The 252,219-nt window shown below is 46.0% G+C and overlaps 5 protein-coding genes and 1 pseudogene across 10 annotated transcripts in view; 3 read left to right on the top strand and 3 right to left on the bottom strand.

The window, feature by feature from the left end:
• Positions 1-17,918: 17,918 nt before the first annotated feature.
• Kiaa1549 (KIAA1549 ortholog) lies at positions 17,919-118,861 on the top strand. 2 transcript variants are annotated; one of them, XM_042677213.1, is made up of 20 exons: positions 17,919-18,087; positions 60,437-63,109; positions 64,945-65,033; positions 66,652-66,829; positions 68,868-68,998; positions 71,659-71,842; positions 74,064-74,123; positions 76,512-76,660; positions 80,859-81,036; positions 83,743-83,927; positions 93,940-94,136; positions 96,063-96,178; positions 99,460-99,665; positions 101,434-101,657; positions 101,992-102,145; positions 107,220-107,537; positions 113,929-113,975; positions 114,998-115,155; positions 116,321-116,466; positions 117,596-118,861. In XM_042677213.1, the coding sequence occupies exons 1-20, from the start codon at positions 17,946-17,948 to the stop codon at positions 117,800-117,802; spliced, it is 5,742 nt and encodes a 1,913-aa protein (XP_042533147.1). In that variant the 5' UTR covers positions 17,919-17,945; the 3' UTR covers positions 117,803-118,861. The 2 variants fall into 2 exon arrangements, with proteins under 2 accessions (XP_042533147.1, XP_042533145.1); XM_042677211.1 differs by having other exon boundaries at positions 117,548-118,861.
• Positions 118,862-132,680: 13,819 nt separating this feature from the next.
• On the bottom strand, positions 132,681-138,798 carry Tmem213 (transmembrane protein 213). Its single transcript, XM_042677125.1, has 3 exons — positions 138,518-138,798; positions 134,427-134,498; positions 132,681-133,440 (listed from the first exon to the last, which is right to left on the bottom strand). Exons 1-3 carry the CDS (start codon positions 138,624-138,626, stop codon positions 133,271-133,273), a joined length of 351 nt encoding a protein of 116 aa, XP_042533059.1. The 5' UTR covers positions 138,627-138,798; the 3' UTR covers positions 132,681-133,270.
• Positions 138,506-198,102, top strand: Atp6v0a4 (ATPase H+ transporting V0 subunit a4). 3 transcript variants are annotated; one of them, XM_042677122.1, is made up of 21 exons: positions 138,506-138,582; positions 159,164-159,295; positions 160,248-160,326; positions 160,459-160,553; positions 163,578-163,703; positions 164,419-164,513; positions 166,537-166,663; positions 168,603-168,685; positions 170,008-170,101; positions 173,252-173,464; positions 176,170-176,320; positions 177,747-177,886; positions 180,797-180,954; positions 183,323-183,416; positions 185,685-185,803; positions 186,811-187,027; positions 188,175-188,276; positions 192,973-193,092; positions 195,259-195,376; positions 196,686-196,857; positions 197,765-198,102. In XM_042677122.1, the coding sequence occupies exons 2-21, from the start codon at positions 159,179-159,181 to the stop codon at positions 197,856-197,858; spliced, it is 2,514 nt and encodes an 837-aa protein (XP_042533056.1). In that variant the 5' UTR covers positions 138,506-138,582; positions 159,164-159,178; the 3' UTR covers positions 197,859-198,102. The 3 variants fall into 3 exon arrangements, with proteins under 3 accessions (XP_042533056.1, XP_042533057.1, XP_042533058.1); XM_042677123.1 differs by lacking the exon at positions 138,506-138,582 and adding an exon at positions 156,419-156,441; XM_042677124.1 differs by lacking the exons at positions 138,506-138,582; positions 192,973-193,092.
• Positions 198,103-206,541: 8,439 nt separating this feature from the next.
• Positions 206,542-233,496, top strand: Svopl (SVOP like). 2 transcript variants are annotated; one of them, XM_042677138.1, is made up of 15 exons: positions 206,542-206,623; positions 206,785-206,876; positions 207,710-207,808; positions 208,029-208,100; positions 209,278-209,402; positions 211,477-211,540; positions 215,570-215,695; positions 216,519-216,647; positions 220,142-220,215; positions 222,326-222,537; positions 224,398-224,509; positions 225,422-225,503; positions 227,598-227,687; positions 229,210-229,323; positions 233,344-233,496. In XM_042677138.1, exons 1-15 carry the CDS (start codon positions 206,542-206,544, stop codon positions 233,353-233,355), a joined length of 1,485 nt encoding a protein of 494 aa, XP_042533072.1. In that variant the 3' UTR covers positions 233,356-233,496. The 2 variants fall into 2 exon arrangements, with proteins under 2 accessions (XP_042533072.1, XP_042533074.1); XM_042677140.1 differs by lacking the exon at positions 229,210-229,323 and having other exon boundaries at positions 206,545-206,623.
• Positions 213,628-215,528, bottom strand: LOC122105973 (annotated as a pseudogene).
• Positions 233,497-238,963: 5,467 nt separating the features above from the next.
• Positions 238,964-252,219, bottom strand: part of Trim24 (tripartite motif containing 24) — a 92,042-nt gene continuing 78,786 nt past the window's right edge. For both annotated transcript variants that reach the window (XM_042677136.1, XM_042677137.1), the window contains exons 14-19: positions 251,449-251,617; positions 249,830-250,155; positions 247,973-248,105; positions 247,027-247,101; positions 240,570-240,719; positions 238,964-239,348 (exon numbers count right to left, since the gene is read on the bottom strand). In XM_042677136.1, the coding sequence (XP_042533070.1) occupies positions 239,139-239,348; positions 240,570-240,719; positions 247,027-247,101; positions 247,973-248,105; positions 249,830-250,155; positions 251,449-251,617 (1,063 nt within the window). In that variant the 3' untranslated portion in view covers positions 238,964-239,138. The remainder of the gene's footprint in view (positions 239,349-240,569; positions 240,720-247,026; positions 247,102-247,972; positions 248,106-249,829; positions 250,156-251,448; positions 251,618-252,219) is intronic.

The following is a 252,219-nucleotide window of genomic DNA, read 5'->3' as shown; positions in this document are numbered from 1 at the left end:
ACTCTACCACTTGAGTCATAGCACCCACTTCCAGCTTTTTCTGTGTATGTGGTGCTGAGGAATTGAACCCTGGGCCTCATGCATGCAAGGCAAGCACTCTACCCCTGAGCCACCTTCCCCCCCCCCCCCCAGTTTTCTTGTTGAGATGAGATCTTGTTATTTTTTGGCTTCAAATAATGATCTTCTGTCTCTGCTCGTGAGTAGCTGGGATTAAAGGCGCACAGCGCTATAGCCAGCTCCAAATGTTTTCCATTGTTGGGCATGAACAATAAGGAGTATTTTTATATAACTAAGAAGTGGTTGGTGACAATTGTATACCAGATAGAATTGTGGATCTTGGATTCCACAATGAGATGCCAGAGAGACTTGAAGTATCTTTTTATTTTTGTTGGTTGTAGGGTTTGAACTTGGGTCCTGGGTGCTGTCCCTGAGCTCTTTTTGCTCAAGGCTAGTCTCTATTACTTTGAGCCACAGCTCCACTTCTAGTTTTCTGGTGGTTAATTGGAGATGAGAGTTTCACAGACTTTCCTGGCTGGGCTGGCTTTGAACTGTGATCCTCAGATCTTAAAATACAGGCATGATCCACCGGCACCCAGCTTTTAAGTACCTTTAAGATACTTAGAGTGGATACTTCTCCTAAGTGAGGAGAAATAGTGATCATTGTGGAAGTTTCCATTTCCAGCTGCTTTGCTGTGACACGAGTACTGTGTGAGGTCTTTCATGTGTGCCACTTTGTACAATTACTAATTAGATCAATACTGCCCTTAGATCTGAACAAGAGGGACCCTTACTCGGGGCTCTGCTTTAGAGAGCTGACTCTACCTGTGATCCAGACATGCAAACTCAAAGAAACATGTGCCCACATGTCCTACACTGTCTTCAGACCTGAAGCACACACCTGTCATCCCAGCACTCAGAAGGCTGAGGAGGGAGAATTAGGAGTTCCAAGCCAGCCTGGGCTACACAGCAAGACCTTGTCTCAACAAAGCAAGGACTCAGGGTATAGCTCAGTGGTAGATCTTATACCATGTGAGGTAAAAGCTCAAGGCCTTGGGGCTCGATCCAGGACACCACAAGACTGAAGGAAACAAAACACAGGGCCCCAAGGTGACTCATCTGGTCCCAGGATTGTGTCAACAGGACACCGTGTAGCAGCAGTGCAAGGAAAGGAGATAAGCAAAACAAATGACCTCAACAAGTTCTGTCTTTCAGATGTCATCTCAAAACCAAGTCTTTTCCTGGTCCTTGGTTTTGTTTTTTTTTTTGTCGGTCGTGGGGTTTGAACTCTAGGCTTGGGCGCTGTCTTTGTGCTCTTCAGCTCAAGGCGAGCGCTATACCACTTGAGCTACATCACCACTTCCGGTTTTCTAGCAGTTTATTGGAGATAAGAGTCTCACGAACTTTCCTGCCCTGGCTGGCTTTGAACCTCGGTCCTCAGATCTCAGCCTCCTGAGTAGCTAGGATTACAGGCGTGAGCCACCGGCGCCTGGCTTTTTCCTGGTCCTTTCTAATGCACATTTTCCTTTTTTCCCTTTTTATTCCAAGTGCACGCAGCCAGTTTACTGGGAAACAATGAAATTGACTCTGTAAAACTTATTTAAGTAGCCTTTCCCTTAAGGTGTGTATGTGTTTGCACAGAGAGGCAAGGTATCAGCTTCTTCCAGTGGCTGCTGTCTGTAGGATTGTATTTTTATAACAATATTAAGATTTAATAGTATTTTTAAAAAATTACATGGAGCTGGGCACTGGTGGCTCACACCTGTAATTCTAGCTACTCAGGAGGCTGAGATCTTGAGGATTGTGGTTTAAAGCCAGCCCAGGCAGGAAAGTGCATGACATTCTCATCGCCAATTAACCAGTAGAAAACTGGAAGTGGTGCTATGGCTCAAGTGGTAGAGTGCTCGCCTTAAGCTGAAGAGCTGAGGGACAGTGCCCAGAGTTCAAGCCCCATCACTGACAAAAAAAAAAAAAATGGGGAAATTGTATGCCAGTCAGGAAGTAGACAGTCACAAGAAAATGAAAGATAATCTTCAACATCATATTATTGAGTCCATAAAAGAATTGAGGACAGGGCTGGGAAGGTGGCTTAGTGGTAGAGTGCCTGCCTAGCACCCATGAAGCCCTGCGTTCCATTCCTCAGCACCACATCAACAGAAAAGGCGGGAAGTAGTGCTGTGGCTCAAGAGGTAGAGGTGCTAGCCTTGAGCAAAAGAAGCTCAGGGACAGTGCCCGGTCCCTGAGAACAAGCCCCAGGACTGGCAAAAAGAAAAGGAAATGAGGACAAAGACAAACGAAGTGACACAGGCCCCCAAAGAAGAGATGTGCCACACATCTTTTTTTGTTTTTTGGCAGAGTACGGGGAAAAGAGAAGGCCCCATACAAATGAGCAGGTAAACTTTGCTAAATGAATTTCTTTCTCTCTTTTTTCTTTTTTTGTCAGTTATGGGGCTTGAACTCAGGGCCTAGGTGCTGTGCCTGAGCTTTTTTGCTCAACGTTAGTGCTCTACCACTTTGAGCCACAATTTTACTTTGGTTTTTTAGATGGTTAATTGGAGATAAGAGTCTTAAGGACTTTCCTGCTGTGACTGGCTTTGATCTGAACCCATCATATCTCAGACTCACAAGAAGCCAGTATTACAGGCATGAACTATGAGTGACTGGCTGGTAATTTTTTCCTTTTTCTTTCTTTCGTTTTTTCTTTTTTTCTTTTCTTCCTTTCTTCCTTCTTTCTTTCCTTCTTTCTTTCTTTCCTTCCTTCCTTCCTTCCTTCCTTCCTTCCTTCCTTTTTTCCTTTTTTTCCCTTCCCTTCCCTTCCCTTCCACTGGGTTTTTAACACTTGCTCTTGCTAAGCAGGTGCTCTACCACATAAGCTAAGCCTAACTCTCTTTTGCTTTCCTCCTAGGATAAGATTTTGTGTTATGCCCAGCTGGCCTGGACTGCAATGCTTCTATTTGCATGTGTCTGGGAGTATAGACCTGAACAACCATGTTTAGCTTTTTCCTGTTGAGATGGGGATCGTTCAAACTTTCTGCCTCCACTGGACTTGACCTGCAACCCCCCAGATCTCTACCTCCTGAATAGCTGGATTATAGGCATGAGCTCAAAGGCGCCAGGCTTAATGAGTTCTTCAATGCCAAGTATGGGCTAGCAAGTCAGCTTGTAGTATTTAATAGCAGGGGGGAGTCCTGAGAAATGTATTCAAGAGCCACCAAAACAGAGATTGCAACCGCTGATAGGTAGTCACCACTCCAGCCATGGCACAATATAATCTGCATGTTATACAACTATTTGAAAGCCCCCAATAGATGAAGAAGGATAATGCTCATTTGTGTAGAGAGTGGGGTGGCACTCTCATGCCTTGTTGGAGGAACCATACTGGAAGGAAAGTTGGCCATGTTATACTGGCCTTTAAAATATGCATGCTAGCTGGGTGCCCATGGCCTCTGCCTATAATCTTAGCTATTCAGGAGGCTGAGATCTGAGGATCATGGTTGGAAACCAGCCCAGGCAGGAAAGTCCATGAGATTTTATCTCCAATTAATCACAGAAGTAGAGAAGTAGAGTTGTGGCTCCAGTCGTAGAGCACTACCCTGGAGCAAAAGGAGCTTATTGTACAGCACCCAGGCTCAGAGTTCAAGTCCCACGTACAGAAAAAAAAAATGCTTGCTGGATGCTGATGGCTCATGCCTATAATCCTAGCTACTGTATGTACCCATAATTAGAGAATTAATCAAACATTTATGATAGGTCATATTTTGGATTATAATGTTATCATTAAAAGGTACACTTTAAAAGTAGTATTTATTAAGGTGAAAACAATATATTGTTAAGTGACGCAAAATTTAGCGGGCAATAGGATCCATTTTTCTTCTTGGTGTAGTACTGGGGTTGGCCTAGCTGCTCAAAAGTGCTTGACAAGAGCTCTACCTACAGCTCATCCCTCCCTTTCTGCCTTCCCTCCTTCCTTTTCTCCTTCCTCCCCCTCCTTCCCATCCTCCCTCCCTTCTTTCCTTTCCTGCCAGTAGTAGGATCAGCATTACACATCTTTTTTTTCCTTTTCTTGTTTTGGCCAATCATGGGGCTTGAACTTGGGGCCTGGGCACTGTCCCTGAGCACTTTTGCTCTTTTTTGCTCAAGGCTAGCACTCTACCACTTTGAGCCACTTCTGGTTTTCTGGTGGCTAAGTGACAATAAGAATCTCATGGATTTTCCTGCCTGGACTGGCTTTCAACCTCAATCCTCAGATCTCAGCCTTCTGAGTAGCTAGGATTACAGACATGAGCCACCAGCAACCATCTAGCACTTCACACTTCTGCCACAGCTCTACATCTGGCTTTTTGCTGGTTAATTGGAGATAAGAATCTCACAGATTTCTCTGCTAGGGATGGTTCTGAACTATGATTCTCAGATCTCAGCCTCCTGGGTAGCTAGGATTACAATGGTGAGCCACTGGCACCCAGCTGATTTTTTTCTTCAGGAATAGGGTTCCCCTAAATTGTAGAGGATAGCTTTGAACTTGTAAACATTCTGCCTCAGTTTCCTGAGTAACTGCTAGTACAGTTGCATATCACTATACTTAGCTTAATACTCATTTTTTAAAAAATCTGTATTTTTGTGTACATGTATGCATTTGTATGTGTATATGAATGCATATATTTATTACATCTAAAGAATCAGGGGAGCGTAGATAGCTAATGTTAATGCTTCTTTTCAGGTGGTGAGATTATAGATAATTTTAATATGCATGGTTTTACTTCTTTGTATGATATGCTTTTTCTACAATGTGTGACAAAATAAGTTGAAGTTCTTTTTAGAAAAGTGAGAAAAATGGCTTGATCCCAAACTAATTGGGTGAATTAAATAGGTGTCGTTCTTCACACTGAAGAAGATTTCTTAAGAATCCCATTAGAAGCTAATTTCATTTATGAACATAGTTACAGGATTCTTAAATAAAATTTCATCAAAGACTTGAGCAATAATAATAATTATCGTATATTTAACTACTACACTGAGTGCCTAGTACATTTTAAGTTGTCAGTTTCTGTACTTATGATTGTTATTTCATGGTGCAAGATGGGAAATCTTTTAAAAATATTTTATTATCTTTAAGTAGTTGTACAAAGGAGTTGCCATCGAACGAAGCAGTTTATGAAGACAATGCATCTTGGTCCACATTACCCCTTTCAACATTCTCACCCGTCCTTCCCAGACCACTCCTTTCCTCACTTTTCCAATGTAGGATAAACATTGCATTATTCTTTTCTTTTCCTGGTCCAGAGGCTTAAGTGTTAGAGCGTGGGTCTGGGCACTGTCCCTGAGCTTCTGCTTGAAACTAGCGCTCTACCACTTGATCCACAGCACCACATCCAGCTTTTTTTTTGTAATTTCTTGGAGATATGAGTCTTATAGACTTTTCTGCCTGGGCTGGCTTCCAAGTGTGATCCTCAGATCTCAGCCTCATGAGTAGCTAAGATTATAGGCATGAGCCACGCGGGCCCAGCTATACTGAATTCTTGCTTTCCGTTTCCACCCACCCCCACCCCTGCCCCCTTTGACTCTACCACACTCTTTTCAAGTACCTGCTTCCTGGTGTTCATTTTGTTGAATTTTGACTTTCTCTTTCTAAGGAATTACACCACTTGAATTCTCCCTTGAATCTACATATTTCAGTTAGTACATTTGTATATACTTGCATACCACCTAATCTACTTACTTATTAGAATAGAAGCTCAAGGCTAGCACTCTACCATTTAAGCCATCACTGTACTTCCAGCTTTTTGGTGGCTAATTGGAGGTAAGAGTTTCACAGACTTTCCTGCCCAGGCTGACTTTGATTCTCAGATCTCAGCCTCCTAAGTAGCTAGGATTACAATTGTGAGCTACCAGTGTGAGCCCCGCTAGCTTGTATTGTTATACAGAGGGAGATTTCATCGTTACATTTCCACATAGGTTTACAATACATCCCAATCAATCTCCCCCCTTCTATGGGAATCCTTTCTTCTGCCAAGGGCTGTTGGGTATTTATAACATCATTCACATGCAATACACAATTATCAGTGTAGGCAGATGACCACAGGTAGCTGGTACATGACATGTACCAAGTGATTTTTTGGGGGGACCTTAGGTGGTTTGTGGGTTGGACAACCCCTCCCTGCATCTGATCTATGCTGACCAATACATAGCCATGTATTAAAATTAGAATCTAGTCAGGCACTGGTGGCTTACCTCTATAATTCTAGCTTCGCAGGAGGCTACGATCTGAGGATTGTGGTTTGAAGGCAGTCTGGGCAGATAAGTCCCTGTAAGATTTTTAACTCCAATTAACCACTCAAAACCGGAAGTGGAATTGTAGCTCAAAGTCATAGACTGCTTGCCTTGAGAAAAAAGAGCTTAGAGACAATGCCTGGGCCCTGAGTTCAAGCCCCACGACTGACAAAATAAATGAATAAATAAAATTAGAATCTATTAACATGAAATTACCTTAAAAATTCAGTTCTTCAGTTGCTGCAGTCACTTGTACAGTGCTTAAAGGTGATTGCATTGGACAGCGCAGCTTTATAGAGCAAATCCATTAGCTATTCCTTGAGATAGCGCTGATCGGGAAATTTCCTTTTTTTAAAAATAACATTTAACGTGTGCATTACAGAAAACATATATAAGAAGTAAAGAACACAGGCTGGGAAGGTGGCTCAGTGGTAGAGTGCTTGCTTTGCATGCATAAGGCGCTGGGTTCGATTCCTCAGCACCACATAAACAGAAAAAGCCTGAGTGGTGCTGTGGCTGAAATGGTAGAGTGCTAGCCTTGAGCTGAAGAGCTGAGGACAGCACCCAGGCCCAGAGTTCAGACTCCTCGACTCACCAAAAAAAATCAAAGAACAAAGTATTATTGTCACAAGCAGTGCAGTTGGACATGACTGTCTAGATCCTCCATGAATACACACCAATTCCTTTCAGGTACCTGAGATTGTATGATAATATGACATGCTTTCTCAAATGTTTTGAGTTCACCAATTCAAAATGGAAATTTCTTAATTTTCCTTTTCAGCTGGTGGATGAATTCCTCATAGAGTTGTTTGTGGGTAGATAATTTTACCATCTGACTTCTTTTACAATTGTCATCTACAACCTATGAACTTTAATTTTGTATAATATTGCCTAAAATGCAATATTCAGGCATATTTGATTGTTTGGAGAATGTCATTTCCTAAAGGGCAGAGATTGTATTTTTCTTATTTTGTCAAGAGCTTTCATCCACTAAATTTAATAAACATTTGTTGGTGCCAGCTGGTAGAGCTTTTCCTGAATTTTGTGGAGAGCCAAATCTGTCATGTCTACAGCAGCCTTTCACGTTTTCACAGTGTCTGTTGGTGTCACAGTGTAGGACAAAGGAATCCAGCATTTCTTGGCATAGTATTCTGAAAAGTTACTCCGTCAGTATAAGAATGCATAGTAGGCCTGGTGCTGGTGGTTCATGCCTGTAATCCTAGATGCTCGGGAGGCTGAGATTTGAGGATTGCAATTCAAAGCCAACTTGAACAGGAAAGTCTACGAGACTCTTACCTGCAATTAACCGACAAATAAAACTGGAAGTGGAGCTGTAGTTCAAATGGTAGAGTTCCAGCCTTGAGCAAAAAATGATGAGGGACAGCGTCCAGGTTCTAAGTTCTATCCCCAGTACTAGAACAACAACAAAAACAACAAAGCATAAGTAGCTGAGTGCTAGTGGTTCACACCTTTGTAGCTACTCAGAACACTGAGATCTTAGGATATAAGTTCAAGGCCTGTGGATGGAGATTCAAGACAAATCATTGAGACTCTCATCTTTAATTAATGAGCTCAAGGCTAGCATTCTACCCATTTGAGCCACAGCTCCATTTCCTGCTTTTTTGGTAGTTAAATAAAGCTAAGAGTTTTACAGGCTTTCTTGCCCAAACTGGCTTCGAACTACAATCCTCAGATCTCAGACCTCCTGAGTAGCTAGGATTATAGACAGCAACTCGGCTATATTTATGTCTTCAACAAGTGCACGCTTGTAGTGCATGATAGAGAGCCCTGGGGAAGGAAGATGATGAGGAACAGGTTCCTCTCCTTGAAGATTCCCCGAGCCAGGGAGCACACCAGGGAACAATTCGGTGGCCAGGGGGCATGCGCAGAGGAAGTGCAAAGAGCCCAGGCTTCCTGGGGGAACAGTACCTGCACCTCCCCGAGGCTCAAGAGCCGTGGTCTCTCTCCTAGGCAGGGTGTGCTTCTGAGATTTGTGCTGTGAAGGAGTTTTCTAGAGAATCAAGAATCAGGACAGACACAGTTCGTGTGAGTTTGGTTTCACTTATTCGTATGATTGATCTGAACCCAGGACCAGATGGAAGAGGAGGGAGGGGAGCTAGAGTTGTGATCATTATTCTCCTTCTGAGCCGGAGCCAGAGGCAGTGGGTTTGAGAACACAGTCATATGGCAGTTGGCGTTGGTTTCCAGCCAGAGAATGAGGGAGATCCTAAAAATAGCTGTCGCCAACTGTTGCCATGATTCCAATGGAGTTTGTGAAGCGCTGAGGGCTGGGGCTATGGGAGGTGGTGGAGGTGGTGGTCGTGGGGAGAGCGAGCCCAGGACGGGGCTGGTTTGCATGTGGCAGCGGGTGGGGTTGGGAGGCCTGGAGAGAAAGTAGCTGGAGAAAACTGCCCCAGGCAGAGAGCCAAGGCCTGGAACTTGCTTCCGGAACATTTCTTGCTACCCAATTGTGCAAGATAGTCAGACAGCTCTAGCTCAACCCATCTGAGAAAGGCTCCTGGTTTTTCATTTATTTGTTTTGAAAGTCACAAACACCTTTTTGTCCTCACAATGATAGTCATCATGATCTTAATCTACATTGAGGGTCCTGGTTTTAACCACTGCATCCAGGGTCATGAGGATAGAATGTTCTTCTCTCCCCTGAGGGCCTCCCCTTCTTCCTCCTCCCTCTCCTCATCCTCTTTCTCTTCCCTTTTCCTTTCCTCTTTCTTTTCTCTTCTCCTCCTCCCCTCCTTTTGTTCCCCCTTCTTCCTCCCTTTTCTTCTCCTCTTTTTCCTTCTCCTTCTCTCTTTCTTCTTCTTCCTCTTCCTCCTCCTTTCCCCTCCCTCTTCCTCCCCCCTTCTTTTTGGTACTATAGTTTATATTCAAGGCTAGGTAGTTGTTGTACTACTTCAGCCTTGCCCAGAGACCATGGGAGCAAGGCCCAAACCTGCTCTATCCTATTTATTTCTCTTTTGTTGCCAAACATCTCTAAATGAACTTCCCTCCAGCCTATGCCTTGCCTTCTTCTATCTTCTTATGTTTGTCTTTTTTTTTTTTTTTAAGTGGTAGAGATCAAACCCAGGGCCTTGAGCATACTAAGCAGGTGCTCCACTATACCCCGGCCCACCTCACTCTGTGTCGCCATTTTTTCCCTCTCTCCCTCCCTTCTTTCCTTCCTTTCCATTTTTTTTTTTTTGGTCTGTCATGGGTCTTGAACCCTGGGCCTGGGCACTGTCCCTCAGCTCTTCAGCTCAAGACCAGCGCTCTACCACATGAGCCACAGCACCACTTCTGGTTTTCTGGTGGTTTATTGGAGATAAGAGTCTCATGGACTTTCCTGCTGGGGCTGGCTTTGAACCGTGATCCTCAGATCTCAGCCTCCTGAGTAGCTAGGATGACAGGCGTGAGCCATAGGCACCCAGCCTTCCTTTCCATCTTCCTCCTCTTCTTTTTATTGCCGGGTGAGCACTCTACCACTGAGTCGCCTCAGTGGTAAAGCCTTTGGCTTTCTCTGCAATGCTATCTTCTCCTCTTCTTTTTCTTTAACAAATGTTACCCATTTTCCCATTGTTCAAAATTCAATAGCATATGCTCTGTGATACATTTCCTACCAACTACAGCCCCTTTTGAAAATTTTGTACTTAAAAAAAAATTATTTTATTAATTAATTTATTTTTGTTGATCGTGGGCCTGAACTCTGGGCCTGGGCGCTGTCCCTGAGCTCTTCAACTCAAGGCTAGCGCTCTACCACTTGAACCACAGTGCCACTTCCAGCTTTTTCTGCTTATGTGGTGCTGAGGAATCGAACTCAGAGCCTCATACATGCAAGGCAAGTGCTCTACCACTGAGCTACCTTCCCAGCCCCCCCACATTTTTTTTTTGTTGGTTGTGGGGCTTGAACTCTGGCTTCAGTGCTGTCCCTCAGCTCTTCCACTCAAGGCAAGCGCTCTACTGCTTGAGCCACAGCGCCACTTCTGGTTTTCTAGTGGTTTATTGGAGATAAGAGTCTCACAGACTTTTCTGCCCAGGTTGGCTTTGAACTGTGATCCTCAGATCTCAGCCTCCTGAGTAGCTAGGATGACAGGTGTGAGCCACTGGCGCCTGTCAGTTTTGTATTTTTAGTCTAAGTCTAAATCCTGCCTAACCCTGAAAGTAATAATTTTCAAGAGGGAGAAATCATTTTAGAGACACTGAAGGCTTCTACCTTGATTCATCTGCCTTGTAGCTTCCTCCTCCTTCTCCTCTTCCTCTTCCATCTTTTTTTTTCCCTCCAAAATAACATTATCCACAAAAGAATACCCATAATTTCATTATCTTAAAACTCATTAAACATTTTAAAAAAAGGTAAATGATCTCAGTTGAACTACTTGACTGAATTTATCTGGGAGAATTAAACCTGACTGAAGTAGACAGGAAAACAAAAAGGAAGAAGAAAGAAGATAAAGGAATCAGCATACTAAGCCTAGATGGCTCAGACCTGGCTACTCAAGGATCATGGTTCAAAGCTAGCCTGAGCAGGAAAGCTCTTGAGACTCTATCTCTAATTAAATACCAAAAAAAAGCCAGAAGTAGAGCTGCGGTCAAGTGGAGGAGCACTAGCCTTGACCCGGGACCAACACACATACACACACACACACACACACACACACACACATGCACGCACACACGCGCGCGCGCACACACACACACACACACACACACGCATATGCATTTTTTGAAGTGGATTTTCTGGGCCTAATGGTGACTAAATTTCAACATATGTGATATCAAAGCAAGCCCAGAAAAGAGGTAAGGGTGGTATTACCTTCCTGGAGTTTTTGTTTTAATTAATTAATAGTATTGCCGGGCACCAGTGGCTCACGCCTGTAATCCTAGCTACTCAGGAGGCTGAGATCTGAGGATCATGGTTCAAAGCCAGCTCTGGCAAGAAAAGTCTGTGAAACTCTTATCTCCAATAAACCACCAGAGAACCGGAAGTGGTGTTGTAGCTCAAGTGGTAGAGCGCTCGCCTTGAGCTGAAGAGTACAGGGATAGCGCCCAGGCCCAGAGTTCAAGCCCCATGACCAAAAAAAAAAAGAAAAGAAAAGAAAGTATTTTCATAGTATTGGGGTTTGAACTTAGAGCCTCATGCTTGCTAGATAGGTACTTTACCACTGAGCCATGCCTCTTACTCTTTTTTTTTGCCAGTCCTGGGGCTTGAACTCAGGACCTAGTCACTATCCCTGAGCTTCTTTTTGCTCAAGGCTAGCACTCTACCACTTGAGCCACAGTGCCACTTCTGGCTTTTTCTATTTATGTGGTATTGAGGACTTGAGCCCAGGGCTTCATGCATGCTAGGCAAGCACTCTACCACTGAGCCACATTCCCAGCCCCTCTTACTCTTTTTTTTTTGCGGGGGGGAGGTCTGGTCATGGGGCCTGAACTCTGGGCCTGGGTGCTGTCCCTCAGCTCTTCAGCTCAAGGCCAGTACTCTACCACTTGAGCACAGTGCCACTTCCAGCTTTTTTGTTTTTGCTTATGTGGTGCTGAGGAATCGAACCCCGGGCCTTATGCATGCAAGGCAAGCGCTCTACCACTGAGCCACCTTCCCAGCCCCCTCTTACTCTTTTTTTAATGCTGGTTATTTTTTACATAGTGTCTTACTTCCTGTTTAGGCATGCATCTGGACTGTAATCCACCTATTTTGGGCTCTGGTCATAGCTGCATGGACAGCACTTGCCACCATACCAGCTTCTTTTGTTGAGACAGAGTCTCCCAGACTTTCCCCCCTTGAGCGGCCTCAATCATGTTGATCTCCACTTTTCATGAAGCTGAGAGCTCTATGCCACTCTACTCAGCTGTGGATCGAGAGAAGGTTTCTTGTGCTTTTCCACCATGGCTGGCCGCAAAAATGTGTTCTTGGGGCTGGGAAAGGTGGCTCAGTGGTAGAGTGCTTGCCTTGCATACAGGAGGCCGTGGGTTCGATTCCTCAGCACCACAGAAGCAGAAAAAGCTGGAAGTGGCGCTGTGGCTCCCAGTGATAGAATGCTAGCCTTGAACTGACAGTGCCCAGGCCCAGAGTTCAGGCCCCACGACTGGCAAAAAAATAAAATAAAATAAATGTGTTCTTCCAGTTCTCCATATTCCAAGTAGCTAGAAGTACTCAGCTAATCAATTATTTTTGTGGGGTTTGAACTCCTGGCCTTGAGCTTGCAAGCCTGCTTTCTAGTCCAAATAGTGAACTAATTAAAAATCTTGATAGATAAGGCTGTATTGTCCTCCAAAGTCTGTATACTGATTAACATTCTCACTGGTAGAATTGCGTCTATTTCCCCATATTCTTGCATTAATGGCTATAATCAAATTTTTAAAAGCTTTGTCTATCTAGTGGTGAAAAATAGAGAGCCTTCCCATTTCATGCAGGCGAGGTTAAGATCTTATCCTAATTGACCTCCTCACTTGCAGTCTTCCTCTAAATCATCTTATATATTGTTAATAGAATCTCATATTTCTTGTGCCTCATTCTAATAATAACTCACCGCGATCTTTACTGATAACTTCCTTGCCTGAAAAATTAAGTGCAGACCCCTGCGCCCCAAGGCCTTGTCTACCTCAGCCTCATACTTCTTTTTGTGATCACATCTAAACACCTGTGTAATTCTTTTGAGAGGAAAGGTGCACTCAGACTTCTCCCTCAGTACTTTCTGTCTCTGAATATCCATGCGGCATGTCTCTGCTTGCAGAGTTGGATGTAATTGTTTGGGAGTGTAGCCCACAGGTGGCTTGTTTTGTGTACTGGAGCCCTGGTGATTCTTAACATGAGTTCCAGCTGCTCTAACACATTGGTTAGAAGAACCTCCTGTTCTGTCTCTGTCTTTGTTCAGACCATCCATCCTCACAGCCTGCAGTACATGTCTGGTCCTTTCTCCAATCTCCCTCGCTCAGGCCCAGTTCATATATGGCCACCATCAAGCTCTCCTCCGGGCCTCTTACCAAAAACAATTCCCTTCTTGGAACATTTTGTGACTTCCTGATATTTATCATGTTCTGCTTGGTATCATAATCATTTTTAAAGTTTATTGCGTCCCCATAAGATTTCAAGCTCTTTGAAGTAATCCTAGCTAATTAATCTTACTCATCACCTAGAATTCTGCTCTGTGGGGCATTTACCCACTAGGAGCTTAGTAATTTTTTTTGATGTTTATTCAAGTGGCTTCTTTATTTTTTGCGCAGTTGTTCCCTCTGCCTGCACCCTTATTCCCAGAGATTCCCATGGCTCAGTGGCACCTTATTAGAGCAAGCGATGGTCCCTGACGGTTCTAGTTATCTTGGTCTCTGCCATGCTCTGTTCCTGCTGTATTAGTCTCCAAACAGCTATCATTGGCAGATAAAACATGCTCATGGAATCTAATGAATGAACTCTGTAGACATTTTTCTTATTTTGTATCACAGGCCACAATTAGCCAAGATAGGCATATCAAATTCATCATCAGAGTTAAGGGTTGATTTTATTTTATGCCAGAAGAGAAGCCTTCCTGCTCTTGCTTAGCTTTTTGGTTCAAGGCTGATACTCTACCACTTGAGCCACACTTCCACTTCCTGCTTTTTACTGGTAAATTGGAAATAAGAGGAGTCTCATGAACTTTTCTGTTGACTTTGAACCATGATTCTCAGATCTCAACCTCCTGAGTAGCTGAATATTACAGGTGTGAGCCTCCAGTGCCCAGCAAGATTTGAACTTTGAGTGTGGGGCTACACCTTTTGCACAAGTTCACAAGCTTTCATGGGCCAGAGTGGAGCACAGAGCTCAGCTGTCCCCTTCCATCGTCTGGGGCCTCTTCTGCTTTCCAGCATTGCCTTCCTGAATAGTCTGTTAGTCCTTCTTCCCCACTGGTATCCAGGCCCAGCCCTGAGGATGGAGAAGCCCAGGTCAAGAGGGCAAATAGAGGCACACACTCCCATACAATAAAATATCTGCATGCCAAGCAGGCAAACGATGAAATAAAATGTCTGTCTTCTTATAACAGAAAGACCTTCTCAATGACCAGCTAGACCAAATCCTTGTGATAGCAGCAAATAGGAATGTGCATCCCTGTTGCCCTATGAATATGTTTTGTTTTGTTTTGTTTTTTGGTCGGTCGTGGGGCCTGAACTCTGGGCCTGGGCGCTGTCCCTCAGCTCTTCAGCTCAAGGTGAGCACTCTACCACTTGAGCCATAGCAACACTTCTGGCTTTATTCTCCATATATGGTGCTGAGGAATTGAACCCAGGGCCTCATGCATGCAAGGCAAGCACTCTACCACTGAGCCACCTTCCCATCCCCTGCCCTGTGAATATGGAGCCAGTTTAGCCTTCTCTTCCCATCCTTGCTTCTTTGCCTCACATTTACAGGCTTCCTGTGCACATCTGTAGACACCTTCCAGGCCCATCCAAGCGTCCCCTTGTCCACTCCTTGGGTCTAGAGGCACCAGCTGCTGGTCCAGCCTTGGGAAGAGAGATGTGAGGAAGAGCCTCCATTGGCTCTGAAGTGAGTCACGGGACAAAAGAGCAGGTAGTTCTAGGGTTCTGGACACTCAAAACTGGGAATGGCTGGCCATCAGTGGCTCACCTCTGTAATGCCAGCTATTCAGGAAGCTAATATCTGAGGATCAAGGTTCAAAGCCAGTCCAAGCAGGAAAGAAAGTCCATGAGACTCATCTCCAATTAACCACCAAAAAGCTGTGGCTTAAGAGGTAGAGCACTGCTAGTCTTGAGCAAAAAAGCTAAGGGACAGAACCCAGCTGCTGAGTTCAAGTCATAGTACACACACACACACACACACACACACACGTGAGCACGGAGAACATGGCAGTCTTCTCTGAGCCTCAGAGATTTGCAGGGTGAGGTTGGTAGAGGTCTAGAGTGAGGCCTATTTTGCTCGGATCTAAGGTTGGAACTGATCTCACCTCTCACCTTCTCAGACCCAGATAGCCTTGGGAAGCCAGGCTGATTCTCCTTTTGCCCCAGAGGTTGTGGGTAACTGGAAAGCTGCACATGACAAATTCTACTTGAGACAAAGTGAAAGGAACTCACCTCTCTGGCTTGTTTATGTAGAAAATGCGCAGTAGATGAGCTGATCTCTAAAATTAATTCTTTTATATTGTCCACAGAGCACTCACAGTGCTTAGAAATGCCTTTTAAACTTATTTGTCCTATAATTTAATATGAACACTCTAACTTTGTCTTAATCCCTTTACTCAGATACAGGCATTTGTAGATGTGTGTTAATACCAGTTTTTTTTTTTTTTCTTTTTCTTTATTTTTTTGTCAGTAATGGGGCTTGGACACTGTCCTTGAGCTCTTCAGCTCAAGGCTAGTGCTCTACCACTTGAGCCACAGCGCCACTTTCATCTTTTTCTGCATATATGGTGCTGAGGAATCGAACCCAAGGCCTCATGCATGCAAGGCAAGCACTCTACCACTGAGCCACTTTCCCAGCCCTTATTTATTTATTTTTTTCTTGAAGGGGGATATTGGAGGTTTGAACTTAGGGTCTTGCACTTGTCAGGCAGGTGTTCTACCACTTGAGCCATAACTCCGGCCTGTGAAAAGCATAATGAAAGCATAATTTCAGAGCTGGGGGCTAAGGGTTCCTAGGGATCTCTTTCCTTAGAGAGAGTAGGTGCCCATGAATCATTTTGATTAGTTGACATTTGTGAGTTTTATTTTTATTTCCATCTGTCCCTTTGTTGGTTGGAAAGCAGGAGGGGGATTCTTTCTCCCACACTCTCAAGTCCAGTGCAGGTGGAAGCTGCCTCCAGGCTGACGCCAGCTCTGATTGGCCCACCTCTTCACCAGGCAGCAGATGCTCTCAAATCAACAAATGAATAAGGACGGTTTCCTGATGCCCTGGGAAATACTAAGCAGGATGTCACTATATTTGAACTTCATATGAATTTCATGGAGGAGGCAAAGCATAAACCCCTAGATAAATAAAACAACATAGCAGGATTGTATCTTCGTAAGAATCACCCAAGGCAGAGGTCTGTGGTCAAACGAAGAGTGTCCACAAGAGAAAAGGAAGGCCATTAAGAAGAAGGTTCCAGATACAGTGCCATTGTATCCAGGGACCAGACATGCCCTGACAAGCAGCGTCTCCACTTAGGTACTTACCTGAGTGTGTACATTAGACCAGGTATGCAAAGCCCTTCAAAGGCGGGATGGGGGAGCCATTGTTCAGAATGGACTGGGTGTGCTTTGTGGTGTAATAATTCACAAAAATATTAGCAACATCAATACACTCTTTTACCTTTAATTCCACCTCCCTCCCCTTTTTTGTGAGCCTTACAGTTCAGAACCTAGGAGAGGGTTCTGGGGCGGGATTGTGTAGAGGAACTGTATTGATGGTCTCTCCTAGAGAGTTGGGTTGGCTCTGCCAAGCTGGGCATCTCCTCTGCTGGGCCTTTTTGGGGGAAAACCAGTAAGATCTTTGGACCAGGACTGTTTTGGTAGGTGGTGATTCACACTGTCCACCCTAGTGTTCTGGACAATCAATAGCTATTGCCCCTCCTATAGTCTTAGTACCCCGGCCTGTGCAAGCATCCAGGGCCTGGGTGTCATCCCTTAGCTTCTTTTGCTCGAGGCTAGCGGTCCACCACTGGAGCCATCACTTCTGGCTTTTTCTGAGTAGTTTATTGGAGATCAGTGTCTTGCGGACCTTCCTGCCTGGGCTGGCTTCAAACCATTTTCCTCAGATCTCAGCCTGCTGAGTAGCAAGGATTACAGGCGTGAGCAACCAGTGTCCAGCTAGGGCCTGGGTCGTGTGTGTGTGTGTGTGTGTGTGTGTGTGTGTGCACGCGCGTGCGCGCGTGCGTGTGCTCTTTCTCCTCCTCAATCTGGTTCAGCAGGCGCGCCCTGCAGGCCCACTGTGTGCAGAGTGGTACCTTTGCCAGGAGCCCACCTGGCCGAGGTGGCCGTGTGCAGAGAGGCTGGGCAGAGCCGGGAGCGGGCGGGTGCTGGAGAGGGGAGGCCCGGCTTCTCCCCTCTTTGTCCGCTCTGCAACCCCGAGGCTGCCCGGACGCCGGCGCTCCGCACACACCTGCTGCCCGCACCGAGTCAGCCGGCGGCCGAGGACGATCGGGAGCCCCGCTCCGACCCCGTCCTGCGCGGCCGGCGCCGCGATCCCGGCGGCGCGGGGCGGTGGGGTGGGGAGGAATCCGGGGCGGGCACCCGATGCTAGGTGCGGAGCCGGGCTGCGCGATCCACCCGCCCGCCCGCCCAGCCGGGGCCTCCCGCGCCCCCCCCCTCCCGGGAGGCGGGTCCTGAGGGGGCGGGCGGGCGCCGTCCCCGCCGCCGCCGCCGCCGCCGCCCCCGCGCCCGCCGCCTGGGTCGCCCCGCAGGCAGGCTCCAGCCGGCCGGGAGGGGGTGCTCGCCTCCCCGCGTCGAGCCCGCGCGCGTAGCGGGGCAGCGGCTCCGGGGCTCCGAAGGGGGCGGAGCGGCGCGGCGTGCGGCTTGGCGGCCCCCGTCCGCCCGCGGTTCCGGCCCCCGGGCCGCCCCCGCCTCGCCGGCCTCGCTCCCCGCCGGTGCGCGGCGCCGGGTCCCCGCCGCAGCCGCAGCGCCCGCCCGCTTCCCGGGGACCCCCGAGCGCCGCGGAGGCCGGGAACGCCGGGGGGCTCCGACCGGGAACGCCGGGGGCGCGGCGCCGACGCCGAGGCGCGGCCATGGAAGGGAAGCCCCGCGCCGGGGTCGCGCTGGTCCCGGGGCCGAGCGGCCACGGGCCTTCCGCTCGCCGCCTCCGCCCGGGGCTGCTGCTCCCCGGCCTCTGGCTGCTGCTGCTGGCCGGGCCGGCCTCGTGCGCCCCAGGTAAGCTCCGCCGGCCCCCCCCCCCCCCCCGGGATGCGGCCGCGACCCTGCCCGCCCTCCCCTCCAGCTCTCCCAACCCGGGCTCCCCCCGCCCGGCCTCTTTTATTCTCCTCGGCTCCCTCGCCCTCCTGCGCTGGAGATGCCTTTTTTCTTTTCTTTTCTGTCCCCCTATTCTTCCTGGGCCTAGCAAATAAAGGCAGAGGGGAAATAAGGGAACCGCACCGAAGCGTGCGGGTTTCCGCCAGGCTTGCCGAAGGTCTGCGGAGCTGTCCTCCGGGGAACCGCGGCGCCCGAGGCGGGTCTGGGCGCCCCACGCTCCCCGCAGGATTGCACACTCCCGGCATGGTGCTCGCGGCGGGGCTGCGTGAAGGTGGCACACCGAACCGTCGGGAAGACTTTAGGATCGAGGGGTTTGGTCGAGGCCAGCATCGCGGTTGCCATGAGCAGCAGCCGGTGTCCCCCAGATGCCGGCAAGCCAAGCCGTGTCCCCCCCCCCCCCCCAGGGCGCCAGGACACAAAGAACATTCAAAGAAACATCTCTTAGAAAGCGCCCTGGGCCATGGATCTTTCCAGGGAAATGAGCTGTTGGGTCTGACTTCTGCAGTGGCCTTACTGGTACCAGGGAGTGTGAAGATATTTTGATGGTGAAGTGTCAGGGCATGAAAGGACTTCAGCTGGTTATTATTTATTTATTTTTGTAATAGATGTAATTTTGTAAGTGTTCATGGGTGTGCGAGTGAGAGGCATGATTTATGAAGAAGCATGGTGGGGGGGTTGTTGGGGGTTGCGGGGAGGAAATGAGTGAATGCGAGTTGCTTCTCTGAACTGTTGATTATTTGTCCGTGGGGAGTGGCCCAGGCTGACACACGGAAGCCTGTGAGTGCTCACACACTTGCCCACTTCATGGGTGGGAAAAGGGAAGGTGGAAGGAACAGTGTGGGGTGGGGAGCTGCTTCACCCTGAACAAAAAACAGAGGGCCATGGAAGCGTCCGCAGAACCCTCCCTTCCCGTGGGAGCAGGGCCAAAGGACTGGCAAGTGGCTTTGGAAGGAGTTGGAACACAGTTCAAGGTGTCCCTTAGACCTGACCGAGGATGATTCCCAGTGCTTTGTAGAGGATGGACAGGAACTCAAGGTAGCGCAGAATGGGACCGCCCCACTTCCCAAGAGAAGATCGAGGGCCGGGAAGTGAGTCATTCAAGGTCACAGGATGGGTGGTCTGCCTGTGCCCCCTTCCCTTTCTGCTCTTGACCCATGGACAGGTACACAGCCAAAGGCTCCATTGAGATGTCCTCTAGCGGGGGACACCCTAACTCGGGAAGCCACACCAACGCTGGGGTTGAAGGGGTAGGTCTCTTCCAAGTAGTATACAACCAGAGCAAACATCTAACCTAGCACCTGACATGCCTTCTCTGAGTGCCAGCCCTGTGTCTAGAGGACCTGAGATGCTGCTCAAATGTGCTCTTGGCTTTAGTCAACAAAGAAAGCCCAGCTCAGACGACTGGATTCTCCTGTGGTGCGATCCAGCACACTAATAGTTTCCATCCACTGAGTGCATTTTATGTACTCAACCCAGTCACTGGAAGTAGGCCTAATTGCCCCCATATTGCAGATGAGGAGACTGAGGCTTCAGGAGTTGGGGCAGAGTTGGCAGCAGACTTCCAGATATACTTCTCTCTGGCCTTCCACAGCTTCTCCTGAGCTTGTGACCATCTGAATATCTTACTGAGATTGTGGAGGATATTGTTAGGTAACTTTAAAATCAACAGTGGACCTGTTGGGCCATCCCTCTGTAACTTTCATTTTTTTGAAAGTCTAGTCCCGTTTCCCCGTGACTCCCCTCCCTCCCACTCCAAATACAGTTTGGAGACTTGAACTCATATTTCCATTTTGAAGCTGAGGTCACGGAAGCAGAGACATGATCCTTTCATTAATTGGTGCTTTGGGCACCTCCAGTTTGCACAGCTTGCTTCTGGGCTCCGACGTGAAGGGCCTTGAACTTAAGAATGCAGTGGAAAAACCCAGCAGGTGTGTAAGCAAGTAGACATCCTTGCACAGATTTCCCTAGGTAGGAAGAGGGCAGCAAGAGACCTACTAGGTAGGGGGACTTCCGGGGTGACCCCGACCCACTTCTTGATATGCCGTGGTGGTAGTGGTGGTGGTGGTGATGGTGATGGTGGTGGTGGTGTGATCTTGGTGGCAGGGAGTGACTTTGTTAGAAAAACTGCTTGTACACTGCCCAGGCCTGGCAAGTCCCGGGAAGAAGTAGCCTCCTCAGGCCTGTTTGGAGTTTCTGTGTGAGCAGCAGGCATGTTCTTTCTCCCGTTGCATGCTCGTTCAATAGTCTCCTTTCCAGGTGGTCCCCGTATTCCAGCCTTGAGTTACATTTCTCTATTGTGTTGATTTCTTGTCTATTTCATTCAGCATTTTCCATGTACTTTTTTTTTTTAGTTTTTAAAGTTTTATAAGTTGAGTCTTGACTGGTCAGTGTTGTGGAAATAAATGACTTGCGATGCTTTGGACTTCTGTTTGGGATGCAGTGATTTTAATCAGCCAACCACCCATAATACAAAAAGGGAGACTCGTGCCGCATTACCTCACCTTATACAGAGAAGTCTTTTTATTTTTTTAAGTGTAGTAATTATGAAATTGACAGTGTTGTGGAATCTAGAAATTATGGAGAGGTGCAGAAGACAAACTCAAGGACCGATGGCGTGGCTCCGTGGTGGAGTGCTCAGCGAGCTTGCCCAAGGCCCCATCACAAAAGGATTAGGGTAAGGGTTTGGGAAGGATTTGGGGACATAGCTCACGTGGTAGCCTGCCTAGCAGCTAAGACCCTGACTTCAAACCTCAGTACCCCCCAAAAGAAAGAGAACCTAATTAATTTCAGAGACACTAGATAACTCTATGATTTTTCTGTGTTGACACGAAGAACTTGAGAATTCAACAATATGTATAATTGTAACTACTATTTTTTAACCCAACATTTAACCAAGAACATTTCCATATTCATTAGCTACTATTTGAAAATGCAATTTTGTATCATAACAACTTACTTTTATTCCAGCATTTTGGGGGCTTTTGTGAAGAATAGCTATATAGATAAGGCTTTGTCTATGTGGTTTTCTTTCTATGTGCATGGATTTGCCTCATTACAAATATTTGTGGAAGGGACATTAGAATCTGTCTGGCTTATCAGGCTGGGATGCCTGCAGGTTTTCTTCAGCACCCAGGGTGTGGTTGTTGAATGAATAAATGTTTTGAAAATTGTAATGTTGAAAATAAACCCTGGAGGTTCATGTGGTTGACTGTAGTCATCACCTGGATTGAATTTTATTTTTAGAACTCTTGTTAAATAAGCGTGTAATACATTGTTTTCATTTGTTCCTTTTCCATTTCTTTTTTTTTCTTTTTCTTTTTTTTGGTCCGGTCATGGGGCCTGAACTCTGGGCCTGGGCGCTGTCCCTCAGCTCTTCAGCTCAAGGCTAGTGCTCTACCACTTGAGCCACTGCACCACTTCCAGCTTTTTTCTTTTTGCTTATGTGGTGCTGAGGAATTGAACCCAGGGCCTCATGCATGCAAGGCAAGCACTCTACTGCTGAGCCACCTTCCCCCTTTTCCATTTCTTTAGGTTGATTTTTAAAAAATTGTTTATGTTGTATTTGTATTCAGTGAATTTTCTAGGTATTGAAGTTCATTTGGAAAAAAATACATAGTTTAAGATAGTAACTATTGTTCCTTCTGTTTATCTTGCCCCTCCTCCATGCCTGTGCATTTTCTTTTAAGTTTTAGATAATTTTGAAATGCAGAAGTTTGGGATGATTTTGATTAGGAAACTCTGTTTTTTTTTTTTTTTTTTTCTCCCATTTTTCCCCTCTTTGTTTTGGAAGTACTGGGGTTTTGGGATGGAGGGCCCTGACTTATGCTAAGCTCACTCTACCACATGGGCCACACCCTAATCCTTTTTTTGCGCTTTTTCTTTTCTTTTCTTTTTTTCAGGTAGTTTATCTCATTTTTGCCTAGGGCCCCAGCCTCTCACATAGCTTTATTGACAGGTGCACACCAAGATACCAAGTTTATTATTGAAATGGGGTCTCTCTTAACTTTTTGCCCAAACTGGCCATCAGGGTGCTTGTGATCCTTGCTGAGTTGCTAGGATTCCAGTGTGAGCCACTGCGCCTGACTTGATTATCTTTTTGTAGTTGTTTTCATTGCATTTCTGCTGATGGCATGTTAAATTCCTATCCTGCTTAATGTGCTTTGTGTTGTCGGCTGCTGCTTTTCCTTTTTGTTGGTATGGTCAGGCTCTTGTGTTTGCTCAGCTTTCTTGCCTGTCTGGAGTTCTCCCACTTGAGCCACACCTCTAGTCTGGCCTTTTGCTGGTTAACTGGACTTGGAATCTCAAGGACTTTTTCTGCCTGGCTTGATTTTGAATCCCAGATTCTCCAAATCTCAGCCTTTTGAGTAGCTGTGATACAGGCATAAGTCCCTGGCTCCTGGCTTATTGGCCATTAGAAGTGAAGTAATCTAGTGCCCTACAGACGAAGCCTTTAAAAAAGGTTTCAAAAGTATAGTCCCAAGTTGGGTGCTATGGCTTATCCCTTTAATCCTAGCTTCTCAGGAGGCTGACATCTGGGGATTGTGGTTTGAAGCCAGCCCTGGCAGGAAGTTGGTAAGACTCTTATCTCCAATTAATCACAGAAAAAGCTGGAAGTGACACTGTGGCTCAAGTGGTAGAGCACTAGCCTTGAGCAAAAGGGAGCTCTGAGAAGGTGCCCAGACTCAAGAGTTTAAGTCCCAGGTCTCGGGGTGAGGGTGGGGGGAAGAGGTGGAGGAGGGTTGGAGGGGGGGAATAAGTGTGGTTCCAGACTTCCTGTATCAGCTGCATTTGGGGATGGAGAGGAGCTTGTGTTTCTGGGGCTCGCCCTTAACTGAAATTTGAATCTTTAATGCTAATGCCTGGGGATCTCCATTGTAACAAGTCCACAGTAAAAGTTTTTAGGCACTTTAAACTGATCTAAATACTTTAAACCCAGGAAATGAAATTCGGAGTGTTTTGGAGATGCATCATTTCATGCTTTGCTGTTAGTTCATTTAAAATTGGTCTCTTGAAACTGTTCTGGTGTTCTCTGACTTTGGCTCTGTCTCTGCCTCTCCCATGTTGCCAGTACTGGGGCTTGAACTCAGCCTCTCACTCTTGCTTAGTTTTTTCATTCGCAGCTGGTGTTCTGCCACTTGAGCCACCTCCTCCACATCTGGCTTTTTTTCTGGTGGATAATTGGAGATGAGTCGCTCATAAAATTTCTTTCTTTCTTTCTTTCTTTTTTTGGGTCTGGTCGTGGGGCCTGAACTCTGGGCCTGGGCGCTGTCCCTCAGCTCTTCAGCTCAAGGCTAGCGCTCTACCACTTGAGCCACAGCACCACTTCCGGCTTTTTTTTCTTTTTGCTTATGTGGTGCCGAGGAATCGAACCCAGGGCCTCATGCATGCAAGGCAAGCTCTCTACCACTGAGCCACCTTCCTAGCCCCTCTTTTTCTTTTCAAAAGCTTTTTTTGGGTGGTCATGGGGCTTGAACTCAGGGCCTGGGGGCTGTCCATGAGTTCTTTTGCTGAGAGCTAGCTCTCTACCACTTTGAGCCACAAAGCCACTTCTGGTTTTCAGGTGGTTAATTGGAGATAAGAGTCTCCCTGTCTCTCCTGCCCAGGCTGGCTTTGAACCACAATCCTTGTATCTCAACCTCCTGAGTAGCTAGGATGACAGATATGGGGTACCAGGGCCCAGGCTTGGGATTCTTTTGTTTGCTGTTGTTTTTTTGTTCCGGGGTGTGTGTATGGTGGGGGGGGGGTGTCCTTGGGTTTTCTTTGGGCACAAAGAACTTGTGCTCAGCTCTCACTCCTGATCCTTGGCCACCAGCTCTGCAGTCCTGTCAGGAAGGGCCTCCCATAGGGCTGAAAGTAGAGTTCCCTCCTTGGGTATTGTTATTGGTCTGAGGAGATCTGGGAGCCTGGGGGTTTCTATCAGTACCCTAGGTGGTAGAGGCCGCTAATCACTGCCACTATAATTGCACGGGGTGGATTATCCCAGATAAGAACATTGAGTTTGTCCTGATCTCATCTGTTTTCAAGTTGTGACCGCCTACCTTTCACAAAGATGCTGTTTTCTTTGGTGTGTACTTAGGCAGCAGGATTATTGGACAGGGACGTAGAAAATCTGGGTTGTACATTTCTTTTTTATTTTAATATATATATTTTATTGTAAAGATACTATACAGAGGGGTTACAGTTACATGAGGAAGGTAATGAGTACATTTCCTATGGAGCATTGTTACCCCTTCCTTTGTTTTTCCCCTACCATCCCTTCCCTCCCCACCTCCCCAATTTCTCCCCCCTCCCAAAGTTGTGAAGTTTGTTTTCAACATAGTGTCTTGTATGGGTTGTACATTTCTAACCATAACTTACTTTGTCCTGAGTTTCCCTGGAAATGAGATGGCTCCAGGGGAAGATCTCAGATCACTCTCCAGCTCTTTCTTTCTTCCTCCATCTAGGATTGCACTGACTGTTGGTAGCAACTGCTTTGTTGCTGTTGGTATTTTGTGAGTGCCCCGGAGATGTCCTGTGTTTACATTCAATTCTTTTTTAAAAAAACCCCTCCATGGGTGTGGGGGATGTCTGTGCCTGTGATCCCAGTGCCTCACGAGGCTGACACAGGAAGATGGTGGGTTGAAGCCAGCCTGGGAAGTTGAGACACTATCTCAAACTAAAATTGAAATAGAAAATAGACTTATGTAACTGTAATCCCTCTGTTGTTAGCATCTTCAAATAAAAATGTAAAAAGAAATTGAAAATAAGGGAATAGGGGTCTGGTGCTGTTGGCTCACAGCTGTAATTCTAGCTACCTAGGAGGCTGAGATCTGAGGAAGGTGATTTGAAGCCAGCCTGGGCAGAAAAGCCTGTGAGAGTCTTATTTAATTAGCCCACAAAAAGCCAGAGGTGGAGCTATTGCTCAAGTGGTAGTGTCATTCTTTTTTTTTTTTTTTTGGTTATGGGTCCTGAACTCTAGGCCTGGGCACTGTTCCTCAGCTCTTCAGCTCAAGGATAGTGTAGCGTGTCACTCTTAAGTGAAAAAGCTTAAGACAGAGTGTTCTGGCCCTGAGATCAATCCTCAGTACTGGTGTGCACAAACACCTGCACGCGCGCATGCACACACACACACACACACACACACACACACACACACACACACACACACACACAGAGTTACAGGGGAGCTGAGGGAGTAGCTTAGAAGCAGAGCATTTGCCTGGCATGCACAAAGCCCCGAGATGATCTCCAGCATCTTCATAATGAAAAAACCCTTGCTCTGTATGCACGCGCGCATGCACACACACACACACACACACACACACACACACACACAGAGTTACAGGGGAGCTGAGGGAGTAGCTTAGAAGCAGAGCATTTGCCTGGCATGCACAAAGCCCCGAGATGATCTCCAGCATCTTCATAATGAAAAAACCCTTGCTCTGTATGCTCCCCTCTTACATGTCCACACCAAGGTACACCTTGTGCTTTTGCTTCTTTCTTTCTTATTGGCTCTTCCTTTTTCTCATCTGTTTGGATGATGCTTTAGGTGTGGTTATTGCATGAGGTGTCACTTTTCTTTTCTTTTCTTTTTTTTTTTTTTTTTGGGGTCCAGTCATGGGGCCTGAACTCTGGGCCTGGGCGCTGTCCCTCAGCTCTTCAGCTCAAGGCTAGCACTCTACCACTTGAGCCACAGCACCACTTCCGGCTTTTTTCTTTTTGCTTATGTGGTGCTGAGGAATCAAACCCAGGGCCTCAGGCATGCAAGGCGAGCGCTCTACCACTGAGCCACCTTCCCAGCCCAGAGGTGTCACTTTTCATTGGTGAATATCTAATGCTGTTTCCAGTGCTATCCACAGGCCAATAGTAGCACTTTCACCTTGTAGTTAAAAAAACAAAACAAAACATGTTTTTCTATTGCATGGAAAGGTTTGAGTTAGTTCCTGTAGTAGACTCTTGGTGGTGTGGGACTGATTTAAATTTAGAATGTATTATAGATTTAATCATGCTTATAGGTTTCAAGAAAGAATCAGTAAAAAGGCAGTGTCTGAAAATATAAGGAGGAGTAACAGATGTGTAAGTCACCTAGTGAGAGAGTTCACGCAGCAGTCAGGATCAAGCCTAAGGAGGCATGGGGAGAAGCCACCTTGGGAGAAGGAATGGAGGGGACTGTGGAAGGCTGGGAGTGAAGTCTAAGGCAAGGAGACATCTGTGGGAGAGCACATGCCCTGAGATTTTGTCCTATAGCAGTTGACATTCTGGTGTGGCCATGTGAAGGTGAGCAATTTGATTGGAGTCAGGCTTGGGGAATCATAGACAGGCGTGGAGAGCCAATGGGAATTGAGGGAATTGGCAAGAGGAGGGTTGGATGAGGAAGAGGGTAACCAGTGGATGCAGCAGCGGAGCAGGACCTGGAGAAAGCAGGACCTGGGAGCCCAGAGCAGGAGTGAGAGGAGGGAAGAAGGTGGAGGGAGTTTGAGGGTCTACTCCGGTTGTGGTGGTGGGCGGAGTGGGCGTTGTTGAAGTGGAATAGCGCTGCAGGGTGTTCCTCATGAAGGTTGCTCAGCTTGCTGGGAGTGAGGTTGGGAGGAGCCAACTGGGTTTCACAGCCCCAGGGAGCGAGGGGGAGTGACTGGAGGAGCACTCGGAGCACTCCGCCTACAGGGAGGAGCCTCCCCTGAGCACCTGCTCTGCTCTGCCGTCACCCCCATGCCCGTCTTCTCCCATCATCTTTTCTCCTGGCCACTCACATGGCCTTGCTCTGTCGGGTCTCCCTCTACTTGGGGGCGTCTGTCTGGAAACACCTCTGCTTACGTCTCTTGCTTGAGGGGGGGTAGAGGACACCATAGGTGTTTTGTTTTGGTGCCAGTCCTGGAGCTTGAACTCAGGCCCTGGGTGCTGTCCCTGAGCCTTTTTGCTCAAGGCTAGCGCTCTACCACTTGAGCCACACCTCCACTTCTGGCTTTTTTGATAGTTAATTGGAGATAAGAGTCTCATGGGCTTTACTGCCCAGGTTGGCTTTGAACCTTGATCCTCAGTCTCTTTGAGTAGCTAGGATTACGGTTGCCAGCCAGCAGTGCCTGGCTCTGCCATAGTTTTTATCACATCGAAGTGTGAATCAAGCATGGGCTCTGATATGGGGATGTAGAAGATGGGGGGAGGAGGAATTCTCGATGTGAGAAATTGGGCACAGTGGTATCAGCCGTTAGTGGGTTGGCACTGCAAGGACCCGACACGGTCTTTTCAATAAGAGAGGAGTAGGGGGTGTTTGTGAGCTCTGAGCTTTGCCCTCAGATTGAGGTCAGGCGGCAGAGAAGCCATGCCTCACCCAGAGGTGATGGACAGGACAGTGGTCAAGTAGACCCCTGCCGCCCCTGTGGGTCCGGACCCATTGCTTTGGAAGCATTACCTGCGTTCGGGAGTGACAGGGGTCTAAGTGAGGGATGGGGGTAAGGCCCAGGCTTACCTGTGCAGGTGAGGAAACAGAAGGTGAGGAAATGAGCTACTCTTGAGTGGGACTGGAGGGGGGGGGGGAGGGACACAGTGTTGGGGGAGGGGAGGCACAGAGGACAGAAATGAAGTCTCTGATTTGAAAGGCCTGGGTTCCAGGGCAGGCCTGGAGACATTCGTTCTAGAGGAGGGCAAAGTGGAGAGCCACAGGTGGCGGGTTCTGGGGACGCAGCGCCTTGGGGCACAGGTGACCCATGCTGGAGGGCGGTGGGTGTTAAGGCAGAAGTCGGGGGTGGGGGGCTGGAGAAGATCCAGCTGGTTTCCAGGGGTGAGTGAGGAGAGCGGCGTGAGAAATGGCAGGCAGCTGCAGGGTCTAGGTGGAGTTGGGGTGGGGGGGAGGGGTGGCAGCCAGGCGCACCCCTCCAGGCGCCCTGGACGGCTCAGAGCCACGGCTGAAAAGGAGCAGGCGCCAGAGGTCCTGGGTTACCGAGGGCAGGAACGCTGGGGAGGCGCTGCACTCCTGGTGCCCAGCTGGGAATCCTCTGTCCTGTGCAGTCATTTGGAAACTTCCCTGGCTGCCGCTTTGTTCTCGGGCCTCTTGTTAGGGCCTGTGGAAGGAGCCCTTCATCACTCGTGCTTTGGGTGCTGGGATTAACTGAGGAGCCAGGCAGTCTGAGGACTGTGTTAGGATGCGGGAGGCAGACGGCTGGGGGGAGCCTTCCAAGAGAGGAGTCTGAAACACACAAGCCAGCTGCTGGGAGCTCGGGACAGGTGGGAACTCGTGCTGGGGCTTTGCTACGTCAGGTGTGGTCCCCAAACCAGCAGCATCAGCACCACCTGGGAAATCAGCTTCCTAGAAACGCTAGCTCAGGCCCCTCCTCGCCCCCCCCCCCCCCCCCCCCCCCCGTAGTGTCTCTGCATGCTAAGGTTTGGGGATCCCCGACCTAGGCAGTTTCTCCTGGATGACAGGAGCATTTCAAACACTTTGGGTTGCGTTCTAATCAGTGGGGACTTCTTAGCTTGTCCGTGGAAGGACAGGGGTCGAACCAGAAGCAGGTTCTAAGCTGAGTGGGTGTTGGGCTAGATGTGTTCAGAGAACTGGGAATTGTTCTGAGTACTAGAGGGTCTGCTTTTTTAGAAAGCACAAGGTCCTGAGTTCAAGGATTGCAAAAAAGAAGGTAGGAAAATGAAGGAAGGAAGGAAGAAAGAAAAGCTGGGTGTTGGTGGCTCAGGCGGCTCTAGCTACTCAGGAGGCTGAGATCTGAGGACTGCTAGTTGAAGCCAGCCCATTCACAAAAGTCTCTATGAGACTCTTCAATTAACCACCAGAAAACTGGAAGTGGAGCTGTGGCTCAAAGTAGTAGAGTGCTAGCCTTGAGCAGAAGAGCTCAGGGACAGCACCCAGGACGAGTTCAAGCCCCATGACCCACAAAAAAAAAGAAAGAAAATGGGGATATTCTGCAACATGGACCAATCTTTAGGACACTGAGAAGCCAGTCACAAAAGGGTAGATCTGATTCCAGTTATTTGAGATATTCAAAGAAGAGTGACAACCATACAGATAGACAGGCAGTGGGGTGGTGGCATGGAGAAAGGTCAGGAACTGGTGGCCCAACAGCGTGAACATACTCAGTACTACTGAACTTTGGAAGATAGGGGAGCTGGTAGCTCTCGCCTGTAATCCTAGCTACTCAGGAGGTTGAGATCTGAGCATCTCAGTCCCAAGCTAGCCTAGGTAGATAAAGTCAAGAGATTCTGCTCTCCAGGTAAGTGGAGGTGTGGCTCAAGTGGCAAAAGCACCAGGTTTGAGTGGAAAAAGCTAAGCAAGAGTGGGAGGCCCTGAGAGGCCCTGGGAGCGCCAGTATTGGTATAAAAAATTAAGAAGTAAACGAAAACCTGGTGGTGGAGTGGGAACTAGCTGGTAGCATGGCGTAGAATGAGCTTTGTATGGAAGCTGGCGGCCACAGTGATGTGGTGTCCTGGAGCGCAGATCAGGGGTTAGCTTTGGGAACTGGCAGGGTTGGGAGACACCCATGGGGACCAGTGCAGGCCACGTCTGGCTGGGGCAGGGTAGAGATCTGGGGCAGGGGACACTATGGTTGCCCTTGGCTCTGTGGCACTAACAAAGATCTCTAGGCCTTTCTGTCTCACAGCTTCACCCTACCTTTATCCTACCTCCCCTTCCCTGTGTCCTCACCCAGCCCAGGGGGTTTTCTCCAGGGTGTTTGCTGAGGCTGGGAAAGATGACTGGGGGAAGGGGTTGGTTGAAGTTTTCAGTCTGAGCCTGAACAGATTATTTTGTTTTGGTTTGTTTTTGAGACAAGGTTGTACTATGTTGGCGTGGCTAGTCTGAAACTCTTAACGCTTACGTAGCCTTCCTGCCTCATCCTCCCAAGCGGCGTGGAGTCTTCTAGAGTACAATGTATAATACCTACTCAGTTCAGGACTCTTGGAATACATCAGTGAGCAAATGTGTTAGTAGGTAGTAGATAAATTGCTTGAGATGGAGAATTAGAAGAGTGTGTATGTGTGTGTGTGTGTACGCGCACGCGCGTGTGTGTGAGTGTGCGCGCGCATGAGTGCGTCCATCCTGAGTCTTGAACTCATGGCTCACATTCTCCCTTAGCTTTGTCACCGAAGGCAGGTGCTCTACCTCTCCAGTCACAGTTCCACTTCCAGTCTTTTGCTGGCTAATTAATGGAGATAAGAGTCTCTGTGATTGGTCTGCCTGGGCTAGCTTGGCACCAAGAACCTCAGATCTCAGCCCCCTGAGTAACTAGGGTTATAGACGTGAGCCACCAGCCCAGAGGAGAATTTGTGTTTTAACACAGCCCCATGGATTGGTGGCTGTGTTTAGTTTGCATGCATTGCTGTAATAAAGTACCACTCTGGTTGAGTAGGGTAGAATTTGTAAAAGTCCCCTGGCCAAGGCAGTACATGTGTAGCTGGGGGTCGGGGGTCGGGGGTTGTTGTACCAGGAGACTGCTCCTCTGAGCAGTGAGTGACCCTATCTGAAACAACAAAACACCATGACAAAAATGAAAAAAAAGCAACAATGACTTGGGGTGTGGCTCAAGTGATGGACTGCACCTTGAGTTCAGTCTCTAGTGCTGCAAACAAAACAGAAAACAAACCCAAAGCCCTCTATTGTTCTTTGCTCTTGGAATTATGCTTTTTAATGTTTTTTTTAAATGTATTTTGAGTGTTACAATAGCTTTATTCGCTTTTTTCCTGGTTATGAAAACAATATGCATTCCTTGCAATAATTAGGACTCCCTGTTCCCTCTGTCTAGAACATTCTTATCAGATTTTCTCTCCATGGATTATTCCTCTTCCTCTAGGTCTCTGCTTAAATCTCACATTATCAGAGAGGCATTCTCTAACTCCAGTGTTTTTAAAAAATAAGACAGGCCATCATCATTCTTAAGTTCTTGCCTGATCTGTTTTCCTCCAATTAGATTATAGGTTCCAGCAGGACAGATATTTTTTAATTTTTGGTGCCAGTCCTGAGGCACGTATGCTGTCCCTGAGCCTTTTTGCTCAAGGCTAGTGCTCTGTCACTTGAGCCACAGTGCCACTTCTGACTGCTTTCCTGCCTGGGCTGGCTTTGAACTCTAGTCCCCAGATCTCAGTCTCCCGAGTAGCTGGGATTACAGGTGTGAGCCACTGGCACCTGGTTGTTTGCCCATTTATGCAGCATTTTTGAGGGCCTCCCCTGTCCTGAACCCTTGAGATAGCATCTTTGAGCAAAGTCAGTTAAGTCATGTGATGAGGATAAAGGTCATAGGTCAAAGGAGAGAGGAGCTTGAGACTGAGGATTTGCAATTGAGTGGCCCCTTGGGGGTCAGGGAACCCAATTGAGAGGTAGCTATATTAGTTTGCTTGTGTGGCTATAACAAAAGACCACTAGCTGAGTATCTTACAGAGCAAAAAGATGCCATCTTTGAGCTCTGCAGTCAGAGACTAAAGGATCACAGGACCCTGTCCCCTTCTTGGGCAGGGTCTATTCCATGTTCCTCCTTCCTGTGTAAGTTCCTGGTGTAGAGCCAGTCTTACAGGTGTTCTCTCTGTATGTGCCAGTTTAATTCTGGGTCCCCCCCCCATTTTGTCTGTTGTGGAGTTTGAACTCAGGGCCTGGGTGCTGTCCCTGAGCTCTTTTGCTCAAGGCTAGCGCTCTACCACTTTCAGCCACAGTGCCACTTCTGGTTTTCTGGTGGTTCATTGAAGATAAGAGTCTACAGCGATCCTCAGATCTCAGCCTACTGAGTAGCTGGGGTTCAAGCATGCGCCACCAGTGCCCAGCTAATTCTACCCTTTTTGTGAAGATGGTTGCATTGGCTTAGGAGCTTCCCCTACTTCTGTGTAACTTCATCTTCACTAATTGCATCTTCAGAGGTCCCACTTCTTCCCAAGGCCATAGTCTGAGGGGCTGGGACTTCCTAGGAAGTCTTGGTTCAACCTGTCACAGTGACACGTTCCTAGCAGATGCAGCAGCCATGCCGAGGCGTGAGGGCAGAGCGTCCCAGGGATGGTGGGCTCAGAGGAGGCCAGAGTGCCTGCGTGGGGTAGAGGGAAGACCTGAGCCTAAGATGTCAGAGAAAAGAGGGTTGGAGCACCATAGAAAGGATTTGATTACATGCTGTGATGAGACTTAAAATGTAAAAGTTGTTGCACGTTGGATGGATTGAGATGGTATGAAAAGCATGTACAGAAGCCAGGTGTGTGGCTCTAGCTTGAGATACTAGCTGCATGGGGGCTGGACATTGGAGGATTGCAATTTGAGTCCTGGCCAAAGGGCAGTGTATGTGTGTGTGTGTGTGTGTGTGTGTGTGTGTGTGTGTGAGGGGAAGGCTTGTAAGACTCCATATTAGCTGATGGCTGGGCCTGGTGATGTATGCCTGTGATCCCAGCTATGAGAGAAGCACAATGGCTGGGCACATAGGTGCATGAGGGGAAACTCAAATAGGAGGATCACAATCCAGACTGGTTCAGACATTAAGTGAGACTCTTATTTTGAAAATGTCCAATGTAAACAGACTCTGATTGGAGTGAGTCAAATGGTAGGGCTCCCACCCAGTGCGAAGCCTTGAGTGTAATTCGTAGTACTGCCAACAAGAACAACAAAAAGTATAAATTAGAAAGCAAAAAGCCACAGACTGAGAGATTTGGCCCAACTGGTAGCGCACTTGTCTAGCAAGCACGAGGCCTTGTGTTCAATCCTCAGTGTTACTATTATTTTGTCAGTCATGGGGCTTGAACTCAGGGCCTGGGCACTGTCTCTGAAATTTTTCCTCTCAAGGCTAGTGTTCTACCACGTTGAGCCACAGTACCACTTCTAGTCTCCAGGTAGTAAATTGGGGATAGGAATCTCTCGAACTTTCCTGCCTAGGCTTACTTTGAACCATGATCCTCAGATCTCTGCCTCCTGAGTAGTTAGGATTACAGGTGTGAGCCACAAGTGCCTGTCTGATCCTTAGTATTATTAAAAAGAACAAGGAGGCAGAGAAGGAGGAGGAAGCAAAGATCACCCTACACAAACTGCTATGACATTTGGTGTCTCTTTTTTCAGGCTTTTTCATGCCTGTAAGAGCATGCGCATGTGCATATGCGCCCACACACGATAGTATCATAGCGTGCATGTTGTTTGGCAACTTGTATTTTTCCACTTGGCATTTTACCATGGGCTCTTTATATTGTGAGGAAATACGGATCCACCTCATGATTTTATCCGAAGCTGTGGAGCTTCTGTGCTGCATTTAGCCCGTTCTCTGTTGCTGGGTAATAATGATATTGCTTTCACCTTTTGCTCTTCTATGAGCCACACTGTACATAGATCTTTATACACTTTTCTAATTATTTCCGTAGAATATTTCCCCCCCCCCCCCCCCCGCCCCAACAGGATGGCTGGACCAGGCATATGCACACATTACATTGTGCTCTACACTGCCAAATTGCTCTCTAGCAAAGACTGAAGCAATCAATATTCTGTCTAGCGATGAATCAGAGTGCTGGGTTCCCTTCCAGCCTCCACAGTGCCGCCACTTACCAATCTTTGTCATCTGTGCCAAACTCCTATGTAGGAAGTATCTCCTTAACAGTGGCATTTCTTTGGGTTGGCATCTGAGCTTTTCATTGATCGCCTGATGTACTTCTTTCTCTTGATGTCTTCTGCAGAGATCTCAGGGCTGACCCAGAAAGAAGTGTCAGCAATGGTGAGTGCTGGCCGCTCCTCTATTGTGGGAATCGTGTGTCTCTGGGAGATACCTGTTAACTATCATGGCCATTTCACAAAGAGGACAAAGCTCAGCAGGGCTTGCCAAGCTTGCCCAAGGACATTCAGCCAGTGGGAGTTCTCCTTATTGCCTGTGTGTGTGTGTGTGTGTGTGTGTGTGTGTGTGTGTAAATCACAGTGCCTTCTAACGTATCTTTGCAAATATTCCTGTTGGGATTTTAGATAAAGATTTAGAGTTTGTGTAGTTAAAAGCCATTTCCCAGAGAGAGAATACTTGGTGAGATTCCTATTTGTTCCCACCCTGGGGCCTGGTTAGCATCTGTCTTGTCTCCCTCATACGTGAACATGCGTGTTGGTCCATGAAAGGTCAACCACATGTTCCAGACTCTAGGGATTTTAGCTGCTCGGGATGCAAATGGGCCAGCTTGCTGTTTTCTGGGCTGATAATAAGATCTGGTAGGAAAGGCCCAGAGCTGGAAGCTGGGCTCTCTTCTGGTCTTCATCTCCTGGAGCCAGCCTAGCTGGCTTTCCTTGGCCTCCTTTGGCCACAGCTGTATTTAGTGTCTCTCTTCTGACTGTTCCCAACTTGAATTACAGTGATTACTTGATTTCTAAAATTGTGGTAAAATACATATGGCGTAAGACTTGCTAGGGAGCTGTGTTTAAGTACATGGCTAAGTGGTGTTAAGAATCCTCAGGAACTCCTTTCATCTTTGCAAAACCGGAACTCTATATCTATGGAAGAAAACAATAGAATGTGTTTGTCGTGGGGATTAGAGGGTGGGGTGGAAAAGAGAACCTTGGAGGGTGAACACACCAAAACGCATTGCATCTGTGAGTGGATGAAGATAGCCGAAGGAAACTCCATGGACGGTGGAATCATAGTGGATAATGGGATGGGGGAAGTGTGTGTGACGAGATACCAGGGCGAAGTCTCTATGGCTAAGCTAGCATGTGTTAACTATCGTTGACAGCAGTGGGAGACAGACAGGATGTGGGTACTTGTGAGACTGGGAGTGAAATCAAGCCACTTTATGCCCACGTGTGACCACGGAACAACGAAGCTTGTTGTGATTAGTTTGGGAAGAGAGAAGGCAGGGTGAAGGAGAGTGATGGAGGGGGTGGGTCTGATCAAGGTATACCGTGTGCATGCATGGATCTGTCAGCATGGAACCCCCTTGTACTGCTGCTACGTGAACTCTGCAAACCAGCCTTCTTCTGCTTTCCATTTTGGAGAGTTTGAGTCCTTTGGTCTTTTAGATAAGTAGAACCATGTAGCACTTACCCTTCTGTGTCTCAGCATTCCACCTCACATGTCCTCAAGGTTCATCCATGTAGCATATGGCATAGTTCTCTCCTTTTAAAGGCTGCGTAGTATTCCATTGTATGTATGAAACACATTTTTGTTGATCCATTCATCCCTCAGCAGATGCACGGGTTGTTTCTCCTTGTTGGCTACTGGGAGTTCCAGTGATGTATTTTAAGTTCTGTTTCCACTGTCAGACGGAAGAACAGTGTGAGGTCAGGGTTCGCACTTGTTTTGTCTCTTGTCTCTGCCACACGGCGCAGGGTGAGTCAGTGCGGGAATGAGATGTGCAGAGAGCAGAGTGTGTGGTGACTCCTCCCGAGCCCCCGCAGCCCTCTGTGGTGCTGTGCACCGCGTGGAGACGCTGCCGTCCCCCTCCGTCTCCTCCTCAGTCCCTGAGGCTCCCCCCACGTGCTCCTGCCACCTCCTGTGTTTTCTCCTCCATGGCACCTTGGCCCTCCCCACCTGTCCCGAGGCTTCAGCCTGGCCTTGGTGCTGTCACCCTTCATCTGAAATGTTGGGCGCTCTGTCCCAACCACCTCCTATCCAGGGAGGGTGAGGAAAATGGACGGTGGCAGACATGGGGATGGGGAAACTGAGGCAGAGCAATTGGCTGACAGATGCGGTAGAGAACTGACTGGCGTGGGCCAGAGGTCCCCAGCCCTGGCAGTCCTCCTGGCTGGCGCAGAGAGCAGCCGGGGGGTGTTGGGAGGCTGCCTGCCCCGTGGTCTGGACTGCTGAGCTGCTGGTTCAGGTTCTAGTCTAACCTTTACCCTACCCTCTAGCCTCCTGCATGGTCTAGAAAGATCTGACACCACCCTACATTGCCGTTGAGCCTGGAAGGAGGGTGACTCTTGTTTGTTTTTAGAATTCTTTATTTTCTTTTATTTTTTGCCAGTTCTGGGGCTTGAACACGCACGCGGCCTGGGCGCCGTCCCTGAGCTTCTTTTGCTCAAGGCTAGCATTCTACTACTTGAGCCACAGCGCCACTTCTGGCTTTTTCTGTGTATGTGGTGCTGAGAAACTGAACCCAAGGCTTCATGCATGCTAGGCAAGCACTCTACCACTGAGTCATATTCCCAGCCCTCTTTATTTGTTTTTAATGATTGTTTTTTCCCCCCCCCCTATTATTACTGTCCTTGAAAGAAAGTAGAGATGAAGCCATTTTCAAAACAAGTGTGAGTCTAAGCAGAACTTGGAAGTAATAAAACTCAGTCATTTCCCCATTCAGGCCAGTCCTGAATTCCTGTCACGGTGATTCTCGATGTCTGCCGAAATATTCACGCTAGACTTGCTTGCTCTTTATTTTCTTCAAGGTTTCTCCTTCCTAAGGTTTCTCCTTCCTAAGGTTTCTCTTTCCTAAGCTTGGTAAGTTACTTACCAAGGGGTTTTTGGCTTATCAGAATTGGCCCTTGTTTTAAAGGCCTTCTAGAATATTCTAGATTCTTCCTTGGGATGTTCTCAAAATGGTCACAAAATAGCAGAATCATTAAGAACAAGAGCTAGCCCAGTTCCAAGTATAAATTTCATTGCAGGGAAACATAGTTTTGGACTACAGTATACACATTTTGCTAAATAAGGCCCCTGGGTGATTATCCTGTTAGCAGCTGGTTGGCGGTTCTGGCCCTGGGGGTTCCCAGCAGTAGTTTACAGCACCCCTGATAAATTGCGGTGAGCTGCATGGTCACCCTGATGCGAGTCCTCACCTGATTATTGAGAAATACAATTCCCCTGAGTTTTACTAGCTGAGAAGAACATGCAAAGGACATACTTTTTTATTTGAGAAAGGCTCAACTATCTTTGCTTTTATGTATTTTTCATTAGAGACCGCGATTATGAAAATACTCCCTTTAGCCTGCACTTTTTTATTGTCTTCATGCAATTTGAAATAAGGGTCTTAACACTTGCAAGCGAACAGGCACTCTGACATTAGAGTCAGGCCCCCAGCCCCTTTAAACTGTACTTTTCAGCTAGGGGCTCTTGTTTTTCCGTGGGAGAGTGCATGGTACTCCTACCTCTGCTTGACTGGGATTATAGCACATGACGTTTTGTCTGAATTATTAAGATAACTTTTGGGGTAGGCTAGCCTTGCATAGCAATCCTTCAGTATTTACTTCCTGAGTAGGTGCCCAGCCCAACCTGATTTGTGTGTCTAAGGTTGTGTAGACCTGGATTTTGTATTAATAGCTGGCATTTTTTTTTTTTGAAGCTTGCCGCATGTTAGCCCATCCTAACTTTTAAAATTCTAGACCATACCCTACCCAATTGGGTCAGAATATCTTAAGGAGGGGTCCAGGTTTAGTAAAGTACCAGATGGGTCTGACTTGCTGTCAAGATTAGCCCTTTGGCTGGGAATGTGGCTTAGTGGTAGAGTGCTTGCCTAGCATGCCTGAAGCCCTGGGTTCGATTCCCCAGTACCACATACACAGAAAAAGCCAGAAGTGGTGCTGTGGCTTGAGTGGTAGAGTGCTGGCCTTGAACATAGAGAGGCTTAAGGACAGTAACCAGGCCATGAGTTCAAACCCTAAGACTGGCAAAAAAAAAAAAAAAAAAAGATTAGCCCTTTCCTGCACTATCTCATTTAATGTATATAATACCCCTGGGATGTGTGTGTGTATGTGGGTGTGTATATGGGTGTGTATGTGTGTGCGCGTGCATTCTAGGACTCAGGGCCAGGGCTCTGATGCTTTACCATTTGAGCCCTGGCTTCACTTCTGGCTTTTTGGTGGTTAATTAGAGGTTAGTAGTCTCATGGATTTTCCTGTCCAAGTTGGCATGGAACCTCAATCCTCAGATCTTAGCCTCCTGAGTAACTAGGATTACAGGTGTGAGTCACTGGCGCCTGATGAGCTGTTGTATTGTGTTCCTAGGAGGAAACATCAGTTTATTAGATCAGGGTTACTGGAGATTCCAGCCTAGTTTGTCCAATGACAGAGGCTGTTCTTGCTGTTCATGCTGTTAGTAGGGGAGCTGAGCCATGGGCGTAAAACTAAGCAGCTGTGTTGTGTAATATTTAGAAAGTTAATGCAAGGTTCTGTGCAGACCTCTTTACTAGGCCTCTTCCTTCCTTCCTTCCTTCCTTCCTTCCTTCCTTCCTTCCTTCCTTCCTTCCTTCCTTCCTTCCTTCCTTCCTTCTTTCCTCTCCTCTCCCTCTCCCTCCTCCCCCTCCCTCCTCCCCCTCCCCCTCCTTCTCCCTCTCTCTCTCTTTCTCCCCCCCCCCCCCATCTCTTCTGGAACAGGTCCTGGGGCTTGAACTTGGGCCCTGGGCGCTGTCCCTGAGCTTCTTTTGCTCAAGGTGAGTGCTCTACCACTTTAGCTCTACTACTTCCAGCTTTTTTGGAGGTCAATTGGAGATAAACGTCTCATTGACTTTCCTGTCCAGGCTGGCTTTGAACCAGGATACTCAGATCTCAGCCTCTTGAGTAGCTAGGATCACAGGTGTGAGTCACTGGCTCCTGGTTTACTGGGTTCTTTTGTCATGTAAACACCCGTACCTGATCAGTTGAAAGTAGAGGAATGATGGGCTGGGAAGGTGGCTCAGTGGTAGAGCGCATGCATGAGGCCCTCGGTTTGATTCCTCAGTACCACATAAGCAAAAAGAAAAAAGCTGGAAGTGGTGCTGTGGCTCAAGTGGTAGAACACTAGCCTTGAGCTGAAGAGCTGAGGGACAGCGCCCAGGCCCAGAGTTCAAGCCCCACGACCGGACCCAAAAAAGAAGTAGAGGAATGGCTGGATCTGGGCACTCTTTGAATCTGAGCTCATTTGCAGCCAGTCTTTCTGTGGGGAGAGGGTGTTCTCAGCTGCACCTCGTTGGCTAGTGTGCACTAGAGCAGCCGTCCCCCAGCCGGGTCCTTGGGCCCAGCTTGTGTCAGGCATGTAAGAGGCGGCTCAGGGAGAGGATGGCAGCTGGGCCTGCTGGAAGCCCAGGAGAAGAAACCACAGCTGGGGCTGGAGGTTAAGGAAACTGGTTCCAGGGAGAGGGGACCTCTGGTGTTCAGTGCCAGAAGGAAGAAGAGAGTGGGGGTAGCGGGGTCCTGCAGGAACTGCGCATCTGTTGCTTGTTGGGATTCAGGAGGCTTTCAAGGTGGGTGGGTGTGGGGGGAAGGGGGAAGGGAGGGAGAGGTGAGTGATGCATTTGACCTTGACGAGGAAGGGAGGACAGCCAGAGAGGTCGCTGTGGTGACAGGATTGGGCTGAGGTGAGGGGCAAGGTGGCTGTGACCTCATGTGAGAGGGCACCCATGACAGCCAAGCAGGACAGGGATGGAGTGGAGTCTGTGTGGTTTCAACTCCTGGGAGAGCAGGAGTCCCGAGCGGTGAGGCTGGGGCTAACCAGTCACTGGCCTCTAGCTCTTCTTGAAGGCAGCCTGGGAAGGCCTGCCCTAGAACAAGGTGAGTTATGGGAAGTTGGAGGTGATTACTCTTGTCCCGACTAGTCTTTAAGGGACAGGGGCCCCCCAAGGCCCTGAAATGTAAAACTCAGATCCCAGAGGAGCTTTCCACACAACTCTTTAGGAATTCATCTCGTCGTACAATTCGAGGCTCAGAAGGGAATTCACCTTCTAGAAGATCTTGGAGATTGGGCAGGTGAGAGGCAGCCTTCCCCTCTGTGGTCAGCTGGGTGGAGTGACTTTCAGACCATGTTGAGATCTGGTAGGAAGTACCTTAGATTTGTTTTTGTGAAATGGATAGAAATTCAGTTTTTGGGGGCTGGGAATGTGGCTCTGTGGTAGAAAATAAATTCAGATTTTGAAGTTGTCTGTATAAATTAATTTTTAGTTTCTGAAACTGAGGTATAATATGTACATATACAGCACACATGTGTGTATATACATATATGTGAGTATATATATGTATGTATGTATGTATATATATATATATATCTTTAGGATGCACGCCAATGAGTTTCCACAAACTGATTGTAGTCATAGAATGCCAAGATTAAGAAAAAATGCCACTTGTCCCTCAGAAGTCTGCTTCTTGTCACCTCTATCCAGGGTTATGAGTAGTAACTGTCTTGTTTTTTTTTTTTTTTTTTTCATATATGGGTACTAGGACTTAAACTCAGGGCCTCATGCAGTGTTTGGCTTTTTCTTTTAGGGCAAGTGCTTTACCACTTGAGCCACAACTCTACTTCCTGCTTTTTGGTGGTTAATTGGTAGTTAATTGGTTAGTTGGTGGTTAATTTGGTGCTTAATTGGACTTTTCTGCTCAGGTTGGCTGCAAACCTTGATCTTCATATCTCTGCCTCTTGGGCAGCCACTGGCACCCTGGCTGGAATACTGAATTTGGGTGGTGTCATCGATCGTACTGTTGACACACTTTAGCACAGTGTAGACGGCTGAAGTGTTGGCATCGAGTGCTGGGGGTATTTGTTCTTGTGTGGATCTTTGAGGAAGACAGCCACAGCCTCTTTGAAAGTGTGGCATCCTTGGGAAGGGGTACTTGGCACAGTCTTTTAAAGTGATCATTGCCCTGCCCCTGTGGCTTTGCACTAGCTCCCCCCCTTGCCCCCCTTCAGATTCCTTATTTGTGAAATGGGTTGTTGTGAGGGGGAGGGGAATTGACTTAATTCCAGAAGAGTACTTAGTTCAGAACTTGGCATGCACCAGGCAGTTGGTAAGAGTCAGTTCTCGCGAGAGTGAAGGAATTGGCCGTTCTTGTTTTCCATGGGAGCTTATTTTATTTAAGATTTCACCTGGGGGATATTGGTTAACGCAGGGCCACAGATTTCACAGGAAGTTCAGCACGATAGATCACGATTCTGAACCAACAGAGAGCTGGGTGTGGGAGCAGCCCAAGTTTCCTTTTACCCCCTCCTGCTGGGTGTGTAAGTCACACCCAGGTGAATGCACTACTGGGTGGGCTACCGGGCTGGTTTTCCTTCATCAGTGATAATACCAGTGCATCCCAGCCTTTCTCAGCTGGGGGCAGGGACAGTGGATGGGGTGATGGGCCCCAAGAGCTGGGGCCTAGTCTGGATGGCTCCATGCGGGACCGCTACTAGACCTTTGTAAAAAGTTGTGGTTAGAATGTTTGTGCGGTGAGACTTTTCTTTCTGCCAGGCACAGAAAGAGTAATTGTATCATGACAGTAGAGCACTCTCAGATTTCACTGAGGATGCCTGTGTTTCTTACTGAAATAGTCTCAGTCATCAAGCCTCGTTTTCTCTTAAAGACCACTGAGTTCTCTGGAGAAATCAACTGAGGCTCACATACAAGCAGAAAACCATTTTTCAAAAAAAACAAGTTGTAATCAGTGTTTAAAAAGCAGAGAATAAAAGGCCACACTCATGATGTAACAAAGAATACAATATATTATTTGGCTTCATATTATTATGCTGTTTAGCCAGTGAAGGAGGGAAGGGAGAAGGTGAGAGGCCGTCTCCCAGAGGGAGAGACAGATGGAGGATGGAGATATGGAGGATTATGTGGCAGAGGCAAGGAGACTCTGTGTGTGTGTGTGTGTGTGTGTGTGTGTGTGTGTGTGTGTGTGTGTGTGTGTGTGTGTGTGTGTGTGTATGGGGGAGTGTTATGGGGAGAGGCAGGGGAGAAGGTAGCAAATTCAGAAGGGAGATTCAGTTTAAATATGTTTTCTGCTAAACTTGCTATTGACTTAGGCTGTGGATGTATTTTAAAATCAACACATCATGTGAAAAAAGAAATCAGCCTTATCTAACCTCACTAAAAACTGGTCACTTAGGGGCTGGTGGCTCATCCCTGTAATCCTACCTACTTAGGAGGCTGAGATAGGAGGATCACTGTACAAAGCCAGCCTAGGTATAAAAGTTTGTGAGACTCTTGTCTCCAACTAGTCAGTAAAAAGCTGGATGTGGAGCTGTAGTCCCAGTGTTAGAGTACCAGCCTTGAGTGAAAAAGCTAAGTGCAGCCCCCTGTACTGGCACAAAACAATAACAACAACAACGAAAACCCTAAAACAAACCCAACCAGAAGTGGTCACTGAAGTTAACGATGATACGTTCTTGGAAAAATACTAAAGGATGATTTTAATATGCTTAGACAAAAACATGTTCGTACCTCAGTTTTCAAGTGGTAGTGGTCATAAGTCCATAAGGTCTTTGATGGCCCAAGTGATTTCATGCTTCAAATTTGTAAAAGTGGTGGATGAACTACACACAAAGTAAAAAAAAAATCTGATTTGTCTCCACAGCAAGTAATGACCTCTTCGAATCGGAAGTAGCCCAGAGCCTGTCAGAGCTAATGGGGGCTCAGCATTAGAAAGGTGGAGGAGATCAGCAAGGAAAGTTCTCTGGAAGCTGAACACACAGCTGCTAACAGCTCAGAGCCCATACCTAGACAGCAGCTGTCAGCATTAATAAGGGAATGATTAGTGCCTTCTTTTCCAGAAGCTCTGGGAATGTTCTAGAAGGACAAGCCCGAGTGGTCTTAGAGCGACTGTCTCTAGCAGACCTGTATGTACATTTGTAGCTTACTTCTCAGAGTGTGGAAATCCAGTTTCTTTTAGAAATATGTACTAGTAGAAAGGAATTGTACGAATAGAGTCATATAAAACATATGTGTGTGTATGTCTGTTACCACTTAGCTTAAGGTTTTCAAGGTTCATTTGTGTGAAAGTGTCTATCAGAGTTTCGTTCTTTTTTATGGTTGATGCAACCATCATGTGGCCATACAGCATTTTGTTAATCATTAGCTGATGGATGTTTGGATGGTTTCTGTTAGCTGTTGTGTATAGTACTGCTATGAGCATTTGTGTACACATGATTTGGGTATACATCCAGGAATGGAATTACTGATGATGTTCTCTGTATGGTCACTGGTGGCTCATGCTTGTCAACCTAGCTCCTCACAAGGCTGAGATCTGATCTCCAATTAATCAGAAATAAGCTGGAAGTGGAGCTGTGGCTCAAGTGGCAGAGATTCAGCCCTGAGTTCAAGCCCCAGTAGCGTACACACAAAAAAGAAAACGAAGTGAGGTTAACTGATTTGATTTAGCCATTCTACAATGTTTATGCAAGTACATACACTTTTTTTTTTTCTGGTGCATTGTGGGGCTTGAACTCAGGGCCTAGGTGTTGTCCCTGAGCTCAATTGCTCAAGGCTAGTGCTCTACCACTTTGAGCCATAATGCTACTTCTGGTTTTCTGGTGGTTAATTGGAGAAGAGTCTCATGACTTTCCTGCCCAGGCTGGCTGTGAACCCTGATCCTCAGAGCTCAGCCTCCTGAGTAGCTAGGATTACAGGTGTGAGCCAGCAGCAACCAGCCATATGCTTTTATTATCAATTTAAAAACTACAGAGAATAAGAAAATGAATGAGGAGCTAATTCTGATGAGTGGTATTCTCTTGGGAATATGTGATGGCACCGAGACTGTAGGTGCTGTTGGCACTGCCCAGGGTGCCAGGCTTTGGACAGACCCAAGTCTCGGTGCCGGTGCTGCCTGTCCATGAGGCATGCAGTATAGACCCCCCCCCCCCCCCCCGCCCCGGCTCAGGGCATTGTGAGACAGGAAGCATCCAGGTACAAGTTGAGTACTGTGCAATTGTCTTTGTCACCATTGTCCCAAATAAGGCAGTCTCTTACTATGCCCCTTTCTCATGGGTCCAGCAGAGCCGCCTCTGCTTCCTCAGCCGTGGACAGTAGACACAGGTTGGCCTGCCATCTGTGGTGTGGGGCTTCGGGTGGTTAGTAACAGGTTTCTGGGGATAGTTGGCAGATTCATTTGGTCTGTGGACAACCTTCCTTGACATTCTGGCTTCCAAACCCACCTGCAGCTTTGTAGGGAACATAGTGCCTGTGTTCTCAGTCCAATGCCTGGGAAAGCTAGGCCTGGGGAACTTGTTGACCCCTCCTTGTGTCTCTTTCTTGGGCCTAACTGTGCATGACCGCATGCATGCAGTGTCCTTTGGGCAACATTCACATCAAATGCAGCTTGTTTTTTTTTTTTTTTGAATACCTGTCCTGAGTAGCTAGAATTGTAGGCATGAGCTACTGGCACCCGGCATACGCAGCTATTTTTATTGTATTGTTCTTTTAAATGTGATTTAAAGGTATACGAAGCTAATGGCACTGTGTTGAGGTACAAAGAACACCATTCACAAAGCTGTGTTTTAGTATATACAGGCTTTTTTAGCCTGTAATTTTCTTTAGCTGGGCGCCAGTGGCTCACACCTGTAATCCTTGCTACTCAGGAGGCTGAGATGTGAGGATCACAGTTTGAAGCCAGCCTGAGCAGAAAAGTCTGTGAGACTCATTTTTCCAATAAACGACTTAGAAAACATCCAGAAGTGGTGCTATGGCTTAAATGGTAAAGCACTAGCCTTGAACACCAAGAAGCTCAGGGACAGTGCCCAGGCCCTGAGTTCAAGCCCCAGGACTGGCAAAAAAGGAATTTTTTTTCCCTTCATTTTTTTTTTATTGTGAAAATACTGTACAGAGGGGTTACAATTACATGGGCAAGATAATGAGTATATTTCTTATCAAGCATTGTTGCCTCCTCCTTTGTTTCCCCTTCCCATCCCTTCCCATCCTTACCCCCCCCCACCCCCGTCCCACCCCCAATCCTCCCCGCCCCCCCCCCAAGTTGTAAAGTTTGTTTTCGACATAAGGACTTGTACATCTCATTGTTGCAATGGGTCCACCTGTATTCCTATTTAAACGATTTGTTTTTCCCCTTCCCCTCCATTATAACAACATCAAATACAGTGAAAGCAGGGATTATACTGTGGGGGAGGGACATACAAAGCAACAAAGAAATAATCTTATAAATGTGTTAGAAACAATCTCATGGAAGAAAAAAAAACATTTGAATACATATCTTAGGGTTCATTTCCCTAACATCACCTTATCTGACCTTTTTGGCTTGACTCATACATATACTAGATATTGCAAATAAGGGAAACCATGGGACCTAGGTTTCTTTGGGCCTGGCTTACTTTACTTAATATAATTTTTTCCAAGCCTTTCCATTTCCTAACAAATGGGGCAATGTCATTCTTTCTGATAGAGGCATAGAATTCCATTGTGTATATATACCACATTTTCTTGATCCATTCATCTACTGAGGGGCATCTGGGTTGATTCCATATCTTAGCTATAGTAAATAATGCTGTAGTAAACATAGTCATGCTGGTAGCTTTAGTGTGGTCTTGTTTCTAAACATTTGGGTAAATGCCCAAAAGTGGGATTGCTGGGTCATAGGGGAGCTCTATGTGGAGTCTTTTGAGGAACCTCCATACTGCTTTCCAAAGTGGTTGAACAAGTTTACACTCCCACCAACAATGCAGTAAGGTTCCCTTCTGTCCACATCCCCTCCAGCATCTGTTGTTATTAGAGTTCTTGATTCTAGCCATTCTAAATGGGGTGAGGTGGTATCTCAATGTTGTTTTGATTTGCATTTCTTTTATGGTTAGGGAGGTTGAGCATTTCTTCATGTGTCAATGGCCATCCTTCTTTCCTCTTCAGAGAAGTTTCTCTTTAAGTCTTTAGCCCACTTGTTTATTGGGCAGTTGTTTCTTTGAAGATTTGTTGTTGGAGGATTTAATTTTTTGAGTTCCAGGTATATTTTAGATATGAGACCCTTGTCCGTTGTATGGCTAGTGAAGATCTTCTCCCAATCCGTGGGCTTTCTATTGATCTTGTTAGCTATGTCCTTTGCCATGCAGAAGCTCTGCAATTTCATGCAATCCCATTTGTCCAACCAAAAAAAGGAATTTTTAAAAAAACTCTCATGCACTATTTCCCTATAGAACCAAGTGTTCGGGGCAATGGGCAGAACAAAGGACTTTGGCATCAGGTAGATCTGGGTTTAAATCTTGTGTCCACTGCTAGCTGATTGTGGGACTTGAGCAATTCAATCTTTGGGATCCTCAGGTTTCTTTAACAATACAGGGAGAAGAGGAGCAGAGCCTACTGCTGAGCAGGTGGAGGCTATGGCTCTACAAGCTTCTCCACCTTGAAACTGGCCATCGTATTTCTTCTAACGTGGAGAGATATACATACCATCACATTGAGCATTTGATACAGTTGAGTAGCATTCATTGCATTCATTCTCTCCCTCCCTCCCTCCCTTCACCCATCTTTAGCTGACAAGCAAGTGATAATTGATGGAATCTTTCCCTAATGTGTACATGGAGCTGCACATCCCCTTGTTCCCAGGTTGCCATTTTGGAGGCGTTCTTCTCTGTTCGTTGCTAGTGTCTTCTGGTGGATCCTGTTTGCTGTCTCCAGCTGGAAGTTCCCTAACTGGGGGTATTGGGGGGGGGGGGACGACTGGTGAGTGTGTCTATTAATAGATGCGCTCTGGATTATTAAACGATTATGTGTAAGGTATTAACTGGCCTTGATTAGGGAGAGTTCTTCTTTCTCTCCAGGCAGGTAATTATATACTGTTTACTCACGTTCCTTTGGGTATGGGATAGGGAAGAAAGGAATTCAGATTTCTTTTTCTCTTTTTCTTTTATATTTTGTTGGTCATGGGGCTTGAACTCTGGGCGTGGGCGCTGTCCCTCAGCTCTTGAGCTCAAGGCTTTCGCTCTGTCACTTGAGCTACAGTGCTACTTCTGGTTTTCTGAATGGTTTATTGGAGATAAGAGTCCCAAAGACTTTCCTGCCCGGGCTGGCTTTGAACTGTGATCCTCAGATCTCAGCCTCCTGAGTAGCTAGGATTATAGGTGTGAGCCACCGGCGCCCGGCAGATTTTTTTTTTTTCTTTGCCATCTTCTGGAAACTGTAGTGAAGGGGTTTGGGAAGAGGAGACCATCGGAACTGCTACACTGTTCATGTTTTAAGGTTATTTTTGTACTTCATTAATCTAGTCTTTGGAATAGGGACTAAAATAAATGTACCGCTTTGGAAATATTCTAATTTCCTCCCCTCCTTCTTCATAAGTGTCATGAATTCCAAGACCTACTTTAGTCTTTTTTAGTGGTTGTGAGGCCTATCTCTGGGCCTGGGCCCTGTCCCTAAGCTCTTTTGCTCAAGGCTAGTGTTCTATCACTTAGAGCCATAGCACCACCACTTCTGTTTTTTGAGGTTAATTGGGTATAGGAGACTCCTGGGGACTTTTCTACTTGGGCTAACTTTGAACCCGGATCCTCCGATCTCAGTCTCCTGAGTAGCTAGGATTATAGACCTGAGCCACTAGTGCCCAGCTTGCTTTAGTCTTTATTTACCTCTCTTTGGAACTTTGAACTTGACAGAGGGAAGGCTTCATCCTAATAGTCACATAGCCAATGATCTATCTCTAATCTTTATATTTATTATTTTGTAAAAGGCAAAAGATTTATACGATCTGAAGAGAAACCAGAGTATATATTTATTATTTTGAGATCTGAGAATCATGGTTTGAAGCCAGCCTGGGCAGACAAATCCAAGCCAGCCTGGGGCACACAAATCTGAGAGACTTTTATCTCTAATTAACTACCAAATATCTGGAAGTGGAGTTATAGCTCAAGTGGTATAGTGCCAGCCTTGAGTGGGAAAAAGCTACGCCAAGCTAAGTACTCAGGGAGGTCCTGAGTTCAAGCCCCAGTATTAGCATGTGCACGCATGCGCGCACACACACAATTGTAGCAGGCGTCATCTACCTGCTCCATCTCAGTGAGTGGAGCAGGAGGTGATCTCCTAAATCCCTTCATAGGTTTTAGTATCAAAGTGACACAGCTAGAAACTAGGTCCCTCTTCTGGCCATGTAGTCGGGAGTTCAAGGACTGTCTACAAAGTGTTCCTGGTCATAGCACTGACCCTGAATCTGAGGAAACCTCTTGATCTACCTGCCAGTTTACAGAAGAACATGTTAAATGACTCGGTGAGAACCTAGCTGGCCAGATATAGAATGCAGGCTGTCTACAGGGATAAATGGCCTGTTTTCCTTCACAAGTAACTAGTAGGAGTTTAAAAAAAAAAAAAAACAAAGGAGAGAAAAATTTATAAAGTAGAAGAGATTTTTTTTTTAAACATAAAGTTAATAGACACATGAACCAAGCAGTGCGTTCTTGTTCAGGGCTTGACTTGGGGGGAAAAACAAAACAAAAACAAAGCAACTCTGTGGAAATATTTTGATGCTATCAAAGAAAGCTAAGTAGGAAGTGGGCCTTTAGATGATATTTTTATTCTGTTGGCTTTGATAATTATGATTATGTTTTTCTAGCATCCTTATTAGAGATACAGAAATATCTGTTGTGTTGGCTGGGAAGGTAGCTCAGTGGTAGAGTGCTTGCCTCACATGCATGAGGCCCTGGGTCAATTCCTCAGGACCACATAACAGAGAAAGCCAGAAATGGTGCTGTGACTCAAGTGATAGAGTGCTAGCCTTGAGCTGAAGAGCTGAGGGACAGTGGCCAGGCCCAGAGTTCAGGCCCCACGACTGACAAAAAAAGAAAAGAAAAGAAATATTGCGGTAAGGTAACTCATCCCAGAATCCACATCTTAAAATACAGAATATTTTAGTCTTTATTATACAGTTAACAGGCTGTAGGCTGCCAGTTGTTACAAAGGCCTGTAGCATGCAAGTACACACAACCCAGCTAGGAAACATGCTAAAGAGAAAAGAAATAACATGAACAATACCAACAAGCCAATTCAGCTCCAATGGAGAGCTGAATTGGGACGCCATGATGACTGGAGATGAGCCAGGAGACAGGACACAGAGCATGATCACAGAGACACACGTGGCATGGCGTCCTGGAGGCTAGGCTGGTCAGGGCCTGAATAGGTCGGCACAGGGGGCAGATCCTCAGGAAATTCCCAGTCCCAGGCAATGGACTGACAGATTCAGTAACCTATCAGCCAAGTGCCCGCCCCTGCCTCCAGAGGTCCGGGCAGGTGATTGGGGAGGAGGGGTCATCCCCCCAGCTTGAAGACAAGATGCTAGACCTATAATCCATGTGGCCAATATGGCGCTGGCCAAACCTGACCTCCTTACTTCATATCTGTTGTGCTAAAGGATGGTGTTTAGGATATGCTTTGTTTTCATTAAAAAAGAAATGGATGGTGCTGGGCCTGAGTTCTAATCTCTCATCTTTTATGTATGTCTGAATAATATTTGTGTGTGTGTGCACGTGCATCAGTCCTGGGGCTTGAACTTGGGACCTGGGCACTATCCCTGAGCGTTTTTGCTCAAGGCTAGCATTCTAGCACTTGAGCCACAGCTCTCCTTCGTTGTTTTTTGTTTGTTTGTTTGTTTGTTCATTTGTTTTTAGTGACTAATTGGAGATGAGTCTCATGGACTTTGCTGCCTGGACTGGCTTTGAACTGCCATCCTCAGATCTCAGCCTTCTGAGTAGCTAGGTTTACAGGCCTGATCCACCAGCTTGTCTGACATTTTATAATGAAAAATGAAAAATGCCGAAGTTGGTTCTTAAAATCATTTTACTATAGGTAACATGTATAGACTTCTTTATACTGGTAGGACTTTAGAAATACAGCCTTTTAGCCGGGTGCTGGTGGCTTACACCTGTAGTTCTAGCTACTCAGGAGGCTGAGATCTGAGGATTGGGGTTCAAAGTCAGCCCGGCAGGAAAATCTGTGAAACTTATTTCCAATTAACCTCTAGAAAACTGTAAGTGGAGCTGGGCGCTGGTGGCTTACCCCTGTAATCCTAGCTACTCAGGAGGCTGAGATCTGAGGATCGCGGTTCAAAGCCAGCCCGGGCAGGAGAGACCGTGAGACTCCTATCTCCAATAAACCACCAGAAAACCGGAAGTGGCGCTGTAGCTCAAGTGGTAGAGCGCTCGCCTTGAGCTGAAGAGCTGAGGGACAGCGCCCAGGCCCAGAGTTCAAGCCCCACGACCGACAAAAAAAAAAAAAAAAAAAACAAAAAAAACCCAAAACTGTAAGTGGTGCTGTGGCTCAAGCGGTAGAGTGCTTGCTTTGAGCTAAAGAGCTCCAGGACAGCGTACAGGCCCAGAGTTTAAGCTGCATGACTGACCGAAAAAGAAAGAAAAGAAAGAAAGAAAGAAAGATTGCCTCTGGGCTTATTTAACTTTCAATCTGGTTAATTTCTTGGAAAATTAGTATTTACATTAACTTCATGGTATTCCTAATCCCGGGGGTCCCAAGGAGCCCTCGAATAAACTACAATAAGTCATAATTGTAGCTACTTAGGGAGCTAATGTTATGACTAATTGCCCATTAGTAGGTGCTTTATACCAATAAGCATGCAAAAGAGGGGGTTTGTGAAAGATTGCCAGTGACTAGAACTCTATTAAATAAGGATGTGTGTGTGTGTGTGTCTGAATTGAATCATAAAAATATTTGAAGCTGGGTAACAGTGGCTCACGCCTGTAATCCTAGCTGTGCTGGAGGCTGAGATCTGAGGATTGCAGTTCAAAGCCAGCCTGGGCAAGAAAGTCCATGAGACTGTCTTCCTGGTGCCTCATTCTTCCCTGACCTTCCCTCCTGCCTTCTCTGTCTCAGCACCTTGCTTGTTTCCTCGATGATCTCTGCACGCTAAGGACCATGAGTAAGGGCAATTCTGATTGGTTAACAGGTCACGCCTGTGGTCAGGAGGGATTTGGACTCAATAAACCAATGGATGTGTTGGGCTTTGGGCTGGACATAGGAGACGGATGAATGATGCAGCCTCTCCTTTCATGGAGCCCACAGTCTTCTAGAGGAGGCAGAGCAGTAAACCAAGAACACAACGTAGGTTTGATGAGGAAATAAAGATGGAAGAGAGGAGTCTAGAGTGTGACAGGATCTTGGCACGCATGGTGTTGTGAATACTCGTGGAGTGGCCAGAGCATGGTGCCCATAGAAGAGGTTCAGAGGGATGAGGGCTGCTGGACAACAGCCAAGGGCTTTGGGTTTCAGAAGATGCCAGGCATTGTAAGGCTCAGGCCTTATAATCCTAGCTACTCAGGAGAGGTGTGAGGATTGGAGTCAGCCCTGGGAGACAAATAGGAAAGACTCTTTATCTCCAACTTACCAGCAATATGCCACAAGTGGTAGAATACCAGCTTTGAGTGAAAAAAAAACTAAGGATCAGTGCCCTAGTACCTGCAGAAAAAAAAAAAATTAAAAAGAAGTAATGAAGGACTTTAAAAAATGGAATGATCTTTACATGACATATAGAAATGGATTATTGATCCATTTCCATATTGGAAAACTAGAGATGAATCAGAGGAGCTGGAGGAGGAGCCAGAGGATCACAGTGGCTAGAGGAGGGCACAGAATTGATAGTGGGCTATGGTTTATGTGGAGAGACCACAGCTCCAACTCATGGGTGTCAGTGGCTAGGGACACACCTCGCTTGGATGAGGGCTGGGGCAGTTAAAACATTTCTCAGTCCTGCATCCCTTGGCACAGCCTCACAGGCTGGGATGTATGTAGGGTACCACATAGCCCTAGTGTATCATCCACAGGATGTAGAAGCCTGCTCTGGAGGGCTTCTGGCTTTAGTGAAGCAGTACAATAGAAGCCATTTGAATACTTGTTTGTGGGTGTCTGGGCTCTCCAGGTTCTTCAGTTACACTCAGAGGGCAGGGGGAAGTAGGGTTACATCCGTGGCTCACAACACCTGTGCTGCTTGCACTTGGGATCTAGAAATCCCATCTCCTATGCAAGGCTGAGTTCCACGTGCTCATCACCTAGGCCTACATGGAATATTGTGATAGAGGGAGAAGAAGGGAGAGTTCACAGTGGGACCGGGCTGAGTGGAGGGAGAGTAGAGAATGGAAACTTTAAAAACAGGCAGTAGGATTCTCTTTTTATTTATGAGACGTGGTTTCACTGCGTTGCCCAAGCTGGCCTCAACTTCCAGGTCTGAAATGATCCTCCTTTCACAACTCCCAGCCCCCCCTCCCAAGTTCCCTTCATCCTGCCTTGTATTTTGTATATTTTGTGCCAGGCTGATTTTTCTTTAGGGTCACGATGCTAAAATATATGCTTTGCTCAAAATAACCTGTCAGCCATTCTCCCAAGCAAACGGAAACACTGCTGCTTGCAGCCCAGATACCTCCCACATTGTCCAGACTCAGGGCTTTTATGCCTGCCGGTGCTTCCAGTCAGAGCAACCCTTCTCTCTCTTCAGCCTCCTGCTCCCTTGGTCAAAGAAAGGCTTAATTGGGAGCTGAAGGAAGGTATTAAGACAGTAGCATAGCTGTTTACTGTGTGTTGGAATTAGACCTACCCCAGCTTTGCCCTAGGCCCCGGCACTGTGAGGAATTAACTGATGCTCCGCCCTGGCGTGGGAGGGAAGGTGCGCCGTCATGCCTCGTCATGGGATGTGGTGCCCGTCCAGCCCCCAGTGCAATCCGAGACCAGATTATCTCCAAGCCGCTGGTGTCCTTTTCCCTGCTGTTGCAGGACTGTGTTTTGAATTAAATTATTTTAGGAACAGATGGTTGGCAGCGAAGTTTTCCCCTTTTGTTCTTAGTGAATCGAGTGTTTAGTTTGTTTTGGTTGTTCGCAGTGCTGGTTCTCTTGCTCTCCAGCTTGGTAGGAGAGGGTTGTGTTGTATTCAGGCAAGAAGAAAACGAGGCAAAATGAAACATGGCATCTTCCAATAAACAGCACCATTGCTTGTGTTAAATCAGCATGTTCGTATCTTCCTCCTCAAAGGAAAAAAATCTTACCAAGAGTCCGGAAATCCCAGCATGAGTCTCCTGTGTTGATGGTTTAACTGTAATATATATTGAAAAAATGTTTTGCAAAGCCATTATTTTAGCATTGTTTGGTGGCAATGGCAGTTTTGTTTTTATTTGTTTACTTCTTTTTGGTGCTGGTGCTGAGCTTTGAACTGAGCACTTGGCATTCTTGCTTAGCTTTTTGCCTCTCTCTTTCACACACATACATCTGTTTCATCTTCCTATCTTTGTGCTGATACTGGAGCTTGAACTCAAGGCCTTGTGTTCTTGCTTGACTTTTTTGCTCAAGCTCCATTTGTAGCTTTTTGCTCATTAATTGCACATAAGAGGCTCATAGACTTTTATGCTTGAGGTGGTTTTTTTCTAACAATATAACTTTTTTTTCATTTTGGTCGGTTGTGGGCCTGGGCGCTGTTCCCTCAGCTCTTCAGCTCAAGGCTAGTGCTCTACCACTTGAACCACTTCAGCCACTTCTGGCTTTTTCTGCTTACGTGGTGCTGAGGAATCGAACCCAGGACCTCATGCATGCAAGGCAAGCACTCTACCACTGAGCTACCTTCCCAGCCCTCTAACAATCTATCTTAAATCGTATTTCTTATAATATAACCAGTACTCACCAGTGGAGCAGGTAACATGGTAGGGGCTACATCTGGGTATACATCGAGGATTTGAGAAAGAAAAGGAAGACATTTTATTCTCCACGGTGGGGGTAGGAACAGATGAAACATAGGAATAAAGGAAGAGTGGTCTTCATGACACTAAGGACTCGCTGACAAGTAGAAAAAGAATAAAAGTGGTTAAAGATTTGCTAAGTTGGCCAGCAGTTTCATTATTTGACTACTTTTGTTTTTAAAGTCTTAGAAATTCTAAAGCAAATGTGAGTGAGGGGTCTTGAGGATGCAACATCCACAGAGTTGAGATGACTCCGTTCAGCAAAGAAGCAACCATGGTAGTTCCCTTTGCATCCAGGCTCTGTAGACTGTGTGACAGTGGCGTGCTGGGCTTCCGGGCCAGCCCTCCGGGAACATACTGTCTCTCCACACCCAGGCCTGCAGCTAGGAGCTGGCCACACGTGGAAGTCAAAAAGACATGCCGCGCTGGGGACTGGTGGCTCACGCCTCTCATCCTAGCTGTTCAGGAGGCTGAGATCTGAGGACCACCAGCCCAGGCAGAAAAGTTCGTGAGACTCTTCTATGTCCAGTTATCGGAAAGCCAGAAGTGGAACTGTGGGTCAGGTGGTAGAGTGCTAGCCTAGAGCAAAAGAAGCTCAGGGACAGTGCCCAGGCCCTGAGTTCAATTCGATTATACTATAAATTGGCTTTTTTCCAAGTTACTTTCTCTACTAACATTATTATTGTTATTAGTGCTTTTACTGGGGCTTACATTCAGTTCCTGGGCACTGCCCTTTATCTTTTTTGCTCAAGGTCTGTGCTCTATCACTTGAGCCATACTGCTTTGGCTTTTTGGTGGTTAATTGAAGATAAGAGTCTCACAGATTTTCCTCAGATCTCAGCCTCCAGTAGCTAATTGAGATTACAGCTGTGAGCCAGCTTTTACTAATACTTTTAAGAAAATAGAGTGTGGTTGAAAGAACATTTGGATTCTGAGATCATTAGACCTGCCTTTCTTCATCGCACTGTCTGCCATTTTGTGCTAGTCTTTAAACTCTTGGGGCCTCATTTGTACCAGAAGGGGTTTGGCTGGTCTCAAGGGGTCCACATCGCTTGAAAGGTGCAGTCAGACAGGTAAGGGTTCCAACAGGAGAGTGTGTTTACCTTCATTGTCTTGCTTTTGAGAGCCTGGGGCAAGGAAGCAGCCTGGAGGTGACCAGCGTGCGTGCATGTGCTGTTTCATGGTGGACATCCAATACACGTGTATTTTGTGGGCTTTGAGAGAGAAGACACCTTGACAGGGCTTCTTGCAGTGGGGTTGCAGCTGTGGGTCAGCTGGGAGCAGGGCACCGATCGGCTGGGTGACGTCTGCGTTCGATGCGTCATTTGCTGGCGTGCCATGGCTCTGCCTAGGTCTGGTCCCAGCCCCTGTTGCTTGTCTGTGTCGTCAGAGAGAGAACCTTTCATTCTTTTGTGATCCAAGGCTTTAGAGCTTGGAAATTGATCTCCAGGGCTTGAAATGAGAGTCCCTGGTGCCTTTTAGGCGGAGAGAGTCTCACCTGGGTTTTCTAACCTCTTCCCGAATTAACTACAGAAGTAATTCCCTGTGGCCTGGCAGCTGCTGTCTCCTGGGTGTGCCTGTTTCTCCCCTAGGGTTTGGCAGAAAGAATAAAAGCATCTCAGCTTTATATTTCCCAATTGGAATTTTTGTACCTGTGTATTTTTTCCCTCCAGTCAAGAGGACTTTTTTATGTTGTTTTTTTGACCTCCTTCGCTGTCCCCGTTCTATGTCCTCTTAAGGCGAGGTTGACCAAATGGCAATTTGCATCTGATCCTTCAGTTCATTAATCAGCCACTAAGTCTTGCTTATTATATGCTGTTTCATCTCTTGCTCTCTTCTGGTTTATGCGTTTCGGATTCATTTAAAATGGGATCCTGCTCCCTGTACAGCTCTTGTGTTTCAAAGCAAATTATATCATCGCAGAGTTTTAAAACACACCTGAAATGATTTATCCATAGGCAGATTCTCAACTTGTATAACACACAGTTGGACAGAAGCATGGTTTTATTACTACTTAAATGTATGACTTTTTGACTATCTCAGGCTCTTGGTCTGCTTTTCTGCTCATGGCTGGCCCTTTACCATTTGAGCCACACCTTCAGCCTGGCATTTTGCTGCTTAATTGCAGATGGAGTCTTGAGGCCTTTTCTGCCCAGGCTGGCTTCAAACTACAACCCTCAGATCTCAGTCTCTCGAGGAGCTAGGATTATCAGCACCCTGCCAAGACTACTTCAAAAATTTTAGTGTCTTTACATTTGTGTAAAGATATTCTGTTCACAGAGTTTTACATTAACTCAATTTTCATCTTGACTAGTGGATCTCAGATACTTCTACTGTTGTTTTGTCTTCTGTATGCATACACTATTTTAATTCAATAGTATTTGTCTTTGTAAGCTCATAAATTACATATTTGTGTAATTTATTTGTAATATTTATATTATCATTATTATATATTTATATTACTATGTGTTTATCACTTATTTTCTATTTCTTCTGAGATAATTACCCTTCTTCCTGATGGATATCTTTGTATCCTTTGAATATCTTTGGTGTTAACACTTTTTATCTTAACACTTTATTATTTCGTGTGTTTTCTTGATTAGTCAAATCCAAGATGTCAAACTTTTTCTCTTTCTTGTTCCATTGTCATCTGACTTCTAGTTCTGCAAAATAGTTATCTGCTGTGTATTACAATCACTTACCCAGCTCTGCTGCTTTTATAGTTTGCCTTTGTTTTTGTTGTTCTGTGGTCTCCTGTTTGTGGGTGTAAGTTAAAAAAAATTCACCCTGCTTGAGAGTTCATGATCTTCTTACAATACAGAATTAATGTTGCTTATTAACTTTGGAAGATCCTTGGTGCTGTTTCTTTGAATCTTGTCTCTCTTACTTTTTTCTTAATTTTTTTTTTTTTTTGGTCGTGGGACTTGAACTCTGGGCTTGGATGCTGTTCCTCAGCTCTTTTTTTTTTTTTTTTTTTTAATTGTGACAATACCGTAGAGAGGGGTTACAATTACATGGGCAAGGTAATGAGTACATTTCTTATCGAGCATTGTTGCCTCCTCTGTTTCCCCTTACCATCCCTTCAACATCAAATACAGTAAAAACAGGGGTTATACCATGGGGAGGGACATACAAAGCAACAAAGAAATCATCTTATAAATATGTTAGAAACAATAGTATGTTCCTCAGCTCTTAAGCACTCTACCACTTGAGCTGCACCATCACTTCTGATTTTCTGAGTGGTTTATTGGAGATAAGAGTCTTACAGATTTTACTGCCCAGGCTGGTTTTGAACTGTGATCTCAGATCTCAGCCTCCTGAATAGCTAGGATTACAGGAATGAGCCACTGGCACCCGGCTTCTTAAAATTTTTATCTAGTCGATATTGGACTGTCCCATCTTTGCTGTGACTTAAGGCTTCTATTGTTAGGTTTTCATCTATTTGTTTCTCTGTTTCCCATTTTGAGTAAATTCTTCAGTTTTATCTTTCAGTTTTTTAAATCTCACTTTAGCGGTATCTAAATTGCTGGTCCTACATGTACAGTGAGCTATAACAGGTTAGTTATGGTATTTTTCATTTCAAAATTTTCTTTGTTTTCAAATATTTCTGGCCAGTTTTTTTTGTTTGTTTGTTTGTTTTTGTTTTGCTTAAACTCAGGACCTGGTGAGATTTTCTGCTCAAGGTTAGCATTCTACTACTTTGAACTACAGCTTCATTTCTGGTATTCTAGTAGTTAATTGGAGGTAAGAGTCTCACTGACTTTCCTGCCTGGGCTGACTTTGAACCGTGATCCTCAAATCTCAGTTTCCTGAGTCGCTAGGATTACAGGCGTGAGCCACTGGGGCCTGACTACCAGCCAGTTTTTATAACCTGGTGCTCTTTACTCTTTATGGTCCCTCATTACTTAAAATGAGTTAAGTGTATCTTTAAAAAAATATATTCTAGAATTCCAGTATCTACGGTTTTTTAAAGATCTGATGTTATTTGTGGGGATTTCTTTTGACTTAATTTTTTTCATGATACCTTATTTCCCTGTGTGTTTTATAAACTCTATTCTGTACTCATATTTGTTATAGCCTTAGCAATAGCAATACTTCATTGCTGATTGGAGAGTATGCTTTTCTTGGGACCTTTTTTTTTTTGATACAAGATCTTGCTACATTGTCCAGGTTGAATCTTAATTATGTGGACTCAAGTGATTCTTCTGTCTCAGCCTCCCAAGTATCCAGAACTATAAGTGCATGCCACCATGCCTGGCTTTAGGACAATGGATGTTGGCATCTGCCAGACATTGTGGAGCAGATCTATTTCAAATTAGGGGTCTTAGTATATGATACTGAGCTATTCATATATGTTCTAAGCTTTTTGCATACCTGCTGTCTAAAGTCAAAGTTGAAGTAGACATTCTCTCTCTCTGCCTCTCTGCCTCTCTCTGTCTCTGTCTCTGTCTCTGTCTCTGTCTCTGTCTCTCTCTCTCGTCAAAGAACAGAGATGAGCCAGGCGCTGGTGGCTCACACCTGTAATCCTAGCTGCTCAGGAGGCTGAGATCTGAGGATCACAGTTCAAAGCCAGCCTGGGCAGGAAAGACTGTGAGACTCCTATCTCTAATAAACCACTAGAAAACTGGAAGTGGTGCTGTGGCTCAAGTGGTAGAGCGCTTGCCTTGAGCTGAAGAGCTGAAGGACAGTGCCCAGGCCCAGAGTTCAGGCCCCACGACCGACAAAAAAAAAGAACAGAGATGAATTATGTCACGTATGAGGCTACAAGCCCAAGATGAAGGCATAGGTAGGGCTGGTTCACCCTGTGGTCTGTGAGGGAGAATCTGTTCCATGGGAGTCTCCTAACTGCTGGGGGTTGGCTAGTATTCTTGGACTTGTAGATATGTCCCCTGATCTCTCATCTTCACGCATGCATGCGTGTGCCCACATTTCCCTCTGCTACTCAGGACACCTTCATAACATGAAGTAAGTTAAAGATTATCCCTGTACTAGTTCACCCATTGGCACAGGTGAAAGTCTGGTTGATGACTGTTGCCCGGTGAAGTGGACGGGACCCTGTGCTGTCCTCAGCATCTGGACCGTTGCTTCCCCTTCTTGTCTACTTGAACTACAAGGGAGTTGCCAGTACCTTATAAGGGCTGGTGGCTGCTGGGTGCCAGTGGCTCACACCTGTAATCCTAGCTACTCAGGAGGCTGAGATCTGAGGATCGTGGTTTGAAGCCAGTCAGGGCAGGAAAGTCCATGAGACTCTTGTCTCAAATAAATTAGCAAAAAAACAAAAAAAAGCCAAATTGACACTGTGGTTCAAGTGGTAGAGCACTAGCTTTCAGCAAAGGAAGCTTAGCAACAACAGTCAGGCCCTGAGTTCAAGCCCCAGACTGGTTAAAAAAAATAAAAGAAGGTAGTAGCTGTCACTGGGATGAAGGCTAGGAGAGTCTGAGCAGATAACTGGATGCTTCAGCGCTTTTGGAACTTAGTAGCAACATATCTCTTATTCATTCTCTGGGTGGATATTTATTGAGTTTCTACACTATGCATTCACTGTGCTAGGCATAGAAAAAGAGAGAAACAATAGGGTTGTTTTTTTTTTTTTGGTTTGTTTGTTTTGCTTGTCCCTGAACTCAGGGCCTGGGAACTGTCCCTGAGCATCTTTTTGTTTAAGGCTAACACTCTACCACTTGAGCCACAGCACCACTTCTGGCATTTTCTGTTTATGTGGTACTGAGGAATTGAACCCAGGGCTTCATGCATGCTAGGCATGCACTCTACCACTAAGCCACATTCCCAGTCCAGAAACAATGTTTATTAATTACTCTCTCCTGTTTCTGAGAAGCTACAGTCTAATGAGCTGGTTAATTTCGGCAGGTACAGTGACAAATGGGACTGGAAGGGACTCGCTAACTCCCCTTTAGTCAGAAGAAGGAGGTCAGAGCTACATTCTAGCTGAAGGGCCAGTGGGAGAATCCAGACAGAATGGTGGCAGCAATGTGCAAGTCACAAAGCCAGAGTAGATGTGGGTTTGGCAAAAGATATATATGTATGTGTATATATATATATATATATATATATATATATATATATATATTTCATATATATACCTATATGCTTTGTGTCTGTCTGTGTGTGTGTGTCTGTGTGTGTGTATGCATGTGTATGCTGGTACTAGAGTTTGAACTCAAGGCCTTGAGCTTTACCTGGCTTTTTCACTCCAGGCTGACTACCACTTGAGCCACAGCTCCACGTCTGACTTTTTGGTATTTAATTGGATGCAAGAGTCTCACAGACTTTCCTGTCCAGGCTGGCTTTGAACTGTGATCTTCAGATCTCAGCCTCTGAGTAGCCAAGATTATAGATATGAGCACCAGCATACAACTAAGGATGTGGATTTGTCTAGAGTATAGTTGTGCAGGCCTGAGAGGAGGGGGTGGGGCAAGGGATAGTGAAAAGTGGGCTGGGAGGTGTCTGGAGCCTGCATGGGAAGAGCCAGAAATTGGCAAGGAGCACAGCTGGAAAACTGTGGATAGAACATCAGGAGCCGTCTGGTTCATTTCTCTTAGGAGCCAGCTCTTGTCATGGGCTTTGGAGTTGAGGCAGCCTTGGATGGGTGCTCTTGTAGGTAATTTATTGATCTTCCCTAGTCAGTGAATGTGTAGTTAATTTATGGACCTTCCCTAAGCTCCCATTCTTTGTGTGTTGGGTGAGTAGGAGAGAATGGCTAGACAGCCTTGGAAAGCCCCTTGCATTTCCTGTCTTCTGACTGTGTGTTGTTAGAAAGTACAAGACATCAAAAAAGCGTGCAAATGTGTTCACATGTATGCAAGCTGGAGTAAAGGTGCTGCTCAGGTTTATGAATATTTACAGATACTGTCGTGTCTGTGATTCTGGCAGTGTCTGGCTTCCAGCTCACTGCTGAACTTCTAACTGCGAATCGCGGGGCTTTCTCGTGAACGGGTGTTTGCAGTGAGTGTGTGTTTTCTGCCTGTCACACAATGTTCGCCGTGTGACTTAGTGCCTCCTGGCTAACGCAGCTTTGGTTTTCTTCCTAGATGAGATCTATCTGAAACAGCAGCACAACCTTTCTTCACCCTCCATGGAGTTCCTGCTGGAGACCAGCGCGGCGCGCAGCCCTGCCCTTATGGCCTTAACAGAGACTGCTCCAGGGTCCCAGGCAAGCTGGTCTCTCCTCCTGCCCTCCTCTTCATCTGCCATTGCTTTGGACACCACCTTTTTAAACTATGGTCCACAGACCCCAAGCGCAGCAGATCCCAGCATCTTTGTGGCGAATTATGGCTCAGTGACGAGTAACGAGGTAGCCATTGATGAGGAGGAAATGGACAACTGTCTACCAGAGGCTCCCTGGACCACTTCACAGATGGTTTTCCCACTGCAGGATCTCACCACCAGCCCGCCAGAGCCGCCCCAGGAAACGCCTGCGCCTCTGCTCACCCCATCTAGACCCACAATTTCTTTGCTGGGTGAAGAAGTGACTTCAGCCTGGCGAAACACACTGCAGCCATCAGGGGCATATGCTGAATCCTCCAGTCACTTCAACACTTTTGGGTCAGCTTTTCCCACCTCCGAGGGCTTCATGCCAACTCCTAGTAGGAATGTGGTGCTTTATCCTACTCCTGAAATTCACAGCCAGTTATCAAGTAGGACTTTGCCAGAATTTTCAGCTTCAGTAATGGAGGAGGCAGCAACTCTCCTTTTTAGCATCCCATCTTTGATGCCTCAGCCGTCAGGCGATGGCATGACTCAACAGCCATCTGTCCCCCCGAGGGAGGTCTCGCCGCCTCTAGAAGATGTCCTGGCCACGAGCACAGATCGGTATCCGGCTAGGACCTCTGCTTGGAGTCAACATCTAGAAGAAACCACCCCTCCAAAAGTGTATCCCACTGTAACTGTGTCGCGGACAGCCCCTGCTTTGAGCAGCATACCTTTTGCTTTATTTTCAGACTCTTTGGCATTTGTGTCCTCTGCTAGCCAGTCAGCGGATGTGTCCCACAGCCCCTTCCTTTCGAGCAGTGCTGGCGACGTGTCTGAACTGCCTGGCAGTTCTGTGGTCTCCCCTTGTGTGGATGACGCGTGTGTCTTGAGCCCAGTGGCCGCTCTCCGACCGCACACTTGGTGCACGTCTTGTGCTGAGATGTCACCTCAGCCAGGTCTGGCCACGAGTCTTACGGGGAAAGACCTGGGGTCAGGAGATGAGCCAGAGACCATGACCACAGCCACGGTGGACCGAAGCCACTCTCCGTGGAGCAGTGTGGGTGCAGAGCTCTCTGCATTTGAAGAAAATCCTCAAGAGTTTAATACGCTTTTCCCCTCCAGGCCTGTTCTGTCCCTTTCTTCCAGATCTGTGGACACCTTAGACTCAAGCTCTGGCATGTCAGCTAGGGTGGATGTGGACACTGTTACCACCACCCAGGGGTCCCCTCTCCATGACCGCTTCTCCCCATCTGTGTCACCCGATCCTGCTTTGGACTCTTCCTCTGTCACCCAGGCCCAAGAGACACCATTCAGTGTGACAGCTGTGTTTCCCTCTGTGGTCCCGAGTATTTCCCTTGACTTGTTTTTCTCAGTCACGTCCAACCAAAATACTCCATCAAATGCTGGCAGAGACCCAACCCCGCTGACCTCTTATAGTTTGGTTGGCTTAGTGGAGTCTATACATATGTCTGACCAAGAATCTACCAGTGTTTTTGAACATGGATCGGGCTTTTATTCAACCCCACCTCTGGAGCTCAGCAGCCCAGGCCCTTCTACTTCAGAGGGTCTTGCTTCTCCCTCTGGGATGTCAAGTGATCTGTCCGCCTTCAAGTTGCAGACCTTCCCCACCCTGGTTGAGACTCTTACATTGTCTGTCAGCTCGCAGTCATCTCCACTTTCTGTTCTGAATTCCTCAAACCTGGAGTCTCTTCAGCCCTGGCCAAGTTCAGAGGTGGCTTTCAACACAGTCACTTTTCTATGGAACCTCTCCGCCGCATCGCCATTACTCTCAAGCTCCCCCTGGAACTCTCTCAAGTTCACCAAAGCATCGACCAATTTGCCAATGGAGTCAGATGCTCATTTTACCTCAGCTTTTACTGAAACTACCTCCACTTCTGAGTTTCCTCTCATTCCCCACGAATCTGAACTCATCACATTCGTGCTCGCCACCGGCTCTGAGCCTGTTCTCGACCTCTCTTCTACCGAGACTTATTTCCTGCCCATGTCTCCTTCTTCCCATTGGACACCCATTTTTATGGAGTCTTTTCTATCCTCAACTTTGACACCTTCCAATAGCCATATCCACACTACAGATGCGCACACATTGGGCTTCCCCTCCTCCAAAGTTACTCCCAGCAGTACAGAGTTGTTGACCCATGTGACCCTGTCATCTGTCTCCTCACTGGTTCCTGAGTTGAGTCCCTCCCCTTTGCCTACAGAGACAATCCCCATGCGTCCATCCTCCACACCCACAGATTTCTTCCCAAATTCCTCCCCTGCGCCAAGCACGCCCAGTACCACTGTTGCCATAGAGGATGCAGTAGACACTGGCCCCAACAGTGATCGTGTAAGTGAGAACCCCGAGGGGAGCAGTGTAGCTCCTCCTCTGCCATCCTTCGGTCCCTGGACCACCTCCATTCCTGAAGCAACAGTGGGGATCCCAACATTGGTCACCACCAAGCCACCGTATGTGTGTGATATTACAGTTCCGGACGCTTACTTGATCACAACTGGTAAGACTGCGTCTCCTCATCTCTGTGGGGTAGGAGGTCTTGCTAAGATGCTCATGTGAAGGCCTTCTGGGGCAGACCATTATAGCTAGGAGTGCAGACAGTGGTCTCACAGAACCTCCCATAGTGATCCTTCTCCTCTGCCTGCCTTCTGTGAACTCTCCAGTTACCTACACTATTCCTCTGTCTTCCAAGGATGAAAGTGACATCTGCTGCACGGCCTTATTGTAAAGATTTGCATTCATGATGTTATTATAAAGATATGCATGTATGCATGTAAAATGTTTAGTTGGGCCAGGAGATGGTGGCTTACGCCTGTAATCCTAGCTACTCAGGAGGCTGAGATCTGAGGATCACAGTTTGAAGGCAGCCTGGGAAGGAAAGTTTGTGAGGCTCTTATCTCCAATTAACCACCAGAAAACCAGAAGTAGAGCAGTGTCTCAAAGTGGTAGGGTACTAGCTTTGAGTGACAAAGCTCAGGAACAGTGCCCAGGACCTGAGTTCAAGCCTCACGATTGACAAAAAAAAGTGTTTAGTCTGAACATGGCATCTAGGTATACACAAAATATTGCATGTTAGTTTGTAGTTGCAATAAGGACAAATAAGAGATTTTTAATGAGCCATAGAAAATTTTCCTAGGGTTTTGAGTGTTTGCATAGATGGCATGATTGAAGTGAAAAACATTCTTATTTAATTCAACCAGAGAGTTGGCAATTGAATTAGGACAACCCTTAGAATTTCTCTTATTAACTTACTATTCTTTTGCTTTTCTGTATAATTTTGTCTCTAGGATACTTGATTTCTCCTTTCTTTATTCTTCTCTCTTCTCTCTCTCTTTGGGCATGGGGCTTGAACTCCAAGTCTGTGCACTGTCCCTGAGCTTTTTCATTTGTTGTTGTTGTTGGTTGTGGGGCTTGAACTCTGGGCCTGGGCTCTGTCCCTCAGCTCTTCAGCTCAAGACCAGCGTTCTACCACTTGAGCTCATAGCACCTCTTATAGTTTTTTCTGTTTATGTGGTACTGAGGAATCAAACCCAGGGCCTCATGCATGCAAGGCAAGCACTCTACCACTGAGCCACCTTCCCAGCCCCAAGGCTAGCACTCTTCTACTTGAGTCATAGCTTTACTTCTGGTGTTTGATGGTTAACTGGAGATAAGCATCTCCTGGACTTTCTTGCCCAGCCTATCTTCAAACCATGTCCTTAGCTCTCAGCTTCCTGAATAGCTAAGATATAGGTGTGAGCCACTGTCTCTCAGGTCTGTTTCTCATTTTTTAGTAGTTTTCTGTCAGTGAGTTCAGAGAGGGGTTTGAAGTGATTTGTGTGCATGTGGTACTGGGGAAATTGGACTTGGGTGCTCTACTACTTGAGCCATGCTCCTGCCTTTCTATGGAGCTCAGTTGGAGACCAGAGTTAGTTCATGAGGGACTTTGAGGGAGTCATATGACCATGGTCATTTAGTGAGGGGTAAGTGTGGTCTGGAGGTCTCCCTCTCTACTGTTGGCTCTGGGGGATTGTACACAGCTGGACAACTATAAGAGGAAAATGGGAACCGGGAGCATTTTGTCTCCTGGCTGGGTTACAGCAGCTGCTTCCTGATCTGAGGCACCAGGGTCAGAGACTTTGTGCTCATGCTGTGCTTGCTTACCTGGCATCTTCAAGTCCCCAGTCCCCACAGCTGTTCCTTCTAGTATTGGCCAGCTTGGACTCTTCTGCTGTGGTTAGTGTGGGTCTTGTGTTACAAAACACGCCGTGGCGTCACTCTGTGGTCCAGAAGCGGGATACCATCCTTCTTCATCGTGGCACTAAAACACATGTGGTGGTTGGATTTCATTTGCAGTGCTGGCCCGTCGGGCGGTGCAGGAGTACATCATCACGTCAATTAAGGAAGTGCTGAGGATCCACTTCAGCAGGGCAGTGGAGCTAAAGGTGAGTCTCTCGTTGGGCAGACTGGATGTGGCAACAGGTGGCCCCAGCTGTCCAGTCACTCTCTTTCCTCTGTATCATACCTCCCTGGTTCACTTGCCATTCTCTCCATCTCCAGCAAGCATCATTCTATCAGGGGAGACTGTCCTGATCTCAGACAGGCTCTGGTTTTGTCTAATGGAGGGGGGGAAGGGGGTTATGTGTTGGCAGAGCTGGAACCAAAGACTCTCAATCCAGAGAATATGGTTTGGGATGAGGACCTAAATGGTTTTGCTTCCCTTGATTTCCATGATAGGACTCAGGTTTGAGTCCACATATCTTTTTGCACACCAGTGAGAGAAATGGAGTTCTGCATTGTTTATACTGGACCCCATGATGGGAGCCTGCGCCCAGAGGAGTTCCGGAGCTAGGCCCACTCTAGCCATGCATCACGGTGGCTGTGGGCTCAGGTGCACTGAGGTTGCTACACAGCACCTTTCGGAAATGCAGAGAAAAGGCATGTCCCACAAAGAAGTGCTTTGTTTTGTTTTTGTTTTTGCAGTGCTGGGAATGTTATTGCAGTGCTTTGTGCATAGGCGAGCACTTAACCACTGAGTTACATACTCTAGCCAGTCACTGATATATTTGTGTGTGTGTGTGTGTGTATGTGTGTGTGCATTAATATATTTGTGTGTGTGTGTGTGTCTCTGTGTGTGTGTGTGTGTGTGTGTGTGTGTGTATGTGTATGTATGTTGGTACTGGAGCTTGAATTCCAGGGCCTAGCTTGCTCACTTAGCTTTTTTACTCAAGGTTGAAGTTCTACCACTTGAGCTGCATGCATCTCTACTTCTGATTTTTTATTGGTTATTTGGCGATAACTAATCAGATCTCACATTAGCTTAGAACTGGAATCCTTAGATCTCAACCTCCTGAGTAGCTAGGGTTTCAGGTGTGAGCCACCAGCACTCAGCTACTAATAATTTTTTGTATTGACTACATGTTTTGTTTTTTTTTAATTGTGAAAATACTGTACAGAGGGGTTACAATTACATGGGCAAGATAATGAGTACATTTCTTATCAAGCGTTGTAGCCTCCTCCTTTGTTTCCCCTTCCCATCTCCCCCCCGCCCTCCCATCCTTCCCGCTTACCCCCCCCACCCCCACACCAAAGTTGTAAAGTTCATTTTTCGACATAACGACTTATTCATCTCATTGTTGCAATGGGTCCACCTGTATTGTGTTGACTACATGTTTAAGATGTTTCAGATATATTAGATGAAATATTTCAAGTTTAATTTCACCTGTCTTTGTGTTTTTAATGTATCCGCTGGAATTCTTACTATTGCATAGGGGGCTCCCATTCTGTTTATTTTGGACAGTGATACTCAGTAGAATGAGTTCTCTTTTCTGTGTGGTTTAAGTATAGCAAACATATTGATTTTTCCATAACTCATTATTCAGTTTTCTCCTTGCTCCTCCACATGGTTTTGAGAAGAATATAAAAGGAATAGATAAAATTAAATCTTGATTATGTATCATTTACTCTTTTACTTCAAGTACTGATACTTTCTTTTACCTAATTTATTATTTTTCTATTCAGCACAACTTCCTTTGAGTTATCTTTAATGTCTTCTTTCCTTAGGTGTATGAACTATTCCCTGACTTCACATTCCTGGTAACATCTGGACCTTTTGTTTACACGGCAATATCAGTCATTAATGTCCTCATCAATAGTAAACTTGTCCGAGACCAAACTCCTTTAATCCTGTCTGTGAGACCTTCCTTCCTCGTACCTGAGTCCAGGTTCCAAGTTCAAACAGGTGAGAGACACCACTGAGTATGGTGGTTTTGATTAGTAGGCAGAATTTTGTTTCTTAATTTTTATGTTTATTTTTTTATTTTTTGGGTCCGGTCGTGGGGCCTGAACTCTGGGCCTGGGAGCTGTCCCTCAGCTCTTCAGCTCAAGGCTAGCACTCTACCACTTGAGCCACAGCGCCACTTCCGGCTTTTTTCTTATGTGGTGCTGAGGAATCGAACCCAGGGCCTCAAGCATACAAGGCAAGTGCTCTACCACTGAGCCACCTTCCCAGCCCTGTTTCTTAATTTTTAAGAGATTGGGTATTGTTTTTAAAATGTACTAGTCTGTCTGTCCATCTGTTCATCTATCCATCCATTCCTCCATTTATTTTTAAAAACTTTTTTTTTTTTTTTTTTGTCGGTCGTGGGGCTTGAACTCTGGGCCTGGGCGCTGTCCCTCAGCTCTTCAGCTCAAGGCGAGCGCTCTACCACTTGAGCTACAGCGCCACTTCCAAAACTTTTTTATTGTAAAGATGCTGTACAGAAGGTTTACAGTTACATGAGTAAGGTAATGAGTCCATTTCCTCTCGAGCATCATTACCTCCTCCTTTGTTTTCCCCCTACCTCCATTTGTTTTGAGATGTGTTGCTGTACTTTCCGGGATGGATTAGAACTTGAATGATCCTCCTGCCTTAGCCCGCTGGGTCAGGCATGCGCTGCCATACCTGGCTCTATTATTTAATTTTAAGAAAACTTGATAGTAATGGAAAAAAAACCTAAAACACAAACGCAGAAGGAGTAGTTTAATGACCCTCCCGGGTACACACCATAGAGTTTCATCCATTTTCAGCTCTTTCCCAGGCACATTATGGTTACAGCCCTGTCACGTTGCTCTACACTGACTCTCAGAGACCATATCATTACTCTTAAGTTTTCAGCTGGGAAGGTGGCTCAGTGGTAGAGTGCTTGCCTAGCATGCATGAAACCCTGGGTTCGATTCCTCAGTACCATACACACAGAAAAAGCCTGAAGTGGTGCTGTGGCTCAAGTGGTAGAGTGCTAGCCTTGAGCAAAAGAAGCTCAGGGACAGGGCCCAGGCCCTGAGTTCAAGCCCCAGGCCTGGCAAATAAAAAAAAAAAAAGAAAAAATTTAGCCTAAACCTTAAAAATTTAAGGACTGTTAGACACATACATCTGTTCCCCATCTTTGTATTTTGCCTTTTCTTCAAAAGTGCTATCCTTCTTGCCAGTAAGGATATCATCACTGACCACAGAACAGGATGCTATGTCCTGAAAGGAAAACTTTTTCATGTGTGTGCTGGTCCTGGGGCTTGAACACTATACCTGGGTGCTGTCCCTGAACTTTTTGACTCAAGATGAGTTCTCTACCACTTGAGCCACAGCTCCACTTAGGGCTTTTTTTGGCTAATTGGAGTTAAGAGTCTCAAAGACTTCCTTCCCAGGCTAGCTTCAAACTGTGATGGTCAGATCTCAGCCTTCTGATTAACAAGGATTATAGATGCAAGCCATCAGTGCCCGGCTGATTGTTACATATTGTATACATGTATTGAAATGTCACACAATCCCCGTCAATACATACAATTACTGGGAGTTAATTAAATGCATATTTTAAAAGATTTATCTGAAAGAAAGAAATAATCTTTCATCATGGTCAGCCCCATACTATGGATGAAATTGTTGATTTAGATATTTTTTTCCTGTCTTCATCTCTTAATTCTTTAACCAAAAATTTTTTTTTTTTTGGTTGGTCCTGAGGCTTGAACTCAGGGCCTGGGGCTATCTCTGAGCTTTTTTGTTTTTTGTTTTTTTGCTAAGGATCATTCTGCCCCTTTGAACCACAACTCCACTTCAGTTGTCTGGTGGTTAATTGGAGATAAGAGTCTCATGGGGATTTTTCTGTCCAGGCTGGCCGAACTGCGATCTTCAGATCTCAGCCTCCTGAGTAGCTAGGATTACAGGTGTGAGCCACCAGTGCCTGACTTTGATCTCCTAACTCTTAAACTGCATCTCTTTCATGAGACTTTGATTACTGTCCTTTCAGTGCTTCAGTTTGTGCCTCCAAGTGTGGATACTGGTTTTTGCAACTTCACCCAGCGCATTGAGAAAGGTCTGATGACGGCACTCTTTGAAGTGAGAAAACATCATCCAGCCCCCTACAACCTCACGGTGCAGGTAAAAGGATCTTGCCCACAACACAACAGCAAGACTTCTTCTATAATGTCTTATTGCCCCACCAGTGGAAAAAGCCCAGTTGGTGTGGACCGGGGTTGATCGCATCTTGTGCTGCAGAGTCTAGATAACACAAAGGGACTGTGTAGCGCTGGAAGCAGTGCTTGAGTAGCTGATGACCAGAGAGCTCAGATATGATGAGCTGACCACAGGAGACCTCATACAGGAGAGTTAATAGCATTCAGGCTAAACAGCTGGCGGAGGACTATGGTTTTCGTGGAAGTTGATTATGCCTTATCTGAAGTGTTTTTAGGATCAGAATTGGGAGTTTTGGGATTTCAGAATATTTGCAGAGACCTGACTGGTTGAGCTTCTCTAATCTGAGAATCTGAAATGACTCAGAATCCAAAACTCTGTGTGTGTATGAGTGTGTGTGTGTGTGTGTGTGTGTGTGTGTGTGTGTGTGTGTTGGTATTAGAGCTTGGACTCAGGGCCTGGATGCTGTCCGTGAGCTTTTGTGGTCAAGGCTAGCACTCTACCACTTTGAGCGGCTACTTGGACTTTCCTGCTTAGGCTGGCTTTGAATTTCGATCCTCAGTTGTCAGCCTCCTGAGTAGGTAGCATTACAGCCGTGAGGTTCCAGCGCTTGGCTTTGAGCATGCTCACTGTTGCTCTGCTGAGGTTCCAGTTTGGAACTGATGAGGTTTTTAGATTAGGCATGTTCCACCTGTATTGTAGAAATGTTGTGGGACACAGCCTAAACATAGAAAAGGATTCTCTTCAAAGAACTGGCTGCAGATATTGTGTGCAAACTGCTGATATTTCTGTATTTCTTTTGTCTTTTTATTTATTTTTTATTTTGTCAGTCATAGGGCTTGAACTCTGGGCCTGGGTACTGTCCTTGAGCTCTTCAGCTCAAGGCTAGTGCTCTACCACTTGAGCCACAGCACCTCTTCTGGTTTTCTGGTGGTTTATTGGAAATTAGAGTCTCATGAACTTTCCTGAACCACAATCCTCAGATCTCAGCCTCCTGAGTACCTAGGATTGTAGGTATGAGCCACTGGTGCCTGGCTATTTCTTTGATCTTTTATTTTTCCCTCTTCCAGACTCTTCTCTTTCTGGATTATAAATTAACTAGACTTTTCCTGCATGTACTTTCATGTTTCTTAGTTCTTCATATTTTACTTATCTTTCAATTCTTTGCTTTTACAGATTTCCCTAAACTGTATCTTTGCAGTCACTAATTCAGTCTATCATGGTGTCTGTGAAATTATTCAATCTCTCTACTGAGATTTTTTTTTTTAGTAGTCATTTTTCCCCTCATTCATCTTTGCTCCTTTCCTGAGATAATATAGGATCACCTTCAGAGTCTCTGATGTCATGAGTTAGGGTTTTTGAATTTGCCTGTTATTGCCTACATTATGTCAGTTTTCTCTGCAACTGTATTGACTTCTATCCCTTGTTTTTATGCAGCTAGTTTTCCATTAAGTGTCTGGAGACTATTGTTGGTAGTTATTTGTTTGTTAGGGATGAAGAACCAGATTTATTTTGGAAGTTGGTCCACTTTTCCCCTTCTGTTTGTGGGGGGTGGGGGAGAGGGAGAGGGAGGAGAGGGAGAGGGTGTGTGTTATGAAAAAGCCTCTTTTCCTTTCATTTGCAGTCCTGCTTTGTCTTTTGCATGACCCGGTATGCACTTGAGTTATTACTGCCTTTCTCTCTTTCTTGCCATAGGGTTTGAAGCCTTTTATTCCCCTGGGGCAGTGACTCTTTTCTCTTAGGATCCAGTTCTCCGGACTGTTCTGGGAGTTGGGGTGGCTGCTAGCACCTGGATGTAGCCATTAGGAGCAGAAGAGGAGAAAGGCAATGAACTTGGCTCTTTGGGATTCAGGCTTTTAATTGATTAGTCTAATTCTTGTTCCATAGCTACTTTTGGTCTCTGGTCCTCTGCTCTTCCCCACGGGGCCTGGACCTGGGGAAACAGTGACTCCCAGCTCAGCTTTTGGTGTGTGCCTGTGTGTACCTGTGTGTTTGTGGGTATTGGTTTCTTTCCTTCTTGTTTCAATATGATTCTCTCCCTGTTTCATCATCAGAGCTTTAGTCTCCTTATTGTTGTTTCAGTGGGATTTGGGGTGGGTGACAGAGGCTGAAGGGAAAGAAATCCACAAGGTCAGCTCAGCATTTCATGCAAAAAACACTTAGGGGGAAATGCTGCAGGAAGGAACCAGGTTAGAAAGACAGTTATTCTTCCTTTAAAAAAGTTTTTTCTTTTAAAATCTCACCAGGCACTGGTGGCTCACATCTATAATCCTAGCTACTTAAGAGGCTGAGATCTGAGGATTATGGCTCAAAGCCATTGCCCACCTCCAGCAGGCAAAGCCCATGAGACTCTTATCTCCAATGAACCACTAAGAAGCCTGAAGTGAAGCTGTGGTTCATGTGGTAAAGTGCTAGTTTTGAGTGAATAAGTTAAGAGACAGTACTCAGGCCCTAAGTTCAAGTCCTGGTACTGGTACCACCCTCCCCCCCAAAAAAAAAAAAAAATAAAAGAAAACCGGGGAGGAGAGAGAGAACCTGTATGAGAGAAACCTTAGTCAATTTCAATTGTTTTCAGCTGAACGTTTAAATTTATTCTAAAAACTTTTGACTTTTTTTTTAAACTCCAGATCTTGAACGTGACTGTTGGTTCTTCGAGGATGGCTCCTCGGCGGGGCCCAGTGAATATTATCTTTGCTGTTAGAGGCACACAAGGATTTTTGAATGGGTCAGAGGTGAGCGAGCTGCTCAGGAACCTGAGTGTGGTGGAATTCAGCTTCTATCTGGGGTACCCGGTGCTGCAGATTGCAGAGCGTGAGTACTGAGCTCCTTGGAGGAGCTGGGGAAGTGGCGGTGGGTATTTTTGATGGAGGATCTCTTTTAAAAATTTTTTAAAATTTGTGTTTGTGTGAGTGTGTTTGTGTGTGTGTGTGTGTATACGTGTATGATGGTACTGGGGCTTGAACTCAGGGCCTCATGTTCTCTTTAGCCTTTTTTTGCTCAAGGCTGGAGCTCTACCACTTAAACCACAGCTCCATTTCCAGCTTTTTGATGGATATTTGGAGATAAGAGTCTCACGGACTTTTCTGCCTGGGGTGGCTAGGATGTAGACAGTAACTAGGATGGTGGACAGGAGCCACTAGTGCCCAGCCCATTTTAAATTTTATACAGGGATTTGATTTGAAGCAATTTCAGGTTTACAGCAACTGGAATCTAGAGGTACTGAAATGTCCCCTTTTCCTTCTCCGACCCCCACAGCATCCCCCATCTCAACGTCCAGCTCTAGAGTGGGCCATTAATTGTGGCTGGTAAACCCATATAGGCTCACTCATCACCACCCAGAGTCCATAGTTTATCTTGGAGCTGTGCCTTGAGTGAGCATCTATAGATGTAGACAAGTGTGTGATGCCTTTATTCTGTCATGGGAAGTAGTTTTTCACTGAGCCTCTTTTTCCAGAGGAACTACTTGATGGAACATCAGCATAAATCAGATCAAATTGGAACTTCTCACATTTCAGCCAGAGCGGCATGCTCTGTGCCTTGCTTGTGTTGCAGTTCTGCAGATCCTAGCAGAGTCTGGTGAATGCTAGGCAAGAGCTCCCTTACTGAGTTGCACCACTAGCTTCTGTTTTTTCCCTCAAGGCAAATGAGATATTGCTTAAAAGTATGCCAATCCTAGCTGGATGCTGGTAGCTCATGCCTATAATCTTATAATCGTAGCTACTCAGGAGGCTGAGATCTGAGGATTGTGGTTCAAAGCCAGCCCAGGCGGAAAGTCCATGACACTATTATTTACAATTAGCTACCAGGGGTTAATTGTAAATAATTTTCAATTTTTTTGCTCAAAGTGCACACACACACACACACACACACACACAATGCTAATTCTAGAAAGGCAAAATATGGAAATTGGGAACAGATATGTGGCTGTCAGTGTAAACAGGGAGGGAGGTTTGACTATAGAAGAGCATTCAAAGGTGTTTGGGTACTATGAATTATCCTGTATCTTCATTGTGGTGGATTTTGTAACTATACATTTAGCACACTCCCTAACGCTGGATGTCAAAAAGAGTGGATTTTACTCTGTACTGACTAAAACAAAAACAAAATGAAATGAAAACAAACCCTTTCTTCCTGGCTTAGGCCATTAGATTCCCAGTGCAAATGGAGATGGTTGAGAAGAATGGGGGAAAGTTTACTTTAAAAGATAGCAGATTCTGGGGCTGGGAAGGTGGCTCAGTGGTAGAGTACTTGCCTTGAATGTATGAGGCCCTGGGTTTGATTCCTAAGTATCATATAAGCAGAAGAAGCCGGAAGTGGTGCTGTGGCTCAAGTGGTAGAGCGCTAGCCTTGAGCTGAAGAGCTGATGGACAGTTCCTAGCCCCAGAGTTCAGGCCCCGTGACCTACCAAAAAAAAAAAAAAAGAAGATTCTGGAGTTGAAGTCAAGTCAAAAAAAAAAAAAGGCAAATTTTTGTCAAAATGGAGCCACTGTATTGCCTTTATTGTTGATTATGAAGAATAATCTGTAAAGCCTAGCAGTGGCTAGGAATAAAGCTGTTATTTACAGGTACCAACTTTTATTTTTGCACAGTGTGCAAGACCAGGACTATACAGATGCAAACAGGATTGTGCTGGGACAAATCAGGAGCTGAGGTCACTTGCCCTGAGTTATGAATGACTGGGAAACCCAGAGTTCTGAAAGTGCAGTGTGTGAGCACTTTGCCCTGGAGCACTGCTATTTGTGGGAGAATTAGGGAGTGGCTGATCTCTTTGGGAAGCCAAATCTGTGCTGGGCCTGGGATGAGTCCTTTCTTTCCTCTATCTGCTGTTGTCCTGGAGACAAGCATCCTTATCAACTGCTGTCTGTGTCTTTATACTCATCTGGCATTTTGCTGGCCAAATTCAAGAGTGCAATAGCAAGGGAAGGTGAAAGCATGCATTGTAATTTACCCAGTGCTTCCTCGGACACTTGCCTTTCTGACCGATACAGATGTGTGTCTTACAGATGTTTCTCCCCTCCCGACTCTCTTGCAGCTTTCCAGTACCCACAGCTCAACCTGTCTCAGTTATTGAAGTCTTCTTGGGTCAGAACAGGTATGTTTAACTTTGGTAATATTTTTGGGAACTGTAAGAGTAAGAAGTCTGTGCAGGCATATTGAGGACACACCCTTCCTGTTTTCTAAATTCAGGGCAAAATGTACTTTAAATCTTGGCAAAGAATGAATGAGGAAGAGATTCAAATTGGGCTGTGGGAATGCATCCCACTGAGTTATGGCACCAAAAAAAAAAGATTGACCTTCTTTAGAATTCTTCCTTCAAGTCTAGGACATGATCTAATGAATCAGCTGTCTCCTGGCCCAGCACTGGGGGTGAATAACATTTTCCTTGAATGTTATTTGTTTGGTTTTATAAAGAAAGTAAGGTAGCGTGGGGGCCTGGGTCACACACATGGAGCAAGAACTGGTGTGGGAGCGTGGGGGTGGGTTCTCCTACTCCAGCAGTATAGAAGGAAAGGCCGGGAACAGAGAGGGCAGTTACAGTATATAGTAAGGTAACAAAGACTTTATTTAACAGAGGGAAAAGTGGAGGCCATTCAGAAGAATGAGTGGTCCTGGGCTGTAGCTCCTACCCCTTCTTTTTTCTCCTCCTTATTGGTGTGTTTGAAACAGGCAAAGCCCTCTCTTGGGCGGTGTCCGCAGGATACTGAGCTTGGCCTTCTCCCTTTTCCTCCTCCCTTTAAGCAATTGTGGTGGACTTGTCTAAAACAGGAAAGATCCTCCCTTGGGCAGTAAGCTGCAGGATGGTGGGCTGGCGTGGCTAGCAGAGGCTTTTTTTTTAGCCCTCTGAGAACGTTGCAAAATAAACAGGTTTTTTTGTTTTGGTGCCATTACTGGTGGTTGAACTCAGGGCCTTGCATTCTCGCTTGGCTTTTTCCACTCATAGGGGTGCTCTGCCACTTGAGCCATGCCTCCAGTTCCCTTTTGCTGGTTAATTGGAGATAAAGTCTCAAGGCCTTTTTTTTTGACCAGGCTGACTTGGAACTGTGATCCCCAGTTCTCATACTCCTGAGTAGCTAGGATTACAGGCATGAGCCACAGATGCCTGATTAAAAATGGCTTTCTAACCTGATCCAAATAGCCCCCTCCTCCCAACTACACCTTGCTCAGCCACCGCTCACCAGAAAAGAGCTACAGTCACCATTTCTGGGCTTCTCAGGCCCTGGAGGTTCTTCACAGCGTTCCATGGACGGGTTCACCTCTTCTCTTGGGGCCGCAGGTTCTAGCCTTCAAGGTGATTAATTGACTTGGCCAAGGTTGCAAGGATTGAAACCAGTTCTGGACCCAGCTGATAAACTGATTGTCTGTCTAGATAATCTTGTTCAATGCAGATAAGAGAAGACAGGCAGATTCTCTTTCTTCCAGTTAATGGGTGAATCCAATTCTTAAGACCAAAGAGGAACTCCTGCTATTTTCAGAAGTTTTGAGATAAGCGCAGGTAGATCACGTGTTTGATGTTCTGTGGGCATCCTTCATCTCATTCAGCTCATTCATGGCTGAGTTCCTGGGACTTTTGACCTGGACTCCAGAGTGTCAGTTCTCTAGCCCTTCCTTTCCCCAGCCAATTGTTTGGGCCACTTTTAATATTGCCTCTTAATATTTCCTCCTAGCATATTTTAACATAATCCCTTGAACCCCATTTTTGGTTCTGGTATAGGTCTTGAACTCAGGATCTGGGTGCTGTCCCTGAACTTTTGTCCTCAAGGTTGGTCCTCTACCATTTGAGCTCCACTTCTAGCTTTTTGCTGGAGATGAGTCCCTCAACTTTTCTGCCTGGCTAGCTTTTTTTTTTTTTTTTTTTTGCCAGTCCTGGGGCTTGAACTCAGGGCCTGGGCACTGCCCCTGAGCTTGTTTTTGCTCAAGGCTAGCACTCTACCACTTGAGCCACAGAGCCACTTCTGGATTTTTTTTGTGTATGTGGTACTGAGGAGTCAAACCCAGGGTTTCATGCATGCTAGGCAAGCACTCTACCACTAAGCCACATTCCCAGCCCCACTTGGCTAGCTTTGAATCCTGATCCTCAGATCTCAGTCTCCTAAGTAGCTAGGATTACAAGTGGAAGCCACCAGAGCCTGGCTGGGCCTTGAGTTCTTGCTTGACTTTTATACTCAAAGCTGGCCACATCTTCACTTCTGGCTTTTTGCTGGCTGATTGGAGATGAGTGCCTAGAATTTATCTGCTCAGTCTGATTGTGAACCTCAGTCCTCAGATCTCAGCCTCCTGAATAGCTAGGATTTACAGGCATGAATCAAGCATACCCTTTCACATCTCTGTAGGAATTGGCATTGCATAGTGATTTCATATGAATTTCACACACATGTACACGTACACACACACACACACACACACACACACACACACATGCAATACACTTCCTTCCCCATCTGACTTGCTTGGGGTGCTATGTGTTTCCTATTCAATGCAGTCCTTCTGGGTGTGGTGGAGAAGCAGCTCCAGAACGAAGTGTTTCCGGCTGAGATGGAGCGCAAGCTGGCCCAGCTGCTGAGCGAGGTGCCCACCGGAAGGCGCCTGTGGAGGAGGGCCACGGTGGCTTCTGGGAACAGCGTGGTGCAGGTATACCAGCAAGGGGAGGAGAGCCTGCGAGAGAGCCCTAAAACCTGCCATTGTCACGCACCTGGGGGATGCCGGGAGAAAGTTCTAATGTGGACCCATCCCTATGGAGTTTGCAGTTGACTGTGTCAACTGGAGTCCAGACAACTATTGACCGAGTCCTATAGCAAGGGGTTGGCCTGACACTAGTCCTTGGTCATCAGCATTGGGGCTGGGCTCCTGAATGATCACGTGTCCTCTTTCTGTTTGTTTGTTTGTTCCTTTTCTTTCTTTTTGCTGTGCTAGGAATTGAACTTGGCCTTATGCTTGCTGGGCAAGTGCTCTATTGAGCCACAGCCCTAGCCTTCCTTTTTTTTTTTTTTTTTTTTTTTGGTCAGTCGTGGGGCTTGAACTCTGGGCCTGGGCGCTGTCCCTCAGCTCTTCAGCTCAAGGCTACTGCTCTACCACTTGAGTTTTCTGGTTGTTAATTGGAGATAAGAGTCTCTTGGACTTTCCTGCCCAGGCTGGCTTTGAACTGCGATCCTCAGATCTCAGCCTCCTGAGTAGCTAGGATTATAGGTGTGAGCCACCACCTCCCAGCCCTCTTTATTGAAGCTTGTTTTTGAGACAGAGTCTCAAGCTTTGGCCTGGCCCTCCCTCCCCCCCTCCCCCCCCCCCCTCCCCAAACCCCCCCCTCAGACCAGGATCCTGTTATCTCTACCTCCTGTGTAGTTGGGGGATGATAAACATGAGCTGCCATGCCTGGCTTTTACTTTTAAAACATTAGGGTTTTTTTTTTTTAATTACCAAAAGTTTAGCTTATTTTGTGGAATGGCAAGTATCATGGATGGCGTGATAGAATCTGGAATACTCTTTTAAGAGTGAGAAGAAAGAAGCTACCCTCGCTACTCTTGATTTAAATATTTCATCTTCTTTTTTTTTCTTTTTTTTTTGGGGTCGTGGGTCTGAACTCTGGGCCTGGGCGCTGTCCTTCAGCTCTTCAGCTCAAGGCTAGTGCTTTACCACTTGAGCCACAGCGCCACTTCCGGCTTTTTTCTTTTTGCTTATGTGGTGCTGAGGAATCGAACCCAGGGCCTCATGCATGCAAGGCGAGCGCTCTACCACTGAGCCACCTTCCCAGCCCCAAGTATTTCATCCAATCCTGTTGTCTCCTGTTCTCCCCAAGTCTTCTTCACTTTGGTTGGTAGGCTGGCAGACAATTCAAAAGCCAGTTTTGTTGGAACTGAAGGGACCCATTTTTCAATGCATGTACTTAGTACTGTTCACTAATTTGGATGCTGGTGCTGGTATTTATTGCTGTCTCTTATGTGAATGATATGAATTTTTATCTTTACTAATTGCTGACTGAGAGGGCTAAGAAAATGTGGCATTTTGAGGTATGATATTTTGGAAACAGCCAGGGTGAAACTCAAGCGCTGGGGTAGGGCTGTCGGTGGGGTGGGAAGAGGTTGGTGTAGAGGCCAAGAGAAAAAGACGCCACAGCTGCGTGAGGTGGGCAGGGGGGGGCATGTTGTTTAAAGGGACACCTTGTCCTCCAGCCCTCTCCAGATGTTTCCAGCCCTGACCTTTGCCCTCCTCTCCTGAAATGTGGTTCTTTAGGTTTCTAAAATGGCTCCCTTTCCACATGTTGAAATGATCGAGAAATTTAAAAACTAATAGTTATCTAAAAGCAAATGAATTCAGAGTACTTGAAAAATAAACATTAAACCAAGACCAACCATGAAAATGAATTACATAAGCTTTGTCTTATTCCACAACTGGTGGCTTCTAAGATCTCAGTGTGGGTTGATTTATGCACATAAAGCAATTATAGAGCACCATAAAAACTGCATAATGAGGTGTTAAATTGGGTGTGCAAGCTCCCTGTGGTAGGGATGCCACACTTGTGAAACTTCACCAAGCCAGCCCAGGTAGTGATGTCCTGTGACAGATTATATCATTAGCCCCTTTGAGTGCCAAGCAGGGACTTCTAGAAATAAACAACAGTGCAAGGCTCCTCATTCAGACTTAATTTGTAAATAGGAAAACACTGAACCAACTCAAATGCTCAGCAATTAGGGGATGGGTAAACAGTATGTGTTCATATATTGGAATATTATGCGCTATTGGTGTGTTCATGTGTGTGTGCTGGGACTTGAACTCAGGGCCTGGGCACTGTCCCTGAGTTTCCTTTTGCTCAAGGCCAGCACTCTACCGCTTGAGCCATAGTGCCACTTCTGGCTTTTTCTGTTTATGTGGTACTGGACAATGGAGCCCAGGGTTTCACGCATGCTAGGCAAGCACTCTAGCACTAAGCCACATTCCCAACCCTTGACACTTCAAAAAAATATAATTTTATTGTCTATTTATGGCATTATACAGAGGACTTACCACTTCATAAGTCAGGTAATGAGTACATTTCTTTCTTTGGACAATGTCACCCCTTCCTTTGTTTCCTCCCAATTTTCCCCTTCCCTCCCTGCCCACAAGGCCTAACCCTCTTGCTTGGCTTTTTTGCTCATTGGTGCTCTACCACTTGAGCCACAGCCTCACTTCTGGCTTTCACTCCACTCTCCATTCCACTCTACTCCATTCCATTCCACTCCACTCCACTCCTTCACTCCATTCTATTCCACTTCACTCTATTCCATTCCATTCCACTTGATTCCTTCACTCTATCCCTTCCACTCCATTTTACTCCACTTATTCCACTCCTCTTCATTCCATTCCATTCCATTCCTTTCTGCTTCACTCCACTCCTGCTCTTTCACTTCATTATATTCCATTCAGTTATACTCCCCTCTATTCCAATCCACTAATTCCACTCCCTTCCATTTCACTCCATTCCATTCTATTTCACTCCACTCCACCTTATTCTATAGGCTGGCATTCTGTAGGCCCTTCACAGAAGGGCCATGGGGTGGGAGTTGATCCTGGGAGAGCAGATGTGGTCAAGAAACTGGCTTTAACTGCCAGCATTGGGCAGTTAGACAGCCTTCTCCGGAACAAGCATATGGAGTGCCGTTGAGAGTGAGGTGTGGGCCTTTGTTGTTAAGGATCCTTAGACATGACCCGGATGGAGTCCCCCATGAAATCATGGGATTGTTGATTTATCAGAAGTTTTCTGTGGTGAAGGTGGAGTCCGGCTGTGGTGCACGGAGCATTGGAAGGCCTCAGATCCTCTCACACGAAGAGAGGAATAGTACTTTTGTTTTGCCAATGGCAAACTCAGTTGCCAAAGCATTCACATTGCATGGGCAAAATAAAGCCGTACTAAACCTCTCCTTGGGATGTCACCCCATGTTTTGTGGGCATATAAACGAACAACCAATAATTGAATGTTATTAAGAGAAAAAACCCAACAACAAACAAAATGCCATATTCATGCAGTACTGACACATGAAGCATGAAAGCACTAATGGCAGGCCTGCCCTTTAACATGCGCAGATAGGTGCTGGGAGAAATCCAGTTTCTGTCTCTGGGATTTTTTAACCCCAGTACAGTGGTTTTCAGTGGTGACCACCAACCCTAGCACATCTGGCATGGTCTAGAGACTTTGACTGTCACATTAGGTAGCCCAGAGGGGGCAGTTGCTACCGGCATCTGTTGACTAGAGGGCAGGGATGCTACTAACCATTCTATGATGCTCTCCATGTCAAAGGATTGTCACATGTTTTAGGGGGTGGCAGGAAGAAGAGGAGCAAATGCAGTCATTATAGTCAATGTACATTATGTACATTATGAAGGTAGGGCTGGGAGGGATAAAATGGAGAATGAAAGGACAGGTGACATCAACCAAGAAGCATTGTACTCATAACCTGGCTTTCGGAATTGCATTGCCAACAGGGCTGAGGTTGAGAAGAGGACATGCTAACGGATTCAGGAGGAGATGAGGTAGAACCTCTCATAGTTGGTTCATAGTGGCACCCTCCCAAGACACGATGGGTTGCCACTCTCCTAGACTGCCCACCCCTGCCAACCCTATGTTCTGTGTATGCTACTGGCCCCATTGTCCCAGAGATGAGGTTGGCCCAGACAAAGCACCATTGTTATCCTGCACAGAGGAACTCTGATTTTGATTGTCCTCCCTGTCCACAGAGCGCCACCATGGTGACTGTGGGGCCATGGATGGCATAAGGCGCTTATTATGAGGACTGGAACAAATCATCCAGAGGAACACATTGGAAGTGTCTAGGTGCTAATGATTTCTGCTGTCTCTCAGGTGGTGAACGTGTCCAGGCTGGAGGGAGATGACAACCCAGTACAGCTCATCTACTTCGTGGAGGATCAAGATGGAGAGAGACTCAGTGCAGCTAAGTCTTCAGATCTGATCAACAAGATAGACCTTCAAAGAGCAGCCATTATCCTGGGGTACCGAATTCAAGGCGCAATTGCCCAGCGTAAGTGTATATCAACTGGGCTGTGTGCTGGGCTCCAGAGGCAGTGAGTTACAACAGTGAGCTCTGAATTTCCAGCTTTCTGATGTGTGTATGGTAAACTATGTCTTAAACCCTTATTATAGCCAGGTGATGGTGGCTCACACCTGTAATCCTAGCTACTCAGGAGGCTGAGATCTGAGGATCAAGGTTCTAAGACAGCCCAGGCAGAAAAGTCTACAAAACTCTTCTCCCCAGTTAACCACCAAAAAACCAGAAGTGGAGCTATGGCTCTGATGTTTTTAAAAGCAACCATCCTTGAGCCAAAAAGTCAAACAAGAGTGTGAGATCCTGAGTTCAAGCCCCAGTACTGGCATTAAAAAAGAAAAATAGAAGAAAATAAAGCTTTATTATGAAGTGACACTTAGCTAAAAGGCCAGTCTGGTTTGTTTGCTGAGATTTCAAATGGATTTCAATTGCTTGTAGTTGAGGCTGTGTTGATGTTTTTCCTTCCCTAGCAATCATATTCGTGGGGTATAATGTTACAGTACCTTATATCAACGTTAATATTCATTTCCTTGTTTCTGTTTTCTTTGTCTCTTTAAAAAACAAAGTTGTCTTAGGTAAAATAATGTGCTTATTCTGTTTTTATTTCGGAATCTTCGATGTCACATTGTGCACATTGAGGGGACAGTGAGTCACTCAGGAAGTTGGGAGGTGCACTGTGGGTTTATTGGCTTCCTTCAGGGTCTTTCAACACAAAGAAGTCCTTGATCCTGACCTTTTTCAATCCTGTTACTCCCTACCCTAACCTCTCCCCACTCAAGTTAGAAAGGCGTTTTGCTACTTCTTTATTGCTGTTGGAAGGTACTTGGTCCCTGCCTGCCTAGCAATGCTTAGTCTTAGTGCCTCTTTTTCAACCCTCAGATTTGTTGGGTACATATTTAATATGAAGAACAGGAAGAGGCATGGTAGAACATACTCCTCTACATTTGCCTTTAGTGACTCTGCCTGCTGCTTCCATTTGGATGGCTTTCCTCTGTAACCCAGAGTGTTCTTTGTAAGAGCATGGTGAAACTTGCTCCCCACAGTAAAGGGATGAGAAAATAACGCCAGCATCAGAGAGTATTGAAATACTTTTTGTGAAGAAAATGGAGGAGAGACCCATCAGTGTTTTTAAAAACAACAGCTTTAGCCAGGCACCAGTGACTCAGCCTGCAATCATAACTACTCAGGAGGCTGAGATCTGAGGCTTGTAGATCAAAGCCAGCCTGGGCAGGAAAGTCCTTGAGACTCTTGTCTCCAACTCACCACCAAAAAGCCAAAAGTAGAGTTGTGGCTCGGGTGGAGTTCTAGTCTTGTGCAAATAGACTAAGGGATGCTACTGAGGCCTGAGTTCAAGCCCCAAGACCTACAGACACTCAGAAGAAGATAATAAAAAGCAAATTAAAAAAATGACACCTGACACCTTAAAAATTTTTTTTAAAGAAAGACTTTTTTTTTGTTGGTCATGGGGCTTGAACTCTGGGCCTGGGTGCTGTTCCTGAGCTCTTCATCTCAAGGCGAGCGCTCTACCACTTGAGCCACAGCGCCACTTCTGGTTTTCTGGTACAGTCTCATGGACTGGCTTTGAACTGTGATCCTCAGATCTCAGCCTCCTGAGTAGCTAGGATTACAGGGGTGAGCCACAGACGCCCGGCTTAAGAAAAAACACAACGGGGCTGGGAAGGTTGCTCAGTGGTAGAGTGCTTGCCTTGCATGCCTGAGGCCCTGGGTTCAATTCCTCAGCACCACATAAGAAAAAACACAACTTTTAATAATAATAAAAAATACCTCATATTTTTAGGATCTAGAGAGAGTCACAAGTAAGGAAATAAGTCAGTGTTCATAAGCCTTGTGTTAGGAAAATACAGTGAAGTGCTTGTATTTATTTATAAAACTTAGGGATTATCTTTATCATTAAAAAAATAGTTACGGCTGGACATGGTGTGCAGAGACCCCCAATCTTGGTACTTGTAGGGTTAGAGGCAGGAGGCTCTTAAGTTCAAGACCAGCCTGGGCTACAAAGGGAAGCACTCTCAAAAGACTCAAAATCAAACAAAAAAATTCGATAAAATATATGTAAGATAAAATTTCCTTCTTCTTCTTCTTCTTTTTTTTTTTTGGTGCCAGTATTAGAGCTTGAATACAGTGCCACCTGTTTTTACTTAGATTCTTTTTTGCTCAAGGCTGGTACTCTACCACTTGAGCCATACCTCCACTTCTGGCTTTTTGCTGGTTAATGGAAGACAAGAGTCTCTTGGATTTGTGTGGGCTGGCTTTGAACCTTGATTCTCAGATTTCAGCCTCCTGAGTGCTAGGATTTATTGGGGTGAGCCACTGGTGCCAGCCAGTTTGTACCATTTTTTGATAGGCAAATGTCCTGTAGTGAGAATTTAGGAGTAGATTAGTGGAATGAATTAGAAGCCAAGAATTTAGATTCAACCTAGCTTTGATATGAAAGTGGTCATGTGCCTTTAGAGACATCACCTGTGCATAGTTGTGATCCCAGATGTATTATTCCACATGTGCTATTCTGTGTTGCCTGACCACATTTCCTGTCAAGGAAGATAGTGACTCGTGACCTTGTCTTGAATTGAACGACAGAGGCCTTCTGGCTAACTCATAGGAGGAAGCACCTTTAGTCCAGCACACATATGCAGTCAGATGCATTTGCTTCCTCGTCTGCAGCCGTGGACAGGGTGAAGAGACTGTCCCCAGAGTCTCAGAGCAACAACCTGTGGGTTATCGTGGGCGTGGTCATCCCGGTGCTGGTGGTCATGGTGATCGTCATCATCCTCTACTGGAAACTCTGCCGCACGGACAAGCTGGACTTTCAGCCTGACACGGTGGCCAACATCCAGCAGAGGCAGAAGGTGAGTGCTAGCCTTGGTGTCCATGCAGCAGCTGTGAGTCTAAGCCCTTGATTTGCAAAGATGGGAGGGGAGGGCCAGTAAAGAAATCCTCTGGCTCTAATGGTCATGCCTTTGGCCTTTCTATCTGCTTTACCAAAGCCCCTGTTTGTCTGAACTAGTAAATCTATCCCTAGGGTCTATTATGATACTACTTTTTTTTGGGGGGGGGGTTCCGGTCATGGGGCCTGAACTCTGGGCCTAGGCGCTGTCCCTCAGCTCTTCAGCTCAAGGCTAGCGCTCTACTACTTGAGCCACAGTGCCACTTCTGGCTTTTTTTCTTTTTGCTTATGTGGTGCTGAGGAATCGAACCCAGGGCCTCAGGCATGCAAGGCAAGCGCTCTACCACTGAGCCACCTTCCCAGCCCCATGACACTACTTTTGAAGATCCTGTCTGCCAGTGTTCTATCTAGTCCTGATCTGTTTTACACTCCAGTCGGTGTGTCCATGTCTTCAACTCTACTAGACAGGCTATGTGTACGAATGCTGATCTGTGGCTTGAACTCAGGGCCTGAGTGCTGTCCCTGAGCTTTTTTTTTTTTTTTTGCTCAAGGCTAGTGTTTAACCACTTGAGTCACACATCTGCTTCTGGCGTTTCTGGTGGTTAATTGAAAATAAGAGTCTCATGGGCCGGGCGCTGGTGGCTCACGCCTGTAATCCTAGCTACTCAGGAGGCTGAGATCTGAGGATCGCGGTTGAAAGCCAGCCTGGGCAGGAGAGACCGTGAGACTCTTATCTCCAATAAACCACCAGAAAACCGGAAGTGGCGCTGTAGCTCAAGTGGTAGAGTGCTCACCTTGAGCTGAAGAGCTGAGGGACAGCGCCCAGGCCCAGAGTTCAAGCCCCACGACCGACAAAAAAAAAAAAGTCTCATGGACTTTCCTGCCTGGGCTGGCTTCAAACTGTAATCCTCAGCATCCTGAGTAGCTAGGATTGTAGGTGTGAGCCACGAGTGTTTGGCTCTCTTACATGGTTCCCTATTTTCTGGACACCATGTTTTCTGGGTACCCCTTTTATAATTGATCAAGGTCTTTTACTCATTAAAAATTGGCAATGCATGTGTGAAACATTTTAACATCAAACATATGAAGGGTATTTTTTAGCCAGTCTTTCACTATTTTAAGTGTCAGAGCTCCTAATAGGAGCTCTGTATGATTTTTCTTGAAATAAACATCATATATCAGCCACAGTTTCCAATGTGGCTCTCTTTTGAGAAGAGCAAAGTAATTTCAAGCAGGATTCTCTAGCTTTTCTCTAAGCCTTCTTCCTCCCTCCCCACCCCATTCTGCAGTATTTTAAAAAGTCGATTTGCGTACACCTAATTTGGGAGCAATTGCTTTATCAGCCTGTTTTTCGTGTGTATTTCCAAAACCTTCAACTTAATCTATTAGAGGACTAGCAATTCTCTTTCCACATGCATATTTCAACACTTTTCATAATATTTAACTGTCACATTAGGTTGCACAGCAAAGAAATTGACTTCAGGTCAGCAGCTAGCTCCTCTGGTGTGAGCAAACCAAGCAGAGCCCCAGAGAAGAGCTCAGGAGTGACAGATGTTTGTCCCAGCATGCATTTGAGTCAGTGTGGTTTCCAGGGGAACAGAATGTGGTAGTCACTCTGCAGTATTAATTAACACACACCTCTGTGGAGCTTTCAGATTTGAAGAACTCGCTCTACTCAGAAAGTTTGGTAAGCAAAAGACTTAAAAAAAAAAAGCGAAGAATAAAGGATTATTCTAGTAGCTTTCTAATTTTATCCTGATCATCTGATTATTACAAAATTCTGGCTAGGGCACTGATGGCTTTTGCCTGTAATCCTAGCTCTTCAAGAAGTTGAGATCTGAGGACTGTGGTTTGAAGCCAATCTGGGCAGAAAAGTCTCCAAGACTCATCACCAATTAACTTGCAAAAAAGCTATAAGTGAAGCTATGTCTCAAGTGGTGCAGCATCAACCTTGAGTAAAAAATTCAAGTGAAGCTGGGGCCCAGTGGCTTAGACCTGTAATTCTAGCTACTGGGGCGTCTGAGATCTGAGAACTGTTCAAAACCAACTGGGGCAGGAAAGTTCATGAGACTCCTTTATCTCCAGTTAAACACCCAAAAGCTGGAAGTACAGATATGGCTAAAGGGGTAGAGCACTAGCCTTGAGGAGAAAAGCCTGAGTTCAAGTCAAGAGATAGGGGGGCAGGGAGGCCAAGAGAGAAATTTTTACAAAAAGAAAAAAAAAACATGTGAGAACATGAGATATTGAGTTAAAGTCCCAGTACCACTGTATACACACACATACACACTGTATACACACACATACACTGTATACACACACACACACACGCACACACAAATTCAGCATAGGAACACAAAATATGTTCTATCTTTTAATTGATGTAAAAAAAATGAATGTAAGGGAGGTGAAGGGTAAACAAAGGAGGAGGCTGCAATGCTTGGTAAGAAATGTATGCATTATCCTGCCCATGTAATTGTAACCCCTCTGTACAGTATGTTCTCAAATAAAATAAAATAAAATTTAAAAAAAAAAATGAATGTAGCATATTCTTCTGAATTAACTAAAAAAGGAAACAAATCTTGCCAAACTTGCTTGCTCTTAGCTTACCAAATATATTAGAAGCACATTATATACTACTATTATATTTACAAGCCACCTTCATTTATTTTTTACGTACTCTGCTAAGGTTTTGTTGTTGTTGTTAATAGCATGGAAAAAGCACCTGACATATTGAGTGGTTCACGGTGTGAAATTCATTGCAATAAACTCACTTCTAGGTAGGAAAATGTTTTTGTACTGGTTAAAGAATGTCTTTACAGGGAGACTTAACCAGTATAGATGGATGGTTACATGTTTAGGTCTTTTGTACCCTTCCCTGATATATAGACTCGGATGAAAGACTGTCTACTGTCTATTGGGTTGAAAATAGGGATTGCCTAAGCTTTCTCTTTGCCTCATGTTTACTTCTAAAGTATTTCTGTAGTCCAGATGTGGCACTCAACAATGAGTTCTTTTTTTTTTTTTTTTTGCCAGTCCTAGGGCTTGAACTCAGGGCCTGGGTACTGTCCTAAACCCTCTTGTGTTCAAGGCTAGCACCCGACTACTTGAGCCACAGCACCACTTCTGGCTTTTTCTGTGTATGTGGTACTGAGGAATCGAACCCAGGGCTTCATGCCTGCTAGGCAAGCATTCTACCACTAAGCCACATTCCCAATCCGTGTGTGTGTGTGTGTGTGTGTGTGTGTGTGTGTGTGTGTGTGTGTGTGTGTGTGTGTGTGTGTGTGTGTGTGTGTGTGTGTGTGTGTGTGTGTGTGTGTGTGTGTGTGTGTGTGTGTGTGTGTGTGTGTGTGCTTGTTCTGGGGCTTGAACTCAGGGCTTGGGCCCTGTCTCTTAGCTTTTTCGCTCAGGCTGGCACTCTACCACTTGAGCCATGCCTCCACTTCTAGCTTCTTGGTGATTAGTTGGAGATAAACCTCTCAGGGACTTTCTAGCTGTGGGTGGGGAGAGTCTTAGAGTGCTGCCCCCAACTTCTAAGACCGCAGGGTCCCACGCCACAGGGCTGAGGAGCAGCTGGTGGCTGTCATCTGGCCTTGTCACTTTCTAAACGGGCATAGCATGGTGGGTCTGGGTTGTTTTTTAATTTTACAAATGACTTCCATCCAATGGCACTCTCCATATGATTGCAATTTTTTATATGGCCACTTCTGGGATTTGCTGGGAAGTTTCCATTGTCTGTCCCTCCCCAGGGGTCAGGCTGGGCCGGGCCTGGGGACTTCCCTGTGACCTGTGCCATGTGGCCCTTGTTACACTTCAGAACCATATGTTTTCAACTTTGCCAGGCATCTTTCTTGTTCCTTGGGTGAGCTGCTTGGTTAGGCCTCTCTCCCTCGTCAGTGACGCAATTTATGAGATGCAGACAGACATTGTGTCCTGTCCCCTCTGGGATATATTAAAGAAAGCAAGAAGGAAAGACGTTCTCCTTCAGAAATAACTAGGCCCTAATATGAATATTGAAGACTTTAATTAATCCTGACTCCTCTTCCTTAAAATACTGATGGAACCAAGTGTCGGTGGCTCATGCCTGTAATCCTGCCTACTTAGAAAGCTGAGATCTAAGGATCACAGTTGGAGCCAGCTTGGGCAGGAAAGTCCATGAGACTCTACCTCCAGCTGACTAGCAAAAAGCTGGAAGTGGAGCTGTGGCTCAAGTGGTAGAGCACCAAGCATGAGTGAAAAATCCCAGTCTCTGAATAGAATAGAAGACAACCTCCCCCTCCACCCCAACCCCCCCCCCCCCCCAACACACCAAAGCTAGGAGCAGGTGGCTCACGCCTGTAATCCCAGCTACTCAGGAGGCTGAGATTTCTGGATTGCATTTTGAAGCCAGAGGAGTTTGTGAGATTCATTTCTCAAGTGGTGGAGTGTTCTTTGTGAATGAAAAAGCTGTCACAAAACAATAAAATATACTAGTGTGCATGATAATGCCTGGACCCAATTCTGGATTTTGTTAAAAATAAAGAATGGAAAAACTAGTTGAGATGATTGAAAAAGTAAACACATTAAATGAATGGATTCTATAAGTGGGGGAAAAGTCTCTAATTTTTTTCCTTCTGTGCGTATGTGACTTTTGTTGCTATTTGTAGAAGGTGCTGTCGTAGTCTGTGAGTTTGCAGAGCCCTGATCTATTTGAAAGTGTTATTTGGAATCAACAATAATCTAGCAGGCTTGTGTATTTCATTTATGAATAGAAAGACTTTTCTTGGTTCCTCATAAAATCCAGTTGCTTTAGCTGATCTTTCTAAGTTCACGCAAGTCATCTGATATTTGTTGTGGGCTTTCGATGTGCCATATCCTGGAGCTAACAAAATGTCTTCTCTGACTTTATATAACTATACCTGAAGCCAGCTCTTTATGTTCACTGCTTCAAGTTATACCAGCCAACAGCAGTAAGAGTGGGCCCATCCTGGGGCTTGAACTCAAGAACTCACACTCTTGCTTGGTGTTTTCACTCAAGGCTGTTATCACTTGAACCATGGACTCCACTTCTGGGTTTCTGGTGGTTAATTGGAGATAAGATTTGTCTGCCTGGACTGGCTCTGACCTTCAATTCTTAGATCTCAGCTTGCTCAGTAGCTAGGATGACAGGTGTGAACCACTGGAGCCTGGCTACCATGTTTGTTTCTTACATAGGTGTTGACAGATTCTCAGGAGCAGGGAGTGTTTGGCCAGCACTGCGAAGCTAAGTGCTTGCTGTGTGCGCTTTTTGTCTGACTCCCTTTCAAGGCCTTTGGTCTCAAGGGCTGATGTATAATTCCTCTCTTTGTTTAGGTAAAGCAAACCCACTAATGTGTAAAAGACATTGGTTGCTCTGTCTGAGAGGCATGCACTTTCTTTCTGGCAAATATACCAGAAAGGATGTTAGAAAGATTTATTAAATGATGGTGGTGGAGGTTGGAGGCTGTAGGCTTTATCTATTACTCGTTCACTCAGAGGCATTTGTTTAGGGAGCTTAAAGGAAAGGAATTGCAGCTGAGGTATAGCAACCGTGTAAAACTGGGCATTGATGTCCAATTTTCAACTTCTACCTTAAGAAGTATTTACTTGGCCGGGTGTTGGTGGCTCCCACCTGTAATCCTAACTACTCAAACAAGAGGCTGAGATCTCAGGATTGTGGTTTGAGACCAGCCTTGGCAGGAATGTCTGTGAGACTCTTATATTCAGTTTACCACGCAAAAGCCAGAAGTGGAGCTGTGGCTCAAGTGGTAGAATGATAACCTTGAGCAGACAATGCTATGAGACAGCACTCAGGCACTGTTTAAGGTCCATTTGACTAGTGCCTGTCAAGTAAATACTTGAGAATTACATAGACGGATTTGTAATTTCAAGATGGGAATAATATTTAGAATTAAATATTTCACAAACTAGGACAGCATGCCAAAGCCTGTGGCATCTCTCCTAATTACACTGAATTGATTTACTTAAAGTTCAGGAGTTGTCTTTTGACTTGCCTAGTTCTATCTGTATTCCTTCATATGTAGATCTCTTTCTTACGCCTGCAATCCCAGCTACTCAGGAGGGAGGAAAGTCTTTGACACTCATCTCCAATTAATTGTCAAAAAAGCCAGAAGAAGAGCTGTGGCTTTAGTGGTAGAGCACTGGCTTTGAGCAAAAGAAGTTCAGGGATGGCACACAGGCCTCGAGTTCAAGTCCCAGGACTGGCACCAAAAAAAGAAAAAAGAAAAAGAGTACAGTTGAGTCAGTGGAAATCTTCAACAAAAAAAAAGGAGAGAATAATGAACTACTAAATGTTGGATTTCCTGAAAGACAAATTGATGATTGCTCTTAAGTACACGAATTATGGTAGAAGCCAAATGTGTTGCTCTGGAGTTAAATCTAGGAGATGTATGGTAATGGCCAGTTATGGGCACTAAAGGTTTCTGGGGGACAGTGAGGAAATAACTTGTGTTAGGCGACCTGAACACAGACTGAATGATTGAAAGTTAATGAAATTATCTTGTAAATAAGGAACAGTTTTCTTAAGGAAATATACAATACTACCTTTGTTCTATGACTTGTATTTTTGCTTTGAATTTTGGTCTTTCAGAAGTAGGCATCAAAACTTACACTCCTTTGTCCTTTGGTGCAAAATATGGCGGCATTAAGTCCCTGAGCAAGACCCAGAGAACAGGGTGTGTGGAATGGTGACCTTGAAGCCAGCCTGGGTAGGAAAGTCCATGAGACTCTTATTTCCAATGAACCAGCAAAAAAATCCAGAAGTGGAGCTATGGCTCAAGTGGTAGAACATTAGCTTTGAGTGAGAAATGAAGCGACAGAACCCAGGCTCTGAGTTCAAGAGCCAGGACCAGTACCAAAGAGAAAAAAAGAAGTACATATCAGAGAAAAAGAAAACCATATTCCCTTGGGCACACTAGGAAGCCACTACAGAGGGGAGTCTCAGGAAAGGCACTTGGAAATGAGAACATATAGTTGACTATGCATTTGCAATTCCATTGCTACCAGGGAAGATGCGTCAGAGGTGCAGGTAATACAGTAAGGAGAGGCAGGTGGGGTTCAGCCTTTGACTAGCATTGTTCTTGAACCTAGGGAGCCGGACAGTGCTTTTTGTAACAGGAGCTCATAAGAATTTGCCTTTTGTTTCCAAGCAACTCTTTGTAAGCTAGCTTTACAATGAGTTTTGTCTCCCTCTGCTGGCGTAAATCATTATTGAAGACTGCTTTCTTTGTAGCTGGGGTCCTGGAGGTATTGAAGGCTTAGAGATCTAAGTCACCTGTGTTGCTTTTTGTGCATGAAGGAAGACAAATAAGACCATGCCATTTGCTTCTATATATAGTAGTTATTTAAAATCACCCGTGAGATCTGAATGACTGTCCTTGTTTGGTTGTTAGGAACATCTGTAGGTATGGATGGGCACACAGCCTGATCGCAGGCTTTGGATTGCACATGGCATTCCTGATAAGGGGTCTCCTCAGGACAAATCTTTGCATGCAGTTTATTTCGCAAACCCCAAAGGCTGGACTGAAAGAACTGCCAGTCACCAAAATGTGAGCACTGTAACAAGTACAGTGTCATCAAAAATAGAGCTCCATGCCAGGCCCTGGTGGCTCATGTCTGTAATCCTAGGTTCTCAGGAGGCTAAGATTTGAGGGCCATGGTCCAAAGTCAGCCTGAGCAGAAAAGTCTCTGTGAGACTCTTATTTTCAGTTAACCACTCAAAAAACGAGAAGTGTGGAGCTGTGGCTCAAAGTGGTAGAGTGATAGCCTTGCATAAAAGAGCTCAGGAACAGTACCCTGGATTCAAGTCCCAGAACTGACCAAAAGGAGGGGAAGAAAAAGGGGTGGGGGGAGCTCCAGCCAGCCACCAGTGGCTCATAGCCTGTGATGCTAGCTACTTGGGGGGCTGAGAATGGGCGGATCACACTCTAGGCCAGACTGCGCAGAAAAGCTGAAGCAAACTTTATTTCTATGGTGGGAAGTTGGATGTGGTAGCATGTACCTATAATCCCAGCAGTTATGGAAAGCCAAAAATAGATTGTCAACCAGGAACATGCCTGGGCAGAAAGCAAGACTCTTATCTCAAAAATAACTGGTGCAGGGCTGGGAATGTGGCTTAGTGGTAGAGTGCTTGCCTAGCATGCATGAAGCTCTGGATTTGATTCCTCAGAACTACACGTAACAGAAAAAGCTGGAAGTGGCGCTGTGGCTTAGGTTGTAGAGCACCAGCTTTGAGCACGGAGAGGCTCAGGGACAGAACTCAGGCCTGAGTTCAAGCCCCCAGGACCGGGAAAAAAATAACTGGTGCAAAAAGGACTGGAGGCATGGCTCAGCAGTAGAGCACTTGCTTAACAACCACGGGGCCCTGAGTTCAAACCCTAATAGAAAAGAAAAAGAAAAAGGAAAAAAAATGGTGCTTACATCTCTGGGTACCTTGATTATTCTTCCTTTCTCACCGTAGGCCTAGTGCTGAAGCTTTAGGCAGGTGTAGCTCCCACCGTCTAGGTGTAGGTGAGGTGTTGGTTGAACTGTGTGTCCCCTGTCAGGACCCCTGGATCACCCCTGATGTGAGGATGCACTTGTCTGAGGACCCCTTTTCTCTTTGGGCTTTGTGTCGCCATTACTTTGTGTCCACCGATCCTTTTGGAAATTCTTTATTTGGCTTGGCTTGTGTCATGCTGAACTTCTCAAATTCTGCTGTTTCTTTGAAGTCACCTATTTCTTCCTTGCTTGCTCTTCCTTTTGCTCTTTGATGTGTCCCCCAACATTTTATCCGTAGGATCTGTATTCACCTCAAAAAAAAAAAATCCCAGCTGCCCCTCAGGTCCCCGTGCTTCCCGATGGGTGTTAGTGTCTCCAGCTGCTCCAAGCTGTTTTCCTTTGAGAGCTGCTCTGTCCTCTCCCCCTAAGATGTTGAAAGTGAGGCCTGTGTTTGATGGGCTGCAGGCCTCCTTTCTCTGTGACTCACTTCCTTTCCTAGCATCCCTCCCTCCATTGCGTATCTCTGCCTAAAACTTACAGCTCATCACACAGCCGCTGGCAACTCACGCCTGTGATCCTGGCTACTCAGGAGGCTGAAGAGCTGAAGATCATGGCTTGAAGCTGGCCTGGGTAGGAAAGTCCCTGAGACTTCTGTCTCCGTGAACTAGCAAAGAGCTTGGTGTGGAGCCGAGGCTCAAGTGGTAGAGTACCAGCCTTCAGTGAATGAAGCTAAGGGACAGGATGGCCCGGGGCCTGAGTTCAAGCCTCAGTAGTGGCACCAAAACAAACAAATGAACATCCCCGCCATCCTTGGCCTTGGCTCCTCCGTTGTCTCTGCTACCTGTTGGGCTTCGAGTTTTTTTCTGTCTGATTTGCAGAGCTGTCCGTGTCTTTCATTTTCTTGGTTGGAGCTCGGGCTTGGGTCTTTCTGGGTTCAGGATGTGGAATGAGCACCTGGTAAGCCCCTCACATCCTGTCTCCTTGGATTTTAAAAATCTACCTGTTGGGAAATACCTGTAGGTTTCTGATTTCCCAGAGGCCGAGCTGTGGAAGTTGACATTTGGAGTTTTGTCTGGGGCTAGGCTGGCTTCTCTCTCTTCTGCCCCTTTCATACAGCTTACATAATCTCTTCTGATCCTTCACACGATACCATCTAGAACATTCTCTCAATTCCCCTTATCTCTCTACAGAAGGTGTGGAGCCCGCTGTTCCCTGGTGTTCACTGTGCGGCGGCAGCATTGTGCGGTATCAGAACGGCTCTGCTCTTGCTCTTTGACCTCTGTACTTGGTTTAAGCTTTTGCGAGCCTCTGTCACATCTTCTGGGTCCAAACTGCACACTCAGCTGACATGACAGATGCTTCTGGAATTGTGTTGGTGCATTGCCAGCTGGGTCAGGGGTCAGAGTTCACGCTCTGGGTCGGCCCTCCCACATCACATTCCCCGCCTCACTCGCACGTGTGCGTGTATATGTGTGTTGCAGCTGCAGATCCCGAGTGTGAAGGGCTTCGATTTTGCTAAGCAGCATCTGGGCCAGCATAATAAAGATGACATCCTGATTATTCACGAGCCCGCGCCGCTGCCAGGACCAGTGAAGGAGCACACCACACCCTCTGAGAACGGAGACGTGCCCAGCCCCAAGGCCAGGATCCCCGCCAAGAACGCCCGCCACAGAGGAAGGTTGTTATCATGCTTTCTGGATTGTTCTGTCACAGTGGATGGTTGTTTTCAGGTGGTCAGTTTCGGTAGCAGAAGGACTGGTACCGCCCTGGGCGAACAGCCGGGGAGACTTGCACGAGCCCAAGTCACACAGGGCCAGCAGTGTCTCTAGGAGCAGCTTCTCCCCAAGTCCTGGAGATGAGTCACCAGGTCTGTGAGGGCACCTGGACGAGGGACTGACCAGCTCCAGCGTGCGTGTTCCGGCGTTACAAGAATTCTACATCCTCCGAAGTGCATGGCCCAGAGTATGCATCGTGTGTATAGTGAGCACAGGATGCATAGTTTGCATAGTGTGCCTAGTTCATTTAGAACATAGTATGCACACTTTGCATAGCATACGGAATCACATAGAACGCTACTTCACATAGTACGCACAGTGCGCATAGTACACGCAGTATGCTCTCTGCCAGCATTGGCTGCGGTGCCTCTGCTTGTTAAGCCAGCCGCTGGCGCTTGCTTGCTTTGTCGGCAGGCACCTTCGTGGAATCCCTCTTTGCTCCTCTTTCCCAGCTGTCCCGGCCGTCTCCTTTGTGGGCACATTGTATGGGACTTAGTGCCGCCGCCTCCTGGCCCACTCCTCATTCCCAATTGATTTCCAATCCTTCAGATTAAACGGGAGCACCAGTAGACTTGCATATTAATTTTCTGAGCTGCCAGGAAGTCCCTTGATGCCCTTCTCCCATGAGAAGAGCTAGTTCGGAGTTAAAGATGACAAACTCGGACTCGTGGTGCCCTAAAGCTTCAGCTCATCAGACTTACTTTGAGCACTGCAACTCTGAACTCCAGAGTTTTCCACTAGGAGTGGAAAAAAGTGTGTGGCCACGCCATTATCCAAACCGGTGTCATCATTTCTGTCTTATCAGAAAATTCACCCCAGGGGTCTGGCCTAGTTTTAAGGATTTAATATTAAAGCATGATGTTTATGAAAGAAAATCAATTATATGGAGAGATGCTCTTTGCGTAATTATTTTACTGGCTAAGAGTAAATTAAATCAATGTGGATGATTTGATATGCTAGTATAATTTTGTAAAGTGGTTTTTTTTTTTTGTAGCATCATCTCAAACATCTAGTTGTATCATGTTGCTGATCTTTGTAGTGTATACCGTTTCAAATACTGTGGATCAGAAATGCTCAGGAAAAAATTACATCTCAAAAATATGTACAGATTTTTTTTGTCATTCTCAAAACAAGACTATTACATATATGACTATATATATGTATATTTACATTATATCAAGTATTACAAATAACCTAGACCTGGGCACTGGTGGCTCATACCAACTACTGAGGTCTGGGGATTGAGGTTTGAAGCCACCTCTGGGCAAGAAAATCTGTGAGACTCTTATCTCCTAAGTAACCACCAAAAATCTGGAAATGGAGCTGTGGTTCAAGTGGTAGAGCACCAGCTGTGAGCAGAAAAGCTCAGGGATAGCACCCAAGCCCTGAATTCAAGCCTCAGGATTGGCACCAAAAACAAACCAAAAACAAAAACACATTTAAAGTATCCAGAAAGATGGTAATAGGATGTCTGACATTCCACATTTCTGTAGAAGCCAGGGAACCCAAAGAGGTGAGGTGTAGTTTTCTTAGCCTGATAAACCCAGGTGCCGGGCTCACCCTTGTGACACAAGATGAAGCCGGGTGCAGTGGCTCAAGTCTGTAATCCTAGGCACTTGGGAGGCAGAGATTGGAGGAGGAGGATATACGAGATCAGCCTAGACAAAAAGTAGTTCTCGAGACCCCCATCTCAACCAGTGGCTCAGTAGCACATCCCTGTAATCCCAAGCTGGCTACCATTTCTACCTAAGAAGCTTGACTTGCAAATGATTGTAACCTTCCCACTCTTTCTTGCTCCTCTAATGGTTGCGATTTGTCTGTGTCTGCAGAGTCTCCCCCTCAGATGTGGACTCGACGGTCAGCGAGGAGTCGAGTGAAAGGGACGTGGGGGACAAGACGCCAGCCGTGGCCCCCGAGGGCAAGGCCCACCGAGCCCCACAGAGCGGTCTGTGACTCTCCCGGTTCAGTCATGAGATTGAATCTACTAGGGGGCTGGGAAGGTGGCTCAGTGGTAGAGCGCTTGCCTTGCATGCCTGAGGCCCTGGGTTCGATTCCTCAGCACCACATAAGCAAAAAGAAAAAAGCCGGAAGTGGTGCTGTGGCTCAAGTGGTAGAGCACCAGCCTTGAGCAAAAGAAGCTCAGGGACAATGCCCAGGACCTGAGTTTAAGCCCCAGGACAGGCAAAAAAAAAAAAAAAAAAAATCTACTAAAAGGCTGGGATGTAGCTTAGTGGCAAAGCACCTGCTTAGATGGAACATGTCCTGTGTTGTATCCCCAGTACCCAAAAAGAAAAGACAAGAAAAAAATACAGTCAAAAAAAAAACAAACAGGGGCTGGGGAAGGTGGCTCAGTGGTAGAGTGCTTGCCTTGCATGCCTGAGACCCTGGGTTCGATTCCTCAGCACCACATAAGAAAAAAGCCGGAAGTGGCCCTGTGGCTCAAATGGTAGAGTGCTAGCCTTGAGCTGAAGAGCTGAGGGACAGCGCCCAGACCCAGAGTTCAGGCCCCACGACCGGACCCCAAAAAAAAAAAAAAACCAAACAACCCAGCCGGGCGCCAGTGGCTCACACCTAGCTACTCAGGAGGCTAAGATCTGAGGATCACAGTTCAAAGCCAGCCTGGGCAGGAAAGTCCATGCAATCCTTATCTCCAATAAACCACCAGAAAACAGGAAGTGGCGTTGTAAACAGGAAGTAGCTCAAGTGGTAGAGCACTAGTAGCTCAAGTGGTAGAGCACTAGTCTGGAGCTGAAGAGCTGAGGGACAGCGTTCATGCCCAGAGTTCAAGCCCCACAACCGACAAAAAAAACCAAAAAAACCCAAAAAACAATCTACTAAATGGCCAGGTGCCAGTGGCTCATGCCTGCAATACTAGCTATTCAGGAGGCAGAGATCTGAGGATCATGGTTCAAAGCCAGCCCAGGCAGGAAAGCCCATGAGATGCTTATCTCTAATTCACTACCAGAAAACTGGAAGTGGAGCTATGGCTTAAAGTGGTAGAGAGCTAGCCTTGAGCAAAAAGAGCTCAGGCCCCTGAGTTCAAGTCCCATGACTTGACCAAAAAAAAAAAAAAAAAAATGTGTGTGTGTGTGTGTGTGTGTGTGTGTATATATACATATTTTTTTTTCTAAATGGAGTAGCTGTCTCATGCTGAACTTCTCAGCATTGATTGTCACCTTCAGACTTTATACTGGTGTCTTCTTCAAGACTTCTGTGGCAGAGACGAGGGGTTCACAGAGGTACATCTTTATTCTGATTTAGGGTCCAAATAATATTCCTTCCAGAAGGACAAAAGAAATGAAACAAAAACTCCAGGCCTAAAAACAGCCTGTTGGATCTAGCGATTCTCTTGGGGATCAATTGCAGATGTCCCTGCTGGTGCTGTGGCAGGTGGTGGGGTCATCCCGCATCCATCATCCTTTTCTAACCGGTAGCTGTAGGTTCATGGCCATCCCTCATTTGCTTTAGCATCCTTGCCTTGGGAGGTAAGTAGGTCTCAGATGAACTTTGTTCCCCATCCTAAGGGAATCACTGACAGACGTAGGCCCTAGAAGCAAGCCACGCCCACAGGCCCGCCTCTCCTAGGGAGCCATTTCTGGATGGATGCCAGGGTAGCATGGTTTTAGTGTAATAGGTTCTATTAAGTAAATGTGCCCATTCAGCTATTGTATTGAGTAGAGCTTTATTTATATCTTAGGATTGTGTTTCAGGAATGCAAAGATAAGGGAAACCTCAGCATGTTGTTTTTAATAGTAATTTTTATACTCGACATTGTTGATCGTAAATTTGTCTGTATGAAATTTCACTGAGTGAACTGTATTGTATGAGAAAAGAGATTCTGGGCTGAAGCTTAGACCTACATGTGGCCTTTGGGGTTCTTGGGGCACGAGGCCTGCACACCCTTTTATAATCTGAAGGAAAAGCCTTTCAGACAAAGGCAAGAGCTTTTGCTCAGGATCTGCTTTCACAGAGTCATAAAACGTAGTAGCAGGTGTGGTGCTTCAGAGAGACAGGATTAAAGTCCAGGTTTCATCCAGGGAAGAAATACTCGGGGGAAAGAAAAAGAGCTGTGGATTTTCGTTTCTGTTCATTGTTCAGTTGAGAAACATCTTGGAGTGCCTACCTTTCCCTTCTTCTGACTTCCATACCAGTGTGAGCAAAAGTCAAAGACTTCTCTTGGAGAATGTTCAGAGTTTGGTGGCTCACATTGGAATCTTGCTCAGAAAGCTGAGATCTGAGGATCATGGTTTAAAGCCACCCCCCTGGCAGACAAATCTGTAAGACTCTTATCTTCAGTTAACTGAGCTGGAAGTGGGAAGGTGCCTTTAGTGGTAGAGTGCCAGCTAAGGACGGGGGTGAGTTCAGAACTCTGCAAGCTCTCTTCATGATAGCACAAGTTCACAGAGGCTAGAAATGCTTCTGAAAGTTCTGTCAGTTGTCTCTTGACCAGCTGAGCAGCTTGAGCTTCTGCTGTCCCCTTATATCCTAAAGATTTGAATTGTATTTAGACAAAACTAGGCAGCTGTTGACACAGTGAATAGCCTAATGACTTTTTCACATCTTTCCTTAAAAAATTTTTTTCTTTTGGTTGTGGGGCTTGAACTCAGCCTGGGCACTGTCCCTCAGCTCTTCAGCTCAAGGCTAGCACTCTACCACTTGAGCCATTGCGACACTCGGTTTTCTGAGTGGTTTATTGGAGATGAGTCTCCTGGACTTTCCTGACCGGGCTGGCTTTGAACTGCGATCCTCAGATCTCGGCCTCCTGAGTAGCTAGGATTACAGGTGTGAGCCACTGGTGCCCAGCTAAGTGTTTGTCTTTTTTGTTGTTGTTGGTGGTGGTGGTGATGGTCATGGTCATGGGGCTTGAACAGAGCTTAAGCACTGCCCCTGAGCTATTCTTCTCAAGGCTAGTGCTCTACTACTTTGAACCACAGCGCCACTTCTGGTTTTCTGGTGGTTAATTGGAGATAAGAGTCCCACAGACTCTTCTGCCCAGTCTGGTTTTGAACCACAATCCTCAGATCTCAGCCTCCTGAGTAGCTAGGATTACAGGAGTGAGCCACCGGAACCTGGTTGTGTTTATCATTTTTAGTGACACTGGAAGAGACAGCGTTAGACAGAGACGTTTCCAGTGCTCTGCCCCCAGTGTGGGGCCATAGCCTTTTGGGCCTTAGCATTGCCCCTGCTGTTTCTTTAAGTGACTTTATCCCTTGCTTTTCTCTCCAGCACCCCCGCTTCCCAGTTCAGGGACTGAGCAGCACTCCTCCGCTTCTATCTTTGAGCATGTGGACAGGCTCTCGCGCTCGTCTGAGGCCAGCCGGCGGGTCCCCAGTAAGGTGCAGCTGATTGCCATGCAGCCCATCCCGGTGCCCCCTGCCCAGAACCCCGTGCTGGCCAGCCGAGTGGCTGAGACCAACAAGATCAACAAGGAGGTATGTGTTCTAATTCAAATACACCTCAGCAAGCCCAACCACGCTGGTGGCTCACGCCTGTAATCTAGCTAAAGAGGCTGAGGTCTGAGGATCACGGTTCAAATCCAGCCCTTGTAGACAAATAGGAGAGACTCTTATCTCCAGCAAAAAGCTGGAATTGGAGGTATAGCAGAAGTGGTAGAGTGCCAGCTTTGAGTGAAAAAGCTAAGGGACAGCACCCAGGTCCTGATTTAAAGTCCCAGAGCAGATTAAAAAAACCCCACAAAACACCAAAACCCACATTAGCAATAATAACTATTATATTAATAAAAACCTCACATTCTGGTTTAGTCAGCGCTTCAAAGTGAACAAAAGGTACACTGTCAAATAAGTATGCTTGGTTTAAAACACTCAGCACCAATGGATTACTCCTATAATCCTAGCTATTCAGGAGGCTCAGCTCTAAGGATCGCAGCTCAAAGGAGTTGGGACAGAAAGTCCGTGAGACTCATTATCTTTAGTTAACCAGCAAAAACTGGAAGTGGAAGCATGGCTCCAGTGGTAGAACACCAACCCTGAGCAAAAATAAGCCAAGCAAGAATGCAAGGGCCTGAGTTCAAGCATCCCAAAACAAAAATGACTCTCTTTATTTTTTAAGATCAGACACTGCCAGGAAATGGAAACAAGAGGCTCTTTTTTGCTATTTTTGTTTTCCTTTTGTCTTGTTTATCTGTAATTGAGTGTAAGGAGAGGCGCTGAAATGGACAAAGGGTGAGCAAATGTAGCAGTGGTACTCATTAGACACTATGTTGAAAATGAACTATACCAGCTGGGAACATCGCTTAGTGGTAGAGTGTTTGCCTTGTATGCATGAAGCCCTGGGTTCAGTTCCTTAGTACCGCATCAAAAGAAAAATCCAGAAGTGGTGCTGTGGTTTAAGTTGTAGAGTGCTAGCCTTGAGCAAAAGAATCTCAGGAACAATGCCCAGGCCCTGAGTTCAAGTCCCAGGACTGGTAAAAACAAAAACAAAACTATACCACTTGTGAGTGAGAAAAACTGGGAAAGAGTGAAGGGGTGATATCCAAAGAGAAATGTGCTCTTTTCCTGATTTATGTAACTGTAACCTGTACATCCCGCACATTATTATAACAATTGAAAAAGCTGAAAAGCAAGGAAGATAAGACACTGGACAAGCGCGATTAGACACTGTGGAGAGGGCCTCATGCAGTCACCTGAAGCCTGGGAAAGCCCTGCCCGGGCGCTGCTCAGCTCCCTTGGGCCTCAGGTCCACCCTGCGTGGCCGTGGTCTCCACCTTTTGGGGGTGGAGAGGAAAGGGGTGCAGCCAGACTCTGGGAAGCTGCCTCCCTAAGCCAGGTAATCACGTATCTGCTTTAGCGCAGATGCCTTCTTTGCATGTGAGGATGTATTGCACCTGGCTTCCACTTTGTCAAGGGTCACTGTCCAAGGCTTGAGTGTCTCTTGGGCGGGACAGAGAAAACCAGCCCCTCCTGGGGACCAATTGGGATGGCTGGCACCCTGCGCCCCTTGGTAAAATAGGCTGTCATAGGTTCCTGGCTAGATAAAGTCAAGGCCCATGAGCCAGCTTAAAGAAGTTACAGAAGAAATTTAGGGCGGGGGCTGTCCCTGCCCAGTCACTCCAGTTGGGCATCCCGGAGCCCCCAGATAGCACGTCCAGGTTATGGGGGAGAGGAAGCGGTCCATAAAAGGCTTGGCCAAGGAGGGGTCCAGAAACAGAAGAATACTCTGTTTTCCCCCACCTCCCCTCAGATTCAGACAGCGCTGCGGCACAAGTCCGAGATTGAGCATCACCGCAACAAGATCCGGCTGCGTGCCAAGAGGCGCGGCCACTACGAGTTCCCGGTGGTGGACGACCTGTCCTCGGGGGACACGAAGGAGCGGCACCGCGTGTACCGCCGCGCGCAGATGCAGATCGACAAGATCCTGGACCCTACGGCCAGCGTGCCCTCGGTGTTCATCGAGCCCCGGAAGAGGTGGGCCGGGCCGGGCCGGGCCGGGCCGGGCCGGGCCAGGGGCAGGGACTGCCAGGCAGCTCCGTGCCCAGCCCGGGGTCTCCCTGGGGGGCGGGGCCTCCCTGAGAGGCGGGGCCTGCATGGGGGCGGGGCCTCCTTCCCCTGTCTCCCTGGGGGGTGGGGTCTTCCTGGGAGGCGGCCCCCCCCCCCGCCCCCCCCCCCCCCCCGTGTCTCGGAGGCGGGGGACCCTGCCCACCGCCCCGTTTGCCCCAGGGGATGGCCCCGCCGGGCTCGGGTGGGGAGGTGGCGCGGAGACTTCCTTCCTGGGGAGACCGTTTCCAATGTCGCCCGGCAGCTCGCGGATAAAGCGGTCACCCAAGCCGCGCCGGAAACACCAGGTGAACGGGTGCCCCGCCGACGCGGAGAAGGACCGGCTCATCACCACCGACAGCGACGGCACCTACCGCCGGCCGCCCGGGGTGCACAACTCGGCCTACCTGGGCTGCCCGGTGCGCACGCGCGACCTGTGGGAAGGGGCGTGGGCGGGGCTACGGAGTGGGCGGGGCCTTGAGGAGGAGGGGCGTGGCGATGGGGGGTGCCTGGGGCGGGGCGGGGACACCGGCAGCCCCGCTGAGGGTTGATGGATCTGGAAATGCTCCCCGTTTTTCCTTCTGCCTGCATGCAAGCCCTGTCCTCAGGCTTTATTATTAATTGATTGATTAAGCGAGCAAGCTGGTACTGGGGCGTGAAGTCAAGGCCTCTGCGCACTCTCTTGGCTTGTTTTTGTTTTTGATTTTGCTCAAGGCTTGGGCTCTCCCATTTGAGCCACACCTTCCCTTCTGGCTTTTTTGCTGCTTCAGTGGAGTCCCGTGAACTTTTCTACCCAGGCTGTCATCAGACTTTCTTCGATCTCAGTGTCCTGAGTAGCTAGGAATTACAGCTACCAGTACCTGGCTCTTCAGACTTGAAGTATATTGAATCTATCTATCCACCCTCTTCATATATATGAGAGAGAGGGGGGTATAGGTTTTTTTTCTCCCCACTGGTCAGATGAATGAGGAGTTAGGGTTTTCTTTCCCCTTCTTGCCCCCAGATAATCTGCTCAGCTCAGTATCCCCTAACTGATGTGTTTTGGATGTGAAAAGCATCAGATTTGGGATGTTTTGAATCTAAGGAAGTTCATCTAGTTCACTCACGCCTATAATCCTAGCCAAGTCTGAGGCTGAGATCTGAGGATCAAGGTTCAAAGCCAGCCTGGGCAGATAAATCCAAGCGACTCTTCAAATAAACAGCAAAAAGATGGAAATGGATATGTGGCTTAAGTGGTAGAGTAACAGCCTTGAGCAAAAAAGCAAAAAGCTAATCAAGTGCTCAAGTCCCTGAGTTCAAGCCTCAGTACGAACACACACACACACACACAGAGGAAAGAAAAACGGACTGTGACCTTTGTAACCCACTCACAAGAACTGGTAGGTGGTAGGACCCTGGCCTGAATTAGAGCCAATAAAAAGGGGTGGCTTCAATCACTTTCTGAATGCTGAGCTCCTGGGATGGAGGAGCCCTGGCTGCACTTCCCGCAGTAGATGGCGCTCTTGAGCTGTGATGGCTTTCCAGACAGTTCTCAAGATAGTCACCTGCTGCTTTTGTCTGTGTGCAACAGGGGCCTGAGGTGTAGAACTAATTAATAGAAGCATCTGGAACATTCCTTCCTGATCCAGTTCCATAACCAGCCTGGGCTCCTCCTCCCACAGAGAGCCTTCATTCCTGGAGTTTCCACCCATAGTGTTTGCTGTTGAGTGTCCTGTGGAGAATGACCTACCTTCTCTGGCTGTCCACCTTTGGCCTCATGGACCACCCCATGTCCTCTTGGGGATCCAGATGCTCCTTTTTCATTTTTCTTATGGGGGGGGGGATGTAGTTTTGTTGCATTGCCCAGGCTGATCTCAAACTTGGACTCAAACAATCTTCCTGTTAGGTTCCTGAGTAGATGGGACTAAAGGCATGTACCACTGCACCTGGCTTGGGTTATCCTTTTTTCCCCCCCAGAAAATACAGAATTGGAAAGGACCTTTTCCCTGGAGACCATCAGGGGACTGACGGTCTCTGTGACTTCTTTTCAAAAGATTCCTTTGCTATGAGGAAAATCTTCCTTGTGTAGACTTTACCTCTCCCTCTTCCTCCCCCTCCCTTACCTTTCCCACTTCTCTCCCTGCCCTTACCTCCTTCCTTCCTTCTCTCCATATTTCCTATTTCATATTCAGGAAATGTGAGAAGGAATTGAGTACCAAGTAAAGAAAAGAAAAAAAGCCAAGCCCAGACGAGAATGGCACAAGGAGTTTTGGCCTCCAATCTTCTCACCTGCTCTAACCTTACAAGAGGCTTCTGCTTTTTCTCCCCTAAAAACAAGAATGCCTTTCTCTGAACTGACTGCTTTTTAGGGAGCCTGCGTGTGGTCCAGGGTTTTGCATCGTGGTGAAGTTTCTACTTTTCCTTCGGTGACCTTGTCCTTGAGAGCCCTTGTGCTCCTATGCCAGACACATCTCCTCCGCCTCCTGACTGGAGTTAGTGTTCTAGCCCTGGCCGGCAGTCTGGGCCCTCTGGCTGCAGCCAGCCAGTTATCTGTTTGGGTAAACACAGGAAAGTTTTTGCAAGACAGCCACTCCTGTGGGTAGCATATTTGTCTTCACTGCCTTTGCAGACAGAGTTGAGGGTTTGGAGGACTCGTGAGACTGAAACTATTTACTGTCAAGCTCTTTGGTTTGCAGAAGCAGTGTGGCGCTTCCGTAGTTCAAGCTACTTGGGAGGCTGAGATAGGAGAATCCCCTGAGCCCATGAGTTCGGGGCCAGACCTGGAAACACTGAGTCTATTCAGTTGGGGCAGCAGGCATAAATGAGGACAAATCAGGACACTTCCTTAGAATAGTCCACCAAACATTGCAAAATAGGTCCAAAATCGGCATAATCCTTCATATTTAATAGTTCCTTATTCTCTTACTCAGCTATTTTGCTCAAGGCTGGGTCTCTACCATGTAAACATACCTCTCCTTAAGGCTTTTTGCTGGTTAATTCAATATAAGAATCTCTCGGCCGGCCAGCCGCTAGTGGCTCATGCCTGTAATCCTAGCTACTCAGGAGGCTGCCATCTCAGGATTGTGTTTCAAAGCCAGCTTGGACAGGAAAGTCCTTGAGACTCTAATCTCCAGTTAACCACCAGAAAACTGGAAGTGATGCTGTGGCTCAAGTGGTAGAGTGCTAGCTTTTTAGCTCAAGGACAGCGCCCAAGCCTGACTGACTGACTGACGAAATAAATAAGAATCTGACAGTGATTAATCCTCCACCTTCCGTGGACACACACACACCTTCGTCTGTGGGAAGCAGTTTCCAGACAGCTGGCCACGACAGAGAAGGCCGTGTGTAGGGAACAGACATTTTCTTTGTGATGAACGCACTGATCTGGACAGGTGTGGGGATGTGGGAATGTCTTCCTTGCCGCCTCTGAGCCAGCAGAGCTGGTGTGGGCCACTGGCGAGCAAAGCATTCGGGGGAGAAGGAGGCCCCAGAGCTCCTTGTCACATTTACATCTCTCATAACCATGACAGACCCCCCCAAAACGATATTGTGTTCATCAGTTTTGGGTCATTATAACAAAATGCCTGACATTATCCACTTAGGAAAAGGGAAAGTTTTATGTTGGCTCTCAGCGTTAGAGGATCCATTCCAGGGCTGTGCAGCCCTTTGCATTGGGCCTATGGTGAGGCCGCAAAATTGGGCGCAGGTGGCTCACACAGGTAATCCTAGCAACTCAGGAGGCTGAGATCTTAGGATCACGGTTCAAAGCCAGCCTGGGCAGGAAGCCCTAAATACCAGAAAGCCAAAAGCAGAGCTGTGGCTTCAGTGGTAGAGTGTTAGCCTTGAGCACAAAACCTCAGGGACAGTGCCCAGGTCCTGAGTTCAAGCCCTAGGATGGACACTAGATAGATAGATAGATGGATGGACACTAGATAGATAGATAGATAGATAGATAGATAGATAGATAGATAGATGATAGATAAATAAAGAGGAAGACCTGAGTCCCACAGTCCTTGGCGCTTTCCAAGATCCAAACTGTAGGAGACTATTTTTCTACTGTTGCCCATTTTGTCTCTTACAATTTACCCAGTGTATATTATGGCAGCAGTTTATTTGGAACTCAGTGTCAGGAAGTAAGCTTTTAAAGAAAAACTTCCCACTGCTGTTTATATTCCTGTTTTAATGCAATATAATGTATACCTTTATTAATGAATCATGTTATCCAGAGATTATTTTAAAGACAAATGGTGGGCTAAGGGTATGGATTAAGTAGTAGAGCACTTGCTTGACCAAGCATCAGGTTTTGAGTTCAAATCCCAGTACCACACAAAAAAATCAAAACAACCCAACTGTTTTTAATAAATAATTGTCACTCTCTGTTTAAATAGTTGTTGTAGTAGGGTTATAAATATTTATACACACATACGTTTAGGCTGGTGGTGACGTTGAAGGTTTTTTGAATATGTAGGGATTTTTTTTCATTTGAGTACTAGAACTCAAGAGTTCTCACCCAGCCTTTTTATCCCTCAAGGCTGGTGCTCTACCACTTGAACCATATCTCCACTTCTGGCTTTTTGATGGTTAACTGGACATAAGAATCTCTTGGGTTTGTTCAAGAGACTGGCTATCTTCAAATTGTGATCCTCAGACCGTAGCCTCCTGAGTTGATATGATTACAAGTGTGATCCATATGCACCTGGTCTTTTTTTTTCTTCTTAATACTCAAGACTGCTATATGTCTTAGTTTTCATACATAATGGCAATGTGACCGGGCATTTTGAGTATATTCCCTTTGATACATAATCTTAGCTACTTAGGCTTTCAGTGAAAACAACATATTTGAAGTACATTTCAGAATGTTGAGGTTTGCAGGGAAAAAAGGATGAATACTCCCACCTTTTTGTTTTCTGTTTCAAGCCTTTATCACCTATAAAATGGAATATATATTCTGTAAGTGTGGTTTTTTAATTCTTTTTTTTTTTTTTTTTTTTTTGTCAGTCGTGGGCCTGAACTCTGGGCCTGGACGCTCTCCCTCAGCTCTTCAGCTCAAGGCTAGCACTCTTACCACTTGAGCCACAGCATCACTTCTGGTTTTTTCTGCTTATGTGGTGCTGAGGAATTGAACCCAGGGCCTCATACTTGCAAGGCAAGCACTCTACCATTGAGCCACCTTCCCAGCCCTGGTTTTTAAATTCTTATCATAAATCCTTTCCTAAGTGGCAAAACGATTGCATTTCAAAGCCAACTCAGGCAGAAAAGGCCGTGAGACTCTTTATGGCCAATTGGCCAGCAAAAAGCCAGAAGTGGAGCTGAGGCTCAAGTGGCAGAGTGCTAGCCTTGGGTAAAAATGGGAAAGGACAGTGCCCAGGTCCTGAATTCGATACCCAGTATCTGCACACGTGTGCATGCGTGCGTACACACAATTTATTAAATTCCATTTGGGCCATAGAATTTTGTTTCGGAGTCTCCCCAAAGCTCTGCCTGATTCCTTCCTCTGCCCTCCTGCCCTTGCAGTCTGATCCTGACCTCCCAGCCGAGGTGCAGACGCCATCATCCACCGAGCTGGGCAGGTATCCGGGCCTGCCCTTCCCGGCCTCGCAGTACATCCCGCCACAGCCGTCCATTGAGGAGGCCCGCCAGACCATGCACTCCCTCCTGGACGACGCCTTCGCCCTCGTGGCCCCCAGTAGCCAGCCTGCCAACGCCGCGGGCCCGGGCCCAGGGGCCCCAGCCGGCCTGCCAGTCAGCAACACCCCTTCCCGGGAAGAAAGGCGAGCCGCCCAATGGGGATCCTTCTACAGCCCAGCCCAGACAGCCAACAATCCCTGCAGCGTAAGTACTGGCTTTCTAGAATTCTCTCCTGGCCACGATGTTGGAGTTTTGTTGTCTGTGTTTCTGTAGACTCTGGTTACATTTACATTTGATAAAAAGTAAAGGTTGAGATGAAAACCGGTGGCCTCACAACCTATAATCCTAGCTACTTGGGAGGCTGAGATTTAGAGGATCGTGGTTCAAAGCCAGGCTAGCCAGAAAAGTCTGGGAGACTCCACCGCCAAAATAACCAACAAGAACCGGAGCTGGGAGTCATGGCTCCAGAATGAAAGCACCCTGCTACTAGCAATAAATAAATAAATAAATGTCAATCAGTCTTGGATAGTAGGTTTTAGGTGGGGTTTTTTTCAGTTTTTTATTTTATCACATTCCTCTAAGTTCATTCTTTATTCTGGAAGTTTCCATCACTCTTGTGTTCTATGGGAAATGCAGGGAGCGCCTTTCTAGCTTCACCATGATGTCATGAAGTGGAGATGGTTTAATGGTCACCACATAGACTCACTGATGTCCCCTAAAAGGAACAGTTTAGAAAAGGCCCAAATTACTTAACCTCTTGTGTGGCCACCTGGGCACAGAGAGGTAATGGAGGCGCAGAGAGGTAATGGAGACTCGGGCACTCCTGGCAGCCAGGCTCCTAGCTGGCAAGGACATCTGTTTGCGAGTGCCGGCTTCCCATCTCCAGCTGACATTGCAGGATTTCATCTAGCTTCACATTCCTGTATTTAGTTCATTCTTTCAAATTCTCCTTAACACACAGGACAAGTCGAATGGAAGGAAGCTGCACTCATTCTGTTTTCTGTCCGTTTCAAATGAAATGATTGGGGTAAAAGGGGGTGTGACCTGTTGACTGGAGGGAGAAGTTAATAGGTCACAATTTAAATTATTAGCTGGTGAGTTCATGCTAAGTTCCTCTGATATTTATTGTTACCCTTCTTAAGGTGGACTTGGGTGGCAATACGTATATATTAAAAGGATTTTGAGCCAAGTGCTGGTCGCTCATGCCTGTAATCCTAGCTACTGGGAAGGCTGCGATCTGAGGATCACAGTTCAAAGCCAGTGGTGGCAAAATCCAAGAGACTCTAATCTCCAGTTAGCCAGCAAAAAAGCCAGATGTGGAAATGTGGCTTGAGTAGTAAACTTCCACCCTGGAGCAAAAAAAAAAAAAGAAAAAGAAAAGTATTTGTGAGGGTTCTACCATGCTGCCCTCTGTCTGTGAGCTGCTCTACATGCTGCCGCCCTCTCCCTAGGATGGATTGAGACCTCTGAAACTGGTGAAGGCCTTATGACTGATCACTAAATGTGCCTTTAGCGCATTCAGCCTTTTGGTTTTTATTAGAAGGAAGATGACCGTCTACTTGAAAGCCCCTGGAGCACAGCCCGTCAGAGAAATGCCTGGGTGGTTGTGCATTTGCCAAGATGGTTGATGGTTGTCCCTGGGCCTGTGCTGGCCAGCAGCCCTGCAGCTTTGTACAACAGCAGCTGCTCAACAGCTACACCCTCACCCCTGGGAGTTGAGGAAAAGCTGCTTCCACACGCATGGCCGGGAAGCATGCCCATTCCTGGCCCATTGGATTCGCCCGCTGGGCCTATAGCCTTACAAGCACGGCCGGTTGTTGCTCTTTGACCCTTTTTGGAAATCCAGTTTCCTATGTTTAGAAAGTTCACTCTTGTGTGTTGAACAATCTGGTGATAATTTTCTGTATTAGTTTGAAGGTGGATTAAAATTAAGAGGAAGGACTGTACCATCCCTGGGGCTTGAACTCAGGACTTCACATTCTCCCAGATCTTTTTTTTGCTCAAAGCTAGCACTCTAACACTTGAGCCACAACTCCACTTCTGGCTTTTTGGTGGTTAATTGGAGATAAGAGTCTCAGGGCCTTTCCTGCCTAGGCTGCCTTTGAATCTTAGATTTCAGCCTACTAAGTAGCTAGAACTACAGGTGTGAGTCACTGGTGGTTGGCTAAAAAAGGAAAAATTTTAATCTCTGAAATGGGTTTGGATTTTCTCTTTTCTTTTCCAGTCCTGGGATTTGAACTCAGGACCTGGCCACTGTCCCTGAGCTTCTTTTGTTCAAGGATAGCACTCTACCACTTGAGCCATAGTAGCACTTTCAGCTTTTTCTGCTTATGAGGTACTGAGGAATCAAACCCAGGGCTAGGAAAGCATTCTACCACTGAGCCACATTCCCAGCCCTTCCTCAGCCCCTTTTTTTTTTTGTCAACGTTTATAGACTTTTTTGGTCTGGGCTGGCTTCAAGATTCCATCCTCTAGATCTCTGCCTCTTAAGTAGCTAGAATTACAGGCATGATCTTGAAATACCTATTGTGCAGAATGAGAGAAATCAGATTAGGGTCACATGGGATAATTTCTTACCATAAAAGTCCTTGTTGAGGTAGACAGTCATGAAATGATAGTGGCACAAGTTAGAAGTCTGGTGTTGGTGATCAGCCTTCAGACACCCAGATGTAGACAGACCACGAGGAGACTGGCAGTGGGGTTGATCCAGGACTCGGGCTCCTGGCAGCTGTGAAATAACATGTGGCAGGTGGTGTGATGCAGGATGCAGCTGAAACGATGGACCACACACTGACAAGGAAAGAGAGGAAACGGGTGGGGGAAGTGCTCACTCCTCCAGAGTCCTGAGTTCCTTTCCTCTCTCCACCAAATAAGGAATTAGGAGGCCAGAAAAGTGGAAGCAGAGGTAAAATTTGTTTGAAAGCTGAAAGTGAGAGTAAGCTGCCAAAGATGTGAAGAGCAGATTGTTAGATGCACCCAAGCAAGGAGGAATGGAGAACATGCCGGCAAAGAAGGGGTCCAGAACTTGGTAGCCTGTTGTAGTGTGGGGGTCTCCCTTTTAGATCTGTCTTGAACAAGTGTCAGCTGTTCTGTAGCTGGATTGCTGTTCTCCTCACCCCAAAGGGAGGGGCACTTGTCCCCTGTGTGATTGTCTTTGCTAGGGCCACTATCTCTGCCTTCCAGGGCCTTCAAGAAGGGGCTTTGTCTCCATGAGGAGACAGTATCTTTCCCTATCTTCCTAGTTTTCTTCTCTAACTTGCCCTCAGGGTCACTTAACCATACTGGACTAGTGGATGCTTTTCTTCCCTGATGTGTTAGACTAGTTACAGCCATCACTGTCTCTCATCAAAATTCATGCCACAGCTCCAGTTGCCTCTTGATTCTGGGCTGGAATGTGAGGTAGCAGGGATTGACCATTCTGGAGCCTGGCATAGTTGGGTGGCTGACAGATAAAATGCAGCTTCTAGGCGCAGAATAGGCCAGTTGCTGAGGAGCTAATGCCTTCTGTCAGCCTCAAGATAACAAACAAACATGGACTGAGCAGCAAGAGCTACAGGAACCTCTCAGCTGGGTTTCTTACTGGGAAAGTTCTTGATTCACTCTCTGATCTGATTGGTCACTATTCTCCAGGCTTTTCCTCCTCCTCCTCCTCCCTTCCCTGCCCCCAGGCTGCCAATCCCCTCCGTCAGCTTCTGTGAATGGGAATGCAAACCTGCACCCTCTGGGGATGGAGTGGGGGCCACATCAAAGGCCACAATCTCACCTTTCCCTTTGCCAGGCTACTTTTCACTTTTTTCTGTGTAGAGCATGATTAAGCTCCGGTATAGTTTGGTTTCTGTTGATATTTAGCATTAATTGACAGACTTCTTCTTTCTTCTTTCTTCTCCTCTTCCTCCTCCTCCCCCTTCCTCCTCCTCCTCCTCTTCTTCTTCTTTTCTTGTTGTTGTTGTTGTGTGCCCGTACTTGAATTCAAACTTAGGGCCTTGCATTCTTGCTTGGCTTTTTTGCTTAAGGCTGAAGCTTTACCACTTGCACCACACTTCCACTTCTAGCTTATTGCTGGTTACTTGGAGGTAAGAGGCTCTCGGATTTTTTGCCTGGGCTGGCTTTGAACAACTTTCATCAGATCTCAGCCTCTTGAGTAACTAGGATTATAGGCCTGAGCCTTGGGTCCTGGCTTACTTACTTGTTCTTTAGTGTTTGGAATTAGGGATTCCACAATAATGCCTTGATCTGCGACTCTCTTGACTATGCCTTCAACCTCAACAAGATTTTTATAAACACAGTTTTCTCCTGTTTTTTTGTCCTGGACTTCTGATGTATTTAGAGGACAATCGTAGCAGTTTAATCCAGTGGAAAACCAGAATCATTGGCTGTGCCACTCCAGGCTATCAGTGGGCATGGATTTTAGCACATTGACACCTTGGTGGTAAAGTTACTGCTTGTTTCCAGGAGGAACCCGGTCACCCGTTATTTGCTGCCTCTGACAACAGTACAAACCACAAGAATGTGGATTTCAAGGTGCCTTCAGTTACCACATGAGCTTTTTATGCTGCATCTTATGACCTTCCATTCCATTTTACCAGCACAGAGGTGCTGAGTGTGCAGTGTCAAGGGCTGGTGGTGTTTCTGCTTCCTGTGTAAATTAAACTCTCCCCAGTAGGCTGGGCAGCTGAGCTGGTTTCTCTACCTCACCCTGCCCCCAGACTCCACAGCCATTTTGACTTGACTTTTGCGCTCTATTGACTTACATTTTGTGTGGAATAAAGGAACGATGCATTTGGCTGGGATTTTTTTTCTTTTAATCAATTTTGTGCCCCAAACTTTTCTATCCATGTGATTCATTTAAAATGAGAGGGTCACAGAAATTGCCAGTGATTTTTTTTTTTTTTTCTAAATATGTCATCTCTTAAAACAAGACAGCCTCTTTCTTACTAAGGTAAGTTGAACTGCCTCACCCTAAATAATCAAACAGATCAAATGTCAACTACCATTTTCTACTGTCTTTGTTGGTTTTTCACTTAAACCTCCTGATGTCCTGACTGGTAAAGTAAGCTTGATTTAAGTGAAACAACAACGGCAAATAGCAAACCTAGACGCTTTACCTATGAATGTTTTAAAGCTCTGAGCTTTGACAGAGAACCCAGGGACACAGTGAATAATCTTTATCCAGTCTCAGGTTTACCTTTAGTCATTTGGAAAAGGAATTGAAGCTGCATTTCCTTCTGTCCCTCCTTTCTTCTATAATCCTTTTTGATTTATTGCACCTAATTTGGTGACTCTGTAAAGTTCTAATCACCTCTATCTGCCAAGATGCTGGCAAGCAGGGTGGGAAGAAGCAGTAATCTGATCACAGTTTATTTTGTTTTGTTTTGATTTTGGTTGTGGAGCTTGAACTCGGAGACTAGGTGCTGTTCCTGAGCCTCTTTGTGCTCAAGGCTAGTGCTCTACTACTTGAGCCACAGCGCCACTTCCTGTTTTTGAGGGGTGAACTGGAGATCAGAGTCTCACAGAGACTTTTCTGCCCAGACTTTTTTTTTTTTATCTCAGCTTTTTATTTTTTTATTTTTTTTTAATTTTATTTTATTGTAAAGCTACTATACAGAGGGTTACAGTTACATGAGTGAGGTAATGAGTACACTTCCTCTTGAACATTGTTACCCCCCTCCATTGTTTTCCCCCTACCATCCCCTCCCTCCTTCCCTTCCCCGAGGTTCTTTTTTTTTTTATTGTGATTAAATGATTACATAATTTCAAAGTCACAAGTTCATTCTAACTTGAACCGCATTCCTCAGATCTCAGCCTCCTGAGTAGCTAGGATTACAGGTGTGAGCCACCGGCACCTGGCTAGTCACAGTTTTCTTTCTTTTTTTCTTTTTTCTTTTTGGGTCCAGTCGTGGGGCCTGAACTCTGGGCGCTGTCCCCCAGCTCTTCAGCTCAAGGCTAGTGCTCTACCACTCTTGAGCCACAGCGCCACTTTCGGCTTTTTTCTTTTTGCTTATGTGGTGCTGAGGAATCGAACCCAGGGCCTCAGGCATGCAAGGCAAGCACTCTTCCACTGAGCCACCTTCCCAGCCCTCACAGTTTTCCATCTAATAATCCTTCAGGATTCTGGGAATCAGAGACCCTTACATCCGGCTTGGCGTCAGGCCCAATGATATTGATCATGGCCAGTCTGCCAGACTCTGAAGCCTCTGCTCTCTTCCCCCTATACACAGTGAAGTAGTGTTTGCCCAATGGGAAAAGTTGGATTGGAGAACCAAGGGCAGTAGGGTGGAATGGGGGCAGAGTCTGCGCTTTGAAGAAACTTAAATGACTGCTATAAGAAGATGATCCAGGCCAGGTGTGGTTGCTCACATGTGTAATCCCAGGAACTAGGATAGTGGATCATGGTTAGAGAGCCTCCATTTTGACTAGTAAAAATTGGATGTGGTGGAGCACACCTGCCATCCCAGCTATGTAGGAAGCATAAACAGGAGGATCAAGGTTCCCAACTCTGTATATGTATGTGTGTATATTTTTAATTATAAGAAAGGAGAGTTTATATCTAGAAGTATTGAATTCAAGTCCTCTTGCTTTTTTGAATTTCTTCCAGAGATATGAAGACTATGGTATGACTCCCCCGTCTGGCCCATTGCCAAGGTAAGGTTTTCAGAACAAAATGCACCATGGCTTTCTCACAGAGATTGTTCTTGCTAATTGGGTGAAATCATATCTTTTTTTGTTGTTGTTATTGTTGGTCATGGGGCCTGAATTCTGAGCCTGGGCGCTGTCCCTCAGCACTTCAGCTCAAGGCTATGCTATACCATTTGAGCCATAGTGCCACAACCAGTTTTTTGGTTGTTTATTGGAAATAAGAGTCTCATGGACTTTCCTGCTTGGGCTGGCTTTGAACTGCGATCCTCAGATCTCAGCTTCCTGAGTAGCTAGGATTATAGGCGCATGAGCCATGGGTGCCTAGCTCTCATATCTTTTTTTGTTGTTGTTGTTGGTCATGGGGCTTGAACTCTAAGCCTGGATGCTGTCCCTCAGCTCTTCAGTTCAAGGCTAGGTTTCTACCACTTGAGCCACAAGGCTACTTCTGGTTTTCTGAGTGGTTTATTGGAGATAAGAGTCTCACGGACTTTCTTTTGTGCCCCAGCTGGCTTTGAATTGCAATCCTCAAATCTCAGCCTCCTGAGAATCTAGGATCACAGGCATGAGCCACTGGCACCTGGCTTCTCATATACTTTAACTAATATGAATAGATACAAAATTTTGAGTTATATATTCTCTTGATCTAACCAGAAGAGGAGGGAATAATTCTCTGCTAGTAGTGAGATTGGAACATTGGTGCCAGCCCTCCCGGTGACTTCATCCGAGAAAACTCGGCAGGATACTAAAATTTTATTTTATTGTGATGTGAAGCTTTGAACCTAGAACTAAAGTTCACCTTCAAATGGTGATCAGGGATTGTCAGCTGGTGCCTCACATCTGTAATCCTATCTACTCGGGAGGCTGAGATTTGAGGATTGCTATTTGAGGGCAGCCTGAGCAGGAATGTCCATGAGTCCAAATGTAGAGACGTGGCTCAAGTGGTAAAGAGCTAGCTTTGAGCAAAAGAAGCTCAAGGACGGCACCCAGGCCCTGAGTGATCTTGATGGGTGTATGTGCTTTGCCTTCAGACCAAATTTTGGCCCTGGGTTGCTGCCGTCTTCAGAGGTGGTGGCTTCTGAGCCCCCGCAGCCTCAGGCATCAGCCGAAGCTCCGTTTGCTGCCCGAGGGATCTACTCTGAAGATATGCCATCGGTGGCCCGGCCTCGGCCTGTCGGGGGTACGACAGGTATGTGTGACCATTGAGCTCGGATTCTGCACTATGGGATACTTGCTTTGGGGCTATATTAGGAAAGACTGGTTTAGGCTTTGCCGAGAGCCCGTGTCCTGATGTTCATTGGCCTCTACCACTGGATGGGAGCTTCTTTACTCAGACCCTGGGGTGGGCCAGGCCACCGGGGAGGAGGAGGAGCAGCGGCGGACCCCTCAGGATGATGTCCACTGTTCTGGTCCCAAAGCAGCCAAATTGATTGAAATTGCATGCTCACACCTTCCCAGAACATCCCTGAATTCTTCCAATAAACACACAAGAATGGCATGAAAACAAGTTTGTTTGTCACTTGGTTTTTTTCTAAATTTGTTTTTGCCAGCTGCTGGTGGCTCACTCCTATAATCCTAGATACTCAGGAAGCTGAGATCTGAGGATCAAGGTGTGAAGTCAGCCTAGGCAGGAAAGTCTGTGGATTCTCACCTCCAAAAAAGGCTACTAGTGATAGGAAATGGACTCATTACCTTACTCGTGTAACTGTAACCCCTCTGTACAGTATTTTTACAATAAAAACAATTTTTTTAAAGCTAGGAGTAGAGCTGTGGTTCCAGTGGTAGAGCTCCAGCCTTGAGCAAAAAATGCTAAGCAAGAATGTGAGGCCCATGGGCTGGGAAGGTGGCTCAGTGGTAGAGCGCTTGCCTTGCATGCCTGAGGCCCTGGGTTTGATTCCTCAGCACCACATAAGCAAAAAGAGAAAAGCCGGAAGTGGCACTGTGGCTCAAGTGGTAGAGCGCTAGCCTTGAGCTGAAGAGCTAAGGGACAGCGCCCAGGCCCAGAGTTTGGGCCCCATGACCGGACCCAAAAAAAAAAAAAAGAATGTGAGTTCAAGCCTCAGTAGGGGCACAAAGAAACCCTTCCCCTCAAGAAAAAAAAAAACAACAACCACAAACCTATAAAGAATGATGTTCCCTGAGGGTTTTTTTAAAAAAGTGTATTATATATTCAGATCCGTATGAATGTTAGTCACGAGCAAGAAGCAGCCAGGTTTCAGCTCATTATGGGTATGTGTCTTAGCAGTGCTACTAATCTCCTGGCCTTGAAGGAGCTGTGCTTAGGGCTGGTGGTGTCTAAGCAGCCCCTCTCTCCTGCAAGCACTGACCTGTCCCCCACATCCTGTTCCCTCCAGGCTCCCAGATCCAGCACCTGACGCAGGTGGGGATTGCTAGCCGAATCGGGGCCCAGCCCGTGGAAATCACACCTGGAAGAGGCAGCCAGTACAGTGGACCAGGCTGGCCTGCATATGCGGAGGAGGAAGCGGGACGAAGAGAAGCTGTGAGTACCCGGGCCTCCGTCACAGCTCGAGTGCAGCAGAGTCTGCTTTGAAAACCTGCGTTAAAACAAAACCAAAACCAAACAGCTTAGTGGTGGAGTGCTTGCATAGCATGCATGAAGCCCTGGGTTCCATTCCTCAGGACCACATACACAGAAAAAGTCAGAAGTGCTACTGTGGCTCAAGTGGTAGAGTGCTAACCTGGAGTAAAAGAACTCCAGGGACAGTGCCCAGGCCCTGAGTTCAAGTCCCAGGACTGGCAAAACAACAACAAAAACAAAATGAAACAAAAACCAGTTTCCATCTCCCCTACCCTTTGGGCTTTTGTGTTTGTTTATGGTTTTAGATGGTGAACTCCCCCTCTGCTTTGGGGAAAGTACGTGATTTTCCTTGAGATGGCCTTTAGACCTTCAGCAGTGCATTTGAAGATGAGTTAATCCTGTAGATAGTCACCTGGTGCGTGGTTGTCAGTGTCACTGATGTGTATGTAACATCTTACGGTTTAGCCCTGTGGTGGACTCACATCACTCCTGCCCCAATTGCTGTGAGCAGCCATTGCCCTGGCAATACCCATCTCAGAGTGCTGAACGTCGGCCCGGCTGAGATCTGAGGATTGCAGTTTGAAGCCAGCCTGGGCAGTAAAGTCTGAGACTCTTTATTTCAGATAACCACCAAAAACAAAAATAGAGCTGTGGCCCAAGTGGTAGAGCGCCAGTCTTGTGCAGAAAAAGCGCGAGTGAAAAGCCCTGAGTTCAAGCCCCAGTACTGGCACAAAGCAAGCACACAAAATCCATTGTTAAAAAAATACAGAAAATGATTTTGTGATGTGGCCTGGACTCTGTGGTCGCAGTATTTGTGCGCGCTGCCGGGGCCCCTCGGGAGCTCCACCTGCCAGCATTCCACACTCAGGCAGGTGCTCCCCCTCCCTTCCAGCCCCAGGTCCCCACCTGTTCTCCCTGTGGCCTGGGAACCCAGAGGGGACTTAGGGGGCGGGGACACCCCCCCCTCCCCCGGTTCCATGTCTCCAGAGTTGTCCCCCATCGTTCCCCGGTGGGAAGTGCAGTAATGTTTGCTGTCTTTCAGACCCACATGCTCGGACATCAAGAGTATTCTTCTTCACCGCTGTTGCAGGTGCCAAGGACTTCGGGCAGGGAGCCCTCGGCTCCGCCCGGGAGCCTCGCACCCCGGGGACTGCAGGGCCCTGGGCTGGGGTACCCCACCAGCTCCACCGAGGACCTCCAGCCCGGCCACTCCTCAGCCTCCCTCATCAAAGCGATCCGCGAGGAGCTCCTGCGGCTCTCCCAGAAACAGAGCGCCGTGCCCAACTTCCACAGCTGAGGCCTCCCCTCTGCAGCTTTGCCAAGTATCCGCTTCCCGTGGAAGCAAGATCAACAGGAACTGGACTGAGCGCGTGCGTGCTTGGAACAGGAAACGAGTGTCATCTATCTCCCAGGGCCCGCTGCCCACCCGAGGAAGGGCACAAGGTTCAGTGCTAGACAATGCCACCGGTCGCACACCAACCCCTGAGACTTTTATACTAGGTTGACAAGGCGGTTCAGTTCAGCAGATGTGTACTTTTGGCCCAAAGCTAGCAGAACTTCACAAAAACAAAACACAAACCCAAGCTAACAAAAAACACATGCTGGTAGTCTGCTTTGTGAAGGTGAAAGGTTAAAGTGTGTCACTGGTTCAAGGCTGAGAGGAGCTGAGCATGTCCATGGGCTCACAGAGTCGCGTGCAATCATACACTGCTGCTCTGTTTGCTAAGAAGAGAGATCTGAAGACATTTTATTAACCGCTTCATTCCCTTCTTTTCCTCCATAGGAACTTATTTTAAAAATAATATTAACAAGAATACTAAGACTGTTTGGAAATAAAACACAAAAAGGTACTCGTGAGAAACCACATGATAGATTGTAGAACCTGATGAGGATTCCCAATGAAGCCATCGCCTCCATTTCCATCCTCCTCTTCCTCTTCCTCCTCCTCCTCCTGGTGCTAAAGTTCAAGGGCCCTTCACTTTTCTGACTGGGAAATGCAGTGTTGGCTTTTGCAAGTGGGAGACTATGTTGAAGGTTTCATTTTGTTCTAGAAAGAACAAAAAAACAAAACAAATCCTCCCAAATTGGGGGAGAGGGGATGACAAGGAGAGGACTTAATATTTATTTGGTTATTCAAAAATACGTATTGAAGTTTAGGTTTGCATTCTTAATTGTATTTACTGTTTATCAGTTGGTTATGAGCAACTCTTAACCCACGTTAGCACAGCCATTAGGGTCCAGACCCCAGAGTGAGGCTGTCAGGAAATCCTAACATAGATCCTTGTTCTTTGCTGGACATCTGCTCCCAAGTGATCTTTAAATGAGAAGTCAAATATGAAGATACATTGTTCATAATTCATTCCAGGAACTACTGAACAGAGAGGAGAGTCCATCCTTCCTGGTCACATTCCTTGTGTTCAAGTCCTGGGAGTGAAGCAAGTTCAGGTTAGCCTGTTTGTCACGAACAAGAAGGGAAGAGTTTTGAAACCATGAGGGAAAGGAGAAAGTTGCCCCTGTTTTTTTTTTTTTTTTTTTTTTTTAATTTTACTGTCTTACTTTGTTGAATGACTGTTAAAACTCTCTTAGGTACTTTGGCCAGAGAAAAGTGGATCCTCTTACTTTAAAAGGTCCCTCTTTCATTTCTCTACCTCCCACATGAAGTGAGAGAGTGCCATTCGTTTTCTGGTTCCTGAGTGCAACTCAGAATTGCAGACTAACAAGAGAGTCTGCCATGAGCCACTTTAGCAGATGAACTAATACTTTCAATCACAGGTGGCTTGGTAGAACTAGGAACTCAGCCGAACCCAAAGCCAGAACCTGGCCACAGCTAGAACAGGCTCCCCAAGTGTGGCCATGAGATCCAGAATCGCTTCTGCACCTGCTCATTTAGGCCTGTGACTCAGGCTTAGTGTCTCAGTCAATTCTGGGAAGCTCAAGTGTCAGTCTTGCCCCACACTGGATGAGAGGAGAATCCAAGTGGGTATCAGTTGAGACGCAGTGCCTGGCCCCAGAGCCTCTGCGGAGGAACATCAAGTCCTTCTGGGCTTTGTTTCTTACTGATTGATCTTGTTTCAATACCAACTCTGCCCAAAGGGGAGAATGTTCTTTCCATGTCAATCAAAAAGGCCCACAATCTTGAATATGATAGTGAGACTTTCAGGTATCTAAGCAGAAGTTTATTCTAGAACCTTTATGATGAGTTCCAATCATGTGACAACAGATAGAATAAATGGCCCTTCCTCCCCAATTCTGCTCAGTATCCTGAATGTTCTGCATCCAGAGTGTCCTGTAAACAGTCACTTCCTGTGTGTACTACAGAAACGGTGTGTCTACAGTGACCATCGAGAGATTCTACCTGTATTTTTTATTATTAGAACTGATAGACCTTGAAACAGATGTCAAGACCAAAGATGACATTTGATACACTGGTGGCACGTGGTATGGTGTGAGCAGGCCCTGTGGGGTTGCCAACACCCCATTGTGGGGAAATAAAGCACAGTGTGTTCTCATTTACTCTCATCATTAGGCAAGGCAGGTTTCCCAGTCACCAAACTCAGAAGAAAGAAACTGTCCGAGGACTGACCCATGCTCAGGGTGTCTTCACTGTGTGACGTAAGCAGAAGCTCTTCTTGTTGGTTACGAGGAGCTTCGATGATGTAGAAACCTTGGAGTCCACATAATGAAGCAGATTTTATGTCTGGCCCCCACCCCCACCCCCTGTTTTCGGAAATTCTGGGTACACGAACTTTAAAAATTTGCATTGGAGAAGATGGTTTGGAGAAGGGCGCTTTTTTTTTTTTTGGCCTGTCTGTTGTGACTAACTCAGTGTGTCAGCTTTCTTCTCTGAGTCTCCTTCATTTCCCCATCAACAGAAGAGAGCAGCTCTCCCCCCCCCCCCCAGCACCAGGGCTGCTAGTGGTGAGAACCGGATGTGATGCAGTGGGTCAGCAGGCCCCTCCCCCCCCAGGAGGGAGCAGAAGGTGATGTGAAAACAGAAAATGCTGTGGGTGTGAACGTCCCTGGATGGATGATGGGATGCATTGGGATCTCCCAGTGAGTGCGTTGACACAAAGGTAACCAGAGCAAAACTGAACGCCCACTGTGTCTCATCCTCTTCACTCTGGTTTGGTTTAAACTCACTTCCACTTGCAAAAGGCATCTATGGAGCATCAAGAGCATCTGTTCTTGACTTTCTGCTGTGTCTTACACCAAGGGGGTGAGCCCTTAGGAGCCCTGTCTTTGGAGATCTTAGAATCTAAGCTGGATAGTACAGATAGGTATAAAAGATGGGAACTAGAGCTAGATGCTGATGCCTATAATCCCTGCTACTCAGGAGACTTGAGATCTGAGGATCACTGTTTGAGGCCAGGCAAATTGGAGAGACCCTTCTCCCTTCAGTTCAAGCACCACACACACACAAAGATGGAAAATACATATTTAAAAAAAAACCCATAGATTAAGCATCCCTCAGTGGCCAAATGCATTGGGCACACAAAATTGGTAGAAGTTGCCTGGTTGGAACTAATGGAATCTTGGGGAAAGTCAACTGCAGAAGCCGCTGTGATGAAGATGAGAGTTACCTAAGCTAATGCTGAAGTGGCAGAAGGTGAGCCCAGAGTTGAGCTGGGGAAGGATCTAGAAGTTGGGGTACACCGTCATTGAAAACAAATGATCTGCCATAGTATGGGGACTCTGTGGGGAGTTTCAGAAGAGAAGAGAGTCGCCCCAGGAGGATGCACTTGTGGTAATTCAGTAGATGGCCAGGCTGTCAACGATCTACAGAGGAAGAGCTCCAGCGTGGGGGACGGAAGGGGAGAGGACCAAGGACTCGAAGGCTCCATATAAAGTATGCAGATGGTTGTTAAAAATGACTCTGTGAGGGTTACTGCTTAGAGCAGATCTTGATGTCAGCCATTTGATGACAGTCTGAGTCCTTTGTAGAGCACAGTAGGTTATAAATAAATATATTTGACTTCTTTATAGCTATCTAAATGTTTTCCTTTAATTATAGTGTGTGTGGATTTGAGTGGCACATGGCTTTTGGTCAGGTTTTTCGAGGCTGGATGCCTGTGTGGCACAGCACAGGTGCAGAAGCAGGAGCAGAAGGCTTGGGCCAAATGAGTAGCGATTCTGCGCGCTCTGGGTCTCGATCTGGTACCTGGGTTCTGTGGCTACTGCATTTGCATTAATGACTGTGATGTCTTAAGAACCACCAGTTCCTTGGATGCTGGTCAGCATCGGCACTGCCTCACAAGTTAATCATTGCAGAGGGTTCTTCTATAAACCCTTTCATCCTGGATTCTTACATGTGGATGACTTTGATGCTTGGAAGGTTCTAGGCTTGGGACAGGGTGTGTCCATCTTGGCTCTCACCCTCACGTTAGCAATCTTGGAGTTTCTGCCATTTCTACCTCCAGAGCAAGGCCCCAGAGTTGATCCGTGGGGCTTGCTCACCCGTGTTTGGCCTGGGCTGCAGCACGAGGAAGTTGATTGAGTACCTGCAGGTAGACTGAGCACAAACACATTTCAATGGCACGGTTCATTGAACGTGGTTTTTCCTCTGAATCCAGCACACTGCGGGCATTGTAACAGGTGAGAGGGTTTCCATGGGCCTCTGTGGCCACATTCTCACGAAACGTGTAGATTACATCTGTCACCTCATCAGCGAGAACGGGGCACGTTTCAGGTTCAGTTTTTATTGTGAGAGGTGATTGATCATCAGGTGTTAAAACCAGGACTCCTTTGTCCCCTATTTAAAACCTTGAAAACTGAAAGGTCAGGTTGCAATTTTAATTTCATGCCAGTGGATATAAATGTACACTTTACAATTCCCTTACAAATGCACAGCAGCCGTGGAGTGTCAAAGATGAATATGAAATAGTTTTAGCAACATGAAGCGGTGGTTAGGACATGGATAGTGTGACAGGGAGGAGCTGACATGGACTCCTGGCTGTCCTTCTTCCCCTGGGTTTTTCTGCTCTGGGGCTACTGAACATTTAAAGAAAGTGCTGGGTGCTCGTGGCTCACTCCTGTAATCCTGGCTACTCGGGAGCCTGAGATCTGAAGATTGCAGTTCACAACCAACCTGAGCAGAAAAGTCCGTGAGATTCTTCTCTAACCACCAAAAGGCTGAAGTGGAGCTGTGGTTCAAGTGATAAAAACACTAGCCACGAGTGAAAAGGCCAAATGAGAGTGCAAAGCCTTGAGTTCAAGCTCCAATACTGGTGCGTGCACATACACACACACACACACACACACACACACACACACACACGGGTAGGTAGAATAAAAAGTAGAACAACTTAAGTCTTGGAGCCCCTTGATTGCTTAGAACCAGAGAGGTCACGCTCAGAGGTACCCAGGGTGCTGGCTTGTGTCTTCCTGGGTCAAAGATTGGTTTTTTTCCCCTTGCATCTCCATTCCTATGAGTAGCAATGTATGAAGCTGCAGAGCAAATTGGGGCCACCTGTGGCATCAGTACTGCAACTTGAACTTGACAATCAAGGTTTGCTGGTCTCACCTGGGCAGTTGAATCTCAGTATGGGTATTTGCTGTAGTTACTGAGCCTCCCTTCTAACTGTCAGTTATGTTTCTACCCTTCCTTCAAGTAGCTGCACTGTTTTCTAATGTGCTGTAGAGTTTTTGGAATAATTTATGCAAGTGTTTGGTTTCCATGTTTACAATTTTTACAGCTTTCTTATTAGCATTTTAAATGGAAATGTCAATAAAAGCTACCACTTGGTGTCAAAGTGATATTTTCTGTTTATTTCCTCTGCAACAAAAGAGTTCGTGAAACATGGCAAGTCCCAGGAGATGGCCTTTTTAGTCCCTTAATTTTGTGTCCCTGGTGACAACCCTCCCCCCCGCCACACACACTTTTGTTTGCCAGGGAATTCAGTTCAAAGGAGAGTATTCAGAGAAGAACTGTTTTCATTCAGTTGTTTTCATTCACGTTGTGTCACTGCCTCTGCTCTGTTCTGCTCTGTTTTAACTCACTGGGCAATTCAGTACAGCCACTAATAACAGCTTTACTTTGAAAAGAAAACATCAGGACTCTCAAACCCAGTGCAGTGGCTCATGACTGTAATCCTGACTATGTAAGGGCTTGAGAATGGGAGGATCGAGGTTCCAGGCTAGCTTGGGAAGAAAAGTTGGTGAGATCCTTTTTTTTTTTTGTCGGTCATGGGGCTTGAACTCTGGGCCTGAGTGCTGTCCTTCAGCTCTTCAGCTCAAGGCTAGTGCTCTACCACTTGAGCTAAGCATCACTTCTGGTTTTCTGGTGGTTTATTGGAGATAAGAATTTCATGGACTTTCCTGCCCGGGCTGGCTTTGAACCACAATCCTCAGATTTCAGCCTCCTGAGTAGCTAGGATTACAAGCGTGAGCCACCGGCGCCCGGCTGGTGAGACCCTTTCTTAACCCATAGCAGAATGTGGTGTTATGTGTGGCCTGCCTGTCATCCCAAACACAAGAGAGGCTGAGATCAGGAGGATCTGAGCTCTAGGTCAGCTTGGGCAGGAAAGGCTTTTTAAAAAAAGCTTGGTGTGCTGGTATGTGCCTGTCATTCCAGCCATGGTGGAAAGTAAAATACAGGATTTCAGTTCAAGGCAGGAAGTGAGACCCTATCTTGGAAAAATTAAGTAACACACAAAAGGACTCTGGTAGAGAGCCTGACTTGTAAGCATAAGGCCCTGAGTTCAAATCCCAGTAGCACACACCACACACACACAAACACACACACACACACACTTAGGACTCTCCAGTTTAGAAAGAGAAAAACGAAGAGTCAAGTCCATACTAAAAGGTAATAGAATAAACCTGGGGCGGGGGGGGGGGGGGGGTGTTGTGAAACCCAAGAAAACAAAAACCCCTGGTAACTTCAAAAAACAAAAGGAACTCTAAACACAGGAGACATAACAATGAAATGAAATCCATAGTCCTGACTGGAGCCTGAACAACAGGGAGGGCGGGATTTCACCCAGGTGAAATCCAATAGACTGTAGTTTAGTTAGCAGCTTGGTTGGACGGGGGGTTTATCACGATTGCGGGGACTGCACTATCAGACGAAGCTATGGGAAAGGTGTACAGAAGCCTTCCACGTTCATCGTTGTTTGCTGCTTTTTCCTTTGTAAATTATTTAAGGAGAGAAAACAAGCTAATCTGGCACTGATGAAGCTCCCCGAGCTGTGGGGTGGATGTGTGTGTCCCTTTCCCATCATGTTCTAATAAAATTTAAAACAGCCAAACCACAGCAGGAAGGCATTGCATAGGTTTTAGATGCTCCAAATGTAAGCAGTTCTTAAGTGATAGAAGAATGGAGTTAGTAGAAGCCACTAAAGCGAAGTGAAAGGCTAGATTGGGGACTGAGTTGGCGAAAGGCTAAACTGGGGACTGGGTTAGAGTTCAGTGGTAGGGCGCTTGCTTCCAATACAAAGTTGGGTTCTATCCCCAGCACCTCCAAAAGGGTGTGTGTGTGTGTGTGTGTGTGTGTGTGGTCAGGTGAGTCCCACGCCCAGACCACTGAGTAGATACGAACTTGACTTTGCCTTCTTCTCTCCTCTTCCATTTTGTACCTACTTGCCAAGCCTAGCTTAAGGTAAAAAGAAAACAAGAAGGGGCTGGGAAGAGGGCTTAGTGGTAGAGTGCTTGCCTTGCACGCATGAGGCCCTGGGTTTGATTCCTCAGCATCACATAAGCAGAAAAATCCAGAAGTGGAGCTGTGGCTCAAGTGGTAGAGCGCTAGCCTTGAGCTGAAGAGCTGAGGGACAGCACCCAGGCCCAGAGTTCAGGCCCCATGACGGACAAAAACCAAACAAACAAAACAAGAAGGAAAACAGGAAAAGTCCTTTGGTCTGATGCTTGAGTTTAAGTAATTACACGAATGTAATTAATTACATGTAATGTAATTAATTCAGTAAGACTGAATGGTGCCCTGTGTCTCCTATAACTTCTTCCTCTACAGCTCGTCAATCCTTTATTCCACCTTACCTTTCTGCCCCCTTCTCGAATAAACAGCTGGAATGGATTTGATTTCTGTAGTGTGAAAGCCAGCAAAGATGACAGCCACGTGTTGGTCAACCACATCTGGTTAGTTAACTATTACTTACTGTATTCATGCCAAAGGATCGCATTACAGGTTAAACCCAAACTGATTTGGAAAACCCATGCTGTCATGTTCTTTGGAGGGCTGAGTCATGGATGCTCAAAAGCTCCTTTTGTGTTTGAACAACACATGAGCATAAACTTTTGGGTTTGGGTCTGTGATGTGGGAATGGACCTCACATCAGTGGTTTCTTTGATTTGGCGTTTGAAAATTCGGAGACAGTTTTCAAAGAAAATGTTAGTTCTGTGAGTTAGGGTGGGGCGCTTACAAGCTGACAGGGATTGCTGAACTTCGGTCCAAGTGACCTGGGTGTTGATCTTGTTTTCCAGTGTGGCTCTGCAGCTGCATTTGAAGAACAGCAGGACATTTTATTTTTAGCAGAATCCAGCTGTGGTTAAACAAGATTTAGATCTTCCTAAAACAGTGAGAGAGACCAGTGTGGTCGCTGCCTGGGCTCATGGCGGAGAACCAGGGTGTGTGTTTAGAGCTGCTGCTTTTGGGTCTGTGGTAAGACTGATTCATGAACTAGCAGTAAGGTTAAAAATATCGAAAAGAAGCTGGGCATTGGTGGCTCATGCCTGTAATCTTAGCTTCACAGGAGGCCGAGAGCTAAGAACCATGGTTCCAAGCCAGTCCGGGCAGGAAAGTCCATGAGACTCTTATCTCAAATTAACCACCAAAAAGCCAGAAGTGGAGCTGTGCCTCAAGCGATAGAGTGCTAGCATTGAGCAAAAAAGCTCAAGGACAGTTCCCAGACCCTGAGTCTAAGCTCCTGTACTGGTACCAGAAATATATATTATGTATATATATTTAAATTGATCAAATTTAAACCAGAACATCCTACACTGAAGAACTGACATGTTTCTTTACCACATTTCATCTCCCTTTTGTGGTCTAAACTAGATTAGCAAAAACAAAGGAAATATACCAGTATAATGCTGCCACCAGACACTGGTATCCAAATTTTTGTCTTAAAAAAAAGTTACTCAGGAGGCTGAGATCTGAGAATTGGGATTCAAAGCCAGCTCGGACAGGAAAGTTTGTGAGACTCTTCAATTAACCACCAGAAAACTGGAAGTGGTGCTGTGGCTCAAGTGGTAGAGAGCTAGCTTTGAGCTGAAGAGCTCAGGGATAGCACCCAGGCTCAGAGTTCAAGCCCCACGATTGATAAAAATAAAAATAAAGTGATACTGGCTGATGGTGGCTCACACCTATAATCCTAGCTACTCAGGAAACTGAGATCTGAGGATCATAGTTTAAAGCCAGCCAGGCTTTAAAAGCAGGAAAAGCCTATGAGACTCTTACTTCCAATTAACCACCCCAAACAAAAACTCTCGATGTTGAGCTGTGGCTCAATTGATAGAGCAGCAGCCTTGAGTGAAAAAGCTAAGGAATAGTGCCCAGACCCTGAGTTCAAGCCCCAATACTGACATAGATAATTACGTAATAAAAAAGCAAGCAAGGGGCTGGGAAGGTGGCTCAGTGGTAGAGCGCTTGCCTTGCATGCCTGAGGCCCTGGGTTCGATTCCTCAGCACCACATAAGCAAAAAGAAAAAAGCCAGAAGTGGCGCTGTGGCTCAAGTGGTAGAGCGCTCGCCTTGAGCTGAAGAGCTGAGGGACAGTGCCCAGGCCCAGAGTTCAGGCCCCAAGACCGGACCAAAAAAAAAAAAAGCGAGCAAGCCAGAAAGAAAGACAAATATGGTCGAACTCATTTATTTGCATTTATGAGAACATTGAAATATGTCAGCAGTGTTTTAGAAGAGGAGAGAGAGAGTTAGGGACAGTGATGGGTGAGGGGTGAGTTTGATTACATCATATGTATACATAGATCTGTCACAATTACATTCCTTCTTATACAAGTAGTGTATGCTAATAAAAGTCATAATGAGATCATATAATAAAGTGGCACAAAGCTGTAACCCCAGTGAGATTGGGCCGCCGAGGCTGAGGCATGAGGTATGTCAATTCAAAGCCAGCCTGGCCTACATAGTGAGACCCTGTCTCAAGAAAAACCAACATTAAACAAATACATAAGAAAATGAGTAAATATCAGCCAACTTGATCTCGTTGCATGAGCTGGATGCTTGGCTTTCTAACTGACCTTACAGTCTGCTATGGATTTAGATTCCAGAGCTCACAAGGGATGGCGGGGAGGGTGTAGAACAGAGGGATTGGGAATCCGTGGGAGATGTCGTTGGAGAGACAGTCAGGAGAGGATCTAGGGAAGGAGAGTGGCCCCTGAGGCTACACCATCTGCAGGAGAGCCCGCTCCTTCTACCTAGTTCTTTGCGCGATCAACGTGGTGTGCTGAGGTCTGGCTGGTGTTGCTGGTGGAGATGGAGGGCTGTGTGGTCCAGTTTGGGCTTTAATAGAGAGGCAGCCCTGTAGATCTTAGCACGCAGCTAGCTGCCTACCTGCCTTGGAGAAACTCTTGGAAAATATTATCTATCTCAGTGTGTGTGTGTGTGTGTGTGTGTGTGTGTGTGTGTACATGTGTGTCAGTCAGTACTGGAGTTGAACTCAGGGCGTGGGTGCTATCCTTGAGCTTTTGTGCTCAAGGCCAACACTTGAGCCACAGTTCTACTTCTGCTTTTTGGTTGTTCATTGAACTTAACTCTCATAGATTTTCTTGACTGGGCTGGCTTTGAACTGTGATCCTCACATCTCAGCCTCCTGAGTGGCTAGGGTGACAGGCATCAGGCACTGGTGTCCGGCTCGATGTCTTTCTGTAGGACAGGATGGTAATCTCCTAGCTGAGCACATAAACAACTCCCCAGGATGCCCTTCCCTCCCAGCCAGAAACCCCTTCCCCATGGCAAAAACTTCTGCAGGACCTTCAGCAGGCTAGCCTCTGACACCTGATACAGTCCCCTCCCCTCAGGATGTTTAAGTGTTCACCTTCAGAGCTTCCTGGCGTCTGGCCTACACATTGTAAGTATTTGTGTGCTGCTCACCACTGATTTACTGAATTTTTAGATACTTGAATATTTTGCAAGGACAGTGTCAAGATGGGAAAAAATGACATTGATGGGCTAAAACACAGGACCAAGAAAAAAAAATCTAAATTATATTCTTATTTAATATAAAATCCCAAGTTCCAACAATCCCCCATTTTTACATAGGATAAGGGGAATATGGTCTAACAATACTTGCAGGAAGAGATTTAAGGATATGAACCGGCGTCATTGGTAGGAGTCATTAGGAGCACTGGAACATTTAAACAGCTCAGCCAGGCAATGGTGGCTCACACCTGTAATCCTAGCTACTCAGGAGGCTGAGGTCTGAGGATCATGGTTGGAAGCTAACCCAAGCAAACAAATCTGAGAAACTGTTAACTCCAATTAATCAGCAAAATGTCAGAAATGGAAGTATAACTCAAGTAGTAGAGAAGAGAGCCTTAAGTAGAGGGGGAAAAAAGCCAAGTGAGAGCATAAGCCTTGAGTTCAAGCCCCAGTATCGGCACAAAACTAAATAAGACCCAGCCTTCAAGTCTAGAATAGAACGATGGTGCTGTAGGGAGGGGGAGTAAGAATTTCTGAGACCCTGCCAGTTACTTTAAGAATTTAGGTACCATGTTTTTGAAAAGAATGCTTTTGATTTGGAGCAAGAGACATGGCCGGGAACCAGGGCAGCAGTGGAGACCATTTGATCTGAATGAGAAACTTGGAAGCTAGTATTTGCCACCAGGAGCAAAGTCTTATAGCAGACAAATCTGGCTTTGGATGACTTTGTGTTGTCATGGAAACAAGAGACTGGACTTGCCTTACAGTACTCTAAACACAGAACCAGGGCCTCACAGAAAAGCAGGTCTTGGCCTGGTTAAAGAAGTAACTATGGCCAGGTGCTGGTGGCTCATGCCTATAATCCTCACTACTCAGGAGGCTGAGATCTGAGAATTGTGGTTTGAAGCCAGTCTGGGCAGGAAAATGTGTGAGACTCTTATCTCCAGTTAAGCACCAAAAAGCTAGAAGTGGAGCTGTTGCTCAAGTGGTAGAGTACTAACCTTGAACAAAAAAGCTCAGAGAGGGCTGGGAAGGTAGCTCAGTGGTAGAGCGCTTGCCTTGCATGCATGAGGCCCTGGGTTCTATTCCTCAGCACCAAATAAACAGAAGTGGTGCTGTGGCTCAAGCGGTAGAGCGCTAACCTTGAGCTGAAGAGCTGAGTGAGGGTCAGCGTCCAGGTCCAGAGTTCAGGCCTCGCGCCCGGACCCAAAAAAAAAAAATTTTTTTTTAAATTAAAAATTTTTTTTTTTTATTGTAAAGCTACTATACAGAGGGTTACAGTTACATGAGTGAGGTAATGAGTACACTTCCTCTTGAACATTGTTACCCCCTCCATTGTTTTCCCCCTACCATCCCCTCCCTCCCTCCCTTCCCCAGGTTCTTTTTTTTTTTGATTGTGATTAAATGATTACATAATTTCAAAGTCACAAGTTCATTCTAACTTCCCTAAAGCAAATTGTCTACCACAGTCTGTAATATATAACAGTGTTCACATGTTATATACCATATTTGTGATCAGCAGCATGAGGATATTTAGTAGTGGTTCAACCAGATGAGCGGGAGTTCTTTGTTTCTTAAGTCCTGTTAGTTTTGTCGTATCACCTAACCTTTTGGATTTAGCATCCACTTATCAGGGAGACCATGTACCGTTTGTCTCTTCGTTCTTGGCTTACCTCGCTCAACATGATTCCTTCTAGCTCCATCCATTTCCCTGCTAATGCCATTATTTTGTCATTTCTAATGGCTGCATAATATTCCATTGTGTATAGATACCACAATTTTTGGATCCATTCATCTGTGGTGGGGCATCTAGGTTGTTTCCATATCCTAGCTATTGCGAACAGTGCTGCAATAAACATGGAGGTGCACGTGTCCTTGTATATTGGTTCCTGTTGTTCAGGGTAGATGCCTAGAAGTGGTATGACTGGGTCGTAAGGGAGGTCAATCTTTAGCTTTCTGAGGACCCTCCAGACTGCTTTCCAAAGTGGTTGTATAAGTGTACATTCCCACCAGCAGTGTAATAGGGTTCCTCTTTCTCCACATCCCCTCCAGCATTTGTCGTTGGCTGATTTGTGGATGTGGGACATTCTGACTGGGGTAAGGTGGTATCTCAGGGTTGTCTTTATTTGCATTTCCTTCACCACCAGGGATGATGAACATTTCCTCATGTGTTTCTTTGCCATTTTTATTTCTTCATTTGAGAAGTCCCTCTTTAGTTCCCTTGCCCATTTAGTAATTGGTTTGTTAGGTTTGGGAGGGATTAGTTTCTTGAGTTCCCTGTATATACAGGATGTTAACCCCTTGTCTGATTTAAATTTTAAAAAAATTAAAAAAAAAAAAAAAAGCTCAGAGAAAGTGCCCAGGCCCTGAGTTCAAGCTCAAAGGGGTACAAAAAACATCTATCAATAAACATGAGTATAGGAATAGAGGAACGCATTTAAAATTTCAATTTAATTAAAATGTACACTCCTTGGGATTTTATGGATGGCTACTTAAAGAAAAAAATCACATTAAAGGGAAAAATGATACCTTTGATGCAATTCAGTAACAAGGCACTCTCCAAAGTCAAATTCAATGAATGGATTCAATTCCCCTCTCCACCCCATGGGAACACTGGATTTTGTTCTTATGTGAAGTCTTGGCATCATTGGTGCCTGTCCAGGAATGTGGAGGATCCAAAAAACAAGGAGAAGTCAATTTCAATTTCCTGGCTGGCTGATTCGAATCCTTGTGTGACCACTTGAAGAGCAGGCTATCCCATGGGACTTCTGTTGGAACCATGGTTTCTCCTAGGCCCTCGGAGAGCCTGTGGCTGACGTTATTTCCCAGGTACACTTGGCCACAGGCTCAGGCAGGGCACATGTGACCTTTCCATCCCCGTGTGATATGGAAATGGGGCTTGAGGTAAGGGTCTGTCTCCCAGGGGATGGAGACAGTGACCCCCCATGATGGAACCCTGGGCCAGCTAGAAACTCCGCTCAGGATGAGATCTAAGGTCTGAACTTACAATAATGCCTCGCCTTGAACAGGGACACATAGGACTGCTGAGAATGGGGAGGAAGGGAATATGGTGAGATTGGGGGATCTTGCAGAGATCAGTGGGGACCCAGTGACTGGGGCTAATGATGATGAACTACACTCTTCAAACAGGCACCCACAAAACCAGGACCTTCACAGGGAGCAGGGCTGGGCCCCACACCCCCCATGGGCCTTATGTGTTCCCCAAAGAATTGTATGCAGTTCTCACAAAGAGTAAAGGAAACATAATTATCCTGATAATTAATCAGTGTAAATGTTCTAAAGAATAGATTCATCAAGTGATTTATGCATTAGCTTGATACAGTAGTACAAATAGATCCAGGTATCTTTTTTTTTTTTTTAACCAGTCTTTTGTGGAAGATTTTAAATTTAAAGGTGTTTAACATGAAGCATTGAATACCACCCTCTTGGGCTGGGGTTGTGGTTCAAATGGCAGAGCTCCTGTTTACCAAAGCACAAGGCCTTGAGTTCAAACCCAAGTACCAATAAGAAACCAAAACTCAAAAACAAAAAAAATCCCCAGCCACCCCAAACTAAACAACATTCTTTTAAATTAGGATACTTTTAAATTAGGATATGTGTATGTGTGTACAGGAGTGCATGTTACTAGGAATACTCTACCTGCACTTAATCCATGTCCCAAAACCCTTTTTTTCATTTTGTTGGTTGTGGGGCTTGAACTCAGGGCTGTTCGTTGCCCCTGAGCTCTTCTGCTCAAGGCTAGCACTCTACTACTTTGAGTCACAACTCCACTTCTGGTTTTATGGTGGTTAATTGGAGATAAGAGTCTTCTGGACTTTCCTGCCGGGGCTGGCTTTGAACCACAATCCTTAGATCTTAGCCTCCTTGAGTAGCAAGGATTACAAGTGTGAGCCATCAGCACCCAGCTTTAGGATTTTTGTTGTTGTTGTTTGTTTATTTTTTTGGATGGGATCTCAAACCAATTTTACTCAGGCTGGCCTTGAACCTCAATCCTCCCACCTCTATGTCCGGAGAAACTGGGATTCTAGGTATGCACCATTACACCTAGCTCAGATGGTAAGATTTTATTTTTATAGAGTACTTTTAGGTTCACAGCAAAGTTGAATGGAAGGTCTAGAAAATTCCTATCTATATCCCTTGCCCCACCTATGCATAGTTGGAACAGAGTGAAACATCCCTGGGCACAGTCCAAGGAAGGCCAAGCAAGGGTCCTGGGGTTGGGGGTGGGAGAGAGCGGGAGGATTGCACGGCAATGGGAGAGGCAATGAGATGGGGAGGGACTGGGCGTAGCTAGGGGTGAAGGAGGGATGCTTGCGGAGAGATGGGAGCCAGCCATATGCTGACTGAAACCAAGTCAGATTTCCTGCGTACTCCCTGGGTGCCCAGAAGAAACTTGTAGATACAACAAGAGTGATTGCTGAGAGCTTTCCTCCAGCACTGAGTCCCTCAGACTGTAAAGGGCCCCTTGGAGCCCAGCATGAAGCAAGGCTGGCTGCCTCTCGCCTTCTTCCTTTCCCTTTAAACGCTGCAGAAGGGAGCTAGGGGTAGAGCCTGAGGAAGGAGGGAAGGAAGGAGGGAAGGAAGGAAGGAAGGAAGGGAGGGAGGGAGGGAGGGAGGGAGGGAGGGAGGGAGGGAGGGCTCATGCCGGCAGGTCCTTGGGCTCCTCTGGAGTGAGCTTCATCAGTTTGTCCACACACAGCAGGATGAGGGTGAGAAACCAGAGACTCCAGCCAACAGCGGCTGCGATCCAGCCGTACTCATCCACGCCAGTGCGGCAGCACCGGGCTGCTTGTGGGCAGAAGTCCACATCTGGGGGGGGGGGGGGTGAAGGGCAGAGCAGGGGGGATGGATGTCAGCTTTTGCTCCAGTACTGGTAAGAGCATCAGCAACATGACAGCTGAACGAACAAGCACTTGCTACTATGCTAAGTGCCCTGAACGGTACTTTAAGTATTTCTCACAAGGTAGCAATGATGATGATGATATTATGTTGATTTTGGTGTTAGGGACTGAACCCAGAGCCTCAAACATGCATGCGCCCCTGAGCTACATGCTACACCTCCAGCTAGCTATCTGCTAAGTACAATGAGAAAAACTTAAACCTCAGTTTGTAAAACTCTAAAGCCACATTCTCAGCCTCTATACATTATTGCTTTTTTTTTTTTTTTTAATGCTAGTACTGGAGCTTGAACTCTGAGCCTACATGTACTCAGTTGTTTTTGTTTTTCAATCAAGGCTGGCGTTCTACCAGTGAGCCACTTCTGGCTTTTTGTTGGTTAACTGGAAATAAGGCCATCATGGATTTTCCTGCTTGAACTGGCTTCCAACTTCAATCCTCTGATCTCAGCCTCCTGAGAAGCTAGGATTATAGGCTTGTGTCAACAACACCTAGTCTATTGCGTTTCTTTATAAAAGCCCAAAAGTAAATACCTTTGGTCCTTTGATGAGGGACCAGACTTAAAACCAATATTGATTAACAGGTAGCCATGGCTGGGTAGGGATTTCTGAGCTCCTCACCCCTGGAAAGCTTCAAGTATGGAATGATCATAAACATCTACAGGGCATCAAAGCCAAGGTCCTGCCTTGGGCAGAAGTCAGGCAGGCTGATCTTTATGGACTTTCATCTCCAAGCTTTTCCAGAGCTTCTGCACCCCACCTGAGCAGGGACTGGGGTCACTGAATCTGTTCCTGCCAGAGATCACAAGTCTGGATTCTGATGAAAGCCAAGAGTTTGTGCAAGCAATGCAGAGCTGAAGCAGGGTGCTCTGGGGTGAGCAGTTGGCAGGGGCAGCTTACTGGGGCATTGTTCCAGGGTCTCGGGGTCTGGGTGGTGGGCAGTCAAGGTCAAGTTGCTGCTACTGCTGGCTTCTGAAAGAAAAGACAGAGGAGGCTGTCAGGCAGACGGAAGCTGTTTCCAGGTGTGGAGCCTGCAACTCTGTTTATGTCAGCAGTGTTATGCAGGTCCAATAGAAATGCTACGACAAGTATGTCCAACTTTATGAAGCAGTGCTAACTCCCGCCATGAGATTTATTATGCATCTCCATTTATGTGTTGAAATCCTAGCCCGCAGTGTGAGTGCATTTGGAAACAGAGCCTTTAAAAATATGTTGAAGTTGGAGGCTGGTGGCTCCTAGCTACTCAGGAGGCTGAGGTCTGAGGATCATGGTTCAAAGCTAATGCAGGCAAGGGACTCTGTGTGAGACTCTTATCTCTAATCAACCAATAGGAAACCTAACGTGGAGCCTTGTGTGGTTCAAGTGATAGAGCGCTAGGGAGCCTTGAGCAAAAAGAGCTCAGGGACAGCACCCAGGCCCCGAGTTCAAGCCCCACAACCCTCAAAAAAAAAAAAAAAAGAGATTTAAGTCAAATGAGGTCATATGGGTGAGTGACTAGTGCCCTCCTAGGAGGAAGAAGATATACCCACAATGCACGGGCTCAGCGACAGGCCCTGTGAGAACATAGAATGAGGGAACAAGAAGCTGTCTGCAACCTACAGAGGGAGCTCCTGGGAGAAAACAAGCCTTAGCAGCCTTGACCTTGACTGACTTCCAGCCTTCAGACTATGGGAAAATAAATGTTCAGCCCCCTACCCCACTGTGGCATTTGTTTTAGGGAAAAGAGTCAGCGACTGCTGATTTCTTACCACATTCCCAGCATTCAGAGAGGCTCTGTGTTGGCTTTCCATTTTCTTCTAGTGATCAGGGACCTACTGCAGAGGGTTACCAGTTGTTTAGGGTTCTCTATTGCAGATAGAAATAGCTATAGAACGTTCCTTTCAGTATCTACTGAAACAATCACTGGAAACTCTGAAATATTACTTCATATGATCTTCAATTTCTTTCCCACACTGGAACAAAGAAACATTGAAATCCAACCAGGATTCTTTTTTTTTTTTTTTGGTGTGCCAACTTGAACTCAGGTTCCTGTACTCTTCCTTAGCTTTTCTGCTCAAGGCTGGTGTTCTACCACTTGAACCACACCTCCACTTCTGGTTTTTTGTTGATTATTGAAAGGTTAAGAGTCTGGCTTACAACCCTGATCCTCAGATCTCAGCCTCCTGAGTAGCTAGGATCACAGGTGTGAGCCATTAGTTCTTGGCCTGTGAGTATGGTCATCCACAAAAATTATATATCACTTGGGTTGGGAAGGTGACTCAGTGGTAGAGCGCTTGCCTTGCATGCATGAGGCCCTGGGCTCGATTCCTCAACACCACATAAGCAAAAAAGAAAAAAACCGGAAAGTGGCGCTGTGGCTCAAGTGGTAGAGCGCTAGCCTTGAGCTGAAGAGCTGAGGGACAGCGCCCAGGCCCAGAGTTCAGGCCCCACGAACGGACCAAAAAAAAAAATTATAAATCACACAGGCAAAAGATGGTCAGACTACACAATACTTAGGCTTGTCCCTTGGTTCCTAAACATGGAGCAGAAAGCCATCATATGTAGCTAGTAGTGGTTACCATATTGGAAGCACCCTGTTGGAACATTCTGCTACTAGCTGGGCATAGTGGTGCAGGCTTGTAATTCCAGTACTCGGAGGCAGAGACGGGAGAGTCTCCAGTTCTAGGTCAACCTGAGCTGCATGTCCTTTTATCTGCACAAATGTTAGTCTAGGTAGATCCAAACCGAGAGATTGATTTTGAAGAACTTTCTAGAAATTGTATTGTAGTTCAGTTTGCTTCTTTGGGGAAATCAATCAGGCAATCAATCAATCAATACACTGCCTATGGCTTGAGGGTCAGCATGTCCTTCAGAGAATCTGGTCAGGCCGCGAAGGAAGCAAGTTGTTGTTTAGCCAAAGCCAGGAAACTGCAGCCCAGACAAATCTTAGGCCATCCAATCCCCAAGCCACTGCTTCAGGTATGCTAATTGCCTTGATGCAATCTGCTTGTTGCTGTTAATTATTGACAACTAAATGTGGCTTAGAGCCCTGTCTTTGTTTCAGAGAAGTAGATTCCACAGCATTTATTTTCCTTCAACACCAAGCAACTCCCTGGGGGCCTTGACTTTCATCTCTCCTCTACTCCTAGAGTGGGGCTGGTTTCCCTGGAAAAATGCTTAGGTGAATAGATGTTGGAATGAGGCAAAAAAAAATCACTTGGAAATGCCATCTTTAAAAGTCACAAGCCATTCTACAGCTGTGTGCTTCCCGCCTGAACAGCGCAGGTGAAAATTCCCAAACACTCACACACTCTCCCTCCAAAATTCTGAGTCTCCGTCATTACCCAGGCATTAGAAAAAAAAACCCAAACCAAAAAACCCCAAAACACCTTTAATTGGTGGGGGAGATGACGATGGGAAGACGTGTGTGCTAATCATAATTGCCATATTGCCTGTTGACCCCTTGCTATGTTATTTTAAGTTGTGTGTGTGTGTGTGTGTGTGTGTGTGTGTGTTGCCAGTCCTAAGGCCTGACTCTAGACCTGGGCACCGTCCCTGAGCATTTGTGCTCAAGGCTACCTCTCTACCACTTGAGCCATAGATCCACTTCAGGATCTTTGTGGTTATTGGAGGTAAGATTATCACAAACATGCCTGCTCAGGCTGACTTCAAACTGTGATCCTCACATCTCAGCCTCCAGAGTAGCTAGGATTACAAGTGTGAGCCACTCATGCCTGGCTTAAGCCACCCAGGCCTGGCTTTAACCGTAAGTTCTTTATAAGCAAACATCTTGTTCTTCTTTACCAGTAACCCTATAAATCAGCACTCTGTTTATTCTTAGGTGGTAACCAAGGATCCTGGGGCACAGAGACCTGAAGTCATTTCTTCAAGGTCACACAGCTTGGAGGTTGTAGATGCTGCAGGGAGCTTGGTGGCTTGGGGGACCCAAGGGCCTCCTCAGTCTCCTGGCAGTAGTTACAGGGGAGACTCTGAGGATACTGGAGACACATGGATTTGGGGGGAAGGGGTGGCTTGGGAGGGGGAGTACGTAGGAGCAGGGCAGACAGTCTCAGAGACAGGGCAGGACAAGATCAAACCAGAGGCAAGGCTACATAAGCAAAATCCCTCTCCAGGGTTCTCCCTGGGCCTCAGGAGGCAGTGGGGTGAAAGTCCCACATTTCCCAAGCCCCGGGGAGGCCTGAGAGGGGTGGACATTGAACAGGCCATCCAGCCTGTGGAAGGAGAGGAGGTCGGGGTTGGGAGGATGAGGGCTGAAGGGAAGAAAGGGAAGGATCAAGAGCAAGGACCCAGAGGACAGAGAGAGCCCCCAGCTGCCAGGAAGCCGCAGGCCAAATCCTGTCGCTGTAGACCAATTTAGTCCCCACAGAGGAAGATTCTGGTAAATTAGTCGCAGTCGTATTTGTATGATTTGTGTGTGTGTGTGTGTGTGTGTGACTGTAGTGGGGCTTGAACTCAGGGCCTGGTTACTATCTCTGGGCTTTGTTTTTTTCTATTCAATGGCGCTCTACCACTTGAGCCACAGCTCCACTTCTGGCTTTTTGGTGGTTAACTGGAGATAGAGTCTCTCAGACTTTTCTGCCCAGGCTGTCTTTGAACTTCAGTTCTTAGATCTCAACCTCCTGAGCAGCTAGTATTACAGGCACTGGCAATAATAATAATAATAATGATTACATATTAACATATTAATATAGTTGTACAGTATGTAAACATCATATCATATAATACATAATATAGTTATTATTATAGTATAATAATAATCACTATTATTTGTGGCAAAAGCTGAAGAGGTGGCTCTTTCGGTCCGGTGCAGCGGCTGCTGGGTATTTTTGGTCTTTGTCTTGAGCTGGCCCAACGCACTCCCTCCCTGCTTAATCCTTCAGACCCGAAGATTGTTTCCTCTTCCCTCTGCAGGACCAGCCCAGGCCAAGGAATCCGCCCCCTCCCTGCGTCTCCCCCTTCCCAGCGGCCGAGAATAAAGCTCACAACGCTACCTGCCCAGCGCGCTGAGTGGAGGGTGAAGACCAGGCTGAGGAGCAGGGCGGCCCTCGGGGCGGAGGTGAGGAGCTGTGTGCGGCTCAGGGAGGCATCGGCCGGGGCCATGGCTGGGCTGGGAAGCCGGGGCCGGGCCCCTTGTGTTGTAGTTGCCAGGTGCTGTTAAGGTGACTCCCGCAGGGCCTGCAGGAGCTTGGAATGCTCTGGGTTTGGGGGACTCGAGAGGGGGTGGAGCCAAGGGCACTTCACCTGTCACACCTGGAGAGGTGTGGGGAGGAGGGACAGGTGGGGACTCTGTTCCCTGAGACAAAACTGTCCCCAAGGAGAAAAGGGCTGGAGGGAGGGTGGGGTCCTTGGGGGGAAAGGTGTGTGCTGTCTCTTTTATCTTGTGACAGATCAAGGAGGCTGTAGCCCAGGTAGTCCCAATATTTACCTAGCACAGATTATGCGCATAGCTCTAGGCTAAAGTCTTCGAATATCTGCCCTCAAAAGACATTCCTGAGCCAGGCCTGTAATCCTGGCTACTCTGGAGGCTGAGATCAGAGGATCACGGTTCCAAGCCAGCCCAAGTAGGAAAGTCTGTAAGACTCTGATCTCCAACTAGCCAGCAAAAAGCTGGAGATGGAGTTGAGCCTCAAATGGCAGAGTGCCAGCCTGACTTTAAGTCCCAGGACACACACACACACACACACACACACACACACACACACACACACACTTTCATTACAGACAGCTGTCATTGAAATGCCCAGCAGTGTTTCAGAACCTGCAGGCTAAGTGCTTTTGGTGTCATCGGGGTGAGAGGCCACGGCTGCTCTTGGCTGCTCTTCAGCGAGATGCAGGATAAAGAAATGAAGCCTGGAGAGGGCTTTGACTGGCTGACGGGCTGGAGATCAGGCCAGCGTAACAAGACAACAAGGTGCTTAGAGGTCAGTGTGACCTTAGCATCACCAAGCCACAGGGGAGGACTTGTGAAGGTTTTGAACTTAGTAGTAACTTTAGCCTTGAGGCTTAAGCAGGGACCAAGCTGGGTGCTGGTGGCTCACCCCTGTAATTCCAGCCACTCTGGAGGCTGAGATCTGAGGATCCTGGCTTGAAGCTACCCCAGGCAGGAAAGTCCTTGAGACTCTTTTTTTTTTTTTGGTCTGGTCATGAGGCCTGAACTCTGGGCCTGGGCGCTGTCCCTCAGCTCTTCAGCTCAAGGCGAGCACTCTACCACTTGAGCCACAGCACCGCTTCTGGCTTTTTTTCTTTTTGCTTATGTGGTGCTGAGGAATCGAACCCAGGACCTCATGCATGCAAGGCAAGCAATCTACCACTGAGCCAATTTCCCAGCCTATCCTTGAGACTCTTATGTCCAACTAACTGCCCCCAAACTGTAAGCAGAGCTATGGCTCCAAGGGCTAGAGCATTAGCTTTGAGCAAAAATGCTCAAGGACAATGCCCAGGCTTTGAGTTCAAGCCCATGACTGACAAAAATGAAATAAAAACAGGAGCACAGGGCTGGAGGTCATGGCTCAAGGGGCAGAGTGCCTGACTAGCAAGTGCGAGGCCCTGAGTCCAAACCTCAGCCTCGCCCAAAGAACGAAAGACAGAGAAGAATAGAAAAAAAATCGACAGTAGCCTCTTCTTATCCATGAGGAATACATTGGAAGACTCCCAGAGGAAACTGGACCCATGGACAGTAGCTAGGCTCCCAGGCGTGAACCGCCAGCACCCAGTGGAAGAAAGAGTTTTGCTGTGCTGTGATTTAACGTGACTCACTATGACTCACATCTGGGTGTCTCCCACAGGGGAGCAGAAAAGCGGTAAAGACGTGTCTGGGAGGAACAGAGGAAGGGACATTTGGATTCTTTTTGGTGGAATTGAGATTTGAACTCAGAGCCTAGCACTCTACCTCCGGAGCCACACCCCCAGCCACTTGGGGCTTGAGTGTTGAACGATGTTGTGTGTGAGGGAGGGAGCCGTTGGGTTGGGCAGGTTCAAGGCCAGGCAAGTTCAAGCCCCACGACCGCCCCCCCCCCCCAAAAAAAAATTTTCTTGGTCCATTTTTGTTTTTAATAGAAGAGAATCCTGGAAAAGTGTGCAGAAAGGGACTGTGGTTTCTGGGACTCATCTAGGACTGGATTTCATCCCTGCCTCCTGTTGGTTGAGGGGTCCTGGGAAAGTTCCTCCCTCCCTCCCTTCTTCCCTCCTTCCCTCCTTCCCTCTTTCTCTCCTTCCCTCCCTCCCTCCCTCCCTTTCTCTCTCTCTTTCTTTCTTTCTCCCTCCCTTTCTTCTTCTTCTTCTTCTTCTTCTTCTTCTTCTTCTTCTTCTTCTTCTTCTTCTTCTTCTTCTTCTTCTTCTTCTTCTTCTTCCCTCTTCTTCCCTCCTCCTCCTCCTCCTCCTCCTCCTCCTCCTCCTCCTCCTCCTCCTCCTCCTCCTCCTCCTCCTCCTCCTCCTCCTCCTCCTCCTCCTCCTCCTCCTCCTTCCTTTGGTCATGGGGCTTGAACTCAGGGCCTGGTGCTGTTCCGGGTCTGGCTTTGAACATGATCCTCAGATCTGAGCCTCCAGAGTAGCTGGGATTACAGGTGTGAGCCACTAGTACCTAGCAATCCCATCATTTCCTAATGATCATTTCTTAATGAATCCCTTTCCTTATCTGAAGAGTAACAGGGCACTAACACTGTCTCAGATTTGTGTGTGTGTGATGACGTAGATGTGAAAGCCAGCAGACATTAACTTCTGTCATAGTACGTGGCTTGAGATGAACGGGCCATATGGAAGGGGGAAGGTGGGTTCAGGGACAAGATAAATTTGAAATGAACGAGAAGACACGTAGGAAGGGAGATGGAGCATAGGTCTAGGAGTGAGTGGCGAGCTCATGCTCTGCCTGGTGGCTGGCGGGATAAGGGTCCCATGGCCGCGCTTGCGCTTTCCGGGCTGAGATGATGGAGAAGGCCAGTGAAGCAGGCTGCTCGCTATGGCTTTCTGTGTATTGGTTTGGCTTTCTTTGTTTCATGTTTCTTTGTTTCTTTTTTGGGGTGCTAGAGATTGAGCCCAGGGCTTTGCACTTTGGGCTCTCCCTCAGCCCTCACCACCTGGTCCTCCTGCCTTTGCCTCTAGAGCGGGGGTCAGGGCTTCGTGAGCCACCCGACCTAGTTTACAGCTGCTCTCGGAACTGTTAAATGAGGCACGGCAGGAGGTTATTGTTTTGGATGAGGCTCCTACACTGAGCCCCCAAGAGATCAGGATAAAAAAGATAAAAATGGGGTCACTTTCTATCACACACTGGAATATCATAAAAGATACAGGATTCTAGACACTCACACACAGTGAGACCCAAAGAGGATTCTCAGGAGAGAAGCACAAAACACAATGTCTACCGCCTCTTCATAGTTATATAGAAATTAATATACACACTCACACAGATCCCAGGATATGGAAACAAGGGACCTCTTTTTCTCCTTTTTCTTTTTTTAAAGTTTTTGATGATTCTGTCTTCTTCCCCTTATGGATGGTATATTCAAGTGTATATTCAAGCATCTATCATTGGAAGGGTGGAGGAGGTACAGAACTGGGGGAAAGATGAAGTGCAGCAGCGAAGCTCACTGGACACTGATAAAGGGAACTATGAATCTCGTGGGGAGATGGAAGGAGGGACTGGGAGAGAAGGAGGGAACAGAAGACACCGCATGAAAGGAAATGCTGAGGTAATTGTAATTCCATTGTACATCACCTCCGTAAATAACACTACAGCAAATTAATAAGTAAAGTGAGGTCATGAATATTAAAGTTTCATGCCATTGAATGGACACTAAGTTGTTCACTTCACATTCCCCAAAATAAAGAAAGATAAAGAAGACAGGTTCCCCAGATAGACTTGCTAATCTTATCTTTTCTATCCATACTAAAACAACAGTAACTCATTATTAACTAAAAAGCTATTTTCCTTCCTTCCTTCCTTCCTCGCTCCCTCCCTCCCTCCCCTCCCTCCCTCCCTCCCTCCCTCCTTTCCTCCCCTCCCTCCCTCCCTCCCTCCCTCCCTCCCTCCCTCCCTCCCTTCCTTCCTTCCTTCCTTCCTTCCTTCCTTCCTTCCTTCCTTCCTTCCTTCCTTCCTTCCTCTGTCTTTTCTTACTCAGGGCTGGGCACTGTCCCTAAGCCTCTTTGTGCTCAAGGCTAGTGCGCTACCACTTAAACTACAGTGTCACTTCTAGTTTTTGAGTGGTGGATTGAAGATAAGAGTCCCACAGCTGGATGTAAACCTTGATCCGTGATCCTCAGATCTCAGCCTCCTGAGTAGCTAGGATTACAGGTGTGAGCAACCAGTGCCTGGCTTCTTTTCTTTCTTTTTGTGTTGTTACTCATCCTTGAACTCAGGGCCTATATGCTGTCCCTTAGATTTCTTTGTTCTAGGCTGCCATGAGCCATACCTCCACTCCCAGATTTTTGGTTGTTAATGGAAGGTAGGAGTCTCATGGACTTTTCTGTCTAGACTGGTTTTGCACTGTGAAACCACAATCCTCAGATTGCATAATTCTAAGTAGCTAGGATTACAGGTGGGAGCCCCATGGGCCCAGCACAAGAAACTAACTTTGAAATACTGAGATACTTTGTTTCTGCTTTCTTCAGCTCTTTCTGTCCCTAACAGCAACTTTTGTGCTCAGCCCAGGAACCTATGATCTGGTTTGTGAAATGAGATAGTGCTCCGTTCTAGAACCACAAATAGAGCTAGTTCAGGCCTTCAAATTTTGCCTTCTGCCAATCCCAAGCCTAGGGTGAATTTTCTTTGCAAGATCCCTCAGAAGGAAGACAGTCCTCCGTCCTTACCTTCTCACCGGCCTCTGTTCAGTCCTGATTTATCCAGTTGGTTCTGGAGGTAACAGTACTGTGGGGACTCTACAGGATTTGCAAGAAGGTCCCCAAAAATGTTTTGACCTAAATATTCTCAGATCCAATATCCAAACTACAATATTCCCTCCTCCCCGCTAAACTTGGGTAACATAAGCAATGACTTCAAAAGTAGAGATAAGCCATTCAGTTCACACATTTAAACAGAAACAGTGTAACGCAGGATGAATGTCTGATATGAGCAGTGTGTTTCTCTCCAAAATTACAATCTGGGACATAGGAAGATTTTAAATGACCTGGACTTAAAATGATCCTTAAAATCTTGGGTGGTTATGGTAATGATTTTAGTAGCAGCTATAACCTAAGCCCACAACAACACTGGATCTCTGTGGAAACTTCTTTGCCAAGCTATAGATATATAGGGGACAGATAATACTTCATATACTCCCTTTCTCTCTCTCTCTCTCTTTTTCTCCTTTCTTCCTTTCTTTCTTTCTCTCTCTCTCTTTCTTTCTCTCTTTCTTTCTTTCTTTCTTTCTTTCTTACTTTCTCTCTTTCTTTCTCTCTCTCTTTCTTCTTTCTTTCTTTCTTTCTTTTTTGTGGCAGTCCTGGAGCTTGAACTCAGGACTTAGGCAGTGTTCTTGAGCTTTTTTGCTTAAGGTTAACACTCTACCACTTGAGCCACAGCTCCACTTCCATCTTTTTTTTTTTTTTTTTTTTTGGTACTTAATTAGAGATAAGAGTCACAGGACTTTCCTGCTGGAGATTGGCTTTGAACCTACAACCCTCAGATCTCAGCCTCCTGAGTAGCTAGGATTACAGGTGTGAGTCACTAGTGCCTGGCTTTTATTTTGACATTAACTGTATGCAGAATATTATAGACAAGCAGAAGAGAGAACTTTGCTATCCTAAGATTGGGTGAACTTGCTTGGCCACTGATAACTGGTGCCTTCTCAAAGAAAGGGCTGCTTGCTATTCTCCTATGGTGCCACCAGTAGGCGCTGTTTACAACTTGGAGCCAGGGAGTGTCTCTAACCCTGGCCCACATTTCCACCGGGTTTACTTTGGAGCAGGCACCAGGAAGTTGCCTTGCTCAAAGGTAGACATTCTCTGGGCGCGTTCTCCAGATCTGTTTCTTCTTCAGTGGTGAACTTGGTGTTTGGTTACACATGCTTTGTAAAACTGACCTGTCCCGCGGTGTCTGCGTCCAGCCTCTGTGCTGCTGCTTTCCAGGGTCCTGCTGCCTCCTATTTTTTTTCTGGGTTCTCTGATAAGATTTCTTTTGAAAGCTGGGCACTGGTGACTCACACCTGTAATCCTAGCTCCTTAGTAGGCTGAGATCTGAGGATCATGATTTGAAGCCAGCCCAGGCAGGAAAGTCCACGAGACTCTTATATCTCCATGTAACTCCCCCAAAAGTCAGAAGTGAGGGCATGGCTCAAGCGCTAGAGTGCCAGCCTTGAGCAAAAAAGATCAGGGACAGCACTCAAGCCCTGAGTTCAAGAGAAGCCCTGACTGGCACACAGACACACAAAATATTGGAATCTAGTGTCTGTTTGTCTGCCAGCATGCACACACATACACATGTACATGTTTTTTGGATGAATTTGGGGTCTGAACTCCTGTTCTCAAGGCATTCTATCCCTTGAACCATACCTTTGCCTTTTTTGTCCCCCCTGTGGTTATTTTTCGGGTGAGGTATTAGAGGATTGTGTTCTGTTGGTGTTTTTCTGAGGCTGGCCTCAGACTTTAATCCTCCTTTCTGTGTTACCTAGATATCTGGGGTCGCAGGCACACACTACCACATCTGCCACATCCAGCTTATTGACTGAGTTGGAGCTCTCAGGAACTTCTTGCATGATGTTGGCCTCCAACCTTGAGCCTCCTGATCTCAGCCTCCAGAGCTGCCAAGATTACAAGTGTAGGCTACTGTGGCTGCCTGAAATCCAGTTATTTTGTCTGGTCTGGAATGGGCAAATCTTTGGGAAACCTCTTTTCTGTTGAAGACAATTCTATTGTCTATCCTGAGCTTGAATTTGGGGCTTTCATCTCTAGTTAATTAAAATAATCCATCTGTAGGGTGTTTTTGAAAGTCAAGCCCCAGATGCACACAACTTGAAGTCCACTATTTGGGAGACAAGAGTTGGTGGGGAAGAATCAGGTTTTTGAAGGTGGGTAATCTTGAGAAGGGAGGCTTGAATTGAGAGGCAGAATCTCTAAGCTTCATGTTGGGGGTCACAGAGGCCCCAAGAAAAGGAGAAGCATGCACTCTGGGCAGGGTCTTTGTACTGCTCCCACTCCTCTTCCTTTCTGTAATAACCCCAACAGTCCCTGACCTTCACAGGATCATTTCATGTGTGTGTGTGTGTGTGTGTGTGTGTTGATCCTGGGGCTTGAACTCAGGGCCTGGACACTCTCTCATGAGGTCTTTTGCTCAAGGTTAGTGCTCTACCATTTTGAGACACAGCTCTACTTCTGTTTTTCTTGTGGTTGATTGGAGATAAGCATCTTATGGGTTTTCTTATTTAGGCTGACTTTGGTCCTCAATCCTCAGATCTCAGCTTCCTGAGTAGTCAGGATTACAGTTGTGAGCCATCAGTGCCCAGCTCTATTGTTCTGTTTTAAACAGGTATATTCTTAGGATTAAAGACTAAAGAGGGAGTGATGAGGGTCATTAGATGGCCTAGGAGATATATATATATAGTCTAGTCTGGCCTTAAACTCTTCTTCCTGGATGAGTTTCCCTAGTACACGCATGCACTACCACACCAGTCAGCTTTCTGTAGAGCTAAAGAAAGATTTATCCAGGGCTGGGAAGGTGGCTCAGTGGTAGAGCGCTTGCCTTGCATGCATGAGGCCCTGGGTTTGATTCCTCAGCACCACATAAGCAAAAAGAAAAAAGCCGGAAGTGGCACTGTGGCTCAAGTGGTAGGGCACTAGCCTTGAGCTGAAGAGCTGAGGGATAGCGCCCAGGCCAGGAGTTCAAGCCCCACAACTGGACCCCCCCCCCCCCCCAAAATAAAGAAAGATTTATCCATCAGTATCTTAGCGTTTAGAGTTTTCTCTTTAGAATTTAGAATGCCATGGGCTGGGAAGGTGGCTCAGTGGTAGAGCGCTTGCCTTGCATGCATGAGGCCCTGGGTTTGATTCCTCAGCACCACATAAGCAAAAAGAAAAAAGCCAGAAGTGGCGCTGTGGCTCAAGTGGTAGAGCACTAGCCTTGATCTGAAGAGCTGAGGGACAGTGCCCTGGCCCAGAATTCAGGCCTCACGACCGGACCTAAAAAAAAAAAAAAGAAAGAATTTAGAATACCATGCCTAAGGGAGGGGATGGAAAGAACTAGGGAGGGACTGGCCAAAGGGAAGAATAAGTTTTCTCCCCACTAATTGTTCCCAAGGAGCTGCCAAGGACAACTTTTACCAAGAAGCTTCCTTGTTGCAAGGAGAAATCATGGTCCCAAATATAAGCCACCATGTCCGCTGCCCTCTAACGTCTGGTCAGGGATGAGGCTGATGGTTTTTGCCACATGGCTTTCTTTCTTTGCCAAAAACAGATTTAGTCAGTAGAAAGAAAGTTATTCTTTAAGCTGACCTTGAGATGCCACCTCAGAGTTGGTAAATGTAGCAGAATTTGGGCAGATGTGGAGCCCACTGCGTGGGAGCTGCTTTGAACAGGTCCCACAGTAATTCATTTGCCTGGTTTACTCCAAATCTCAATAGAAAACAATAGGGCCTAAGTACCGGTGGCTCATACCTATAATCCTAGCTACTCAGGAGGCTGAGATCTGAGGATCATGGTTTCAAGCCAGCCCAGGCAGAAAAGTCCATGAGACTTTTATTTCCAATTAGCCAGGAAAATGCTGGAAGTAGAGGTATGGCTCAAGTGGTAGAGTGCCAGCCTTGAGTGAAAAAAAAATGAGAGGGTGATGCCCTGAGGTCAAACTCCAGTACATTCTCTCTCTCTCTCAGACAGACAGACAGACAGACAGACAGACAGACAGACAGACACACACACACACACACACACACACACACACACACGGCCATAGCTCAGACAGGGCTGGTTTATCAGCCCTAAGCTAAAGTCATTTCCTACCTCCTGCATCCTGGATCTCAATCCTTCACATGTCTGTATCTGAAATCTAGAGGTTTTCTAATTGCTTTTTAGGGCCCCAGGGTGGGGGAGGTGGTAGATAAGGCCTTGCTATGCAGCCCAGGCTGACTTCAAATTCACAATTCTTCTACCATTTCCTCCTGAGTTCTGGGATTATAGACATGCACCACCATGCTGGAATTTTTTTTTAAATTTTCGTGGTATTAGGAAATGTTGCTTCTGCTAGCCTCAAATTATCTTTCTGCTATCTGTTCCTATGTATTGTTTTCTGCAGATGTATTTCGATGACTTCTATTTCTTGGCATGAAGAGTCATCACCGGGCCAACTTTTGGTAATGGCTGGCAGTACTTCAAAGAATGTCATGCAGTTGTGGGATCTGTTGCTCTACATAAGTCTCAAAGATCAGCAGTGTTAATTGCACGGCTCACTACACCCATATTTTTCCTATTTAAAAAAATATTTGGCTTGCTTATTGTATGCAATGCTGAGCTAGATGATGGTGGGTTTCGATTGAAAACCTGTCCACTTTGTTGGTATTGGCCTCTTCTCTTGTGGTTATTATGAAGATTTTTTTTTTTTTTTTTGGGTCCGGTCATGGGGCCTGAACTCTGGGCCTGAGCACTGTCCCTCAGCTCTTCAGCTCAAGGCTAGTGCTCTACCACTTGAGCCACAGCACCACTTCCGGCTTTTTTCTTTTTGCTTATGTGGTGCTGAGGAATCGAACCCAGGGCCTCAGGCATGCAAGGCAAGCGCTCTACCACTGAGCCAACTTCCCAGCCCCTATTATGAAGATTTTTTTTCCCCTCAGCACTGGAGTTTGAACTCAGGACCTTGTACTTCCGGTCAGTCACTCTTACTGCTGAGCCACACCTCTGTTTCTCTTTTTGTGCTGGGTCGTTTTGAGGATGGTCTCAGTTTCTGCCCAAGCATGCACCTAGGCCATGATTCACCTATTTTAGACTTCCTGTTGTAGCTGGGGTGACAGGTGTCTGACATACACCCAGCTCTCTGTTGGGAAAGGAGTCTCTGAATAGTTCTCTCCTGGTAACCTCAAACTGTGATCCTTTTAGTGCTGGCCTTCCAAATAGGATTCTAGGCATGAGCCATTAGCTCTCAGCTTATTATTATTATGATTATTACCAGTCCTGGGGCTTGAACTCAGGGCCTGGGTACTGTCCCTGAGCTTCTTTTGCTCAAAGCTAGTGCTCTACCACTTTGAGCTTTTTCTGAGCACCACTTCTGGCTTTTTCTGTTGATGTGATTCGTGCTGAGGAATTGAACCTAGGGCTTCTTGCGTGCTAGGCAAGCACTCTACCACTAAGCCACATTCCCAGCCCCTAGCTTTTTTTTTTTTTTTTTTGCCGGTCAGTCCTGGGGCTTGAACTCTGGGCCTGGGCGCTGTCCCTCAGCTCTTTAGCTCAAGGCTAGTGCTCTACCACTTGAGCCACAGTGCCACTTCTGGCTTTTTCTGCTTATGTGGTGCTGAGGAATCGAACCCAGGGCCTCATGCATGCAAGGCAAGCCCTCTACCACTGAGCCACCTTCCCAGCCTGAGCCCCAGCTTATTTTAAGATTTTTTTTTCTTTGCCTTTGTTGTTTACTTTGTCCTGCTTGGGATTTGAAGCATTTCAATATGGAGTTTGGCATCTTGTGTGAGTTTTGATGAAACTCAGCCTGTCCCCATGCACCTCTCTCCTTTTGTGACCCCAATTACACCTTTAGGTCTCCCCACTCTGTCCTCTAATTCTTTTTTTTTTTTTTTTTGTGGGTCATGGGGCTTGAACTCTGGGCCTGGGCGCTGTCCCTGCGCTCTTCAGCTCAAGGCGAGTAGCGCTCTACCGCTGAGCCACAGTGCCACTTCCAGTTTTCTAGTGATTTATTGGAGATAAGAGTCTCACGGACTTTCCTGCCTGGGCTGGCTTTGAACCTCAATCCTCAGATCTCAGCCTCCTGAGTAGCTAGGATTGATTACAGACGTGAGTCACGGGCACCCGGCTTTCTCTAATTCTTTATTCTCCATCTTCTTTTCTTTTTTTAAAGGATTTATTCTGGACTTTTATTTTTGCCTTTGTATTACATCTCTTGTTATCTATGTTTTATCTACTCTTGTAACTGCTTGTTGGGCTCTTTTTAATTTCCCCTTTGTCGGTTTGAACTCAGGGCCCTGACTTACTAGTCAGGCTCATTACCACTTGAGCCACACTCAAAACCCTTTTTGCTTTAGCTGGTGTTTGAATAAGGCCTCTTGTTTATAGCCAGACCCTCCTGGATCGCGCTCCTATTATTTGTTTGTTTAAAGTAGTTGTACAGCTGCTTCTTAGCAGAGTACAATGCCTCTCACTCAATGCTAGCCCTCCCATTGTCCTCCCTCACCTGTCTGCGTCTACCCATCCCCTCAAAGTGACCCTCCTCTTTGAGCTTCCTGCATAGTTGGGGGTGGGTCTCGTGAATTCTTCTGCTCAGCCTGGCCTGGAACTGTAATCTTTCCGAGCTCAGTCTCCCAAATAGCTAGGATGAAAGGCATTATACTTCCATTGGGTTCTTAATTTCAGTGTTTTTAGTTGTGGAGTTTCCATTTTGTTCTTTGTATACCTTTTTGCTCAAGACTAAAATATCCAGTGGCTGCTTTTCGTGTTCGTGAACAGAGTGAGGCATCCGTGTGGTGGAGCAAGCTCAGGACGTGCGCTGACAGCTTCCGCCTCTTTCTAGCACCCGTTCTTTCTATTGGTTGTCTTGCGGTCTGTTTTGTCCTCGGTTTGCTTTTTGGTTCTCTCATCAGGTGCATGTGGAAAGCAAAATCTGCCATCCTGTCAGTTCAGTGTCAGTAACTGAGTTAATTTGTAACTAAGTTATAGAGACTTTGGTAGGCATCGGTTTGTTTTGGTGACTTTCTTTGTATGGTGCAGGCCTTGGAAATGATTTTCCCCAAGACCATTGCAGAGGACCAGGGGTGTGGCTCCACTACCCAGAGCATGTCCAGCATGCTTGCTACCCTGGGTTTGGTCCCTATCACAGAAAGGTAGACAGAGATGCAGAGACAGAGAGCAGAATACAAGATGACATTAAAAAGGTATAGCAACATTCTCCAGCGGAATGTAACAATGTTTACAAAAATGAAATGCTATCAGGTGCTGATGGCTCACGCCTGTAATCTCTGCTACTTAGGAGGCTGATCTGAGGACCATGGTACCAAGCCAGCCTGGGTAGAAAAGTCTGTGAGACTCTTACCTCCAATTAACCATCAAAAAGCTGGAAGTGGAGCTGTGGCTCAAGGGTTAACCAGCCAGCTTTGGTCAAAAAAGGCCTTAAGTAAGTCCCACTACCAGGCACATACGTTACCATGTTTGACCATTTTGTGTCTTACGGTTGTTACTTGGCTTCTGATGAAATGTCTAAAGACTTCTCACTAATTTTGTTATTGTTGTTTGGTGCCAGTATTGGAGCTTGAACTCATGGCTTGAGTGCTGTCTCTGAACTTTTTTGCTCAAGGCTAGTGCTCTACCTCTTGAATTACACAGCTCCATTTCCAGCTTTTTGGCTGTTAGCTGGAGATAAGAATCTCTGGAACTTTTCTGTCCCTGCAGGTTTAGAACCTTGATCCTCAACTATCTGCCTCCTGAGTAAGTAGCTGGGACTACAGGCGGGAGGCAAGATCCCCTGGTTCTCAGTGATGTTTTGGGCAGGCAGGTTAGCAGTGTTGGAAGGTTAGTGAGTTCTTAGCATCACACAGGTAAGGGCATTTGAAGGTGAAGTTAATAGATAATTAATTTGGGACTCTCTTATAATTCCTGTTTTTTGTTTTTTTTTTTTTATCATTTCTGCTGAAATCTTATCTTCCCTGTTGTCCCAACAATGCTTGTGGTCAGTTCCAGTTTTGTTTTGTACACAGAGGTGAGCATTCACAAAGAATAATTTTGAGCTAAGGTTTTCGGAAAACCCAAGTGCATGTTTAGGAGAAACAGGCTCATTTGCTTTTTGCTTTTTAGTTTTGTCCACATGAAACCAAAAGGAGCCAGATTCCAAGTCAGAGATGGCTGACCCTGACCTCCGGGTGTGGATCTTCTCTTCCGCCGTGTGACCTTCGAGATTTTTCTGTAGCTTCCCCTTCACTGCCTGGGTTCCTGGCAGTGAAGTTCTAGGTGGTTAACCATCGTAGGCCCCAGGGGGACCCAACCAAAGCTGTGACTGGAGTCCAGGACTCCTGTGTGACCTTTCAGAGGGTCACATGACCTTGGGGATGACAGTAGTCAGGAGATGTAGGAAAGTCCAGGGGACTCAATGCAGACTATTAAAAAGAGGGAAAGAAAATGAGAAATAAGCTAATCAGTTGTGTGTGTGTGTGTGTGTGTGTGTGTGTGTGTGTGTTGGTATGAGGGGCTTGAACTCAGGGCCTCCAGCCCTTGCTTGCCTTTTTCACTCTAGTCCTCTACTGCGTGAGCCCCATTGCTCTTTTTGTTGTGATTTTTTTTTCCTCTTCCCCAAACTGGCTTCTAACCATGATCCTCAGATCTCAGCCTCCCAAGTAGCTAGGATTACAGGCAAAAGCTACCAGCGCCTGGCCTTAATCAGCTTAATGCTTAAAGGAAGATGGAAGGGGAATCATGTAAAGAAATGCACTGGTATAGTTTAAACACTACTCTAGGAAAAAACAAACAACGGGAAGGTGGTTTGAAATGCTTGGAGAGACAATAGGGAAAAGCCACCTGGGACATTGTGTTCTTTGATAGGATATTTTCTCACTGATTCTCATGACTGAGGGGCGCTGAGGCTGAGCAGAGGGCGGCGGGAGGCTCCAGGAAGAGGGGTTTCTCCTAAGGAGTGTGGGGCCTGCACTGGGGCAGGAGATACACAATGGCTGGGAAGGTGGCCCGGCCCACAGTCACTGGGCGCACTGTCCCAGGGCGCCATCTAGAGGACAGAAAGCAGATAGCTGGAGAAAGCCCAAGGCCAGGAGGAAGTGGGGAAGAGCCTGTCTGCGTGTGGATGCCTTGTAGTGCTACCGTCCATGAAGAGTGTGTGTGTGTGTGTGTGTCCATCCTGGGGCTTAAACTCCAGGCCTAAGGGCTCTCTCTTAGCTTTTGTTTGCTCAAGGCAGGAACTCTACCACTTGAGCCACAGCTCTACTTCTGGCTTTTTGGTGTTTACTTGGAGATAAGAGTCTCATGGTTTGGGCTGGCTTTGAACCCCAATCCTCAGATCTCAGCTTCCTGAGTAGCTAGGATTATAGGTGTGAGCCATTAGCACCTGGCTATGCTTTTATGATTTGCCCACACAAAACCACAGCAGCCCAATCTAGGCAGGACTAATGCTCCATAGTCTTCATGCCACCTGGTAAAGAACCATGACCAGAGAAGGTACTTGGTAATACAGAGTGAAAGGTTTTTTGTTTTTCGTTTTTGTTTAATCAGTCATGGGGCTTGAACTCAGGACCTGGGCGCTGAGTTCAATGCTAGTGCTCTACCACTTGAGCCATAGAGCCACTTCTAGTTTTCTAGTGGTTAATTGGAGAAAAGAGTCTCACAGACTTTCCTGCTTGGGCTGGCTTTGAACCTCCATCTTCAGATCTCAGCCTCCTGAGTAGCTAGGATTAGAAGCATGATCCATGGGCTCGCGGCTAAAAAGTTTTGAGTTAACACCTTGTGATCATTACAGAAATGGAGACTTGTGGTCATATCTTTTCCTTTTCTGTTATGAATATGTGTGTGTTTGCACACACGTTACACATGTTAAACAAATGCCCTTGGTCTTCTCCCTTTTCTTTTTTCCTTGTCATGTAACATAGACTATTGACTTTGTATCTGTTATAAACACTGTTGAGTTTACACAGCAGTGTTTAAATGACAGGAGATTGGACGTGTCAACATCACTCCAGAGTTTATCCTCATGCTGGGGAAGGAACAGTATGTGTTTAGTTGTGTTGTACTGGGTAAAATTATGATCTTATTATTGTTCTTCCTTTCTTTGCTTGCTGTTGAGGATGGAGCCGGGGACGCCATCCCCCATCTCCTCTGTCACTGTTTGTTGTTGTTGTTTGGTTTTTGTTTTTTCTTTTTTCAGAGTAAGCCTGGCTTAACAAGAAGGGTAGAGATGCCAAGCTGAACTTGCGATGATGAATTTTATGTATCACTTGGGCTGCACTAAGGATGGCGAGGTTGGACGTTGCTTCTGGGCGTCTGTGAGGGGTTTGCTGGAAGAGATCGGCATGGAGTTAGTCCCCACAGGCAGGCAGGAGGCGGGGCTCCGGTGGGAGTGGGCTAGCCTAGTGAGCTCAAGGCCTTGAGTTCAAAACCTCAGTACTGCCAGAAAGAGGGAGAGAGAGCGAGAGCAAGAGCGAGCAAGAGAGAGAGAGAGAGAGAGAGAACACTTACAGAGAGAAGAACCAATACAGAGAACATCATCCATCTGATGGGAGCCTCAATAGATCAAAATGATGGAGAAAGAGGAGGAATTTGCCTTCTGTTTGAGCTGAGGTATCTTCCTTTCCTGTCTGGGCTCAGCGGACATCGTTCCTGTGTCTCTAGCCTGCAGACACATCACAAGACTCCTTCCTTAGCTTAAATGGTCAGATGAGGCAAGTATCATTCTCTTTCTCTCTTTTTTTTACTCTCTCTCTCTTTCCATTTCCCACCTCTCTCTATCCCTCTTCCCTTCTTCTCTCTTTCCCTTGCTCCCTTCTCTCCTTCTCTTTCTGATGTGTGTGTGTGTGTGTGTGTGTGTGTGTGTGTGTGCATGCATGTATTCTATAGGTTCTTTTCTAGGAGATCCCTGAGGAATAGATCTACCATCTGTGTATTCCCTCAGGTAAAATGTTTCTTTACATCTTTTAACCATTTTCTCTTCTTCTTCCTCTCTCGTCGGTCGTGGGGCTTGAAGTCTGGCCCTGGTCCCTGTGCTTTTCAGCTCAAGGCAAGCACTCTACTGCTTGAGCCACAGCACCACTTCCGGTTTTCTAGTGGTTTGTTGGAGATAAGAGTCTCACAGAGTTTTCAGCCCGGGCTGGCTTTGAATAGCAATCCTCAGATTTCAGCCTCCTAAGTAGCTAGGATTACAGATGTGAGCTATTGGCGCCTGGCTTTTCTCGTTTTTAACTTTTCTTTTGTTTTGTTTGTTTGTTTGTTTCTTTTCTTTTTTCTTTGGTCAGTGATAGGGTTTGAACTCAGGGCCTGGGTGCTGCCCCTGAACCTCTTTGTGCTCAAGGCTAACTCTCTACTACTTGAACCACAGCTCCACTTCTGGTTTTTGAGTGGTTAATTGGAGATAAGAATCTCATGGGGACTTTTCTGCCTGGCTGGCTTTGAACCATGGTCCTCAGAGCTCAACTTTCTGAGTAGCTAGGATTACAGGTGTGAGCCACCAGTGCTCAGCCTTTTGACCATTTTCTAACCAGATATTTTTTGAGCACTCTCCAAAGTCTGGTTATAAGTGGTTATAAACATGTTCTTCCACATTCTAGCTTGTCTTTTCATTTTTTTAATTTGCACAGTAAAAGGAGGTTTAGAACTTAGAATTTTTTAGTTTTTCCTTGATGGGATATTCATTATTAAGTAATTACTGCTGAATTTTAAGAATTTGAGAAGTGTGTGTGTGTGTATGTGTGTGTGTGTATGTGTATTTGGTTGTACAAGGGTTTGAGCTTAAAACTCATGCTTCTCAAGCGCTCTCCACCATTTGAACCATACGCCAGGTCCTTTTAACTTTGGTTATTTTTCAGAGAGGGTCTCATGACTCCTTCCTCCCCCCCCCACCCCCCCCACCCCGAGATTTGAACCTTGATCCTGGTTAGTCCTTGAGCTGGGATTACAGGTGTGACCCACCACACTCAGCCACATGCTGGTAACAACAAGAACACCAAGAGCAGCTGATCATTTAGGGGTACACTGTATATCCCAAGTGGGTGCTCAGAAGATCAACACACACTGCTGTTCTGGAAGATTCTTTCATGCCAAAGCTTACAACTGCTGCCGCTCTATTTATCCCCCTCCCCGCTCCAGCTTGGAGGAGAAAGCGTGTTTGGCTTTCACTGTGCCTCCCCAGAAAAGTAACTAGACATTAATCCTGAAGAGGTGAAGCGTGAGTAACACACTGAGCCCGTCTCCGTCTCTCGGCCTGGGCTGCAGGCGCAGCTGGATTTTGGACGTTGTGTGTGCGTGTTTGTTTGTTGTTGATTCGGGGTGGCTTTCTTGCCCAGGGGTGTTTCACCACATCCCTGCCTGCAGGCCAGCTTTTGTCTGGCCCGAGGGAGTCTCAGATTTTTCTGCTCAAACTGGCTGCAAACTGAGATCTTCTTGATCTCAGCCTCCTGAGTAGCTGGGATGACAGGAAGGAGTCACATGCCCTGGAAACAATGTTGTTTGTTTGTTTTTAAACAACCAGGCATCTAATTTGCCTTTGAGAGTGCCTGGAGTTCTAGAAAATCCTGATTCCTAGGATGGCAGCTCATGTTGGGGGTCCCCCGAGGGCGCCCCCTGGAGCCACACCCCATTCTTACCATGGAAAGGGTGCTTGGGATTGCTTGCTAAGTCTTCCAGCATGCTGCCCACGCGAGGGCCGGTCCCCCCCCCCCCACCCCAGGGCCCACCTGGGGCTTCCCGGTTGGGAACCGAGGTTGGGCAGGTGCGGCAGGGCCGAGCCGGGCGGGCTGGTGCGGCAGGTTTCCTTCGCAGGCGGTGTTGATACAACAGAGCCGGCGGCGGGGAGGCAGCCCAGGCGGGAGGGGCCGAGGACGCAGCCAGGCCGAGGCCCGCAGCCGGCCACCACCGTCCCGGCTGTCCCGGGCCCGTCCCGGCCGGCCCCCCGGCTCTGCCCACCCAGACACCCCCCAGGAGCACACTTGGGTAAGAAAGAATCTTCGGGTGTGGGTCTGATCTGTAGGAAGCCTGAGCTGCCTTTTACCTCATTCATCAGGGAAGAGGGAAGAGCAAGCAAAGGCAACCTTGCGACTCATCTTCACCTTCTGGAGGGAAGGGCCGCGTGTACGCTGTGAGTGTGACTTCAGTTACTGAGTTTGTGTCAATGCTGGGGGCTTGAACTCACGGCCTGGGCACTGTCCCTTAGCTTTTTCATTCAAGGCCACTAGAGCATTCACAGCTCCACTTCTGGCTTGGTGGTGGGTTCATTGGAGATCAGAGTCTCTCAGGTTTGTCTGCCTGGGGCTGGCTTTGAACCTGTATCCTCAGATCTCAGCGTCCTGAGTAGCTGAAACTACAGGCGTGAGCCCCCCACTGCAGCCTTGCTCAGGGCATTGTTTTGGAGCATCTAAGATGTGGTCTGCATTTAACTAGTCCAGTGCTAATAAACCCAGCAGGGCTCTAGCCTCCTGATTTTTCATTTGAAAACTAGTTTCTGGGAATCACTGACTCTTGCGGCCAGAAGGAAGGCAGGTCAGATCCGGGATGGCACTGTAGTTCTGGAGGGCTTCTGGGAGGAGAGAGCAATTTCCGCCCCCCCCCCCCCACCGTGTAAGATGCAGGGGATGGAGGCTGGGGGGGGGGGGGGCGGTCAGGCTTTAGCTGGTGAAGAAATGAGTGCAGGAGGTCTGGACAGCCGCGGGAAGGCCCAGAAAACCGGGAAAACAAGCCGGGTCCCGTGGCCTCTGCTGGCTGCCCGGGGCTTTAGAATGTCTGCTGCCAGAAATGAGGATTATGGTCTGGCGAATGGTGGATGTGCTCTCTGTGGTCAAGTGAAATCCCTGGGGAGGAGTGACAGTTCCTCCTGGAGTCTGGCCGCAGAGGGCCTTCCTGTGAGGAGCTTTGGTGGAAAAGGAGTCTGACCCACTGCCCTCCACACTTCCCCCTCCTCCCCTCCTCCTCCTCCCCTCCTCCTCCTTCCTCCCCTCCTTCTCCTCCTCCTCCTCCCTCCTCCTCCTTTTTGTTATTCTTCTTTTGGGGGTGGCTGGGGGGTGGGTGTGCTGATACTCAGGCTTGAGCTCAGAGCCTTACACTCTTGCTTGGGCTTTTCTGCTCAAGGCTGGTGCTCTACCACTTGAGCCATACCTCCGCTTCCAGCATTTTACTGGTTAATTGGAGATCAGAGTTTCATAGACTCTTTTGGCCTGGCTGGCTTTGAGCTGTGATCCTCATATCACAGCCCACCGAGTAGCTAGGATTACAGGCATGAACAACTAATGCTGGTCCACTTTCTTTTTAACTTTGGAAGGTAGCTTTCCCTGCCTTCCATTCCGATAGACATTAAGGCAGTGTCTCGCGCCTGGAATCCTAGCTATGCAGCAGGCTGACAGCTGAGGACTATGGTTGGAAGCCAGCCCCAGCAGGAAAGTCTGGGAGAGTCTTTTTTTTTTTTTTTAATTGTGAAAATACCATATAGAGGAGTTATAATTACATGGGCAAGATAATGAGTACATTTCTTATCAAGCATTGTTGCCTCCTCCTTTGTTTCCCCTTCTCATCCCTTCCCATCTTCCACGCCCCCCAAAAAAAGTGTCTGGGAGATTCTTATCTCCAATTAAGGAGCAAAATGTTGGAAATGGAGGTTTTGCTCAGGTGATAGAGTGCTAGCTTTGAACAAAAAAGCCAAGCAAGGGCATAAGGCCCTGATTTCAAACATCAGTGCACACACACACACACACACACATTGATTATATCTAATCTTAAAAATCTCTTTGTGCATCTGTTTTTCTTTTCAGACGACTAGCTGTAGGAATATTGGGTCATGGGCATGAGTAATGTAAAATTCAATAGATATTGACAGATTGCTCTCTGAGAAAGCTACAGAGAATTTACACTTCGGCAGGGTGGGGTAGCACATGCTTGTAATCCCAGCTCCTTAGCGGGTAGAGACAAGAAGATTTTGAGCTTACATAGTAAGTTCCAGGCTAGACTGAATGACACAGTGAGACCACACACACACACACACACACACACACACACACACACACACACACCACAAAACACCCCTCAGGCCTTACACTTTTTTGGCTGGGGGCCTGGCTCCAGGGGTACAGTGTCTGTCTAGCAGATTTGAAGCCTGAGTTCAAATCCAGTACCATCAAAATAAAAAGAAGAGAACATTTTAGTTTCCAAATGTATGAAAGTTCTGTTCTCTCTCCCCCACAACGTGAGGCCTACCATCTACCTTTTCTATTTAAATCTATACCTATATGTATATATTTGTGTGCTGGGATGCAACCCAGAGCCTTACAAGGCAGGACAAGTACTCTCTGAAGGGCTTCTGCCCCAGACTCTTCAATCTTTGTTTAACTGATAAAAAGGTGAAAAGCACTATCTTGCCCTTCCTTTCTTCCTTTCTTTCTTCCTTTCTTCCTTCCTTCCTTCTTCCCCCCACCCCTCTTTGCAGGGTGTGAACTCAGGGCCTCCACTCTGGCTTAGTCTTTTTTTTTTTGGTTGGTTGTGGGGTTTGAACTCTGGGCTTGAGCACTGTCCCTGCACTCTTCAGCTCAAGGCGAGCACTCTACCGCTTGAGCTACAGTGCCACTTCCATTTTCTAGTGGTTTATTGGAGATAAGAGTCTCATGGACTTTCCTGGCTGGGCTGGCTTTGAACCATGATCCTCAGATCTCAGCCTCCTGAGTAGCTAGGATGACAGGCGCGAGCCACTGGCATTTCTATTCTCTAAGTCAGGAGTGATTCTTGCTGGATTTTCATTTTTAGCTGAAAGAAATCATCCTAAAGTTTTTACCTGTCAATCGTCTTAAGCATTTCTTTTTGTTTTTTTCCTCCTGCAGGCTGAGACTGGCAAGATGGCGTCGGTGTTTCGCAGTGAGGACATGTGTCTGTCGCAGCTGTTTCTGCAGGTGGAGGCTGCGTACTGCTGCGTGGCTGAGCTGGGAGAGCTTGGCCTGGTTCAGTTCAAAGATGTAGGTCCTGCATTCTTTGCAGATAAGAAAAGGCGGGACGGGTGTAGATAAGGGAGCCAGATTTCCCTGTAGTCAACAGAATGCTTTCTCCTGGGAGTGGAGCCTGGAGCTCTAGCTTGGAGCAAAAAAGCCAAGCCAGAGTACAAGGTCCTGGGTTCAAGCCAGAGTACCAGCCTCCAAAACAAACACGTAAAGAAAAATACTAATACAAAAAAGTCCCAGAGGTGAGGCTCAGCCTGTCAAGAGGGAGCCCCTGAGTTCAAATCCCAGAACCACCAAATAATAATAATAATAACAACAACAGCAGCGGCAGCAGCCAGGCATAATGGCCTACACTTGTAATCCCAGCACATAAGAGACTGGAATTTCACACCAGCCTGTCTCAAAAACCAAAAAAAGCCAGGCCCTGATGGCTCACACCTGTCATCCTAGCTACTCAGGAGGCTGAGATCTGAGAATCACGGTTCAAAGGCAGCCTGGGCAGGAAAGTCCATGAGACTCTTTGTCTCTAATAAACTACTAGAAAACCAGAAGTGGGACTGTGGCTCAAGTGGTAGAGCACTAACCTTGAACTGAAGAGTTGAGGGACAGGCTCAGAGTTCAAGCCCCACAACTGACAAAACAAACACACAACAACCAAATAAAAATTCAAAAAGATAAAAAATAAACGAACCAGGGCTGGGCATGTGGCTTAATGGTGGAGTGCTTGCCTAGCATGCATGAAGCCCTGAGTTTGATTCCTCAGACACAGCAAAAGCCAGAAGTGGTGCTGTGGCTCAAGTGGCAGAGTACCATGTTAGCCTTGAGCACAGAGCGGCTCAGGGACAGAGCTCAGGCCCTGAGTTCAAGCTCCAGGACTGGCAAAATATAAAAGTACACAAATAACAACTAACAAGGAAGACGTTGACAGCTATTGCTACCTAATGTATACCTTTCCCCCACTTTCTCCTAGTTAAATGTGAACGTAAACAGTTTCCAGAGGAAATTTGTGAATGAAGTCCGGCGGTGTGAGTCTCTGGAACGCATCCTGCGTAAGTTCCCTTTTCTCTGGTGGCTGTGGAGAAATGGGGGAAATGGCTTCGCCCATCATTTGTGCGGCTTCGCAGGTGGGAGGAGGCTCCGGGCTCCGCTGCGCCCCTCACCGGTGTCATTTCAACCCTCAGATTTTCTAGAAGATGAGATGAAAAATGAGATCGTCATCCAGTTGCCCGAGAAGTACCCAGAGACCCCTCTCCCTCGGGAGATGATCACCCTGGAGGTAAGCTCTCCATTTCCCATCTTCCCCTGGCTAAGGACAGGCGTCCAAAGCCACTCAGGAGTTCTGTCTCTACTCCAGGAAAAGGCAAATGCCCAACTTGTGGGGTCACTGTGCCAGTCCAGGGCAGAGGTCTGGGGATGCTCACTCGGCTTGGAGCAGGGATTTCCTTCCTTCCTTCCTTCCTTCCTTCCTTCCTTCCTTCCTTCCTTCCTTCCTTCCTTCCTTCCTTCCTTTCTTTCTTTCTTTCTTTCTTTCTTTCTTTCTTTCTTTCTTTCTTTCTTTCTTTCTTTCTTTCTTTCTTTCTTTCTTTCTTTCTTTCTTCTGTCTGTCTCTCTCTCTGTGGTGGGGCTTGCACTCAGGGCCTGGGCCCTGCCCCTGAGCTCTTCTGCTCAGGGCTAGTGCTCTACCACTTTGAGCCACAGTACCACTTCCAGTTTTTGAGTGGCGTATTGGAGATAAGAGCCTCATGGCCTTTCCTGCCTGGGCTGGCTTTGAATCGTGATCTTCAGATCTCAGCCTCCTGGGTAGCTAGGATGACAGGTGTGAGCCACTGGCTTCTGGCAAGGATCAGGGATTTCTTTTGTGGACACATGAGTAGTGCCACTGACTGGGCCACATGTGGCCTGATGAGTCCCCCGCCCCACCTGTCTTCTGCCGTTTTGGCTGTTTGTTTTAGGATAATAAGGAGGCCTGCCTGCTCCAGAGGCAGTTTGCCTGGTCACTAGGCGCCGCTCACCTTGCTGTCTCTCTCCTCTTAGAAACAGCGCTGGCAGCAGCCGGCAGCAGAGACTAGCTCTGATCAGAGGACACGGGTACAAAGTTGGGGGCCTTTCGGTCAATTCACAGAGCCAGCAAAGGCACCCTCTAAGCTGCCTCTTAAACCTTTTTTTGGGGGGGAGGAAGGAATTAGTCATGGGGCATGAACTCCGGGCCTGGGTGCTGTCCCTGAGCTTTTCTGCTCAAGGCTAGAGCTCTACCACATTGAGCCACAGCACTGCTTCTGGTTTTCTGGTGGTTTATTGGAGACAAGAGTCTCACAGTCTTTCCTGCCTGGGCTGGCTTTGAACTGTGATCCTCAGCTCTTGGCCACCTGAGTAGCTAGGATTACCTGCGTGAGCCGCCAGCACCTGGCTTTGCTTTTCAATCAGTGTCCTCTTCCATCCCTTCCTGCCCCCTCCCTCCCTGATTGAACGTAGGGCTTTCTATTCATAAAAGCAAATTAGGTGTCTTCTACACGGAGGTCTCTCCTCGACCTGGCTTCTGCCGGTCAAGCGGGAGAAGACGTTAGCTTTTAGCTGTCATGCTTGATGGGGCCTGCCCTCTCTCCTTCCCTTCCTGTCTCCTGGAGTCTGGAAGGGCTCACTCAGATGGTCGGTAGAGGAGCAGACTTCTCCAAGCTGAGCGATTTCTCCAAGTGCAATTACTTTCTCCTTTTGAGTGACTCTATCCTCCTCCCCCTGCCCCCTCCCCCCCACGCCCAGCTTTATTTTTTCTTGAGGCAGGATCTCATTAGGTAGCTCAGGCTGGCCCAAACACAAGATCTTCCTGTTTCCTTCAGCTTCCTAAGTGTTGGGATTACAGGCATGAGCTACCATACCTGCTTGAAGCTAGCCTCACTGTCTTCAAATGCTGTGAAGCTACAGTAGTATAAATCTTGATATTCTACTACAGATAATGAACCCTCCGAGAAAATACTTGGATCTTGTCATGTTAAAAATCTTGCTATTTTGGAAAAATACTTTGGAGGCATTATGACTACAACTTCTATATCACTTCCCATTTTAACCATTTTATTAGTCTGCCATTAGTCTAAGTATTTTATTAGTCTACTCCTTCATCACTTCCCATTTGAACCATTTCATTAGTCTACTCCCATCCTCCCCCCATCCTCCCCCCATCCTCCTCCCTCCTGCTGGTCTACCACAGGCCTTTCTCCTCTCCTAGCTCTCGTTTGTTCACACAGTGCCTCACACTTAGGGTGCCTCTCCCGGTACCTCCGCTGCTTCCAAGTCCAGCCCATCTTCCAGCCTCAGTGAAGCTCCTCTTTGTCTCGCAGCCCCTCCCACTGCGCTGAGCCCATTCCCAGCCCCGCCCCGCCCCGCCCCTGTGTGGCATTTCCTCCCTGTTCCTCTAATTCCTGACCCCCGAGTTTTCTGGGTCTCAGGAATTCTGAGGAGCCCAAGGAGCTTTATTTGTGTGGATTATCATAACTGATATTTAGCGTATAAACAATCTAAACCGGTAGGCCATACACAACATGTACTGATTTAACTGAAGACAGGATCCCATTACACAGTAATATGGTGAACATGAAAAATAAGTTTTTTCCAAGACAAAAACTTTAGTGAGGAGAGTGGAAATGTTACAAATGCCCTTCCCTCCCCTCCTTTCCCTTCCTCTTCCCTCTCCTCCCCCTCCACCCCTTCCCCTCCCCTTTTCTCTTCTTCTTCCCCTCTTCTCTTCAATTCCCTCTCTCCTCTCCTCCCTCTCCTCCCTCTCCCGTTCTCTCTTCCTTCCCCTCTCCTCCCTTCCTTTTTGTGTTTTACTTAGGGGAAAGATGCCTTGGGTTCCCCACGAATCTCCTTTCTCGTGCCCAGAGCAACTTCCATCTTCCCCGTGTGGAGATGGGTCAGGCTCAGCTACGGCCTCCCCATGTGCTGAGTTTGTGACTGGACCCATCTAGCTACTTTCTTCCTTTTTTTTTTTGGGTCCGGTCGTGGGGCCTGAACTCTGGGCCTGGGCGCTGTCCCTCAGCTCTTCAGCTCAAGGCTAGCGCTCTACCACTTGAGCCACAGCGCCACTTCCGGCTTTTTTCTTTTTGCTTATGTGGTGCTGAGGAATCGAACCCAGGGCCTCATGCATGCAAGGCAAGCGCTCTACCACTGAGCCACCTTCCCAGCCCAACCATCCAGCTACTTTCTATTCCGCCTGTTGAGGTTTGGTATCAGCCTGGTCTATACATAGCAAATAGGAATGTTATAACTCTTTCTGCCTGGCTTACCTTCTGTTTCCTTTCCCATATAGACTATTCTAGAAAAACTGGAAGGCGAGTTACAGGAAGCCAACCAGAACCAACAGGCATTGAAGAAGACCTTCCTAGAACTGACAGAACTGAAATACCTCCTGAAGAAAACCCAGGACTTCTTTGAGGTCTTTTGGTGGGGACTGGAGCCCAGGGTCTTTCCTGCTTGCTCACCTTTGAACACTGGCTGGTTTGGAATATGAGCAAAACACTGTCTCTGCACCCATAGTCAGGTTATGGGTGAGGGGCAAAGGATTCTGGGTGGTAAGGTGGTACTGGCTGATTTAGAGAAAAAACTATTACAGTGTTCATTAAAAAGTATGCATCCAAAATGTCTCTGACAGAAGGGAAGCTGGCACGTAGGGGCTGTTAGATTGGCCGGATTGAGGGTTGGGTAAGGAGACACTCTGGAAAGTTCTGATGTGGAAAGGAGTACTCTGCTTTTTCACTTCTGTTAATTATTTGTGTAAAATTAACCCTTTATTAAAAACAGACAAAACCAGCCAGGCACTGGTGGTTCATGCCTGTAATCCTAGCTACTCCAGAGGCTGAGATCCAAGGATTGAAGTTCAAAGCCAGCCCAGTCAGGAAAGTCTGTGAGACTCTTATCTCCAATGAACCACTAAAAAGCTAGGAATGGAACTGTGGCTCAATTGGTACAGCACCATCCTTGAGCAAAAAAGCCCAGGGTGAGCACAACTCAGGCCTTATGGCCCTGAGTTCAAGTCTCAGTACTACAACAAGAATGAAAAGAAAAAAAAAGAGAGAAAAAGGTGTAGGACTGGGGTACTTTTTTCAGTTACTTTTACATCTAAGTGATGGTATTGGTGTTTTGGCTTTCAGACAGAAACTAATTTAGCTGAAGATTTCTTTACTGAAGACACTTCGGGTCTCTTGGAGTTAAGAACTATACCCACGTTCATGACTGGAAAGTTGGGGTGAGTGGAATTCTGTTTCCTAAGAGTTATGGCTGGATGGGGTCCTCATTCTTAGCTAAATGTCTGGCAGGTGGAACTTTCCCCTATGTTGTTTTTAGAATACTATTTAATAAAATGCATTTAGAATTTGAGGCTTTTTTTTTTTTTTTTGCCAGTCTTGGGGCTTGAACTCAGGGCCTGGGCACTGTCCTTGAGCTTCTTTTGCTCAAGGCTAGCACTCTACCACTTGAGCTAAAGCACCACTTCTGGCTTTTTCTGTGTATATGGTATTGAGGAATTGAACCCAGAGCTTCATACATTTTAGGCAAGCACTCTACCCCTTGAGCCACAGCTCCACTTCTGGCTTTTTGGTGATTTATTGGAGATGATAGTCTTGCAGACTTTCCTGCCCAGCCGGCTTTGAATTGTGATCCTCACATTTCAGCCTCCTTAGTAGCTAGGATTACAGATGTGAGCCACCAGTGCCTAGCTAATGTTTTGAGTTTAAAAGCAATTAGAAATGGTATGGTTAGATAATCAAATTATACCCATGCAGCAGTAATGTAATGTGTGGCAATTCAAAAGAATATTTCATTCCGTGTTTAAATGAGATTGGATGGATTTTAAAAGCTTCTTCACAGGTGCGAACCACTGCATTTAGCTTTTTGAAAGTATTTCTGGTGCCTCACACCTGTAATCCTAGATACTCAGGAGGCTGAGATCTGAGGATGGCAGTTCAAAGCCAACCTACGCAGGAGAGTCCCTGGGACTCATCCCCAATAAACTACCAAAAAGCCAGAGGTGGAGCTTTGACTCAAGTGGTAGAGTGCTAGTCTTGAATAAAAGAAATGCAGTGCTCAGGCCCCAAGTTCAAGCCCTAGGACTAGCACAAAAAACCCACAAAAGTATTTCTAAACATTTCAGACATTGAGTTTGGAGTTGGTATTATTATTATATTATTTAAAAGGCATGCTTGCTAGGTAGGTACTCTAACCACTTGAGCCTTGGTGCAGCCAGAGTTTTTTTTAGTCAATAGCTCTTTTAGACCCTGCTCTTTGAGGTGCTAGACATTGAATGAAATGAAAAGAAAATACATTTATTTAAGTTATTTTTCCTAACTTATTTATTTAAAGCCTTTACATTATCTTAAAGGTAATACATTAAAAGTCATAAACTGCCCCACACTGGTGGCTCACGCCTGTAATCCTAACTACTCAGGAAGCTGAGATCTGAGGATTGTGGTTCAAAGCCAGCTGGGAAGAAAAGTTTGGGAGACTCTTATCTCTATTAACCAGAGAAAGACTGGGACTGGAGGTGCGGTTCGAGTGCTAGAGTGCGTGTCTTGAGCAGGAAAAAGCCAGGCAAGACCCTGTGTTCAAGTGTCAGTACCAGCATAGAAAAAACCAGTAATAAATGAATGAAAATGACTGTTTTCAGGGCATATGAGGAGTTCAGGTCAGCAAATACCTAAATACCTACATAAGGGGAAGAGTAGAAATGGATAGAAATCTTCTATCCATAGCACATTTCCTTCTTTTTTCTTTTCTTTGTCTTTTTTTTTTTTTTGTGCTGGGTTTGAACTCAGGGCCTGGGTGCTATCCCTGAGCTTTTTTGCTCAAGGTTAGTGCTCTACCACTTGAGCCACAGCTTTACTTCTTGGTGGTTAATTGGAGATGAGAATCGCCACATTTTCCTGACTAGACTGGCTTCAAACCACAATCCTCGATCTCAGCCTCCTGAGTAGCTAGGGTTACAGGCGTGAGCTACTGGCACCTGCTGTGTTTCTATACACACACACATATATGTATAAATGAAACAAGGCCATTGTTGAACATTGGCTTCCACCAGCTACAATGTTATCATGAGTAATCTTTCCTATCAGAGAAAACAGAAAGTCCAAAGAGATTTGGGGTGGGTTGGGGCTGGGGTACCAGGTGGCTTTGTGGCCACTGTCCCAGAACTGCTTGTGGAGGGGGACAGACGCCTCAGCGTCTCCGTGCCCCATGCCCCGTGCCTCAGTGGTGTCTTCTCTTCTCCCTGCCAGGTTCACAGCTGGTGTGATAAACAGGGAGAGGATGGCTTCCTTTGAGAGGCTGCTCTGGCGAGTTTGCCGGGGAAATGTCTACCTGAAGTTCAGTGAGATGGACACGCCACTGGAGGATCCCATCACGGTGCGGGGAGGGGAGGGGAGGGGAGGGCAGGGAGAGGAGGGGAAGGGAGGAGAGGGCAGGCCTGCAGGAAGCACTCCTAGATTCCCACGGCCTGCCCCAGGGGTGCCCACACACTCAGAGCATTGTGGCTTTACGCCAGGACATGAATACTTCCTCCCTCCTTCCCTCCCTCCCTCCCTCTCTCCCTCCCTCCCTCCCTCCCTCCCTCCCTCCTTCCCTCCCTCCCTCCCTTCCTTCCTCCCCCCTCCCTTTCTTCCTCCTTCCTTCCTTCCTTCCTTTTTTCTTTCTTTCTTTCTTGCTTTCTTGCTTTCTTTCGCTTTCTTTTTTGCTTGCTTGCTCTCTCTCTCTCTCTCTCTCCCTCTCTCTCTCTCCAGGTCCATCCATTTATTTGCATCATTTCAAGCTGTGCTGGTTAAGAAAAATCATAGTTACATGAAAACTTACAATAAAAAGACTGCACAATACACTCATACCCAACAGGTGTGGCTTGAACTCTTCAGCTCAAGGTGAGCACTCTACTGCTCAAGGTGAGCACTCTACTGCTTGAACCACAGCACCACTTCTGGTTTTCTGGTGGTTTATTGAAGAATCTCACGGTCTGGCTTTGAACTGCGATCCTCAGATCTCAGCCTCCTGAGTAGGATAGGATTACAAGCTTGAGTCACCGATGCCCAGCTTAGGGTGTTTATTTTTAATTCTTGCACTTTTTTTTCTCTTGCCTACAACCCTAGGTAGGAATAATATTATATGTTTTTCTATGGGTATAGATATTATTAGATACATGAAGTTTTCTCCCCTAGCACTATGTATTAGTTGGTTATTTATTTATATATCATGCTGGTGAGGATCAAACCCAAGACCTAGAGCATCCTAGGCAAGCACTTTACCCCTGAGCCAGATCTGTAGCTGTGTACCCTTTATGTAGATTATTTTACATTTGACAGTGGTTCATCACTTTTTGTAATCGTGGCTTGGTAGGTAATAGTCCTGGGGGTAGAGAGTATTTATGAAGTAAATGTCTAGAAAATGGTGACCAGGGACATTGGAGGTCAGAGTGGATCCCTGGTTCTAGTGGATCAGATGGCCTCAGTGATTCAGCAAAGGACCAGAGTAGCTTCTTCTATGGGTCGAGGAGACTTTTCAAATAAGGTAAAGCAGCTAGCTGTAGCAATCCCACAGCATCTTTATCCCCTTCCTGAGCCATGGCCGCAGAGATGGCTTATTCTGATATTATTTTCATGGATGCCTAATATTTGCTGAGTGGACCAAACATTCTTTATTTCTGGGCATTTCATTTGCATTTCCCTTCTGAATATAGATGCCATTAGGAGCATTTTAATGCATGTGGATTTTTCTTTATTTTTAAACTTTTTGAGGTACTAGAGTTCAAACTGAATTTCTCACATTTGCCAAGTGCTCTGTTGCTTGTCTGATGGACTTCCCTGCCTGGGCTGGCTTTGAATTGTGATCCTCAGCTCTCAGCCTCCTGAGTTGCTAGGCTTGACTCTTACCTCCAATTAACTACCAAAAAGCCAGAAATGGCGCTGTGGCTCAAGTGGTAGAGTGCTAACCTTGAGCAAAAAGTTCAATGATTGTGCCTTGAGTTTAAGCCCTAGGACTGGTGCGTGTGCACGCGCGCGCACACACACGTACACACACACACGCACACACACACACATTAGTTATTCCTTTATGTTGGTTAAATATCAGACACAAATTCATCCCTTCAATGCAGAGTATGTGGGTTAATTCTGGTGGGCCAGGCTAGCTCCTTTCATGTGCAATAGCTCTAGTAACCTAGTTCCTCTTCTGGCTGTTCTTGTTTTTTAATCACATTCTTAGAATGAATGCTGAATTTAAAGCCCACCTGGGTCTATAGTAGTGGAACAAGTAGTGAGCCTATTCCTTTGAAGCTTAAACAACTGTTCTGATTTCCCAGAAAGAAGAAATTAAGAAGAATATATTCATCATATTTTACCAAGGAGAGCAGCTCAGGCAGAAAATCAAGAAGATCTGTGATGGGTAAGAGGGACCATTCATGGCTTGTTACCGATGGTTGGGGTCGGCATTGGGGACAGAGGTGTACAGTGCAATACGCGACTGGGCTGCAGGCACGTTTGTTAGGATCTCACTTGATAAGATTATGACTAAAAAGTGCAATTGACATGTGTGGTGTGTGTGCGTGTGCGTGTGTGTGTGTGTGTGCGTGTGTGTCTGTGTGTGTGTCTGTGTCTGTATGCGTGTGTGCACGCGCGTGCGTGAGCACCATTACTTGGGCTTGAACTTAGAGTCTTTTGCTTAGTATTTCTGCTCAAAGCTGACACTCTACCACTTGAGCCACACCTCCACTTCTGGCATGTTGGTAGTTAATTGGAGAGAAGAGTTTTATAGATTTGTCTGCTTAATCTGGCTCTGTACCACAATCCTTAGATCTCAACCTGAGAAGCTAGGATTATAGGCATGAGCCACTGGCACCCTACTAAATGGTATTTCAATTTATTTCTTGGTATATACCCCTTATCTATTGCAGAAGAGTAGGCATGCTGAGTCGGTGTGGGGGTGCTGAGCTGGTGTGGAGGTGCAGCCCTGTAATCCCTGTGTCTGGAGGGTGAGGCAGGAGGATTATGAGTCTGAGGCTAGTCTTCAGTCTCCCCTCCCTCCCCCCCACCTCAAAGGCACAGTGCATAGCATGGCTATGCCACTTACAAGCAGAAATTGCTCAATTCAGAAGTGTACAGTGTACAGGAGTAGATCCTAGAGGGAGAGAGATGCCAGGCCTGCGGAATTTATTCCGGAACAGCTCTCAGGCTTTATGGTTTGCATGCAGCTCATTCACACAAGAGAACCATTGCTTCAGTGTCTTGAGTGAGGGGTGTGACAGGAATCCTTGAGCGTGGGATTTATTTCCTCTTTGTGTGTGTGTGTGTGTGTGTGTGTGTGTGTGTGTGTGTATGCGCGCGCGCTCGCCAGTACTGGGGCTTGATCTCGAGACCTGGGCGCTGTCCCTTAGCTTTTTCACTTAAGACTGGGGCTCTACCACTTAAACCATAGGTCTACTTCTGGCTTTTTGCTGCCTAGTTGGAGATAAAAGTCTCACAGCTAATCCTGTCCAGGCTGGCTTTGAACCGTGATCCTCAGATCTCAGCCTCCTGTGTAGCTAGGATTACAGGCGTGAACCACCTGCCCTTGCCTCGGGGACTCATTTTCTGACTGTCCACCAGGAGGGTGTCCTGGTGCGGGGCGGGGAGGAGGGCCAAGTCAGCAAACACTGGCCTTGAAGAAGAGTGACTGAGGCTGCCTTTCAGCAGTCAGTGTGGGTGTCCTTTGGATTGTGTTAAACACAGGTTTCGGGCCACCATCTACCCCTGTCCAGAGCCTGCAGCGGAGCGCAGGGAGATGCTGGCTGAAGTCAATGCGAGGCTGGAAGATTTAATCACCGTGAGTGAGGGGCTCAGGGGTCTGATGGGGTGCCTCTGCTTTTGCTGTCCTGTTTCCCGGGGTGCCGGCTGGAGGGTGTGCTGTGCTGATCTGGTTGCAGCTGCAGGAGATTGCACAATGAGAAAATAGTACTTAGTATGCTGAGGGTAAGTAATGCCTGCTCAGGATCTGACCACAGCCCCAATCAGCCTCAGGAGTCGGCCCTAATTGGATCAAAGGGGCCCTTGATTGCCAGCCTTTGCATCTACATCCAGCTAACCAGTCTGACCAGTGTTCAGTTGTTTAAGCTAATTAACTACTTCCATAAAAACAGTCAGTCAAGTTTCACCAGCCCAACTTCTTTTCCCTGGCGATGGATGATGTGTGTCACCAGCGAGGGTGACACTGAGCATGTCTGAGGTGAGAGCCTTCTCCAGTCAGAGTAGCTTTGCAAGTGGTCCCTGAAGCCAGCTGTTGGTATATTCTAGAACATTCTAGTCAACAGAACTTTCTGGTGCAGCCTACCAGTTCCGGTGTTGGAACTAGGAGCTCTGGGAACGTGGCTAGTGATGCAGAGGAACGGAACTTTGTTGTGTGATTTTAATTAAATGTGAATTTAAGTAGCTGCATGTGGCTTCTGAAAAAGCTGGCATAACTTTAGGTCCTAAAGGAGGGAGCTCAGAAAGCAGATGCATGTGTGTGTGCACGCGTGAGCGTGCATGTGTGTATGTATTAAAAGCCTTGCCTAAACAGACATGTATCTTCCCAGAAAAATCTGTTTTTTTTTTTTTTTTTTTGGGTCTGGTCGTGGGGCCTGAACTCTGGGCCTGGGCGCTGTCGCTCAGCTCTTCAGCTCAAGGCTAGCGCTCTACCACTTGAGCCACAGCGCCACTTCCGGCTTTTTTCTTTTTTCTTATGTGATGCTGAGGAATCGAACCCAGGGCCTCAGGCATGCAAGACAAGCGCTCTACCACTGAGCCACCTTCCCAGCCCCCAAAGTCTGTTTTTTTTTTGGCTAGTACTGGGACTTAAACTCAGGTCTTCATGCTTTCTTCTTGCCATTTTCACTCAAGACTTATGCTCTACCACTTGAGCCACAGCTCCACTATCAATTTTTTTTTTTTTTAATGGTCCTAGGGCTTGAATTTAGGGCCTGGGTGCTGTCCCTGAACTTTGTTTGCTCAAAGCTAGCACTCCACCACTGTGAGCCACAGCTCCACTTCCAGTTTTCTGGTGGTTCATTAGAGACAAGAGTCTCACAGGCTTTCCTGCCCAGGCTGGCTTCGAGCTGCGATCCTCAGATCTCAGCCTCCTGAGTAGCTAGGCTTACAGGTGTGAGCCATTGGTACCCAGCTCAGAAGATCTGTTTATTCCTTTCATCTTGTCCGTTCCTTTCTTCCCTGGGCAGTCGCTCTTGAGGTCCTCCCCCAATACTGCATGGTAGTGTTCAGGAAAACGTGCTGAAAGAGGAATCCTGCAAAGCCTGTTTATGTCTATGGTAAATAGAAACCCCTGTCCTGTTGTGAGATTTGGGGTGGTCTTAGTGAAGCCAGCACTAGCTTCTCTCCTGACCAGTCTGAGCCAAGGATGAGCACAAGGCCACCTGGGCTGGGCAGTCCTTTCCAGCACGGCTCTTACAGCTCAGATCGGGAGCAGGTGGTGGCACCGGGCAGGTGGCGTCCGGTGCCAGGGGACTAACTGACCGTGAGGGACCCGTTCTTAAAGTGTGGGGAATATTCCCCCTGCTTATTCCTGTTTGCAGAGAGAGCGGTTAGCGGGTGTTTCCTAATGAATATGAGCTGTTTTTGTAACGTGAGCTTTGTTCTAAGGAGTATGGCAGTGCCGCCAAGGTGAAGTGTCTCCTGGAAACCCTCAGGCCAGGTTGAACCATTTCTTTAGGGACCTTAAGAGACACACCAGTGATCCCCTGGCTGTCACGAATCTGACAGCTGCAGAGTATCTCTTGTGGTCTGTTATAATGGCCACATATATTTATTGGATCATTAAGCATAAAGACTAATTCCATTAAATAAACTTAACGAGGACCAAATCATCCATTCTTTCCTCCCTTCACTGACCCATTTGCCATTTATTGGCGAGGTTAAGTACGAAAAGCATTTTGATGGTTACACTGATGTATACTGTGAGGCAGCTGTAATAAATGACCACAAGCTGGATGTCTTTATTTCTTCTTCTCCTCCTCCTCTTCCTCTTCTTCCTCTTCCTCCTCTTCCTCCTCTCCTTCTCCTTCTCCCTCCTCTTCCTCTTCTTCCTCCTCTTCCTCCTCTTCTTCTTCCTCCTCCTCCCCCTTCCCTTCCTTCTTCCCTCTTCCCCCTTCTCCTCTCCTCCTCCTCCTTCTTCATTTTTATTTTTATTTGGTTGAACTCAGTGCTAGGGTGCTGTCCCTGAGTTCTTTTGCTCAAGGTGAGCGCTCTACCACTTGAGCCACAGCACCACTTCTGGTTTTCTGGTGGTTTATTGGAGATAAGAGTCTCACAGATTTTCCTGCCTGGGCTGGCTTTGAACCACGATCCTCAGATCTCAGCCTCCTGAGTAGCTAGGATTACAGGCGTGAGCCACTGGTGCCTGGCTTTGGATGTCTTAACACAGCCAACAAAAATGGATCCTCTCACAATTCTGGGGTCATGTCCAAAGTCGGGGTGTCTTCTGGGCACGGTCCCTCCGTGAGTGTGCGGGAGGCTCCTCTTGCCCTCTTCCAGCCTGTGGGGTGCTGTGGCCCCGCTGTGTGTGTTCCTCTCCTCTCCGTTGTGGTGGCATACTGTTCTTCCTGAGAGCCTCCTCTCTCAATTTCTTTGAAAGACAGCGGCCCTGTTGGACCAGAATCCACTGTAATCCAGTACAATCTCATCTTAACTTGATTACATCTGCAGAGACCCAAATAAGTTCCGAGTCACACGCACCAGAGTTCAGACTGTAACCCAAATCTTTTGTGTGTGTGGTGGTGGTGTGGGGGCATGATTCAATGTGTCACCACAGAACCATGAGGAATGGTGTCTGCTAGGGCTCTACGCTCCGCTAGGGAGGGCAGCCAGTGAGGAGGGGTGAGGTCTGGGTGGGCAGGAGAAGCCCCATGCCGGATGGGCCTCCATGTCTGTCTAATCCCGCGTGTGTCCTCGGGTTTCTGTGCCTTGTCTTTCTTGTTTGGCTCAGGTCATCACGCAAACGGAATCTCACCGCCAGCGGCTGCTGCAGGAAGCAGCTGCCAGCTGGCACGCCTGGCTCACCAAGGTGCAGAAGATGAAGGCCATTTACCACATTCTCAACATGTGCAACATTGACGTCACCCAGCAGTGCGTCATCGCCGAGATCTGGTTCCCAGTGGCCGACACAGGGCGTATCAAGAGGGCCTTGGAGCAGGGCATGGTGAGTGTGTGTGTGCGTGTGCGCGTGTGCATGCGCGTGCTGTGTGTGCTTGTCTGTGTGTATGTGTGCATGCATGTGTGTGCTGTGTGTATGTGTGCATGCATGTGTGTGCGCATGTGTGTGCTATGTGTGCATGTGTGTGCTGTGTGTGCTTCTCTGTGTGTGTGCATGCATGTGTGTGCTGTGTGCATGTGTGTGTGTGCATGTGTGTGCTATGTGTGAATGCGTGTGCTGTGTGTGCTTGTCTGTGTGTGCATGCATGTGTGTGGTGTGTATGTGTGCATGCGTGTGCTATGTGTGCATGTGTGTGTGCACGTGCGTGTGCGTGTACATCTCTATGGGGCTCCCCATGGTGGCTGGCCTTGTAAACTTCTCAAGGACTTGGGTCACATTTTTCTCCGTCCTTGTACCTTTGTTATCACTGCTAAGCACTAACTATGTTCAGTATTTATTATTTTGTGTGTGTGTGCGTGCATGTGCGTGCACACACACACACACCCGCACACCCATACCGGGGCTTGAACTCAGGGCCTGAACACTGCCTCTTAGCTTTTTCACTCAAGGCTGGCACTCTGCACTTGAGCCACAGCTCCACTTCTGTTTTTATTTTATTTTATTTTTTGCTGGTTAACTGTCTCAAGGATGCTGGGCGCCAGTGGCTCACGCCTGTAATCCTAGCTACTCAGGAGGCTGAGATCTGAGGATCATGGTTCAAAGCCAACCTTGGGCAGGAAAGTCCATGAGACTCTTACCTCTAAGTAACCACCAGAAAACTGGAAGTGGTGCTGTGGTTCAAGTGGTAGAGTGCTTGCCCTAAGCTGAAGAGCTCAGGGATAACACCCAGGCCCAGAGTTCAAGCCCCACTACCAACAACAACAACAAAAGAATCCCAAGGACTTTCCTACCCAGGCTGGCTTCAAACTATTATCCTCAGATCACAGCTTCCTGAGTAGCGAGGATGACAAACATGAGCTGCTGGTGCCTGACCAGTGTTTGGACCTTACAGCTCTCTGTGTTTGTCTCCCGGATATTCACTGGGCATCAGGAACAGGTGTAGGCTGTAGAAGGGGGTGGACAGCGCACGTGTTTGGAGGCTGTGATTTCAGGTCAAGCGAGGGTGGAGGGAAATCGGACAGGAAAGTGATGATAGATGGCGTAGGGAGTGGGCTTGTTCTAATCACCTGTGCACCCCGTGGATCGCACCCCGTGGATCGCACCCCGTGGGTGTCATGCACATAGGACAGGGACAGATGGGACCGGCAGTGTGAGGGTCACAGACACTCAGGGCCCAGGTAGGAGGCAGCGCAAGCCTCGCAGGGCCGCGTGGCAGGGGCGCTTGTGGGCAGAGGGAGCCCAGGGGCCTTGGGGGGGTGGGTGTGAGAATAAGAGCGTGGGCGATCTTTGCCTCCTGCTGAAGGATGTGGGGAGTGTGTTTGAATCATCTGTGGGGCGTTGAGGAGGGGGAGCCTGCTGGGTTGAGGATCAGGGCGGCGCCTGTAGCGGGTGGGTGCCATGCTTAGTCCTTTTGGTACAGAAGAGGAACAGGGAGTTCACCTGCTACCTGGCTCCAGGTACAATGCTGAAGGCAGGATTTGAATACAGGACATGTTCCTCCTAACCCCTGGTACACTCCTGGGTCCCCACCCACAGCCCCCACATTACCCAGATGGGATATTGGAAAGAGGCATGTCTGCTTGGACGGGGCAGGCAAGGGGGGCTTCCAGGAGGAGGCAGGGCATGAGCGGGACCATGTGAAGCTTGGGGGAGTGGGGGAGGGGAGGTGGTGCTTTACTGCTGGGGTTAGAGCGTGACCCCCTCCCACTCCCCATAATCATGGAGGGGTCAGACTTACTCCCAGGCTACTTAAGACAGTTTCTGCAGGGGTGGAAGGGAGTCGAAGGCCCCGGATGGGGGACCTGGAGGAAGGGTAAGCAGCAAAGGAGAGGGTGTGATGGCTTCTGCCAGGCACACGCCGCTTGCGGAGGAGGTGAGCAGGGCTTGCCGGTCAAGAGGTGATAATCACACGCCAGGCTGATCTCATAACAGGGCGAGAGACTCCTGACCTTGCGGTGTGACCTTGGGCGGGGAGCCATAGCCCACGTCAGGCTCTCTGCTGGTTAATTGGAGTGCAGAGTCTCAAGGTCTTTCCTGCCTAGGATGGCTTTGAACCTCAGTCCTCACATCTCAGCTTCCCGAGTACCTAGGGATTACAGGCGTGAGCCACCCAGTTCAAGATCTCTTTTACATCTCTAAGGTGTACTAGGAGGATGTGGAGCCAGAATCCTAGGTCTAGAAAAGTCTGAGACCAAATGGGGGGTGGGGAGAGGGAAAGAGAGATGGAGGGAAAGAGAGGGAGGGGGAGGGAGGGAAAAGAGGGGGGGAACTGCTCTCTATCAAGGTCAAGAGTGTCCCAAGCCTGGTGCCAGTGGCTTACCCCTGTAATTCTAGCTACTAAAGAGGCTGAGATCTGAGGATGCCAGCCTGGGCAGAAAAGTCCCTGTGACACTCTTATCTCCAATTAACCACTTAGAAACTGGAAGTGGAGATGTGGCTCAAGTGGCAGAGCACTAGCCTTGAGCAGAAAGAGCTGAGGGACAGCGCCCAGGCCCAGAGTTCAAGCCCCGTCACCACCACCACCACCACTACCAACAACGAAGGGATGTCCCCCGTTCATGTGACAGGTCTGCCACCTCTTCTTTCTGCAGGAACGTAGCGGCTCCTCCATGGTCCCCATCTTGACTGAAGTGGAATCTAAAACAGCTCCCCCCACCTTTAACAGGACCAATAAATTCACAGCCGGCTTCCAGAACATTGTGGATGCATATGGCGTGGGCAGCTACCGGGAGATCAATCCAGGTAAGATCGGATACATTGCATGGTGGGTGAATGGGAATATTCAGTATGGTGGCCCTCTTGGGGGCAGGGGAGGTGAAGTGGTTAAAAACGGACATTCTTGAAGTCGATGTTGGTTTTCTAATGTCCTGCCCTTCATACATTCCAGCTGCTAAAAGATGTGTTGCCTTCTGCCTTACCTTTGTTGTTGACGATGTAGCTCAGACTGGTCTCAGACTCACAATCCTTCTGCCTCTGCTGGAGGCTGACGTGCCTGTGAGTGACTGCTGGCAGTGTGTGGTGTGTGGTGTGTGGTGTGTGATGTGTGGTGTGTGGTGTGTGGTGTGTGATGTGTGGTACGTGGTGTGTGGTGTGTAGTGTGTGATGTGTGGTGTGTGATGTGTGCTCACGAGGGAGACACAGACAAATGGTGGTGGAGAGAATATAAAAGACAGCCATAGACACGTTTGGTGTGTGCTGGTACTTGGAATTGAACTCAGGGCCTTGCCATGCTGCTTCGCTTTTCAGCTCACGGGCTGGCGCTTCACCACTTAGGCCATACCTCCACTCCAAGCTTTTGCTTACTACTTGCTTATGACTTTGTCTGCCCAGGTTGGTTTCAAACTGGGATCCTCAGCTCTCAGCCTCCTGAGTAGCTAAGATTACAGATGTGAACCTGGCAGAACATTCTTTTTAAATCTCACCAAACCTTTTTTTTAGTGTGTGTGTGTCAGTCATGGGGCTTGAACTCTGGGCCTGGGCGCTGTCCCTGCGCTCTTCAGCTCAAGGCGAGCGCTCTACCGCTTGAGCCACAGCACCACTTCCGGTTTTCTAGTGGTTTATTGGAGATAAGAGTCTCACGGACTTTCCTGCCCCGGCTGGCTTTGAACCGCGATCCTCAGATCTCAGTCTCCTGAGTAGCTAGGATTACAGGCGTGAGCCACCGGTGCCTGGCTTTTACCAAACCTTTTGACAGTTGATGAAGTCTCTCCGAGACTGGAGTGTGTAAAGTGTGGAAGAATGTCCAGGTCGGGCACCAGTGGCTCACGCCTGTAATCCTAGCTAGTCAGGAGGCTGAAATCTGAGGATCATGGTTCAAAGCCAGCCTGGGCAAGGAACATCCGTGAGACTCTTATCTCCAATAAAGCACCAGAAAACTGGAAGTGGAGCTGTGGCTCAAGTGGTAGAGTGTTTGCCTTGAGCTGCAAGGCTCAGGGACAGCACCCAGGCCCAGAGTTCAAGCCCCATGACCAAAAAAAAAAACCCCACAAAAAAACAAAAAAAGAATGTCCACTCCTGGGCTGGTGGGTGTGGGTTGGGACTGGGGGAGAGGACAATCAGGAGACGGGGAGGAGGAAGGGTTGTGATGGGAAGTCTTTGCGTGGGTGGGAGCGGGGGGTGGATGGGGGGGTCTAACATCTCAGCTGTCTCTGTCCCCTGCCCTCCCCAGCTCCCTACACCATCATCACCTTCCCCTTCCTGTTCGCGGTGATGTTCGGAGACTGCGGGCACGGGGTGGTCATGCTGCTGGCCGCGCTGTGGATGGTGATCAACGAGAGAAGCTTGCTGGCCCAGAAGAGCAGCAGCGAGGTGGGTGTGCCCGGGGCTCCTGGGGCAACGTATTAAGTGGTGCGTGTGCTCTGCCACATGTTTTCATGGAAAGACTAAGGAGCTGGCTCATGGCTGTGGTCCTCGCTACCCTACGCAGGGAGCTGAGAGTCGAAGATCTCTGAAGCCAGTTGGAACTGGCAAGTCTGAGATTCTTATCTCCAATTAAGCACTAAAAAAAAAAAAAAGTGGCAGAAGCGGAACTGTGGCTTAAGCAGTAAAGAGCCAGCCTTGAGACAAAAAGCTAAGCCGGTGCCAATCGCTTGCGCCTGTAATCATGGCTACTCAGGAATCTGAGACCTAAGGATCACGGTTCAAAGCCAGCATGGGAAGAAAAGTCTATGAGACTCTTATTTCCCATTAACCACCCAAAAACCAGAAGTGGAGCTGTGGCTCAAAGTGGTAGAGCACTAGCCTTGAGCAAAAGAGCTCAGGGATAGCACCCAGACCCTGAGTTCAAGCCCCATGACCAACCAAAGAAAAGAAAAAAGCTAAGCAAGAATGTGAGGCCTGGAGTTCCAGTACCAGCACACACACACACACACACACACACACACACACACACACACACACACACACACACACACACACACACACACACACACACAGAAGGTGGATGGGGGAGCTGTAAAGTAAGAGAAGAACCAAAATTCAACACTAAACTATCAAACTCCCAGCCAGAGATCGCTTCTTTGGATAGTTTGGTGGACTTCACTCAGCATTTTGGGGGTTTGTTGTTTGATAACACACTGGCTCTTTTTAATGTTTGTTTTGTGTGTGCTGGTCCTGGGCCTTCTTGTATCCTTTAGGGTTTTTTTTTTTACTTGCCAGTCCTGTGGCTTGAACTCAGGGCCTGGTTGCTACCTTTGAGCTTTGGTGCTCCAAGCTAGTGCTCTTCTGAGCCACTGTGCCATTTCCCACTTTTTGGTAGTTAATTAGAGATCAGAGTCTCACAGACTTTCTTATCTAGGCTGGCTTTGCACCATGATCCTCATATCTCAGCTTCCTGGGTAGCTAGGGTTATAGGTGTGAGCCACCATGGCCTGGCTCCTTTAGTTTTTTTGCTCAATACTTGGCTTCTTGCACTTGAACTACACCTCTACTTCTAGCATTTTGCTGTTTAATTGAAGATAAGGGACTCTTGGGCTTTCCTGTCTCAGCTGGCTTCAAACTAGGATCTTTAGGTTTCAACCTCCTGAGTAGCTAGGATTCTTTTTAAATTTTTGTCTTTTGTGGTGCTGTGGACTAAACTCAGGTTTTCACGAGTGCTATACATTCTACCACTAATCTACACCTCCACCCCCCTCTTTTTTTCTAACATTTTTTTCTCATTATAAAAATCATACCTATACTTTGAAAAATCTAGAAAACAGTATAGTCTACCACCTAGAGAAAAATCACAATGAACATTTTTTAATATCTTCCCATTTTGTGTGTGCTTATTCACAAATTCAGAAACTTTGAAAATGTTCATCATGAACCGGGCGCTGGTGGCTCACACCTGTAATCCTAGCTACTCAGGAAGCTGAGATCTGAGGATCACAGTTCAAAGCCAGCCCGGGCAGGAAAGTCCATGAGACTCTTATCTCCAATAAACCACTAGAAAACCGGAAGTGGTGCTGTAGTTCAAGCCCTAGAGTGCTTGCCTTGAAATGAATGGCAGGGACAGCATCCAAGCCCAGAGTTCAAGCCTCACAACCGACCGCAAAAAAATGTTCATCATAGAGGGCATGAGAATTTTAGCTTCCTTTTTTTGTCTTTGTGCCAGTCCTGGAGCTTGAACTCAGGACCTGGGTACTATTTCTGAGCTTCTCTTGCTCTAGGCTAGTGCTCTACCACTAGAGCTATAGCTCCACTTCCAGCTTTATGATAGTTTATTGGAGATAAGAATCTCATGGACAGGCTGGGAAGGTGGCTCAGTGATAGAGCACTTGCCTTGCATGCATGAGGCCCTGGGTTCGATTCCTCAGCACCACATAAGCAAAAAGAAAAAAGCCGGAAGTGACGCTGTGGTTCAAGTGGTAGAGCGCTAGCCTTGAGCTGAAGAGCTGAGGGACAGCGCCCAGGCCCATGACCGAACCCAAAACAAAAACAAAAACAAAGAATCTCATAGACTTTCTTACCCAGACTGGCTTCGAATTTTGATCCTCAGATCTCAGCCTCCTGAATAGGATTTAAGACATGGGCCATCAGTACCCAGTTTGTAGCTTCCATTTTAAACTTCAAATATCATGCATATTTGTTCATAAGAGTCCATTGCCCACAAGGTCTGACTAAGAAATCTTGAATATCAGCTCTTCTAGCTGTATCTTCATGAACTCCTTTCCAGGAGTGACAGGAAGATTCTAGCAATCTGGTAACTAATTACACAGTATCAGTTCATTGATTAACATCTATGCTAATCCATTTGCCAAGGCAACTATGCCTTTAGCTCTGCTATGAGTTGTGAGGTGGAGGCCATCTTGAATGGCGGTGGAATTGGTCAGCGTTCGCTCAGTGACATCAGAGTGAGTTAACCAGAAGCAAGGTCAATGGGCAGAGCCATCCAAATACAACATTCCACCACCAGGTTAACGGAGGTGTTTTCTAGGGGAAACATTTCAAGTGAGTTGCCAATTTCCACTTCAGCCATTCCGCTAATGACTGGTCCACACCATCCCTCCCTCGCCGGAAATCACTTCCCCCTCAGCACACTTAGACTTAGCTTTATAATGGAAGACCCCAACGCACTGTGAAGTGAAGGCACGTGTGTGTGTGTGTGTGTGTGTGTGTGTGTGTGTGTGTGTGTGTGTGTGTGTGTGTGTGACGTTGCCCCTGCCCAGCCAGCCCTCCCAGTGATGTGGAGACAGCCTCAGCCCCGCCCCTCCTGAGTCCCCCTGTCTCCTGGGCCAGATCTGGAACACCTTCTTCCATGGGCGCTACCTGATCCTCCTCATGGGCATCTTCTCCATTTACACGGGGCTGATCTACAATGACTGCTTCTCCAAGTCTCTTAACATCTTCGGGTCTTCTTGGAGTGTCCAGGCCATGTTTAGGAACGGCAGCTGGAAGTAAGTTCACAGCCCGACTCCTTTCACTACCCATGAGGGTCTTTACCTGGGTCTGCTCCATGGTGAACTGGCAAATTCAACCAATAATTCTCCTCTTCTCTCCTCTCCCCTCCCCTCCCCTCTCCTCTTCTCCTCTCCTCTCCCCTTTCTTCTCTTCCTCCCCTCCCCTCTCTCCTCCTCCCCTCCACCTCCTTTCCCCTCCCCTCCTCTCCCCTCCTCTCCTCTCTTCTCATCTCCCCTCTCCTCCCCTCCCTTCTCCTCCCCTCCCCTCTCCTCTTTCCTCTTCCTCCTCCACTTCCATCTCTAAGACTGGGACTCACACTTGGTACCCGATGCTTTTGCTCATTGGCTAGTGCTCTACCAACATCCATGCCACCAACTCCTCATTGAATTGCCTTTACTGAGCAAACAATTTGTGTTGGTCATTGTAAGACATGGAGATCGCTTTTAAGATTTCAGTGCATGAGCCAGGTGTAGGTGGCTCACGCCTGTAATCCTAGCTACTCGGGAGGCTGAGATCTGAAGATCATGGTTCAGAGCCAGCCTGGGCAGGAAAGTCTGTGAGACTTTTATCCACCAGAAAACCAGAAGTGGTGCTGTGGCTTAAAGTGGTAGAGCGGGGCTGGGAAGGTGGCTCAGTGGTAGAGCGCTAGCCTTGAGTGAAAAAGCCAAATGAGTGTACGAGACCCTGAGTTCAAGCTCCAGGATTGGCATCATTAAAAAAAAAAAAAAAAAAAGAGCCACCTGCTGGGGCTCAGGCCTGTCACCCTAGCAAGTAAGAGGCTGAGATCTGAGGATCGTGGTTTGAAACCAGTCTGAGTAGGACTCTATCTCCAATAAACTATTCAGAAAAGGCCAGAAGTGGTGCTTTGGCTCAAATGGTAGAGCGTTAGCTTTGAGCATAGAGAGGCTCAGGGACAAAGCCCAGGCCCTGAGTTCAAGCCCCAGAACCAGCAGAGAGAGAGACAGAGACAGACAGACAGACAGATAGACAGACAGAGACAGGGGGGGGGGAAAGAAAAAGAAAAGAAAAGAACGGCAGGCATTGTAGATATGGTATGGATTTGGGCCGCTCGGGGCAGCTTAGCTGCAGCATTAAAATCAAGAAGTCGATGGATTGTAGCGTCAGCTCCCTGGATTGACCTTGTGGCTGATAGAATGAGCGGGGCAGGCCGGGAGGAATGGGGGCCATGGGAAAGAGAGACTGGAAGTGATGCCAACCCCATCTTCCCCTGTGTGTCCCAGAAGTCTGTCAGATGAGCATTTGCTCATCAGAGTGGGTGCACAGCGCTTCGGAACGGGGTGTTTGTGGGGAGAGAGGATGTCTTGAGCTGGAGGGAAAGGTCCGTGTGGTAAATTGGGAAAGAGCAGGTCCTGCGCTGCTGGACAGTAGGAGAGTGCCAGGGACAGAGGTGTCACCTGCCTGTGATGGTTAGGACTCTTTGTGTCATGTGTCTGAGCAGAAGTAGTCTCAGGGCTGAATTTGGGAACCTACACATCAAAGGTCATGTTTGCCCATCTTTTTTTTTTTTCTTTGTTGGTCCTGGGGCTTGAACTCTGGGCCTGGGCGCTGCTCAAAGCCAGTGTTGTACCACTTGAGCCACAGCACCACTTCCAGTTTTCTGGTTGTTTGGAGATAAGAGTCTTACAGACTCTCCTGCCCAGGCTGGCTTTGAACCATGATCCTCAGATCTCAGCCTCCTGAGTGGCTAGGATTACAGGTCTGAGCCACCAGTGCCCGGCTGTCCATCTTCTTAGAGTCAGTATAAGATTTCTTTGTCATGTTCTGGAACTTCTGTGAACATGGGAGCTGGGAGGAACAGAGCAAAGGAGAGGAGCAGAAACAAATGTATGGTCTCCAGTATGGTCTTCCCTCCACAAGCATAGGAGAATCGAACTTTTTTTTTTTGTACCAGTACTGGGACTTGAACTCAGGGCCTGGGCACTGTCCCTAGTTTTTTCACTTAAGGCTGGTGCTCTACTACCTGAGCCACAACTCCATTTCAAACTTCCCTGCCTCAGCTGGCTTCAAATTGTGATCCTCAGATCTCAGGTCCCTGAGCAGCTGGAATGACAGATGTGAGCCACTAGTACCCAGGTGATCCAATAATTTCATGTAAGGAAATTCAAAAGTTTCACCTGTTTGCCAAAATGTTCAGGAAACATAAATGGAGGGTGAGCAGAACAGCGAAAAGATTGGGGCTCCTTTGGCATAGGGGTTGGGATTTTAAGGGTTTGGTGATATAAAGCAACACCCTGGGCTTTGGTTGTTCTACAAGATCTGGACTGATGGCATTAGATTATTTTTTCCTCATCCGATGGGTCATCAATTCATTTTATTTTGTTTTATTTTTCCCTCTCCCTGCAGTACTCATGTACTGGAAGCAAATAGCTACTTACAGCTGAACCCAACCATCCCTGGAGTGTATTCTGGAAATCCATACCCATTTGGGATTGATCCGGTAAGAATGTCTTCTGTGTAGAATGTTGTAGAGAAGCTCTCTGAATAGAGGAGGAAGAAGGACGAGAATGCATCAACCCCACAAATCTTGGGATCAGATGGATGAACATGAGCCAGAGGTTTTTTATGAAACATGGCGCTGGATTCCAGTACAAACCCTCCTTGTGATCGTTCCTCAGCCCCACCGCTCTCGGCATCCTTCTGCCATTCCACTCGGAGTTAGGTGAATGATTCTGAAAAGCCCTTGGTTTGGTAGGGAGTCTATTTAGCAGATACCTTATTTAGCATCGATCAGGCCCTTTCCTTTGTTGTTTTCTCTCAGGGGGGAGCGTTTCTCCCTTTTATCTATCTATCATCTAGTGCGGGTACTGGGGCTTGAACTCAAGGCCTCATATTCTCATTTGGCTTTTTAACCTAAGGCTGGTGCTCTGTCACTCGAGCCACACCTCTACTTCTGGCTTTCTGGTGGTTAATTGAAATAAGAGTCTCATACCTTCCTTCCTTAGCTGGTTTTGAACTAAGATCCTTAGATCTTAGCCTTCTGAATAGAATTACATAGACATGAGCCACCAGTGCCCGGCAGCATTTTCTATTTTTTGTAGTAAACTACACATTTGCTTACTTTTTTTTTGTCAGCCGTGGGGCTTGAACTCTGGGCCTGGGAGCTGTCCCTCAGCTCTTCAGCTCAAGGCTAGCGCTCTACCACTTGAGCCACAGGCCACTTCCTGTTTTCTGGTGGTTAATTGGAGATAAGAGGCTCATGGACTTTACTGCCCTGACTGGCTTTGAACCATGATCCTCAGATCTCAGCCTCCTGAGTAGCTTTGCTTTTACTTTTGTTTTAACTGCCTCAACACACATTTTAAAAGAAGATATCCACTTCGTTTTATTTATTTGCTTGTTGTATCCTAGTCAACTAGATGTGGGATGAACAAGAACAAAGGAGATTCCAGATACACATGCCCAAGCTTATGATAAGCCAAGCTCATGATGGCCCAGCACAGACTGCCACCAGGGGGCAGCCTTGTGCTCCAAATGAATATGAACAGGCTAGACTTGAACCTGGCAGATGCTTGACGTTCATGTTTTCATTCACAGCTTCTCTTTGTGGGCTGGAAGTGGAGATCTCAGTTCTGTCCCTTAACTTCTGCTCAAGGATGGTGTTCTACCAATTGAGCCAGCTTTTTGCTGGTTAATTGGAGATAGGAGTCTCATGAGCTTTCCTGCCCAGGTTGTCTTTGAACCTGGATCTGAGCTTAGTTTTCTTAGTCTCCTCAGTCGTGAGGATTACAGGTGTGAATCATTAGCATGTGTCATGTGTTCTACAGTTTATGAACCAGGTCAAATCCTTGCAATCTGGTTTTTAAGCGTGAAGGGTTAGACCCAAATGCATGTGGTTATATTTGTAGACTGGAAAGCCTTATCTTTGGACAGAACCATATGATGTTAAGGGTCTCACCGTCTTCCTTTGCATTGGAATTCATGGCTTCCTGTCTTTTCCCAGCCCACATTCAAGGCATCAGCAAACTGTCTGCTGCCCTCAGGCAGAGCAGCATGTAGAAATGTATATTTTAAAGTCCACGGCTGGGAAGGTGGCTCAGTGGTAGAGCGCTTGCCTTGCATGCATGAGGCCCTGGGTTCGATTCCCCAGTACTGCATAAGCAAAAAGAAAAAAAAAGCTGGAAGTGGCGCTGTGGCCCAAGTGGTAGAGCATTATCCTTGAGCTGAAGAGCTGAGGGACAGCGCCAAGGCCCAGAGTTCAGGCCCCACGACCGGACCCCCCCCCAAAAAAAATAATATAGTCAATGGTCTAGATTTCTTCTTTACATGAAATTTTGTCTTCTGCTAACAAGTTAGGAAAGGAAGGAAAAAAGTTGGGGTGAAGGAGACGATAAGATGTTGAAATAAAGAATTTCCAGAAGGAGAGGGGGAGGGAGGGTAAGAGAAAAGAAAGAAGAAAGAAGGAAGGAAATAAATTTAAGGTTCTTAAAGTAATACATACTTGCTAAGAAAATCTGGAGAGAGAGAGTGTTGGTACTCACTCTCAAACTCAGGGCCTTGATCTCTCACTAGGTTTTTTCACTCAGGGCTGGTGCCCTGCTGCTTCCATCCTTTTGCTAGTTAATTGGAGCTAAGAGCTCTCAGATTTGTCTGTGCTGGCCAGCTTTGAATCTCGATCCTCAGCTCTCAGCTCCTCTGTAGCTAGGATTACAGGCGTGAGCTGCCGACGCCGGGCATTCACCTATTCCTGTTGTGTTTCTTTATCCAGATTTGGAACCTGGCTTCAAACAAACTCACCTTTTTGAACTCTTACAAAATGAAGATGTCGGTTATCCTTGGGATTGTGCAGATGATCTTTGGCGTTGTTCTCAGCCTCTTCAATCACATGTGAGTGTCTGGAGTTACCTGTCTAGGGAACCGCAGTGCCTAGCTAGGGCGGAGTCACCAGCGCGCTGTTTCTCTGTGCTGCCGGCCTGGCTGGAAACAGGGACTCTTTCTTCTACGCAGTCTGTCAAAAGTCATTGGAAACACCTGCAAGGTGGAAGCTTTGTTCAAGCAGTGATCCAGGGAGGACTTGTGGAACTTCTGGCTGGTGTGCGACCCTGTATTCTGCACCACACCCGCTGTCCCTGCTTCTCCGTCTCCTCCTCCACCTCTTCCTCTGTTTTCTTTTCTTCTTTCTTCCTCTGCCTCCTTGTCTTCCCCTTTTTTTGTGTACCAGTTCTGGGGCTTGAGCTCAGGGTTCACGCTCTCTCTTGGCTTTTAAAAATTCTAAGCCCCAATCCTGGGGCTTAAACTCTGCACCTGGGCGCTGTCTCTGAGCTCCTTTTTGCTCATGGTTAGTGCTCTACTACTTGAGCCATGGCACCACTTCTGGCCTTTTCTGAGTAGTTTCTTGGAGATGAGTCTCATGGACTTTCCTGCCCCGGCTGGCTTTGACCCACACCCTCAGGTCTCAGCCTCCTGAGTAGCTAGGATCATAGATGTGAGCCACTAGTGCCCAGCTCTCTTGGCTTTTTTTTTTTTTTTTTTTTTTGCTCAAGATGGATGCTCTACCACTTGAGCCATCCCTCTGCTTCCAGCTTTTTGCTGGTTAACCGGAGATAAGGGTCTTCTGGACTTTTCTGCTTGAGTTGGCTTTAAACTGCGATCTTCACATCTCGGCCTTACAACTAGGTAAGATTATAGGCATGAGCCACTGGTACTTGGCTTTCTCTGAATGTTTTGTATCAGAAACACTTCCCAGTATTTCCTGTCTTTTCTGTTCTATGCGTACATGGCTCTGTTTGCCAGGGGAGCGCTCAGAAAAAGGCATGGAACATTCTGTGCTTGGGGAAGAGTATTTCAGTAGTAATGTGCCTTTCATGGTCTGTCTTCTGTGTCCCTGTCCTCAGATTCTTCAGGAAAATAATGAACATCCTTCTGCAGTTCATCCCAGAGATGATTTTTATCCTGAGCCTGTTCGGATACCTGGTGTTCATGATCATTTTCAAATGGTGCCAGTATGATGCCCACGTGTCCCAGTATGCCCCCAGCATCCTCATCCACTTCATCAACATGTTTCTGTTTGACTATGACGACCCCTCCAACGCACCCCTGTATAGCCATCAGGTATAGCTGCTTGTTAGAAAAGCTGCATTTAAGCTGATGCTTCAAATGTCTCACACCTGTAATCCTCGCTGCTCACACGGCTGAGACCTAAGGCGCATGACTGTAAGCCAGCCGGGGCAGAAAAATTCTTGAGCTTCTTAACCAGCAAAAAGCCAGAGTGGAGGTGTGGCTCAAGTGGTAGAACACCAGCCTTGAGTGGAGAAGCCAAGAGAGTGCAAGGCCCTGAGTTTAAGCGCCAGTACACACACACACACACACACACACACACACACACACCAGTTTATTAAAAAAAAAAACGCAGACATTAGTTGAGGTTCATAAGAAAGAAAATTGAATAGAATGAAGATGAGGAGCATCTCTGTTTTATACTGGTTGTAAGTGTCTAGAAAACCAGTCTTGGAGCTGGGGGCATGGCTCAGCTGGTAGAGCACTAGCCAATGAGCAACAGCATCAGGTACTGAGTTCAAGTTTTGGTTTGGACCAAAAAAAAAAAAAAAACCCAAAGAAAAAAGAAACTCAGCCTCTCCTACAGAATCAGACTTAGGGACTCCTCCTATGAACGATAGAGGGCCAGCAGTATTTTCTTTTGCAAAACTATAAATTCCTCCCCCCGTCCTCCCACTGGATATAAGAAGAACTCAGTGAGTAATCACTTGGGTAGTCTTGAGTGAAAAATGCTAAGAGAGAGCACAAGGTCCCAAGTTCAAGGCCCAGTCCTGGCATAAAATAAAATAAAAATCATTGATGAAGTACAAATGGACCCAAGATAGATTGCACAGAATGGCGTGCTGCGTGAGTCACATGCTCTGCCTTTTGTGCGTCCCATGTCACAGGTGACTTCGGGGAGTGGGCTTGAGGGCCGGGAAGCATCAAGCTGACCGCCACACGTGGCACCCCCACTTCTTGTTCCAAGATTAGGCTCGGGAGCACATGAGCGGTGAGGGGTTACGTGGAGATAGGCCGTAAAGTCACAGCTGTCGCCGGTGGCTGGCGGGCACCGCAGGCTGAGCCCCGCTGAGCCCGTACTCTTGCCCCGCCTCTGGGAATGTCTGCTGTGAGTCGGTGCTGCTGAGATCACCCATGTGTGCCGTGTTCACTGCGCAGCGCTTCTGTGGGCTTCATTATGATGATTTTGTTGGTCTTGCAGCAAGAAGTCCAGACCTTCTTTGTGGTGATGGCCTTGCTTGCCGTGCCCTGGATGCTGCTCATCAAGCCCTTCGTGCTCAGAGCCAGGCACCGGAGGTCTCAGGTAAGTCCAGGCTTGGGTGTGCCCACTGCGGGGTCTGGGTCCTCTTTTTTTGTGGGTGTTAGTGCTGGAGCTTAAACTCAAGGCTCAGGAGCTGTTGCTTGGCTTTTTTGCTTAGGGCTGGTACTGACCCTACCTCCAGGCTGGCATTTTGGAGATAGGGTCTTGAGGACTTTTCTGCTTGGGCTGGCTCCTGCTGCTTCCTGAATAGCAATCGTTACAGGAAGGAGCCATGTGCCCAGCTAATTTCCAGCATAATAATCTTCTCTAACACATTAAATTGTGTGTATGTGTGTGTGTGTATGCGCGTGTGCGTGTGTGTATGTGTGTGTGTGTGTGTGTGTGTGTGCGCGCGGCGCGTGCTAGCACTGGGCTTGAACTCAGGACCTGGGCATTGTCCCTTATTTCTACCTCTTGAGCCACAGCTCTACTTCCAATTTTATGATGGTTAATTGGAGATAAGGACCTCATGGACTGTCCTGCCCAACCCGGCTTCCAACCATGGTCCTAAGATCTCAGCCTCCTGAATAGCCAGGATTACAGGTGTGAGCCACTAGTGCCTGGCTCTAACACATTAGATCTTGCTCCTAAAGACTCTGCTTAGGATGTGTGGCTGCTGCTTCATGGTAGTTTATGATTTCTAAGAGTCTAAACTTGATTGTGTTATTGGTTGAACATAGGAGTATTTTAATCTAGTTTTACTTCTTTAATGAATAGTAAAAGTTGTTTTTTGAGCAGTGTCCTAGAGTTGTGAGATTTCATTACATTACATTGTAGATTGCATTGTAGAACCAGAGAAGTAAACACTTGAAATAAGTCGGCTCTTTATTTATAGGTGATTTTCCTCCTGTTGCTAAATATTTGTTTGAGCCATTTTTTTTCCTTTTGTTATACCGCTGGGAAGCTCAGATTTACTTGGAAGTGCTGAAGCATTTAATAATGGCCTACAGTAAATAGGATTTAGGGAGATTAGCCCTTCCCTGGACATTTGAGCCCCGGCCTGACTTTATATTCCCCCTGCTTGCTTCCATTAGTGAGAAGGATTAAATGGACTGTATGGAGATCATGAATGCCTTAAATGGTTAGAAATATTTTCAGATTAAATTCTACTTTTCTAAAATCTCTGTTGAATATTGATCTCAAATGTAATTTCTATGGGAGATGGGGTCCGGGTCGGCAAAAAGTACTTGTGGATTGTGGAGTTAATGGAGGAGAGGCCAAGACAATGAAGGGAGATAGATCCCCCCTTATTAGAACTTGGAAAGCTGGGTTCAAGTTCAAAGTCCCAGGTTGGAGGCTGCCACTCAGTAGTAACATGGTCGGCTGTTATTCACAAGGTCCTCACAGTATTTAATCTTCAGCACCACACAACAGACACGCAAATTAACAACAACAACAACACTGTGCACCACACATGTCCACACACCTCTCCTGAAAAGAAATCAAAGTCCCAACTGACCTTCCACCTTCTGAGGAATCAAGCTAAGAAGAGGTGAGAGCATATTTTATTTAAGAGTTTGTTGGCTTGATTTTTAACTGGTAAATGTTTAAACATCTGGCAAGGGAATTTGCTCAGAGCCCTGCAGCTATGAAAGCAGATCTGCCAAAGACAGAAACGTAAAGCTGGGGGCAGGACTCGAGTGGGAGAGCATCTGCCAGGAAGTGAGTCTGGAGGGATGTGGGACATTTAAAGCCACTCGCAAAGACTTGAAAGGAATGAAACTTAAGCAGTGCTGAACTGAAAATCCAAAATCTAGATGTCTCAGAACCATTTTTTTTTCTTTTTTTTTTTGGGTCTGGTCATGGGGCCTGAACTCTGGGCCTGGGCGCTGTCCCTCAGCTCTTCAGCTCAAGGCTAGCGCTCTACCACTTGAGCCACAGCGCCACTTCCGGCTTTTTTCTTTTTGCTTATGTGGTGCTGAGGAATTGAACCCAGGGCCTCATGCATGCAAGGCAAGCGCTCTACCACTGAGCCAACTTCCCAGCCCCGTCTCAGAACCATTTTGAGCTCCAACAGGACGCCATGAGTGGAAAAGTCCACACCTGGCCTCGTGCGTCTGCTCACAGTTAAAATGGAGGTGGACCAAACCTATGGTTAATTTCCCTTCACAGCACACGTGTTTGGTATAACATACATGCACACAAGTAGATAATATTTGCACATAATTGTGCAAAGATTCCAAAATCAAAAACAGGGGAATTCAAAATATGTCTGATTCTAAGCATTTCAGACAGTGGAAAATTAATCGGCGTTACACTCAAACCTTAGTGTGTAACCAGGCTGAACAGAACAATAACTGTCTAGTGTTCTTGTGCTTTTTTTCCCCCCTAAGCTGTTCTATACTATGGTGCTTTTATTTTCAAGAGATTATCTGTGTTGGGAAAGTTATTAATCTTGGTAATTTTGCCCAGTAAAATTTTGACAGGGTGTGTTTTCTTTTTTTTTCTTTCTTTCTCTCTTTCTTTCTTTTCTTTCTTCCTCTCTCTCCCTCCCTCCTTCCCTCCCTTCCTCCTTTCCTCCCTCCCTTCTCCTTCCTTCCTTCCTTTCTTCCTTCCTCCCTCCCTCCCTTCCTCCCCTTTCCTTCTTCCTCCCCTTCCCTTTTTCCTTCCTTCCTTCCTTCCTTCCTTCCTTCCTTCCTTCCTTCCTTCCTTCCTTCCTTCCTTCCTTCCTTCCTTCTTTTCTTTCATTCTTTTCCTCCTCCTCCACCACTACCTCCTCCTCATCAGCCTCCTCCTCTTCCCTCCTCCTCCTCCTCCTCTTCTCCTTCTCCTTCTCCTCCTCCTCCGCTTTCTCCTCCTCCTCTTCTCCTTCTCCTTCTCCTCCCCCCCCCCCCCCCCCCTCTGTTTCACTATTAGAGCTTGACACAGGGCCTGGCCATTTTGTCTCTTAGGGTTTTTTTTTTTTTTTTGCCCTCAAAGCTGGCACGCTCCTTGTTGAGCCACAGCTCCATCTCTAGCTTTTTGGTGGTTAATTGGAGATAAGAGTCGCAGATTTACTAGCCCAAGCTGGCTTCAAACCACAATCCTCAGATCTCAGCCTCCCAAGCAGCTAGGATTACAGGTATGAACTATCAGTGCCCAATCTGCAGGATGTGTTTCTTTTAACAACAGGGATCTTCGATGCGTGTATTGCCTTTCTGTAAAAAAGGCATCATTGCAAGTTTCTCCAGTGCAATGGGATAAAAGTGCGTGCTCTGTCTGCAGTGGGACTACCTGTTTTTGGGTCCTGACTGTCACTGGCCTTGCCAGCCTGTGGCACTGGACACAATTTGAAACTTTTCTGTGCTAGTTTAATTTTCTATAAAATAGGCTGATAAGTCTACGTATATAAAATAGTTGGTTTGAAGACTCAGTGAGATAAGTTTTTTTTTTTTTTTTGGTCCAGTCATGGGGCCTGAACTCTGGGTCTGGGCGCTGTCCCTCAGTTCTTCAGCTGAAGGCTAGCGCTCTACCACTTGAGCCACAGTGCCACTTCTGGCTTTTTTTTCCTGCGTATGTGGTGCTGAGGAATCGAACCCAGGGCCTCAGGCATGCAAGGCAAGCGCTCTACCACTGAGCCACCTTCCCAGCCCCTGAGATAAGTTTAGACCAGGACCAAATACCTAGTTAACCTTTTAGGTTTTTTGAGATAGTGTCTTACTTTGTAGCCTAGGCTAACCTTGAACTCAGCTGTCTCCCTGCCACGGCTTCCCAAGTGCTGGGATTACAGGCTTGTGCCACCATGCCTGGCTTATAGTTAACACTGAAGGAGAACTTTCATTTGACATAGTACTCTTATTTTATTTTTATTGTAAAGGTGATGTACAGAGGGGTTACAGTTACACAAGTCAGGTAGTGAATACATTTCTTTTTTAACAGTAGCATTCCCTCGCTCACTTTCTCCCAGACTTCCCCTCCCTTCTCCCTCCCCACCAAGTTGTATAGTTCATTCCAACATAACGTCTAGTGCGTATCGCTGCTGCTTGGCTCGCCCTTTGTCCACCAATTCTGTGCTTCCCGTCCCCTCCCCAATCAGATAAACTTACATACAAGACAGAAAATTTAAAAAAAAGTGATAAAAGGGGAAAAAAGCAAAGAAAAAAGAAAGAAAGAAAAAAGAACCACAAACAGTAGACTAAAAATACCTCTTGTTTCCATTTCTTGGAGTTTATGTTGATAAGCATCATTTTATATGATCGTATGCACATAGCTATTGAGCACTTGTGATATAGCTATTGAGCACTTGTGATACTCTCCTAAGAATATTCTCCTTTGGTCTCACTGTGTGAATGTTTAGAGTCCTGTTTAATTAATCATGTCCAGGGTAAGGAGAACTCACTCCAAAACTCCTTAAACTCTTCAATAAAATAGACAGGGAAAGATCCCTACCAAACTCAATTGATGAAGCCAGCATAACCCTCTTCCCCAAGCCAGATAGGATCTCATCAAAGAAAGAGAACTCTAGACCCATCTCTTTGATGAACATCAATGCAAAACTTCTCAATAAAATTCAGCAACTAACCAAAAAAAAAATTGTAACACTGTGATCAAATGGGATTCATTCCAGGAATGCAAAGCTGGTTCAATACACTCAAGTCAATGAGTGTAATTCAACACATCAGCATGAGCAAGGACAAGAACCACATGGTCATCCCAGTGGACGCAGTACCGGTGTAGTTCTAAGGGTGACTTTGGCCCTCTCTTCTTTGCTTCCTGACAGCTGCAGTCCTTCACACTCCACTCAAATGCCACAGATGACATGGAGGGTGGCCATGCCAGCCCGTCTGCTCAGAAGCCTTCTGCAGCAGCCCATGGTGCCCAGGATGACCATGAAGAAGAGGTATGGGGGACTAGGGCACCAAGGAAGACTGGCAAAGGTTTTAGAAGTAGGATCTAGTCTTTTTTTTTTTCTTTTTGGTCAATTGTGGGGCTTGAACTCTGGGCCTGGGCACTGTCCCTCAACTCTTCAGCTCAAGACTAGTGCTCTTGGGCTGGGAAGGTGGCTCAGTGGTAGAGCGCTTGCCTTGCATGCATGAGGCCCTGGGTTTGATTCCTCAGCACCACATAAGCAAAAAGAAAAGAGCCAGAAGTGGCGCTGTGGCTCAAGTGGTAGAGCGCTAGCCTTGAGCTGAAGAGCTGAGGGACAGCGCCCAGGCCCAGAGTTCAGGCCCCACAACCGGACCCAAAAAAACAAACAAACAAAAAAAAAAGACTAGTGCTCTTCCACTTGAGCCACAGTGCCACTTCTGGCCTTTTCTGCTTATGTGGTGCTGAGGAATTGAACCCAAGGCCTCATGCATGCGAGGCAAGCACTCTACCACTGAGCCCAGGATCTAGTCTTAATGGTCACTGGAGTGTAGCCGCTGGCCTGCCTTCAGTGGACTGGGGAGAGTCTGGGGACCCCACTGGCCTCTGCCCTATAGCCCTGACTTCTGGGAGTTTGGGGAGACCCCAGCACAGTGGCAAATCTACCAGGATCAAAGCTGCTCCATACCAACCAATCTGGGAGCATTTTAATGTTTTGGCTAGCTACTCACGTAGGTATGGTTGAGTATCAACTACAGGTGTAGTAGCACAGAAGGTTCTAGAGTCAGCTGCATGGTCAGCTCCATCTCAGCAGTGCCCCTGGGTGGCAGCACAGCCCTTATCTAGCTGAAGTCTGGAAGTCAATCGGTTGCCATGGCCTGCTTGTTCTTCCGCCTCAGCTCTGCTCCGCCCCCGTCTTGGTTTGGTTCTTTGCTTCCCACGTGATGGAACAGCTGGCTGTGTTCTCACCCTGGCTGAAGTCGCCACCGCCCTGCCCAGCTCGGCTCGTTTACCTCGAGCGCCCTGCTGGTGTTCGATAAGAGATCTGCTTTCTGTGGCCGGCAGAGACGCTACAAATGGCACCGTTCATGGGATTCATTAACAAGATTTTTGTTTTCATTTAAACTAGTAGATAGTTAAATCAAATTAACCTAATTAATTGCCCAAGATTCCAAGTACAGAGAATAAACCCTCTACTCCCTGCTGGTGGCTACTGATACTGCCAGCTCTGTCTGCCACACCTGCTGGGGCATTTTCGAAGCCAACCCACTTACCTTTGGACTCAAGTTCTAGCCTGTCTGGCATGACTGCCTTGTGTGTCCTCATGCCCTGGATATGCACGGGCCGACCCCACCTGCACCTTCACGCCAACTGGCTCTCCATGTTTGAGCAACTTTACTCTCCATCCACCCGCAAGCGTAGGCTTGACTCTGCCTCCTTCCAAATGCCTGTCTCTTTCCTCTTCCTCCCCCTCTTCCTCTTCTTCTTCTTCTCCTTCTGTATCCAAACTTAGGCAATCCAAGGTCAAGAGCATAGTTCCCCAGGCTGACAGATCTGCCCCCATATCAGCTGCAAGTCTGAGTGGGAGGGGGTTTCCAGAGCCGCCATCCCTTCAGACCAGCTGTCCACAAATCGGGGGAAACCCTCAGCCTCATCAGTGGTTCCTGGAACAACTTCTGACCTTAGGAAGGTGCTACCCTTTTGTTATAGCAAAAGCACACAATTAAGAACCAGGCAGAGATGCACGGGGTGAGATCTAGGGGTGGAAGAGTTTCATAGGTGCAACTCCGTGTCCTTAGAGACAGGTTATAGTCCCAGCACCAAGGGTGCTGTATGCACCTCCCTGCCCCAGGTATTCCTGGGGTTCCATGATATGGACACGATTGGCAACAGGCAGCTCCCCCCAGCTCCCCCATGCCTGGAGGTCAGTCCCAGCCGTGTGATCATGTGGTTGGACTCGCTGGTGTGGCCAGGTTGGATCCTGGTTGGATCAGCGTCCATTTTGTCTATATGTATAGAAGTATCACACTGTACTCCGTGAATATGTACAAGTGTCTCATGTTCTTAAAAAAAGAAAACTAGGTTTTACCCCATGAATATGTGTTCTATGTTCCTTAGGGAAAAAAAAGGAAAACCAATTTTTAAATGATCTCATGACAAAAAGACAAAAATAACAGAACTAGAACATTCTCTCTTCCAGTTCAACTTTGGGGACGTCTTTGTCCATCAGGCCATCCACACCATCGAGTACTGCCTGGGCTGCATTTCCAACACGGCCTCCTACCTCCGGCTCTGGGCCCTGAGCTTGGCGCATGCGCGTGAGTGAGCACCAGCTTGTCACCTCCTCCCTGGCGGGGCCGAGCGGTGGACTAGTAGCCCAAGTGCCTTCTCTTGAGTTATTCGTGGCAGGTTTTCCAGAAGAAAGGTTGTTTTAACATCGTTTTACTGTGCACATATGTATCCTTAAGTGATTTAGTGTAGTTTTATATGGGTTTTTGAGTTCCTTCCTTCCTCCCTCTCTCCCTCCCTCCCTCCCTCTCTCTCTCTTTCTCTCTTTCTCTTTCTCTCTTTCCTTCCTTCCTTTCTTTCTTTCTCTCTTTCTTTTTTCTTTCTTCCTTCCTTCCTTTCTTTCTTTCTTTCTTTTCTTTCTGTTGTGGGGCTTGAACTCTGGGCCTGAGTGTTGTCCCTGAGCTCTTCAGCTCAAGGTGAGTGCTCTACCACTTGAGCCACAGCACCACTTCTGGTTTTCTGGTGGTTAGTTGGAGATAAGAGTCTCACAGACTTTCTTACCTGGGCTGGCTTTGAACCGTGATCCACAGATCTCAGCCTCCTGACTAGCTAAGATTACAGGTGTGAGCCACCAGTGATTGCTTGAATTTTTCGTGTGTGTGTGTGTGTGTGTGTGTGTGTGTGTGTGTGTGTGTGTGTGTGTGTGTGACTACTGGGACTTGCTCTCAGGGCCTGAGTGCTATCTCTTAGCTTTTTTTTGCTCAAGGTTAGTTAATTGAAGATAAGAGTCTCACAGATTTTCCTGTCTAGGCTAACTTTGAACCTCCGTTTTCAGATCTCAGCCCCCTGGGTAGCTAGAATTACAGGCATGAGCCACTGGTGCCCAACTTACCCAAGTTTGAATTTGTACAAATAGGATTTTGTCTTAGTGAGTCTGTGCTGGAATTATAAGGTCCCATAGACCGGACACCTTAACAAAGACAGGTATGTTCCATGGAGCCTGAGCTGGCAGTCTCAGCCCAGGGGGCGGGCCTGGAGGGTTCTGATGAGAGCCTTTTTCCTAGCTTGCAAATGGCTGCCTTCTCCATATGTCCTCCCAAGCTGAGGAGAGAGAGGGAGCGAGCAAAGCCTCCGGATGCTTCTTTGCAAGTCATGTCAATTGGTTTTACCCATCTGGTTGCCAATAGCTCCAGTTTGCTTACTCCTCTGGGTGAATATCACCCTGTGTTTGTCTGTCTCCCTCTTCCCCAAACCCTGCCACTGTGAGCAGCGCTGTTGGAGGCAATGGTGAGCGCAGGTGCCGGAGTGGAGCTGCCGATTAAAGCTGGCCAGGATGGCAGGGATCCGCAGGAACCAGGTGTGCCCTGGGGCTGAGCATCTTCCTCTTGCCTCCTGCAGAACTGTCTGAAGTGCTCTGGACCATGGTGATGAACATTGGCCTGCGCGTGCGCGGCTGGGGAGGGATCATCGGCGTCTTCGTTATTTTTGCTGTGTTCGCTGTTCTCACAGTGGCCATCCTGCTGGTCATGGAGGGCCTGTCCGCCTTCCTGCACGCCCTGCGGCTCCACTGGTAAGCCTGCCTGGCCCCTGGAAGCTTGGGGCGGCAGAGGGCCAGGACAGGCTCTGGGGCTGGCGGGGGCCGTCCGTCCTGTCATCACGGGATGGGAGCGACTTAGGTTCCTTTTCAGAATCTTAGTTTCGACATCTGTAGAACATTGTGTTGTACACATATACACATTTACACATGCTCAGTGCGTGCACCCGCTGACCTATAATAAATGCTAGCTACCTCCCTCCTTCTAAAGAGGAAGCAGAAGGAGGGGAGGAGAGTTCATGGAAGCTTTTGACCCCCACGGGTGTGCCCAGAGCCAGTCGGCCCTCTCTGGGCTGAGCGTTCTGCATGTGCTCGTGCGCTTCCCTACTGTCCTTCACTGACATGTTGGCTGCTGCTCCTAGGCCAAGCATTTGCACGTATCTAGGGGAGAGAATTGCAGCATCCCCGGCTTCCTTGACGATAGCATTTCCCCAAGTCACTAACGGCGTACAGACACGCACGCTGTAATGTCACAGAGCACAAATGATCGCGGGTGATCTTGCTTTGTGGGAGTGATGAGACTAGGACAAGGGTCTCTGGGGGTAGACCAAGCAACGAGAGTCAGGATGGTGACAGCAAACCTCTCTGCATACTGCTGTCTTCTGATAATGTTGCGCAGAGAGGATGTCCTTGCTTGCGATGGAGGCTGAGGACGGTCAGGATGCGGGGAGACACTGTGCAGTGGTCCTTGGGGCCTGGAGGAAGTGATGGGGGGGTGGGGAAGAGAGAGCCATCAGTATTCCTATGGTAGCCATTTAGCCTAGGCTGCCTTCCCCTGACTTGACCTTGATTTTATGAGTGTTCTCCTTGCCTCTACCTTCCAGCCTCTAATGAATGTGTTCTGCCATTTTTCCCCCTCCTACCCTTTCTCCCCCACCCACAGGGTGGAGTTCCAGAACAAGTTCTATGCTGGGGCTGGGTACAAGTTTTCTCCCTTCTCCTTTAAGCATATTCTGGAAGAGACGTCCGAGGAGTAGGCCTGGCTTTAAATGTCTGTACGTCGTGGTGCCAGCAAAAGAAGTTCAGTCTTGTCTCTGATGTCAGGCCTGGCAAGGCTGTCCCATGGAGGAATTATTCTTGGCTCCCTGAAGTGTGGGGCTATGTATTTGTTGGTCCTAAGTCTTGGGATTTGATATGACTTAACCCAGCCATAGAGGAGCTGCTACTTTTGGCAAATCATTTTGACTTCGTTCTCAAATAATAAAATGATTGGAAAAATGAGCAGGCTGTTACGTGATATCTTCTTGCACCATTTCCAGTGGCCTCATCAAGAACACAAACATTTAGGTCATGCACTCTTTCTTGAAGATGCCTTTTATTCAAAATCATTCCATAGCATTTAATACCGATGATTAGCAGTCAGCGAGGAACAATGGCGTTACACAAACACATCTGAAAGAAAGAAGGATCGTGTTTATTTTCTTCCATCACCCCCGGCCCCCCCACTACCTCTTTCCCTTGTCTGAGGCTTAGCACTAGGAACTTTCTCATGCATTTTTCAGTCCAGAGGAAGAAGAACAGGTAGGGTTCCTGGCTGGAGGCAGGGCCTCCCCTGGTGTGGCTCCCCTGTGTATTGCTAAATCAGGTGACATGCAGAGTGACATCATGCAGTCTCCGGCATTGTTCCCTGTCAATGCCCATGATACCGGAGAAACCACAGAAGGAGTGTGTCCACAGAAGGAGTGTGTGGGCTGGGGCTGCTTCTGGTAAACAGTGGAGCGAGGAGGCGTCTACCTCCTAGTCCAGCCCATTACCTTCTGAGCCCATGGGTCCAGAAGTAATTTCTCAGGCTTACCTGGACTGGCAAACTCCCAGGAGCCAAACTGCATTGTCTGAATGACCTTAATGCATGTGAATTACAAGATCGCTAGCAACCACACGGCTGGCATGAAAGGTAAATGTTTTTGTGGTGCTCTATAGTTTACAGAAATCTTTTCACATTTAACATTTCCATTGGGGGGTGGGAAGGGAGGAGGAGAGGGAGATGGGAAGGGATGGGAAGGGGAAACAAAGGAGGAGGCAACAATGCTTGATAAGAAATGTACTCATTACCTTGCCCATGTAATTGTAACCCCTCTGTACAGTATTTTCACAATAAAAAATATATCCATTATCAATAAGTTATGAAAGTTCCTCAAAGACAAATCACATTCCAGATCATCTTTTGGATGGGGCGCTAATTTTCAACCCCCTTTTACCCACTGTCCTAGTTTTCTTTTCTTTTTCTCCTTCCTTCCTTCCTTCCTTCCTTCCTTCCTTCCTTCCTTCCTTCCTTCCTTCCTTCCTTCCTCTCTCTCTCTCTTTCTTTCTTTCCTTCTTTCTTTCTTTCTTTCGTGTGCTGATTCTGAGGCTTAAACTCAGGGCTAATGCTCTTCCTTGGCTTTTTTTGCTCCAGGCTGGTGCTCTAACAGTTGAGCCACACCTCCACATCCAGCTTTTTGCTGGTTAATTGGAGGTAAGAGGTAAGTCTCATGGACTTTTCTACCCATGCTGGCTTCAGACCTTGACTCTCAGATCAGCCTTCCTGAGTAGCTAGGAGTACAGTGCTAAGATTGGTGCTCAATAAGGTAAAGTAAATGTTAGACCTGACAGTCTCCACAGCCCCAGATGCCAATGCTGCGTCTTGTCCCAGCCAGTTTTAGGCATGGCATTAACGCAGTCAACCTGGTGAAGGTGAGCAAAAGAATGAGAGTTGGCGTATGAAGACATACACTGAGCCAGGAGCCCTTGGCTTGTGCCTGTACGCCTAGCTAAATAGGAGGCTGAGCTCTGAGGATCAAAGCTGGAAACCAGCCTGGAAAGTCCAATTAACTAGCAAAAGTGAGATGTGGTGCTGTAGCTCAAGGGGTAGAACACCAGCCTTGGCTAAGAAAAGTAAAGCAAGGGCACAAGGCCTTCTGAGTTCAAACTCCAGTACTGGTGCACGTGCGTGTGTGTGTGTGTGTGTGTGTGTGTGTGTGTGTGTGTGTGTGTGTGTGTGTGTGTGTACGTGCACACACAAAGATGTACATATTTGAGTTTCAACTCTGAGGCCTTGTCACAGGCCACCATGGGGCAAGAAATGGAGTTGTTCCCCTTTCTGCCGAATGGGGTCAATGTCTTTGGGACTGAGCCCTGGGCAAGATGGAGGTAGATGCTCAGCTCCTAATGGCTTAGTGGGAAGATCAGATGGGATGTAACTGGCGGTGCTAAGTATGCTGTCAGGAGTTCTAAGGTCCTTAGCTTATGGCTGCCGGGCTCAAGGACCCCCACAGGATCTTCCACACTTAGATGGCTTCCTAACCATCCATGCTTCAGCCAAGACAACTTCCCTCTTCCAAACACCCTCCAGCCCCTCCATCCCCAGCATAGCATGCTCATTTCTTCCAAGGTTTGGAAGCTGCTTACAGTCAAGAAGGGATGTCATTTCCCCTTTAAAAAGGGTGAAGGTGTCAGGTGAGGGCTGCTGAGAGGGGGCGGGCCAGTGACACTCACTTCCCAGATGCTGAGTGGTTTCTTAGAGCAGTTTGGAAAACAGAGGAGCAAGGGGAGGATGAGACCGGGCCTCTGGGAATAGCAGAGAGGGAGGCTTTGAAAAGTCATCCGTGCTCCAACATCTGGAAAAGACAGCTGTGGCAACTGGAAATTGGAGAAAGGTTTTCCAAGCAGCACAGAGGTAAACTTGCCGGCCTAGATCTGCATGCATTTTCCTGTGTGTGTGTGTGTGTGTGTGTGTGTGTGTGTGTGTGAGAGAGAGAGAGAGAGAGAGACACGGAGAGGGAGAGATGGGGGAGAGAGAGAGTGTGTATGTGTGTGGACTATTATGGTATGTGGCTGGAGGCCGATGGAGTTGTGAGAATTTCATTCTTTTTTTAAGATTAATATTGTAAAATAAATGACATTGCACACAATCCAGTGTCCAAAGAAATCTATAGGGGCCCAATTATTTCTGACTGGGAAAAAAATCCAATGTATCAAAAATACAATAAAAGAAGGGCCAACCAGGTCCTTGGAATTTCATGAAACCTGAATTCTGTCTGAATCTCTGAATTTCCGAGTAAATCCCTAACCAATCCATTTCCTTCTCCAAGTTGTTTGGTGGTAGGTCATGCATTATAGAATTTTAGGGACTGCTGGTAAAGGGATGTGAAACGTTTGTTTCCAGATTATTCCCTATTCTTCTAGTTTGTCTGGTTGAACCTCTCTACCTCCTTCCTAAAACCGCCTTTCTGCCGTTTCATTTCAAAGTTAAGACCACAAGTTCTTTTCTCTTAGCAATGTTCCTGTGTTCATCTCTGAAATACTTTGGCTTATCTTTATTTATTTATTTATTATTTATTTATTTTTGCTGGTACTGGGGCTTGAACTCAGGCCTGGATGCTGTCCATTAGCTTTTTTTGCTCAAGATTAGCTAGCGCTGTACCACTTGAATCACAGCTCTACTTTTGGCTTTTTTTTTTTTTTTTTAAAGTGGTTAATTGGAGATAAAGAGTTTCATGGACTTACCTACCAGGGCTGGCTTCATGCCACAATCCTTAGATATCAGCCTCTTAAATAGCTAGGATTACAGGCATGAGCTACCAAACCCCAGTTCAGCCTTTTCTTTATGAAACTTTTGGTTCAGACTGGAGAAGATGCTAAGAGAATGCTTTATATACGTTCTTTACCTGTGATTCATTTGGGATGGAAGTCCCTTTGTGATGTGCAGCTTCAATTGCTAAAATCTTGATAACCTATCACCCTGTCCCCCGAATATGCCAGTCGAAGGACCTTGCTGGAACCCCAGAGGAAGCTAGCAGGGTAGGACTGAGGACTCTGTCCCTTGCAGGTAAATGTGTACATCTACTGCTCCCATCCCTTGGCACCTTCCCCTGGCACTGGCGCTCACCTGGCCTTGGTCATCTCAAGGTTCACGTAGAAGGAAGATGGCTGAGATGGCAGTGCTTCTGGTGCCTGGGCATGGGCCTGGGTCTGGCTAGCAAACTGGGAGGGTGGGAAGAAGGCAGGGGAGGGAGGAGCCGGAGAGTAGGAAGGGAGACTAATGGGCCAGGCTGGTTCCCATCCCCTCTACCAACTGAGCTTTGAAGGGTTTGGGAAGTGTTTCTTCCTGTAAATCAAGTGAGTGTGAGGCAGTGTGGAGGGACAGGATCATGTTTTTAGCGACATTTCCATGTCCATCTCCATCATAAGACATTCGCATAGTCAGATGAAGGAACTGGTTTGGGTGAATCCTGGTGTTAAGATACCTGGTTGGACAGGTTTGGAACTTTCCGAATAGGAAACCGTGTAACTAAGTTTCCCCAAGCCACTTAAGTTGGTTGAAAACTGATACCTTAGCAAAGAGGTAGCCTTCCCTACTCCCCAACTTTTATTATTATTATTATTTCTAATGTGTATGTCAGTACTGAGGCTTGAATTGAAGCCTCTCATTCCTGCTTTTTTTTTTCGTTCAAGGCTGGCGCTCTTCTACTTGAACCACAGTTCCACTTCTGGCTTTATTTTGTTGGTTGTTGAGGTTTGAACTCAGGGCCTGGGAGCTATTCCTCAACTTTATTGTCTAAGGCTGGTGCTCTACCACTTGAACCACAGCTCCAGTTCCTGTTTTCTGGTGATTAATTGGAGATAAGAGTCTCATGGACTTTCCTGCCTGGGCTGGCTTTGAACTTGATCCTTAGATCTCAGTCTCCTGAGTAGCCAGGATGACAGGTGTGAGCCACCAGTGCCCAGCCATTGTACAACTCAGTGGCAAAAAACTCTTTAATTTTAGTGGTAGTGGGGGTTGAACTTAGGGCTTTGTGCCTGCTCAATCACCTGAAACATGCCTCCAGCCCTTTTAATTTTCTTTATTTTTGAAAAGGGTCTAACCTTTATGCCTACACTCGTCTCCCCTGCAGTCTGACTGTTCACACTTCCCATAAGGTGGGAGTGACAGGTGTGCATCACCAGACCCAGCTGTACTGGTTGAGATGGGGTGTAGAAAATGCCTCTCTGGCATCCTCCCAAGTAGGCGGGGAAAAGGAAAGAGTCTCTGTAAAAAGGTGAACAATGCAGGGAAGCGTAGAGACGAAAGCAAGTGAGAACCTTAAATTATACCTTCCATAGGTCATCCCTGCCCGCTCCTTTTCTCTTGGCCAGACTCCACTTTTCAGTGTGTTTCTTGTAAGTCACCATGGTCTCCGCCCCGCCCATCTGTGGCTTAAGGAGGAAGGCCCTCTTTTATGTCGCCAGAAGGAGGCGTGTGACCCATAAGGACCTTTTCCTACTTTGTCTTGCCAGCCAGTGGACCCCAAAGGCTTCTGAAACAGGAACTTTTCTTTTTTTGGTGGTGGCGGGGTGTCGTGGGGCTTGAACTCTGGGCCTGTGCACTGCCCCTGAGCTCTTCAGAATAAGGCAAGTGCTCTACTACTTGAGCCACAGCGCCACTTCTGGGTTTCTGGTCGTTAAGAATCTCATGGACTTTCTTGCCTGGACTGACTTTGAACCTGGATCCTCAGATCTCAGCCTCCTGAGTAGCTAAGATTACAGACGTGAACCACCAGTGCCCAGCTAAGCACTCTGTTTTTTTTTTTTTTTCTTAAATTTTTGTGTACACTTACCAGTGCTCATCAAATATTTGTCAGAGATCAAACATGGTTTTGGACAACCGCTCTCTTGATCTTTCTCCATCTACAGATGTCTAAATTTAAACAAGATTGTGCATATTGAGGTCATTACATAGGTACCTGCTGGAATTCTGTTTTCGTATATGCTGGTACTGGGACTTGAACACCAGGCTTCCCTCTCTCTCTCTCTCTTTCTCTTTTTCTCTCTTTCTCTCTCGATCTCTCTTTCCTTCTTCCTCTTCCTCTCTACTCTCCCCTCGGTCTCATTTGGCTTTCTTACTTACAGCTCTAGCACTCTGTGGAAACAAAATCTTAATTAGGAATCTTCTCTTTGTTTAAAAAAGATGTAAATTCACGAATGAGCGCCTTGGCTTTACAGAATCAGCTCTAGTTCAAGGCCAAGTGGGAAGCCGTATTGTGACCTGGCCCCATGGCCAGGCTCTAGGTGAGAAGTCTCTGATGAGAGAAGGAAGGAAGGCAGGGTATGAGCGGCCATGATCCGCCCATTCATATCCAGACACATTCTACACCCAACTAAAGCTCATTCTGCTCCATGGGAAATGGCAGATTTCTTGCCTTCCTTACTGATCAATACAGAAAATGAGACTTGCTGGAAACATTTATTTATTTATTTTGTTGGTTGTGAGGCTTGAACTCTGGGCCTGAGTATTGTCCCTGAGCTCTTCAGCTCAAGGTGAGTGCTCTACCACTTGAGCCACAGCGCCACTTCTGGTTTTCTGGTGGTTTGTTGGAGCTAAGAGTCTTACAGACTTTCCTGTCTGGGTTGGCTTTGAACAGTGATCCTCAGATCTCAGCCTCCTGACTAGCTAGGATTACAGGCGTGAGCCACCGGTACCTGGCTTTGGAAACTGTTATTATCGCTCCAACGTAAATCTTTATTTTTGTTAAAATCATAAAACATGTTCAGATTGTGATGGGATATCAGAAAACATGACTGGTAGAAGGGATTTCATATTGACTCTAGATTCAACTTATTGTTAAATACTTTATTGGTGTATGCTGGCACTGGGCTGGAACTCAGGACCTTATGCTCTCGTTTGGCTTTTCTTTGCTCAAGGCTGGTGCTTTCCCACTTGAGCCATATTCCTGCTTCTAGTTTTCTTGCTGCTTAACTAAAGAGAAGTACCATGGCTGTTATTGTTAAGCATTTTAATTGTAATTGAATTCAAAATGAACTTACTAGGCTTTAAAAAATTATTTTCTCACCAGAATAAATTGTTTTATTCCTCAATACTAAATGGCCAGACTTACGTTTGGTTTTAAACTTGCTTCTATGATTTATATTGCTATTTTTTCATTAAAAAAGTAATAGCTGGGAGACTATGACTCACACTTGTCATCCTAGCTACTCAGAAGGCTGAGATTCAAAGCCAGCCCAGGCAGGAAAGTCTGTGGGACTCTTATCTTTAGTTAACCACCAAGAAGCAGGAAGTGGAGCTGTGGCTCAAGTGGTAGAGCACCAACCTTGAATAAAAAAAGCTCAGGGACAGTGCCCAGGACCTGAGTTTAAGCCCTAGAATAGGCACACATGCATACATGTACACACACACACACGTGCACATACACACACAGAGGAGTAGATAAGTGGACTGGGTACAGTGGCTCATACCTGTAATCTTAGCTACTTGGGAGGCTGAGATTGGAAGAACAAATATTTAAACCCCTGGCTCCCACAGTAACTTTGTTCTGCTACATGAAAACAATAACTTTCTTTGTGGTACTTCTCATGGTCTCCTTTGAGAGAAAAGATTGCATAGATTATTTTTGAGTATTTTTGACTTCCTTTCCTTCTGGAAATCTTTGTGACAGTGTTAAAAAGTCAAAGATCATCTAGTCAAGGGTGCGGTGGTGTTGAGAGCCATTTTGTCTACGTCTCCAGCTACTTAGAAACTTCTTCCGTCAGGGAACATGAGAGACAGTCTTTGACGTCTCCCTAGGAGCTTGCAGGACACACGACACAGCGCTGGCCTGACAGAGGTTCACAGCCTTTGTGTGTGATCCTAGGAAGCGTCTCTGTGGCTGGTTTTGTTCTGAATCACGGATGACCAGGGTGCAGGGTGGACTGCACAGCTTGTGACCTTTTCCTGCCTGGTGGCAGACCGAAGAGCCAAGACTGCAGTAGTTTTCTGCAGCGATTTCGGCGGCAATCATTGTCTCTTCTTTAGTCATCCTGAGGCGGGTCTGAGAGACGTGGACATGGACTTAGCATTAGGCAGTAGGCCTTGAAAGCAGTCTGGCTGGGTTACTGCTGGAAGCACATCAATTTGGGTGTGGCTGAGGACTGAAGACAGGCCCTGGGACCCTGACTCAGTGCTGTACTCCAGCCACAGCGTAGCAGCTCCTCAAACTGCCCCTTTCCTCTCTACATTCAATGGTCACTGCTGAGCATGTCTATTAGCAGGTCATAGGAGAGCTGCACGAAGGCTTCCGGGTGACACCTGGCCGTGAACTTGTGCTCCACCATCTTTTTAACACTGCGTTAGTTCCTCACAAATACAAATACAAAAAAATACAACACTCTCACACAGTTCTCTGCATTAGTGAATAATTGGTTGGTCGTGAGGCTTGAACTCAGGGGCTGGGTGCTGTCCCTTATCTTCTTTTGCTCAAGGTTAGCACTCTAATACTTGAGCCACAGTGCCACTTCCAGCTTTTTCTGTGTATGTGGTACTGAGGAATCGAACCCAGGGCTTCATGCATGCGAGGCAACCACTCTACCACTGAGCCACCTTCCCAGTCCTGTCAAGTCAGATGCAGTGATTACAGCAGCCCCATTTTAGAGATGGGGGAACTGTAAGGGCACAAAGGACAGATTCCTCAAAGCCACACGTACAGTACATTGTAGGGAAAGAATTAAAAAATGGAGCCGCCTAGCTCCATAGGAACTGTATACATGAGAGTGGAAATTCCTCCCTCCTAAGTTGTGGGTGAAGGCTCATGGAGATTGCACGGAGCCACGTGGGTGATGTGTGGCACACACTCAAAAATCACTAGAGTTCTTTTCTTCTTCTCTCCCTCAGGTCCATCAGCGCAGCTGGGTGGGACTGGAACTATTCAGATGGCAGCCAAGCAGACAGAGCCCGTCACCTTCATCAGCCTTAGGAAGCTGAGCCAGGGCGTGCCCGAGCCCCAGCAGAAAGGTGAGGCCACTGTAGCAAGGACTCTAGCGCTCTCAAGCACAGATTCCTTTACCCCCGAAAGAACTCGAAGTTACCCGAATATTCTCTGAAGGAGAGCAGATGCTCCAGGATTCCCTTCCCACCGAGGCCCCCTCTCCCTCAGACTTCACCTTCCTCCTTAGAGACAAAGACGTTCACTGTGGAAGATGCTGTGGAGACCATCGGGTTTGGACGCTTCCACATCGCCCTGTTTCTGATCATGGGCAGCACCGGGGTGAGTGAGTCTTGGAGAGACTTTGAGTCTCCAAAGCTGATGAACAGCCCCAGGCTGTCCATTCCAAGGGTGGGATGTGTGTGGCAGGGAGCTAGTCCCCTAGAGATGGGTCATCCAAACACCACCTCCCCTGCTGGGGGCAGGAGGCTATTGCGGAGCCGATGAATGCCTGGACCTCTGTAGTCTGGAAATTCAAAACTCATCTGAAGATGGTGGTGGTGGAGGTGTTCGAGGAAATGGCGGTGCTAGATGCGCAAACTTGCTCGTAGGGAAATCACCTGGGACACCGTCCAAAATCCAGGTTTGTCAGGTGGTTATGTTAGAAACTGTCAGGAGGCTGGGTGACAGTGGTTCATGCCTGTAATGCTAGCTACTCCAGAGGCTGAGATCTGAGGATTGCTGTTTGAAGCCAGCCTGGAAGGAAAAGTTGGTGAGATAACCTCCAATTAACCAGCAATTAGTTGTGCATGTGATATACCTTGATCAGATTCCCCTCCTCCATCACTCTCCCTCATTACCCCCTCTTCCCTCTCAAGCCAGTCTCAACACGGCTTATGGTTTTATTTTCACATGTGGACAAAAAGTATGTGGGGTCTTGCTATATCATCCAGACCCTCCTTACACTTCTGGTTCTCCTGCCTCAGCCTCCCAAGTGCTGGGATTACAGGCATGTACCACCACTCCCTGCTCTACTACAGTAGTTCTTCATCCAACTAGCAGGGCAGTGGCTCTGTTTCATCATCCATGTCAGTAGGTGACTGGGGAAGGACTCGGAGGGGAGGTGACGTCAAGTCGGCACCTGGAGCCAGCGTGGCTCCCCGCTTCTCTTGAAGGTTGTGGAAGCCATGGAGATCATGCTAATCGCCGTGGTGTCTCCCGTCATCCGCTGTGAATGGCAGCTGGAGAACTGGCAGGTGGCACTTGTCACCACGGTGAGTCCTGGCGTCCTGGGGGAAACCAGGGGAAGCCTGGGTTCCTCTCCGTCCACCCCACAGGGCTGACCCCTGCGACGGCAGGCCGGGGAGAGGGCTCTGGGAAACTTCCACTCCTCACTCACTTGCTGTCTGGTCAAGATGGCTGGATGCTAAACGCAAGAATGGACCTGTGGCAAACGGTCTCCTCACCACCCTGTCGCTCTTACTCTGCATCTAGATGGTGTTTTTTGGGTACATGGTCGCCAGCATCCTCTTTGGCCTCCTGGCTGACAGATACGGGCGCAGAAAGGTAGGTGCGGGCTCCCGGGGGAGAGGGGAGTCCTCTGAGACAATCCCACTCTGCTTCTCTTCAGTGGCAAGTTCTAGCAAGCTCATGACAGACTCGGCAGGAACTCGCCTGCTACCGTGCGTCCTGAACCCCAGGCGTGGCTTCTTGATTTCCCTTCCCAAGACTCTGTCTCCACACCTGTCCTCATGAAGCTGAAGCTGGCATACTGATTCAGAGGAAGCATCAAGACACAAATGACAAATTCTGATGACAAACTCTGGTCTGTTCTCTCTCTCTTTCTCTTTTCCTCTCTCTTAGGTTATCCCATTTTATTTTATTTTGAGACAGGATCTCCCTATGTAGCCCATTTTGACCTGGGCTGTGATTGACCTGGAATTCATAATCCTCCTTACCTCTGCTTCAAAAGCAAAGGGATTATAGGTGTGCACCACCACGACTGGCAATAGATTTGTTTGTTTATGCCAAAACTGGGGCTTGAACTCAGAGCCAGGGCATTCTACCTTAGTTTTTTTCATGCAGGACTGGTGCTCTAGGCTCGTGCAATAGCTCCAATCTGGGTTTTTGCTGGCTAATTGAAAATAAGAGTCTCATGGACTTTTCTGCTTTGACTGTCTTTGAAGTATGAGCCTCAGATCTCAGCCTCCTGAGTAGCTAGAATTACAAGCATGAACTACCAGTGCCCAGTTATAATTGATTAATTTCTTACATAATTTCTTAAAAGCCTATCTGTCTGTCTGTCTATCATCTATGTATGTATGTATGTATGTATGTATGTATGTATGTATGTATGTATGTATCTATTTCTGGGACTGAATTCAGGATTTTGCATATGTTCTGCCAATAAGCTACATCCCCTCAATTATAAAATACTTTTTCTTCTTTATTTTGTATTTTGAACCCATATCATTCTTATAATTAGAGAAAAAGCAAATATTTTACATTTTCCCTATGATCTTCCCACATAGTGTTTCCTTGGGCTTCTAACCAAACCATGAGGAGGTAGGCATGTGTGTATGTGTGTGTGCATACATGTGCATGTGTGTGCATGTGCATGCACATGTGCATGTGTGTGTTACTGGAGATTGAACTCAGGGCACAGCATTGCCCTCAGAGGGGGCACTGCCCTCTGCCCACACGGAGGCCTGTCTCGTTAACAAGCTCTTTTTTGTCGCTTCAGATTTTGCTCATCTCGTTCCTGTGGGGAGCCTATTTCTCCTTGCTGACCTCTTTCTCTCCCTCGTACATCTGGTTTGTCTTTCTGCGGACCATGGTGGGCTGTGGCGTGTCTGGCCACTCACAAGGGTAAAGACATCCCCAGAGGCTCCCTGGGAGAGCACCACTTATGCATGTGCACCACTGCATCTACCCAGTGTGCCCTCCTGTGTAGAGCAAGCTCAACTTTTCATTGGTTGAGATGAAGAGATCTTGGACACTTGTTAGCTGTGCTGGCCTGGAACCTAACCATGATCCCCCCAATATCTACCCTGTCCCTCAGTGGCTAGGATTAGAGGTGTGAGCCACCGGGTTTTTTTTTTTTTTTGCTAGAGTAAATAGTACTAAAATGTTTTATATTAGGTAAAAATCAATCAAGAGCCGTGCCTGATGTTTCTTGTCAAGAATGTATGAGGGCTTGGATTGGTCCCGAGCACCAAGCCAACGAAAAAGAAAGAAGGAGAAAGAATAAAAGAAAAGAAAGGAAAAGAAAAAGGTTAATCTAAACAGGATTTATTCATTTTTTTTCCCTGTGCCAGTACTCTGTTTAGGGTTTTTGCTCAAGGTTGGTATTCTACTACTTGAGCCAGAGCTCTAGTTCTAGTTAATTGCAAATAAGAATCTCAGACGATCCTTCCTGGCTTCGAACCTTGGTTCTCAGATCTAAGTCTCTTGAGTAGCTAGGATTCCAGGAGTGAGCCCCTGGTGCCCGGCTATAATTGATTAATTTCTTACTAGAATTTTGTTTGGCCATAAGCATGAGAAACATTAGGAATGGCCATGGTAAAATGTCAGTGCCCTGCAAAGCCGGGTCAGGTGTAGTGAAGTGGACACAAGGCCTCTCGTGTGTCCTGTGCTTGGGTCTTTTTGTGTTTGGGTGTGAACGTTGTTATGCTAACTGTTCTGGTTTGGGGGACCCTCCTTGACTCTGCAGGGTCTCTCAGGCATCTTTTCCTGGGTGCTTTGGAACAAGTTATCATTAAAGTAGAATGGGAGACGTGAACACATCTAATTAGTACCTTAATGTGTTGGAGAAATAATTATTTTTCCCTGTGGCACAAGCTAAGCACTTTGAGCCCTAATGGAGAAGAAACTAAGTAGAATTTTAAAACATTCCTTAAATAACTGTGAAAAATCCCAATCCTGACTGATAATAGCACTGGAGAAAAACAATTAGAAAATGGTGGGATATAATTCCATTTTTTCTGTTGTTGTTGCTTGTTGGTTGTGGGGCTTGAACTCTGGACCTGGGCGCTGTCCCTCAGCTCTTCAGCTCAAGGCTAGCACTCTACCACTTGAGCCACAGCGCCACTCTCATTTTTCTCAGTCTCCTGAGTAGATAGGATGACAGGCATGAGCCACCAGCACCCAGCTTCCATTTTTTTTTCTATTCACAAAATCAACGTGTACTTAAAGTACCTGTGCGTTGACTGATTTGTTGTGAAAATTATTTACCTTCTCCTGAGTGTATTTTAATTTCCCCAGTATATTTTAGAAAATGGGAAATCAGGCTTGGGAAACAGTTTACCTGTTTTTTGTTGGGAGGAGGTAGAACAGATAAGGTGATTATTTCCTAAATGATAAAACCTTTAAAATAAGTTTAGAAATAAGATAGTAACAGAGAAAATTATTTCTCTTAGGTTGACATTAGTTATAGTAATTATATATATGTATATTTTATTGTGAAAATACTGTACAGTGGGGTTACAATTACATGGACAAGATAATGAGTACATTTCTTATCAAGCACTGTAGCCTCCTCCTTTGTTTCGCTATAATAATTACATTTTAATATACAACAAACTTTTATGTGTTTACTTCTTTCTTCTTTTGCTGGTCCTGGGGCTTGAACTAAGGGCCTGGGCACTGTCCCTGAGCTTTGGTGTTCAAGGCTAGTGCTCTACTACTCGAGTTATGGCACCACTTCTGGCTTTTTCTTAGTAGTTTATTGGAGAGTCTCATGGGCCTTCCTGCCTGGGCTGGCTTTGAACTATGATTCTCAGATCTCAGTCTCCTGAGTAGCCAGGATTGTAGGCGTGAGCTGTCAGTGCCCAGCTGTGTTTTGAATTCTTTATCCCAGTGACCAGACAAGTATGATTGCTCAAAGAAAAATCATTTGGTCTTACAAAGGCAAAATGACTGTGTTTCCCCCTTTCCTCTTTAGGTTAATCATAAAGACTGAATTTTTACCCACCAAATACAGAGGCTACATGCTCCCCTTGTCTCAGGTAAGGAAGAGCGCGAATTCCACCCCGATTCTCACCTGCAGAAGGGTGTGACGCTCATGGTTTTCCTTCTGGCCAGTTGATTGGTCTTTTGGTAGTTCATTTTCTGTTAGCTAGAACCACCTGAAAACCATTGGGAATGTTCGAAGCCAGAGATCCAATCCCGAGGTTTTCTGAACCCAGGACTTTATTTGAATATGGTACCATCTTCCTCAGTTCCCAGGAGATGTCCTAATGGCTGATTCGCTGGAATGAAGGTGCCAGGGAAGGCATGTGGGAGGGACTTCCTGTCCTCCCTGAGACTTCTGCTTCCTTCCAAGGATGCTGGTGTCTGGAGGCTCATCAGTGGCCAGCCTGAGGGGAGGCAACATAGTTGTCTCTTCACAGCTGAGTTTTCCTCAGGCAAGAAGACGACAGTGCTTCTGGCCCTGCTCAGCTCTGGCTGGCTTTTGATGTGAGGTTGTGTATCTGATTTGAGGTAGATACCCTGTCCTGTTCCCCATGGTCTCAGTATCCCCAACCTGATCTTGAGCAGGTCTAGGAGTGAGACGGCTCTTCTTTCTGAAGCATTATGTACGTGGCAGCTAGTGAAGCAGCAGAATTGACACTGAGTTCAGGCAACTGCACAATGAAGAAAAGGAAGAGGGCTGGGAAGTTGGCTCAGTGGAAAAATGCTTGCTTTGCATGCATGAGGCCCTGGGTTTGATTCCTCAGCACCACATAAGCAGAAAAAAAGCTGAAAGTGGTGCTGTGGCTCCAGTGGTAGCGTGCTAGCCTTGAGCTGAAGAGCTGAGGGACAGGGCCCAGGCCCAGAGTTCCCCCCCTCCCCCCATAACTGGGGCGGGGGGGGGGGGGGAAAGAAAAGGGAAGAAAGAGAGTGAAGGAAAGAAGGAAGAAAGGGAAATAAAGGAAGTAAAAGAAAAAAGGAGTAAGAGAGGGAAAGAAGGGTGAGAGTAAAAGATGGCAGGAAAGGAAGGAAGGGAAAGAGGGCGAGATCGAGAGAAGGAAGGGATGAAAGAGGGAGGGAAGGAAGGAAAGATAGGGGAAAAGAAAAAGAATCTGAGCATTAGATGCTGTCTCTACACCCCTCCCTCCTTTCTTCTTTGACCTCGTTACAATGAATGCACAGACTGACTATGTCATGTTTGGATTTTACACTTTTTTTGGCGGGGGGCGGGGGGGGGGGGGAGGACGTGGGGCCTGAACTCTGGGCCTGGGCACTGTGCCTCAGCTCTTCAGCTCAAGGCTAGTGCAGGTAATGAGTGCATTTCTTATCAAGAATTGTTGCCTCCTTTGTTTGCCCTTCCCATCCCTTCCCACCTCCCCTCCACACACACTGTTTATACTTTAAATCATCTCTAGATGACTTGCTTCCGATGACTGCTGATAACTGTATAGTCGCTTTACTGCATTACTTAGGGAACACTGACAAGGAAAAAACCTGCGTGTGTTCAGAACAGACACATTTGTGGTGCCCATCGATGCGGAAGGCTGATGCTATCTGTGTTATCACTAAACACCTGGAGGAATAGCCAACTAGCACCTCCCTGAACATTAGACCGGGTGACCAGTTATCCGAACAACTTACAAGTTCCTCAGATACAACCTCCTCAGAACAGATCTCTCCTTTGCCCCCTGGAACCTTTTATTTCTGTCTTCCTATTCTCAGGCAATAGCAAACAGTAGCCTCTCCATCAGCAGAGCCGCAAACTCGGCAGCCATGGTGGTTTGCCCTTTCCCTCATCACCACCCAATCACCAGGCTTCTAACTCCTCCCCTACTGAGGGACCCTCGACCCAAGTGACCAACAGCAAACCTTGTTGCCATTCCTCAAAACTGTCACCTCCATCAGTTTGAAAACTGATTTTAAAAACAATAACAATAACAAAACGATTCCATGGCATTTATTGATTATAATACCAAGGTCATCAGAATGGGGTGCATACCACATCTCAACAGCAGGGTTCATCAAACAATATGAACAGATGTTTTCTTAAATTCACAGCAAGAACACACACACACACACACACACACACACACACTCACAAACTGTGTAAGAGTCTTAATGACTTCACACTGCAGGATCATTTCTAGTTGGAGACACTTTGTAGTGCAGTGCTGTTATCTCCTGTTAGCATGATCCAACCCAGTTGTTTTCTTGGCTTTGGTTTAGAATGAATTTCTTCTGCGTGGGCTAACACAAGGTTCACGCATGCAACCAAACCAATGACACAGCCTCTATCTGCATATTCTCTTGCTCACAGAGCCACATCTGCATTTGAGAGCTATTTTCTAATTCCTGAAGATGAAGCTGATGGGCGGCACCATCACCTTCTGCACTTTTTGGCCGAGGCCATGGTACGCCACGGTGGAGTCTTATGAAGGCCACACTGACAAGCACACAACTCTAGAAGGCAACTTCCCCTCTTTTTTTGGCAGTCGTGGGGCTTGAACTCTGGGCTTGGGCGCTGTCACTGCGCTCTTTAGCTCAAGGCGAGCACTCTACCACTTGAGCCACAGCTCCACTTCTGGTTTTCTATTGGTTTATTGGCGATAAGAGTCTCACAGAGTTTCCTGCCTGGGCTGGCTTCGAACTGTGATCCTCAGATCTCAGTCTCCTGAGTAGCTAGGATTATAGGCGTGAGCCACCGATGCCCAGCTCTCATTTTTTTTTTTTAAACTCCATTTTTCTAGAGAAATCTTATCTAGTTACTTTGACTACTGCACTGGTCATCTGTGATACTTCTGCAGAAAGTCCTCCCCCGTTCCCCAAGTCACTTTCCATCCTGTTTTCCTTTTTTTTTTTTAAATAACCCTAATCAGTTTTATTTTTGATAGTCATCCCTTTTTTGGTCCCCCAAAGAATCTTCTAATGTTACCTTCTTCCCGCTCCATGAGATCAAGTGGCATTAGCATACACTCCTCCTTTTCAGATGAGAGAAATTCTTGAGCTAATGCTGGGAGTTATTTGAATTCCTAACCAGTGAGGCCTGGTCGCAGTTCTGTTATTTGTTGATATAAAATTATCTCTAGCTGGGGTGCTGGTGACTCATGTCTGTAATCCTAGTTACTCAGGAGGCTGAGATCTGAGGATCATGGTTCAAAGCCAGCCGGAGCAAGAAGATCCTTGAGACTCTTATCTCCAATAAACCACCAGAAAACCGGAAGTGGGGCTGTGGCTCAAGTGGTAGAGTGCTTGCTTTGAGCTGAAGAGCTCAGGCCCAGAGTTCAAGCCCCAGGATTGACAAAAACAAACAAAAAAACAAAAACCTCTAGTGGCTGAGTGCCAGTGACTCATGCCTGTAATCCTGAGATCTGAGGATCATGGTTCAAAGCCAGCTCAAGCAGGAAAGTCCATGAGACTCTGATTTCCAGTTAACCAGCAAAAAGCCAGAAGTGGAGGTGTAGCTCAAGTGGCAGAGGACTAGCCTTGAGCTAAAAAGCTCAGGGACGGCACTCAGACCCTGAGTTCAAACACCAGGACAGGTGCAAAAAAAAAAAAATCTAAGATATATTTGTAAAAACAACAAAATCCAAGTGTGGAGTACTGTGCATACTACAACACCATTTATGAAACAAAGAACAAAATGCGTCCTTATGAGCTTGGATCTTTAGAAAACCTTTAGAAAGCTGCAGAAGAAAGGGGTAGTGTTGGCGCCTTCTGAGAACAGCATCCAGATGGCAAGAGCTAGGAGAAGAGCTCACGGCCTTCTTCCTTCATATGGGGATCCAGGGAGTCTGCTATCTAGTCAACAAAAAGGAATAATGTCTAATACTCCCTAGTGGGTCAAACTTTTAAAAGTCGGGTGATCCTACTGATTGTCTCCGTAGCTAAGGCAGGGAAAATAATTTACAGAAGACCAATTGAGCCACACAGAAGCAATGTGTCCGATTCATCCAAGATAGCTGCGGTAGTGCCGGAGTAGGACTCAGACTGTAGCTCCTCAAAGACACCTGCTACCCCGAGTATGATGTGAAATGCTGAGCACATGACATAGGAGACCTTGCAATCTTGTGTGTCTCTTTCCCCAGGTTTTCTGGCTTGCGGGCTCCTTGCTCATCATTGGCCTGGCCTCTGTGGTCATCCCCACCATTGGGTGGCGCTGGCTCATCCGCATTGCCTCCATCCCTGGCATCATCCTCATCCTGGCCTTCAAGGTGAGCAAGCGCTCATGGTTGAGTCCCGTGCGCCCTTCCAGATGGACTACTGGTCTTGGTGCACCACAGATTGTTTATTTTTTTCTGGTGCTGGTTCTAGGGCTTGAACTCAGAGCTTGGGAACTGTCCCCTAGTTTTTTTGGTCAAGGCTGGAGATCTACCCTTTAGCCAGATTTCCACTCCTGGGTTTTTGGTGGTTAATTGCGGATAAGAATCTCTTGGACTTTCTTGCCTACCCTGGAAAGCCAATCCTCAGGTCTCAGCCTCCTGAGAGCCTGGCCCCCTTGTTCTTAAATGGGCCCCAGTGGCCAGTGTCTTTGTGGCTCAGAGCCACGCCCAGTGCTCTGGGACCAGTGGCCAAGTGGGCTGCTGCTCAAGTGAGTGGCTTGACTCTCTCCACCATGTAGACTAAGACACGATGGCTTTCTTCTCAAGCTTAGCTCATCATTGGATTCTCTTGGACTTAGGACCCAATACAGGCCTAGGATCTCTTCTCAGGGGGTTGTTTTCAAGCCTAGAACCTGAAATGCTAATTGTATAACTGATGGAATATTTCAAGTTGAAATAATTGCAGACATTTGAGTTTCATGCTTTGGTTTTTTCCCCCCAGGGTCTCAGTTCCCCTGGATTTCCCTCTCTAGAGACTCATTTTCCAGATCAACTTTGGGTCCAGCAGAGAGGCTTGCTGTGCCTTTAACCCATGGTCCCCCCCCCCCCCCCGCCCCTCCCGGGAGTGTGGGGCTGGCATGGATGGTATGGATGGCAGTGGTGCCCCGGGTATCCAGCAGTCATGGTCCTGATGTTCTTTCATATTGGTGCTTAGTTTATTCCGGAGTCCGCCCGCTTCAATGTCTCCACCGGGAACACGGAGGTGGCACTGGCCACCCTGGAGGGCATCGCCAAGATGAACCGCTCCGCCATGCCAGAGGGGAGGCTGGTGGAGCCCATTCTGGTGAGTTCACACTCCACCTCTTCCTTCCACCCCCACCACGGGCCTTGGGAAGTCTGTAGTTGTGCAAGGCCAGAGGGAAGGGACTATAGTTTGCACTCTAGGCCTGGAGGCAGGATGGTGGAGCAGAGTAGAGGTGGGAGCTGATGTAGTTTCATCCTGGCTGCAGCTCCGTAGCTCTGGTGAGTTACTCTACAGCATTAAAACCTATTTTGTTTTTGAGTTAGCATACTTCAGGATTGTAAGGGGAGTTTCGTTGTGATAATTGCATACGTGCATATGGTGTACTTTGAACAAGTTCATCCCTTCCATTATATGCCCATTCTTTTCCCTCCTCCTTTTCAAACAGTGATGGATGGGTTTTATTATGCTGTGAATGTATGTATGTATGTATGTATGTATGTATACATAGATGGAGGTAGATTTTTTCTTTATGTTAGTATATGTATATACATATGTAGATATGTACATGTATGTGTGTGTGTGTGTGTATATATATATATATATATATATATATATATTCCACTATTGGCTGTTGGGTACCTTTTCTGATTCTATCATTTGGCTGCTGTGAACAGTGATACAATAGACAGATGTACAAAAAACATAGGTGTCTTTCTGGCATATTGATTGACTCTCCTTCTGATACATGGCCAGTAGTGGAAAGGTAGGGTGATAGGGATGTCTATATTCAGTCCTTTGAGGAACCTCTAGACTGATTTCTTTTTTTTTTTTATTGTGAAAATACTATACAGAGGAGTTACAATTACATGGGCAAGATAGTGAGTACATTTCTTATCAAGCATTATAACCTCCTCCTTTGTTTACCCTTCTCATCCCTTCCCAGCCTCCCCCCCCCTCACCCAATCCTCCCCACCCCCCCACCAAAGATGTAAAGTTCATTTTCAACATGACAACTTGTACTTCTCATTGTTGCAATGGGTCCACTTGTATCCTTATTTAAATGACTTGTTTTTCCCCTTTCCCTCCACAAATTATACCGACTTCAAATACAGTGAAAGCAGGGGTTATACTGTGGGGGAAGGACATACAAAGCAACAAAGAAATAATCTTATAAATGCTTTAGAAACAAATGCATGAAAGAAAAAAAAACATTTAAATACATATCTTAGGGTTCATTTTCCTAACATCACCTTATCTGACCTTTTCTGCTTGACTCATATATATACTAGATATTGCAAATAAGGGAAACCATGGGACCTATGTTTCTTTGGGCTTGGCTTACTTCACTTAATATAATTTTTTCCTCTAGACTGATTTCTATAGTTGCTATACTAGTTTACACACTCCCAGCACTGTAGAAGGTTTTCCTCTTCCCATGTCCTTGCCAGCCAGCATTTGTTGTCTGATTTCTTGATGATGGCCATTCTGCCTGGGAGTGAGTTGGAATCTTTTTTTTTTTTTAAATCGGTCATTGGGCTTGAACTCTGGGCCTGGACACTGTCCCTCAGCTCTTCATCTCAAGGCTAGTGCTCTACCACTTGAGCCACAGCACCACTTCCAGTTTTCTGGTTAATTGGAGATAAGTCTTACAGATTTTCTTGCCCAGGCTGGCTTTGAACCATGATCCTCAGATCTCAGCCTCCTGAGTAGCTAAGATTACAGATGTGAGCCACTGTGCCTGACATAAATTGGAATCTTAATGTAGGTGATTTGCATTTCCTTTATAACTAAACATGTATAACAGGGCTGGGAAGGTGGCTCAGTGGTAGAGCGCTTGCCTTGCATGCCTGAGGCCCTGGGTTCGATTCCTCAGCACCACATAAGCAAAAAGAAAAAAGCCGGAAGTGGCGCTGTGGCTCAAGTGGTAGAGCGCTAGCCTTGAGCTGAAGAGCTGAGGGACAGCGCCCAGGCCCAGAGTTCAGGCCCCACGACTGGACCCAAAAACAAAACAAAACCAAAAAAAAAACCCAACATGTATAACATTTCTTCATGTATCTATTACTAATTGTGTTTCTGCTAAGATCTATTCAAACTTATTTGTCCGCTTATTAATTGGAGTTTTTGTTGCTTAATTTTTTGGACTTTGTATATTTTGGATATCAATCATTTAAGTATTAGCTGATGAAGACTTTCTCCCATTCTGTGGGTTGTCTCTTGCCTACTCCATATTCTTTCTAAGCACACACATTGACCAAAAATCATTATGTATCAGATAAAAGGAGAGTCTCTTATTTTTGAGCTTTGAATTCTCGATCCTCTCATTTATACATTGAAACCAGTCTTGTTTTTAGTACTTTCCTTGTTTCTCTTTTTCCAGCCAGACTTTTCTGCATTGATTTGTTTCAGATTGATTTCTTATAAATTTGTAGTTTGTGTACCATCTGATATTCTGTGTCTTTTAATAAGGATTTTGGTCCATTTATATCTACTGTGTTTACTGGTATGTTTGGAATTCTCAGGTGTTTGCGTTTTCTTTTCTTTTTCCTTCCACTTGATTGAGTTTGCTTTCCTTCTTTTTTATTGGCTTATCCTTTTATTTTAGAGGTTACTATTAAGTATTGAAAATGCTGATTGAACTATCAAATGTTTCTGTGTGTTAGTGGTACACACCTATAATTCTAGCTAATCAGGAGACTGAGATTTGAGGATTGTGTTTCAGTACCAGCCTGGGCAGGAACGTCCACGAGACTCTTATCTCCAATTAAACAGCAAAAAGACAGAAATGGAATTGTGGCTCAAGGGTAGAGCACTAGCCTTGACCACAAAAGATCAGGAATAGTGCCTAGGCCCTGAGCTCAAACCCCAGGTAACTTTAGTTCTTCCTGATCAGTACAGTGAACTTAAATATTATCTTGCCAATGCCCATTTTAAAAATCATTTTTATCTAATGTTTTAGTTTTACTTTGTAATTTTTTCCTAAATAAGTTATTATCTAAAAGCCAGCATCATAAGCTGGCTTTATTATTAGTTCCTAAGCTTTGTTATTATCACTACTGATTTTTTTCAATTTTCTTCTTTTGTTTGGTTAATATTCAACTGTTAGATATGAGACACATGATAGAGATCTAGGTTTGTCATATCCAAATAGCAAACTAGTCCTATTGGTGCACTTTCATTGGATAATCCACTTGTTATATGCTTGAAATTTTTTTTTATGCTTGAAGTTTTTAAAATAATGATCTTTTGTTATAATAATGTATTTGATTACATATAAGAATTTATTATATGTTAAAGATAGAATTTCTAATTGTTAAAAAAGGGATAAGTGGGTCTATGTATTATGCATAAGTATGCTATGCATTATATTATATATGTTATATATAAATTATTATACAATTATATGATATAATATTGTATGATATATACAATGGACACATAGTATATATTATATACTCTCTATATATAATATATAATATATACTATATACACATAATATTTATTGTTGGCCTAATATGATAGTTTTGTTTATTTAGTTAATAAACCTTATCAGTTAATTGCTGTATATCTACTGTTTTCCCCTTTCCATGACCTAGGATAAAAGAGGAAGGTTTGCAGACCTTTTGGATGCCAAGTATCTACGGACCACATTACAGATCTGGGTCATATGGTAAGCATGTGATTACTTCAGTCTGGGCGCTGGTGGCTCATGCCTGTAGTCCTAGCTACTCAAGAGGCTGAGATGTGAGGATCTAGATTTGAAGCCAGCATGGGAAAGAAAGTCCATGGAGGTGTGGCTCAAGTGTAGAGTGCCACCTTTGGGTGAAAAAGCTGAACAAGAGTATGAGGTATGAGGCCAGGAGGTCAAGCCCAAGTACCAGCATAAAAAAGGAGGGGGAATAAACAGATCACTTTTACTACACTCAATTATCAACTCTGTGCCATAACTATGCTAAGAAATGTTCAAGGTTGCCTACCAACTGGTAAATTTTCTTTTCTTTTCTTTTTTTTTTTTTGGGTCCGGTCGTGGGGCCTGAACTCTGGGCCTGGGTGCTGTCCCTCAGCTCTTTTAGCTCAAGGCTAGCGCTCTACCACTTGAGCCACAGTGCCACTTCCGGCTTTTTTCTTATGTGGTGCTGAGGAATCGAACCCAGAGCCTCATGCATGCAAAGCAAGCGCTCTACCACTGAGCCACCTCCCCAGCCCCGGTAAATTTTCAATATATATTTAACAAATGTTTTGGAAGGAAAAATTTTATATGTATAATATATGACATTATATATTACGCATTATATATCATATACCACATTATATAATGACTATATTATGTAATAATAATATGTAATATTGCATAGTATATACAATATATACTATATACAATCTATAATATATACTATATATCATAAATTATATTGTATATTATAATATACAAATGTTATATATGTAATTTTTCCCAGCAAGGTATATACAACTCAGTTTAAAATCAAGCAAGAGACTTGAATAGGCATGTCACTAAAATTGTAAATCAGATAAACGTGTCCAATAAACTAGATAAACATATCAAAAGACAGTATTAAGGTCACCGGGAAAATTCAAATCAATACCCAACAAGAATTAAACACCAGTGACTCATGCCTATAATCCTAGCTAATCAGGAGATTAAGATCTGGAGAATTAGGTTTCAAAACCAGCACGTGCAGAAAAATCCAAGAGACTCTTGTCTCCGAAATAACCAGCAAAAAAACTGGGTTGGTGTTGTTATTGTTGCTGTTGTTTGTGTTGGTGGTAGTGTCTGTTTTTGCTTTAGAGTTATTTTTTTAAGTTGGGGCAAAGTGTGGGAGGGGGGCACAGAATGGGAGGGAGGAAGGGTAAACAAATGCAATCATGCTATGTATACACTATGTGGAAAAATGGCCTATATAACTTGTGGACAAAGGTGGGAAGGGGAAACGGAGCAAAAAAAGGGGTGACACTGTGGGGGATAAAAGGAAATATACTCATTACCTGACTTATAAAATAGTAACTTCTCTGTACAACACCTTAATAAAGTTATATTTAAAAAACACTGGGCTGCTCTGTACTGGTGGCTCACTCCTGTAATCCTATCTACTCAGGAGGCTGAGATCTGAGGATCATAGTTTGAAGCCAGCCTGGGCAGGAAACTCATTGAGACTCTAAGCACCAAAAAATTCAGAAGTGGAGCAGTGGTCATGTGGTTGAGTGCTAGCCTTAAGCAAAAGGCACTTAGGGACTGTGTCCAGCCCCAGACTTCAAGGCCAAGGATCAGCAAACAAAACAAAACAAAAAACTGGGCTGGAGGGGTTGTTCAAGTGTGCCAACCTGATTAGTGCGAGGCCCTGAGTTCAATTCCCAGTACCACCAAAACAAACACCCACATAAACCAACAAGATACCATGACAAATCCTCCAGTGTCCAGAAATAGCTATGAGGAAAATGTCTGACTATAGCAAATGCTGGGAAAGACATAAAGCACCTGGGATGCTCACATTTGCTTAAATGAGCCCCATCTCTCTGGGACACTGTCCAGCAGTATCACAGTTGACAGTGTGCCTACCCTATATCTTAGGAATTCTAAGTTTCCATCCAGTAGAAATGCGCACTGTTGTGTTCCCTAAAGACATGTGCATGGAGGCTGTGGATGATTGGCCAGCTGCCTTTTCTGGGCTGTGCTTTCCTGTTTGTCGCCCCGCCCCTCTGGGCTCTTTCTGTTCTTCAGTTGGCTACCAGCTTTTGCTCACATGCTCTCTTCTCACTTCCAGGCTGGGGATCTCTTTTGCCTACTATGGTGTTATCCTGGCCAGCGCTGAGCTGCTGGAGCGGGACCTGGTCTGTGGTTCCAAGGCAGAGTCACAGTCGCCGGTGGTGGTGACTGAGGGAGACTCGGCAGAGAGCCACAGCCCTTGCCACTGTCACCTGTTCGCCCCCTCCGACTACCGAACCATGATCATCAGTACTCTCGGAGAAATTGCTCGTAAATGTCCCTCTGTGTATTGGGGTGGGGGCTGCTCTGTTTCAGGTAGGGAACTGCTGCTCAGACTCTCAGGCCGGAAGAGTAATCCTGGGGCAAAGCTCCTCCTTAGAAGAACTGTACACATTTTGGTGGGGGGGGGGGGCAGTTGTGGGGCTTGAACTCAGGGCCTACGTGCTGTTCTTGAGCCTCTTTATGTTCAAGATTAGCACTCTACCAATTGATCCAAGTTTTACTTCTGGTTTTTGAAAGGTTAATTGGAGGTAAGAGTCTCTTGGGGACTTTTCTTTCTAGGCTGGCTTTAAACCATGATCCTCAGATCTCAGCTTCCTCAGTAGCTAGGATTACAGGTGTGAGCCACTGGTGCCTGGCACACATTCTTAAATCATGCTGGGGTCTTGGGTTGGGGTAGGAAAGAATACTCTGGGGGGAAGAGAGCTTTGAACTATTATGTTGTAATTATTATTTTTTTTTGTCGGTCATGGGGCTTGAACTCTGGGCCTATGCACTGTCCCTGAGCTCTTCAGCTCAAAGCGAGCCCTCTACTGCAGGAGCCACAGCACCACTTCCAGTTTTCTGATGGTTTATTGGAGATAAGAATGTCATAGACTTTCCTTCCACAGCTGGCCTTGAACCTTGATCCTCAGATCTCAGCCTCCTGAGTAGCTAGGATTACAGATGTGAGCCACTGGCGCCTGGCTTATTATGTTATAATTCTAAGCTTTACATTTTTTGATCATGTTTTAATATCTCCAACATTGGATGTATCTTAGAATTTGTTAGATTTCAGTTGGCAGCAGGATTCCTGTCTTTGCTGACATAAAGTGATAGAACTTAAAATCAATAGTTCTTGGTCATGTACAATGGTGTATACCTGTAATACAAGCACTCAAAAGGACTGGGAGAGTTCAAGGGCTACATAGCAAGTTCCTAGGGTACATGGGTATGACTGTCTCAAAAAAAAAGAAAGAAAGAAAGAGCTGGATTGGCTTACTCCTGTAATCCAAGCTGCTCAGGAGGCTGAGATCTGAGAAAGCAGCAAGCCCGGGGAGAAAAGTCTATGATATTCTTATCTCCAACTAACCAGCAAAAAAAGCTGGAAGGGAAACAATGGTTCAAGTGGTAGAGTGGTTCAGCCTTCAGTGAAAGAGCCAATCAGGAGAATGAGAGCTTAAAGCCCTGAGATTAAGCCTTAGTATTGACATGGAAGAAAGAAAGAAAGGAGGGAAGGAAGGAAGGAAGAAAGAAAGAAAGAAGAGAAAAGAAAGAAAGGAAAAGCAAGCAAGCAAGCAAGCAAGCTGGGCGCTGGTGGCTCACACCTGTAATCCTAGCTACTCAGGAGGCTGAGATCTGAGGATCATGGGTCACAGCCAGCCCGGGCAGGAAAGTCCATGAGACTCTTATCTCCAATAAACCACCAGAAAACTGGAAGTGGTGTAGTGGCTCAAGTGGTAGAGCACTAGCCTTGAACTGAAGAGCTGAGAGACAGGGCCCAACCCAGAGTTCAAGCCCCATAACTGACCAAAAAAAAAAAAAAGAAAAGAAAGCAGAAACAAAGAAAGAAACTTGTGGTGTCTTGAATGTAATGAAAAATAGCATAAAACATTTACATTATTAGTCTAAAAGTAAACGTAGTTTATAATAATCACCATGGGCATAAAAATGTCCTTTATCTACACTAGGGCTTGTCATTCGTGGTCCCTATGTGAGAGAAGTACATTGACTAGGCCGCTCATTTGGTGACACTGGAGTCTGGGATGGAAGTTGATTCTTCCTGAAGTAACCACAGTACATCCCCATCAGGGTGATAAAGATCATTGTGCTACCAGGTCCTAGACATTGTCCCTGCTGTTTGCTTCCTAGTGAATCCTTTGAATATCCTGGGTATCAACTTCCTGGGAAGACGGCTGAGCCTGTCCATTACCATGGGATGCACAGCTTTATTTTTTCTTCTCCTCAATATCTGTACTTCAAGGTATTTTCTCTTTGATTGCTTCAAACAAGTTTAGTACAGTGGTTAGCCAATATGGCCTCCTGATCTCCCAAGTTCAGTGGGGTGCTGGGACAAGTTTCTTTCTCCGGGGACAGTAGAGAGCACGTTGCTTCTAAGACTCTTGCTTGGTGCCACACCTACTTCCTTTTTACGCCATGCCTCCTTCAGCTACCATTGGATATGGGTGCAGTGGTGGAGTCCTTATTATAATTCCCTACCAAAGCATTTAGAAGGTTTATACAAAGCTTCCTGGAGCGCTGGAGAACAATCCTAGTATTTACCAAATTATCTAGATGAATGCGATAGTTCAGTGGACTGTATAATCTGTCGGTAGTGGGGAATTCCCTTCATCCCTAATTTGTAATCCTAGGGTGGCCCGAATTATAATAAAAATGGTCAGCCCTCTGTGTCTGTGAGTTCTACATCCACAGATTCAAACAACTAATGACTGGTTGAAAATATTAGAAAAAACCAAACATTTACTTTTGCACTGAAACTATGCAGACTCCCCCCCTCAATGTTATTGTTTTTTGGACAATACCAGAGCAACAACTGTTTACCAAGTAAGCTAGAGATTTAAAATATATGGGAGGATGTGTGTAGGGTGCATGCAAATTGGAGGGTACTTTATAGAAGGCACGTTAGCGTCCTGGGGTGAGGGTGTGCTGAGAGCAGTCTCTTGTGCTGATTATGTATTGTGCTAACTGCATCATTTTTCAGGTCATATGCTTGTCTGGGGGAATGGGAGGAAGTTGGCTTTAGAATTTATAATCTGGCCAGTTGAGAAGCAGCTCCTGCCTTTGGTTCTGTGTGTCTGTGTTGTAGTGTCTACAGTGACCCTGTAAGACAGTCCACATGACCTTGAATGACTTTCCCCTGCTTCCTGTTCTTTAGTGCCGGTCTCATTGGCTTCCTGTTTATGCTGAGGGCCCTGGTAGCGGCAAACTTCAACACCATCTACATTTACACTGCTGAGGTGAGCTTTGGAGAATGGGTCACGCATTGGGGTATGCAAGTCTGGCTAATTAAAGAAGGTCTCAATCTGTGGACAATACATCCTCAACCCATTAATTTTGGACAATTACCCTAAAACATACCATAAAAATATTAGATTCATTTAATATGCGATTTTTTCCCCTCTCCCATTTAGTCTATTAGTCCATCAGAAGAAAGACAAGGCCTTCTCCTTTTCTCACTGAAAAGCAAGCTCTGTGTGAGCCAAATTTTGTAGCTAGGACAAATACAGAAACAATCTAAGAGAGGAAATACTCATTCCAGTCACAGTTTAAGGGGTGTCTATCCATGACTACCTGGGGCCAAGAAGAAACATCATGGAGAAAGGGCATAGTGGAGAAAGCTGCTCACCTCCAGGCTGCTAGAAAGCAGAGACATAACAGGAAAAGATCAAGACATCTTCCAAAGGCTGGCCCTTGGCTATCTGCTTCCTCCAGCCAGCTCCCCACTTCCACAGTTCTACCACCTCTCAATTGTCTAAGTTTTAAATGCAGCAACAGCTTAAATCCATTTAGATATCCATTATTTATATCTAAACATTAGATCAGAGCTCTCAAGATCTAGCCATCTCTAAAAACACCTTTGTGGACAGGTGGGTACCGGACTAATCTCCTAGGTCTCTTAAAATCCAATCAAGTTGACAAGATTAACAGTCAGGGGCTTGCATTTGAAAAACCAGCTATTAACTCAGCTCCAAGCCTTTAGAATGTGAAGCTCCCCTCTCTCCCTTGTTTTGAAATTTGAATGTTTATTATTATTATTATTATGACTGTACTGGGGCTTGAATTCAGGGCTTTCTGCTCTTAAATTTTTGCTCAAGGCTGTGACTTGAGTCATAGCTCTACTTCTGGCTTTTTGATGATTCACTAAAGATAAGAGTCTAATGGACTTTCCTTCCCGGGTTGGCTTTGAACTGAGATCCTCAGATCTGTCTCTGATCTGAGGTCTGAGGCTCTCCTGGTCTCCAGATATGAGTTGGTTCGAAGCCAGCCTAGCAAGTAAAGTCTGGGAGACTCCATAGGTGTAAAATAGTTGCACTGAGAAAGTAGAATATACCATAAGATTCTTCAGTAGCCAAGTACAATTGATGACTGAATCTTGACTCGAGGAGCAGGCTCCTGGCTTTCTAGTCAGTTCTATTTGCTGTAGCTGTATTAAAGATATTGTCAGAGCTGGGTGCTAGTGGGTCACACCTGTTATCTTAGTTACTCAAAAGGCTTTGGTTTAAAGCCAGTCCAGATAGAAAAGTATGTAATATTCTTTTTTTTTTTTTTGGGTCAGTTGTGGGGTTTGAACTCGGCCTGGGTACTGCCCCTGAGCTCTTCAGCTCAAGGTAAGTGCTCTTTTACTTGAGCCACAGCGCCCACTTCTGGCTTTCTGGTGGTTAATTGGAGATAAGTGTCTCAGACTTTCCTGCCCAGGCTGGGTTTAAGCCATGATCTTCAGATCTTAGCCTTCTTAGTAGCTAGGATCACAGGTATGAGCCACCGGTGCCTGGCTGTGATATTCTTGTCTCCAATTGAGCAGCAAAGACCCAGAAGTGGAGCTGTGGCTCAAATGAATAGGACACCATCCCTGAGCTACAAAAGCTAAGGATCTGAATTCAAACCCCAGGGGTAGTATACTTATGTGCGTGCATGTGTGTGCATGCACACACACACACACACACACACAAATACACACAGATTTTGCTAGATTATTTAATTCTTTGCAATATTTTCTTTACCTAGAGAACCATGTTTACACATTTATAGCTCTAAAATGGAACTTTTCCCTCCTGGTTCTGTAGCCTACCTTTAAAAAGTTACATTTGAATATTATTTAAATCTTTTTAAGTAATTGTTCCCTTAAATGATACTAAGGGTTTTTGCGGCTGACATTTTTATATTAAATAGGAAAATTTCAAAGTTGTGTCCCAGAGAAAATGGGCATCTTTTATGTCTGAAGTCTACTTAAAAAAAGAAGTACATACAACCCCCAAGGTCCTGGGGCAGGAGGAGAGGAAATTCCGAGAAGAGCCGTCACTCAGTGGGGCCCTCTGTTCCTTTCCCTACAGGTCTACCCCACCACAATGCGTGCTCTGGGGATGGGCACCAGCGGGTCCCTGTGCCGCATTGGGGCAATGGTGGCACCGTTTATCTCCCAGGTATGGCCAATAGCATCTGGCAAAATTGGGCATCTTAATGGAACCTAAGAGGTGGTAATCACATTAGGCTGCATGTGAGTTGGGAAAGCGTACTGCAATGAGACTCATCCATTGAATGAGGAGGTTGGACCAGAACAGGTAGTTTCTAGGCCTTTCCACTTTGTCCCAGTGTGACTTCATAGTTAAGAACGTCCTTGTTGCTGAGCTCATACCTGTAATCCTAGCTACTTAGGAGGTTGAGATCTGAGAATCACGGTCTGAAGCCAATCTGAGCAGGAAAGTCAGTGAGGCTTTCATCTCAATAAACTATGTAGAAAAAGCCAGAAGTGGCTCAAGTGCTAGCCTTGAACCAAAGCAGCTTTGGACAGTGTCCAGGCAGAGTACAAGACCCAGGACCAGCAAAAGTCCTTGTTAAGACTGGGTGACAGGGGCTGGGAAGGTGGCTCAGTGGTAGAGCACTTGCCTTGCATGCCAGAGGCCCTGGGTTCGATTCCTCAGCACCACATAAGCAAAAAGAAAAAAGCTGGAAGTGGTGCTGTGGCTCAAGTGGTAGAGCGCTAGCCTTGAGCTGAAGAGCTGAGGGACAGCGCCCAGGCCCAGAGTTCAGGTCCCACGACCAGACCCCCCCCCAAAAAAAAAAGACTGGGTGACAACCACCAAATGCTTGACTGTTAGCAGTATCAAAGTGAAAAAGTGCAGTCAAAAGTTGTATATAGTCCTTTATGTGGAAAAATGGGCACCAAACAGGAGGTTCTGATCATCTCATGAAGCTTTATGAGTGGAGACAGGATTCATGAGTTGTCTGTTCAGAGACCGGGAGGTTACATCTGTTCTGAGCAAACCTCCTGCCATTTTGTGCTGGTAGGGGTGAGGGGCGGAGGGGGAGTACATTTGCTGGGGAAGTATGCCACCCACTGAGGAGGGCAGAAGCAGATAAGCAAGCATGGATGGAGGAACAGACATCTTATCTTTCTCAAACCCTCGTTTACTCCAGAGATGCTGAGGCACGGTAGGAAGAGCCATCTAATCTGGCCAGTACATATTAAGGCCAATTACACAAAATTTGCATACTTGTTGGCCCAATTAAAATTAATGTTCTAAATGCAGTGTGTGTGCATCACTGGCTGTAAAGTCCCATTATTTAAAAATAAACACGTTTATTCTATCTTGGGTATAAAAGACCAGTGTAAGCTGGGTGCTGGCGGCTCATGCCTGGAATCCTAGCCACACAGGAGGCTGAACTCTGAGGAACATGATTTGAAGCCAGCGTGGGCAGCAAAGTCCATGAGATGATTATCTCCAATAAGCTACCAAAAAAAAAAAGCATGAAGTGGAGCTGTTGCTCAAGTGGCAGAGCGCAAGCCGTAAGCAAAAAGCAGCTCAAGGACAGTGCCCAGACCTTGAGTTAAGGCCCCAGGCCTGGCACAAAAAACTACAAACAACAACAACAAAAAACACCACACCCCCAAACCAGTGTAGAAGTGTGTGGCAGAGCGACTGAGTCATTCTGTGTGACTTACAGGTTCTCATGAGCGCCTCATTCCTGGGAGCCTTGTGTCTTTTCTCGTCGGTCTGTGTTGTGTGCGCTGTGTCTGCGTTCACTCTCCCAATCGAGACCAAAGGACGGGCGCTCCAGGTGAGTTGCGCAGGAAGCTCTTAGGTTTTCTCAGGATTGATTGATTGATGTCGGTCATGGGACTTGAACTCTGGGTCTGGGCGCTGTCCCTCAGCTCTTCAGCTCAAGGCTAGCGCTCTGCCACTTGAGCCAAGTGCCACTTCCTTAGTTTTTTTCAACTACCACTGTTTGACCAAAGGATGTGAACTTGGTTATAGGGGCATCTTCACTGAAGCAGACATAATGTTATAACACAATGTTTGGTTCCAATTAAAAAACAAAAGAAGATTGGGTTTCCAGTTTTCCCCACACACAGCTTTGAGCCACACTGAAGTTGAAGTAACTGATGATTCGATCCAATTCTTGTCCTACCACACAGCAGCTTGACTCACAGGGACAATGGATCCGTTGAGGTTTGGTTTAAGCATTCTGCCCATTCCCGCTGTGCACACAGATGTAAGCACTACAGAGCTCAAGGTGATCGGAGAAGCCAAGGGTGCCTTGTGTTGGTTGGTCCTTCCACTTACTCCACCTTCCTTTCCCTAGTCCCCAGGCTGCAGGTGTTAGAGCTTCAGTGTGGCTGCTCTGAGGTGGGCTGCAGGCCCTGGCTTGCAGGAAGCCATACCCCAGGGCACCATGTCTTCATCAGGAAAGTTGGTTGGAGCATGGGCCCACCAGGACCAGGGGTCATCCTATCACGATGACTAAAATGACCTCCAGTTCTGCTGTATATGATTGTGTTGGGAAGAACAAAGTTTCAGAGTGGCAGTAGGTTGTTCCTCCCCTCTCCCCATCCCCAGAAATCCAATTGTGTGCCAGGTACCCCAAATGAGGTCTGCCTGACTGTGGAGGAACTGTCTGCTGTGTGAGCTCCTTCCACAGTGCTCCCTAGTCCCAAGTCCTGCTGCGAGGACTGGGCTGTTCTGGCAACCTCTGAATTTTCATCACACACATGCAAGCACATGCGTGTGCACATGCGCGCGCGCGCACACACACACACACACACACACACACACACACACACACACACACTTCCTGGCATTTGGTGTATTTCACATTTTACAAAGAAAAAGGCTCAAAGTTGGAATTTTGGCTGATGAAATGTATACAGCCTTGTCTGATGTCAGAGTTAAAACGATTTAAACAAATGGTGCAGGGCTGAGTTGGAGCTCTGCCTTTCCCTAGCGGGTGTGGATGGAGGCTGTAATGGAGGCTTATTCACATCAGCCTCTGCTAAGGGACTCAGGGACGGAACTTTCAAGCAGGAGTGCAGAACCCTTCCTAGATCTGGATGTGACTGAGGGACAAAGAAGCCAGACGCAGTCACAGGAGTCCGCATTCGTGATGGGGATTTTTTTCTATCTTACAGCAAAATGTTAATAAAAACCAGCGGCAACCTGCCTCTTCTCATTGGGCAGTTTGATTCAAAGGGTTATTTGCCTTATCCAAGATCTTGATTCAGACCTTATGGGAACAGGGCACACCTGGTCAGTGTTGCACTAGAGACCATCTTCTCACTTGTAAACGCAGTAGTGAGTGCACACATCTTTATCTTTTAGAAATACTATTTATCACTTGACTACAATGAATACATGAGAAACAGACCAGAACTTTAGTAGAACCCTGGTTGTTCAGGTGTTACTAACAGCCAGAACACATGGGCTGCTCACATAAAAAGAAAAAGCCGGTGCTGGTGGCTCATGCTTGTAATCCTAGCTACTCAGGAGGCTGCGATCTGAAGATCGTGGTTTGAAGCCAGCTCAGGCAGAAAAGTCCCCATGAGACTCTTACTTCTAATAAGCTACTCAAGGAAGCCAGAAACAATGCTGTGGCTCAAGTGGTAGAGCACTAGCCTTGAGCACAAACAGGCTCATGGACAGTGCCCAGGCTGAGTTCAAGTCCCAGGAGCAGCAACACACACACACACACACACACACACACACACCCTGCAGGCCCAGGTTGAGTTCAAGTCCCAGGACCAGACACACACACACACCCCTGTAATCCCGGGACCAGACACACATACACTCCCCCCCCTGTAATCCCGGGACCAGACACACACACACACACACACACCCCTGTAACCCTGGGACCAGACACACACACACACACACACCCCTGTAACCCCGGGACCAGACACACACACACACACACACACACACACACACACCCCTGTAACCCCGGTAGTCAGAAAGCTGAGGCATGAAGAGCAGGAGTTAGAGGCCAATTTTCAGTGAGATTCTCTCCCTTCTCTTCCCTTTCTCTTTCCTGCCCTGCATTTCCTTTCCTCCATCTTCCTTTCCCTCTTTCATGAGCACAAAGATGGCCCCAAAGTATACAATTGGGCAGTCACAAAAGAGAGACCTTTCCTAGCCGTCTGCCAATAGTTGTATTTAATAAACAATAGTTATCTCAAAGTACAGGTTGGGGCTCTGATGCTGTCCCACCTCGACATTTTTTTCCCTAGTGTATGCAGTTTGTGATCTGTCACTCAGGATGCAGGAGGCTGAGATCTGAGGATCAAGGTTTGAAGCCAGCCAGTCAGAAAAGTCTTTGAGACTTATCTCCAATTAACCACCAAAAAGTCAGAAGTGGAGCTGTGGCTCAAATGACAGCACTAACCTTGAAACAAATAATAATAATCTCAAGTACGGCACCCAGGTGCCTGTTTAGGGGAAAGCACGAATCTCTGAGATTATTGAGAAGCTGCAGTCATGTGCTTTCATGGCTGAATGTACCTTGCTCTCTCCTCATTCTTCTTACTCAAGAAAAATGAAGACTAATATTTTTAGCTCAGATAGCTATCTTCTGTGAGTAAAATACAAGGGAGGTGCTACTGAGTAAAATGAAAAGTCTGATTTTTTTCCTAACTTGTTTGAAGGTAATGTGCCTCTTAGTCACACATTGTAACCCATCATTGAGTGTTTACAGACTGAATTAGATGACTCAGGTTTCCTTTTCATCTTAAATATGTGTGTTTTCATCTGTTACACAAAATAATAACCTAGGGCACCAGGAAAGCAAATCATCTCAGGGGCCATGCTGGAAATTTAGATACATGTGAGTACCACAGCCCATGATAGCCCTGTCAGTCAATGGCTATGTGTCTTTGGGTATCTTAAAAGATACATGTGTGTGTACCCCAGTGTTGTATTTATCATAGAAAGTGAAAAATGTTTAAAGGAAAGCCCCTAAAATTTAAAAGTGCAGACATGTCCAACTGCTCTGACTAGCTAAATCAGCTTTGTCATCAGTTTAAAAGCAGTTTTGAGCACAGTGCCAGTGGTTCATGCCTGTAATTTTCGCTACTCAGGAAGGCTGAGATCTGAGTATAGTTCAAAGCCAGCCTGGGCAGGAAAGTTCATGGGACTCTTCTAAGTACTAAAAAAGCTAGAAGTAGAGCTGTAGCTCAAGGGGGATAGAGTGCTACTCTTGAGCAAAAAATCTCAGGGATGGCATTCAGGCCTTGAGTAAAAGCCCCAGTACCAGTACACACACACACGCACATGTACACATATACACACACTATGATCCTACCTCATAACTACTTTAAGAAATTTTGATGAGCTCAGTGGAGTGAAAACAAAAAATTTTGTGCCGGTGGCTCAAGCCTATAATCCTAGCTACTCAGGAGGCTGAAATCTGAGGATCGAGGCTCAAAGCCAGCCTGGGCAGGAAAGTCTGTGAAACTCTTACCTCCAATAAACACTCAGAACACCAGAAGTGGCACTGTAGCTCAAGTGGTAGAGCGCTTGCCTTGAGCTTAAGAGCTGAGGGACAGCGTTCAGGCCCAGAGTTCAAGCCCCATAACCGACAAAAAAAAAAAATCTTGAAAGGTATGTTTTTCTATATGTCATATTACACTAGATCTACTAAATCCTAAAGATAGTTAATTGTACTTACAGATACACAAAGATAAATGCTCTTAATTCCTTGTAAATTTTTACTGTTTTAGTATGCATTGTCAGCTAGATTGAGAATATATGGGGACTTTTTTAAAGTATGTGTATTATTGATCAAGTAAATGATTTTGTTTTCTAGCAAATTAAATGAAGACCAGCAGAGCTACATTTACCAGAGGAGAAAAAAAATGAATTTTATCTTCTTGGGGCTGTGACGTATTTGTAACAATTTGATTTCTGTATGTTAGTACTTAAGATGGTTATGTATTAAAAAGTAACTGCAATCCTCAGATCTCAGCTTCTGGAGTAGCTAGAATTAGAGGCACTGAGTCATCAGTGTCCAACTAAAGTCTTATGTAATTTTAGGCCAAAATGTATCTAATGCAAAGATGTCTTAACTTGTAGCATTAGCTACGTGACTAACTCTAAATTATAAAGGCCCAAAGTTAGTAGCAATTTACCACCCATCAATTTAATGATAAAGCTGATGCTCAGTATCTTCCCAATAATTTCAGGCCTCTCAGTACTTGTGGGGGTCCTTCAGGATAAGGGAGTTTTATATGGCTCCCCAGCACAGTCTAGCATCCAGACTTTGAGGTATTAGTCTACTTACTATCAACCATGAATGTAATTTGACCAATCCTTGATAACTGAGGTAGGTTGTTCTAGCATATTTAATAGTAGTAGTTAGTCACAAAAACACATTTCCAGTTTTTACCTGTAAGAATTTTTTTTTCTCTCTCTCTCCAGTCCTGGGGCTTGAACTCAGGGCCTAGGCACTGTCCCTGAGCTTCAAGGCTAGTGCTCTACTGCACTTCTGGCTTTATGTGGTATTGAGGAATCGAACCCAGGGCTTCATGCATGCTTGGCAAGCACTCTACCACTAAGGCACACACTTGGCCCCTTGTAAGAACTTTTTTTTTTTGGGTCCAGTCGGGCCTGAACTCTGGGCCTGGGCGCTGTCCCTCAGCTCTTCAGCTCAAGCCTCTTTTCTTTTTGCTTATGTGGTGCTGAGGAATCGCACCCAGGGCCTCAGGCATGCAAGGCAAGCGCTCTACCACTGAACCACCTTCCCAGCCCCTGTAAGAACTTTTTTACGAACTGAGTTATTAAAGAGTAATAAAACTGGGATCTCTGTGCAGCCACACGTGTGTGTATAAAATAGAAATCTGTCAGAACCAAATAGTTTTAGATGTAAAAGAGAAGTCGTGCAGATTCTTTAAAGCATAGTCTGTAACAACAAAAACTTTTGTAATATGAATACCATTATTTTGGACATTTTGTGTGCTGGGCTAGTGAATGTCTATGAAGATCAGATCAGATAATCAGAGTTTGGTACCTTGACATCTGCCTTCCCTTGGGGGAAAAGTCTACTTCTCAGTTTAGCACACTTTCATTCCAAGGGTGAAGAAGCACTTCACTATGCTTCCCCTGTAACAATGACAGTTGTGCTCATTAGTCATTTGCAATAGAAAACTCTTGGATTAGATTTTCTGTCACACTTTTCTGGGCAGCTAAGGGCATTAGAACAGGAACAAAGATTTCATACTCCCAAACTTCCTAACAAATTGTGGAGATGTTAAAAATAGCCTCTCTTCCATGCCACAATTCATTGTCTCTCTACATTTGAGATTGTGCCAAAACAGAACTTGGTTGAATGTTGTTAACTACCAAGGAGGATGTTTTGGGACTCAAATTAGAACTTAATTATTCTATTCAAAAAAACTAATTTTAGAATCAAGTAGATTATCTCCCATTGAAAATGGAGTGAATACTCAACTTTTAAAAACAGAATTTTAAAAGAATAGTTATCAAAACCTTTCAAACTTTATAGGTGAAAGTCCTGTAGTGAACTTTCAACATAACCTGTAAAAGTCTCCAGCCTGTGACTTTCTCCATCTTCCCCTTTCAGGCAAATAAATTCATGGCATAGTTCTCCTACTTTGTGTGGAATATTGATGGAGGATATCACCCATGTTCCTTCCACTGTTTTTATCTTTCATCACTGGATATGATATACAAGTTTTTTTTTTTTTTTTTTAGCACTTTGAGCCACATTCCCAGCCCACTGATTATCTTTTAGGGCTAATGAAACACATGTGTTACCTACTTATGGACCAGGAGCTTGTCCCTATGTGTCAATACTACATCTAGAAGAGATAGGTAAAATTCTATTGTTGGATCGTCAATGTTTTCATTAAAAAAAATTCTTTGCTGTGGTAAAATATTCACAGTAAAAAAAGTGAGCAAAGTTAATTTTTATTAAATTCAAAGCACCAGTCCCCCAGGGGAGGGAAAAGCCCCCACACAAAACAATAAAGAAAACCAAATTTAGGCTATTGCCAAAGATATCCCTGGCAATATGCAAAACCTCCATGAAGAGGCTTTGATCTGACAAATGTTCCACTCAGGAGCACTGGTCACCTGCATGTGAATCGCACGCTCCCATCCAAGATGAAGGTACAATAAGTGTAAAGTCATCGATTTTTAATTTACACAGACCTATATAAAACAGTGGAAATATGTACATGATTATTGCAAGGAGCTTGTTAAGAAATCAGATGAATTCATGATCATGTCCATAATCATAATGACTAACCAGATCACTGGATTCCTCTTATTCATACTGAACACAGGTAAACAGAAAATGAGTACATTTTCAATTTAAACATAAAATCCTTTTGTTTCTATGCAACAACTTACTTTTGGGGATTTACATTCTTTGGGTCAGGTCTCTGCAAAAGGAGAAGTTCCTCCTTTCACTGTCTCTCCCAGAAAGTCAAAAGGAAAGATTTTACACTGTTAACACCAGAGGATTTTGAAATGCAAATTCATAAAAGGAGCAATTGGCTGTATACTCACCCAGTGACTGTGAAGCTAACCTTTGACAGCATTCATGTAAGTCGTATTACATAAGAACTTCTGTGTGGTACGTACAACAGAAAGACTATTGTTTAGTCTGGAAAGGAAAGCAAGTGTGCCATGGAAACTGCAAACCCAAAATAAAAAAACAAGCAGGACTCATTAGTCCAAAGCACAAGGATCACATTGTAGGTGGGGATACAAAGATGGATTGTACGTGTAATGTGGTATACTTAACACATTCATACTTCTGCCATCATAGACCATGACATCCTTTGGATTTCCTTCCTGTCAGAAAAAATCAGATACTTGTGACATGGGAAAGCTGTCATTGAGTTGGAACTGATCATCTTGGCTTCAGCACGCTCTGCCCACTTATAAGCTATGGTCTAAAGTAGGGTTCCATTTGGCAGTGGGGTTCTTGGCGCTAGACAGTGGGCTCTTGGTCCCCAATCTACTGGACCACATAAGTTCGAAGTGGGGTTGAGGTTGAATTTATGTGGTCACATAATCACAATAATCACATTGATCATTCTGAAGTATCTGTGATCTCAAAATGAGCATGGGGTAGTCAGGCTCAACTTCTACTTTATAGTAGAATGGAATTGAATGGATATTTAGTTGGAACACACCTGGGCCTGGGCACTTTTTAATGTCATAGGACTTCTTACAAAAGAGCTATTTGGAGAGAGAAACCCAAAACATTTGCATTGAAGATGATAATCTATACTATTTATTAGAGGAAAAATGGTTTTCACTGTCTTTCATTCGGCAAAAGACGGCAATGGTGAAATAAAAATACCAGTTTGAAAAAAATTCACTGCATATAATAGAAATTCTGGCCCAGATGTACTGTAGAGAATTATACTTCCTTAGGCTCTATTTCCCCTACTGATGATTCTAAAAATTGTGGAGGTAGGGGAGAATAAATTATCAACAGAGCAGTAGTCTAAGGTATAAATAATAGACTTATTAGCAAGAGTTCCATAGCACTGTGTTGAATGAAGATGCTGGAGGAGCAATAAGACAATTAAAAGGCGTTATGTGTGGGGGAAGGGGGGGAAGGATTGAGTGGGGGGGGAGGGGAGAGGCTGGGAGGGAGGTGAAGGATAAACAAAGGAGGAGGCTGCAATGCTTGGTAAGAAATGTATGCATTATCCTGCCCATGTAATTGTAACCCCTCTGTACAGTATGTTCTCAAATAAAATAAAATTAAAACACACACACACACACACACACACACACACACACACACACACACACACAAAAGGCGTTATGTGTCACTATAAAATTTGCTCAAATAGTCTTTGGAGAACAAATGTCAATTGTATATTCAAAATAACACAAGATACATCATGGTGTAACACACTTGGAAAAGTAATTACTAAGACTTTTAAACAATACATAGTTGGCATATTACAGACGAGTCTATATAGAAAATAAGAGCCATTGCTAATTTCTCCTTCAATCTCCAGTGATATCTGAAAATTCTATCAGTTATCCACAGAATATTTTCAAATTGTCCATTTTAAGCAATAAATGATAGCTGGTTAAGAAACAAGTTCTTTTTGTCTTAATGTGTGAGATGCTAGAATCAAAGAATTCAAGTCAGTTATATTCATTTATTCTGTCATCTTAGAGAAATTTCCTCCAGTCAAACATTAATTGTAGTGTTAATTAATAAAGGTTTACTGTGGCAAACTGAACACATTCATGTGTAAGTATTTTGTCAAATGTTGGTGTATGGGGCCTAGCAACTTTCTTCTCTCTTAATCTAGTTTGCTGTGCTGACAATTCATCTAATCCCCAGGCCCAGTGAAAAAAATAAAACACTTGGGTGTCAGCTAAGTTAGTTTGGTGGGGTCCATGAAGAACTGCCTTGTTCCAAAAACATAGATCTTTTGTATCTCTATCGGAATAAAAACGAAGTTCTTCATGAACTTAATCAGAGTTGGAATTTGAGGTCCTGATTCTTTAAAAAAAAAAATCAATTAATTAATTCACCAAACAGAAAACAGAAGTTTCAGGAAATACTTTCATCTATAATTCCCATCCCAAATTTCTTCCCAAATACAAAACATACTCTTTACTCAAAATTATAGACAGATGAAAAGGAAAACTAAACCAACACACACACACAAAATCGTATCCCTTTTTCAGGGCAACATGTATTTAGTGTTTCTCAGGGGCACATAATGAAGAAATCTTACACCAAATATGGTACACTCATACACACTACTGGATATTTTGGTTAGTTCTACTACCTGCTATAGGCTTGCTATGAAAGGACCAACCTGCACAGTTGAAAAAAAGCCAATAAACCACACACAGACACACTGCAAAAACAAACATGTGCACACTCTTACTTCGAGAAGAAGCTGAACAAAATCTACATCTAGAAATGGATGAAAAATGGCCTTGAAAACCTGCTAGACCAAACACGTCTACAGACAAGGTAAGAATAAAAGCAAAAATCAACATTTGTTTTCCTGATTTCTTTAATATAGTTGCCATATTACATGATATACTATTAGATCCTTCTGAATATCTAATCTACAACCCTTTTGGTATACCAGTTGGCATCCTGGTTGAAAGAACTTTTGTTACTGCCCAAGCCCTGGTAGTACTTTTAAGAACAGTAAACTAATTCATATGCTTGGACCATAATCAATGGGTAGTGGCATTTGTAATCTAAAAATGGATTAATGCACACAGTCAAATTATATTACACTTCAACGGAGAGGTCATACAAAGTCTATTTCCTTTCCCTAGTAGCTGTCACTCAAGAGGTGGGAAAAAGGTTTTCATTTAGTTTTCTTTCATGCTTGTTTTTTCTTGCTTGCGTGCTTCATTTTCTTCTGCATCTTTTCGTCTTCCATTTATTTGCATCCATTTTATTTGATAAGTTAAAAAATTTCATTTCAGGAAACCAAAGTCTGGTAAACAATGAAAATAGATCAGAGGTCTCACAAACTCATCTTTGCAGGAGGTTAAATTAATGGCAAGTGTTTTTTGTTTTTGAAACAATAAGACAAAAAAAATCTAAAAATAAGCATATGCCAATGGTGCTACTTATTTAAGCACCTGGCGTTCCTCGGTGCTTTTGAGGCGTTTCTTCCGGGGCTGAACAAAGTCATCGTCTGAATCATCGCTACACCTGTTATCCTCTGATTCATTCCGGAATTCGAGTTTAGGAAACCTTTTTTCTGGATAAAGGTTCTTTAGGAGTTCTTCAAAATAACTTTCAAGTTTTATACCGGCACTGGCTACTTCTGAATCAGGCTGTTGGAGAAAGATTGGAATTTAATAAATGAAAGCCCACATTTTAGACAGTTAATAAAAGTAACCACTTATACTTTTGACTCGTGAGATTATGAAAACCAAGAGACCATTTTCATTAAAAAAAAAAAAAATCTCTGCTGGTCTTAGATTAAAAAAAAAAAAGACTAGAGAAAGTCAACTAACTACAAAAAAAAAAAAGAAAGAAAAAAAGACTAGCTTGGTGCCAATGGCTTACACCTGTAATCTTAGCACTCAGAACAAGTGAGATCTGAGGACTGCAGTTTGACGCCAGTATAGGCAAGAAAGTCCATGAGACTCCAACCTCTAATTAACCACCAAGAAGCCAGAAGTGGAGCTGTGGTTCAAGCAATAAAGTGCTAGCCTTGACCAAAAAAACTCAGGGACAGCACCGAGGCTCTGAGTTCAAGCCCTAGGACTGGCACATATGCACGCACAAAAAAAACTCCCCTGCATTGTTCAAAAAGGAGGTAGTAATACTATGATTGGATTACTGAAGAAAGATCAATAAAATGGCACAAAATCATGAAAGTGGTAGTTGTACAAAAAATTAAAAGAAATGTGGTGTTGTAGAATAACTAAAACACTGACAAGCCAACAACAAGTGTCTTCGGTCTGACAGATGAAGAGAAAATTTTAAGTGAGAACTTTTGTACATACTTATTTATACTTAATTTTATATGCTTATATACTTACTTAAAAACATCAAAAGTTTGTTTTTGTTTTGTTGGTCATGTGGCTTGAACTCAGGGTCTGGGTGCAGCACTCTGCCACTCTGAGCCACAGTGCCTCTTCTGGCTTTTGAATAGTTAATTGGAGATTAGAGTCTTATGGGGACTTTTCTGCCTGGGCTGGCTTTGAACCGCCATTCTCAGATCTCAGCCTCCTGAGTAGCTAGGATTACAGGCATGAACCACAGTGCTCTTGAAGTGCTATGTTTTAAGATATGAAGCTAGGAATGACAGTTCTTACAGTTGTCTCCAGTTAGCTTCTTTTTTTTTCTTTTTCCATCTTTTTCTTTTACCATAAAATAAATCTGGATAAACGCTTCCTAATTACCTCTTTCATACCCTGAAGACCTCAACACCCTTTCAGGTATCTATTCTATCATAAACATCTTGGTCTCTCCATTTGTTGAAAGGTGTTAGGTTTAAGATTATTTCCACACATTGGTATTGTCGCCCCCCCTCCCCTGCCACTCACCTCATTGAATTCAGCACAGTTTTGAAAAATCAATCTAAAATCAGCTACAAAATCTTCAGGCTTTGTGTACACGTAATAATCCTCTTGGAGTCTTTTCTTGATGGTTGACAAATCCATGGGATTTTTAATTATTCTGTAATAATCAGGCACCTTTCAAATAAGAGATAACACAAATAACTAAATTCTGCCTTGTCCTAAATACATTTTGTAAAGAACTGACATGAAATTGACTTCTGTTGCTTTTCTTTGTCATTGGCAAGAAAGGCAATGGCAATGTGCACCGATTTTTATTTTTTTTACAAGTACCCATTACATATTGGCAAATCCTTTACTTTTTACAGAAAACAATTATTTTTAATAAAAAAGTTTCCTCACATATTCTCTTAAATGTATTCTATATTCCCTCAGCATTAAATAAGAAATGACTGCTAAACAACAGTAAAACTTCTGGTAGAATTTGACATGTTTTTGCTGCATGAATTTATTGTTGTTATAGAAGTGATGTATAGAGAGATTACAATTACATGAGTCAGTGTCTTCTGTTCCTTCATTCTTTTTCAGTCCCTCTCTCCTGTCTTTACCCATGACATGTACAGTTCCCTTTAATCAGTGACCAGTGAGCTGCTGCACTTCTTCACCCTTTTTCCATCGAGTTCTCACTCTCCTCCCAACCCTTTTGAAGATGTACACTGGAATTTACCATACACAAGGTAAAGAACACAGAATCACACAAAAACTAAGAACTTACGTATCTTGTTTCGGTATATATATTATTTTATATACATATGAAGAGGCACTTGAGCATTGCGCCTTTCTGTTTCTCTCTTTTGGTTTTGCTGGTGAGTATCCAGAATCCTGCCGGTTACCATACTCAGTGTACTTTAGATCTAACTTTGGCATATCAGAGAGAACATGCACCATTTGTCTCTCTGACCTCACATTATCTCACTGATTTGTTCTAGTTCCATCCACTTCCCTATAAATGACATTATTTCATTCTAATAACTAAAATTCCACTATGTATAGGTACATTTTTTTGTATCCACTCATCTACTATGGTCATCTGGGCTGTTTCCTCATATCTTGGCTATTGTGAATAGTGTGGCAATGAACATGGATTGTGCAGGTGGTCTTTATCAAATCCTGGTTCATGGTATTCAGGGTAGATGCCCAGGAGTAGTATGGCTGGGTCATAGGGAGGGTCTATGTTTAGTTTTTTGAGGAACCTCCTGGCTGCTATCCAGAGTGGTTGTACTAGTTTAAATTCCTACCAATAGTACAACAGGGTCCCTTTTTCCCACATCTCCACAAACATTTGTTCTGATTTTAATTTCCTTTATGGCTAGGGATGTCAAGCATTTCCTCATGTGTTTTTTTGCCATTCTTCTTACCTCTTCTGAGAAGTCTCTCCTGAGCTCCCTTGCCCATTTAGTGATTGGTTTATAAGATTTGGGAGGGGTAGTTTCTTGAGTTCCTTGTATATATTGGTATTAGGCCTTTATCTGATGTATTCCTGGTAAAGATCTTTACTCAATCTGCTATCTTTCAGTTAACTACTATGCCTTTAGCTATGTAGAAACTTTTTCTTTTGATGTAGTCCCACTTGTCAAGTCTCTCTCCTATGCCCTACCCTGGGACTACTCCGACCTATAAGTATATCTGTAAGTTCTAATGTTTCTTCTATTCTCTCTTGTGGTAATTTCAAAGTTTTGGGTGTACTCTGAATTGATGTTAGTGCATGGTAATAGACTAGGATCCACTTTTAGTTTTCTGCATTTGGATGCCTAGTTTTTCCAACACCAACTAGGCTATTTTTTTCCCCACTGTATTGGTTTCCTGATCAAATATCAGATCATATCAGTGTCTGATTTTATTTCTGGGTCTTTTAATCTGCTCCATTGGTCTTTGGATCTATTTTTGTGACAGTACCAAGCTGTTTTTCTTATTATAGGTCTATAGCAGAGCTTCAGGTCTGGTATTGTGATACTACCCACATTACTTTTGTTGCTCCATATGAATTTTTGAATTGTTTTGCCTATCAGTAAAGAATGTGATTGGGATCTTGATGGGGACTGCATTGAATTTGTATATCAGAAAACGGCATTTTGACTATACTGATTCTACCTATCCTTAAAACATGGAAGGTCTTTCCATTTTTTTTGGTTAATAGTTTTCACTATACATCTTTTGCCTCTCTAGTTAGGTTTATTTGTAGGTATTTGATTTGTTTTGAGTCTACTGTAAATGGAGTCGTTTTCATGATTTCCTCGTCTACTTGTACATTGTTGGCATACTGAAAAGCTACTGGTTTTTGTGGGATAATATTGTTTCCCGCTCCTTTTCCAAAGTGGCTGACCAGCTTGAGCAGCTTAGGGGTCCTTTAGGTATAAACATCATGTCATCTGCAAACAGGGATAGCTTGACTTCTTTCCCTATGTGCATAGTTGCCTTGTTGCTCTGGCTAGGAATTCCAGAACTATATTGGAGAGGAGTGGAGAGTGGAAATCCTTGCCTTGTTCCTGATTTTAGGGGAAATGTTTTTAGTATGATGCTGGCTGTTGGTCTGTCATAGATAGCTTTAATTTATTTTAATGAGTGTTCCTTCTATTCCAAGCTTCTCCAAAGCTTTTTGTCTTTTGGTAGGTTGTGGGGTCAGAACTCTGGGCCTGGGCACTGTCCCTCAGCTCTTCAGCTCAAGACTAGAGCTCTACCTCTTGAGCCACAGCACCGCTTCTGGCTTTTTCTGCTTATGTGGTGCTGAGGAATCAAACCCAGGGCCTCATGCATGCAAGGCAAACTCTCTACTACTGAGCCACCTTCCCAGCCCTCTCCCAAGCTTTTAACATGAAAGGATGCTGTATTTTGTTGGAGGCTTTTTCTGCATCTATTGAAATGATCAAGTGGTTCTTGTCTCAGACCGTTGACGTGGTAAAATACATTTATTTGTGTATGTTAGACCAGCTTTGCATCTATGGGATGAAGCCTTCTTGGTCATAATGTATGATTTTTAAGATCTGTTTCTGGATTCTACTGGCTAGTATTTTATTGAAGAGCTTTACATCTATGTTCATCAAAGAAATTCGTTTATAGTTCTTTTTTGTTGGATCCTTACTGGTTTTGCAATGTGTGTAATATTGGCTTCATAAAAGAGTTTGGGATTGCCTCCTCTGTTTCTATTTCATGGAAAAGTTTGAAGAGTACTAATGGTTCATTTTTACTCAGCCCTGAATCCATCTGGGCTCTTCTTTGTTGAAGACTTCTGATTACTTTTTTTTTTTTTTTTTTTTTTGTGAATACTGTACAGAGGGGTTACAATTACATGGGCAAGATAATGTGTACATTTCTTATCAAGCATTGTAGCCTCCTCCTTTGTTTTCCCTCCCCACCCCCCCCCCCCCCCCCCCCCCCCGTACCAAAGTTGTAAAGTTCGTTTTCGACATAATGACTTGTACATCTCATTGTTGCAATGGGTCCCTATTTAAACGATTTGTTTTTCCCCTTCCCCTCCACAAATTATACCGACATTAAATACAGTGAAAGCAGAGGTTATACTGTGGGGGAGGGACATACAAAGCAACAAAGAAGTAATCTTATATCTTAGGGTTCATTTCCCTAATATCACCTTATCTGACCTTTTCTGCTTGACTCAGACATATACTAGATATGGCAAATAAGGGAAACCATGGGACCTATGTTTCTTTGGGCCTGGCTTACTTAATTTTTTCCAAGTCTTTCCATTTCCTAACAAATGGGGCAATGTCATTCTTTCTGATGGAGGCATAGAATTCCATTGTGTATATATACCACATTTTCTTGATCCATTCATCTACTGAGGGGCATCTGGGTTGGTTCCATATCTTAGCTATAGTAAATAGTGCTGCAATAAACATAGTCGTGCTGGTAGCTTTAGTATGGTCTTGTTTGCAAACATTTGGGTAAATGCCCAAAAGTGGGATTGCTGGGTCATAGGGGAGCTCTTTGTGGAGTCTTTTGAGGAACCTCCATACTACTTTCCAAAGTGGTTGAACAAGTTTACACTCCCACCAACAATGCAGTAAGGTTCCCTTCTGTCCACATCCCTTCCAGCATCTGTTGTTTTTAGAGTTCTTGATTTTAGCCATTCTAACTGGAGTGAGGTAGTATCTCAATGTTGTTTTGATTTGCATTTCTTTTATGGCTAGGGAGGTTGACCATCCTTCTTTCCTCTTCAGAGAAGTTTCTCTTTAAGTCTTTAGCCCACTTATTTATTGGGCAGTTGTTTCTTCGAGGATTTGTTGTTGGGGGATTTAATTTTTTGAGTTCCAAGTATATTTTAGATATGAGACCCTTGTCCGTTGTATGGCTAGTGAAGATCTTCTCCCAATCCATGGGCTTTCTATTGATCTTGCTAGCTATGTCCTTTGCCATGCAGAAGCTCTGCAACTTCATGCAATCCCATTTGTCCAATCTTTCTTTGATTTGTTGTGTTTCTGGGTCTCTATTAAGAAAATTTCGGCCTGTGCCAAGGAGACCTAGGGTTTCTCCTATTCCATCCTGTAATGTTTTCATTTGATTACTTCTTTAATCTTGTTGTGTGTTATGAGTCTGTTTAATTTATATCTTCTTGGTTCAACTTAGGCAGTTTGTATGTCTCTGGAAATCTGTTCATTTTCTATTAAGTTTTCCTTCTTTTTTTTGAGTACAGATTTTAGAAGTAGTCCATCCTTTTGGAAGTAGTTTGGATTTCTTGGATGTTTGTTTTAATGTTTCCTGTGGCATCTGTGATTTTATTGATTTGAATCTGGTCTCTTCTTAATTTTACTAGTGGTTTATCAATTTCATTGATTTTTTTTTCAAAGAACCAGTTTTTTGTTGTTTTTTTTTTTTTTGGGGGGGGGGGGGTCCGGTCGTGGGGCCTGAACTCTGGGCTTGGGCACTGTCCCTCAGCTCTTCAGCTCAAGGCTAGCACTCTACCACTTGAACCACAGTACCACTTCCAGCTTTTTTTTTTCTGCTTATGTGGTGCTGAGGAATCGAACCCAGGGCCTCAAGCATGCAAGGCAAGCGCTCTACCACTGAGCCACCTTCCCAGCCCCTAGAACCAGCTTTTTATATAGTTTTTAAGTATCTCAGTAATTTCTGCCATAATCTTTGCTCTCTTTCTCCTTTTAGAAGCTTTGGGTTTGGTTTGGTAGATTCGCTGGATGGCTTTCTGTCTGACTCTGCATTTGGCAACTTTCAGCTATGGGTAGTACAGATAGTGTGATGTGTCCTGGTCAGTTGTGAGGGTTATGCTGTGTGCAGGATGGTCTGATGTCTTGTCCTCAGTTTACACCCAATGGTGGATCCCCATTATGTGCTAGATAGAAGTTTAGTATCCTGGCCCGGATGTGTGTCTGGAGTAGGTGGATTCTGCTAGTCATAGTAGGGAGTTTGTTCTAGTCTAAGTCCTGTACTGGTGTCTGTGTCCAGAAGGGCTGGGAGCAGTGTTCCAGCACCGAGACCTTGTATGAGCCCTAGGGAGAAGGGCAGATCCCGTTATGCATTAAGAGGTGGTTGTCTTAGCACAAGTTGTGAGCTGGAGCAGGCCTGAGCCTTGGAGGGGGTGGCTCCCACAGGCCAGGGGCTGTGTTCAGGTCTCTGGGACAGGTGATAGTCTTGGGAAGGCGGGTTCCTGTGGAAGAAATCATCCCCACTCCAGTCTTGGTTCTTGTTTTCTTGGGGGTGAAGTGTACGTTAGGATCCTAAATCTCTGATCAGAGAGAGCTAGAGTGATTCCCTATTGCTTCACCACCATCTTCTTAGTTTCCTACTTCTCTGGGTTAAAATTTTAAAACACTGAGTGGTATTGCAAACCTCTTTGCTTCATTTACCTTGCTTCTTTTGGGTAAAAAAGACCCTTTTTTTCATGAAAGTATTTATTTCCATCATGGGCTGGGGATTTCGCTCAGTAGCAGATCACAAGTCTAATTTCATTACCCTCTCTCCCCTACAAAAAGGTTTTTTATTTTTATGTTTTCATTTTTGATCATCAGTTTTCAAAAGAAAGAAGCTATTTTGTAGTTTTTTGGCCATTAAGGTTGACTCTTTATTTGTTAGGGCATAGTAACTGTAGAAAATAACTTCACTGTGATATTTTCATACATGCAAAAGTTGATATACACAAAATATATTTACTGTATTGTCCCTTCTAGCATTGTATTAATTTTTTAAAATGTATGAAACTGTCAAGAACTCATTCAATTTAAAAGATATTTCAGATATTCATAGAAGGATCTATTTTTAGTAGTACATCCTTCCTATCATTTTAATATTGTACATGAAAGTCACATCAATCTTGCAGTCTGAATGTATTTGAAGCCAAGAGTTGATTCACACCTACATATCTTCCTTCAGCTTTTCTCTACTGTTAAAAGCCACTGAGTGCTTAAGTCTATACCTATAGATCATGTAAGTACAAAATGACAATAACACTTACAGTTAGCGGAACAGGGTCTTGGAAAGCCAGGCTCATTTCATGGCAGTAAAGAAACAAAAGTAGGCGTTCACACTTCTAAGCAAAAATAAATAACATCAATGAAATTACAGCTATTTTCAGTAAGAATTTTACAGATCTCAAAGTGACAGAGTAAGAATTAAAGCCAGATTAATATAGGAGAAATACTGAATCTTAGTGTTTTAGGTTCCTTCCCAGTTATGAACTAGTGTTTGATAATTTAGTGTGTATATGACATTTGGGAGTATATGACATTTGAGAGTCCTTTGGTCTTGGCAATGAATAATGCTCACTCTAGTTTGTGTGTGCTGAATAATGGTTAATACAGGAAGAATACAAGTTTTAATGAAGAGATCCAGAAATGGGACATTTTCCTTGTGGTGTCTGGTCCTAGGTCTCCACTCTGCAAGCTCCTTCCTATTCTGCTTTTGGGCTCTCTTTTCCAGTCAACACTGTGGTGCTGTATCGGCAGTGTTTGTGCCTCCTGTTGTATGACAATTCTAACACCGTGCTCTTTATAATTTAGCAGAGGGGCTGCAAAGTGTTATGTTATATATTGAGTTGTTACAGATTACCTAGCTTTGATGAATAATCTGGAATGGAATCAACAAAAGCCTATCTCATTATCAATTCTCAACAGATTCTGAGGAAGAAAAACTTATGTAAGAAATGAAACAAAATTAGCCCAAGGTAGACTAAATTTAAATACCCAGGTTCTATAAGGATACAGTCTGTCCTACTCAGGTTTAGTATTTTAAACATTTATAAAATATATATGGTACCAAGCTTTTTAAATTAAAAAACGTTTGTCTTTAATCATTTGAGATTTTTATTCTTTTATTAAAAAACTCCTAAATCAATATAAAATGAATGCATCTAAGATAAGCACTGTGTGACACGCTAGGATGAAAATGCTCTTTTGTCTTACCCTTTTGTCTATTGGTGTTAACTTCACCAGGCTTTCGGATTTTCTTTTTTCTGAGTTGTGACTAGGAGCATCACAATCATATTCAACTTCGGGTTTTGACAAGTCTCGGCAGAAAGTACAAATCCACTCTCCACTGTTGGAATAATACAACTTTGAGTTTCTTTTCTTTGCATAGGCTTGTCTTTGAACTCAAGACCCTCCTGCTTCAGATCCACAAGGGCTGTGATCAGATTATTCACCACACCTGGCTCTGCGTTTAAGTTTCTAAAGCATGTCTCTCTTTCACAGCTTCTTTCTCCACCTTCCCCAAGCCATCTCTGCTTTACAGAACATGAATTTTAATCACAAGAGTATTTATCACATACCTAGTAGATACATAGCATCTGGCTCAGAGAGGAAATAGCAGAAACTTCATGTATGTTAATAGTGATTAAGGAGGCAAAAAATGTATCTATGTGAGATATATCTATGTGGGGCATATTTTCCCCTGAAGGCTTCAAGAAAAAGACAGCTCTCAGTAATACTATCAGAACTGTAAGTTTGAAATTAATTTTAAGAATTAAATTGAAATTAAATGTAAGGAATCAGAGCCTTAAAAGAACTGGGAAATTAACCCAATAGCTCTTAATCATCATCACCACCATCACCATCATCATCATCATTAAAAAAGGCTTAAGAATGTATTGAGACATTTGTAAATGATAAAGCCCAGTGCATTCACTGGGCTGGGCATTGACTTGGCATTGATGGTGGCTTATTACTGTAATCGTAGCTACTCAGGAGGCTGAGATCTGAGGACTGTAGTTTAATGTCAACCTGGGCAGGCAAATTCAATTAACCAGCAAAAAGCCAGAATTGGAGGTGCAGCTTAAGTTTTTGCTTGAGCAGAAAAGCTGACCAAATGTTCAAGACTCCTTATGTTCAAAAGGCCAGTATCAGTACACTCACAGAAAATGTCTTTGCTAGGGTAGAAAATATGCCCAAAGCATCATTGTTCTTCATGGTAACTCCTATGTTAACATTATTTATGAATGATGAAACAGTTTCACTGTGAGTGCATGCTGGCATTAAACCTTCTTGATGGATGGATTTAACCAAAAACTGCAAGAAATAGTACAATATGAGCCACCATGCTGGGTGGGTTTTCAATTTGTTTTTTCTTCTGTCAGTAGCAGGGCCTGAACTCTGGGCTTGGGCACTGTCCCTCAGCTCTTCAGCTCAAGGCTAGAACTCTACCACTGGAACCACAGCGCCACTTCCGGCTTTTTCTGCTTATATGGTGCTGAGGAATTGAACCCAGGGCCTCATGCATGCAAGGCAAGCACTCCACCACTGAGCCATCTTCCCAGCTCTGGTTTTCAATTTTTTAAACGCCTTTAGTTCCCTAGTGCTGGGATTATAGGTGTACACAGCTATGCTCAGGGCTGATATATTTTTGTGCTACTACTGGCATTTGAACTCAGGGCCTACGTGCAATCCTTTAGCATTTTGCTCAAGACTGGTGCAAGTCTGGCATACCTAGCTTTTTACTTTTTTTAAACTGTCATAGCTGATTAGTTTTTTTTTTTCCTTTGTGAAGAACAAGGAGGTAGGGGATAGAAAATTATATTATTGTTAGAAACTTTATATGTATTTGTGCCAAGTCAAAATTAAATCTCTACAAAGATTTTATGTAATGTTGATCATCACATTATGTAAAAATGATCATCACATGTATTGCTGTTACTTAAGACTATTTTCGGCAGCATTGAGGATGGAATGCCAGCCCATGTATTCTAGCCAGGCACTCTACAACAGAGCCACACCCCAGCTATTAGTATTTAGTGAAAGAGTGCGGGAAGGGAAGCACTGTCTTACCTTGGAAAATTTGCCAAGGTGGGCACATGGCAGGAGAGATGGAAGACTTTGGGACACTTCTCGCAGCACAGGAGTTCTCCTCCATTTTGACAAACTGCACACCAGTCCTCATTGGGGTCGTCCTCCTTCCTCGTCTCAGCAATATGAAGGGGTGACTTCTGGGAGGTGTTCAGCCACTCGGCCTTTCCATTGGAGGAATTTTCCTGGAGCCCAGGTTGATCACCTGTGCTATCAGGGGCATCAGATCTTAGCACAGTTTCCTCAGAAGCAGAACCTTGACTACTATTTAGAAGCAGGGAAGTGAGTATGCTTCTGGGATAGTTGGTCTGCAATGAGAGAGAAGAATGTGTATGTTCAGGAAGGGTCCTTTTGTTCACAGCTGGACTCTGACCACAATCCTCCTATCTACAGCTTCCCACATAGATTGGATCACAAGTATTTATTAGCAGCATACCTGGCTTTAGGAGTGAGATGAAGGAGGTTATCACTAACATTTTGCCTTGAACTCTGATCTTCCCATCCGATGTCTACCTCCTGAGTAGCTGGGATTAAGAGGTATGAGCCACCATGCTGGGTGGACTTTCAATCTTAAATGTCTATATGTGTAATTTTCTTACTATGGGAGACTGTGGAATTAGGATTTGACCTTCTGACTCTCCAAACCATCTTTCCTTACACCACCTTTTAATGAAGGTTTTATTAAGGATTTTATTTTTTAGTTTGTAGGAACCATTGTTACTGTTTATGGTTAGCATCTGATCCAAATGACTAGTATCTGTCTGTACTGTACTGATTATTCTCTTGTGTGTATGCTTTTTTTTTTTTTTGCTGGTCATGGGGCCTGAACTCTGGGCCTGGGCGCTGTCCTTCAGCTCTTCAGCTCAAGGTTAGCACTCTACCACTTGAGCCACAGCCCACTTCTGGTTTTTTCTGCTTATGTGGTGCTGAGGAATGGAACCCAGGGCCTTATGCACGCAAGGCAAGCGCTCTACCACTGAGCCACCTCCCCAGCTCTTGTGTTCGTTTTTAAATCTTTGGTTTATAGGGAATTCGTTCTAGTTTACTTCCTACGATAGTTTTTTTTTTTTTGAAAACTATGTAAATAGACTATGTAAATAGTTTACTACAGAATTATAAAATACATTGTGACTACACTTCCTTTGTAGAATAACTGAGTCAGTTACCACTTAGGTACTTAACTCAATGACACTCTCCACATGATAATGTGATGCTTTTTTTGTGTGTGCTGTATATGTAATGGGCCTTAATCTCAGGGTCTAGTGCTCTCACTTTGTGTTTTTACTAAAGGCTGGCCCTCTAGCACTTAAGACACCCTCCACTTCCAGTTTTTTGCTCGTTAATTGGTGACAAGAGTCTCTCTGATTCGTCTGCCTGGGCCGATTTTGAATCTTGATCCTTAAATCTTAGCCTTCTGAGTATCTAACATTACAGATGTGAGCCACTTATGTGTGGTTATATGATAGTTTTAAATATTGTACAAACACTGATCTCCCTTGTGGAATTTTCTGTCCTCCTGTTCTTGTACTAGGAGCTGTTACAACAGGGAATACTCTTGTTTTTCCACCTTAGAAAAGTATTACAAACCACAATGTAATTACATTTTGAGGCCTAGATTCTTCATCTGATTCTTGTTTCACTATAACAACAGGGAAATCATAATTTTCAGGTGGTCCACTGTTTTCTTGTTTGATTCGGATTGGCTCCAACATGACCACGGGGACTTTGTGAGTAGAATCTGCTCCTGCTGGTTTGCTGGAAGAGCCAGAGCTATAAGCATAAAAGAGAGAGAGAGAGAGATTGAGCAGGACACCATGAAAAATCCAAAAATGTTACATTATGAACCTCACATGAAGCACAATAACAGCACTCTGGAATAATGTTTTATCTTCATAACAATAACTGTTACATTTGCAAGAAATGTTGCACAAATGAAATGGCCAACTATTCAATTGCTATATGTACACATTTCCTTTATGAGTAAAAAATGCTTTACAAACTAACTTGTCTAAACAGTTACATTATATACCTGTAAAGATAAAATCTGAATTAAAATAATTCAGAGGCTGTATAAATAGCTAACTAGACTTATCTTAAAAAGGATTTTTTAAGGTCTCTAATAGTTCCCTCTATAGTAAGTAACAAAGAGAACTTTAGGTTTTCATTAATAGCTTGGTAATGCATGGAAACAACTAGCAAATCACTTAGTGGTGTTAAAGACTATAGTGGGAGAAAATATTACAGACAGTTACTATGTTTTAGGAGACTACAGAAAACTTTTCTTCTCAGAAAATGTTGCTTTCTTTGAGTAAGGAAGTAAAAAGCAGGAGTAAGTTAAACATTTCAAAGGGAAGCACAGAGCAGTAACTTTA

This window comes from Dipodomys spectabilis, unplaced genomic scaffold, assembly GCF_019054845.1.
Source record: "Dipodomys spectabilis isolate Male_0828 unplaced genomic scaffold, ASM1905484v1 ptg000034l, whole genome shotgun sequence".
Lineage (NCBI taxonomy): Eukaryota > Metazoa > Chordata > Mammalia > Rodentia > Heteromyidae > Dipodomys > Dipodomys spectabilis.
This window is presented reverse-complemented; position numbering and strand designations above follow the sequence as displayed.

Bases quoted from the DNA above. Each gene is read 5' to 3' on its own strand.
- Kiaa1549 (XM_042677211.1), top strand. From the start codon at position 17,946: ATGGAAGGGAAGCCCCGCGCCGGGGTCGCGCTGGTCCCGGGGCCGAGC. The intron at 66,830-68,867 runs GTGAGAGACACC...CTGTCCTTTCAG, and splicing joins CAGGTTCCAAGTTCAAACAG to TGCTTCAGTTTGTGCCTCCA. The intron at 116,467-117,547 runs GTGAGTACCCGG...GCTGTCTTTCAG, and splicing joins AAGCGGGACGAAGAGAAGCT to ACCCACATGCTCGGACATCA.
- Svopl (XM_042677138.1), top strand. From the start codon at position 206,542: ATGGCAGCCAAGCAGACAGAGCCCGTCACCTTCATCAGCCTTAGGAAG. The intron at 211,541-215,569 runs GTAAGGAAGAGC...CTCTTTCCCCAG, and splicing joins ACATGCTCCCCTTGTCTCAG to GTTTTCTGGCTTGCGGGCTC. The intron at 224,510-225,421 runs GTATTTTCTCTT...CCTGTTCTTTAG, and splicing joins CTCAATATCTGTACTTCAAG to TGCCGGTCTCATTGGCTTCC.
- Tmem213 (XM_042677125.1), bottom strand. From the start codon at position 138,626: ATGGCCCCGGCCGATGCCTCCCTGAGCCGCACACAGCTCCTCACCTCC. The intron at 134,499-138,517 runs GTAGCGTTGTGA...CTTTTCTTTCAG, and splicing joins CCACTCAGCGCGCTGGGCAG to AAGCCAGCAGTAGCAGCAAC. The intron at 133,441-134,426 runs GTAAGCTGCCCC...CCCCCCCCCCAG, and splicing joins GACCCTGGAACAATGCCCCA to ATGTGGACTTCTGCCCACAA.
- Atp6v0a4 (XM_042677122.1), top strand. From the start codon at position 159,179: ATGGCGTCGGTGTTTCGCAGTGAGGACATGTGTCTGTCGCAGCTGTTT. The intron at 164,514-166,536 runs GTGAGTGGAATT...TCTCCCTGCCAG, and splicing joins TTCATGACTGGAAAGTTGGG to GTTCACAGCTGGTGTGATAA. The intron at 185,804-186,810 runs GTGAGTGTCTGG...CCCTGTCCTCAG, and splicing joins CTCAGCCTCTTCAATCACAT to ATTCTTCAGGAAAATAATGA.